The 248,360-nt window shown below is 42.8% G+C and overlaps 5 protein-coding genes across 13 annotated transcripts; 1 reads left to right on the forward strand and 4 right to left on the reverse strand.

Moving 5' to 3' along the window:
• Nucleotides 1-3,334: 3,334 nt before the first annotated feature.
• Nucleotides 3,335-8,512, reverse strand: anxa3a (annexin A3a). 3 transcript variants are annotated; one of them, XM_010865422.4, is made up of 13 exons: nt 8,484-8,512; nt 8,121-8,154; nt 7,492-7,579; nt 7,205-7,299; nt 6,776-6,889; nt 6,593-6,683; nt 6,377-6,456; nt 6,226-6,282; nt 5,581-5,674; nt 5,413-5,508; nt 5,204-5,262; nt 3,815-3,937; nt 3,335-3,532 (listed from the first exon to the last, which is right to left on the reverse strand). In XM_010865422.4, the coding sequence occupies exons 2-13, from the start codon at nt 8,133-8,135 to the stop codon at nt 3,470-3,472; spliced, it is 975 nt and encodes a 324-aa protein (XP_010863724.2). In that variant the 5' UTR covers nt 8,136-8,154; nt 8,484-8,512; the 3' UTR covers nt 3,335-3,469.
• Nucleotides 8,513-9,294: 782 nt separating this feature from the next.
• On the reverse strand, nt 9,295-199,129 carry fras1 (Fraser extracellular matrix complex subunit 1). 4 transcript variants are annotated; one of them, XM_034296447.1, is made up of 75 exons: nt 198,593-199,124; nt 197,238-197,269; nt 134,564-134,671; nt 133,176-133,268; nt 131,135-131,294; nt 126,586-126,719; nt 126,416-126,499; nt 118,353-118,454; nt 117,790-117,981; nt 115,617-115,730; nt 114,574-114,721; nt 109,187-109,330; nt 107,726-107,860; nt 97,083-97,226; nt 95,836-95,976; nt 95,457-95,597; nt 94,307-94,486; nt 82,861-83,001; nt 81,067-81,210; nt 72,923-73,078; nt 72,250-72,396; nt 71,937-72,083; nt 69,321-69,461; nt 69,033-69,173; nt 68,683-68,817; nt 68,046-68,151; nt 67,677-67,841; nt 67,466-67,550; nt 63,769-63,870; nt 63,350-63,568; nt 59,634-59,793; nt 59,266-59,453; nt 58,174-58,290; nt 57,790-57,904; nt 56,463-56,600; nt 51,300-51,332; nt 48,664-48,795; nt 48,356-48,484; nt 47,832-48,079; nt 47,172-47,323; nt 45,382-45,544; nt 44,318-44,453; nt 41,664-41,860; nt 39,746-39,902; nt 38,516-38,598; nt 38,188-38,368; nt 36,207-36,395; nt 35,747-35,866; nt 35,484-35,663; nt 33,613-33,737; nt 31,364-31,504; nt 30,545-30,772; nt 29,773-29,886; nt 28,805-28,955; nt 28,487-28,646; nt 27,353-27,515; nt 26,938-27,184; nt 25,662-26,006; nt 25,358-25,518; nt 24,243-24,387; nt 23,872-24,077; nt 23,446-23,602; nt 20,612-20,812; nt 19,165-19,352; nt 18,734-19,009; nt 17,934-18,166; nt 17,120-17,280; nt 16,809-17,023; nt 16,099-16,249; nt 15,729-15,996; nt 14,956-15,072; nt 13,211-13,377; nt 12,916-13,121; nt 12,138-12,284; nt 9,295-11,765 (listed from the first exon to the last, which is right to left on the reverse strand). In XM_034296447.1, exons 1-75 carry the CDS (start codon nt 198,657-198,659, stop codon nt 11,106-11,108), a joined length of 12,099 nt encoding a protein of 4,032 aa, XP_034152338.1. In that variant the 5' UTR covers nt 198,660-199,124; the 3' UTR covers nt 9,295-11,105. The 4 variants fall into 4 exon arrangements, with proteins under 4 accessions (XP_034152338.1, XP_034152336.1, XP_034152337.1 ...); XM_034296445.1 differs by lacking the exons at nt 9,295-11,765; nt 12,138-12,284; nt 12,916-13,121; nt 13,211-13,377 and having other exon boundaries at nt 13,395-15,072; nt 198,593-199,129; XM_034296446.1 differs by lacking the exons at nt 9,295-11,765; nt 12,138-12,284; nt 12,916-13,121; nt 13,211-13,377; nt 51,300-51,332 and having other exon boundaries at nt 13,395-15,072; nt 198,593-199,129.
• Nucleotides 199,130-200,251: 1,122 nt separating this feature from the next.
• Nucleotides 200,252-210,392, reverse strand: mrpl1 (mitochondrial ribosomal protein L1). The gene is made up of 9 exons (XM_010903939.4): nt 210,304-210,392; nt 207,930-208,038; nt 207,457-207,733; nt 205,989-206,072; nt 204,238-204,309; nt 203,990-204,101; nt 203,779-203,876; nt 202,295-202,376; nt 200,252-200,418 (listed from the first exon to the last, which is right to left on the reverse strand). The coding sequence occupies exons 1-9, from the start codon at nt 210,329-210,331 to the stop codon at nt 200,315-200,317; spliced, it is 966 nt and encodes a 321-aa protein (XP_010902241.1). The 5' UTR covers nt 210,332-210,392; the 3' UTR covers nt 200,252-200,314.
• Nucleotides 210,315-233,032, forward strand: cnot6l (CCR4-NOT transcription complex, subunit 6-like). 4 transcript variants are annotated; one of them, XM_013136981.3, is made up of 13 exons: nt 210,315-210,569; nt 217,732-217,853; nt 218,949-219,135; nt 219,276-219,361; nt 220,344-220,433; nt 220,953-221,021; nt 221,775-221,932; nt 222,282-222,436; nt 222,616-222,767; nt 223,280-223,507; nt 223,822-224,024; nt 224,963-225,174; nt 229,297-233,032. In XM_013136981.3, exons 1-13 carry the CDS (start codon nt 210,364-210,366, stop codon nt 229,385-229,387), a joined length of 1,959 nt encoding a protein of 652 aa, XP_012992435.1. In that variant the 5' UTR covers nt 210,315-210,363; the 3' UTR covers nt 229,388-233,032. The 4 variants fall into 4 exon arrangements, with proteins under 4 accessions (XP_012992435.1, XP_012992436.1, XP_012992437.1 ...); XM_013136982.3 differs by having other exon boundaries at nt 210,316-210,569; nt 229,513-233,032; XM_013136983.3 differs by having other exon boundaries at nt 210,316-210,569; nt 229,516-233,032.
• On the reverse strand, nt 232,874-239,460 carry LOC105030223 (C-X-C motif chemokine 13). The gene is made up of 5 exons (XM_010903940.4): nt 239,430-239,460; nt 235,014-235,103; nt 234,700-234,832; nt 233,413-233,493; nt 232,874-233,118 (listed from the first exon to the last, which is right to left on the reverse strand). Exons 1-5 carry the CDS (start codon nt 239,443-239,445, stop codon nt 233,091-233,093), a joined length of 348 nt encoding a protein of 115 aa, XP_010902242.2. The 5' UTR covers nt 239,446-239,460; the 3' UTR covers nt 232,874-233,090.
• Nucleotides 239,461-248,360: the final 8,900 nt, after the last annotated feature.

A 248,360-nucleotide genomic window follows, 5' to 3' on the forward strand; every position in this document is an offset into this window, starting at 1 on the left:
AGAGACAGAATAACAACAACAAAATCCAGAAGAATACATGTCAAAAATGTTATAAATTGATTTACATTTTAATGAGTGAAATAAGTATTTGATACCCTCTCAATCAGAAAGATTTCTGGCTCCTATGTGTCTTTTATACATGTAACTAGCTGAGATTAGGAGCACACTCTTAAAGGGAGTGCTCTTAATCTCAGCTTGTTACCTGTATAAAAGACACCCGTCCACAGAAGCAATCAATCAATCAGATTCCAAACTCTCCACCATGGCCAAGACCAAAGAGCTGTCCAAGGATGTCAGGGACAAGATTGTAGACCTACACAAGGCTGGAATGGGCTACAAGACCATCGCCAAGCAGCTTGGTGAGAAGGTGACAACAGTTGTTGCGATTATTCACAAATGGAAGAAACACAAAATAATTGTCAATCTACCTCGGTCTGGGGCTCCATGCAAGATCTGACCTCGTGAAGTTACAATGATCATGAGAACGGTGAGGAATCAGCCCAGAACTACATGGGAGGATCTTGTCAATGATCTCAAGACAGCTGGGACCATAGTCACCAAGAAAACAATTGGTAACACGGCATCAACTTCACGGCATCAAAGGGACGATGGACGGGGCCATGTACCGTCAAATCTTGGGTGAGAACCTCCTTCCCTCAGCCTGGGCATTGAAAATGGGTCATGGATGGGTATTCCAGCATGACAAAGACCCAAAACACATGGCCAAGGCAATAAAGGAGTGGCTCATGAAGAAGCACATTAAGTTCCTGGAGTGGCCTGGCCAGTCTCCAGACCTTAATCCCATAGAAAATCTGTGGAGGGAGCTGAAGGTTCGAGTTGCCAAACGTCAGCCTCGAAAACCTTAATGACTTGGAGAAGATCTGCAAAGAGGAGTGGGACAAAATCCCTCCTGAGATGTGTGCAAACCTGGTGGCCAACTACAAGAAACGTCTGACCTCTGTGATTGCCAACAAGGGTTTTACCACCAAGTACCAAGTCATGTTTTGCAGAGGGGTCGAATACTTATTTCACTCATTAAAATGCAAATACATTGTTAACATTTTTAATATGCGTTTCTCTGGATTTTTTTGTTGTTATTCTGTCTCTCTGTGATCAAATAAACCTACCATTCAAATTATAGACTGATCATTTCTTTGTCAGTGGGCAAACGTACAAAATCATCTGGGGATCAAATAATTGTTTCCCTCACTGTACATATATTATGTTGTTGTTGTATTTGTTGTTATTGTTTTTCACTCGAGAACCCCCAAACTGAGATCCCCAAATCTGAGATTTCCATCCTCCCCACTAACTCAATCAGTGAAGCAGTGCTAATATATTCAAAGTGGTCTGCGTGTTTCATCATCTGCATCGTAGTTCAGCAGAGGACTGTAATTGCGCGCACACACACACTCACACACACACACACTATTCACAGCATGTACAATATGGAGGCTAAACAAGATTATTTATGTCACAATAGCCTGCATTACGAGACACATTCATTTGAGGCATTTAAGTTTGTTTAAAAGAAGAAAACACAGGGAATTGATGTTCCTCCGGGAAGGCTTTATCAGTAGTTAACCAGACGTACACAATTATACTGAGCAGGGCTCAGTGGAGGAGCTACCACATGCCAAGCTGACAAGCTGTTCGGAAATCTGAACAACAATGGAACCCAGTAACACTGCCCTGATTCCAGCAATGCAAAACCGGCAACTTGGACACATCTGTATATTATGGGATGGAACATGTCACAATGACCATGAATAGAGGAATTAGGATTATTTTTCTGGGAAGTTTGGAAAGTTCTTTTTATTTTTTTCGTATCTCAGGGTCAGCAGGTCTGTTGAAGTTTGAGCTGCATTTAGGAAGTTAGCAGTCAGGGTTTCCTGTAGTTTATTTGAACACATTCATATGTACATATTCTTGTGGGTAACCTTAAACCATCACCAAGAATCCTGGTGCCCCTCACTTATAGAGTAGATGGGTATTATTAGGATCAGTGAGGGCTGCCAATGCACAGGTGAATCACACCCACTTTTCAAGGCGTTAGCGACGGCGCTGAGAACCGGTAGACTCGGATATCACCAGCCGACTCTCTGATTGAAATCACCTAATTAGGCTTATATGAACCTCGGCTCTGATGTGAAGAAATCAAATAATCGAAAAGGTCCCGTTTGTTTCAAAATAATTATATGTGGCGTGACATGATGGACGTATTCTGACCTCTGTGAGGTAGGATGTGTGAACTGCTGAACAAGAACAACAGAAGTTACACATCCATAATGATTGGTCATTACACATCCATAATGAAAGCTTATTGTAAATAATGCAACGTCTTTATGTCAAGGTTACATCATGTGTGGGGGCTCAAGGCAGAGAAAGGTTTGGTTTGCGTGACTGGCTTGTTTTTAAAAGTTATTCTTGAAAAAGGTAGTCATGTATTCTCCCACATGATTTAAATCACTCTTATCCACTGTGACTCCTACAGCAGAGCGCATTGTATATTTTTACTATCTATTATATACTGGGCTGCAGCAAAAGACTAAGACAGAGATTCCTTTTCCATTTCTGAGGATATAGCAAACCTGTTTTCTATCCTTGTAAATTAAATAATTTCTCTTTCTGTGGCTGAATTGGTGGATTTTCATCAAAGGCTGTTCTCTCCTGCTGCAACAGTGTATACTGACCTCTAGTGGTGAGCCTGTATATTACATCCAGTAAAGTCCTTACTCTTCAGTGCTTCAGAGTAGGTCAATAATTTTTTTAGCAGACGTAAATTTCCGTAGCAGGTGTAGAGATTATATTCAGTTGGGCTCAGCAGGTTACGTGAATTAATGATTTTAAGAGAACATCTAACTAAAACCAAACCCTCGCTTTGCCTTGTCCTGTCTTGGCTTCCACTAATGCCACTGTGTCTTCCAAATAACTGGCCAGTGTTTCCTGATGAATAAATATTTGACATACCATTACTACAATACAGCCGATATTCTGTGAAGTAATGGAGGGACTTACGGGCTTATGTCTGTCATTATATTATGTGTGTCAGTAGACCTCTGACTGGCTAGCTGATCATTCCATAGACCACTAATTGGCCAGCTCATCTTTCTCTAGACCTCTGACTGGCTAGCTGATCATTCCATAGACCACTAATTGGCCAGCTCATCTTTCTCTAGACCTCTGATTGGCTAGCTGATCATTCCATAGACCACTAATTGGCCAGCTCATCTTTCTCTAGACCTCTGATTGGCAGCTCATCCTCCTCAGTAAACAACATTATTTGGTTTAAGTTAAAGGAATATAAACTCATTTTTGCAAATAAGCAATGATAAATAATAAACATAATAGCTGGTATTTATTGCATTTAATTCACCAAATATGATTCTGTAGATATAATGTCATAAAATACAACTGTAATAACACAGAAAAAAGCACTGAGATTAGGAAGAGCCGCGTTGTAGCTTCATCAGGCATCATCTCCTCCACAGAGGTTTATCAGAGCCTTTTCGTAGTCTCCCTGTGTATCAGACTGCAGAGTGAAAAAAGCAGAAAATGACAGTTATCCCACACAAACAAACACAGCACACATTTCCAATAATTCAACATTGGCTGCAGCCTTTTACTTGAAATGTGCATTAGATTAGCAACTTCAGTTGATGGAAAGTCGTTATCACCTGAAAATGACAATCAGCATGTTTTAAGTCCTGTTTATACCAGATATGTCTTTTGAGAAGCTCATTAGGAGTAGCTAGTTAGGTAGGAGTAAACCATTTGTTAGAACTGGTTAGATTGTGAGGTTGGATGATCTGACCTGGATGGCAGAGTGGAGGGAGTAGTTGTAAAGCTTTTTGAACTCTGATCTGATGTCCAGCATGTCTATTTCTGACCGGCTCACCATGATTCGGTTCAGGGTGCCTTCATCCGTTCCAACCCCCTGCAGAACACAGTGACAAAACCACAGTTGATGCAAAAAATTGTGGTGAGGAAACAGGGAAGCAAAGGAGAAAGACTGTAATATAATTATTATTGTATACATATCGTATTAGGTATGATAATTTTTTTATCATATTTAATATTTTAGATAGCATTATTGTATACTTATTGAATTTGGTACTATAATTATATTGAACAAAATTATAAAACGCAACACTTTTGCCCCCATTTATCATGAGCTGAACTCAAAGATCTAAGACTTTATGTACACAAAAGGCATATTTCTCTCAAACATTGTTCACAAATCTGTCTAAATCTGTGTTAGTGAGCACTTACTCCTTTGCCGGGATAATCCATCCACCTCACATGTGTGGCTTACGATGCTGATTAGACAGCATGATTATTGCCTTAGGCTGGTCACAATAAAAGGCCACTCTAAAATGTGCAGTTCCATCACACAGCACAATGCCACAGATGTTGTAAGTTTTGAGGGAGCGTGCAATTTGCATGCTGACTGCAGGAATGTCCACCAGAGCTGTTGCTGGTGAATTTAATGTTAGATCATAAGTGTGTGAGGTGGATGGATTATCTCGGCAAAGGAGAAGTGCTCATTAACACAGATTTAGACAGATTTGTGAAAAATATTTGAGAAAAATAGGCCTTTTGTGTACATAGAGAAAGTCTTACATCTTTGAGTTCAGCTCATGATAAATGGGGGCAAAAACTAAAGTGTTGCGTTTATTATTTTGTTCAGTGTATTATTATTATCATATAGTTATCATATTAGGTATTATAATTATTGTTATCATATACTAATTGTATTCGATACTATAATTATTATTATTATCATATAGTTATCATATTAGGTATTATAATTATTATTATGGAATACTTATTGCATTAGATATTATAATTATCGTATACGTATCATATTCAGTATTATATATATTATTGTATACATATCATATTAAGTATTATAATTATTACTGTATATTTATCGTTTTAGGTATTATTATAATAATTATTGTATATTTATTGTATTTGGTATTATAATTATGATTATTGTATACTTTTCATATTAAGCATTATAATAATTATTATCGTATACTTAATGTATTAAGTATTACATTTATTATTGTGTAATAATTATTAACATTATTCCACTGTATAAAGTTTTTGTCTGTTGTAAGACCATTTCTCCCCACATAAAGCAACTATCATCCGATTATGCTGCTTTCTATGACCAAAAAGATGTTACTCTTTCTACCTTCATGCTTTTGTGGAGACGTTCAGCTAGGTATGCCGGCACACTCTGCACACATTTTACTGGAGGACAAAAACAAGATAATCACTTGCAGTTATGTACAATAAAATAGACAATAACACTGATGATATAAGTTGTTGGCCAGTTTATGCTACTGGTCATTGTAGTTTTTAAAAAGGAAACAGCAGAACAGAGTTCTGAGTGATCTGTACCTATAGCCACTAGCAGGAGCTCTAGACTCCCAGACATCTCTCGCTCGATGCTCTCCTGCAGGCTTCTCCCACTGATGGTGTTGTACTCCACCAGAGCTGAGAATGACACAACAACACTGTTCACAAAGTTTCAAAAAAAGCAACAACGGCAAAAACTGTTGGGTTTACTTTGTCGGAGCTGAGGGATGCTTCTGTGACACAGGATGTCAATGAATTTGGATTCATCCGTTCCCAATTTCTTCTCCCCGGCATTGTAAAGTATCTAACAGAGGGAGTAAAGAAAGAGGTATTTAGATGCATTAACATAAGATAAGGAACATTCAGCTATAAAACATGGACAATAAAACATGATCTAAGTTCAAAGTGCAGGTGCCTCCAGATACTGACAGTCCTCTATAATCTGGGACTGAGTCGGGAAGGCAGTGAGGTCGACTGTATATTTAGCACTAAGTTAGAGTCATCACACCTCCTAAAAAGTCTAGAAAGACTGGCTTCTGCTGTTATGTTGTTATATGTATACTTATGTTGTTCTATTGTTAAACTTTGTTGATATAGCTATACACTACATGGTGTTATAGTGTTGCCAAATACTACATGTAATTACAATGTTACTATAATGATATAATTTTGTTATAGACTACATGTTGTTAGTGTTGTTTTACACTACAAGTTGTTATACGGAAAATGTTGTTAGTGTTGTTTTACAGAAAATGATTTTATAATGTTGTTAAACACTACATGTTGAAATCAATGTTGTTATAAATGCGTCTTAATAGCTGTGTAATGACATCTGAGAAACAGAATTCCCGGCACCTTGGCATCCTCTTTAGCCTTGGCAGCATCCACGTTTGTGCTCTCATCTCGCTTTCCCTTAATTTAAAGACAAACACACTATGAGATACAACAGGCCCATTCTGAAGATGACGACAAAAACTACAGATTATATGTTTCATTTGCTCAATACCTCGGCAAGAATCAAAATCGCGCTGGCAAAATCGCCCGAAATCTCTTTCTTCAGGTCTTCAGTCAGCGTTCTTTGAGTTTCTTAAAAGGAAAAAGTGTCTCCAACTATTAAATCCTCTCAATAAGATTTGATGACAACACAAAAAGGTGCATTTTTTATTTAACCTATATTCAAATATTTAAACAGGTAAGCCAATCAGATAGGACAAATTGCTACCTTTTGAATATGCGTCTGACAACTCCTTAATTTTTTTATTTGAAGTGGAGGCGAAGATTTCAATTAGGACACTGTTTTCAGTACCAACTCCCTGAAACACAAATAATGCTGCTGTCAATGTTGAGCACTTAAGTAATTTCATTAAGATTATCCAGGAACATGTCAAATGTAAAGCTAACTCACCTTCAGGGCCTTCCTGACCTGTTGGCAGTGGTAGACCGCAGGGGGTGTGACAAGTGCGACTAGAAGATCCGTAAAGTTCCCACTGGTTTCCCCTTTCAGGTCCTTTACCAGCATCTACAGCCAACACAGGAGGACAAATGGAACACGCACAGGTTTGTTTTTCTATCCTTGGAAACACCAGAAACCCAGAAAAGTTCCCTGTCCCACAGCCCCAACCTAACCCTAACTTCAACCTCAATAACAAATCCGTTGTGCCTAAACCTAGTCCTGACGCCAAACCCTAGACATAACCCACAATGTCTAAACGTCAAACATAAACCAAACCAATTGCCAGTTTTATCACACATACACAGACAGGTTTGGCCTGGGTTTATCCCTAACACTGTCACTCAAGTCTTCAGTCTCTTAGAGAATGAGTTAAGGTCCTACTTTGCCAGTGGCTTCCTGGTAAGCTTTACAGATAAGTTGCCGTTGATCACTGCTCCTGTGAGTCAGAACTTGGATCAGGGTTTTCTCATCTGTGCCTACAGAGGGACAGAACGACAGGTTGGCTATACGACATACCACACACACATACCAAACAGGCCATGGGTTCATACATTTGCTGTTAGGGTTTTATTGGGCCGGCCAGTTGTAAGGGATCCAAGTCAAGCAGGTTGATCAGATCTTTTGAACCGGCTAGTATTTCGGGTCTGTAGGGGGTCAGTATTCCTTACCCAGTCCCTTTATAGCCTTGCTCAGAGCCATGGCGTCCTCCTTGACGTTGAAGTCCGCCTTTGGCTTGACACTGCCTCTCATTGCACTCTGCACAGAAACACATCCTGCTCACATACATTTCATAAAGGGACATGTGACTTCTATCAGTGTGCTGATTTGTTGACGCTTTACGCGTTTTGTCGGCTGAACTTTGGGTCCACGAAACTATTCAGGACATCATATAGATGCCGTGTTTTAATCTGAGCCGGATTCACACAGCAGAAAACTATCCTGCAGCAACAGGAAGTATGTCATGCAGATTATATTTCATGGAGCGTCCTGTACATGGAACAGCATTGACACAGGGAAGCAAATAGAATCTGACATTTTAAACTTCGAACATGACACAGGTTAGCATTTTGGGCTGTGCGTAAAGTTACTGCAACACCAGGATAATAAAAGCTAAATTTGGCATCTGCCAGTTATTTAATAGCCTGGGCCAAGATTAAAACCGAGGGGACCTGGTGCTACTATTTGTAAGTAAATATAGAAGACATTATATTTATACATACTTTGTTATAAGTTACTGGAATGCAGTAAAATCTATTTCATAATCAATGGATGCATTATAGAGCAGTGGATAGCTTACCGATAAAGCTGCCATTCCAACACTCTTGTGGACACTTGTCTTGTGTAAAAACAAAAACAATAATACATTAAATAAACGTCTCTTACCCTACTACTAGAAAAAATCAATAGATACACTAGCCTAAGGCCCCAAAAGTAGCTGAAATACAAGAATTAAATAGAATACAATTTCTCAGAGCCATGTAGAAAGAATTGGATCAGACAGTATTAAGCAGTACATTTTTGGGTGCAACAGACAATATCAATAATAACATCCCTCCCAGTGTTGATCAGCAGACACCATTCTTCTAAAGTACATCCTACTCCTAACACAAAACAATCTTATAAAGCAAATCGTATGTAAACGTGCGAACAGGAATCTTACCTGAAGTTGAACAACCAATTCCCATATGGCCTCACAGCAATGACCTGGAATCTGGGTGCGGCTGAAGTGAGCCTGGTGAGGATATGATGTCATCCTTGGCCAGTTGGCAGGCCTTAACTATATTCATGATTGAACAGGTATAAACTATGCCAAAGCTCCTGAATGAAATGGACTATCAGTAGTAAAGATTAATAATTATCGAGATCTGTGTTTGGACTAGTACTTGTAAATATGAATAATTAGCTAGATCTGTGTGTCTCTGACCTGGGAAGCGAAAGGTAGATTTACAGAACACTGTCAATAACTAACTACTGGTTTAACTAGAAAATCTGGTTTCTTCCTCCTAGAAAACTAAAGAGCACAACATAATATAAAACGATCCTTGACATTGTATCAAAAAATATTAGATATACATACATTTGTTTGTGTTCAACACTATTTTATTACTAAAAAGGCACATAATACAGGCATAATATTGATAGCATTGTAACTATTTCCACAAAATGGTAGCACCAAAAATATAATGTAATCTCCCCAACCTCCCACAGTTTTATTGATAGGCACAGTTCTATGAAACGGCAGAGATAGATATAGGGAAATAGAGAGACAGAGAGAGACAGAGACAGAGAGAGACAGACAGAGAGACAGAGAGAGACAGAGACAGAGAGAGACACAGACAGAGAGAGACAGAGACACAGACAGAGAGAGACAGAGACACAGACAGAGACACAGACAGAGAGACAAAGACAGAGAGAGACAGAGACACATAGAGAGACAGAGAGAGACAGAAGCAGAGAGACAGAGAGATACAGAAAGAGACAGAGAGAGGCGGAGACAGAGAGATACAGAGAGAGACAGACAGAGAGCTAAAGCGTGTGAGGGAGAGAGAAATGGTGATAAATCAATGTCCCTATTTTCTGCAGAACATTCATTGCTGTGGGATGTCGTTCTGACATAGAAGGCATCCAGTTATCAATTAATCAATTGATCAATGATGGGTGGAGTCACAACACCTTCATTCACAACAGAAATATTACACATTATTCTTTCAGACTATGGAAACAGTGGAGCCATGATACAGAGCGTTACAAGATATGAGCGTAATTATATGCTAATAGTACATTCTGCAGTATAAATATAAGGAGGACATGATTGACTGACTGATTAGCAAAAGCTGCGTCCATAATCACACCCTATTCCCTGTCTCGTGCGCTACATTTTACCAGGGCTCTGGGTTGTAGGTCACTTTGTATGAAACAGGGTGGCATTTGGGACCCACTCACTTAATAGTGGAGTTTGAACTGGTAAGTACATTAAAGAATATAACTGAGGCATTAGGGGTATTTTGGCAAAATGAAGACATGACATAATACAGTAGATACACACTGTGTATAAAACAAGTCATCAGTTAAAAATAAATTTTGTAAAATTAACAAAGAATCCCATACATTGCTCAGTAGTATTGATAAGGCTGCAGTAGAGGTACAGAATGAGGGACAACAGATGTCATCGTCAGTAGTAGTATTCAAAGTGCACCAAGTCAATCCAAACACTTTTATTCTCGTCACATACCAACTGGTGGATATAAAAACCAGTAAAGGCAGTTGGAGTTTTCACCCTTTTCACCCTTGTTTGTTTGGATTTGGAGTCAAAACTGCATGCAACAACAATAATTTGATAGGAAGGCTGTTGAGCTGTGGTCTAGACATGGACACTGTCCCTAGTGCCATGCTATAGAATGGCCCTCAGCAGTGCTCTGTATGGGTAAGGGATTGGATGCCAATTCAATCAATTACTATGTTAGACAGACAGACGGATCTGCTTTTGAGTAGAGATAGAGTGTTCATGGATTAATTGCACTTGAATAAACATAATTTGCAAACTACTCATTCAGATCACACCACAGGCCTGCCTCACAACCCTGTTCTGGGACAGATGTTTCACCGAAATGCATGATAAACATGTCCATGGAGTCAGGGTTTGGGCCACATCGTGCTTAATACTTTCATAGTGGTCATTTTGTGGCACAGTAATTAACTATTATTAATGAGAAGTCAACTATACAGCCTATTAACGAGAAGCAGGAGCAAAGTGTCAAGCTACAGTGCCTTGATCAATAGGGAGAGGTGGTTGTTATGTTAAAATCAAGCAAAAACGAGGCAGCAGATCTCACCTAAGTTTGGATCGTTCAATGACGAGGACAAGTTGAAAACAAAGCCACCCAAATAAAAAAATCATGACACGTTATATAGTTAGATAGTTCTCGTGTTTCGTGATTCCTGAGGTAGCCCAGTTGTGAAATGATTACAATAAACGCTGCATAGCTTGCCTGAAACACGCTTCCCTTTTAACTTTTTGTTTCATATCTCATCAAGGTTGTACAAAAATACATTAACAAACAGTATATTTTCCATAAGTACAAACGCCTTTTAGAAAATATGATTTCTATAGATTTCTCTTAAAATACTTAAGATTTACACAAAGGCAATGTTTCCCCCTGTGTAGGTAGAGTCTAGATGTTTTGCCTCTACATGATTTTTTGCAACTGGATGTTGCTTTTACAGGTTTTTGGCACACTGCCTGGAAAATCATTGAGCTAGGGGAAACCCTGGCGACAGATCATTAGACCTCAGTACCATCACTATGGAGGTTATTGTGGAGCTTGACCTCAAGGTTGACCTGCTTGACCTTTGCCCCTCCATTGAGCTTGGAGTTGATGTTGTCATGGTTACGGTGGAGGTTGATATTAACATTCCTGACGGTGCAGTGTTTGGAGCTGAAGTTCTTCTCTAGGGTCTTCTCGAGACACACCTCCACCTTGGTGTTCAGGGGGTACTCCTCCGCCATTTTGGAAGGACTCTGTTTCCCATTCTTCTTTGAGCTCCGGCATTTCCTAAAGACTAAACATGAAGCCAGCAAAACGAGGACCAAGAGGCTCAGGGCGGCCACACCCCCTCCCACCGAGCCCCCCATCTGGGGGTTATAAGTGGAGGCCGCGGGCACCTCCAGGCGGAGCGTCTTCATGTTGGTGCCATTCTTCATCTGGTCGCCTTCGTTATCGTAGATCAGAGACTCGTCTAGCGTGAGGCGGCCGGAGCGGTCGACCAAATCCCGACGGGCACGCATGACTGTTTGGCTTGGTCGACTGGCCGGGTCCTGGTCACCAGAGTCGCTGCTGTGAGCCAGCTGATAGGTCAGAGAGCGCTGGATCCTGGGGCCGGAGATGGACTCCGGGCCAATCACATAGATCACCTGCAGATACCACTGATGCCCTGCCTCCACCTATCAGATACATTTACCATGGAGATGAATTAAATCAGTGTATGAGTCGCCCTCAAGGAGGATGACCATCTTGAAGGGGACATACAGTACATAAGATCTTTGAAACACATTCATATCCCGTACTTCATCACCATTTAAAACATCTCTCCTGGGGACCCCACAGCTGTCTCACAGTTTAGTTCTTGCCCTGAACTAGCTCACCTGATTCAACGGGGAATTCAAAGGGCTTGTTAATTAGTTAATAAGTTGATTCAGGTGTGCTAGCTCTGGGATTCATCAAATAGATGGAATGGCTGGGGGGTCCCCAGGGGAGGGTTGAAGACCTATGATTTAAAAACAATAAGACAGTTGAGTGGCCACATCTTCACCCACCTTGTACAGCGCGTCCACCTTCATGGTGAACCCATCAACCCCGGGCATAGCCGCCATGGGCTGGAGATCGGCGATATCCGAAGCAAAGCTGGCTTCAAAGGGAACGTCATGGAAGTACCTGTCACAGACGTCAGGCTGCTTCCGATCCTGCCGGAGAAATGTCACAAACCCAATAAAAAACACGGACGCTGACAGAATGGCTGTGATCGAGCAAACACCAGCAGACACTACAGGCCAAGCTGGCTGCATCTAGGCTATGGATGTGCAACATAAGCACATAAGCACAAGCAGTTTGTTGTTTAAATATTAAAACATTAAACCTGTAGCTTCCAGCCCTTGTGGCAGAAAATAACGTCAGTAATTGGAAATGTTTAAAAAAATCGACCAGCGTTACCCCAGAGCCCTGATTGGCAGAGCTACATAATGACAATATTTAATGTCTATACAGTTTGCAGTGTCTGTTTGAGGCAATCTTCTTTTTAATCACACAGCCATGAGACCAGACCAGTCTGTCAGAGGGACTCAGGTCGGCCACCTGGATCAGCCGGTTTACTACGGCATTCTCTGAACGCTGCAGATTGACTAAACAGTCACGTTAGGCGACATACCACTGCAAAAACCGAATCAAGACCCAGTCTGATCAAACTGAACTTTCCAGACAGGTTGTCTTCATTGCAGCTGGTCAATAAAGCATAAAGGAAAATGTACCATTGATAGATTGTATTAAACCATTAAATGGCATGTACCTCGATGATAATAATAAAGCATGTAAACCTACCAGCAAAAGGAACCTGTGTTGGAGGTTTTTATTGGGCTGTATGCATCCGTACTGCGGCCCCTCGTTGTACAGGGTCCCCGTGGGGTCAAAGAAGGGCACGTATCCGTCCCGTCCCGTACACAAGTACACCTTCTCCAGCTGCAGTCTGTAGGCAGCGTTCAGGTTCTGCTCCGGGTTCCACAGCACCCGGCCGTACAGCGTCTGGCCTGAGAGGGACCAGGCCATGCAGGGTTAAAACAGGAACCACAGGGCTGCTATGGAGGGAAACGAGCTTGGCAGTGAACTGCAGTCTTACCCATTGAGAAGGCCCCCTTGTAGTCCATCTCAGCCATAGACATGTCTGCCACAGCCGGGTCCATCATGAACACCTTCTCGTTGTTGCATAACTGGAACTCAGTGTTCAGGGAGTAGACCACTGGTACCGGGCGGTTGGTCTGCTGGAAGGCTATCGGCAGCTGGAACCTGGACATGGGAAGCCAGAGACAGTGGTGGAAACACTCAAAAGACACATCAGAGGGACGGACTGTAGCCCCTTGGGGAGCAAGACGGATGGGTTGGCCCGAACTCTGAGGTCAGTTCGTCCTACGGTTGGTCAGCGGTAGAATACATACTTTGTCCACCAGCTCAGTGGTCCCACAACATGACTGTGGGATAATTAATGAAACTGGACATACTTCTCTGGGGCCCTGACTGATGGTGTTTGTATGGTGCCTGAGGAGGGACATACTTCTCTGGGGCCCTGACTGATGGTGTTTGTATGGTGCTTGAGGAGGGACATACTTCTCTGGGGCCCTGACTGATGGTGTTTGTATGGTGGTTGAGGAGGGACATACTTCTCTGGGGCCCTGACTGATGGTGTTTGTATGGTGCCTGGGGAGGGACATACTTCTCTGGGGCCCTGACTGATAGTTTGTATGGTGCCTGGGGAGGGACATACTTCTCTGGGGCCCTGACTGATGGTGTTTGTATGGTGCCTGAGGAGGGACATACTTCTCTGGAGCCCTGACTGATGGTGTTTGTATGGTGCTTGAGGAGGGACATACTTCTCTGGGGCCCTGACTGATGGTGTTTGTATGGTGCCTGGGGAGGGACATACTTCTCTGGGGCCCTGACTGATAGTTTGTATGGTGCCTGGGGAGGGACATACTTCTCTGGGGCCCTGACTGATGGTGTTTGTATGGTGGTTGAGGAGGGACATACTTCTCTGGGGCCCTGACTGATGGTGTTTGTATGGTGCCTGGGGAGGGACATACTTCTCTGGGGCCCTGACTGATAGTTTGTATGGTGCCTGGGGAGGGACATACTTCTCTGTGGCCCTGACTGATGGTGTTTGTATGGTGCTTGAGGAGGGACATACTTCTCTGGGGCCCTGACTGATGGTGTTTGTATGGTGCCTGGGGAGGGACATACTTCTCTGGGGCCCTGACTGATAGTTTGTATGGTGCCTGGGGAGGGACATACTTCTCTGGGGCCCTGACTGATGGTGTTTGTATGGTGCCTGAGGAGGGACATACTTCTCTGGAGCCCTGACTGATGGTGTTTGTATGGTGCTTGAGGAGGGACATACTTCTCTGGGGCCCTGACTGATGGTGTTTGTATGGTGCCTGGGGAGGGACATACTTCTCTGGGGCCCTGACTGATAGTTTGTATGGTGCCTGGGGAGGGACATACTTCTCTGGGGCCCTGACTGATGGTGTTTGTATGGTGGTTGAGGAGGGACATACTTCTCTGGGGCCCTGACTGATGGTGTTTGTATGGTGCCTGGGGAGGGACATACTTCTCTGGGGCCCTGACTGATAGTTTGTATGGTGCCTGGGGAGGGACATACTTCTCTGTGGCCCTGACTGATGGTGTTTGTATGGTGCCTGAGGAGGGACATACTTCTCTGGAGCCCTGACTGATGGTGTTTGTATGGTGCTTGAGGAGGGACATACTTCTCTGGGGCCCTGACTGATGGTGTTTGTATGGTGCCTGAGGAGGGACATACTTCTCTGGGGCCCTGACTGATGGTGTTTGTATGGTGCCTGAGGAGGGACATACTTCTCTGGGGCGTGGGCCGTGCAGGACAGGGGCTTGTCACCGGGGTCAATCCAGGGCTGGGTGGGCTGAACAGTGCAGGGGATCAGAAACACGGTGTACTCCCCAGAGTAGTCCTTCCTAAAACAGAAACAACATACAGCCAGCCCTTAAAAGTATTTTATAACCCCTAACAAGCCCTTCACAAACCCTTACAACCACTTTACAATCACTTTAAAAGTCCTTTCAAGCCCTTTAAGGCCCTTTACAAGTCCTTTCAAGCCCTTACATTTAAGTCATCAAGCGGATGTACTGACAGAACCAATAGGTTTCAGTGCCTGACTCAAGGCTACAGCACAAGCGTATTGTAACAGGGTTGACAGAGCCTGGCTCAAGGGTACAACACAAGCCTATTGTAACAGGGTTGACATAATCTGGCTAAAGGCTACAAAACAAGCCTATTGTAACAGGGTTGACAGAGCCTGGCTCAAGGGTACAACACAAGCCTATTGTAACAGGGTTGACAAAGCCTGGTAACGCAGCTGACTCAACTAATTATCCAGAACAACAAGGCATGTTGACGCACGGAACAAAAGCCTGCACCCAAGAAACCCTTAACACCCTCAGTTAGCTCCAGAGCTGTCAAGAAGCTTTAAAGGACTTTATATTCAGTATAATATTATAAAACAAAAATAATTATAAAATATAGGCAATAAACATGTACAGTCAATAATATTAATAGGCAACACTATACACTCTATAGCTAAATGGTTTATTGCTGATTCTCCATGACTGACCTGCTGTAAGAGGAAGTGGCTCTCCAGAGCTGATATGGGGAGTCAAAGGACTGGGCACTCCAGATGAGCTGCATGTCAAACTCCACCCCCCCCAGGTGGTCAGGGGCCAACAGGTGTGACCTGTGACCTGGCAACGTGTGATGCTCCGGCACAAACTGACCCCTGAACTTGGCATGTGTTTTGAACTCGATGACCAGGCGGCCATCTTCTCGGATGTAGATCCTGATGATCTGGAGTCTGGCTGACAGGACGCTGTCTGTCTGGATCCCTGGTGGACACAACCAGAAACAGCAGAGTTCAAACTAAACATCACAAGAAAATGGAGCTACATAGGTGTAAAATACGCACACACACACACACACACACACACCTGTCCTCCACAGCACTGTGTCGTAGAAGAAGGAGAAGTGCATCTCTGTGTGGTGTTCCAGAGATGCCCAGCCCCTGGGAGCAGTGACGTAGATATATGACACATAGAGAGGAACCTGCACGGTCAGGAACGACTGGGCCGAGTCACGCACCTGGGGGTATTCATAACACATGACATGCCAGGACATAAAGAGACCTGATGCACAGACTGGCACACAACCGCCACGGTCATAATCAATCCAGGACAGTCCAGCATGCTGTCACTGGAGAGGAATATCATAGGTCCTATCCGTGTTGAATCACATGACTGGGAAACCAAATACAGATCAAACAGACTGAATCAGAAAGGACAAACAGGCTGCTGTGGTAGAATGATAGTCTCTACACACAGAGGCCCAACTAGAATGAAATCCCACCAATTCCTCCCAATGGCTATAGGATTTTTATCTAAATTGAATGGGCAGGTTTGTCCAAACCTTTGACTGGTACTGTACGTCAAACAGGTAGATCCCTAAGACCTCCTCCAAGACTCCAAAATAATGAATGAATGGATGGATGGGTGGAGGAACGGGTGGGTGGAGGAACGGGTGGGTGGAGGAACGGGTGGGTGGAGGAACGGGTGGGTGGAGGAACGGGTGGGTGGAGGAACGGGTGGGTGGAGGAACGGGTGGGTGGAGGAACGGTGTTTTGATCCTCGGCTGCTCCTCCTACCTGGAAGTCGGCGGTGACGGAGCCTCCACAGACATCTATAAGCTCTGTCATGTCGTAGTAAGCATCAAACGTCCAGATGCAGCTCTTCAGGTTCAGGTGCTTGTACAGCAGGATGCTCTTAGCCTCTCGGACGTTGGGGTTGAACTGATAGGGTCTGTCATAGCCTGGCCCCAGGGAGATACTGTCATAGGTCACGTCATCCAGGAAACCAGCCTCTGAAACAAACCACGGGAGCACACAAACATTATTAGAATACATGGTCCGTGTGTGCATGTGCAAGTGTGTGTGTGTGTGTGTGTGTGTGTACTCACCTGAGACCCCCTGCAGTTGTTTAAGAGTGACCAGGTTGGAGCAGATGTGTTGTTGTCTGTAGACGGACTCTGACAACAGGAAGTGCAGGTTGTGGAGCGGCATGGTGGACACCAGAGGCAACATACCATCCTGATGGGGGATCTGCACCGAGATGTGAATACTGCAGAAGAAGAAAGCACAGTTAGAGATGTGAATACTGCAGAAGAAGAAAGCACAGTTAGAGATGTGAATACTGCAGAAGAAGAAAGCACAGTTAGCGATGTGAATACTGCAGAAGAAGAAAGCACAGTTAGAGATGTGAATACTGCAGAAGAAGAAAGCACAGTTAGCGATGTGAATACTGCAGAAGAAGAAAGCACAGTTAGAGATGTGAATACTGCAGAAGAAGAAAGCACAGTTAGAGATGTGAATACTGCAGAAGAAGAAAGCACAGTTAGCGATGTGAATACTGCAGAAGAAGAAAGCACAGTTAGAGATGTGAATACTGCAGAAGAAGAAAGCACAGTTAGCGATGTGAATACTGCAGAAGAAGAAAGCACAGTTAGAGATGTGAATACTGCAGAAGAAGAAAGCACAGTTAGAGATGTGAATACTGCAGAAGAAGACAGCACAGTTAGAGATGTTGATACTGTAGAAGAAGATGACAAATCAGTTAGTTAGAAATTTAGATTTGTGTGTGTGTGTGTGAGGTCCCATGTAGCTCAGAAGGTAGAGCATGGCATTTTAATGCCAGAAGTTGTGGGTTCGACTGTAAGTTGCTCTGGAAAAGGGCGTCAGCTAAATGACAAAAATGTGAACAAGTCCTGAGCTCACCGGTTGGGGTGCTCTTTATGTTTGACGTCCAGGTACTTCAGTGTGGCAATGAATGACTGAGCCTGGAATCCTCGGGCAGTTCCCGTGGTGACAGGGGTGTGGCAGATGGAACCCTCTGTGCCGATGGTTGCTATGTTACTCCTCAGAGGAGTTCCAAGATGGCCAGCCTTTTCCCGGGCCTGGGCTACGCAGCGCACATGGAACCGCCGAGAAAAGTAGATACTGTCCAAGACCTGAGGTGAAAACAGCCTGGGGGTTAGTTACACAGAGAGACAGTCAGGTAAAAACAGCCTGGGGGTTAGTCACACAGAGACAGTCAGGTGAAGACAGCCTGGGGGTTAGTCACACAGAGACAATCAGGTGGAAACAGCCTGGGGGTTAGTCACACAGAGACAATCAGGTGGAAACAGCCTGGGGGTTAGTCACACAGAGACAATCAGGTGAAGACATCCTGGGGGTTCGTCACACAGAGACAGTCAGGTGAAGACATCCTGGGGGTTAGTCACACAGAGACAGTCAGGTGAAGACAGCCTGGGGGTTAGTCACAAAGAGACAGTCAGGTGGAAACAGCGTGGGGGTTAGTCACACAGAGACAGTCAGGTGAAGACAGCCTGGGGGTTAGTCACACAGAGACAGTCAGGTGAAGACAGCCTGGGGGTTAGTCACACAGAGACAGTCAGGTGAAGACAGCCTGGGGGTTAGTCACACAGAGACAGTCAGGTGAAGACAGCCTGGGGGTTAGTCACACAGAGACAGAGCAGACCTTTAAATCTGCCAGTCAGTCAGTCTTCTCCACTCACCATATGGTTGACACCAGTGTAAGGTGTGGTGTCAGTGACCGTTTCGAAGGGGGACCGGGCCCCATGGGTGTCGGTGGGAGACGCCACCTCCCAGGAGAAGTGAACACTGCTCTGGTTGATTCCTGCCTCCTCACAGAGCTCTCTCATCACAGAGTATTTAGGGTAGTGGGGGTCACATGGGGTCACACACACCAGGGGGTAGCCAGGTGACGGCTGCTTCTTACTGCCTTCTTTGGAAACCTCAGCCACGTTGTCATAGTCTGACAGAGAAACCACCTGGGAGAGATGGCAGGGCGGGAGGGAGTTAAACCAATGGAGGCTATTTGAGAACCAGGAAAACCTGGGTGCAAGTAATCAGCCACCTACCACAACACTGCCATATACTGAGATAAGTAACAAGCATTAACATTTTATTGAGCAATATCCCTTACGATGGGCGTGGCTGGTAAGATGAGACTCCCTGCAGCTTCTTGGTCTAGGATGGTGACAGTTGCTGTGCTGATCTCTCCAAGCACTGCCTCTACTGGGTCGTCAGGGCCAAGGACCAATGAGAAGGACTCATGCCACTCCCGATCCTCATTGGACAGAATCTCCACTTTGAAGACGATATGGTCCATGCCTTTATGGAAATAAGAGTGTTGTCATGTATCTTACAATGTATGTTGGACAAAAGTGATATCACAAAATATCATATTTGATTTCCGGTCAAATCCCTTTAAACTCGTTTGCAGACAAATTTGCGGAAGGTCAGATTGTCCACTCTGTCTAGGCCTCGATTAGCCAACAAAAAAATTACAAGAGGCCTGCAACATTGTATGAGGTTAAACAATACATAACTCATGAATGTTCACAATACATTGATATTTCAAGGTCAAGCATAACATATTTTAAACAGAGGTGTTTTTTTGTATAACAAGCTAAATGAAGCAGGCAGCTAAGTCCAAACTTGGGAGCTGGAGGGTTTGTGCAAAAACAGACAACAAAACAGCTAGCTAGTTAGCACAATTTATAACCTTGTAAACCGATCTCAACCAGTCACTTCAGGGCAGGGATGTGGAACCATCCGTTGGTGTTGGTTAAAGAAATATAGCGCTGAATTGATAACAAAGCAGGTTGTCTTTGCTTGGTAAAGTAATGGGTTGAAAAACTAAAGATACTAAAAAGATGTTTTAAATTAATGGTTGTTTGTCCAATCAATCAACTATTATTTTCTACATGTTCTAGCGGCAGGGAACCACCAGTCCCATAGATGGCGCTGCTGGATTGGGGTCATTTTGGAAACAAGTTCAACAATAAAGCAAATATCTATGGACAACTTTTATATATACATTAACAATACTGCATCAATAAAAAGCAGAATTCATATGAAAGGTGTGATTTTGATGTGATCCTAGGAAAATAAGTCACGATGCTTGATGTCAATTACATGTCATACGATTTAAAAAATGGGACAAAAATAGACAGGGAATTAATTGTCTTTGAGCTTATAGATTATTTCTGGAAAGACATAAATAGAGAGTTCATTTATTATATCCTTAGCACCATTGTGAAGAGAAACTGATGAGCAGAGAGTAGTTTTAAAGATTAAAAAAAATATATATATTGTATAATTTGTTACTCAGAAAAGAAAATCTCTTGCATAGACAGAAATATGGTTTTGATTTAGCTAATCTAGCTAGTATGGAATGATCTAAACCTTTATTTGTTCCCATCTAGTCAGTCTGGCAGTGGTTTTTATTTTGTTCACTGTGTCCCTCGAGACCAGAGAATACCCTAACATCTTTATTCATAGACATCACATCTATCTGGTTCTTTTAGAATACTGCACTACACTACCCATAATTCTCCTCATCAATAAGTCTTAAAGGTCTTACTGACCAGGAGTAAACTTGAGGACTCTACTCTTGGGGTTGTAGTCCACTCCGGACTGGGCAGATCCGTCCCGGGTGCTGCAGCGGACCTTGGAGGTACGGTCCTGGTCCCCTGTTCTGATCACCTTGATGTTGAGAACCTCGATACCATCCGGACCTGGGGGCTCCCGCACCTGGTATGACGTCTGTTCAAACTCTATGGTGGGGGCTGGTGTAATAACACAACACATTATTACTATAAATAACATTATTACTCTATGGTGGGGGCTGGTGTAATAACACAACACATTATTACTATAAATAACATTATTACTCTATGGTGGGGGCTGGCGTAATAACACAACACATTATTACTATAAATAACATTATTACTCTATGGTGGGGGCTGGCGTAATAACACAACACATTATTACTATAAATAACATTATTACTCTATGGTGGGGGCTGGTGTAATAACACAACACATTATTACTATAAATAACATTATTACTCTATGGTGGGGGCTGGCGTAATAACACAACACATTATTACTATAAATAACATTATTACTCTATGGTGGGGGCTGGTGTAATAAAACAACACATTATTACTATAAATAACATTATTACTCTATGGTGGGGGCTGGTGTAATAACACAACACATTATTACTATAAATAACATTATTACTCTATGGTGGGGGCTGGCGTAATAAAACAACACATTATTACTATAAATAACATTATTACTCTATGGTGTGACCTGGCGTAATAAAACAACACATTATTACTATAAATAACATTATTACTCTATGGTGGGGGCTGGTGTAATAACACAACACATTATTACTATAAATAACATTATTACTCTATGGTGGGGGCTGACGTAATAACACAACACATTATTACTATAAATAACATTATTACTCTATGGTGGGGGCTGGTGTAATAAAACAACACATTATTACTATAAATAACATTATTACTCTATGGTGGGGGCTGGTGTAATAACACAACACATTATTACTATAAATAACATTATTACTCTATGGTGGGGGCTGGCGTAATAAAACAACACATTATTACTATAAATAACATTATTACTCTATGGTGTGACCTGGCGTAATAAAACAACACATTATTACTATAAATAACATTATTACTCTATGGTGGGGGCTGGTGTAATAACACAACACATTATTACTATAAATAACATTATTACTCTATGGTGGGGGCTGACGTAATAACACAACACATTATTACTATAAATAACATTATTACTCTATGGTGTGAGCTGGCGTAATAACACAACACATTATTACTATAAATAACATTATTACTCTATGGTGGGGGCTGGTGTAATAACACAACACATTATTACTATAAATAACATTATTACTCTATGGTGGGGGCTGGCGTAATAACACAACACATTATTACTATAAATAACATTATTACTCTATGGTGTGAGCTGGCGTAATAACACAACACATTATTACTTCAAATAACACAGCAGTGCCTCCCCTCTCAACCTTTTCTGAAATTGGTCCTGAGACCCTATGTGCAAGCAAATCCATCTGTTAACCTTGCTTTTAGCACAGTAAGTTATGCTTATTTTATGCTGTTGCTTACCTAAGCTAAGCATTAATGTAATCGCCAGACGCATTTCCACTAAAATATATAATAATAGCGGAATCAACAACTTCCCTGCTATGCATAAATAAATGACAGATCTCTCGTGTTTAATGATTTCCAGGAGGGGGGCTGATGTGTGTTTCACGCAGAATCCTAAAATAGGCTTTATTGTACTTGGTGTCTTGATCAGAGCACAATGGTAGGAGATGGTAGAAATATTGGATCAGAGACAAGCAACTTTCTAATTTCATTTACATGTGCTACAAATAGATTCCGCCAGTCATTGTGGTAATTTGAGGGGAGACATTTAAGGGCCATGCTATACCCTGTTCTAATGGACCACCTTGGAAAAAGACAGCTCCTGCACTTCAAATCAAGCACTGTCCATATCTTACAATAAAACAGAAAGTCCTAATGCACTGCATTTTAAATATAAAACATTCCAAAACTGCAATTAATCGCAATTAACTATAGATGTTTTTCTATTTTATTTTTATCATTTGACAGCACTACTATAAACACAAATAATTTTGTAATAATCTTGTAGTTGAACAAGAATTTTTACACTGAGTGCCCATCTTTGTTGTGTCTTTTTTGTTTCTAATTTATTTTACCTTTACACAATGACACAAACAATATCTCCCTTATGAAAATAATAATTTACAGTACAACAGTTCCAACAAAAAATAGAGCTTCAAAACAGTAGATACCATATCCTCATTTGAGCCAGTTTGTAAAATATCTTACAGAATGTGTGGGAGAGAGAACTTTCCTAAGAAAGGAACATTTCTATGAAAGATGTAGATATGTAGTGAAAGGACTTAATGAATCACTTGCTTGTTATAACAGACAGGTGTGACAGACCTCATCACATAGTAGAAGATGACAAAGAGACAATTTCTAACCACATTCTTTCATTCTTTGTTTGGCAACATATCAGCCTTGGAGTTGAGTATACTCATCATGTCAACTGCAACATCACCTCTCTCATTAGTAGCAGAACTACACCGAACTCTATAAACAATAACCTGATACATTCTATCTTAAGGAAAATCAAAGTATTATGAAATAATACTTTGATTTTTTGAAGTTTTATGAAATTCAGAAGCCTTTTTTAAACTTGCAACAACAGCATGATCAAAGAAGATACGGCATCAGTAAGATCAACAACGATGCACATTCAAAGGGAGAAGTGAAGAAACAGAAGAGTTAGGGGTACTATCTGCTTACCATCCTCGTCGTTAGTGATGGTTACCGTGACGATGTCATTAACCCCCACCATGGCCCCTCTCCAGTGGTCTCCCAGCGGCGTCCCAAGATGCACCTGGAACTCCTCTTCTGGCTCGAATACAGAGTCGTCATTGATGTTCACCGTGCAGTTCTTCACCTGGAACATTGCATGTAATTCCCATTGACATGGAGATCACCGATTGGTCCAAACCTCAGATAAGAAGCTGTTACATCACGTTATACATCCTTCATTTGACAGTGTTCATCCTGGGAAGCATCTACAACATGTAACTTTATAAATGTCAGTGTGTGTGAGTGTGTGTGTCTGTGTCTTTGTCTGTGCGTGTGTCTGCGTGTGTGTGTATCTGTGTGTGTGTGTGTGTGACTGTCTGTGCGTGTGTCTGCGCGTGTACGTGCGCGTCCAACCTTGTCTCCTTTGAGGAAGGTGATGCTGGATTCGTCTGCGTTCCTCCTCTCCTCAAAGTCGTCCATGACCAGGGCGGACATTGTCCTGGTGAAGCAGCGCACCGACGACTGGACCGCCAGGTCCCCCGTGCGAACGATGGGGATGCTGAGCGCGCCCTCCATCTCCTTCACCCTGTACGCTGTCTTCTCAAACTGCATGCTGGGAACTGGGAGGACACATTTTGAGGGAATTAGCTCTTCTTATCTAATTATATATCTAAATTAATTCAGGGTGTTACAATACTGTCAACAGCAAGCATATCAAAGTGAGATTATCTAAAATAGGGAACTGATCTGAGATCAGCACGGCCAGGTTGAGACAGGTCACGTACGGTCCATGTTGTCAGTGATGACCACAGAGGCTTCGAAGGGTTCCAGAAGCACTGCTCCTTGAGGAGAGGAGAGGAACACCACAAAAGACTCTGTCCCCTCGAGAGCCGGAGTCTGAATGTCATCCATGATGGTTACACTGCATGTCTGGAGAGGAGGAGAGAGAGAGAGAGAGAGAGAGAGAGAAAGAAAGAGAGAGAGGAGAGGTGGAGAGAGAGAGAGGAGAGGTGGAGAGAGAGAGGAGAGGTGGAGAGAGAGAGAGGAGGTGGAGAGAGGTGGAGAGAGAGAGAGAGGAGAGGTGGAGAGAGAGAGGAGAGGTGGAGAGAGAGAGAGGAGGTGGAGAGAGAGAGAGAGAGAGAGAGAGAGGAGAAGAGAGGTGGAGAGGAGAGAGGTGGAGAGAGAGAGAGGAGAGAGAGACAGAGGTGGAGAGGTGGAGAGAGAGAGAGAGAGAGAGAGAGAGAGAAAGAAAGAGAGAGAGGAGAGAGAGAGAGGAGGTGGAGAAGAGAGGTGGAGAGAGGTGGAGAGAGAGAAAGAGAGAGAGAGGAGAAGAGAGGTGGAGAGAGAGAGAGAGAGAGAGAGAGAGAGAGAGGTGGAGAGAGAGAGAGGAGAGGTGGAGAGAGAGAGAGAGGAGAGGTGGAGAGAGAGAGAGAGAGGAGAGAGAGAGAAAGAGAGAGAGAGAGGAGAGGTGGAGAGAGAGAGGAGAGGTGGAGAGAGAGAGAGAGAGAGGAGAGAGAGAGAAAGAGAGAGAGAGAGGAGAGGTGGAGAGAGAGAGGAGAGGTGGAGAGAGAGAGAGAGAGAGAGAGAAAGAGAGAGAGAGAGAGGAGAGGTGGAGAGAGAGAGGTGGAGAGAGAGAGGTGGAGAGAGGTGGAGAGAGAAAGAGAGAGAGAGAGGAGAGGTGGAGAGAGAGAGGAGAGGTGGAGAGAGAGAGAGGAGAGGTGGAGAGAGAGAGAGAGAGAGAGAGAGAGAGAGAGAGACGACAATTAATTGTTCACCGCCGATTTTTCTAATGAAATGATTTGAAGCTGCATATCGAACACTAATCTAAACTCCCATAATGCATCAGAGAGCTGTAAGTTCTAACAGGACTGCTGACGGAGCCCATGGGGCTCTTCTTCACCTCCATCGTCCTGCCGGCTTTGAACTCCACCTTCTTGGAGGATGGGATGTAGTCCAACCCAGGGGTGGCAGAAGGTGGGTCAGCGGGCCGCGTGGCGCACCACACAGAGGTCACAGAAGACAGGTCACTGCCCTGCCTCAGTACCGGGATCTCTATGGTGCCTGGAGGTCAAGGGACAGGGGTTAATATTCCACATGAGGTTTATCCACACAGGGGCAATTAAGAAAACCACAGGCCAAATATCACCCGCACAATATCAATCCCACATCTGAATGGGTTCCACAGCCACTGAACAAAAACCCACCGATGTCTTCACTGAACGTAAACGTGGCGTTGCCCAGGGATACCGTGGAGGCGTCGTTGGGCCCGTCGATGACCACCTTCGCTACTTTCAGGTCGCCCACCCGGGCGTTGTCCGAGGCATCTGATAGGTGGAGCTCAAACTCCTCGGAGAGTTCGTATTCGCTGTCATCGATGAGCTTGACATCGCAGGTGGACATTGAGACGCCAGGACCAAAGATGACCCGGTTGTCTCTGGTCATCCCGCGGGTCTTATAGTCAGAACCCGACTCCAGGGCATGTAGACTGCTGCCCAGAGCAGATTTTGGAACAGTATAGCAGAGAGCAGAAACCAAACTGCTAGTGTCGCCTGGAGGAAGAGAGAGGGAGGAGATGAAGAAAGAAAAAAAAGAAGGGTAAGGATAAGTTGGAGCATAGATATAGAATGAATAGAACTTTTTCTAAATTCAAAACAATTATAGGCTATTGAGTGGACTGATGACTCTTTAGAAAGTACCAGTTAGGAGAAAAGCAGAGAAAATAATAAAGTGAAAACAAGAAGTGCACCCACACTTTATTGAATAAATCAACTGACATACAATAAATTAGTCACACTGATCTACATCAATTACAGTTGTTGGAAAAAAACTACATTGCCATTGCAATACGTTGTAGCCATGTGTTCCTGGAAGTTTACCAGTCAGGTTGTCCCAGGTTACAGGTTACAGGTTCCAAACCCATTCTATAAATTCTTATTTCTAGAGTTTACAGGTTCCAAGCCCATTCTATTCATTCTTATTTCTTGGGGTCACAGGTTGCAAACCCATTCTATTCATTCTTATTTCTAGGGGTCACAGGTTGCAAGACAATTCTATTCATTCTTATTTCGAGGGGTCACAGGTTCCAAACCCATTCTATTCATTCTTATTTCTTGGGGTCACAGGTTCCAAGCCCATTCCTTTCATTCTAATTTCTAGGGGTCACAGGTTCCAAGCCCTTTCTATTAATTCTTATTTCTAGGGATCACAGGTTCCAAGCCCATTTTATTTAATTCTTATTTCTAGGGGTTACAGGTTCAAAGCCCACTCTATTCATTCTTATTTCTAGGGGTCACAGGTTCCAAGCACATTTTATTTAATTCTTATTTCTAGGGGTCACAGGTTCCAAGCCCATTCTATTCATTCTTATTTCTAGGGGTTACAGGTTCCAAGCCCACTTCATTCATTCTTATTTCTAAGGGTTACAGGTACTGTACGTGCTCCTACATACGTCTCCCTGGATTCATGAGCTGTCCTGCTTACCCTTTCGCTCTACGGGAAGGTGAATCAAGCCAGTACTCTCGTTGACGTGGTAGGTCTTCTTGTCAAACTGCAGCGTAGGCTCATCCTCGGTGTCGTTGATGTTGACGCTGGCACGTGTCACCGGACCCAGGAGGGCATACACGGGCATGCTCAGCTCCACCTGGAAACTCTCTACACCCTCAAACACCTTGTCATCCTGGATCACAATGCTACACACCTTGGTGTCCTCGCGCTCATCAAACTGGACCTAATGGAGTTTGTATCAAGAATATGGTTTAAATGACAATTATTTCCCAGTAACAAAAGAGAATCAGAAAATCATTAAACTTTTCTAGCTTAATCAAAACATGAATCAATAAATCTACCAAATTTAGTAAAAAACAATAATAGTCACAATAAAGAAAATAAACGTCACCTGTCCAGCGTACTCTACGTAATCCTGCCGCCCTGGCCGGGAGTCCACGCTGGACGTGGCGCTGCCCTGCTCCGTACGACACAACACGATGGCATATTGGTTGAGGTTACCCGTCCGCTTCACAGTGACCGACACGGTGCCAGCCTTCTCACTCACGTTGTAGCTGTTTGGGCACAGAGGCAATAATACATGTACAGCTTTGAGAGGTTATAAATGCCTGATACAGGCCTCGTGAGACGAGAGTTAGAGGAACAGAGGTTATAAATGCCTGATACAGGCCTCGTGAGACGAGAGTTACAGCATCAGAGGTTATAAATGCCTGATACAGGCCTCGTGAGACGAGAGATACAGCAACAGAGGTTATAAATGCTTGATACAGGCCTCGTGAGACGAGAGTTACAGCATCAGGGGTTATAAATGCCTGATACAGGCCTCGTGAGACGAGAGTTACAGCATCAGAGGTTATAAATGCCTGAAACATGCCTCGTGAGACGAGAATTACAGCATCAGAGGTTACAGGCCATGTGAGACGAGAGATACAGCAACATATGTTATAAATGCCTGATACAGGCCTCGTGAGACGAGAGTTACAGCATCAGAGGTTATAAATTCCTGATACAGGCCTCGTGAGACGAGAGTTACAGCATCAGAGGTTATAAATGCCTGATACAGGCCTTGTGAGACAAGAGTTACAGCATCAGAGGTTATAAATGCCTGATACAGGCCTCGTGAGACGAGAGATAGAGGAACAGAGGTTATAAATGCCTGATACAGGCCTCGTGAGACGAGAGATAGAGAAACAGCATACTGTACATAGAAATACCATGTAAACAACCACTCCACATTGGAAGCAGAAATGGAAATGCCATTTGTTTACTTTAAATAATAACATATTTCAGTGTTACCTAATGCCACCATGAACAGAACCATAACAATGTTTCTGATAACAGATATGAAGGCACTAATTAAATTGCTAGAATGTTCAGAAACAAATGGCTTGTTATGGCTTGAAAGTGGGTCTCTTGCACTATTGTGGATCTCCAAGCCCCCATTCTGTTGAGTTTTCCTGGGACCTAAAGTTTCCTCTAACTTGTAACACTTTCAAATTGTGAAGAAATCCCTTCTGTATCTCACCTCTTGTGTTGGAAGCTGATGAGGGACCACTGAATGTGGAACAGGTTATCAGAGACCATGTTGGGCTTGCTGTCCTTCACCAGGAACTTAAAGTTGTCCATGGTCTCTGCCACGCTCTCCTCGCGCAGCACGTAGCGAATCAATCCAAGGTTAACGTCAGCTGCAGGACAGGAGGGCGTTGGCAAAACGTTAGCACAAAGTGGGAGCAAAACGCTAGCTAGCGAGGCAACACAGCTGCCTTATTAAATATCACAGAAGAAGACCAAAACAGGCTGCCTCCCCTGAAACACACACATAGAAAACCTCAGAGACCCGTACCCTGTGTGAAGGAGACGATGGGCTGGCCAGGCGTCAGTTTGGTCTCCAGGAAGCCGTGTTGGGGCTCGGAGGTTACCTCATAGATGAGCTGCCCGTCGTCTGTGTCAGGGTCCACAGTCAACAGCTCCTTCTTACTGATCAGGTTGGTGGCCTGAAACATCAATCATCCATAAACCCGCCTCTCAGCCTGAGGTCAGAGGTCAATATGTTTACATTCCTGATGGTTGTTTCTTTACAGGTCTATTCCATTTAGCAGGGTTCTGTTCTGTAAGGTGCTGTACAGTATGTGTGTATTCTGGTCTGCCCCCTCTTATTCCTGTTTCAGGACCCTGACCAGTGTGTGTGTGTGTGTGTGTGTGTGTGTGTGTATTTGCATATGTGTGGGCACGCAAGCATTTTTTTGTGCAAATAGGGTTTCTTTGTGGGTTAAGTGTTGGGCTGTGTTTTCCTCCTCTAACCAGGAGTCTGAGTCAGACCAGCAAACATGAAGAGCAGGCTGGTTATTGTCTTTCAGTCAGGGTCAGACGGCAATTAGCCAGTCAGCCAATCAAATCAGCCAGTCAGCCAGCCAGCCAGCCTGCCAGCCAGTCATGTTTGGTGGGCAGGAAATGAGAAAATGAACATGAGAAACAGAAATTTGTGACTCCCTAAATATCCAGTAGAGGGAGCTAACGTGACAGAAACTGAATGACAATCTATGACAGCCTCTTTCTACCCGGCCATAGACCAACACTCACACCCGCTGACCCCGGCCGTAGACCGACACTGACCCCCGGTGACCAGGCCGTAGACCGACACTGACCCCCGGTGACCCCGGCCGTAGACAGACACTGACCCCCAGTGACCCCGGCCGTAGACCGACACTGACCCCCGCCGTAGACCGACACTGACCCCCGGTGACCCCGGCCGTAGACCGACACTGACCCCCGATGACCCGGCTGTTGGAGGCTGCATCTGAACATGGTTACCTTGTTGTCCAGATACTCCAGCCACTGTAAACCCAAGTTGGTTACGATGCGAGGTGTCCCATCATCAACGGGCAGAATGTCTATCTTAAACCTCTGGGGAGCCGCCGTCACCACCTGGACAGAGACAATTAAAATGACAGACAGAAAGTAAAACAGACATGCTGACAGACAGAAAGAAAGACAGTAAAAAAAGTTTAAAAGGAAAGTTTTGGGTGAGGAACAGAGGTGTTCAATTGGCAGTGGTCTCTTAATTTGAACCCTTCTGTTCCTCACTCAAAACTTTCCTTTTCAACTTTTTTGGAAAGGAAAGAAAAAGATGCAGTGGTCTCTTCATTTTTTCTGGCGCTGTATAGACAGACAGACATCCTGACAGACAGACAGACATCCTGGGAGACAGACAGACATCCTTAGACAGACAGACATCCTTAGACAGACAGACATCCTGACAGACAGACATCCTGAGACAGACAGACATCCTGACAGACAGACAGAAAGACAGACATACATCCTGACAGACAGACATACATCCTGACAGACATACATCCTGAGAGACAGACAGACATACATCCTGAGAGACAGACAGACATACATCCAGAGAGACAGACAGACATCCTGACAGACAGACATCCTGAGACAGACATCCTGAGACAGACATACATCCTGACAGACAGACATCCTGAGAGACAGACAGACATCCTGACAGACAGACAGACATCCTGACAGACATCCTGACAGACTGATTCTGACAAACTGATTCTGCACACACACTCACTTCCTTGTCCCCCTCCTCCACCATGAAGAAGACATTGGTGCCGTCAGCCACGGTGAAGGTGAACCTGTCCTTCAGGGAGTTGCTGCCGTCATGGTTGTAGCTGACTCTGTTCTGGTAGATGTCATCCATGGTGAAGGTGCTGGTCTGGCGGTAGTGCTTCCCGTTGTGGGTCCGCTCGATGGTGCCATGACGAGGAACCTGGACCACGGTGAAGGTGAGGGAGTCCTCCTGAGGGACGGGGGAGAGAGGGAGGTAGGAGACAGAGGAAGGCAGGGGGGCAGGGGGAGGCAGGGGAACAGAGGGAGGCAGGGGAACAGAGGGAGGCAAGGGGAGGCAGGGGGCCAGGGGGAGGCAGGGGGCCAGAGGGAGGCAGCGGAACAGAGGGAGGCAGGGGAACAGAGGGAGGCAGGGGAACAGAGGGAGGCAGGGGAACAGAGGGAGGCAGGGGAACAGAGGGAGGCAGGGGGCCAGAGGGAGGCAGGGGAACAGAGGGAGGCAGGGCAAAAGAGGGAGGCAGAAGGAGGGGGAAACTCAGTCATGTTTGGGCTTCTGTAGGCACAGTGTTTGCGGAAGCGTAAGACATTTCAGTTCCCGTTCAGTCTCATCATGACGACTTCACTGCACTGCCACCACACCCACATGACAACAGTGGAGCCTGGGTTGTCTTCCATTGACCACCTCAGGGAGTCTGACACGACTGCAGGGCTTTTCATATTAACTTACTGATCATTGTCATTTAAAACAGTAACCAATTGGTATCCAGAAACTATTTCATATTTATTGAAGGCTGCAGTGTAGTGGACAATGTTAATGATTTACCTCTGTGTCGGCATCAGTGGCCTTTAGCTCAAATTCGGTGATGGTTTTCCTGACACCCTCCTGAACCCTCATCCCAGGAACCACCAAGACAGGCAGGGAGTCATCTACAGGCCGAATAGTGACGTAGAACGTCTGGGCCACCTGTAGATAAAACACACAACCCAGGGAACAATCTCAATACAATATTATTATTATTATTATTATTTTAAAGAAAGCCAAATACAGACACAACCTAAATAAAACCGTAGCAAACTTAAATACCACACACAGTAACCTAAATACAACATAAACTGAACTCTGTCAATGTCTGCGAAACATATACAAAATATACCATTAACCATATAAAGACTTGAGAGCACTGCAGAAGAGCACTGCAGAAGAGCACTGCAGATGAGTCCTGGTAAACATGAAGCTAGCAATTGGTTAGAACAACTCACTGTAAGTAACACTTACAAATGAAGATGGCCTGTGGTTTTCTTACAGTAAGTTGGAAGGAAAAGCAAAGGAATTCCCTCAACAGACTGTACCAGGGCCCTCGTCCCAGTTAGTGAAGATATCTATCCGGATTCTGGCTATCAGATAAAGTTACATGCTTGGAAATAGAATGAATAGAAGATGGGTCTCCATTCAAGTCATGTATTTGTCCATTCTATTCATCCAATTCCTACGTGTTTAATCCAATATGCGAAATCCTCTGGAAACTGGGCCAAGGTTAGGGACTGCAAGTAAATGTGCCTGTATCTGTAATTCTGAATGTAAAACAGATCTCACTCTGCTGTGCATTAATAATAGTAAAGATAATAGAGTGACAATGATATCTGTCACCTCATACTGCAGTATCTAATCAAAAGGGGAACATTGTATCGAGTCTTACACTGACATACAACGTGTTAATTTACAGAAGGGACGTTAAGCCTCTAAGACATTAAGGCACACACACACACACAGACACACAGACACACACAGAATTTGATGCAGACAGAAAGACAGACAGAGAGCGTGAAAGAGACATGGACAGAAAGAGACTGAAAGAGACATGGACAGAAAGAGACATGGACAGAAAGAGACATGGACAGAAAGAGACTGAAAGAGACATGGACAGAAAGAGACATAGACAGAAAGAGAATGAAAGAGACATGGAGAGAAAGAGAATGAAAGAGACATGGACAGAAAGAGACTGAAAGAGACATGGACAGAAAGAGACTGAAAGAGACATGGACAGAAAGAGACTGAAAGAGACATGGACAGAAAGAGATATGGACAGAAAAAGACTGAAAGAGACATGGACTGAAAGAGAATGAAAGAGACATGGACAGAGAGAGATCATGGAAGGACAGAAACCCTCTCATCAGTCATCAGATCTTGTGGTACATATGTTGATAGGTGTAAAAATTGAAAGGATTACAGGATTGGCTACTTTACATGAGGCAAAGATGCAATCAGATATTGGTGGTATAAGGAAGACAACCAATCCCTCTTTAGAATGAGCAAACACAGAATCCTCATTGGGGTATATTATATATACAGTATCAGTCAAAGGTTTGGACAAACTTATCCATTCACTTGAATGGGTATATATTTATACATACATAAATAGAACATGGCGCATGAAATCTATCAAAGGAGGCACAGCAAAATATATTTACATTTCTAAATTAAACTATTCTCCAGTTAAATAGATGTGTTGTCCTTCCTGCTTTAGACATGGACAACATGTATTGGCCCTAACATTGGTAGCTCTAAAAACTATATTTCAGCCTTTGCCCTTCTACAACATGTTTAAAAAAGGCATTCAGGTGAAAAGTTGGTGGCAGAGGGAATTATATTTAATTCAGCCAATTGTGACATGGCTCAACAACCATTTACACTGAGAGGTCAATCAATCATAACACGGTACAACAACCTTTTAAGCACAGGGCTCAACCAATCACGACACGGCTCAACAACCTTTCACACAAAGCAGTCAACCAACCTGGAAGGCCAGACGGCCTTTAGCATCTCTACTCCAGCCCCTTTGCTGCTCATTAGGCTGCAGTAGAGGCACGTTATAAACAGAGTGCGTCTGTTATCTCATCAACCCCGTCAGAACAGGGTGTGCTATTTTGTTAACCCATTCAGAACAGAGAGTATGTGTGTGTTATCGCTTTAACCCCCTCAGAACACTGTGTTGTGTTACCTCATTAGCCCTGTCAGAACAGAGTGTGTGTTTTATCTCGTTAGCACAGTCACAACAGAGAGCGTGTTGTTACCTCATTAGCCCCGTCAGACACCACGAAGGAGAACTCATCAGCGTGTTTCTCTTCTTCGCTGGTGTGAACGTACTGAATGCTACGAGAGGCAAGGTCAGCCTGGGAAAAGGATGTGATGCGAGTTCCTGTAATGGGAGGAAGTTAGCATTATCTCGTTAGCCTTATCTAGTTAGAATGATCTAGTAGGCATTATCTAGTCAGCATTATCTTTGTAAGCTTACTTCATAAAATAACACAGTAAGCTATTTAGCAGTAGGTTCCATTGCCCCAGACTCATAAAAAGCTGTTTAAATTACGACAAAAGGTTCACTACTCCAAACATGGAGCTTGTGGTGTAAAGTTATATTTGGACTTTGAGGATGAGAGCTTAGGATGAGTGTGCCACCAAGTATTATTTAAACATGCTGTGCGTATGGAACATCATCCCTTCGTGTCCTCTCTGTCCCAGTGGGTCTTATATTCAGACAGAAAACCTAGTACACACACACAGATCTTCATCATCTGATACAATAACCTTTGGGAAGTCAATCACCTCATCATAAAAAAAAACGAATTTCAGTTAAATAGGTCTTTACATTTCAGATTGGCCCTATTGTTCACAGAGACTTTCAGCTGTCTATGAAGACAGTGTGTTGTGGTAGTTGAGTGGTCCAGGGGGGTAATGGACAGCTGGGCTCTGGTGGTGACGTAGAGAAAATATGAGGAACTGGGGTGAGCTCATTAGAGCAGTCTTTATATTCACGTGTGTAGACCAGATTACGGACTAATTTCAATCGGATTAATCACCTTAGCCCCTTCTCTGTTTACACTTCGGATTGACATTGACGCTACTACAATTTGCAAACAACAACACTGAATTGTCATTAATCGAGACTTAATAAAGTATTAATTCTGAAAACTCATTCTTGGGAAAGATTTTTATCCTGAGTTATCTAATTGGTATTCTCCTGGTATTCCATGTTGCCATGTATACTAACCAGGTTCCCGGGGCTTAAGAAGTATAACAGGCCCACAACATCACAGATCCACCACCTTAATTCACAGTGGGGATAAGGTTCTTTCTGCATGACCATGGTTGTTTTTACACCGAACACACATCTGGTGTTTGTTGCCAAAAAGCTCAATTTAACACGATTGTTATTCGTTGACATCTTAGGCTTACTTCTAGAAACATTTCCAAATAACTTATTGACTTGGAGGTGGTCTCTAATCGCAGGATTGGAGTCTTGGTGACTCCAAAATGTAGCCAACTTCTGCAATTCTCTAAGTGTGATGTATTCACACACTGCCCGTTCTTCTCACTGTGTGTGGGGGCAAAATACACAGGCATCCTCTTCAGTTAGGTTCATCACTGCTCCAGTTGTTTTACATTTTAATTATTGACCTAACGGAATATGTGGGTATTTTCAGGCATGCAGATATCTTTTTAATAGCTACTGCCTGGTTTGTAAAGGTCAACAAACTTTTGTCTCATTTCATTTGTGTGTTCTCTGGCCTTTCCCATGTTGATGGATGACTAAGGGAGTTTAGCCTATGTGTCACCTCATATTTATACCCCAATGAAACAGGATGTCAGGGATGATGACGACGACTTAAGAATTCACAAAGACACAGAAGAATTTTAAAGTGTCTTTAAAATCTGAATATAAATCAATAACATTTTGTTCCTAACATTTTCTAGGGCTGTAATAAATGTATATGTTTTCTTGATGAAGATTACATTTTTCTTTGAACACTTAATGTAAAGGTAAGTTCATATGATATTTTCAATGTAAGATCAGGCTGATAAAAACAAGCTTTTTTTCTTGTGCACATTTACCAATGACAATACTTCTTAAGGGCCCTGCAGGTGTGTGCATGTGAGGGTGTACCTGGCTGGTTAGAGTGCTCCAGATGACCCAGGACAGTTTGTTTGGTGATGCGGTACACCAGATCTCCTGGCTCAATGTCCAGGTCTGTGGCAGACAACTGCAACGTGGTCAGCTTTTTCACCGAGTTCTCATCCAACACCAGGCCCTTGTTCACCGACACAGAGGGAGGAAGGCGGTCCTCTGGGGAGGGAGGCGGGGCATAGGGTATGAATCGACACCACGGCAGTATAAAGAACAGGCCGGAGCTGGTGACGGTCACATACCTAGCACGCTAATGAAGAAGGACTGGTCGATCACTTTGTTGCCCTCTGGGTCCACCAGGTTGAACTTGAAAGAGACGCTCCCTCCTCTCTCTCCCTTTGAGTGACTGTACTCCAACAGACCTGCAACACACACACAGGCAAATGCACATACACGCGCGCACACACAGAAACACATGCGGGCAATCGGGAAACATAACCGTCAATTCATTCCTCTTACTCAAAAACACATCCATTGACTTTCAAAGGTGTCTAGAGCATCTGTAGCGGTATAAAGGCACGGAGAGGACCAATCCAACATTGTGAATTATTCATCATTAATTTGAAGAACTGGGAACTAATCTATGAGAAAGTCCACAGGCCATTTTCCCCAGAAAAAGATTTCTGGTATAAATTATTGAATATTATTGAAATTGAGGAGGAGCAGGTTTTCAGAGAGAGGGAGAGAAAGACAGAGTCATACCTTTATTAACCTCCTCCTGTGTGAAGCTCTTGATGGTCCCTTTGACTGACAGCTGGTCCTGCCCTTCCCTTTTACGGAGCAGCAGTCTTCCTACTGGAGGGTCTTTGGTCAGAACGTAGCGCAGCTGCAGGTTGTTCGAGTCTGCATCCAAACCCTTCAGGTTCTGATCTGTGATCTTAGATGAGGAGCCTGACAGGAGGACATAGAACAGAGAAAAAGTCACTCACTACTGGATGTCGAGCTGCTCAGCTGAAACAATAGACAGCCTGCCCCAACTGGAGAGCACAGAGGAGGGGAGAGGAGGGGAGTCAGTGCTTCCTAAGTCATTCTATGGGTCCATCCCAAGTGGAATCTATATTTCTCTTCCAGCTTATAACTGGAATACCTGGTCTAAGCTGCTGTCACCGGAGCACAAACCCAGCCACAGCATGGGTTAGAATCCATTGCACTGTTTCAGCACATACAACATAGCATAACATGCATAAAAAAAGGGTGACGGTATGTTGTTCTGTACTAGGACTAGAACTGCAGGGGGAAGGTGTGTGGTTCTGTACTAGGACTAGTACTGCAGGGGGAAGGTGTTGTTCTGTACTAGAACTAGTACTGCAGGGGGAAGGTGTGTTGTTCTGTACTAGGACTAGTACTGCAGGGGGAAGGTGTTGTTCTGTACTAGAACTAGTACTGCAGGGGGAAGGTGTGTTGTTCTTTACTAGGACTAGTACTGCAGGGGGAAGGTGTTGTTCTGTACTAGAACTAGTACTGCAGGGGGAAGGTGTGTTGTTCTGTACTAGGACTAGTACTGCAGGGGGAAGGTGTGTTGTTCTGTACTAGAACTAGTACTGCAGGGGGAAGGTGTGTTGTTCTGTACTAGGACTATAACTGCAGGGGGAAGGAGTGTGGTTCTGTACTAGGACTAGTACTGCAGGGGGAAGGTGTGTTGTTCTGTACTAGAACTAGTACTGCAGGGGGAAGGTGTGTTGTTCTGTACTAGGACTAGTACTGCAGGGGGAAGGTGTTGTTCTGTACTAGGACTAGTACTGCAGGGGGAAGGTGTGTTGTTCTGTACTAGGACTAGTACTGCAGGGGGAAGGTGTGTTGTTCTGTACTAGGACATGTACTGCAGGGGGAAAGTGTTGTTCTGTACTATGACTAGTACTGCAGGGGGAATGTGTGTTGTTCTGTACTAGGACTAGAACTGCAGGGGGAAGGTGTGTGGTTCTGTACTAGGACATGTACTGCAGGGGGAAAGTGTTGTTCTGTACTAGGACTAGTACTGCAGGGTGACGGTATGTTGTTCTGTACTAGGACTAGTACTGCAGGGGGAAGGTGTGTTGTTCTGTACTAGGACTAGTACTGCAGGGGGAAAGTGTTGTTCTGTACTAGGACTAGTACTGCAGGGGGAAAGTGTTGTTCTGTACTAGGACTAGTACTGCAGGGGGAAAGTGTTGTTCTGTACTAGGACTAGTACTGCAGGGGGAAGGTGTGTTGTTCTGTACTAGGACTAGTACTGCAGGGGGAAGGTGTGTTGTTCTGTACTAGGACTAGTACTGCAGGGGGAAAGTGTTGTTCTGTACTAGGACTAGTACTGCAGGGGGAAGGTGTGTTGTTCTGTACTAGGACTAGTACTGCAGGGGGAAGGTGTGTTGTTCTGTACTAGGACATGTACTGCAGGGGGAAAGTGTTGTTCTGTACTAGGACTAGTACTGCAGGGGGAAGGTGTGTTGTTCTGTACTAGGACTTGTACTGCAGGGGGAAGGTGTGTTGTTCTGTACTAGGACTAGTACTGCAGGGGGAAGGTGTGTTGTCTCTTTAAGCATCTCATAAGATCTCCATATGTAATAGTTAAAGAAAATATCGAGCCTGTCCTTACGCCATTTTTAAGCCTTTGTACGTCTGGGTTCTACACAGGAGCACGCAGGCAGTCAAACACACACACACACACACACACACACACACGCGTCTCCTCACCGCCTCTCCATACCTGCGGCCAGCTGCAGTCCTCGGTTCACTGCAATCCTCGGGCCTTGGCTCCGTCTCACATCCATGGTGAAGATGAGCCGGCCTGTGTGTGTGTGAAGGCCGTCGGTCAGGGAGAAGCCCAGCTCGTCTCTGCCCCCGCTGGCCGTGTCAGGTATGTACACCATCAGCAGATCCACCACGTCCTGGTAGTGAAATATGTACATGAATAGAGTGACCAATCAATCATGTAATTCATTACAAACTAAGATATTTTGACTTGACTGATGTGTTTCAGCAGGAATGGATAAACAGGTTTGTGACAGTTAAAACTGTGCTGAACTTCTCCCCACCTGGTAGGTGAAGGTTGAACCCTGAGAAAGGACCCGGCCGTTTTCTAAAGGCTCAGAGTAGAACTGGCGTCGTCTGAGCTTGCCTGAAAACAACACCATGGTGAAACGTTGGGTTACCATGGTGAAACAGTTCATGTATCTTAAGTTGCCATTGCGAAACAGTAGCATGTTGGGTTGCCATGGTGAAACAGTTTACGTATCTTGTGTTGCCATGGAGAAAGCGTAGCATGTTGGGTTGCCATGGTGAAACAGTTTACGTATCTCGTGTTGCCATGGAGAAACAGTAGCATGTTGGGTTGCCATGGTGAAACAGTAGCATGTTGGGATGCCAGTAGAGCAGACTAGGACACATGCCTCCATGGTTTACTTTAGTGGAGGCTGTCAGACAGAAGGCTAGGCAACATGCCACTATCTCAATCAATCAATCAAATGTATTTATAAAGCCCTTTTTACAACAGCAGTTGTAAAACAACACCTGGCTTTAAACCCCAAGGAGCAAACAACAGTAGTGTTGAATTTCAGTGGCTAGGAAAAACTCCCTAAGAAGGCTGAATTTTAGGAAGAAACCTAGAGAGGACCCAGGCTCAGAAGGGTGACCAGTCCTCTTCTGGCTGTGCCGGGTGAGATATTAAGAGTCCAATTGGAATAATTAATAAATGCATGTGGGCTAAATCCAGAGTCTATTCAAATTTAGACTAGGTCAAAAGTATGACCAGATGGACAAGGACAGGGACAGCAATGGGCCCCCCAAACCAGGTACTCCGCAGGTGTGGACCAGGACCTCATGTCCTCCTAAAGTTTAAAACAGGAGGAGACTGGGAAAATTCAGAAAATACATTCCTCATATCAACAACGATTTATAGTGGAGAAGGAGAACTTAATGGGGAAGGAGAACTGACCCACTCCCCCAGCACAATAGTATAGCAGCCTAAGACCTTGGGACTGAGATGGGGGGGTCTGGCGACACTGTGTGTGACCTCCATAGTTTCTGACAGCATGACAGGGGCTCCTGCTGCTTTTAGTGCCTGTTGGTAGTGAAGTAGGGAGTGGAGGGTGAGGAGGGGGAGGGGTAGAGGATGGGAGGGAGGGAAGAACTCGGACAGAACTGGCTGTCAGGAAGTCAAATGCATTTGTGTGTGTGTGTGTGCACGCGCGTGTGTGTGAATGCGCCTAGGCGTGCGTGGGGGCGTGCATAGATGCCCGTGTGTTTTGTCTTGTGCGTGTTTGTACCGTAGGCAGGTATTTTGATGACTGTGAAGACGATCTCGTTGTCTGGTGTGTCTTGGTCCAGGACGTTCAGGGAGGAGTTAGTGATCACCACGCCGGAGTTCTCCTCCACCTGGATATTATTCACTGATACCACAGGCTCCAGATACTCGTCACTCTGCTGCAGGGGCAAGCACACACACACACACAGAAATTACCACACGCACACACAGATTACCACACGCACACACAGACAGATATTACCACACGCACACAGAGATTAGAACAAACACACACACACACATACATACATCAGGACTAGCACACATGTCGCACACGAAGACACTAAACACACAGTGCTATGTCAGGATGTTCTCAAGAACCTAGCAGAAAAATCTATTGATTTTAATGGTTAATGGGATTGCTTTTGTGGAAAGTTATGTGTAGCCTGCAAAGGCTAGCCTGAAAATATATAAGCTTGGTGTAGCCTGTAAGAAAAATCCATCTTGTCTGAAAGTTTTCTACGTTAAATCTACATTGGATTAAGGGTTTATTATCATTAATAACATAGTATTAGTAAAAATATGAGTAAAGAGATCATGCAGTTCTCTTGACTCTTGGTGGTCCCTGAAAACAGTGATCCATCTCAGAACGTAGAGCTGATAAATGTATTATGTCCAGTAGCTTCACTATAGCTAGTAGTTTTACCTGTATGTCTCAATAGCAAAAAAAATGTTAAATAATTATAATTAATTCATCTTGAGCTTTCTAACGGATGCCTGAAGGTTTTGTGCCAAAATTGCCTGGTATTTGGAACTGTTCATAATTCCCTCCACCCTGACTAAGGTCCCGGTTCCAGCTGAAGAAAAACAGCCCCAAAGCATGATGCTGCCACCACCATCCATCACTGTGAGTATGGTGCTCTTTGAGTGATGTACAGTGTTGTTTTTGCGCCAAACATACCTTTTGGAATTATGGCCAAAAAGTTCAACCTTGGTTTCATCAGACCATAACACATTTTTCCACATGCTTTTGTGGGACTTGATGTATGATTTTGCAAACTTTTTTTTTTGTAAGAAAAGGCTTCAGTCTTGCCACCCTACCCCATAGCCCATTCATATGAAGAATACCGGAGATTGCTGACAAATTTGCGCACAGCCAGTACTTGCCAGAAATTCCTGCAGTTCCTTTAATGTAGCTGTAGGCCTCTTGGAAGCCTCCCTGACCAGTTTTCTTCTCGTCTTTTTATCAATTTTGGACGGACGTCCAGTTCTTGGTAATGTCTCTGTTGTGCCATATTTTCTCCACTTGATGATGACTGTCTTCACTGTGTTCCATGGTATATCTAATGCTTTAGAAATTATTTTGTACCCTTCTCCTGACTTATATCTTTCAACAATGAGATCCCTCTGATGCTTTGTAAGCTCTCTGCGGACCATGGCTTTTGCTCTGAGATGCAACTAAGAAAATGTCTTGAAAATCCAACTAGAACAGCTGAACGTTATTTGTGATTAATCAGAGTCACTTTAAATGATGGCAGGTGTGTAATGACATCTATTTCACATGAGTTTGAATGTGATTGGTTAATTCTGAACATAGCCACATCCCCAGTTATAAGAGGGTGTGCACACTTATGCAACCAGGTTACTGTAGGGTTTTTATTTGAAATGTTTCCCCCTCGAAGATGTCAGTTTGTTTTTCAATTGAATTGTTCACATTTTCAGTCACATTAAAAGTGGATGAAGTTCTGACATGATTTTTCTTTGTCTCATTCTTTTACATCACAAAAGCCTGGCATTTGCACTGTAGCTGTATTTCTTGTATGTCTATATAGCAGTAACAGTATTTCCTGTATGTCTATTATGGAGTAAAAGTATTTCCTGTATGTCTATATCACAGCAGTAGTATTACCTGTATGTCTATATAGCAGCAGTAGTATTACCTGTATGTCTATATTGACATTGAAGGCCTCTGTCTGGCTGGAACCATCACTGATGTAGAAGGAGATGGTGTCCTGATAGTAATCTGTCTTCTGTCGGACGTTCTGAATGTAGAAAATGTGGTCTGTCATCAGGTCATCCATAGTGAAAGGAACCTCTGGACTGATGACATGGGCTTTTGAGCCACCTATTGAACCCACCGGGAGACAGAGGATGAGAGCATGGGAGAGGTCAGGAAGTGAGAGACTCATCTAAGAGGTTGTTAAGAGGCATTACAACTAGTGTCAGGATGTTGAAATGTAAGGCCATGTAGACATCGATTCATATTTCAACAGGGGAATTCTCAGAAAAGAAACAAATTAACTGAAGACCAGCCTGATCTTACATTGTGGAAGAAAAAAAGTTTTTACTTTATTGTCTTAACTACTTCTCCACAGGCTTAAGCCTCTATAGTGACCTCCAAAATGATTGTCATCCTTGATAAAGATTAACAGAAAATACAGTATAAAAATACAGCAATACAATGCAAATTAATTACTTAAAAATCATAGATTGTGATTTTCTGGATTTTTGTTTTAGATCACAGTTGAAGATTACAGACTTCTACATGCTTTGTAAGAGGGAAAACCTGCAAAATTCGCAGTGTATCAAATACTTGTTCTCCCCACTGTATATATTGAACTGCCACACTGTAACCTCAAACTTTTTTAACAATTGTATTATTCTGAGAGCAAGGGATTTCTTTAACAGGTACATTCACACAATCTAAGACTTATTCAAAGTGAGTGCAGTCAAAAACGACATTTTTATTTGATTGTTATGAGGTTTTTGTGTGATGTTTTGGCCTGCCCGGTAAACATCATCAGGTTAATAGATCAATAAGAGAGTGCCAAACCTTCAAGCTAATAACGGCTAGATTTCTGTTTCTCTAAAAGATTTACCAAAGAAATGACTCTTTTATTTTTTTTATTGAAAACAATCACAGCAATGCAGTGTTTTCCCTGGGGTATTTTGTTGGCATGAGGGGACTATCTATTGGGGGTTTTTACAGGCACTAACTCAACTATCACTATAAATGTGCTGTCTAACATAATACCTGGGTGAGATTGTCTTCTGAACCCAGTTTAATTCTCAGAAATGTGGAAAACAATGTAGCTATCCTTAAATAAATATAATTGCTGGTCTTTGAATAAGGAGTAATTAAAATTTGTGGTGAATCTTAATATCGTTAAGAGCTGTGACATTGTTTGCAGCCTTAAAAGCACTATTCTAGGCAGGGCATCAAGTAAGCTTTTTGGTTCACCCGCCAAAGTGCCATGTAGAAACAAAACCTACCAGCCACTAATTTTGCCAGTCAACTCTCATCCCTTCACACCAAAAAACACAAAACAGCTGGTACACGGTGTAATTCCAAAAGAATATAAGTATTTCTAGTAACAAATAGCCTGCTATATTGCTGCTCAATTTACAAAAAACCTCGTGACCTCACCAGAGACTACTGTAAGACAGATCAGAGAGGTTACTGTGGTAACGGAGACAACAGCTCTTGCATGTCTCTCTGTCGCCACTCACTAGCTGACCAGAATCTGACCCCCCATTCACACATAAGCGGTGAAATCGCTTGCCGTTTCGCTAGTGACAACGGGAGGCAGCTGAAAAGCGATTTCACTGCTTACGTGTGAATGAAGGGTTGGCCAGAACTTCCACCCCGCTGCAAGGAGCAGTGCGGGAAGGCTTTGTTGAATGGCCAGCAATCAGGCGCTTATGCTTTTAACAACAGCATGCCATTTATGTGTGCACAGGGGTGACTGTCCTGAGGTAATCTGACGTTGTTGATATCAGTTGCAGTTTAAACTCAAACCAACGCCAAGATGATGTCAAGAAAAACGCTTACTTGGGTAGATTTTCAGCAAAAAAGTATCTTGCACTGGAAATTTATCTTTCAACGATCCATTCTGGTAGGCTACATTACTCCGCACATTGCTGCTGCGCGCTCTCTATGGAAAGCTGTGCACACTGTACAGTGATTTTTTTGGTGTCGCTGCTCACGTGGCTGGTCTGCGAGTTTGCTGGATTCTACCGCTACTAGGACGTTGCGCTCCGGGTGACTCAAGTCGATCACGCATTGCATACGATATTATTGCCGTGACGGCTGTGGTTTTGTAGTGCCGACGCGCTCCTCGGTAAAATTAACGCAGCAGGGTTCTGCTGTAATGTACGTTTCTGTTACCTAGAATAAAAATTTAAATATATATATATATATATATATTGAAATCAATCAATAAAAAAGGCTGCTTTAGACCTTTTACTGAATCAATCTCTCTTTCTCTGTGTCTCCTGTCTTTGTTTTCTGTCTACTTCCTCCCCCATTAATATACATTAATGTCTCTTTTCTCAATCATTCCCCTGATCTAGATGGAACAGGATCTAAAGCAGACTATTTGGAGATGAGTGTTTTCTTTGAAGAGGTCAGGAAACGTGGTATACTAAACCAGGGAGGAGTCAAAAATATCCATTTAGTTGTATAGTAACCAGAAAATACTGTGACTGGTCAATAATAAACACACACATACACACACGAGCGCACACACACAGCAGGCATGTGCACACATGGACACTTACACACACAACCACGCACACGCCCACGCACACACACCTGATCCTCTTGTGTTTTCGACGTAGCCATATTTGGGTGCGCTGATCATCCACACCAGCAGGTCCTTCTTGGGTGTGTCCAGATCTGATACTATGATGTGATTGGTGGACAGCTGAACTCGGCCTCCTTCCTGGACCTAGAAATACACAGCAAAGTTCTGGTGATAAACTGGGTAGTCAAGGTCCCAGATGCTGATTGGCTGAAAGCTGTCTCTATCAAATAGGACACAAACCTACTTCTTACCGTGATAATTAAGTTGTACAATACCTAATTCAGGACCCTTGTGTTTGTGAACAACTCTGTGATTAATTGGCCATACAAGACATACGATGCCTGACCATCAACTCCACTCCACAGAAAAGAGTAGAACTGAAATCCTTGTTCCATTACCAGGCTAATAGCTGCCAGGATACATTCATTTGCCAATCACAAGTGCTGCTAACCACCAACTATTATGAGTCATGTTATACATCCCTGCCGTTGGGAGTAATACATACAGGCAAGTACACAAACACCACACAGCCACACAAACACGCTACACACAAACACACATACTTGCAGCACACAAGACACTGGCTCACTGGACGTTGCATCATCTGTTGCAGACCTCTCTGTTCGGTTTCTATAGCAACTGTCTGAACAAGCTAGATAGTTGGCGGATTCTGTCTTACTGTTTGTCTGTCTGTCTATCTGTCTGTGTGTCTTCACACTCTAGACAGTGGGATGATTCAGTCTGACTGCCTGTCTGCCTATCTGTCTGTGTATCTGTTAAATGTAGACAGTGGGATGATTCTGTCTGACTGCCTGTCTGCCTATCTGTCTGTGTATCTATTTAATGTAGACAATGGGATGATTCTGTCTGACTGTATAATCTAGACAGTGGGATGTTTCTGTGTGTCTGTATAATCTAGACAGTGGGTTGTTTCTGTCTGTCTGTATAATCTAGACAGTGGGTTGTTTCTGTCTGTCTGTATAATCTAGACAGTGGGGTGTTTCTGTCTGTCTGTATAGTGTAGTAAGTGGGCTGATTCTGTGGTTCTGATCGGGCCTGTGCATCCATGTACCTTAATTCCACTGCGAACTGTGACCACTGGAGGTTGTGTCTGTGTCGTGGTGATTGTGATGGTACACATTTGGTTGTCAAGACGATTGTTTTCAGCATCGTAAACAATGAAATGGAAGATGTCCGTAACCGGCTGGTTACCAGTCTCAAAGGAGGTGGTGTACCTATATAGAAGTAAGTTAACACAACATTAAAGTATATACATATGATTTACAAATGATGGAGATATCATGTAAGTAGTGTATTAATGCATTATACAATTACGCAACTTTGAAGAGCTTGAAAATACTTAAGGACTGACGGACTATAAAATCTACATTACAGTTCAAAGTTTGAGGTTAACTGGGTTATAAATTATTTGTTTACACTTTATAAACATTGGAGTAAAACAAGCTTATATTTGGTGCTCTGATGGTACAAACATTGAACCAATAAGCACCCGACGCATTAATAAATTAAATTCATTAAATATAAATGGGTACATGTCATTAATTCCTAAGTCAGGAAATGTATGCATCATCGGCAGATTGCCCATTTCAATAAAGTGTTTACCTAATAGTTTCTTTATATGCTGTAACAGACATCACTTCAGGCCAATTGGGAAAAGGTTAGCGTTGAAAGATTCCCTTTCACAAGTACATCACTTCCACTACCATCTGGAGGAAGGCAAATCTACATTTAATTTAGCAGAAGCTCTTATCCGGATGCACGTGAAGTTGTGAGTGAAAAGATTTATTACTGGCCCCTGTTGGGAATTGAACCCCACAAACTTGGGGTTATAAGCACAATGGTCTTAACCAACTGAACTGAATAGGATCTCCTTGATGTCTAATATCCTTTAATTGTCATGGAGCAACATCAGTATAAAACCGAATATAAGCCCTTTAAAACCCAGTGAAAGCACCTGATTAAAATATAATCTTCTCTAATTCTTCTCTAATTCTCTACAGCAAATCAATTCATCTGCATGTTCCACAGCACAAAAAGAGCCTGCCAAGCTGAACTAATACAGGTGATTTAAAACTCGGCCCCAGAGATCTCCCTCATAGTGTTAGCCTAGCGTGCTAATTGCACTAAAGCTAATCATCGACTCATTATGTAAATTAGGACAACGATAGTGATAATGCCATTATTTGGTTTTCATTTTTACAATACTCAGAAGACTGCAGTGTGTGTGTGTGTCTTGCAGGTGTTTTCATATTTAACATTAGACAATTAGGCATGCTAATTGTTTCCCATATTGTATCCAAAACACAAAATCCTTTTCTACTGTTTTGTGATTTGTAGCAAGGATTTTCCAGGCACTCACTGGGACATTATGAATGTGTTTTGAGTAGTTACATTATACGGTGTGATGCAAGTAATGGGCCCATTACTTCTACTGAAACTTCTCCACTGGGTCGTTAATGTAAATGAGAAATAACTCTGGACCAATGAAATAAAAATGAAAAAGATTTAAATATCTACAGGACGGAGCAAATGGACTAAATTATTACTCATTATTATAGCAATAATACCAGCTAGGCTGAAGGGAATGGCTGCAAAACAAAACTTGATTCTTACAGTGAGATCATTGTTTTCTTAGTTTGTTGCTTTGTCAGTCTAAAGTTACATCAACAACTGAAGTTATAAACAACAGAATAACCTTTGAACCTGACCAGTTCTCAGAGATCATTGGGAAAGCAACGTGGACACAAAGCTAATTATTCACCCTTCATTTTGGATGGCTTGATCTGATCTCTCTCTCTCTTCTCTTCTTCAAATCCCTCCCTCAACCTGAGTGCTTCCTACCTGATTCTGTGTTTGTTGATGTCATCCATGGTGAAGGAGGAGTATTCCGTCATCTCCTGGTGATTCTGGTCTGACCCAGTGCTAGTCAAAGTGCCATACATTGGAACTGACACCAACTGAATACGGATCTTCTCGTCTGGAGTTGTGTCGCTCTGCATGATGTGACATTTCCGTATTGAGTTATAGCAGCAGACCTGTTCTGTTTGTTCATTATCATGAACTATATGGCATGAACACGTGGTTCGAAATATCCACTTTAACAGAAAATAGTTTTTTACTCTCTGTTTTGCTCTCTCTTGCTATCTATGTCTCTTTGACTTGCTTGCTGTCTCTCTGTCTGTCTACTTTCTCTCATTGTGTCTGTTTCTCCCTCTGTCTGTCTCTCACACTCTGTATCGTCTGTTTCTGTCTCTCTGAATCTTTTTGTCTGCCTGTCTCTCTGTCAATGTCTCTCTCTTTGTTTTTCCTTCAAAATTGCTCATGCTGAATCTTCATCCTTTTCAAGTGTTTTGGAGACAGTCAGGAGTTATGCATAAGCACATACAGAACTACTCTTTATGTAGGCCAGGTGTATCTACTCACTATGTAGGCCAGGTGTATCTACTCACTATGTAGGCCAGGTGTATCTACTCACTATGTAGGCCAGGTGTATCTACTCACTATGTAGGCCAGGTGTTGGCGCCTGATAACAGAGCTGCTTTTCTCAGGCACCACCATGGACAACCGAGTGTCAGGGTCTCTCCTGGGTCCGACGTCCCCGACACCCAACACAAGCACCTGCACCACCGCTGTCGTCATGGAAATGCCATCAGTAACGGAGAAGGTGATGGCGTCCCCATTGTCCGACTGGCCGTCGTGTTCGTACTGCAGAATGTTACGGGTCACATCACTGAAGGAAAAGGTGTCCCCTGAAGAAGACATACGACAAGTTCAGTAGTCAAATACACACAGCTTTCTGTATGACATGGACAGCCTGTTAATACTGCAGCCTTTGATTCATAATCTTGTTGTTATGGATCAACTGTTAACACTGAAGTCTTGGCATCATAATCTTGTTGTTATGGATCAACTGTTAACACTGTACACAGGCTATTAACTCTATGGTCTTAGACAGCCGGTTAACACAGTAGTCTTAGACAGCCTTCCACTGTGCTCTAACACTTCTTCATAATTGGTTTACTCACCGTTCCTCATCACTGTCTGGGAGTCCAGTTCCATCCTGACCAGAGTTCCATGGGCTGGTCCTTCCACCAGCTCAAACTCCCACTCATCAGGAAGTGTGTCTTCGTCTGTCACTGCCAGCTGCTGCCCACCTACCCACACACACACACACACACAAACGGGGCAGGTTATCCTGAATCTATTGGGAACCTCTGCTTTATCAATGTTAGCTGCATTGTCGGAGAGCTGATGATATAGTGCGGACTGATACATAATTATGTTAACTTATGTTATAAATGTGAGTGTGTGAAGGGGATTTGAGGCCACTTACCGATAGGGGCTCGCCCCCCCAGGCTGACCTCCAGAACAGGGTCGAGGACCTGGAAGACAGGGGGCTGATGGTGGTTGGTCAGGAGGTGGATGGCAAAGTCCATTTCAGGAGTCGTATGATCCCCATCTGATACTGGAACACACACACGATGGCAGACACAGATTTACACACACACACACAATGACAGACACAGATTTCCATACACACACGACGACAGACACAGATTCTACATACACATTATACACACACAAACACACTCACAGAACGTATTCATACACTCTCTCACACTCAAACGCACACACAGAACGTATTCATACACTCTCTCACACTCAAACACACACACAGAACGTATTCATACACTCTCTCTCACACTCAAACACACACAGAACGTATTCATACACGCTCTCTCACACTCAAACGCACACACAGAACGTATTCATACACTCTCTCACACTCAAACACACACACAGAACGTATTCATACACGCTCTCACACTCAAACACACACACTTCAGCTAATTGGCTTCTTAGTCCCGTGGAGAGTAACATCTTAATAGGGTTTAATGTGTTGACTCAGTAAATGTATGAATATTAAAATACATAATTAATTTCTCAAAAGAGTGTAATTAAAGAACATTAATGCATTATACATCTCAATAACCCTCTAAAGATTATAAACCTAAGCCAAAGCAGTGGGGGACTTTTTGTCACAGAATGGCATCTCTAAACACACCCTGACACTTCAAGGCAGTAAAAGATGTCTTTAGGTTACGTGCCTAATGATAACCACGTAGAGATAAAGGCATTCAGGTGAATGAAGTGGGTGACTGCGGTTGCAGGGAGGATAAGAGAGAGAAAGTGAAGACGTGAACCACCATGAAACAGATGAAAGCTCTGTCCTAATTGAACACATCTACTCATGGCACAGGCTGGTCCAGGGCATCTCTGTGGACCCAGAACCAGTAAGTCTGGCACAATTGGTCAGATCAATGTTGGTTAGGTTCTGGGTCCATGTGTGTTGAAATGCGATCGGAACCAGAACAATAAATAATCAGTAGATTTTTGGACAAATTCCCCACACCACTTCTTGAAATCGAGATGCTAACAACTGTGAATTTGGGTCCAAGAGTGGAACTGATGTAAACAGAGATCTGAGGTCCCATTTATGTACATGTATTCTGTCCATCAGAGATGGGTTCGATTCTGATTCAGTTTGTTGATTTATTTCATTTCAGCAGACTCTTTCCTCAATAAATCCAGCTTTTTTCACTCTCTCCTCTCAATAAAAGCATAACCTGACCCCATGAGATTAAAGGGGAGACATCAAAGAACACCAGCTCCTGAGGCTCTCACAACGCATCAGTGTTTTCTCTGAAGCTCAACATCTTATCAGCACTTTACTCGTCCAAGTACCCTCATGTGGGTGGGTGTGACTGCATTTGCTGACGATTACATGATCTGGAGAACAGATACAACATAGGGTTGCCTGTTTCTATCTAGGCCACTATGCTGCCATTTTGACCACATAGTAAATGTCCTGTAGCTTCTGTATTTCCTGTCCCGTCTGCACTTCCTGTCCCAGCTGCATTTAGAATGTTGAAAATGTAGAAGAGGTGTATTCAGTCATCACAGAGACAGCTACATGCAGGAGAGAGTCTTTGAGGACACAAGGAAACCAGTGGCAGCATTAAGAGGGGGATGTAAGAACACATAGGGTTAGAGGAATTAGTAATGAAAGATCCTGGGCAGAAAGAGAGAGAGAAGGGAGAGAGAAACACTGGGAGTTACAGAGAGGAGAGAGAAACACTGGGAGTTACAGAGAGGAGAGAGAGAGAAACACTGGGAGTTACAGAGAGGAGAGAGAGAGAAACACTGGGAGTTACAGAGAGGAGAGAGAGAGAAACACTGGGAGTTACAGAGAGGAGAGAGAGAGAAACACTGGGAGTTACAGAGAGGAGAGAGAGAGAAACACTGGGAGTTACAGAGAGGAGAGAAAGAGAGGGGAATGATGCAGAATGAGGAGAAAAATATAAAAATATAATATTTCCTGGTAGACCCATAAACAACCTTAACGGGGGAATAAAACTGAAAGGAGAGAAAACAGTCAGGATAGAGGGATGGATAGAAGGATGGGGGGATGGATAGAGGGATGGATGGGGGATGGATAGAGGGATGGAGGTATGTATGGGGGATGGATAGAGGGATGGAGGGATGTATGGGGGATGGATAGAGGGATGGGAAAGTGATAAATAGAGGGATGGATAGAGGGATGAGGTAGGGGCGATTATTCACTCTCTGAGCCACAACCATAGATTTGAATATAATATAATGGGTTGAGTGATATATATTTGAATATAATATAATGGGTTGAGTGATATATATTTGAATATAATATAATGGGTTGAGTGATATAGATTTGAATATAATATAATGGGTTGAGTGATATAGATTTGAATATAATATAATGGGTTGAGTGATATAGATTTGAATATAATATAATGGGTTGAGTGATATAGATTTGAATATAATATAATGGGTTGAGTGATAGGAGAGGATGAAGAGGGAGGAGGGAAGACGATTTGGAAGAGGAGGAGTCCCCAGTCCAAGACACAATAATAGATGTAATGTAATATATACCTGTGAAATAGAGATTCAGTGACTCTGGAAGACCTAGAAGGAATAAAGCATGTATTTAATAGAACACATAAAACACTGTTATTTAACAGAAGCAATAAAACACGTATTCAACAGCTCTGCCACCCACCGTCCAGATTGCTACTATAACGTAAACATGGCCAATCTACATCAGCCCCAGAGCAGAAAGCTCACCTTTTAGCACAGGTCTTTATAAATATTTTAATAATAGAAGACTAAATATTATATATTATTAATACAAATTCCTTTTCTGTAAATGAAAATGCTACAATGCATGGATATAAACAAAGGTAGGTAAAGGTATTTAACTCTCAAAACTGCTTTTCACGCTAGGTATCGCATAAAAGTACCATACAGTATCTTAATGCAAACATCGCAATCAATCAACCCAAACATGGCAATCAATCTACCCAAACATCACAATCAATCTACCCAAACATCACAATCAATGAACCCAAACATCGCAATCAATCAACCCAAACATGGCAATCAATCTACCCAAACATCACAATCAATCTACCCAAACATCGCAATCAATCTACCCAAACATCGCAATCAATCTACCCAAACATCGCAATCAATGTACCCAAACATCGCAATCAATCAACCCAAACATCGCAATCAATGTACCCAAACATCACAATCAATCTACCCAAACATCACAATCAATGTACCCAAACATCACAATCAATCTACCCAAACATCGCAATCAATCTACCCAAACATCGCAATCAATCAACCCAAACATCGCAATCAATGTACCCAAACATCACAATCAATGTACCCAAACATCACAATCAATCTACCCAAACATCACAATCAATCTACCCAAACATCACAATCAATCTACCCAAACATCACAATCAATCTACCCAAACATCGCAATCAATCTACCCAAACATCGCAATCAATCTACCCAAACATCGCAATCAATCTACCCAAACATCGCAATCAATCTACCCAAACATCACAATCAATCAACCCAAACATGGTAATCAATCAACCCAAACATGGCAATCAATCTACCCAAACATCACAATCAATGTACCCAAACATCACAATCAATCTACCCAAACATCACAATCAATGTACCCAAACATCACAATCAATGTACCCAAACATCCCAATCAATGTACCCAAACATCCCAATCAATGTACCCAAACATCGCAATCAATCTACCCAAACATCACAATCAATGTACCCAAACATCGCAATCAATCTACCCAAACATCACAATCAATCTACCCAAACATCACAATCAATCTACCCAAACATCACAATCAATGTACCCAAACATCACAATCAATGTACCCAAACATCACAATCAATGTACCCAAACATCATAATCAATGTACCCAAACATCGCAATCAATCAACCCAAACATCGCAATCAATCTACCCAAACATCGCAATCAATGTACCCAAACATCGCAATCATTGTACCCAAACATCGCAATCAATGTACCCAAACATCGCAATCAATCAACCCAAACATCGCAATCAATGTACCCAAACATCGCAATCAATCTACCCAAACATCACAATCAATGTACCCAAACACCACAATCAATCAACCCAAACATGGCAATCAATCAACCCAAACATCACAATCAATCTACCCAAACATCACAATCAATGTACCCAAACATCACAATCAATGTACCCAAACATCGCAATCAATCAACCCAAACATTGCAATCAATCTACCCAAACATTGCAATCATTCTACCCAAACATCACAATCAATCAACCCAAACATCACAATCAATCAACCCAAACATCACAATCAATGTACCCAAACATCACAATCAATCAACCCAAACATCTTCATAACCAGTGTCGCAACGATGGAGGAGACCCTTGTTTGCTTCTCTCAATTTAGGTTTCATTGTAGTAGATGATATGAACTTTGAAATATATATAATTAATTTTATATATCAAATATTTAACCAATCAGGCCAAATATTTAGCATAAGTCTCAACCTTTGATGTTGTAGTCTACTACAAATATGGAGCTGTCAAAGCTTTTATTCTGATCCCATAAACACATAGTTGAAGGCTACATATTGCCTTTTCTTCGTTGGTAAATCAAATTCCGTTTCTGATACCGTATGGAAAAGCACCGCAGTTGGAAAATTTCAACTCATGCGACACACTCAAATCTGTCCAAGCGCGGTCGATTAGACTGAGAGGTGTGTACTGCTTTCTATTGAAATGAATGGACTTCCACCAGAATGAATACGACACTTTAGTTTGCTTGTGCATCTTGAGCATCTGCCGCCGCACGCTAGCTGACTAGAATCTGACTAGAATCTGACTAGAATCTGACTAGAATCTGACTAGAATCTGACTAGAATCTGACTAGAAGCTGACTGTCCTGAGGTAATCTGACTGTCCTGAGGTAATCTGACAGTTGCAGTTTCAACTCAAACTAATATTAAAAAAAAAAAATGCTGCCTTGGGACATTTTCAGGATAAAAGTATCAGGCGGTGAAAACGATTGACTACAGTAGGGTACGGTACAGTAGGGTGGGGTACAGTAGGGTAGGGTACAGCAGGGTAGGGTACAGCAGGGTAGGGTACAGCAGGGTAGGGTACAGTAGGGTGGGGTACAGCAGGGTAGGGTACAGTAGGGTGGGGTACAGCAGGGTAGGGTACAGTAGGGTAGGGTACAGTAGGGTAGGGTACAGTAGGGTAGGGTACAGCAGGGTAGGGTACAGTAGGATAGGGTACAGTAGGGTAGGGTACAGTAGGGTAGGGTACAGTAGGGTAGGGTACAGTAGGGTGGGGTACAGTAGGGTGGGGTACAGCAGGGTAGGGTACAGTAGGGTAGGGTACAGTAGGGTAGGGTACAGCAGGGTGGGGTACAGTAGGGTGGGGTACAGTAGGGTGGGGTACAGTAGGATGGGGTACAGTAGGGTACGGTACAGCAGGGTAGGGTACAGTTGGGTAGGGTACAGTAGGGTAGGGTACAGTAGGGTACGGTACAGCAGGGTAGGGTACAGTAGGGTACAGCAGGGTAGGGTACAGTAGGGTACGGTACAGCAGGCTAGGGTACAGTAAGGTAGGGTACAGTAGGGTAGGATACAGTAGGGTAGGGTACAGTAGGGTAGGGTACAGTAGGGTCGGGTACAGCAGGGTAGGGTACAGCAGGGTACGGTACAGTAGGGTAGGGTACAGTAGGGTAGGGTACAGTAGGGTAGGATGATTTTCTCTCTCCCTCTGCCCTACTGAAGACCGTAAACACTGAGTTCCTCCCGTGGCTGGATTCATTGGCTGGCTCCAACTACGAGGACTGAGCGCTCTGTTTCTCAAGTCACACAAGAATACAGTAACACCAGGAGCTCAATAACCCTAAGAACAGTGTTGAAACATGACAGATTGTCTACATCCCAAATGCAATTAATGTGTCAAACAAAATGTAATGTCAGGAATTGTCTGGAAACCAATTGGCCTGAAATATCGGGCAAATTAAAGCCATTGCTGTCACATCGGAGGGTCCCTACATTTCCCCTCTCCTTTTTGGCTCAATTTTAAAGTTTGTGAATTCATTAGTCAGGCAACATTTGCTAAACTCAAAAACCACCCTCAATCAACCGTGTGTTGGGGACATGGATTAAACCACTATGGATTAAACCCCCATGGATTAAACCCCTATGGATTAAACCCCTATGGATTAAACCCCTATGGATTAAACTCCTATGGATTAAACCACTATGGATTAAACCCCTATGGATTAAACTCCTATGGATTAAACCCCTATGGATTAAACCACTATGGATTAAACCACTATGGATTAAACCCCCATGGATTAAACCACTATGGATTAAACCCCTATGGATTAAACCACTATGGATTAAACAACTGTGGTTACTTCATACGAGCAAAAATGACTTATCTAACCTTTTATCTAACCCTATCTAAAAAAGGTTTTATCTAACCTGTTAATCATTTATTTTTCCCGAGATTTTTTTTCTTCGAGACATTCCTGAGGCAGATGGCCTGACCCATTCCCCTGACCCCACTGCCCTATGAACCAACCAGTCCACTGAAAAGCCCCACATTCCAGTTAGCTGTTAACAGACCTTGTGAAATGGGAAGTGAACTTAACCAGGACCCTCCATGGTGACCCGGTCACCCTTGCCATTCCCTTAACAAGTGTGTGATTGTGTTTGGGAGAGATTAAACATTTCATGAGAGAGAGTGTGGTTGGAGTCCTACTGGAAGGCAAGGTGGAGGGACGTGTGTGTTTGTGTGTGAAAAGACATTGTATCTCTGTGTGTGTGTGTGTTATGAGCATGCATTTGTGTCACTGTGCAAAAGTATTTCTGTGTGTTTTTGTGTGTGTGCGTGTGTGTGTGTGTGTGTGTGTGTGTCTGTCTGTGTGTGTAGCCGTCTGTGTGTGTGTGCCGGGATATGTGTGTGTGTTTGTGTGTGTCTGTGTGTGCAGGAATGTGTATGTGTGTGTATGTGTGAGTGTTTGTGTGTGAGTGTGTGTGTGTCTGTGATGTCTGTGTGTGTTTTCTAGGGCACCATGAGTTAAACGTCCGGTTTAGGTTTAGGGTCAAACTTACAATTCATTTTAGAGTTAGAATTGGGGTTTCTTTAAGGTCCAGGCCTTGTTGGTTAAGTTTATGGTTAAGGTTAGGCATTACACCTAGTTAAAGTTTAGGCATAAATGTTACTTTACTGAGGTTAGGGTTAGATTAAGGTGAGGTTAAGGGTTAAGATTATGGCAAGGGAGCATGCAATTTCGTTTTTCAGAGCCCCATGGGGATATAAAAACTAACGTGTGTGTGTGTGTGTGCTGGGATGTGTGTGTGTGTGTGTGTGTGCTGGGATGTGTGTGTGTGTGTCTGTGTGCTAGGATGTGTGTGTGTGTGTCTGTGTGCTAGGATGTGTGTGTGTGTGTCTGTATGCTAGGATGTGTGTGTGTGTGTCTGTGTGCTAGGATGTGTGTGTGTGTGTGTGTGTGCTGGTATGTGTGTGTCTGTGTGTGCTGGGATGTGTGTGTGTGTGTGTGTGTGTGCTGGTACGTGTGTGTGTGTGCTGGTATGTGTGTGTCTGTGTGTGCTGGGATGTGTGTCTGTGTGCTGGGACGTGTGTATGTCTGTGTGTGTGAGTGTGTGTGTGTTGGTACTGACCAGTGAAAGAGTACTGATAGATCTCCTGTAGGTGAGAGGCGGCCAGGGGAGGCCGGTACTGGATCCGGCCCTGGTTGATGTCAGCTTGGCTGAAGGAGGACACAGGAGTGTAGGGTCTGTCGCGATGCTCTATAGAGCCTGTTGAGTCACACCGAGTCATCAACATGCAGAACGGGATGAAAATATGAAATAAAATCAAAGTTCACTCAAACACAGAAAATATATTACAGCAAAATGCTTGGGTTACTAGGTGTGACACTACATTGGGTTACTAGCTGTGACACGACATTGGGTTACTAGGTGTGACACTACATTGGGTTACTAGGTGTGACACGACATTGGGTTACTAGGTGTGGCACTACATTGGGTTACTAGGTGTGACACTACATTGGGTTACTAGGTGTGACACTACATTGGGTTACTAGGTGTGACACTACATTGGGTTACTAGGTGTGACACTACATTGGGTTACTAGGTGTGACACGACATTGGGTTACTAGGTGTGACACTACATTGGGTTACTAGGTGTGACACTACATTGGGTTACTAGGTGTGACACTACATTGGGTTACTAGGTGTGACACGACATTGGGTTACTAGGTGTGACACTACATTGGGTTACTAGGTGTGACACTACATTGGGTTACTAGGTGTGACACTACATTGGGTTACTAGCTGTGACACGACATTGGGTTACTAGGTGTGACACGACATTGGGTTACTAGGTGTGACACTACATTGGGTTACTAGGTGTGACACTACATTGGGTTACTAGGTGTGACACTACATTGGGTTACTAGCTGTGACACTACATTGGGTTACTAGCTGTGACACGACATTGGGTTACTAGGTGTGACACTACATTGGGTTACTAGGTGTGACACTACATTGGTTTTCTAGGTAGGAAGTGAGTGTGTGGGAAATATAATGTTTGTTGGAATGTTTGTTCAGTCCAGATGATTGTTTTTCTACACCAGGCCTTCCTTTTTAGTAGACTTGCATCAAATGCAATAAATTGATACTATTTAAAAGAGTGGTAGTTGAACCCAGGTCCGGTCTGATGAAGACACCCTTGACTTTCAGGAAATTACAATCACACTACTATCTCCCTCCCCCAAACAATGACTGTGCTGTTATCTATTTTATTGAGTAAAGAGCATTGACCACTAGTGGGCTGTTGTATGGTTGTCCCACCTTGCTATGTTAAGATGGATGATATTCTCTGTCTGTGTAGTGTCCCTAAAGGGTTTGTAGATTACCTTCTCCATGAGTTAGAGGCTTGGTGTGTGTGTGTGTGTGTGTGTGTGTGGACGGGAGTGAAGGTTACCATGTCCCTGGGGCAGGGGTTTGGTGATGTTGTAGACAAGCTTTTCACTTGGCGTCTCAGAGTCCACAAAGGACAAAGCTGAGGATGTTAACACGGTCACACGATCTTCCAGTGCCTGCATGAGCAAGAGATGGGGGCAGACACACAGAGATCCAAGGTGAAGACAAAGACATGACAGCACCAGCTAACACTGATAAAAAGCATCTGATACACATCAGCGTGCTCCAAGAAGAACACGAGGAAATCCTGGATGACTCACACAAGCACACACACACCCACATTCACCTGCCTCACATGTTTGGAAACATTCCCTTCATTTGGGACTACTCGATAGCCAGAAATATGATTAGTGTTTGTTTGCCCTCTGCTCTGTTTGTCCCTTACTGTTATCTGTAGGTCACAGGCAGGAGCCAACTGTGGAAACCCAGGGAGTTCAGGCATCACTCCGATGGTGAAGGTCTGAGCATCACTGAGTGTGTCCGGGGAACCTTCACTGGACACCTGGGGGAGGAGACGGACATTTCTCAAACAGCGTTTAGAACTTTATTATTCAGCACAGAAATGGAACCGGCAAGCCCAGGTTGGATCCAGTCTAACACACAGCTGAAGGGGAATCCTGTTGTTGGTCAAGTACAATATGAGAATGTTTTGCTTGTTGTTACAAAAAACCTAACTAGCCAAGAAGTCCCTGATACGGAAACGAAAAAAGGTGGGCCCTAATCATGACTTATAAAACACAACCTCAAATGAGACGCAAAGCTAGCCAGTAACATTTGTGAACATGTTGTGTGCTGCCTAAAGGTAATGAAACACCGCAATACCTGAAACAAATCAGCTTAAGAGGAATTTGCCACGTTAACAGATTCTAAACTGTAAGGTCAGATGCCAAGTTTTCCCCCCTACAGACGAACATTCACACTGTGAATGTAGCAGTACATCTCATCTAGGAGAGTTCACACACCAACACTTCTCCTTTGGAAGATAACCAGAGTAGTTTGAATGTTAAGGCTGTAAAAGGACACTTGAACCTGGAGTCTTTCTTTTTAACACTAGGGGGAGTTTTCCCGGACACAGACTATCTTGGCCTAGAAATAAAAATGAATGTGCAAGGAGATTTTCCAATGATCTAGATTTTTTTAATCCAACACTAGTCTTAATCTTGGACTGGGAAATCATGGCAGGATGGTAAAGGGTACAACAGTGCTTAATGTTCATGTAAATAGTACACACTGCCCCAGACACCTCTGCACACCTCCACTGGGTCAGTGGCGTTTCCTGTCCGCCATGAGCCCTAAAAATGGAGATTCTCCATTAATCCAGATCATCCACAAAGCTAGATAAAGGACAGGCATTTGCATCTGTACTCTGTCAGTGGCGCTGTCCATTCGTTGTGAGCCCAATGAGCCTGGCGTTGCCGACGGGTCAGCGTACCCGTGAGATGGACAGGTGCCAACAGCCCTTCACCAAAGCACTCACCTGGAACTGAAAGGTGTCCGCCAGCGGCCCGCTAACCCCGGCAGCGCCAAGGTGTCGGTACCAAACAGTGCCCTCGTTCACGTCCTGCTGAGAGAACGAAGAGAGGGCCGTGGAGCTCTTGTCATCAGGCGAGGGCTGCCAACTGTCCACAGGGCCGTCTGCTGGCATGGGTACCAACACCACCTCACCTGGAGGAGAGAGGGGGTGGGCATTTTGTGAAGGGAGAGAGAGAAGGTTGGAGTTGGAAACCAAATAGGAGCGGACAGAGAGGAAAGTGAGAGTCTGAAGGATATGCCCGTTTTATTACCAAACTGAGGTGAGAAAGCAGAGAACGTGAACGTTGGAGAAGGTCAGTTTAAGTGCTGTACCGTATTTGGGGCTTCCGTTGGAGGGCACTATGCTGTAGATGATCTCGTCATCACTGGCACCCTTGAACTCTGCCCTCAGATACCTTTTCCCCAGCTGAACCATGCCACCTCTTCTCACCCACGTGTTAGGCAGGGACACAAGGCGAGGGGAGTGGGTGCTCTGAAAAACACAAGACACACTGAGTAACAAGCATTCTTTTCTTTTCAACGGCAGAAGCTGTTTCAAAGGACTGTAATTCAATACGGGGTTTTTTTCAGCGAGATGCCCAGACTGTCGGGACTTGAAATAAATAATTTGTATCAGAGCGAGAACTTGTCTTGAGTCCAGCCAACCCCTGTGCTCAGCAACACAGTGCCAATTGGGGCAGAAGCCAAATATCTGTTTTCTAATAAAGAAATAAAAACAAGAGAAACAGCAATTTACATTAAGAAGAATCTCTCCAGGATGTTATCAATTAACAAGAACCTTCTAGATCCAATGACAGTCAAGGACAGATCAGAAATGGACATGATTGGCTTTGGGATACTTAGAAAGACCCTCTGTTCCACAGCAGTTCACTGGGCAGAGATAGATTGGCTCACAGACATTCTGTTCACAACCTCTCATCTACAGACAATCTTAGCAGATCTGGAGCCAGGCGAGAGAGAAGGGATTAAAAAAGGAGAAAATGATAGAAGAGTGTGAGGAAGGAAGAGAAGAAGGATGAAGAAGAAAAGTCACAAGAAGAGGAATAAATAGAAAGAGACTCAAAAGGGCGGGGGGGGTTGGAACCTGCACAACTTGGAAAGATTTCCCCAGAATGGAAAAAATGAAATAAAAACCTGTTACAAAATGTTATAATCTACCTATCATTCCTGTCCATCAAAGCCACTGGTTGTTTGAGCCAGACTGCCAATCAAAACCCAAATTCTCCAATTTGCCAGGGAACCAATGAAAACACAGGGACCACCAGGCCCAAAACTGGCCCCCTATTCTCTTCATAGTGCACTTGGTTTGGCAGTCCTTTAAGCTGGTGTAATCTGTGGTAGGGGTTTCATTTGGGACACAGGCATGACCTCCCTCTCCTTCTCTCTTTTGTCCTCCTCTGTTCAAATTGTACTTTATTATTCCCCGCTGATTATTATCTACCCAATGTCTGTAAATGTGTTGAGAATAGCAATGCCAATATTTATACTTAACAACGGATGCCCATATGTACTGTATAATAACTTACTTCACCCTATATTCACTGTTTATAACTATGTTATGTACTGTATAATAACCGACTTCACCTTATATTCACTGTTTATAACTATGTTATGTACTGTATAATAACCTACTTCACCCTATATTCACTGTTTATAACTATGTTATGTACTGTATAATCACCTACTTCACCCTGTATTCACTGTTTATAACTATGTTATGTACTGTATAATAACCTACTTCACCCTGTATTCACTGTTAATAACTATGTTATGTACTGTATAATAACCACTTTCACCCTGGTATTCACTGTTAATAACTATGATATGTACTGTATAATAACCTACTTCACCCTGATATTCACTGTTTATAACTATGTTATGTACTGTATAATAACCAATTTCACCCTGGTATTTACTGTTTATAACTATTTTATGTACTGTATAATTTTTCACCATTGTATTCACTGTTGATCACTATGATCGTATCTGACTATATTCAGTGTACTACGTTTTAGGGCCCATACAGCTGTGGTTAAAACCAGTGCCTTTACAGGGAGTAGAGTGCAGTTTGGGACCCACAGAGTGCTCAGCCATCCATCACTGGCTCATTAAAGACTGGCTTCTCTATATGCTCCATCCCTTTCAGGCTCCTTTGTGTTCACATTGAGGCTAGCCTCGGCCAGACTTGGCACTGCTTGGCAGAGATGCACATGGAAGGGAGAGCAACGGAGACAGCAGAATTACGGGTGACGGAAAATCTGAGATCTCAACAATCTAATGTGGTGCTCGTAGTGACCTCACCTCCATCAGCTGTATTCAGTGGACTAGAAAATCATTAGTGGGAATCAGCCGCAGAGAAACGGTCTAAATGAAGGTTTGAATGGGACATTACTCAGGTCCACCAACAGCGGAATGTGAAGGAGGGTAAAACAACTAATTGAAGTTCTATCAGCAGGTTTAAGACAGCGCAGAGGCAAGGAGGAGGATATGGTTAGTAAGAGAAGAACGGACGTGGAAGAATTATGATGTGTAGGAGTAGGAGTATGAGTATGAAGAGGAGTATGAGGAGGTGGAGGGAATGTGATGCATATGACGGAGAAAAAGGATGAAGAGGAGGACGAAGAGGAGTTGGAGGAGGAAAACAAACACTTTTGACAAAACAACTATCTTCATTCATTTAAAAGGCTTTAAGGGGCATTATTGATATATATTGATATTTAATGTATCACTAGTATGAATACAAGCATTAATGACCAAAAGATTGCCGGAGCTAATGTTTTATTGTAATGCTTAAAATAATTTATTCTACAAAATTGTTCTGAGTGAGATATTCCCCATTTGAACTTTCTCACTGGTCCGGCTATCAGTTTGCATAGACTTGTTATCTCCTTATACTCGCTTCAGATACCCACAGTACTATCCTCCCACCCTAACCCACCCTGGACTAACTGGTACTATACCGGTCAGTACTGTCCTCCCACCCTAAACCCCCTGGACTAACTGGTACTATACCGGTCAGTACTGTCCTCCCACCCTAAACCCCCTGGACTAACTGGTACTATACCGGTCAGTACAGTCCTCCCACCCTAAACCCCATGGACTAACTGGTACTATACCGGTCAGTACTGTCCTCCCACCCTAAACCCCCTGGACTAACTGGTACTATACCGGTCAGTACTGTCCTCCCACCCTAAACCCCCTGGACTAACTGGTACTATACAGGTCAGTACTGTCCTCCCACCCTAAACCCCCTGGACTAACTGGTACTATACAGGTCAGTACTGTCCTCCCACCCTAAACCCCCTGGACTAACTGGTACTATACCGGTCAGTACTGTCCTCCCACCCTAAACCCCCTGGACTAACTGGTACTATACAGGTCAGTACAGTCCTCCCACCCTAAACCCCATGGACTAACTGGTACTATACCGGTCAGTACTGTCCTCCCACCCTAAACCCCCTGGACTAACTGGTACTATACAGGTCAGTACAGTCCTCCCACCCTAAACCCCCTGGACTAACTGGTACTATACAGGTCAGTACAGTCCTCCCACCCTAAACCCCCTGGACTAACTGGTACTATACAGGTCAGTACAGTCCTCCCACCCTAAACCCCCTGGACTAACTGGTACTATACAGGTCAGTACAGTCCTCTCACCCTGTCCTCCCACTCAGCTTTCTGCCTTGCTGGCACCATAACAATAACAATAGCGACCAGAAACAAAGATATTTTCAATATTGTTAGTAACAAAGAAAGTGCAACTGTGCATGTGTTCAGACATTGCTCGAGGAAGTAGGCCTGCTTTAACACTGGCAGCATGAAAATCTTTAAATTACAGTACAATGTGATGCCAAACGTAATACGAGTGCCAAGAGAGAAGCTCCTCTTTCATCGGAGGTCTGATCATTTCCACGCTATTATATCAGCCAACAGATTACGATAAAAGGTAATAATGTTTACATTTGCTCACACAGAAAACATAAAAAATGGCACAGCCAAGCTCCCTGCCTCCCTGCCTCCCTGCCTACCTTCTGGATGATGTGGACCTGTAAGAGGATGTTCTGGTAGCTGTGTCCATCGTTGACCTGTAGCAGCATCCGATCACCTTTCCCCGGGGACCCGTCGTGCACATACAGCACCTGCTCCTGGGACAACTCCTCCAGTTTAAACTGGCCCAGTGCCCGGTCACCATGGAGACGGGTCAGGAGGCCATGTTGTGGTGGGTCCAGAACCATGACCAAGACGTCCTGAGTACAACATAGAGGGGGATGTTCAGATGCAAACATAGTTGCACACAACACGCAAAACACACACCAACACGCAAAACACACCAACACGCAAAACACACACCAACACGCAAAACACACACCAACACGCAAAACACACACCAACACGCAAAACACACACCAACACGCAAAACACACACCAACACACAAAACACACTTACCTGAGAGTTGTCTGGGTCATCGATCTGAATCACAGCCTTGGAGATGATGGCGGTCTCCCCTCCCTCCACCAACAAAGAATTGTGGGTAAGAATCTGCGGAGGCTGTGTGTTGAAAAGTACAGGTCGTGTTCAGTTCACTGAATTAAAATTCACTGATAGTGACAGCATGGCTGAAATGCAATATTATAATTTAGTTATTGAATAATTTGCTAGAGAAGAGAAATTGGAATCACTTTAGAACGGCAGCAACATTTCAAAGCTTCAATAGTGAAACCAGGGGGGTTGCTGAATTATCTGAAAGTCTCGGCTATTAAGAGAACAGATACTTCAACAATGGTCGAAACATGGTCTATCCTATCCAGCCTTCAGCCAGCCGAGCTGTATGTGTCTACAGTGTGTGTGTGTGTGTGTCTGTCTGCATGTATCTACAGTGTGTGCGTGTGTGTGTCTGTATGTATCTACAGTGTGTGCGTGTGTGTGTGTCTGTCTGTCTGTATGTATCTACAGTGTGTGTGTGTGTCTGTCTGTCTGTATGTATCTACAGTGTGTGTGAGGGTGTGTCTGTCTGTCTGTATGTATCTACAGTGTGTGTGTGTGTGTCTGTCTGTATGTATCTACACTGTGTGTGTGTGTGTGTCTGTCTGTATGTACCTGGAGTGTGTGTGTGTGTCTGTCTGTGTGTGTCTGTCTGTATGTATCTACAGTTTGTGTGTGTGTGTGTGTGTGTCTGTATGTATCTACAGTGTGTGTGTCTGTCTGTATGTATCTACAGTTTGTGTGTGTGTGTGTCTGTATGTATCTACAGTGAGTGTGTGAGTGTGTGTCTGTCTGTATGTATCTACAGTGAGTGTGTGAGTGTGTGTCTGTCTGTATGTATCTACAGTTTGTGTGTGTGTGTGTGTGTGTGTGTGTGTGTGTGTATGTCTGTATGTATCTACAGTGTGTGTGTGTGAGTGTGGGGCTGTCGCCTGTATGTTGATATAACAGTCCTTATAACAAGTTTGTATATAACAGAATTATTATACAAACTTAAACCAGACATAAACCAGAAACCGTCCACAGTTCCCTGCATTCAGAGGTCATGACTGGTTTAGTGTTTCAGATAGAGACACATTAATTTAGCATTTACCAGGTTGACTGAAGACATCCCACTATGTACAACAACGATTGGGGAACAGTTACATACACAATGATTCCAAGATTCCTAGTTAGTCAAAGTTAAATCATGTCCCTCTACCTGCCTGTGATGTTCACCCAGCAGAGGAGCCCTGAGTTAAATCATGTCCCTCTACCTGCCTGTGATGTTCACTCAGCAGAGGAGCCCTGTGTTAAATCATGTCCCTCTACCTGCCTGTGATGTTCACTCAGCAGAGGAGCCCTGTGTTAAATCATGTCCCTCTACCTGCCTGTGATGTTCACCCAGCAGAGGAGCCCTGTGTTAAATCATGTCCCTCTACCTGCCTGTGATGTTCACTCAGCAGAGGAGCCCTGTGTTAAATCATGTCCCTCTACCTGCCTGTGATGTTCACCCAGCAGAGGAGCCCTGTGTTAAATCATGTCCCTCTACCTGCCTGTGATGTTCACCCAGCAGAGGAGCCCTGTGTTAAATCATGTCCCTCTACCTGCCTGTGATGTTCACCCAGCAGAGGAGCCCTGTGTTAAATCATGTCCCTCTACCTGCCTGTGATGTTCACCCAGCAGAGGAGCCCTGTGTTAAATCATGTCCCTCTACCTGCCTGTGATGTTCACTCAGCAGAGGAGCCCTGTGTTAAATCATGTCCCTCTACCTGCCTGTGATGTTCACTCAGCAGAGGAGCCCTGTGTTAAATCATGTCCCTCTACCTGCCTGTGATGTTCACCCAGCAGAGGAGCCCTGTGTTAAATCATGTCCCTCTACCTGCCTGTGATGTTCACCCAGCAGAGGAGCTCTTCTCTCCTTCTTGCTACGATGCTACTGTGCCGGGCGTAACCCAGGGATACAGGACTGTCCCTGTGCACCCAGGTACCAAGCTCTTTGCTGCAATAAATTACTGCGGCCCCTGCAGAACCAAATTTGCAACATGAGACCAAGTCTGTGTCCAACTCTTCACCCTACTCTGTTAATGTGTGTGTATGTGTGTGTAGCTCTGCTTCATGCTAAGTAGTGATACTCTGCACCGTTCTAAACAGATATCCATTGTTCCCAGTGCACAGCGCTGTTCTGCTCCTCACTAAATCACATAATATTGTTAGCCTTGCAGAGAAGAGAGAGGTGTCCAGCTCAGCAGCCTGTTAAATCAACCCCCTGGTCATCGGTCAGTCAGCCTGGAGCAGGGCTGTCTGCACTCACATTTCAAGGCTTCAATGTGGCTAATTTAGGACCCCCGTCGGACGGGCTCCAACTCCAAGCAACCGCAGCATGCTCCTAACCCAAGTCTGGGGGGTAGGGTGTCATTTGGGACACGACCCAGGTCCCCTCTGGTTCTCCACCTGAGTGCCGCCTGCTAACTAGCAAGGTCCCGCCCATCATCTCCCTGGATTTATAAATATGTAAGCAGCCAATGGTTTTTAATGTATATGTTTAATCCCTGCATGGACATAGGAAGACCAGCCGCTGGGGGCTCTTAATGATAGAGAATACCTGAATCTGACTATGGAGGACAGTGGTCTAATATCACACAGCAGGAGGATTTGGAGTAGTTATCAGCGCCCCACACTCCTAGGTTTAGGGGTCCAAGCTAGTTTCTTACCAGGATCCAGAAGCACTTCATCTCTTCAGGCAGGCAAGCAAGTCTCTCTGTTTCTCTCTAACTCTTTCTCTTTACTTCTCTGTCTACCTCTCCCTCTTTCCCTCTCTCTCTCTACCTCTCATTCGTTCCCTCTCTCACCTCCTCTCTCACCTCCTCTCTCACCTCCTCTCATTCTTTCCCTCTCCTTCTCTTTCATTCACTCAGTCTTAATCTTCCTCTCCCTCTTTCCTTCACTTCAGTCATCCCACCTCTAATGCCCTCTCTCTGTTTCTCTTAGCCTCTCTCTCTCTGTCTCTCTCTCTCTCTCTCGCTCTCCCTCTCTCTCTCTCTCTCTCTCTCTCAGTTTCTCTTAGCCTCTCTCTCTCTCTCTCTCTCTCTCTCGCTCTCTCTCTCTGTTTCTCTTAGCCTCTCTCTCTCTCTCTCTCTCTCTCTCTCTCTCTCTCTCTCTCGCTCTCTCTCTGTCAGTCTCTCCATCTTGCAAACTCTGTTGTGGCGGTGAAGTCATGCCTTACAGAAAAGCATTGCTTGGCATGAAACAAACCTATTTGACATGAGTGTTAGCTACTAACAGACTGTAGGCATTCTGCCTCATGCCCAAACATGGCTATGCCACAAACCTACAATCACTTACAAATCCCCTCTGAAACATGGACAGAGGGCTGTGCTAACCTTTCTCTGAGTTTAAAGTCTTAACTCACTATTTGGCACATTTCCCATGTATCCAAAAATGTATTTGTACTGTTTTTTTCATGCATCGTTCTCATGCTGTATCTGGGCAGGCAGGTGTGGCCGGGTTTATATTTGTCCAGGAGCTGTCTGTGCAGCGCCAGACTTCAGCTACCTCCCAGGGAACAAAACAAAGAATGTTGCTTCCTGGTTAAGGGGGGAGTGTATTGAAAACAATGCTGATATCCCAGCGCATACTGTCCTGGAGAAAAACCCATGGATGTCTGTGTGTGGTGGTGTACCTGCATAGATACTGCCTGGACATGAACCACCTCTGGCTGAGAGAAGAGCTGAGGGTCTGCCACTCGTAGGGTGAATTGGTCACCCCTGGGACAACACAACACAACACACACTCATTACTGAAAGGCAGAGATAAATGGAGAGAGGGAGTTGGAGAGAGATGACTAATGACATTAAAAGACATTCCTTTCTCTGGCTGTTCAGACAACTCACTTTGCCTGGTTCTTGTCATGAGTGAAGCAGACCTGACCGTCCCGTAGCTGAGCCCAGGAGAAGGTGTCGTCCCTGGCCAAGTCTGTCTCCCGACCCTCCTGTAGGACAACCAAACGCCCGCTGCTGGGGGTCTGCAGCAGCTGGAACAGCAGGCTCTCTAGGGGGCTGTCAGGTGAACATCCAATAAAACATACGTTTAAGATACTTCACATTAACATGCCACACTTTTCTCTGGTGAACAAGAGGATGTACTTCTAAACCTCAAAAGACTCTACTAACTAATTAAATGGTGAACACCAAAAACATTGTAAAATAAACATTTAAAGCACAGTGAAATTGTGAACCAAAAGGGAGAATAAATATTTCAACCTGTCTTGGTCCTGGGCAGAGAGAAGGGTGGTATCCAGGGGTTTGATCCCTCCAATGGGCACCAGCAGAGAGCCATTGAGACGCAGGGTTGGAGCCTGGATGTTTACTGGATGTAGTAGAAACCACCAGATGGAAAGAGGGAACAGCTAATTACTGGTGTACCCCAGGGCTCTGTACTAAGTCCTCTTTAATGTCTGACTACTGGTGTCCCTATGGGCACAATACCAGGTCCTCTTTAATGTCTGACTACTGGTGTCCCTCAGGGCTCAGTACTAGGTCATCTTTAATGTCTGACTACTGGTATCCCCCAGGGCTCAGTACTAGGTCCTCTTTAATGTCTGACTACTGGTATCCCCCAGGGCTCAGTACTAGGTCCTCTTTAATGTCTGACTACTGGTATCCCCCAGGGCTCAGTACTAGGTCATCTTTAATGTCTGACTACTGGTGTCCCCCAGGGCTCTGTACTAGGTCATCTTTAATGTCTGACTACTGGTGTCCCCCAGGGCTCTGTACTAGGTCATCTTTAATGTCTGACTACTGGTATCCCCCAGGGCTCAGTACTAGGTCCTTGGGTGTTCTCTTTGTCTATGAGTCACTTGGTTCTAACTACGGTACTGCAATAGCAACAAAGATTTACCACGACAAGTCTTCTTGTAAGCAGAGAAACCTTGGCCACAGTCCAGAGTGCAGTATCCGTCTTTAAGGTAGGTGCTTTGTTTACATACAGTGCAGCGACCCATCCCCTCACATTCCACACAGTCACTAGAGCACGCTGGGTAACATGAGGAGGGGAAATGACAAAATGACCAAAAAAATTGCGCAATCAAAGTTAAGTTCTTGAGGATGCTAACATGATTTGTCTATGTCTCAATAGTGGTTGTTGTTGAGTGCAGATACATCCCTTGATATGATCAGATTTTATTGTGATATCTATATTGAACAGGTGTTTTCAGATCAATCAAATGGCAGAACGTGTACATGTCTTACGTGTACAGAGCAGCAGACTGGTGTCCAGGAAGTAGCTCCTTCCACACTCTGATACACAGTGGCCCTGCAGGCTGACATAGGGAGACTGGCATCTGCCACACTGACCCGGCCCCTGACAAACCTCACAGTGCTCATCACAACCTGACACAGCAACACACAGACAGGTGAAAACCAGAGGGAGGGAGAGAGAAAAGGCAAGGGAGAGCGTGAAGGACACAAATTGGAAGGGCTGAAAAAAACAGTGATTTCATTAAAATTGTGAAATAATAATTATATTCAGGCACATACTAAGGCATCTCTCCCCGTCCTGGTAGGACCCCGGGGAGCAGCGCTGAGTGCAGAGTCCGTCCTGGAGAACGTGCCCTTCCATACACTGCAGACAGTCAGTGCGCAGGGGTCCAGTACATGCATTACAACTCCAGTCACACTCTGGTTGAGAGAGGCAGGGTGGAATTAGGAAACAGAAAAGAGACACAGGCAGCCAGACAGGCAGCCAGACAGGCAGCCAGACAGCGTCAGAGACGGAAAGAGAAGAATGGAGAGAGTTAAAGGTTGAGTGTGAAAAAGAGAGATATACAGAATGAAAGTGTTTTTTTTGCACCCCAGAGTGTGAGATGGAACAGGAGAGTTTGTGAGAGTGCCTGAGTCCTGCTGAAGCAGAACAAGCATCTCCGTGTCCTCCTGACTAATGAGAAAGATGATTAACAAACTCTTATTCCTGAATGACTCTATGTCCTGTTGTAAGCAGAGCACGAGGCTGCTCTCCCTGGACCATGACATCCAGACAGCTGACACCTTCAATCTGGACCTCTGGCAGCAAACCATTAAGAAAGCTGCTTGACCGGTGAACACCACTTCCCTTCAGAGGACTTTCCCATTGTCTGTGTGAAAACTGCACAGCTCCCTCTCTTCCTTACTTCTCCCTCTCTCACCCACCCCACTCCCTCCACCTGCCTCCCTCTCTCCCCCACCCCACTCCCTCCACCTGCCTCCCTCTCTCCCCCCACCCCAATCCCTCCATCTGCCTCCCTCTCTCCCCCACCCCACTCCCTCCCTCCCACCTGCCTCCCTCTCTCCCCCCACCCCACTCCCTCCCACCTGCCTCCCTCTCTCCCCCCACCCCAATCCCTCCATCTGCCTCCCTCTCTCCCCCACCCCACTCCCTCCACCTGCCTCCCTCATTTCTAATTCAGTTTGTCCCTCCACAACATAACATCTCCATTGCCTGTTCAGACAGAGCAACAGCAGATGGAATTTGGCACAGACACAAACCCACACACCGACACGGAAGTGTCTTCGACCCTCCTGTGGTTCACTCAGGGTTCAGGGAACCTTCCAGGTAGAAAATGTCGTGGTGTTTTAGGTGTGTTTGTGTGTGTGTTTTTGTTTATTTGTGCGAGCGTGTGTGTCTAGCTGGCTGGGGGGGATAAACAGAGTTGGTTTTATTTATTGACTGTCCAAGTGTTAAAACACCTGCTGAGATGCTTGTCATCCTATCACACACACAGACACACACGCACACACACACACACACACACACACAGACACACAGACGCACATACATGCACACACACACGCACTCACCCATGAACACACGCACCCACACAGACACATACACACGCACTCACCCACGCATGCACGCACAGACGCACGCACAGACATGCACGCGCACACCCACACAGACACATGCACGCACGCACATACACACACACAGACACGCACACACACACTTACACTCTCTCTCACACAAACACACAAACACACAAACAGGGGCACTGTGTAGAATATATTTTCCACATTGAAACTAAAGGAATGGCAGTGGCACGATTTGGTTAAAAATCAAATAGTACCATGTACTACGTTTAAAAAAAACTCATTCTCCTTTTTGCTAAATTCTTAACATATCCTACATCTACTTCATAAGACTGGTTTATACACCAGCGCTAGTGAGTTTCACTTCCTCTTTTAGTGATCATATTACAAAAAGCTTTTGGTGCCATGTGAACACCTTGTTAATGGGCTCGCTCCGTTATGTGCGAGAACACCAGGGTTAATACCCCAACATATACGTGCATGCACGCACGTACGCACACCCAAGCACGCACCGACACACTCCTTCCAGGGAGTGTACCACGTTGCAGCCTCCATCAGGGAAGTGGAATCCCAGAAGCCACTGTGTTGTTTTCAGGGAAGTGGAATCCCAGAAGGCACTGTGTGTTGTTTTCAGGGAAGTGGAATCCCAGAAGGCACTGTGTGTTTTCTAGCTTGCGTACTTTCACACAAAATAATGTACAGGCCTGATTTTAAGACAGGTGCATTATGGTATGTCCGATTTAGACACTTGACACCGATACAAAACAAAATACCTCCTAAATTAAATGTCCAATTCAAAATGTATTTCCTCTTCCTGTTAATTGCATCATCTGCCCCAAAGTTGTATTTATTTAACCCTTAGCCACACTGCAGAAGTCACCCTCGGATTTTCGCCAGCAACACGGGACCACAAAGTGCCACTCTGAGGAAGTGTGTAGTGCACAGGGCTCAGTTTGAGATTCATGGATACACACACACCTTTCTTCACGGCCTCCTGTACTGTAGGACCTGGTGCCCTGATTGGCCCTAATCCTGTCAGATGGATGAAGTGGTTTCATACCTCAGGGGCTGTGCTGCTTCACCCTCACAATCTAATTAGGTTGTGTTTCACCTCAGATAATAAAGCAAACAGCAGTCATATCTGCATAGAATTCTGTTGTTGTTGACTCTTGAATTTGACTGAGGAGTTTAGACTTCTGCCACAAAAACAGGCCTAACGGAGGATCTCATACTTGACGAGAGGATTTGTGTGTGTGTGCGTGTGTGTGTGTGTCTGTGTGTGTGTGTAAATGCGTGTGTGGAAGTGTATACCTCTGCAGACACGGGTGGTAACGTTGAGGTAGTACTGGTGGGCACAGCTGTCATACTGGCATTCGCCAAATAGCAGCACCTTGGCTGGGTCACGACAAGACGTACACACTCCGACTGTCTCACAGGTCAGACACTGCCAGTCACAAGCTGCAAAACAACACACACAGGACATCCATTTTCCTACTGCCCACCCTTAGTACCCACTACACTGGTGTTGTAAGCACCACGCACGATCTACTGAGCTACGCAGGACAATGGCATCCTGGGAAATGTAGTCTATAGTAAAACAGGGTGGAGCCCGGACACGACAAACCTCTGCATTGTCTGTTGTTGTCAGCATAGTAACCCAGGGGGCAGGTGGGGCCACAGAGTCCTGAGGATAGCAGGACATTTGGGGAGGGACAGGAAGTACAGGACAGAGGCCCCTCCCCACTGCAGTCCGCACAAGAAGCATGGCATTCTGGGACAAAAACAGGAATAAAACTTCAGTAACAACCAATATAAAATTTATTACAATTACAACTGCCATGGAATAATAGAATTCATTGAACGTCATAAAACATGTAATAAACAATGAAGAACTGTTTCTTTACAGTTCTCAAACACAATTACATACATTCATAATTGACACCTCGGCTCCAAAGTGAAGTGAAAATCAATACATTAAACACAATCAAGGACTGAGCTAAGTAGATGAACAATATGAACGCTGACTCCGAGACCACAATCAACTAACAATGGATTTCTTAATATGGGGAGAAAGGCATCCCTCTCCTGCCTCAGTCTATGGCAACACTAAGCAATAGGTATTCTTGAGTGTGCTTGGGTTTTACTACGTAAAGAGGGTCAAACGTTTCTCCAAACTGTTGATATAGGTTTGAGTAACTTTAAGTTAGGGTAAAGATATTCAATATTTTTCTGTCCCCATTTTCATTACTCAGTGGTATGTGATATATGTTTGTGTGTGTGTGTGTAACAGAACTTACTCTTGCAGGCTCCGTGCCAGGGGAAGTAGCCTTGGGGACAGCGGGTGACACAGTGGTCACCTAGCAACAGGGTCTTAGCAACCTTACACCACAGACACACACTGCCCACCCCAGACTGCAGGTCTGCCACACAGCGCAGGCAATTGCTGCTGCATTCTGGGAACAGAGAAAGAGGGCAAAGGTCACACAGTGCCCAATAGGCACATGACATTACCCAATAGGCACAGAGCTAGGATCCGCTTACCCCCTAACCTATCACATAAGGGTTACAGATGCAATATAGAGATCTATCATAGAGGGTCCAGACCAGAGGTATTAATCTCTTACGATATAAAGTCTGGATTCTGACGGTTTTCTGTGCCCCACTGGGTGACCAATGAGTAAATCAGTCCCGATTGGAGGGCTGTAATGAAAAGACGGAGTGGAACTGGTCTGGAGCTCCAGTGGAGTTCAAGGGGTCTAAATCCACAGAGATGAAAAGAGAGCAACCCGATTTTGGTCTAGCATTTGCACAATAACCTGGTTGCATAAGCGTGCACACCCTTAAACTAATACTTTGTTGAAGCACCTTTTGATTTTATTACAACACTCAGTCTTTTTGGGTAGGATTCTATTTGCATGGCACATCTTGACGTGGCAATATTTGCCCACTCTTCTTTGCAAAAGCGCTCCAAATCTGTCAGATTGCGAGGAAATCTGTGCACAGCCCTCTTCAGATCACCCCACAGATGTTCAACTGGATTCAGGTCTGGGCTCTGGCTGGGCCATTCCAAAACGTTAATCTTCTGGATTTGGATGAGTGCTTTGGGTCGTTGTCATGCTGAAAGGTGAACTTCCTCTTCATCTTCAGCTTTCTAAAGGACGCCTGAAGGTTTTGTGCTGAAATTGGCTGGTATTTGGAACTGTTCATAATTCCCTCCACCCTGGCTAAGGCCCCAGTTTCAGCTGAAGAAAAACAACCCCAAAGCAAGATGCTGCCACCACCATGCTTCACTGTGGGTATGGTGGCCAAAAAGTTCAAACTTGGTTTCATCAGACCATAACACATTTTCCCACATGCTTTTCAGAGACTTGATGTTTGTTTTTGCAAACTTCAGCTGGGCTTGGAAATTTTTCTTTTTAAGAAAAGGATTCCGTCTTGCCACCCTACCCCATAGCCCATTCATATGAAGACTACGGGAGATTGTTGCCACATGTAGCACACAGCCAGTACTTGCCAGAAATTCCTGCAGTTCCTTTAATGTTGCTGTAGCCCTCTTGACCAGTAGCCTCCCTTACCAGTTTAATTCTCATCTTTTCATTTTGGAGGGACGTCCAGTTTTTGGTAATGTCTCTGTTGTGCCATATTTTCTCCACTTCTGGGTTCCATGGAATATCTGATGCTTTAGAAATTATTTTATACCCTTCTCCTGACTGATATCTTTCAACAATGAGATCCCTCTGATGTTTTGGAAGCTCTCTGCGGACCATGGCTTTTGCTCTGAGATGCAACTAAGAAAATGTCTGTAAAATCCTACTAGAACAGCTGAACTTTATTTGTGATTAATCAGAGTCACTTTAAATGATGGGAGGTGTGTAAAGTTCTGACATGATTTATCTTTGTCTCATTCTATTACATCACAAAAACCTGGCCTTTTCACAGGGGTGTGTAGACTTCTTTTATCCTCTGTACCTCCATCTGGATGTCAGCTATCATGGTCACCCAAAAAGCTGAGAGATACAGAACCACGATCTGGTGTTAATCTGATGAAGTAGACGTGGTGGGCAGGTTGATAGACACCAGAGACCGGTCTAAGATGGAAGGATTTATTATCGGGGGGGGGGGGGGGGGGGGGGGACATAGAGGCAGAGAGAGGCAGACATAGAAAGACCAAAAGAGAGGGGGACAGAAGGAGAGAGAGAGAGGAGGGAGAGAGGACGAAGAGACAGACAGAGAAAGAAACCAAAAGACAAAAAGAGGAGGCGGAGAAGGAGAGAGAAAGGGAGAGATGAAGGAGAGAGAGAAGGGGGAGATGGAGACAAATAGAGAGAGAGACAGAGTGTGTTTAGAGCCAGTCTAATGTTGAGATCCTATCTACAGAAACAGAAACAGGGCTTGTGGGTAAAGGAGTAAAAACAGATTGTGTCAGCCAGGTGAGAGAAAGATAAAGGAGGAAGGGATAAAGAGAGGGATGAGAAAGACAGATAAAAGGGGCTGAGGTGTTAGAGGATTGAACTGTAGATAAACATAATGGAAGATCTCTGTCTTTATTTTGGATTAGCGTAGAGATGGGAGAGAAAAGTAAGGATTTAAAGCTGGCTGGCCCACATTCATGTCTACTTTAACCCTTTGTCCATGCTATCTTAGAGACAAAGAAATCACACAGTAAAAACTGCAGTTTAATTTTCAAAACCTATATGTTTATATTAATGTACTTTTTCTCTGCTTACAACAAAATAATAGATCCAGTCTTGCGAAGTGTTATTTGTTGTTATGGTTTGTTGTACTGAAAGAGGGCTGAAATTATGTTCATAGTTTGTTGTACTGAAAGAGGGCTGATATTATGTTCATGGTTTGTTGTACTGAAAGAGGGCTGAAATTATGTTCATAGTTTGTTGTACTGAAAGAGGGCTGATATTATGTTCATGGTTTGTTGTACTGAAAGAGGGTTGATATTATGTTCATGGTTTGTTGTACTGAAAGAGGAATGATATTATGTTCATTCAATCAATAATGTTTCAAACTTGTCAAGACTGGGTCTGTCATGTAGGCACAGAACAAGAAAAATAACATTAACGTTTACATTCCTTGAACACTACTCATTTCGAACCCCGCTGAGCAGAGTTCATTCAACTTATAACTGAGTGGGACCAAATGTGACACTAAAGTTAACCTTGCCATTCTTTATATTGTGTGTGGATATTTGTGTGTGGGAATATGAAACACACCATCTACGGATCTTCACATATACAGTATCTCAAAGAAGTGAGTACGCCTCTAACATTTTTGCAAACATTTGATTATATCTTTTCAACACTGAAGAAATGAAACTACAATGTAAAGTAGTGAGTGTACAGCTTGTATAACACAACACACAGCCATTAATGTCTAAACCACTGGCAACAAAAGTGAGTACACCCCTAAGTGAAAATGTCCAAATTGGGCCCAATTAGCCATTTTCCCTCCCTGGTGTCATGTGACTCGTTAGTGTTACAAGGTCTCAGGTGTGAATGGGGAGCAGGTGTGTTAAATTTGGTGTCATCGCTCTCACACTCTCTCATACTGGTCACTGGAAGTTCAACATGGCACCTCATGGCAAAGAACTCTCTGAAGATCTGAAAAAAAGAATTGCTGCTCTACATAAAGATGGCCTAGGCTATAAGAATATTGCTAAGACCCTGAAACTGATGGTGGCCAAGACCATACAGGTGGTTTAACAGTTCCACTCAGAACAGGCCTCGCCATGGTCGACTAAAGAAGTTGAGTGCACATGCTCAGCGTCATATCCAGAGGTTGTCTTTGGGAAATAGATGTATGAGTGCTGCCAGCATTGCTGCAGAGGTTGAAGGGGTGGGGGGTCAGCCTGTCAGTGCTCAGACCATACGCCGCACACTGCATTGAATTGGTCTGCATGGCTGTCGTCCCAGAAGGAAGCCTCTTCTAAAGATGATGCACAAAAAAGCCTGCAAACAGTTTGCTGAACATAAGCAGACTAAGGACATGGATTACTGGAACCATGTCCTGTGGTCTGATGAGACCAAAATAAACTTATTTGGTTCAGATGGTGTCAAGCGTGTGTGGCGCCAACCAGGTGAGAAGTACAAAGACAAGTGTGTCTTGTCTACAGTCAAGCATGGTGGTGGGAGTGTCATGGTCTGGGGCTGCATGAGTGCTGCCGGCACTGGGGAGCTACAGTTCATTGAGGGAACCATGAATGCCAACATGATCCCCTCCATTCGGAGACAGGGCTGCAGGGCAGTATTCCAACATGATAACAACCCCAAACACACCTCCAAGACAACCACTGCCTTTCTAAAGAAGCTGAGGGTAAAGGTGATGGACTGGCCAAGCATGCCTCCAGACCTAAACCCTATTGAGCATCTGTGGGGCATCCTCAAAGAGAAGGTGGAGGAGCGCTAGATCTCTAACATCCACCCGCTCTGTGATGTCATCATGGAGGAGTGCAAGAGAACATTTACAGATATACAGATATCCACAGAGCACGGTTCTTCACAGATATATAGATATCCACAGAGTACGGTTCTTCACAGATATATAGATATCCACAGAGCACAGTTCTTCACAGATATATAGATATCCACTAGGACGATCTCTAAGCATTCGTATAAGCAAGGCTATGGCCTGACAGAACACTCTGGCACAGACCACAACAAGCTATGAAAACATGCTCTTAATTGTAAATGTTCATTCAGCTGCTTTCATTGATACTGCTTAGGGATGTTATGGCATGGATTCGAAAACCCCCTTAAATTATGAAGGTAAAGCATACAGCCCTTCCACAACCATCCCTCTCATGAGGGCCCTTTGAAAAAGTAGCCTTGGTGGTAAATTAGTGTGGAGGGATACACCCGTCAGACAGGCAGTTGATGGATAGAAAGAGGTAGAGAGGAGACAGGGGATGGAGAGTTGGAGCAGGACGGTGTAGGGCGGGCGGAGGTTTCACACTTCAGTGTAATTAGCCTGAGTCTCTGCTGTCCTAATGAAAGATTTAACAGCTGATACACAGGAAGGCGCCAGCCTGGCAAGACACATCCACAGTCAGACCAGAGATTCATCCTGCTTGATCATTTAAATATTAAACAAATCAGGCAATTTAGGAGCTGTTTACCATAATCTGACATTCAGGGTCACCTTGGTACCAGAGAGAATGGCAGCATATACTTCTGAACACAGACAGCGGTATTGTCAGACCCAGGAGGAACATCTATTTTTGAGAAACAGTTCTTAAGATGGAATTAAGTGTTAGAAGTTTGTGTTTTTCAGCTATTCTTCAATTTCTTCCAAAATCTAAGTCAAATTCAAAGTGCCCTTGAAATAAGAAAACACAGGGGAATGAGCAGCGGATGACTTCATGAAAGTAGAATGCGGTGGGAACAGAGCCCTGTGGAACTTTGGAGATGTCGTTAGAATCTCTACTAATTTCATAGTGTGTAGGTTGGACTTCTCAGCTCTGATGATTGTTCAGGTCTTGTTCAGGTTGAACTTGAATATAAAGTTACTTCCTGGATGTTGCAGTGGGCGCTAAATCATTCAATTCTTCCTGTTAATTAGACCGTCCATGCTTTACTGCTTAAGTATTCTCAATACAATGTCCTACCATGTTATCATGCATGTCATTAAAAGCAGCGTGAAACTGTCCGCAGATCTCAGAACAGCACCGTGAGCAGTGCAGAGAGTAGTACAAACCCCTGCCAATGAAAACACTGAATGGATTCCGGTCGCTGGCCAATAGGAAAATACACCATGAGAGAAGCAGAGGGAATGGAGAAATATCATGTGAAGAAACTGGGTTGAATTATGTTAGTGTTATATAGTGTTTCTTCAAACACTATTAGTAGAGGGGAGATTCTGGGGGTGGTTGAATGCAGGTTGTGGACAGATTGGGGGGAATTGTGTATTCGTTAGATGTGAGATTGTGGAAGGTTGTAAACCAGTTTTGGGAAGTTTGTGCAGGGGTGTTGAGGAAGTTTTGTATTAGTTAAGGGGAGTCTGAGTGCAAATTTGACAATAGTTGTAGTAAGGTTGTGTATGGGTTAGAGGGAGGGTAATACCAGAGAGGTGGAAGTAGGGAGGACGTGTATTCGTGGAGAAGTAGTTACAGAGAGGTTGTGTAAAAGTCAAAGCAGCATGAGAGCTAATATACTGTATTAGAGTCTGGCCATGCGGGAAAGATGAGTCTTCTCTACTGGTGACCCAGAAATGCCAGCAGGCACCTTTTATTGAACGCTGTTAGGCAGAGTGGAGGGGGGCACGTGGAGAGGGGGGGTCATAAATCCACTGTTTAAATTTCACATCGCTGGGAAAACAGCGGGACCATAATCATAAAATGTAATTAAAATCTGAAGGATTTTACTCACTTTGTTTACAGAGCAAAAGTCAGCCTCAAAACACACGGAGATGCTGGAGCATGCACGCAAGTGCACATGCATGCGCACGCACGCTTGTTTTACGATCAAAATTGATTTCCATTAAAACGTTGTTCTAATCTCTAACCTTAACTTTAACCGCTAAAAAGACCTCAAGCCATGATTTGCTACAAGTAGCGAGGACATCTGGACCTGACCAGGATAATATGAAATTCAACACTACTGTTGTTTTCTCCTTGGGGTTTAAGGCCAGGTGTCTCTGTAAAGCACTTTGTGACAACTGCTGTTGTAAAAAGGACTTTATAAATACATTTGATTGAAATTTGATAATACAATCCTGTTTCCAAAAGGTTGGGACGCTGCATAAAATGCTAATAAATACAGAATGCAAAGATGTGCTAATCATTTATCCCTAGATTTAATTGAAAATAGTACAAAGACAAAATATAAAATGTTGAAACTGAGAAATGTTATTGTTTTTGGAAAAATACATGCCCACTTACAATTTGATGCCAACAACACATTTCAAAAATGTTTGGACAGGGGCATTATTACCACTGTGTTACATCACTTCTTCTTTTAACAATAATCTGTGTTTGGGAACTGAGGAGACCAATTGTTGTAGTTTTGAAAGTGAAATGTTTTCCCATTCCTGCTTGATATTGAATTTCAGCTGCTCAACAGTTCAGGGTCTCCATTGTTTTATGTTTCATTTCATAATGCACCAAATGCAGGCAGGCCAGTTTAGCACCCAGACTCTTTTATTACGGAGCCATGCTGTTGGTTTGGTACTGTCTTGTTGAAATGAGCAAGGCCTTCCCTGAAAAAAGATGTTGTCTGGATGGCAGCATGTTGCTCCAAAACCTGTATATATTGTTCAGCATTAATGGTGCCTTCACAGATGTGCAAGTCAACCATGCAGTGTGCACTAATGCGCCCCCATACCATCATAGATGCTGGCTTTTGAACTGTGCCCTGATAACAAGCTGGATGGTCCCTCTCATCTTTATTCGGGAGGATACGTCATCCATGATTCCCAAAGATTATTTCAAATTTTGATTAGTCAGACCACAGGACAGTTTTCCACTTCGCCTCAGTCCATCTTAAATGAGCTGGGCCCAGTGAACGCAGAAATGTTTCTGGATCTTTTATAATATTGGATGACCAAAGATCATGGCCATCCAATATTGGTTTTCGCTCTTGTGGTTTTCGGCATTGCGAACAAGGCCAACATTTCTCTATGTTCTCTGAAACTTTTGATGATATTATGTACCGTAGATGATGAGATCCCCAAACTCTTAGCAATTTTACGTTGAGAAATGTTATTCTTAAATTGTTGCACTATTTGCCTGCGCATTCTTTCACAGAGTGGTGAACCCCTCCCCATCACTTCTCACTTCTGACAGACCCATCCTCTCTGGAATGATCCTTTAATACCCAATCATGTTACTGCCCTGTTGCCAATTGACCTAATTAGTTATGTAATGTTCCACAAGGTTAACTTTTCCAGTCTGTTGTTGCCGTCCCAGCTATTTTGAAACTTGTTGCTGCCGTCAAATTCAAAGTGGGCATATCAAGAAACAATAACATTTCTCAGTTTCAACATTTGAGATGTTGTCTTTGTACTATTGTCTACTGAACATAGGGTTGAAATGATTTGCACACCCTTGTATTCTGTTTTTACATTTTACACAGTGTCCCAACCTTTTTGGAAACGGGTTGTAGTAAACGTGCACACTATACCTCACACACACACACACACACACACACCCACACAAACACACAGACCCCCACACAGACCCCCACAGAGGGAGTGCGGTTGGTTTTAACAACACAGCATTCAGAAAAAAAATAACCAGGAGAGACGCTGATGACAAAATTCTATCAAACAAACTGATAGTGTTCATGTGAATGGATGAACGAACAGATGAATATGATGATGAAAACTCATGACGGCTACAGGTTCGCCTTCAGAGTTTCCAAAACCGAGAGCTTTCTCCAGGGGATTGCCTTATAGGGTTAGGGTGAATTGCACTGAAACACACAAACTGACTCACCCTGACAGAATCCTTGTGGGTGTAGGAACTGCCCCTCCAGACAGCTGGTCCGACAGTAGCCGTGATGGAAGTTGGCCAGAGGAGGGCAGGAGTCACAGTCAGCCTGAGACAAGCCTGAACACTCCTGACAGGACGGGTGACACCCTGGGGGGAGGAGTAAGTTAACATCGGGTGACACTATTGGCCGTCCACTGGCGACAACAAACATGAGGACCCATAAAAGGATCATATTAGGGACATATTAGGAGAGACCCTAAAATGTGCAGAGCTATCAGACGAAGAACAACTAAAGTCCCCTACAGTAGATCGGCAAGGACAGACAGTTAGTAGATAATGCTGAATGGTCAACTCCCGGCCAATGAGGTGGGAGATAGTAAACTGGGCTTTGCTAATGGTTTGCAGATTAAAGTGACTCCATGTCACAGTCTGACGCTAATTTAATTAACGTGAGAAGTCTGAGGAGAAGCCCATGGAGCTGTTAAAGCCCTAGCCTCTTCCCCACATAGAACGCTAATCCCTATGAAGTGTACTACTTTAGAACCGAACCCACTGAACTCCGGTCAAATATAGCACAACATAGCAAAATAAATTCCATAAGGGAAAACTAAGTACTCTGATTTTTCAAAAGCATCAAAATTAAATGACTTTCCACACTAACTGAACATGTGTTCTCTGTCATAGTGCTTCAATTGGGTGTGGATGTCAATGATTTTCTGGAAAATTCCAAAGAGCCTCTGGGAAATGGATGCCGCCTTGCTGCCCTTTGATATACTTTAATGAAGTGAGGAATCTTATCAAGAACTTTTCAGCGACTCTATGCCAAGTGTTGTAAAATAGCTACCCACTTGGCTGTTTCTTCAACAGCTAGCGTGCATTTCTAAAAACCATTGTTAGTGTAGTAGAATCTTCAAAGAGGCCCAAGAAGACATTACAGACTTGTAAGAAAAAATGTAAGACTAGTTTGTTTTCCTCAGTCGGAAAAGGGTGGCTTGCCCACTTCAGGTTGGTGGAGAGTGCCTGCCTCAAGTGGAGGAGTTTAAGTATCTAGGGGTCTTGTTCACGAGTGAGGGAAGGATGGAACGGGAGATTGACAGACGGATCGGTGCAGCTTCTGCAGTAATGCAGTCGATGTATCGGTCTGTCGTGGTGAAGAAAGAGCTGAGCCGCAAGGCGAAGCTCTCGATTTACCGGTCAATCTACGTTCCTACTCTCACCTATGGTCATGAGCTTTGGGTCATGACCGAAAGGACAAGATCCCGGATACAGGCGGCCGAAATGAGTTTTCTCCGCAGGGTGGCTGGGCGATCACTTAGAGATAGGGTGAGAAGCTCGGTCACCCGGGAGGAGCTCAGAGTAGAGCCGTTGCTCCTCCACATCGAGAGGGGTCAGCTGAGGTGGCTTGGGCATCTTTTTCGGATGCCTCCGGAACGCCTTCCTGGGAAGGTGTTCCGGTCCCATCCCACCGGGAGGAGACCCCGGGGAAGACCTAGGACACGCTGGAGGGACTATGTCTCCCGGCTGGCCTGGGAACGCCTCGGTGTCCCCCCGGAAGAGCTAGAGGAAGTGTCTGGGGAGAGGGAAGTCTGGGCATCCCTGCTTAGACTGCTGCCCCCGCGACCCGGCCCCGGATAAGCGGTAGAAGATGGATGGATGGATGGATGGATAGTTTGTTTTCCATCATTTGCTTTCCTAAAAGACTGTGTTTAAACTTGTCTTGCTTGTAGGGAAATGTGTGGAGCGAACAGCTCCACTAGTGATGTACTTTCTACAGAAACTGTGTTTGAGTGTGTATACCTGTACAGGTGTTGTCCTGAACGGTGTGTCCTTGGGGACAACTGGTGACACACTGTCCCTCATGCAGGATATAGGGTGGGGCACAGGAAGTGCAGTTCTGTCCACTTCCTCCAATGCATTCTAAGCAGGAAGGGAAGCATTCTGAAATGGTCAAAGAGAAAGAGAAGAGTTGAAGCTTAAAAAATATTCATCATATGTCTTCAACTGACTGAAACATGAGCCCACTGATACAGCATTTCAAATCTGTTTGAAAAACAACTCCCAGTAACATTGCACTCTTCAACTGAATAACTTCTGTATTTTTGGAAATTGTAGTCAATTAGCAGACGTGTCATCCTGGGTAGCATCATGGTTATGGTTCTCCAACCTCTCTCAGGGACCCCCACTGTTCCATTTATTAGAGGTTCTCCAAATATAGCACATTTTAATAAACTCGTCAACTAATTATCACCCCCTGAATACTTTATTCAGATTAACTAGTTCAGGGTTACTTAAGGGGGTGCGATCTCGTCAGGCTCCGTAAAAATATCTGTTTGATCCCACTTGATACTCATAATCGTATTTAATCATGATTGGAAAACCTGGAAGTTAGATTTATATGCTGGTAAAGCCTATAGCTCAAGTGCACATAATTGCACCCTGTCTCTGAGTGAGTCAAACTCTATAAGTCAGAGTCCGGCTCTGAGTTGTTACAGGCAAAGATAAACAGGTCTGCCCACCCCTAAATTTAAACATCAACATTCGTCATATTATTTTTACAGAATCCTCTATTCAGGGGGATAGGCAAGATTATCTAATTACAGTGGAAAACAAACATGGGCTCGGCTCACAATATAACATCAAGATGTTAGCAATGGAAATACAATGGAAAAAGTAGGACAATTACATTAACACTGCAAAAACAGGGGGAAAATGTACCTAGATCGATATCAACAATAACTAGCCAACTAGGAAGTCTGATTCAGACAAACTGTTTTGAAAGAAATGGGGGATATATTTTGACTGACTTTGGGTGTGCGTGTGTGAACTGATCGTAGGTAAGCAGTAAACAAGTCAGTGTAGAGTGAAAGTAGAGGGACTGTTTTCTCAAGGACAGAAATCTCATTCAGTATACAGTGGGGCAAAAAAGTATTTAGCCAGCCACCAATTGTGCAAGTTCTCCCACTTAAAAAGATGAGAGAGGCCTGTAATTTTAATCATAGGTACACTTCAACTATGAGAGACAAAATGAGAAAAAAAATCCAGAAAATCACATTGTAGGATTTTTTTAATTTATTGGTAAATTATGGTGGAAAATAAGTATTTGGTCAATAAAGTTCATCTCAATACTTTGTTGTATACCCTTTGTTGGCAATGACAGAGGTCAAACGTTTTGTGTAAATTTTCACAAGGTTTTCACACACTGTTGCTGTTATTTTGGCCTATTCCTCCATGCAGATCTCCTCTAGAGCAGTGATGTTTTGGGGCTGTCGCTGGGCAACACAGACTTTCAACTCCCTCCAAAGATTTTCTATGGGGTTGAGATCTGGTGACTGGCTAGGCCACTCCAGGACCTTGAAATGCTTCTTACAAAGCCACTTCTTCGTTGCCCAGGCGGTGTGTTTGGGATCATTGTCATGCTGAAAGACCCAGCCATGTTTCATCTTCAATGCCCTTGCTGATGGAAGGAGGTTTTCACTCAAAATCTCAGGATACATGGCCCCATTCATTCTTTCCTTTACACAGATCAGTCATCCCGGTCCCTTTGCAGAAAAACAGCCCCAAAGCATGATGTTTACACCCCCATGCTTCACAGTAGGTATGGTGTTCTTTGGATGCAACTCAGCATTCTTTCTCCTCCAAACACGACGAGTTGAGTTTTTACCAAAAAGTTATATTTTGGTTTAATCTGACCATATGACATTCGCCCAATCCTCTTCTGGACCATCCAAAAGCTCTCTAGAAAACCTCAGATGGGCCTGGACACGTCTGGCACTGCAGGATTTGAGTCCCTGGTGGCGTAGTGTGTTACTAATGGTAGCCTTTGTTACTTTGGTCCCAGCTCTCTGCAGGTCATTCACTAGGTCCCCCTGTGTGGTTCTGGGATTCTTTTGATAATTTTGACCCCACGGGTTGAGATCTTGCGTGTAGCCCCGGATCGAGGGAGATTTTCAGTGGTCTTGTATGTTTTCCATTTTCTTATAATTGCTCCCACAGTTGATTTCTTCACACCAAGCTGCTTACCTATTGCAGATTCAGTCTTCCCAGCCTGGTGCAGGTCAACAATTTTATTTCTGGTGTTCTTTGACAGCTCTTCGGTCTTGGCCATAGTGGAGTTTGGAGTGTGACTGTGTGAGGTTGTGGACACGTCTTTTATACTGATAACAAGTTCAAACAGAGCCTCTTAAAAAAGAGGTTACAGGTCTGTGAGAGCCAGAAACCTTGCTTGTTTGTAGGTGACCAAATACTTATTTTACCGAGGAATTTACCAATAAATTCATAAAAAATCTTACGATGTGATTTTCTGGATTTTTTTCTCTCATTTTGTACCTGTGATCAAAATTACAGGCCTCTCTCATCTTTTAAGTGGGAGAACTGGCACAATTGGTGACTGACTAAATATTTTTTTGCCCCACTGTAGATGTGTTCCATGTGGAGTTGAGAATGTTATAGTGTGTTTTCATTCAGTATAGATGTGTTCCCTGTGGAGTGCAGAATGTTATAGTGTGTTTTCATTCAGTATAGATGTGTTCCCTGTGGAGTGCAGAATGTTATAGAGTGTTTTCATTCAGTATAGATGTGTTCCCTGTGGAGTGTAGAATGTTATAGTGTGTTTTCATTCAGTATAGATGTGTTCCCTGTGGAGTGTAGAATGTTATAGTGTGTTTTCATTCAGTATAGATGCGTTCCTTGTGGGGTGCAGAATGTTATAGTGTGTTTTCATTCAGTATAGATGTGTTCCCTGTGGAGTGCAGAATGTTATAGTGTGTTTTCATTCAGTATAGATGTGTTCCCTGTGGAGTGCAGAATGTTATAGTGTGTTTTCATTCAGTATAGATGTGTTCCCTGTGGAGTGCAGAATGTTATAGTGTGTTTTCATTCAGTATAGATGTGTTCCTTGTGGGGTGTAGAATGTTATAGTGTGTTTTCATTCAGTATAGATGTGTTCCTTGTGGGGTGTAGAATGTTATAGTGTTTTCATTCAGTATAGATGTGTTCCTTGTGGGGTGTAGAATGTTATAGTGTGTTTTCATTCAATATAGATGCGTTCCTTGTGGGGTGTAGAATGTTATAGTGTGTTTTCATTCAGTATAGATGTGTTCCCTGTGGGGTGTAGAATGTTATAGTGTGTTTTCATTCAGTATAGATGTGTTCCCTGTGGATTGTAGAATGTTATAGTGTGTTTTCATTCAGTATAGATGTGTTCCCTGTGGAGTGTAGAATGTTATAGTGTGTTTTCATTCAGTATAGATGCGTTCCTTGTGGGGTGTAGAATGTTTCTGTGTGTTTTCATTCAGTATAGATGTGTTCCTTGTGGGGTGTAGAATGTTATAGTGTGTTTTCATTCAGTATAGATGTGTTCCTTGTGGGGTGTAGAATGTTATAGTGTGTTTTCATTCAGTATAGATGTGTTCCCTGTGGAGTGTAGAATGTTATAGTGTGTTTTCATTCAGTATAGATGCGTTCCTTGTGGAGTGTAGAATGTTTCTGTGTGTTTTCATTCAGTATAGATGCGTTCCTTGTGGGGTGTAGAATGTTTCTGTGTGTTTTCATTCAGTATAGATGCGTTCCTTGTGGGGTGCAGAATGTTATAGTGTGTTTATAAATCAGTATAGATGTGTTCCCTGTGGAGTGTAGAATGTTATAGTGTGTTTTCATTCAGTATAGATGTGTTCCCTGTGGAGTGCAGAATGTTATAGTGTGTTTTCATTCAGTATAGATGTGTTCCCTGTGGAGTGTAGAATGTTATAGTGTGTTTTCATTCAGTATAGATGCGTTCCTTGTGGGGTGTAGAATGTTTCTGTGTGTTTTCATTCAGTATAGATGTGTTCCTTGTGGGGTGTAGAATGTTATAGTGTGTTTTCATTCAGTATAGATGTGTTCCTTGTGGGGTGTAGAATGTTATAGTGTGTTTTCATTCAGTATAGATGTGTTCCCTGTGGAGTGTAGAATGTTATAGTGTGTTTTCATTCAGTATAGATGCGTTCCTTGTGGAGTGTAGAATGTTTCTGTGTGTTTTCATTCAGTATAGATGCGTTCCTTGTGGGGTGTAGAATGTTTCTGTGTGTTTTCATTCAGTATAGATGCGTTCCTTGTGGGGTGCAGAATGTTATAGTGTGTTTATAAATCAGTATAGATGTGTTCCCTGTGGAGTGTAGAATGTTATAGTGTGTTTTCATTCAGTATAGATGTGTTCCCTGTGGAGTGCAGAATGTTATAGTGTGTTTTCATTCAGTATAGATGTGTTCCCTGTGGAGTGTAGAATGTTATAGTGTGTTTTCATTCAGTATAGATGTGTTCCCTGTGGAGTGCAGAATGTTATAGTGTGTTTTCATTCAGTATAGATGTGTTCCCTGTGGAGTGTAGAATGTTATAGTGTGTTTTCATTCAGTATAGATGTGTTCCTTGTGGGGTGTAGAATGTTATAGTGTGTTTTCATTCAGTATAGATGTGTTCCCTGTGGAGTGTAGATTGTTATAGTGTGTTTTCATTCAGTATAGATGTGTTCCCTGTGGAGTGTAGATTGTTATAGTGTGTTTTCATTCAGTATAGATGTGTTCCCTGTGGAGTGTAGATTGTTATAGTGTGTTTTCATTCAGTATAGATGTGTTCCCTGTGGAGTGTAGATTGTTATAGTGTGTTTTCATTCAGTATAGATGTGTTCCCTGTGGAGTGTAGATTGTTATAGTGTGTTTTCATTCAGTATAGATGTGTTCCCTGTGGAGTGTATAATGTTATAGTGTGTTTTCATTCAGTATAGATGTGTTCCTTGTGGGGTGTAGAATGTTATAGTGTGTTTTCATTCAGTATAGATGTGTTCCCTGTGGAGTGTAGATTGTTATAGTGTGTTTTCATTCAGTATAGATGTGTTCCCTGTGGAGTGTAGATTGTTATAGTGTGTTTTCATTCAGTATAGATGTGTTCCCTGTGGGGTGTAGAATGTTATAGTGTGTTTTCATTCAGTATAGATGTGTTCCCTGTGGGGTGTAGAATGTTATAGTGTGTTTTCATTCAGTATAGATGTGTTCCCTGTGGGGTGTAGAATGTTATAGTGTGTTTTCATTCAGTATAGATGTGTTCCTTGTGGGGTGTAGAATGTTATAGTGTGTTTTCATTCAGTATAGATGTGTTCCTTGTGGGGTGTAGAATGTTATAGTGTGTTTTCATTCAGTATAGATGTGTTCCTTGTGGGGTGTAGAATGTTATAGTGTGTTTTCATTCAGTATAGATGTGTTCCTTGTGGGGTGTAGAATGTTATAGTGTGTTTTCATTCAGTATAGATGTGTTCCCTGTGGGGTGTAGAATGTTATAGTGTGTTTTCATTCAGTATAGATGTGTTCCCTGTGGAGTGTAGATTGTTATAGTGTGTTTTCATTCAGTATAGATGTGTTCCCTGTGGAGTCTATAATGTTATAGTGTGTTTTCATTCAGTATAGATGTGTTCCTTGTGGGGTGTAGAATGTTATAGTGTGTTTTCATTCAGTATAGATGTGTTCCCTGTGGAGTGTAGATTGTTATAGTGTGTTTTCATTCAGTATAGATGTGTTCCCTGTGGAGTGTAGATTGTTATAGTGTGTTTTCATTCAGTATAGATGTGTTCCCTGTGGGGTGTAGAATGTTATAGTGTGTTTTCATTCAGTATAGATGTGTTCCCTGTGGGGTGTAGAATGTTATAGTGTGTTTTCATTCAGTATAGATGTGTTCCCTGTGGGGTGTAGAATGTTATAGTGTGTTTTCATTCAGTATAGATGTGTTCCTTGTGGGGTGTAGAATGTTATAGTGTGTTTTCATTCAGTATAGATGTGTTCCTTGTGGGGTGTAGAATGTTATAGTGTGTTTTCATTCAGTATAGATGTGTTCCTTGTGGGGTGTAGAATGTTATAGTGTGTTTTCATTCAGTATAGATGTGTTCCTTGTGGGGTGTAGAATGTTATAGTGTGTTTTCATTCAGTATAGATGTGTTCCCTGTGGGGTGTAGAATGTTATAGTGTGTTTTCATTCAGTATAGATGTGTTCCCTGTGGAGTGCAGAATGTTATAGTGTGTTTTCATTCAGTATAGATGTGTTCCTTGTGGGGTGTAGAATGTTATAGTGTGTTTTCATTCAGTATAGATGTGTTCCTTGTGGGGTGTAGAATGTTATAGTGTGTTTTCATTCAGTATAGATGTGTTCCTTGTGGGGTGTAGAATGTTATAGTGTGTTTTCATTCAGTATAGATGTGTTCCCTGTGGAGTGTAGAATGTTATAGTGTGTTTTCATTCAGTATAGATGTGTTCCCTGTGGGGTGTAGAATGTTATAGTGTGTTTTCATTCAGTATAGATGTGTTCCCTGTGGGGTGTAGAATGTTATAGTGTTTTTTCATTCAGTATAGATGTGTTCCCTGTGGAGTGTAGAATGTTATAGTGTGTTTTCATTCAGTATAGATGTGTTCCCTGTGGAGTGTAGAATGTTATAGTGTGTTTTCATTCAGTATAGATGTGTTCCCTGTGGAGTGTAGAATGTTATAGTGTGTTTTCATTCAGTATAGATGTGTTCCCTGTGGGGTGTAGAATGTTATAGTGTTTTCATTCAGTATAGATGTGTTCCCTGTGGAGTGTAGAATGTTTCTGTGTGTGTCCCTCCCCCTCCCCCCCCTCCCCCCTCCCCCCTCCCCCTCCCCCCTCCCACCATCTCTCGCTGTGCTTTCACATGTATCCAGGCCGTGACTACACACCCTTGAGGGAGTCTGTCAGACAGCTCGTCTCTACCTCTCCTGACTCCACACGAGACAGCCAGACGCGAGTCTCTTTACTGTGTATGCGTACTAGTTGAACCATACTTGTCAGAACCAGACATCGTCATGTATGTTAAGGACGATTCGTAGAGACATTTCACTGGTCTTCACAAGGAGAAGGGATACATTTAGGGATCAGGAGTTTAGGTCTGTGTTAGGTTTGAATAGGAATACATTTTATGTCCCTAAAAAGTCCTAACAAGTAAACATTCAAATGGTGACCTGTAGTCTTATGTATGTCGTGTTACCTTCCACCGTAGTGCGAGGTCTTCAGGTAGGCTCCACATTACACTGTGGGTCTGCTTGGCACTCGACTTTGATCCAAAATGTCCCTTGTCAAATGACCTTTCATGTCCAAGTAGGAACCCCCCTCACACAGCGTAGCAAGTAGAAAGCCTCTACAAACCCCAGCCTCTCTCTTTCTAGTTTGTTTTGTCAGCTTAAGCTGTCAATCGACCGAGAAAGGCTATCTATTTCAGTAATTGAGTTTACCACTCCTTTCCCAGTGCTGCAGGCATAGTGAATATAACTGCTGTCAAACTCCCTTCAGCTAAAAGAGGAGGAGATGAAGACAGACACCATTCATTTACTGCATCTCAGAAATCTAATTTGTCTGAACGTTGGGAGTGCATATTAATAGTTGCTTTTCGAAGTACTTCTTGCTCTCTGGACTTAGTGACATTATTTTAATGAGACCCAAAAAGCTACATCACTTTGTGCTTCTGGTGGGTCAACTCCTGACAGGACCGTTGGGGATTGCAGAAGTGGTTCAGGAAGTTTTTTTGGTACCTGTTGTAAAAGTTTTAAAAATCTCAGGGTTGATACGAAGATTTAGAATACTTTAACATTGAAATCTGTACATTATTAAAGTTCTAACTGGTTTTAAATCGAAGGGGTAATGTATAGTATTAATGTTGTAACATGTTTTAACTCTAAGGGGTAATATATAGTATAAAAGTTAAAACCGTTTATAAATCTAAGGGATAATATACAGTTGTAACTGCTTGCGGGCATAGCGGAAGTAGGCACATACACCATGACAATTCAACAGAGAGGTCTAATGGAAACCAACTGGAACAACATAACAAAAGGAAACCACACACCACCACTGTTGCCTGACAAACAATAACCAACAACACAAGCATGGACACAGCAACTTAAATAGGATCTCAAATTAAAGGCAACGAGGCCAACTGAAACAAGAGCGTAGAGATGGCTAGGGGCATTTTTTCTGCCCAGTCCTGACTATGGCCCCAAGACCAACACAGAGATGGCTAGGGACATATTTTCTGCCAGGACCTGACAACAGCATTAATGTGGTAAAATATTTAAGATCTAAGGGGTAATGAAAAGTATTAAAGTTGTAACAGGTTCTAGGTCTAAGGAGTAATATATAATATTAAAGCTGAAACAGGTTTTAAATCTAAGGTGTAATGTATAGTAATGTTTTAAAACTAAGAGATCATATATATATATATATATATATATATATAAAAGTAGTAAAATGCTTTGAATCTAAGGTTTGATGTAAAGAAATAGAGTGAACATCTATTGACCTGTGCAGCCAGTTCATCCTGGCACTTCAGTTAATTGCTTGATTTATGTCACTGATTGGTCACATAGTGCCCAGAGCAGCAGTCTCAGGTCCGTCCTTGATTGAATGTTTCAGGAATGGAGCAGAATACAACAGGCCCTTTTAGCACATTTATACCAAGAAAACTAGGCCCTGGTTGTGTGCGTTGAGTATGGGTGTGTGTGTGTTTGTGTGTGTATGTGCGTGTGGGTCTTGTATGTGTATGTGCGTGTGTGTGTGTGTGTCTGGGTGTGTGTGTGTGTGTAACGTCACCCTACAGACAGTAGCCTGGAGGAAGATTTTCTCTGTCTGTACTGATTCTCTTAACACAATAGACCTCACTGACGTCTTCAAGACAAAGTAACACACACTCTTGCAGACAGACTGAACCATGACCCCTGTATGACATCACATCGTCTTGGCATCATGACAGATGAGACACCCTGCATCAGATTAGGTGGTTGGGTGAAGAGGATGTCTATTTAAAATATGGTGAACAGAATGCCCACATTTTGAATTTGGCGCCTATATTTTTAACAGGGTGCCTATATTCAGCATTGGGCTATTTTGGGAACAACCTGTGAAGTCCTACAGGATACATTTTCATCGACTTATGTGGAGGACTGAAATGGTCTTCTATTCAGAGACACTAACTACCCAGGACAAAAAGATTACCACCTAGAGAGACTAACTACCCAGGACAAAACGATTACCACCTAGAGAGACTAACTACCCAGGACAAAACGATTACCACCTAGAGAGACTAACTACCCAGGACAAAACGATTACCACCTAGAGAGACTAACTACCCAGGACAAAACGATTACCACCTAGAGAGACTAACTACCCAGGACAAAACGATTACCACCTAGAGAGACTAACTACCCAGGACAAAACGATTACCACCTAGAGAGACTAACTACCCAGGACAAAACGATTACCACCTAGAGAGACTAACTACCCAGGACAAAACGATTACCACCTAGAGAGACTAACTACCCAGGACAAAACGATTACCACCTAGAGAGACTAACTACCCAGGACAAAACGATTACCACCTAGAGAGACTAACTACCCAGGATAAACCATATTTGACATGATGCAGAAGACACTTTAATAAGCACACAAACAAACTTTTGAACCATTCATTTTCCATCTTTGTGGCACATATTAAACAGAGGCCTCCGGCACGGATGGGGATTCAGAACCAGAAGAAATGAGGACAGTGTCTGAACCACACAGCACATTCACCTCCACCACAGACCCACTAAAGTTCTGCAAACTGGGGCATGAAACTAGCATCGTTCCTCAGTTCAATGCTCCATTAAAAGCTAGCTGGGTCTGAAGCTAGGGGAAGTCTTATAGTGTGCAATCCAAACGACAACCTGTCACCCAGATAGTGACCTACCCACAGGGGCCAAAATAGTGGACTACACAGGGGATAGGGAGGCATTTGGAACCCAGGGAATCAACCGTGAGAAACCATGACCAGGATGGGTGGTAGATATCCCACACACATGACAGCCCATAACTAACACACACAAACACACATGCACAAACACACACTTAACTCACACACACACACAAACACACACTTAACTAACACACACACAAACACACACTTAACTAACACACACACACTTAACTAACACACACACACAAACACACACTTAACTAACACACACACACTTAACTAACACACACAAACACACACTTAACTCACACACACACACACACACACACCCTCTTAACTCATTCGATCTCTGTATCCATGGGAAATGGAGGCACTGGGAGAAGAACATCCTGCTGGTGTGTATGATGTCATACAGGTGACATGTGATATTTGTTATATCTGGCTGGGAAGCCGTGGATGATGTAGGCAGGGCTGGTGTTATAGTGAATGTTGACGGGTGGAACTGTATGTGGATGATGTAGGCAGGGCTGGTGTTATAGTGAATGTTGATGGGTGGAACTGTATGTGGATGATGTAGGCAGGGTTGGTGTTATAGTGAATGTTGACGGAACTCTATGTGGATGATGTAGGCAGGGTTGGTGTTATAGTGAATGTTGACAGAACTCTATGTGGATGATGTAGGCAGGGTTGGTGTTATACTGAATGTTGATGGATGGAACTGTATGTGGATGATGTAGGCAGGGTTGGTGTTATAGTGAATGTTGATGGAACAGTATGTTTAGGGATGGTATTGTCTGTACGTAAACACACACACATTGCACCTTCACCCCAAACTAGGTGGGCCCTCATCGCCACTGGGATGCCCTTCCTCCATTGCCATTCAGGACCAGAGTCACTGTCTTTTTGTGGTCTCTCCATTGCGCCCATTGTGCAATATAGTTTGAACTCTGCTGACAATAGTCAGCCCTCATTCAGGGTGGTTGCGGTTGGTGGGGGTCCCTTTGGTTGATGCTTGGCAATGTGGGTAGATTGACTTCCTACCTGTTGGGCCCTGTCCAGGGCCTCCCCCAGATAGGGCCACAATGTCACTGGACCCCCTGTCTCAGCTCCAAGATTTTATGCTACTATATTATTGTGCTGGGGGAGCAGGGTCAGTTCTCCTTCTCCACTATAAATCCTTGTGGATCTAAGTTATATTCTCTGGACTCAGCCCACATGCATTTATTAATTAGTAAAATGTGTACTCTTAATATGTTCACCCGGCACAGACAGAAAAGGACTGGTCACCCCTCTGTGCCTGGGTCCACTCAAGGTTTCTTCCAACATTTCGGCCTTCTTAGGGAGTTTTTCCTAGCCACTGAAATTCAACACAGTTGTTGTTTGCTCTTTGGGGTTTCAGGCTGGGTGTTTTGTAAAAGCACTGTGTGACAACTGCTGTTGAATAACTGTGATTGACAGATTGAACCTCCTACAGTCTAACCATACCTCTGCAGGCGTGTTGGGCGTCCAGGTAGAAGTGAGGGGAACATGCAACCACACACGCTCCATGGGAGGTGTGGGCGTCTGTCTGGCGGGTCAGAGGCTGCAGAACCTCCTCGGGTTTCAGGCAGGTCAGGCAGTCAGAGGACAGAGGACCCACACAGGATCGGCATGAGGGGTGGCAGTCTGGGGAGAGAAGTCAGGCTTAGAAACACACATTCACGTAAACACAAACACACACATCCACATAAACACAAACACACACATTCACGTTATCACAAACACACACATCCACATAAACACAAACACACACATTCACGTAATCACAAACACACACATCCACATAAACACAAACACACACACATTCACAAAATCACAAACACACACACATTCACAAAATCACAAACACACACTTTCACTCAATCACACACACAGACACATCCACATAATCACAAACACACACATCCACATAAACACAAACACACACATTCACTCAATCACAAACACACACATCCACATAAACACAAACACACACATTCACTCAATAACACACACACAGACACATTCACATAATCACAAACACACACATCCACATAAACACAAACACACACATTCACTCAATCACACACACACAGACACATTCACATAATCACAAACACACACATCCACATAAACACAAACACACACATTCACATAATCACAAACACACACATCCACATAAACACAAACACACACATTCACATAATCACAAGCACACACATTCACTCAATGTTGGAGGAATTAACCTATTTTTCAAAGGCATCATGTTAAAAGGCTAAACCCTTCTGACAGTACAGTAATTTATTTAGAAGGCCCATACACACGTTCCCTAACCCTAACCCTAACCCTAACCCACATGTTCCCTAACCCCAATCCCTAACCCTAACCCCAATCCCTAACCCTAACCCCAATCCCTAACCCTAATCCCAATCCCTAACCCTAACCCCAATCCCTAACCCTAATCCCAATCCCTAACCCCAATCCCTAACCCTAACCCCAATCCCTAACCCTAATCCCAATCCCTAACCCCAATCCCTAACCCTAATCCCAATCCCTAACCCCAATCCCTAACCCCAATCCCTAACCCTAACCCCAATCCCTAACCCTAACCACTCACTTTGACAGGTCCCCTGGTGTTGATAGAGACCCTCCCCACAGACCTCCAGGCATTGGCCCTGCTGCAGGCACCGCCCCTGGAGACACGTGACACACTCGGACACAGAGGGGCCGGAGCAGGACCCGCAAGAGCTGTGACAGGCTGAGAGGGAAAGGTCAGATGTCATTCAAACTGAAGGAGCCAATCAGGGCTCCGCTGGCTGAGAACAGTATAAATCCATGTTAGGTATGTGTGGGGTGTAACAGATTTTTGTTCCAAACCAGCTTCAATATAAACCTGATTCATGTTGATTAGCCGATACTGATGTTGGTGCTAGGCTGGAACAAAACCCTATATATAGTGCAGGTTTTGGTTCAGCCCAGCACTAATGAACACTTACCTCTACAGTGACCATAGTTGTCAAGGTAATGCAGATCTGGACACTTGGAAATACATTTCCCAAGATGCAATGCAGAGCCAGGGGGGCAGCTCATGCACTTGGGATTGTCAGGGTAACAAGCAGCGCAGGATGAATCGCACGCTGTTGTGAAAACACACACACACGCATTTTACAGTTCTGAAACGTACTGACAATTTACTGTTTTAGTAATATACCCTGCTGATCTACAAGACATCTTCATGTTGTCAGACATTGGGGGAATGCAAAAAAAATTCCACATTAGGGGTAATTTATTCATATTACAAAATGTGAACAAGCACCCCTTAACTCCTGCCTTTCACAAAGACATGGCTCTAACCCACTAATGTCCTGAAAGAATGATTAGCTCGAGGGGACAGGAAATGCTAGCCTCACAGAACCTTCCCGTTTAGCGGAAGGAGAACCCGTCAAATCTGGCTGAACCAGACCCCCGACTCACAAAGGAACATCCTTAGGTGTCGCCCTGGCGTCGCTCTGGCAGTACAGCACATAAAAAGCAGATGAATAAACATGAAGGTCTGCATGTTAAATGTGCCACCATGCTGACTGGTTTCCAACATGGTTGACAGCAACGTGTCAGACTGTAGGCTGGGTTCTCTCTGCATTAAACCCTGCAAACTATCCCATATGTTGTGCCCATCTTCTGACCAGTCCAGAAGTTCTAAGGAGTGAAAAGAAAACATGGGTCCGTTTGGGGCGACGTGCCTCCATCAGCTGAAGGCCTTCGGGTGGTGAATGTCTGCTATGTGCTGCTAGTTAATTTAAAGCTAGAATTGATCCACATTAATCTGGTTCATTTAAGCAGCTGTGGATCCGAATCTAGACAGGGTAAAGTATTATTGGTTTATTTTGGTATGTTTTGGTTGTTGTGAGTTCGGGCAGCTGCTAGTCTGTTGGGGGGGTGTGGGGGGGTTGGCAGGACATTCAGGGCTTACAGGCTAACAGCAGAGCCATCGACATGGTTCACCAATGTGGTTCTCACTCATGCTCTGGTATAGTTTCAGTTGCTATATTAACAACATTTGAAGAACATTTTACTTAACTGTGGGTTCTACACAGAACCGAAAAAGTGTTATTCATAGAGCAATTTAAAACATTTTATCTGGTACCCAACATGACTCCAGAAGGATTCTGGACAGCGGAACACCGCTCTGGATCTCCTAACAATCGACAAAAACAACTGACGGAAACCTCCCATTTCTGCTCACCGTAACAGGTGTGTTTCTGGATGTAGTAACCAACTCCACAGTCTGGGACACACAGTCCATCTCTGAGCAGGTGGGTAGGGTCAGAACATGACAAACATGCCTGCAGGCTTGGCCCACTGCACATGGAACAGGAGGGATGGCAACCTGGGGGGACACAGAGAAAAAGACAGATATAAAAGAGAGACAGACACACACACAGACAGAGAGGAACGTATAAAGAGAGACAGACAGAGAGGAACGTATAAAGAGAGACAGACAGAGAGGAACGTATAAAGAGAGACAGACAGAGAGGAACATATAAAGAGAGACAGAGAGTAACGTATAAAGAGAGACAGACAGAGAGTAACGTATAAAGAGAGACAGACAGAGAGTAACGTATAAAGAGAGAGACAGACAGAGAGGAACGTATAAAGAGAGAGACAGACAGAGAGGAACGTATAAAGAGAGAGACAGACAGAGAGGAACGTATAAAGAGAGACAGACAGAGAGGAACGTATAAAGAGAGACAGACAGAGAGGAACGTATAAAGAGAGACAGACAGAGAGGAACGTATAAAGAGAGACAGACAGAGAGTAACGTATAAAGAGAGAGACAGACAGAGAGGAACGTATAAAGAGAGACAGACAGAGAGGAACGTATAAAGAGAGACAGACAGAGAGGAACGTATAAAGAGAGACAGACAGAGAGGAACGTATAAAGAGAGAGACAGACAGAGAGGAACGTATAAAGAGAGAGACAGACAGAGAGGAACGTATAAAGAGAGAGACAGACAGAGAGGAACGTATAAAGAGACAGACAGACAGAGAGGGATAAATATAAAGAGAGCGAGAGACAGACAGAAGATATATAAGGAGAGAGAGACACAGACAGAGAAGGAGATAAGGAGATAGAGACAGACAGAGAAGGAGATAAGGAGATAGAGACAGACAGAGAAGGAGAGAAGGGAGAACAGATAGATATTAATATGGAAAAAATGACACTAGCAGAGTCCTGTCAAGGTAACTTCAAACTCATTTTACTGATTTGGGGGAAAAGCTGAGTATCTCCTAGGTCACTAGGACCTAGGAGACAGGAGCGCTGTAGGAAGGAGTCACTAGGACCTAGGAGACAGGAGCGCTGTAGGAAGGAGTCACTAGGACCTAGGAGACAGGAGCGCTGTAGTAAGGAATCACTAGGACCTAGGAGACAGGAGCTCAGTAAGGAGGAGTCACTAGGACCTAGGAGACAGGAGCGCTGTAGGAAGGAGTCACTAGGACCTAGGAGACAGGAGCGCTGTAGGAAGGAATCACTAGGACCTAGGAGACAGGAGCTCAGTAAGGAGGAGTCACTAGGACCTAGGAGACAGGAGCTCAGTAAGGAGGAGTCACTAGGACCTAGGAGACAGGAGCTCAGTAAGGAGGAGTCACTAGGACCTAGGAGACAGGAGCGCTGTAGGAAGGAGTCACTAGGACCTAAGAGACAGGAGCCCAGTAGTAAGGAGTCACTAGGACCTAGGAGACAGGAGCTCAGTAAGGAGGAGTCACTAGGACCTAGGAGACAGGAGCGCTGTAGCTTTTATGAGGGCCAGTAAAGGCAGAGCTTACAAAGAGACTTCACTAATGGGCTGAGAGAGAAAAGGGCTCCAGGGAACAACTGCCGTCAGAGTAACACAAGGAGTCATCACACACACGTGCACACACACACACACACACATCACTTCACATGAAAGCCAGAGGCATTCCTATGCTATCTCAATTTCAAACACCCCAACATTCCCCGCTCCCATTCCTTCCTGATTGGTACAGCAAGGGGCACATGAACACACACTGAAGCAAACTGCCATGCACAGCAATACGCTACGGCGTCTGACCGGCTGGGAGCTTCAGCCACAGAGATGGTCACATCCAGCCAGTCTGCTGAGATCTGAAGCATTACTTACAAAGCCTCTTCAAAGGAAAGAATGGAAGCTGATGAAAAATTAATCTCCCTTCCCTGATAGTGTGTCTATGTGTGTGTGGAGTATGTGCGGGACAGTTTGTGTGTGTGTGTGTGTGTGTGTCTGCACGCGTGTGTGTAGCCATCAAACTGAATTTACAACTTTGATAAGCTTGTGTGACTTGATCCAGCTGTCTAGGTAAAAGACTTAGCCTGGGTGAGCTGTCTGTCTGGGACCAGCAGCAGAGGGGCAGGTGCAGGCGAGAATCCAGAAGGGTTCAGTGGTCGGTTTGTGTGTAGCCATTGTGATACTGGTGTCTGTGTGTGTGAGTGTTTATAAATCAGTGTGTCTCTACAGTATATCAATGTGTGTGTGTGTGTGTCTGTGTGTGTGCAAGTGTGTGTGTGTGCATGTCTCTGTGTGCAAGTGTGTGTGTGGTTCATAAATAGAGTGGTATAAATAGAGTATAGACAGAATGGAAAAAGAAAAGCTGTTATTAAAGGATATTGTGTGAGATACAGACAGGGAGAGAGACAGACATAAAGAGAGAGGGAGACAAAAAACAGACATCCAAGATAGAAACAGAGAGCCATCTAGATGGAAACATAGAGACATCTAGATTTAAACATAGAGACATCTAGATGGAAACATAGAGACATCTAGATTGAAACATAGAGACATCTAGATGGAAACATAGAGACATCTAGATGGAAACATAGAGACATCTAGATGGAAACATAGAGACATCTAGATTGAAACATAGAGACATCTAGATGGAAACATAGAGACATCTAGATGGAAACATAGAGACATCTAGATTTAAACATAGAGACATCTAGATGGAAACAGAGAGACATCTAGATGGAAACATAGAGACATCTAGATTTAAACATAGAGACATCTAGATGGAAACATAGAGACATCTAGATGGAAACATAGAGACATCTAGATGGAAACATAGAGACATCTAGATTTAAACATAGAGACATCTAGATGGAAACATAGAGACATCTAGATTGAAACATAGAGACATCTAGATGGAAACATAGAGACATCTAGATGGAAACATAGAGACATCTAGATGGAAACATAGAGACATCTAGATTGAAACATAGAGACATCTAGATGGAAACATAGAGACATCTAGATGGAAACATAGAGACATCTAGATTTAAACATAGAGACATCTAGATGGAAACAGAGAGACATCTAGATGGAAACATAGAGACATCTAGATTTAAACATAGAGACATCTAGATGGAAACATAGAGACATCTAGATTGAAACATAGAGACATCTAGATGGAAACATAGAGACATCTAGATTGAAACATAGAGACATCTAGATGGAAACATAGAGACATCTAGATGGAAACATAGAGACATCTAGATGGAAACATAGAGACATCTAGATTGAAACATAGAGACATCTAGATGGAAACATAGAGACATCTAGATGGAAACATAGAGACATCTAGATTTAAACATAGAGACATCTAGATGGAAACAGAGAGACATCTAGATGGAAACATAGAGACATCTAGATTTAAACATAGAGACATCTAGATGGAAACATAGAGACATCTAGATGGAAACATAGAGACATCTAGATGGAAACATAGAGACATCTAGATTTAAACATAGAGACATCTAGATGGAAACATAGAGACATCTAGATGGAAACATAGAGACATCTAGATTTAAACATAGAGACATCTAGATTTAAACATAGAGACATCTAGATGGAAACATAGAGACATCTAGATGGAAACATAGAGACATCTAGATGGAAACATAGAGACATCTAGATGGAAACATAGAGACATCTAGGTTTAAACAGAGAGACATCTAGATTTAAACAGAGAGACATCAAGACTGAAACCGAGACATCTAGATAGAAACAGTTTTATGGAACTATCTGCTGAGGATAAAATGTCCATTCTCTTGGATGAAAATATAGAAACAATAGCAGCTGAATATGTCCTGACCTGTCACTACAAAAGAGAAACAACAGCACCCAGAATGTAGATGTTTGATTATTGTTATTTATTTATGTTTATTCTCTGTAAGATTGTCAATATTATAAGGTATACTGTATTTATTTATTTTGATTGTGCTATAATAGTTTAATTCTATTTATTTATGTACTGTATCACTATTGCTACCTAAACATGTTCACATTGGCAACAGGGGCCACCATCCATTCAGGCCAATAAAGCACCATTTTGAATTGAATTGAGCCATCTAGACAGAAATATAGAGAGAGGGGCACAGAAACCTTCCTTTTCAGAAAAACTAAACACCAGCTTTGCAAATCTGAAAATAACATAGTATCTGTTGACAGCCCCCACTGCTAAAGTGAACAGTGGGCTCAAGTTCTCCTTGGACAATGTCAGTGGAATTCTATTAGCATGTAAACCCTTGCGAGGCTGCCAGTCAGGGGGACATCTCTGGCAGCGTCCTCAGAGTGCCTGCACATCAACTACAGGGAGGACATATAGTTAGGTCCAGAAATAATTAGACACTGACACAAGTTTTGCTATTTAGGCTGTTTACCAAAATATATTAAAGTTACAGTTAAATAATGAACATGGGCTTAACGTGCAGTCTCTCAGCATTAATTAGAGGGTATTCACATCCAAATTGAAGGAAGGGAGTAGGAATTACAGCACTTTAATATGTAGCCCCCTCTTTTCCAAGGGACCAAAAGTAATTGGAGCGTTGACTCAAAAGCTGTTTCATGGACAGGTGTGGGCTATTCCTTTGTAATTTCTTCATCAATTAAACAGGTAAAAGAACTGGCGTTGATTCTAGGTGTGACATTCGCATTTGGAAGCTGTTGCTGTGAGCCCACAACATGCGGTGTAAGGAGTTCTCAATGCAAGTGAAACAGACCATCCTTAGGCTGGTCCATCATCCATCACAGAGATAGCAGGAACATTAGGAGTGGCCAAATCAACAGTTTGGTACATTCTGAGAAAAAAAGAAACCACTGGTGAGCTCTGCAACACAAAAAGGCCTGGACGTCCACGGAAGACAACAGTTCTGGATGATCGTAGGATCCTTTCCATGGTGAAGAAAAACACCTTCACAACATCCAGCCAAGTGAAGAACACTCTCCAGGAGGTAGGCATATCATTATCCAAGTCTACCAAAAAGAGAAGACATCACGAGAGCAAATACAGAGGGTTCACCACAAGGTGCAAACCATTCATAAGCCTCAAGAAGAGAAAGGCCAGATTAGACTTTGCCAAAAAACATCTAAAAAAGCCAGCCCAGTTCTGGAACAACATTCTTTGGACAGATGAAACTAAGGTCAACCTGTACCAGAATGATGGGAAGAAAAATGTATAGAGAAGGCTTTGAACGGCTCATGATCCAAAGCATACCACATCATCTGTAAAACACGGTGGAGGCAGTGTGATGGCATGGGCATGCATGGCTTCCAGTGGCACTGGGGCACTAGTGTTTATTCATGATGTGACAGAAGCAACCAGATTAATTCTGAAGTGTCCAATCGAGCATGCATTTCACTTCAGATAAAGCTTAAGGCAGAAAGACCCGCAAACAAACAACAATAGAAGACAGCTGCAGTAAAGGCCTGGCAAAGCATCACAAAGTAGAAAACCAGAGTTTGGTAAAATATATGCATTCCAGACTTAAAGCAGTCATTGCCTGCAAAGGATTCCTGACAAAGTAATAAAAAATTTCATTTTATTTATTATTGTGTTAATTTGTCCAATTACATTAAAGCCCCGGAAATAAGGGGACTGTGTATGAAAATGGTTGCAATTCCAAAACGTTTCATACGATATTTTTGTTCAACCCCTTGAGTTAAAGCTGAAAGTCTGCACTTCAATTGCATCTTAGTTGTTTCATTTCAAATCTATTGTGGTGGCATAAGGAGACAAAATAATGAACATTGTGTTATTGTCCAAATATTTCCGGACAGAACCGTACCTGCCAGCACCCTCAGAGCGTGTGCAGGTCAATTACAGTGAGAACTGAAGATATAACTTCATTCTTTCCCAGAGGCCACCGTTATTTTGAACCATCCAAAGTGACTGAGCTACATGACCATGGTAGCTCTCACATCAGTTGTCATGAAGTGCTTTGAGAAAGGACAATATCACCTCCATCATTCTGGAGCCATTGCAATTGGATAACACAGACAGAGAGAGAAAGACAGGAGAAAATAGAGACTGATTAAACTAGAAAATAAATATTTTCATGCTACCTTGCAGAATACCAGACCACTATGATTCACCAAAAAATAAAAAACCTTCCCCGTGTACAGAAGACAGGCTACGTGCACACTGTCCAAGGAATGAGGTCAAAGCTGATCTATACTTCCTGATCCCCTGACTGCTGAGTATTGGCAGCACACTGTGTTGCAGCCTGCCACAACATGATAGTGTCAGACAAACCACAGACCCGTCTGACGTACCAGAGACCCGTGTGACGTACCAGAGACCCGTGTGACGTACCAGAGACCCGTGTGACGTACCAGAGCCCGGTGTGACGTACCAGAGCCCCATGTGACGTACCAGAGACCCGTGTGACGTACCAGAGACCCGTGTGACGTACCAGAGACCCGTGTGACGTACCACAGCCCCGTGTGACGTACCAGAGACCCGTGTGATGTACCAGAGACACGTCTGAAGGAGCACAGACACGTCTGAAGGAGCACACACCTGTCTGAAGGAGCACACACCCGTCTGAAGGAGCGTTCAGTTACTGAAATTGTGTTTTTACTAATATTGTTATGATGTTTGTCTTCTTTCTCTTCTGCTGATTAGTGAATTGAAAATTGAGAGTGAGCGATAGATCATCACCGATAGAGACAGAGCAAGGAGGACACTCTAGTTATATTCATCATCTTTGGCAAAATAAATCCATAATGCTCACACTCTATTAGAGAGGTGTCAAAAGATATCCAACTATATTAACTCAAAATTCCTTGAGTTACTGCAGGCTGTGAAACTGCTAGACTTGCTCTTTCTGTCATTATCATCATTTTTGCCTCATCGTTCTCTGTCTCTTCTCATTCTCCCTGCCTGGAGCTGGGTGACGCGATAAATATTACAATAAATTGCCTGAATTGATGAGATAAATGCAATGAAATGTTTATAACACTGACTAGCAACAACTTTCAGCCACGGCAAACAGTTTGATGGCTGTAGCCAACAATTGTTCCATTAACAATCCCCCATATTAGCCCATTCTAACCTTCCTATTATAGGCTTCTTGTGATGACTTAACACAATGCCAGAGAGAATTAGTCCATGTGGTCCTTGTTGGTAATGTTTAGTTGATAGTCACAGCATTTTCTCTCTGTCGCTGTATTTCTCTCTCATCTGTCATACGTAAGATGTAAATGCCAAACACGGAACAAGATTAATTTTGTATTCTGTCTAACAAAAAAGAGATTATGGAAAAGGACAGCATAAAAAAATACAACATTTTCTTTTTTTGAATGAGGTTATAACCTCCGAAAGGATTATATATGCTACCCCTGTCGTTCACACACAAGCAGATTATTCTCTGTTGGTCTTGCAAAGTGTAATGCTTAGTAAAACCATACTAGGTAAACTCCAATGGGAGAATCAATTAAGTATCACAAGTAAAAACTATTTCACTTAGTCTGTACATCACTCTCTTGTATCTCCATCTTTCTGTCTACAACCACTCTGATCTCCATCTCTGTTTCACTCTGATCTCCATCTCTGTTTCACTCTGATCTCCATCTCTGTTTCAATCTGATCTCCATCTCTGTTTCACTCTGATCTCCATCCTATCTCGCTGCTTCTCCAACTTGACTATCGGCAGAGCCCCTTTCAGAATGATTAATTAAGGAGTTCATGATGCCTCCACGTAGCGAATGCTGCTGGTATCTCTCCCTTGGGCTGGGGACTCCCAACCTGCCAGCTGCTTCCTAATAGCAGTGAAGTGCATTATGGTGTAAATGGTTTAAAACAAACATAGCCAAGAAACAATAGAGGAACTTCAGAACAACACAACTCATTACGCAGAGGCCTTAAGACAAGCTTCCACAGTCTTTAAAGCCGCACATATAGACTGGGCTAATGCCAGTATGTTGGGTGTATACTGGACACATTGCTACTGTACCATTAAGACTAAGTAAACTACCCCGGTATTAATGTTTAAAACATCTAGAGGGGAAGCGTCTTCACAACTCAACACTGGCCTGGAATGTCAATATGACTCAAGGACGGACGAACAGGAGGGGAGAGGAGTGGAATGGAATGCTCCTAAAAAAAATTAAACAGCCTACCTTTCCTGGCTACTTCCACCCCTCCTCCACCCCTTTACTTTGATATGCCCTATATGGACATTTACTTTGATATGCCCTATATGGACATTTACTTTGATATGCCCTATATGGACATTTAGTTTGATATGCCCTATATGGACATTTACTTTGATATGCCCTATATGGACATTTACTTTGATATGCCCTATATGGACATTTACTTTGATATGCCCTATATGGACATTTACTTTGATATGCCCTATATGGACATTTACTTTGATATGCCTTATATGGACATTTAGTTTGATATGCCCTATATGGACATTTAGTTTGATATGCCCTATATGGACATTTAGTTTGATATGCCCTATATGGACATTTAGTTTGATATGCCTTATATGGACATTTAGTTTGATATGCCCTATATGGACATTTAGTTTGATATGCCCTATATGGACATTTAGTTTGATATGCCCTATATGGACATTTACTTTGATATGCCCTATATGGACATTTACTTTGATATGCCCTATATGGACATTTACTTTGATATGCCCTATATGGACATTTACTTTGATATGCCCTTTATGGACATTTACTTTGATATGCCCTATATGGACATTTACTTTGATATGCCCTATATGGACATTTAGATTGATATGCCCTATATGGACATTTAGATTGATATGCCTTATATGGACATTTAGATTGATATGCTGTAAATAGATATTTTCCCCTCTTTTCTAAACCCCACCACCAGTTGTACTGCAGAACGCTTGGTGATATATGGATGTTCCTGCTGTCACTGTGGGCCTCTTTTATAACTATTTTCTGAATAACTGTTCTCATGGAGGACTGAGGTACAAAGCAAATGGCTGCCCAAATATTCAATACAATCTAATAAGGGCACCTGGAGATGTCTTGTAAACTGTCAACTGTGTGCATGGATGGATGAAGGGAAGATGAAAGCAGCTGCTAAATGACAGATCAATATGATTCCATTACCTCAGGTGTTAGGGAACCCCCCCACCCCTCCACACAGTGAATATCACAGCCACTTCTCTGCTTTACACAAATATGAATATAGTGTCACGGTCCCATGTCACGTTTTCTATTCAACATCAGAGAGAAGAACTTCACAAGCAAGCAACTCCCTTTTTTTGTCTCTCTCTCACACACACACACACACACACACACACACTCACTCACACACACACTAACTCCTCCCTAGATGAGGCATGGAGACAGCAGCAGCCTAATCCAGCCTAATGGGCTCCACAAAAGCTGTGGATTTCTATCCCATTTGGGAACATGGTGTGGCCGTCCGGGCCATGTTCATTAAGGTGTGAAATTGAACTCCGGAGTTGAACTGGTAATTACTAAGAGGTCCAGTGGGCCTACAATAGTCTCTCTCCCTGTATGAATAATTCTGTCTCTATCCTCTCTCTTTTTACAGCCCTCTCTCTCTCTCTCCCTCTCTCTCTCTCTCCCCCTCTCTCTCTCTCTCTCTCTCTCTCTGTCTGACTCAGTCTTTTTTCAGCCTGGTTCTCCCAATCTCCTCTGTCGCCCTTGCCAAAGTTGTGTGTACTATATATACACAGAGACGGAGGGTGAAAGCGTGTAGGGGTTTAGACAGAGGTGTTTGGGCCAGAATGGTTGAGGCCAGCTTGCAGAGGGCATTTTTATGAATGGCACAAAGCTACTGCAGAGAGTCATATCTGTCTGTCTGTCTGTCTGCTTGCCTGTCTGTCTGTCTGTGTGAGTCAGTTTGTTTGCTTGTCTGTCTCCTTGCCTGTCTGTCTAGCTCTTGATGTTAACTGACGGCTTGATTCATATTCTGTACCAGGTCACAATATCTTCTAAGTATCCATTTACTAGTTTTTGCCAGACTGTGTAAGTGGAGCCAACCAAGAAGAGCGAATGTCTTCTACTCACTGCATGACTAACCGACAATCCATTGTTGGAACGAACCAGGCAGGAGTGATTGGAGTCATTGTTTTCATTTATAGGTAGTGTATAGCTATTAGCTAGCCATCTACAGTAATCTCTTTCTAATTAAACGTGTTGAATGTAATGTAGCGACCTTGTTATACCTGTTGTTGGTTTGGATGCTAATGTAGAGAACTAGTTTCGAGAACCGTGGAGTTTTTAATAATTGGTTTGACAATGCAGAAGTAAACAAACACCACATCTCTACACACGTTGTTTAAATAGCCTAGTGCTTAAAGACCCAGATGCCAGATAGGAAACCGCGGATAGAATCCACTTTGGGACAACAACATTCATTACTTTTAATCGCGGGCCGGCTGAAAAACAAACTCAAGGACAGAACTTCAACATGTGACCACAAGGTTGCATCAGGCTGTAGTGAGGCTGAGAGATAAATGGACAAAAAAAAATGAACAGACAAATAGATAATATAGATGAACAGACAGACATATAAAGGGGTACTCACGAAGACACTGTGTGTGGTCCTGGTAGGACCCTGGCCCACAGCTGGGGACACACTGTCTGTTTTCAAACAGCAGAGACCCCGAACAGGAAGAGCACTGGAAGCCGTTCTCACAGGTAGAACAGGTCGAGTGGCAGGCTGCAGGGAGATACAGAGGAAAGATGGACATGTGTTAATAAGAGAGCAGGAGGACAGACAGCGTCACATTTCCATGAATCTAATGAAGGCTCCACGGTTTGCTGACCCGTGGAGCCACAGTAGTGAATACACACAGATAGTTCTTTGGTACCAGAATCAAACCCTCCACCTTAGAGCTGCAAGCCGAATTCACTGTCCAGTCAGCTACACTCATGTCCTGTTCACACGCATACATATTCACCCCCCTACCACACTCAGTGATAAACTCCACCGGATTAAAATGATAATCAGGTATTTAAACAGAAAAACTTTTTCCCAGTGTCTTTTCATAGAAAAGGAAGTCCTTGAAGCTTTGCTGGCCACACTATGAACACTATGAAAGACACAGGGGCTGATAAACGTGACCCAGGTCAGGGCCTCACCATTTATCTCTGGTGAATTTCGAATATTTTTTATGTTACATGCATTTCTGGGGTTGATCCTAGGATGTGGAAAGCTGCCAATGTGCAACATAAATGTGTGGATATTATATAGCACATATCTATGATCTGTAAACGGTCTTGCCTTGCTAAATTCTGGAGTCATTAGTGAATATACAGTTGTATTATTTTTTATCTGACAGCTGCATATTGAAAAAAATATCAATCTGGTTTTAGACACAGTACTATTACAGCATCCGCACTGGTTGTGAATAATATTGCCAAAGCTTTGGATAAGAAATTAAACTGTGTTGCTAATAATAATGTACTCAAAGCATACACCATGTCTCTAAACTATGTTTCTCACTCCATCTACAACCTGCAGTTAACAATGATGCAGATATGGTTGGAGTGTTCTCTGTTAGCTGGGTTTCCATTATCCTAAAGGTGTTGGAGTGTTCTCTGTTAGCTGGGTTTCCATTATCCTAAAGGTGTTGGAGTGTTCTCTGTTAGCTGGGTTTCCATTATCCTAAAGGTGTTGGAGTGTTTTCTGTTAGCTGGGATTCCATTATCCTTCCAGAATATTCAAATTCTCAAACTAAATTAACACGCTCTCTATAGATCTTTGTTTTTGTCTCACTCCCAGTATGTCTTTCTGTGTCTCACTCTCTTCCACAACAATTACTGTGTGCACATGGTGCGTGTGTATGCATGGTGCGTGTGTATGCATGGTGCGTGTGTATGCATGGTGCGTGTGTATGCATGGTGCGTGTGTATGCATGGTGCGTGTGTATGCATGGTGTGTGTGTATGCATGGTGCGTGTGTATGCATGGTGCGTGTGTATGCATGATGCGTTTGTATGTCTGTAATTGTCTGTCCTAATAAATGCGCATTACAATACCGTACCTTTGCAAGCTTTTCCGTTGGCATAGTAACCACGAGGACAGCTAGACACACAGCGTCCGTCCAGCAGCAAGGAGATTGGGTCCTTACAACTCTCACAATGGTCAGGGGTCCCTGAGCATGACAGACAGTCTCTCTGACAGGGCACTGTAGGGGACACACTCATGTCAAACATAGCTGTACATACAGGGACATCAACATGTATTTCCAATTTGTACTCATTGTAATCATAACCCTAAATGTAACCCCTATCTAATTCTAACCCTAAAAGTAACCCCTATCTAATTCTAACCTAAATGTAACCCCTATCTAATTCTAACCCTAAATATAACCCCTATCTAATTCTAACCTAAATGTAACCCCTATCTAATTCTAACCTAAATGTAACCCCTATCTAATTCTAACCTAAATGTAACCCCTATCTAATTCTAACCTAAACCCTGATTGGACAAGAAAACCTAACCATGGATGCACACCAACTTCTCATGGATACAAACACAAAACGGGGTTCAGTCAACTGAGCTGAGGTGAATATTATAATCTGTTATTGCCCTCTCAGACATTGTATTAAATAAATAAAACATTTAAATAGTATCCATCTGCCAGCTGTCTCCCTGAGGATGTGATCCTGAATGACAGGACAGAAAATAAAACGTGACCATGTGCAGATAGTGAACAAGGGCTTGCTGCCGAGACAGAGGACATGCCATGTGCACACTAGAGGTCTTCATCAGATCTGAAATACAAAGCAGAGACAGAGGACCGGCCATCGAGACAGAGGACAGGCCATCGAGACAGAGGACAGGCCATCGAGACAGAGGACAGGCCATCGAGACAGAGGACAGGCCATCGAGACAGAGGACAGGCCATCGAGACAGAGGACCGGCCATCGAGACAGAGGACAGGCCGTCGAGACAGAGGACCAGACATCGAGACAGAGGACAGGCCGTCGAGACAGAGGACAGGCCGTCCAGACAGAGGACCGGCCATCGAGACAGACCGGCCATCGAGACAGGCCATCGAGACAGAGGACAGGCCATCGAGACAGAGGACAGGCCATCGAGACAGAGGACAGGCCGTCCAGACAGAGGACCGGCCGTCCAGACAGAGGACCGGCCGTCCAGACAGAGGACCGGCCGTCCAGACAGAGGACAGGCCGTCCAGACAGAGGACCGGCCATCGAGACAGACCGGCCATCGAGACAGTCCGTCGAGACAGAGGACAGGCCATCAAGACAGAGGACAGGCCGTCGAGACAGAGGACAGGCCGTCGAGACAGAGGACAGGCCGTCGAGACAGAGGACAGGCCATCGAGACAGAGGACAGGCCGTCCAGACAGAGGACCGGCCGTCCAGACAGAGGACCGGCCGTCCAGACAGAGGACCGGCCATCGAGACAGAGGACCGGCCATCGAGACAGAGGACAGGCCATCGAGACAGAGGACAGGCCATCGAGACAGAGGACAGGCCATCGAGACAGAGGACCGGCCATCGAGACAGAGGACAGGCCGTCGAGTCATATCCAATCCTATTTGGATGTGAGGTTGGCTTTATACAATTGGACAATATGCCAGACATGAGGGTTATTCAGATGTAAATGGTGGTGGATGTACAGCACATTTCCCGTCAGACCCACAAATAATTAGATTTAAAAAATCACACATTGACAAACTCCCATCAGTCAGGCATTCACCCTCACAGCAGTCAGGCATTCACCCTCACAGCAGTCAGGCATTCACCCTCACAGCAGTCAGGCATTCACCCTCACAGCAGTCAGGCATTCACCCTCACAGCAGTCAGGCATTCACCCTCACAGCAGTCAGATAACCCGTTGCCATGAGACCAGGGCAACCAGGGAGGCACAAAATGTTTTCAAATAACCAACATTTACTGTTCCGTTTCCCTTTCAATATTACAACATTGGACTTATACACTGATCAGCCATAACATTATGACCACCTGCCTAATATTGCATAGGTCCCTGATGCCACCAAAACAGCCCTGACCCGTCGAGGCACGGACTCCACTAGACCTCTGAAGGTGTGCTGTTTTATCTGGCACCAAGACGTTAACAGCAGAAGTCCTGTAAGTTGCGAGGTGGGGCCTCCATGGATCGGACCTGTTTGTCCAGAACATCCCACAGATGCTCGATTGGACTGAGATCTGGGGAATTTGGAGGCCAAGTCAACACCTTGAACTTGTTGTTGTGTTCCTCAAACCCATGCACTGTGTGCTCTGACACCTTTCTATTAGGACCAGCATTCACGTTTTCAACAATTTGAACTACAGTAGCTCATCTGTTGGATTGGACAACACAGGTCAGCTTTTGCTCCCCACATGCATCAGTGAGCCTTGGCTGCCCATGAACCTGTCACCGGTTCACTGCTTTTCCTTCCTTGGACCACGTTTGATAGGTACTGACCACTGCAGATCGGAAACACCCCACAAGGGCTGCAGTTTTGGAGATGCTCTGACCCAGTCGTCTAGCCATCACAATTTGGCACTTGTCAAAATCGCTCAGATCCTTATGCTAGGCCCTTTTTCTAACACATCAACTTTGATGACAGAATATTCACTTACTGCCTAATATATCCCACCCACTGACAGGTGCCATGATAACGAGATTATCAGTGTTATTCACTTCACCTGTCAGTGGTCATAATGTTATGGCTGATGGGTGTATCAGTGTTATTCACTTCACCTGTCAGTGGTCATAATGTTATGGCTGATGGGTGTATCAGTGTTATTCACTTCACCTGTCAGTGGTCATAATGTTATGGCTGATGGGTGTATCAGTGTTATTCACTTCACCTGTCAGTGGTCATAATGTTATGGCTGATGGGTGTATCAGCGTTATTCACTTCACCTGTCAGTGGTCATAATGTTATGGCTGATGGGTGTATCAGTGTTATTCACTTCACCTGTCAGTGGTCATAATGTTATGGCTGATGGGTGTATCAGTGTTATTCACTTCACCTGTCAGTGGTCATAATGTTATGGCTGATGGGTGTATCAGTGTTATTCACTTCTCCTGTCAGTGATCATACTGTTATGGCTGATGGGTGTATCAGTGTTATTCACTTCACCTGTCAGTGGTCATAATGTTATGGCTGATGGGTGTATCAGTGTTATTCACTTCACCTGTCAGACAAACATGTTCCAATGCCAATAAAGCTGTTTGAATTGAAACACTTACTGCCCCTGTATTGGCTCTGTATGGGAGCCAGTGTTTGTTAAATGACTGACATGTAAAATAAGGAGAGAGTACCCTGAGGGTAGGTGAAAAAGGTGATATTGGGATGCTGAGTGTGTTCATCATCTGCCAGTAGCTGTCTTATGACCTTTTACAAATCCATTACCTTGTTGAGAACCAAATGGGTTGCGCTTTTCAAGTGGACCCAAACTCTAACACACACAGATACTGAACAATATGTAACAATCTATTTAAATCTGTCTCTCAAAGATCAAACCATCCATTCACGAAATCATCTAACAAATTGAATATTTTAATTCTAACTACATTGATGGAGATGTGAATCTCTGCTACTAGGATGTCTACTGTTTAAACCTCATTCATTGGACTACAGCATAGTTCACTAGCCAATTGCAAGCAAGCTAATGCCAGAACTGAAATGCAACTTTAAAACAGGCTACTTTAGGAGATCAAGTGAGGAGACAGTCATTGATCTGCATTGTTGGTCCGGTTGATTCATAGATAAGAGACACCACCACAGCCCCACGTACACAGGCAATCCAGACCTGGGATTTATTCCTTGTTTGTGACTGCGTGTGTGTGTGTGTGTGTGTAGTCAAAATGTGTGTTTTTACTTGTAAACCCACTAGGGAATGTCATCCCATTGACTAGGAAACAGACTCTATTTGTTTAAGTTAACACACACACACACACACACACACGACTCAGTCACAAACAAAGAGTAAAACAGAGAAAAACAGAAAAAGAAAGAGACAAAGAGAGAGGGAGGGATATGAGATACAGAAAAATCCTTCTTATTCAATAAGACACACACACACACAATTATTTAGAGACCTACAGCATGTGGGTAAATGTCAGACTGAGTATCTTTATGCTGCAGGCACATTTTCTCATTGTATCATGGCCCTGGGTGACATCCAACACCACAACCCTCATACTAAGAAACAAATAGTGACACACACATACACACCACAAACATACACACCACACACATACATGCCACACACACATGCCACACACACGGTCAATTCTTTGCCGACCATCTTACTAGAAGAACAGAAAAGAGAATTAAGTAGCCATGGTATTAAGCTGCTCTCTCACTCAATGTTGGTTTCCCTCTATCTCTGCATCTCTTTCTCAGCCTCTTCTTCACTCTCTCATATCAAATATACATTTACATTGCTCAGAGTGAGGATTGTTGAAATAAAAAAGGGATATAAAATACATTCTGGCAATGTTGTCTGAACTAGTTGCCCTTTTCTCATGGCAATCGGTTACAAATCTTCCTGTGGTGATTTCAAATAGAAATATTTTTTTTACATACATATGAAAGTTTATTGATGTTTGATTAATTTTCAAATTCCTTTTGGGTCTGTATGATCTGTGGGAAAATGCGTCTCTTGTGGCCATACATTTGACGGAAGTAGTGCAGCTCAGCTTCCACCTGTGGAATTCCTCTGTGTGCGCTCACTGCAACTTTCAATCACCTTTATTTTTTTCTTCATACAAATGTCTCTCTCTCCCATCTATCGCTCTCTACCTCCATCCCCATTTATCTCCCTCAGTCTTGAGAATATCCATAGCCCATACCCGTCTGTACCTAGAATGATTAATTATAGATTTAAAAAAAACGATTAACCGTGAGATCAATGTTCCAGGAAGGAAAACCTTAACCTCAAAACATAAATGAAAAGGAGAGAGATTCTACAGGGAGCTGTTTGTGTGTGTGTGTGTGTGTGTGTGTGAGTGCTTAAGTATGTATGTTTGTGTGTGTGTGTGTGCTTAAGTATGTATGTGTGTGTGTGTGTGTGTGTGTGAGTGCTTAAGTATGTATGTGTGTGTGTGTGAGAGCGCGCGCACCTTTATCAGACCAGATTTATTTTCATGCACAAGTCGCTAGCAGCACTGCGTTTAGACAAATCGCCTGCTGAAATCAATGGTACATCTTCATTGGGCTGGACTGGGCTGTCTGAGTGGCTCCATGTGTTAACCTTCCACAGCATCACCCGCTCTTACCCCAGACCATGGAGGTCACAGCTGTGACCCCGCCACAAACACCACCCAAACCTGAGGGTGCTGCAACAGCCGCTGGGATGAACTTCAATCCATATCACTTATAGCTGAACAGATGTGGTAGTTACACACAGTAGTGTGTGTGTGCACGTGTGTCACTCCTACCCGGTTTACACTGGGGACAGCAGGTTCCTACGTGGGGCACAGCCAGGGTCCCCAGAGGGCAGGTGGGGCAGGAGGTTTGGTAACAGGTAACCCTGCCGTTCACACATTCACATTCTCTACATGGGCCCTCACTCCATCTCTTCAGGCTCTGTGGGAGTGTGTGGTAGAGTGTTACTGGTGTGTAGTGGAAAGTTATTGATGTGTGGTATGGTGTCATTGGTGTGTGTGGTAAGGTTTTAGTAGTGTGTGGTATCTTATTATTGATGTGAGGTGTTATTGGGGTGTGGTGTGTTATTATTGGGTTGAGGTGTTATTGGTGTGTGGTGTGTTATTATTGGGTTGAGGTGTTATTGGGGTGTGTTATTATTGGGTTGAGGTGTTATTGGTGTGTGGTGTGTTATTATTGGGTTGAGGTATTATTGGTGTGTGGTGTGTTATTATTGGTGAGAGGTGTTATTGGTGTGTGGTGTGTTATTATTGGGTTGAGGTGTTATTGGTGTGTGGTGTGTTATTATTGGTGAGAGGTGTTATTGGTGTGTGGTGTGTTATTATTGGGTTGAGGTGTTATTGGTGTGTGGTGTGTTATTATTGGGTTGAGGTGTTATTGGTGTGTGGTGTGTTATTATTGGGTTGAGGTGTTATTGGGGTATGTTATTATTGGGTTGAGGTGTTATTGGTGTGTGGTGTGTTATTATTGGGTTGAGGTGTTATTGGTGTGTGGTGTGTTATTATTGGGTTGAGGTGTTATTGGTGTGTGGTGTGTTATTATTGGGTTGAGGTGTTATTGGAGTGTGTTATTATTGGGTTGAGGTGTTATTGGTTTGGGGTGTGTTATTATTGGGTTGAGGTGTTATTGGTGTGTGGTGTGTTATTATTGGGTTGAGGTGTTATTGGGGTGTGGTGTGTTATTATTGGGTTGAGGTGTTATTGGGGTGTGTTATTATTGGGTTGAGGTGTTATTGGTGTGTGGTGTGTTATTATTGGGTTGAGGTGTTATTGGTGTGTGGTAGGTTTGTGTTCCATCTAGCCAGTCTTCAACTCACCGCCAAGTCTTTCTGTGGTGCCCCAGAGGACCCCAGTGGGTCTGGATAAACACATGAGTTCCTGGGCTGACATTCAGAACAGCACTTCCCTGGCAGCTGGACCAGCTCCTCACCCTGTCAGGAAAGGGAAGGCAACAGCTCAGCGCCCCATCTTTTTTTCTTTCTCTCCCCTCACTCTGAACAGTTCAGTTTTGTTCTCTTCACATCTCTTTCTGCCATATTGTCATCTCCCCCTCTCCCTCTCCCTCCCCCTTTTCTCTTCTCTTCGGTCCAGTGGATAGAGGAATTTGCTTTGTGTAAACTCCCACACAACTTTAATTACCACCCAGAACACACACTCACACGTGCACACACACACACGTACACACACTCACATACACATGTGCCCGCTCACAAGTGTGCACACACACACACACAAACTTTAATTACCACCCAGAGCACACACACTCACTCTCACACAGACACAACTTTAATTACCACCCAGAACATAGAAGTCAATCTATTCTCAGCCATAGTACTCACATCCAGAGCACAATGACATTTAGATTCAAGGGAGAATCCCTGTTTCCGGTCAAACCGGCGCCTTATTTCCTATTTAGCGTACTACTTTTGACCTGGGTTAACAGGAAATAGTGTCATTTGTGCTTATTTCTTATCTGGCCCACTGCTATATGAACAAATAAATTCTCTCCTCTGTCGTTCCTCATGGGCTCCACCCAATGATGCAGAAACTCTTGACAAAACATGTATTTAAAAGAAACTGACCCTCTCTGAAGTAGAACAAACAGTCGGCTGTGTGTGTGCGTGTTTGTATGTGGGTGTGTACATGCACTGTGTGACCTCCAAGCCCTCCCGGTGGCCTGCTAACTGTCCCGCTGCGTAACCTTGGCTTCCTGACGTCGACTGAAGCCAACTGTGAGGCTGACTCTTAATGAATCCTTAACAGGCTACATTGCACAGTGATTTATGATGACGGATTAATGCCCACATGAGAAGAAGAAGAGTAATTGGATTTCTTTTACTTTTGTTAAAGAGTCCCAGCCGCGATAAAATGATTTCAGATTATAATTTCTGTTAAACTTGTCTGAATAGGTAGAATAGAGACGTGTTTTTCTCTACATTTACCTTGCGTACCTTCATTTCAGTAATATAACATTTTAGACATTTAGGTAATGGAGCAGAAGCTATTGTTCAGAGCGACATACTGTGTGGTGTGGATACATTATCTTCCTGGCCCCCTGTGGTAATCAAACCCATAATGATGGTGTTGAAAATGCCATAAGCTACACAGCACATTAATATTATGGGTTTTATGGAGCTTTTAAATCAAAACCTTTACGCGATCAACCAGCATAATGGTTGATCAAATGTGGTCAGGAAACAATTTCTGTGACCGTGAATAATGAGCTACCTCAGAAGGTCTGCGGTTGACACATCTGGCAGTTTCTCTGGGTGCTCCTCAAGGTTTGAGTCATTGGTTAGCACTTGGCGTTTCATTAACACATAAGTACCAACTTATTTTCAAGTCAATCTCAGCACATTTCTCATTAACCTGTGTCAGGCAGATATCAGACAGGTATCTGACAAGATGATAGTACACTTCTACTACATATTTCTACATTATGTATTTGGTTAGTGTATTCAGGATGTAATGGCGCTTGGTTCTCAGATGACTTCTGGTTAAATAATGGTGAAATAAAATATAAACATTTCCAATAACACTAAAAGTGGAAATCACTGAAAGTGAAAGTTTGAATATTTGTTGCCCTCAAATAACTGATGGCAGAGATGTGAATGGTTTTCTATGTAGGCCAAGCCAGCATTCCAACTGAGCTAGTAAATCATGGATTATAATGAAGAGACTCATCCATGCTGCATTCTCTCTGTCAATGCAGTTTGATTTGGATGATTATTTCATCAAAACAGACTAAAAATAAGTTTTAACTTCAGGGAACCAATAAAACATATTTACACAAATATAGACAAATGCAGTAAGAGCTAATGTTTATATTCTTTGAAATGATTTATTTTTAGTTTGACTTTATTTTCAGAGGTTTGTCAGCAGTTTGGAAGAGGTGTTTTGTAGCTTAGTAGCGATTTGGCAGATGTCTGGCACAGGTAAGGCAGAAGTTTTTCATAGGTTTCTCCGTGATTTTGCAAAGGTTTGGCTCACCTTGGGGCATTCTACTCGGGCACATTGGGCTCTCTGGCAGATGACCTGCCCCCGCTCACAGGTGCAGAACTCACAGCCGGTGCTGTTCCACATATCACCGTGGTAACGGACAGTGAGCTCGTACATGCAGCTGCCCTTGGCAACGACACACTCATCACAACACTGCCCTGTCCTCTGGACTCGGACCTGGTTCTGAAGCAGCACAGAGGAGAATGTTAGGACAGAATAAGCATCAACACATTTAATTAAGAAATTCATCATCCAAAATAATTATACGAAAAAGCTGAATTTGTTTTATAATTCCATCTCTCTTTTTGACTGTAAAAAGCGTTGCACAGACACGTGCAGAGTGAGAAGCAAACCGGCAGACAGACAAACAGGCAGACAGACATACATACAGACAGGCAGATAGAGAGACAAGCAGACAGACAGACAGACAGGCAGGCAGGCAGGCAAACAGGCAGACATACATTCAGACAGGCAGACAGGCAGGCAGATAGACAGGCAGGCAGATAGACAGACACAACGTAACATCACAGAGCCTCAGGTCTTGGGATCCTCACCTTCTCACAGGCCTTGGGGGGGCAGGTGTGTGTGTGACAGCGAGATTGGCCCTGATCACACACACAGGTGGTGCAGTCACTCTTCTGCCACTGCTCGCCATGCTGCACACACACACACACACACATTTGAAATACTTTATTTGAGCCCTGAAATCAAATGTATATATCAAACAGGACATTTAATATTTAAAGGTTTGTCTGTATGCAAAGACACCTAAGAGACAACACCTCGTTCCCCACCGAGAGCCCGTCCAGGACCGCTGAAACAGACCAGTACCTCACTGACCTCTGAAACAGACCAGTACCTCACTGACCGCTGAAACAGACCAGTACCTCACTGACCGCTGAAACAGACCAGTACCTCACTGACCTCTGAAACAGACCAGTACCTCACTCGCCGCTGAAACAGACCAGTACCTCACTGACCGCTGAAACAGACCAGTACCTCACTCGCCGCTGAAACAGACCAGTACCTCACTGACTGCTGAAACAGACCAGTACCTCACTGACTGCTGAAACAGACCAGTACCTCACTGACCGCTGAAACAGACCAGTACCTCACTGACCAACATCCCCTCACATCAACATCCACATTAAACCAACATCCCCTCACATCAACACCCACATTAAACCAACATCCCCTCACATCAACACCCACATTAAACCAACATCCCCTCACATCAACACCCACATTAAACCAACATCCCCTCACATCAACACCCACATTAAACCAACATCCCCTCACATCAACACCCACATTAAACCAACATCCCCTCACATCAACATCCACATTAAACCAACATCCCCTCACATCAACACCCACATTAAACCAACATCCCCTCACATCAACACCCACATTAAACCAACATCCCCTCACATCAACACCCACATTAAACCAACATCCCCTCACATCAACATTAAACCAACATCCCCTCACATCAACACCCACATTAAACCAACATCCCCTCACATCAACATCCACAGTAAACCAACATCCCCTCACATCAACACCCACATTAAACCAACATCCCCTCACATCAACATCCACAGTAAACCAACATCCCCTCACATCAACATCCACATTAAACCAACATCCCCTCACATCAACATTAAATCAACATCCCCTCACATCAACACCCACATTAAACCAACATCCCCTCACATCAACACCCACATTAACCAACATCCCCTCACATCAACACCCACATTAAACCAACATCCCCTCACATCAACACCCACATTAAACCAACATCCCCTCACATCAACATTAAACCAACATCCCCTCACATCAACACCCACATTAAACCAACATCCCCTCACATCAACATCCACAGTAAACCAACATCCCCTCACATCAACATCCACATTAAACCAACATCCCCTCACATCAACATTAAACCAACATCCCCTCACATCAACATTAAACCAACATCCCCTCACATCAACACCCACATTAAACCAACATCCCCTCACATCAACATCCACAGTGAACCAACATCCCCTCACATCAACACCCACATTAAACATTCCCCTCACCCTGTCTGGGGGTGTGTGTGGATGGTAAGTCCTCAGTTTGTCAGTGAAATAAGATGACAAGTCTTTTATCCATGCTAGGATGAATACCTCAGAGACAGTGTCCATACTAGACCAGCCAAGCTGTTCATGACTTAATGCACACACATAACACAGTAAGTGCTGAACAACTGTGTCATATTTTCTCCATTTATTTCAACTAACCACTAACTTGAAAAGACAAGAACATCATGGTGGAGCTTTCATCTCTCAGCTATCTCCTGTGTTGTGTTACCTACTGTGTTGTGCTACCTCCTGTGTTGTCCTACCTCCTGTGTTGTCCTACCTCCTGTGTTGTGCTACCTACTGTGTTGTGCTACCTACTGTGTTGTGTTACCTACTGTGTTGTGCTACCTCCTGTGTTGTCCTACCTCCTGTGTTGTGCTACCTACTGTGTTGTGCTACCTACTGTGTTGTGTTACCTACTGTGTTGTGCTACCTCCTGTGTTGTGCTACCTACTGTGTTGTCCTACCTCCTGTGTTGTCCTACCTCCTGTGTTGTGCTACCTACTGTGTTGTCCTACCTCCTGTGTTGTGCTACCTACTGTGTTGTGCTACCTACTGTGTTGTGTTACCTACTGTGTTGTGCTACCTCCTGTGTTGTCCTACCTCCTGTGTTGTGCTACCTACTGTGTTGTGCTACCTACTGTGTTGTGCTACCTACTGTGTTGTGCTACCTACTGAGTTGTGTTACATTCTGTGTTGGGTTACCTCCTGTGTTGGGTTACAGATTTTAGAGTTCAGTGTAACACTCCGTATTACACACCTTATGAACAAGGAGACTTCAGATAGATGTGAATGTCTCACACACAGACGCACACACACACACAGACGCACACACACACACACACACACACACAGACGCACACTCACACACAGACGCACACTCACACACAGACGCACACACACACACAGACGCACACACACACACAGACGCACACACAGACACACAGACACACACAGACACACAGACACACACACACAGACACACACACACACACAGACACACACAAACAGACACAAAGAGAGACACACACACAGACACAAACAGAGACACACACAGACACACATACAAACAGTTCTAACAAGATGTGTGTAAATTACTAGAATTTTATTCATAATCTTTAATAAATAACCAACTGAGATGTCCTCTGCTCTTCCGTCCTCCCACACCTTGCTAATGAAACATACATTAGACGAAATGGTTTGGCAGGGTGTGTGTGTGTGTGTGTGTGTGTGTGTACGTGTGTTTATGTGTATGTGTGTGACATACATCCGAGGCAGCTTGCTGCTGATTTGATTTAAAGTGGAGAGGACCACAGAGCAGTGATTTACTAAAGTCAGTGAGCTCAGTGAGACCCTAAAAATAAAGTTATAGTCAGAGTTAGAATGGTTAGTTAATTACTTAGTTTTCTATCAGGCAGTACGGTCAGTTAATTACTATCAACCAGTATGGTCAGTTAACTACTATCTATCATTACGGTCAGTTAACTACTATCTACCAGTATGGTCAGTTAATTACTATCTACCAGTACAGTCAGTTAATTACTATCTACCAGTACAGTCAGTTAATTACTATCTATCATTACGGTCAGTTAACTACTATCTACCATTATGGTCAGTTAACTACTATCTATCATTACGGTCAGTTAATTACTATCTACCAGTATGGTCAGTTAACTACTATCTACCATTATGGTCAGTTAACTACTATCTATCATTACGGTCAGTTAATTACTATCTACCAGTATGGTCAGTTAATTACTATCTATCATTACGGTCAGTTAAATACTATCTACCAGTATGGTCAGTTAAGTACTATCTATCATTACGGTCAGTTAACTACTATCTACCAGTATGGTCAGTTAATTACTATCTATCAGTATGGTCAGTTAATTACTATCTATCAATATGGTCAGTTAACTACTATCTATCAGTATGGTCAGTTAACTACTATCTATCAGTATGGTCAGTTAATTACTATCTATCATTATGGTCAGTTAATTACTATCTATCATTATGGTCAGTTAACTACTATCTACCAGTATGGTCAGTTAATTACTATCTACCAGTACAGTCAGTTAATTACTATCTACCAGTACAGTCAGTTAATTACTATCTATCATTACGGTCAGTTAACTACTATCAACCATTATGGTCAGTTAACTACTATCTATCATTACGGTCAGTTAATTACTATCTACCAGTATGGTCAGTTAATTACTATCTATCATTACGGTCAGTTAAATACTATCTACCAGTATGGTCAGTTAATTACTATCTATCATTACGGTCAGTTAACTACTATCTACCAGTATGGTCAGTTAATTACTATCTATCAGTATGGTCAGTTAATTACTATCTATCAATATGGTCAGTTAACTACTATCTACCAGTATGGTCAGTTAACTACTATCTATCAGTATGGTCAGTTAACTACTATCTATCAGTATGGTCAGTTAATTACTATCTATCATTATGGTCAGTTAATTACTATCTATCATTATGGTCAGTTAACTACTATCTATCATTATGGTCAGTTAACTACTATCTATCAGTATGGTCAGTTGATTATTGTCTATCATTGTGGTCAGTTGTTTATTATATACCAGTATGGTCAGTTGATTATTGTCTATCAGTATGGTCAGTTGATTACTGTCTATCAGTATGGTCAGTTGATTATTATATACCAGTATGGTCAGTTGATTACTGTCTATCAGTATGGTCAGTTGATTACTGTCTATCAGTATGGTCAGTTGATTATTATATACCAGTATGGTTGGAAACAGAGCAGCATGTCTCGGCCTTCACTGCATGTACAGAACTAGCCTCAACAACATGGATGCTGGTGTATCCTGGTTGATGGATGAGGAGACGTGAATGGCGTGAGTTGTTTTCATGAGAAATATTGTTCTGGGTCAGAATCCTAATTGCCTTTGTGCTCAGAGAGCATACAGCTCAGACACCCATACATATCCCAGCATTCCTCCAGGGGCCTCTCGCCAGTCCCCATGTCCAAAACCAATTCCCGGCATTATACAGTCATGCATCCATCTTCAATCACTCAAACAAACAGCAAAACCACCTTAAAAAAAAATACATCTCACGGCACCAGAGACAGGGGGAAAGACACGAAGGCACACTCTGACACACAATGTATACATACCAAGACACACTCCAATCTCCACAAACATCTTCTGCTGTTTGGTTCCTATGTGAAATGCATTTATTTGTATTGTTTGTATACATTTTGCTGTCTACGCATGTTCTGTTACTGTCATGTTTCGTGTTTCTTGCGGATTCAGGAAGAACAGCTATGGCTCTGGCAAGAGCTAATGGGGATCTGAGAAAATGTCAAACACGGCCTGCCGACACAGAGGAACAGGAGGGAAAAAAGCTAGAGTAGACAAACATATACACTTCTCTCACACAACTGGATTTACTGACAGGAAAACCTCAGGCTGTAAGAACTGGCAATAACATTTTGATGGGGTTGCAATAGGGAGTCAGCAGTTATGAGTTCCTTTGTGGCCAAATAACCAATGAATTATCATGGTCCACCAATGCCATCAGCGTTATCATAGGGTCCACACAACAATGATTTTACACCATTAAGCACATCTTGTCTGACTACATCCTAACTGGAATGAGATCTGCTCTGGATCCTGACTGACTACATCCTGACTGGAAAGGGACCTGTTCTGGATTCTGACTGTTTCAGCAGTCACTAGACTCCATTGAGGATTGTATCAAACTGACTAACGTTATCCAGGATGTACTCCTGGATAACTTTAATGCCAAAATATTGAATGTCATGGATGGAGTTGCATCGGTAAGGAAACACAATGGAGAACCACCATGATGGTAACCGTCCTGAAGAGAGAATGTAGGAATTGGAGGAAAACTGAACTTCAAATCCACTATGACATCTATAAACAAAGCCTTGGTAGCTTCAACAATGAGTTACGCAGGGCCAGACAGCAACTTTTATCAGGAATGATCAACAAGAATATCAACAATACCCGCACTCTATTTGTCATGGTCGACAAGCTTACAAACCCAATAAAGCAGATAGCATCAGGACATATGTCCACTGTAAAATGTAATGAATTTGTGTGTTTCTTTAGTGAACAAATTATAAGTATTAGACAGATCATCAGAACTACACAGTCTAACAAGGACTCTGTACCGTCACCACGACCACCAAGACATAACTTGGTTATTATGTCGCATTTTAATACAATTGATCACAAATCCCTAGAAGGAAAAGTTCGACATCTTTAAACTTCCACTTGCTGTCTCGACACACTGCCATCAGACTTTTTTAAAACCATTTTTAATTCTATAATAATGGACCTACAACAAATGGTTAATAGCTCTCTGCAATCAGGCATTTTCCCAACATCTCTAAAAACAGCTGCCATTAAGCCCTTATTAAAAAAGAGAACACTGGATGCATCTATAATGAACAACTATAGACCTGTATCAAATCTCCCTCCCTGATAAAATAACAGTTCTGGTTCTATTAGATCTCAGTGCAGCATTTGACACTGTAAATCATAGAACACTTATAGATGGAAAATTGGGTAGGACACTCCGGGACAGTCCTTGATTGGTTCAGATCTTATCTAGATGGCCGGAGTTACTTTGTCCCCATTGGTAATCATGATTCTGATAGGGTGGCTATAACAATGCAGAGTTCCACAGGGATCAGTTCTCGGACCACTTCTGTTCAATCTCTATATGCTGCCTCTGGGCCAAATTCTAGAGAACAACAACATTAACTACCACAGCTATGCCCATGATACTCAAATATATATGGCTCTCAAACCGTATGACAACAGCTCAATAGACTCTCTGTGTCACTGTATAGAGCATATAAATACCTGGATGAACCAAAACTGTGATTATTGAGATTATTGTGTTTGGCAACAAAAATAAAAGAACAAGTATGAGTAAAGAGCTGGATTCTCGGGCCCTTAAAACCAGGGATCAAGTGCGTAATCTTGGTGTTCTGATAGACTCAGACCTCACATTTAACAGTCATATCAAAGCGGTCACCAAAACAGCATTCTATTATCTTAATAACATAGCTGGAATCAAAGGCTTGGTGTCCCAAAAAGACCAAGAGAAGCTCATCCATGCTTTTATCCCAATAGGGTTGACTACTGTAATGGCCTCTTAACTGGACTCCTGAAAAAGACAGTAAAACAACTACAGCTCATTCAGAATGCTGCTGCTAGAATGTTAACCAGGACCAAGAGAACAGAGCACATCACTCCGGTTCTTAAATCTTTGCATTGGCTTCCAGTCAGTTACAGAATAGATTTCAAAGTGGTGCTTTTAGTTTATAAATCTCTGAATGGTTTAGGACCAGAATACATTTCCGATATGTTTGAAGAATATAAACCGAGCAGGGCTCTTAGATCCATGAACACAGATCAGCTAGTAGAGTCCAAACTAAACATGGAGAATCTGCGTTTAGCACCTATGCTGTACACAAGTGGAAAAAACTACCAGAAAATCTTAGACGTGCCCCAAACGTATACATTTTAAAATCCAGGTTAAAACACTTATCTTTTCAGGTGCTTCGATGTATGAATTGTGCTATATAAACAAACTTGGTTGCTTATTAAGTTTACCTCCACCACAAAAAGCGTTTTGCCACTGGCCGTTTGAACAGCTTATTAGCCAGTAATAGGGTTACTAGTATCTACTAACTAGGAATAATCATAAGAATTGAGCAATTTCTAGCAAGATTGAAGATGAACTATTCCATGCCAAAAACTGTCGCAATATAACAGTATACAATTTCCGGTTTCAGTTTTAGCCAGCAAAGTTTTTGTCTATACGGAATAATTCAGAATGCGTACATCGCGTCGCCTGAGAGGAGATATGAACTCAGGACCTATAGTTCACAAGTCCGCATCTCTAACCACTCCGCTATTTAACAAGGGTCAGTCAGTCAGTCACTCAGCAAGAGACATTTGCTCTTCTTAGCCGGCTCTGCTTACGCGGTCCGGCAATAACCAAGACAAAGAGCTGTCATTGGAGGTCAATGGTCAACTTTAAAAGCTGCGTTAGACGTTCATTATATAAAATTTACATGGCATGTACCAGAATCGTTAAGGGTTTGCCAGTGCTGTGTTTTAGCTGAGGCAGAACATTTGTTTTTAGCTAATTGCATTATGGGGGGAGAGCAATATAACCAGATGACGCTCCATTCGCGCTGGCATTGCCCTGCTCTCCCTGAGTGGGAAAGTTGCATGTATAGAGAGACAGTCCAACAATAACTTCAAGCAATTTATGAACTTAAACAAATTCAAAATATTTGTAGTCATTCCCCTATACCCCAAAACTAAGCCATAAGCCTTTTAAAAAGTCAGCAATTGCAAAATCTTTTCATATTTCAGGAGAATTCCCGTCCTGAAAATGAAAGAAAATGAGCACAAACAGAGACACACACAGACACACCGATGAAAGTGCTGTACCTTGTACTCCTCTCCAGCAGAGATGCAGGGGTTGGGAACACACTGGGGACAGCAGTGGCCTGGCTGGATCACCAGGTTCTCACGCTGTTGAAGAGAGGTACACAAATGGACGCTTCAGAGCGTGTGTGTGTGTGTGTGTGTGTGTGTGTAGCTGTGACAGTCCTACTAACCAGTTTACATGCGACAGGCGGACATTCTGCGGTGGAGCACTGAGGTTGACCATCGGCACACACACACTTGGAACACACAGTGGGCTTCCACTCCTCCCCATCCCTGTAGACAAGACCCTCCCAGGAACAGGAAGCTGTGGACACACACACACACACACACACACACAGTAATGACACACACACACACACAGTAATGACACACACACACACACACACACACAGTAATGACACACACACACACACACAGTAATGACACACACACACACACACACACAGTAATGACACACACACACACACACACACAGTAATGACACACACACACACACACACACACACAGTAATGACACACACACACACACACACACAGTAATGACACACACACACACACACACACACACACACAGTAATGACACACACACACACACACACACACACAGTAATGACACACACATACAGGGTAGGAGTAATTATACAGTATATAGTAATAATACAGTATGTAGTAATAATACAGTATATAGTAATAATACAGTATGTAGTAATAATACAGTATATAGTAATAATGCAGTATATAGTAATATTACCGTACATAGTAATAATACAGTATATAGTAATAATACAGTACATAGTAATAATACAGTACATAGTAATAATACAGTACATAGTAATAATACAGTACATAGAAATACAACCCCGTTTCCAAAACAGTTGGGATGCTGTGTAAAATGTAAAGAAAAACAGAAAGCAATGATGCGCATATCATTTTAATCCTAAATTCAGTAGAAAATAGTACAAAGACAACATTTCATATGCAGAAACTGAGAAATGTTGGTGATGGTATGGGGGCGCATTAGTGCACATGGCATGGGTGACATGCACATCTGTGAAGGCACCATAAATGCTGAACAATATATACATGTTGCAACATACACTGCCATCAAGATGTCTTTTTCAAGCTTATTTCAGCAAGAGAGGGTTTTCTGCTCGTATTACAATAACATGGCTCCGTAGTAAAAGAGTCTGGGTGCTAAACTGGTCTGCATGCAGTCCAGACCTGTCATCCATCAAAAACATTTAGTCATTATGAAATGAAATAATGACAGGGAAGACCACGAACTGTTGAGCAGCTGAAATCCTAGATCAAGCAAGAATGGGAATACATTTCACTTTGAGAACTACAGATGTTGCTGGCATCAAATTAAAAAAGGGCAAGTATATTTCCAAAAACAATAACATTTCTCAGGTTTAACATCTGACATGTTGTCTTTGTACTATTTTCAATTAAATATAGGGAGAAATTATTTGCACATGATTGAATTATGTTATTATTTGCATTTCATGCAGCGTCCCAACATTTTTGGAAACAGTTTATATTACAGTATATAGTAATATTACCGTATATAGTAATTCAGTGTACAGTAATATTACAATATATAGTAATAATGCAGTATATAGTAATATTACAGTATATTGTAATATTACTGTATTTAGCAATATTACGGTATGAAGTAATAATACAATATATATAAATATTACAATGTAAAATAATAAAACAGTATATAGTAATATTATTGTATATAGAAATAATAAAGTATACAGTAATAAAACACACAGCCTAAATATCTGCCTGGGTATTATAGTAATTTAGAAACTAGGTACACACCCAAGAAAGTTATCTTTTAGTTTTACATATTTGGACATACGGATGTGTAAATCTCACTTAAACACCCCTGATATGACTTAATCATCATGAATTCAACATAAATCAACAGATATGCATTTTGATAATGCAGAAAAAGTAAATTCATGATGCTTCAAAGCTGATGTAGTCCCCTTTGTCTGAAATTACTTAATGGAGCCGAATCTTACAACTGTCTATCAGTCTCTTACATTGAATCAGAGCAAATGTACTGCCCACTCTTCTTTACAGTACTCCTTCAACTGTGTCATGCCCACAGAATGTCTGGCATGCACAGCCCGCTACAAGACCCCCACAGCATTTCAATAGGATTGAGAGCTGATCATTGACATGGCCATTTCATCACCGTTCATTTATTCTATTTCAACCATTCGGTTGTAGATTTGTTAGGGTGTTTTGGATCATTGTCCTGTTGCAAGGTTCAGCTTTTTGACAGATGGCTTCACATTCGCCTCAGAGTTCTCTGGAACAATATGGAATTTATGCTTGATTCAGCTACGTCAAGTTGGCCAGGCCCTGAGGCAGAAAAGCAGCCCCAAACCACAATACCACCACCTCTATGCTCTACAGTTAGTATGAGGTTCTTCTGTTCGAAGACAGAGTTTCATTTTCACCAAACATGGCATCTGTTCCAGTAGTTGTACCAAGGTCGTCTTGCAGATGTCAGTCATTTTTTTATATTCTTTTTCATAACCAGAGGCTTCTTCCACCTAGAGCTCCCATGTAGACCAAGTTTGTGGAGTCTTATTCTGACAGTTGGCTCATGCACTTTAACATTGATTGTGGGAAAATGTTGGAGAGACATTGACGTTACCCTCTGGCTCTTTAGACATCTATAAGGCAACTTCAGGCCTGAATTTGGTGGGACATGTCCTATGTAGATTGCCAGTGATCTGGAACTTTGTCCATATGTAGATGACCCGTCGGACAGTGGACATGTCTCTGTAGCTCTCATCACACTCAGGGGCATCAATCATGTTTCTTATGAGGATATGGACAGACGGAGTTCATCAACAGTGCAAATGGAATCAGAAATACTTAAGCCAATATTTGTAATAGCATTTCTTAGGTTAATACAGTGGGGAGGACAAGTATTTGATACACTGCCGATTTTGCAGGTTTTCCCACTTACAAAGCATAGGTACACTTCAACTGTAAGTGACGGAATAAAAAAAATAAATCCAGAAAATCACATTGTATGGTTTTTAAGTAATTAATTTGCATTTTATTGCATGAAATAAGTATTTGATACATCAGAAAAGCAGAACTTAATATTTGGTACTGAAACATTTGTTTGCAATAACACAGATCATACGTTTCCTGTAGTTCTTGAACATGTTTGCACATGCTGCAGCAGAGATTTTGGCCCACTCCTCAATACAGACCTTCTCCAGATCCTTCAGGTTTCGGGGCTGTCGCTGGGCAATAAGGACTTTCAGCTCCCTCCAAAGATTTTCTATTGAGTTCAGGTCTGGAGACTGGCTAGGCCACTCCAGGACCATGAGATGCTTCTTACGGAACCACTCCTTAGTTGCCCTGGCTGTGTGGGAGATTGACCATCATGTTGAACTTCTTCCATTTTCTAATAATTGCGCCAATAGTTGTTGCCTTCTCACCAAGCTGCTTGCCTATTGTCCTGTAGCCCATCCCAGCCTTGTGCAGGTCTACAATTTTATCCCTGATGTCCTTACACAGCTCTCTGGTCTTGGCCATTGTAGAGAGGTTGGAGTCTGTTTGATTGAGTGTGTAGACAGTTGTCTTTTATACAGGTAACAAGTTCAAACAGGTGCAGTTAATACAGGTAATGAGTGGAGAACAGGAGGGCTTCTTAAAGAAAAACTAACAGGTCTGTGAGAGCCGGAATTCTTACAGGTTGGTAGGTGATCAAAAACTTATGTCATGCAATAAAATGCAAATTAATTATGAAAAAATCATACAATGCGGTCACAGTTGAAGTGTACCTATGATAAAAATTACAGACCTCTACATGCTTTGTAAGTAGGAAAAACCTGCAAAATCGGCAGTGTATTAAATACTTGCCCCACTGTATGTGGCATGTAGCATATACTTATCTTATGCTACATTAGCAGATAGTCCTGTGAAGACGCTAGCACCAGCTCACTCAAGAACCACAGTGCCGACAAAATTAAACCCAGCTCTTTGAATGTAGGCCACGTCTTGTCAAGTTACAGATACAAAGTCAGCCAGGCAATGATGGTGGAAAGAACTTCAACTTGAAGTTGTGCTGAAAGCTCTAAAGGAGGCAGCATTAGGATTTGCTGCAAAGAGAATTCCTAGTTCAGATGCTAGCAATACAGCTAGCTACATAGCAGCCTAGCATAGTGCTGGAGGGCACACCACAGGCAGCATATGTATAATAGAACTGACAGAGATCCGCTAACCTGAAGGAACCTCCACCCCCAGGCAACTTCTCCAACAGACTGAGCAGAGCAAGTTTTCCCAAGAAGGCTAACATCGAATTTAGTTCTATACTAGATGGGTGAAGAATAAACTGTTGAGTCACAAGCTGTTGATTTAATTTTTCTTTTTCTTTTCTTTCATTTAAAGAAAGTATGGGAAGGCCTTGTCGGGATGATTATGGGAAGGCCTAGTCAGGATGAGTATGGGGAGGCCTAGTCGGGATGAGTATGGGAAGGCCTAGTCGGGATGAGTTTGGGAAGGCCTATTCGGGATGAGTTTGGGAAGGCCTAGTCGGGATGAGTTTGGGAAGGCCTCGTCGGGAGGAGTATGGAATGCCCTTGTCGGGATGAGTATGAAAAGGCCTAGTCGGGATGGTTATGGGAAGGACAAGTCGGAATGAGTATGGGAAGGCCACATTGGCATGAAACCTACCTCCATTGTGGGCACACTTGGGGCAGCAGTCTCCAGCAGGGATAAAGGGGGTCCGGTCTGAGGGGCAGCTGAGAGGGGGGCACGGTCTTGGTCCACAGGACACACTCCCCTCAGAACACAAACACAGCTGACACTGTGAAGCAGCCCACTGACTGTCATGCTATGGAGTGAATATGGAAATAAACAGAGGGATAAAAGAGAGAGAGGATGGTGTGAAAGAATACAGAGAGAGAGAAATACAAATCAATGATATCCGTATTCTAGAACTCCTCTTCTTTAGTGAGTCTGTTCCCAATGGTCCAACCCTAAATAAATGACTGACACAACCTTCAATAAATAACAACATTGATCACTATTTTATCCATGCAGCACATATCTACCCTGTTACCAACCAACTACATTTTCACACATTCCTCTACCCCAAACCGGAAATATAGCTAAGACTTGAAAGAAGCCCCAGGCAAACCTCCTGAAAACACAAGTCTGCCTCGTCAATGGGCCTTGTTAAAGTGGGGAAGACATAGGAGCCCTCAGAGCCACTAACAGAACCCAAACACAGGGTCAGAGGGGCTGGTTCTACCTAAAAAGACGCTTTCCTACCAACCAGCTCGGTGGGAGACCGACAGAAGAGGTGAATGAGAAAGCCTTCCATCTTCATTCTGGGCTAACACTGTATTCCACCTTCCATCTTCATTCTGGACTAACACTGTATTCCACCTTCCATCTTCATTCTGGACTAACACTGTATTCCACCTCCTGTCTTCATTCTTATGGACACACACACAGACCCTTCACACTCACCTCACACACAGACCCTTCACACTCACCCCATACACAGATCCTTCACACTCTCCCCATACACAGACCCTTCACACTCACCCCATACACAGACACTTCACACTCACCTCACACACAGACCCTTCACACTCACCTCACACACAGACCCTTCACACTCACCCCATACACAGATCCTTCACACTCTCCCCATACACAGACCCTTCACACTCACCCCATACACAGATCCTTCACACTCACCTCACACAAAGACCCTTCACACTCACCCCATACACAGACCCTTCACACTCACCCCATACACAGATCCTTCACACTCACCCCATACACAGACCCTTCACACTCACCCCACACAAAGACCCTTCACACTCACCCCATACACAGACCCTTCACACTCACCCCATACACAGACCCTTCACACTCACCCCATACACAGATCCTTCACACTCACCCCACACAAAGACCCTTCACACTCACCCCATACACAGACCCTTCACACTCACCCCATACACAGATCCTTCACACTCACCCCATACACAGATCCTTCACACTCACCCCACACAAAGACCCTTCACACTCACCCCACACACAGACCCTTCACACTCACCCCATACACAGACCCTTCACACTCACCCCATACACAGATCCTTCACACTCACCCCATACACAGATCCTTCACACTCACCCCATACACAGATCCTTCACACTCACCCCATACACAGATCCTTCACACTCACCTCACACACAGACCCTTCACACTCACCTCACACACAGACCCTTCACACTCACCCCACACACAGACCCTTCACACTCACCCCACACACACCCTTCACACTCACCCCACACACACCCTTCACACTCACCCCACACACACCCTTCACACTCACCCCATACACAGATCCTTCACACTCACCCCATACACAGATCCTTCACACTCACCCCACACAAAGACCCTTCACACTCACCCCACACACAGACCCTTCACACTCACCCCATACACAGACCCTTCACACTCACCCCATATACAGACCCTTCACACTCACCCCATACACAGACCCTTCACACTCACCCCATGCACAGATCCTTCACACTCACCCCATACACAGATCCTTCACACTCACCCCACACAAAGACCCTTCACACTCACCCCACACACAGACCCTTCACACTCACCCCATACACAGACCCTTCACACTCACCCCACACACACCCTTCACACTCACCCCATACACAGACCCTTCACACTCACCCCATACACAGACCCTTCATGCTGGCAGGAGCCGTGGGATGACAGCAGGCACTCTGGACAGCACTGGTTAGGAGGGATCCTTAGTCGCTCTCCCTGAAGAAACAAACCACAGGGGGAATAAGGTGTTAGTCCAGATGAATGAAGACAGAAGGGGGAATATGGTGTTACTCCAGAAGAATGAAGACAGAAGATGGAACACAGTGTTAGTCCATAAGAATGAAGACAGAAGGGGGAATACAGGAAGAACCCCAGGATGGACAACACATTAATAGTCAGCATGTGGAAATGAATGACTACAGGGCAAGACGCTCCACAGAGATTGATAGGGCTGTGTAAAAAGATCAATTTGGATTTTTTCTGATTAATTGGGATTCTTGTTTGGAAAATCTGAAATCGATTCTTAAAGTGCAGAAATCAATTTTATGAATCAATGAATTTTCTCTTAGGAGGTATTAAATGCGTGGGAGTTTAGAGCGAAGGAAACAGCTATTGTGGCAGACAATGCTGATAACATGATACATGCTTTGGCATTGATGGACCTGCTTCAGGTTGGCTGTCGCAAACACACTGAACTTACACTTGCAGCCTTTTCTCAAACTCCCAGGGGAGTTTTCCCAGGGGAGATCACACGTTGCTTGGCTGGGTGAAGCATATTGTAACCTTTTTTCACCCTAGCACTACGGCCAACCATACTACAACCTTTTATCACCGTAGCACTACGGCCAACCATATTGCAACCTTTTTTTTATTTGTAAAAAGCTATTTATTTTGGTTATATTTTTTTGTATATTAAAATATTGTAATGCTTTTGGCATGTTCATTCAAGTTTAACATTAATCTTAAGTAATTTACCATGCTATACAAGCTAGAAGGTTCTCTGTGAAGGTCATGGTCTTCAGTCTCTGAGAATCTCTCTCATAAACAATATTGGTATTGTAATTATCACTATATCCAAATTATATGAAAGTAAAATCTTAATCGAATTGGGACCTTGTAAATTATATTTGAATCTAATCTGGAAATTGGACAATGCCCAGCCCTTCTGTTTAATGTTCAGATACTCAAAACATCACGGAGAACAGGATGCATCATAAACTCTCTGTACCGTGTTGGGGGGAGTAGAGCTGTTATAAGACAGGGTTTGATGGAGGAGAAGGGGAAAGGGCAGAGGAGGACCTGGGGTGTGGTGGACAGGAGGACTGACTTCCAGTGAAGTGTACTTAATTAGGCATTGATTGTTGCCTGAGGGGAGCGAGGACAGGGGATGACAGTGACGTCTACATTAAACAAACAGGCGGCAGAACAGGGTGCCAAAGTGTAAGACATGCTCCTATTGGAGGGTTAATTCACTCATCCATCTAGGGATGTCTTAACTGAGGGCTCCTTACCTTCTGGTAGTTACACAGGGGGTTGGGGCAGATGACAGGTCTACAGATGGTGATGTCACTGTAGCAGCTACACTCTCTGCACGACTCCGGCCTCCACGACGTGTTGTTCTGGAAACAAGAAAACACAAGCACGACTTCAACATTTAACAACTCACAGGTAAGTAACACTTCAGGTATAACATACCTCAGTCAGTTGAATACAGAGTAGGCTGACTAAAATACACATCGTCTGTCATTACAGAAAAATGACAATCTTCCTATTGGTCCTCCTGTGATTCCTCATTTGCATGAAACAATTGCTGAAGCCAGGCTTCTAATGCCCGGTAAACACAACTTCTGTCGGCTCCTTTTGTCATCTCACCAGGACACTCCCCCAGTGGTACATGTATTGACAACCCACGAAGTTGTCCAATAACAGAGCTAAAAGAAGACATTTCAAACTAGGAGCCTGGGGCTTCCTTAATACGGCTAAAAGATGTATCCCACTAAGATCCCGGGGCTTCCTTTGATGCTGAGAAAAACAGTGGTGGATGTTGTCGTCTTCAAACACTGTCAGACATAGGAAGAAAAAATTATTTATTTTAAGAAAAGGACTAAGTGAGCATCTGAAAACTCTGTTCCGATAGATCTCTACAGTCCCTGACAGTTTGGAAATGCCCTTAGGTGTGTGAGCTTTAGTGTGTGAGTGTGTGTGTGTGATGCTGTTTCAACAAATTATTAATAAGTGACTAGTTCTGCAGCCATTCGTCTTAACATTGTTCCCTGCCCCACAAAGACTAACTGTTAACGAAACAGCTACAATATACTGCATCAAAACTCTGCTAATCTCCCTTTTGCGAAGTGAAAGTGAAGGGTCTTCCGAGAACAATCACCCTAAATCGACTGCCCTCCACTGGTCCTTGCTACAACTCCTCCAGATTCCACCCTCCTCTGCTCCTGACCTTGCTACAGGCCATGGGGAAAGACACAGTCCTGACTCCTCCAGACACCCCTCTTCTGATCCTCCTGTCCTTGCCTTAGACCATTCTCTCAGACACCGTCCCAACTCCTGATACCCCCTCCCCCACGGTCATACCTCAGCCAACTAGACAGGCAGTAAATACAGGACCAAGGACCGCTGTCGCCAAGACAACACACACACGCAAACACACACGGAAAAGGACCTGTCCTCAACGACAGGAGCTAAAAAGCTGGCAAACGTGTCAGAGAAAAGAACAGTCCTCAGTCAACATACAGTACAAGTAAAACATGTCAGAGAAAAGAACAGTCCACAGATCAGTCAACATACAGCACAAGTAAAAAGCTTGGACACACTTACCCACACACTCGAATGGGTAAGCATGTCCAAACGTTTGACTGCCACCATGTGTGTGTGTTTGGTGAGGGGAGGTAGGGCAGGCTAGTGATGACAGTGGCATGTTGCAGCATCTCCCCTTCAGAAGATACACAGACAACACGTGAGACCTCTGGTTTCAGTTTCTGGCAAATGATTTAGGAAGAGACCCCCCACCCCCCCACGCACACATCCGGGTGACAAGTCACTGTAACCAAATAAATCAAACAGCCCCTGGCATCACCAGCTGCTTAAAGCATGAAAATGAATTAAGGACCAAAAAAAATATGAACGTCACCAATGTGTCGACATATTGGGACACAAACCCGACCTAGATTCTGCTGGTATTTGAAATCATCAACGTTTCTAGATTGGACTTCTTTGGTGCAGAGATAACCCACCAAGGAAGATAATTATCTTCAATGTCATTCAGGGAACAATGGAACACTCACTAAAATCCAAACCTGAGTCATTGCATGAACTCCAGACAAGTTAAAGGTACCTGCTGTGGCATTGATGGACCTGCTTCAGGTTGGCTGTTTCGCAAACACACTGAACTACACTGAAGTATTTCAAAGATACAAACATTCTAAAATACTTTTAGAACCCAATATTCTCCACATAACAGCCAGAGCAGGGTGAGGGACTAGAACCCAATGTTCTCCACATAACAGCCAGAACAGGGTGAGAGACTAGAATCCAATGTTCTCCACATAACAGCCAGAGCAGGGTGAGGGACTAGAACCCAATGTTCTCCACATAACACCCAGAGCAGGGTGAGGGACTAGAACCCAATGTTCTCCACATAACAGCCAGAGCAGGGTGAGGGACTAGAATCCAATGTTCTCCACATAACAGCCAGAGCAGAATGAGGGACTGTCTCACACACTTCCATGTCCTGTCATCAACTTGTCGCTTTAGAAGTGAGTGGAATGTACATCTCGCCTTTCTGGGTCGAAGGAAGTAGCTATATGGGAGGATATGAAATGTGACATCCAATCCAAAGGACAGAAATTCAGCAGCGGTGTTCAGTGAGCGACATCCAGGGACATGTCTTTGTGAAGAGCTAATTCTTTCAGTCCATGAGTCTACAGTATCAAACAACAAGTCTGTCACAGCTGTGGGGAAAACTACGGCACATCAAAGCGTCATGAAATGGGCTTGTACTGTTTCACTGAGGACACTGACTGACAGATCCTATGTTTAGATTCCATCATGAATTCCTAAAGGAACACCTGCTGAATAGGATTGTAAAGTAATGTAGTTCTCCATTCAGAGAAGGAGACTGAACCAAACCTCACAAAACTCCACACAAAAAAAAGTGCCACCCCAGAAATGACTAGGTAAAAGGGTCCAGTGTTGCCCTGTTACCTTAACATCTATAACCTTCATACCCAAACTAATTTCAGCACTAACGGCTAATCCTAAAAATAACCGCTGATGCCAAACAATTGCCCCAATTAACACTGAATTAACGCTGTGCCCATGCATAAGTCTTTCCATAACTCTAACCTGATATAATGGTGATCTGCCAAAAGACCTTGGAGGGGCCTATTTCGCAGGTTTAACTATGTTAGTGGAGAATTGTGTGTATGTACACATAGGAATACCCACACACATAACCACCAGCACCAAGTCATTTCTGTTTGTTAATAGATCAAACTCTTGTCCTGAACATATGTGTTCCTATCTATTGTTTAAATATCCACTGTAACACAAGTCTTAAAAGTCAAGTTGAACATTAGATGTTGTCGTCATAATAACAGCACGTTGTAACAGCAGCAAATATGACATACTAGCGCAGAACTAGTCATTTGAAAAAATACAGGGAAACAAACAAACATGATCATAAAACAACTTGCTGGAAGTGGAATAATCAGATTGCCGGTGAGTGTTGGAAAGACAAACCTATTAAGCATTTCACTCATGTTCAGCAAGTTGGCCTTTAACAGAAAAAACTATACATAATATAGGAAACAGTAGCCTTTAATAAAACCATCAATACATGATATAGGAATCAGTAGCCTTTAATAAAACCATCGATACATGATATAGGAATCAGTAGCCTTTAATAAAACCATCAATACATGATATAGGAATCAGTAGCCTTTAATAAAACCATCAATACATGATATAGGAAACAAACGCCCCATAGCAGAATGTATGTTGCATGTAAAAACTGAAAGTTCTACGTTATTTTACTGTTGGGGATCCCAACGTGGAGACTGGAGACACTGCTCACTGCAACTCTTTGTCAACATGCATTAACCAGCACAGTAGAGCCGACCAGTCACCAACCAACCAGAGTAGAATTCACTCCAAGAGCCCAAAACGCACCCAATTCCATATTTGGACTCAACTTTAGACCAGGGCACTATTCCATATATAGTACTTCACTTTAGCCCAGGGCACTATTCCTTATATAGTACTCCACTTTAGACCAGGGCTGTATTCCCTATATAGTACACTACTTTATAGGACACACACTTTCCCTATCGCTCTTTTCCCTGTTCTTTATTTATCTGACAGTCTCTCTCCTTCAGTCTCATTTTCACTCTTTCACTCCCTCTCTAACTGCCAGTGTCTTAGTCTCTCTCCCTCCATCTCGGCCTCGCTCTACCAGACAGCGGTGATTGCAGTGGTACCCCTCCGATCATAAGGTCCCCCAGGGACCAGTCCCTGACTCCGTTGATTAGATATGGCTCATTGAATGCCCTAGAGAAGGTCCTCCGCTAGAGTGGGTTTGATTGGCCATAACCCACATCAGCAAAAACCAGGTCGTCCCAATTCCTCCTTTTATCCCTCATGAAATTCATAAAGCCACTATGTTCATATAGCAAACATACAAAGGGACTTTCAAATGACTGTATTTGATGGGTACTTGAAGCGGTAAGCGACCGGTAATATTCCAAGTGGCATTTTCAATTAATGTCTGGTTCAATAACAGTTCAGTTCAAACTGAAGACTGGGCTAACCACTGGCACCTCCATTCTGGGGAGAAGGGGAAACATAATGTCTGTCAGTTTCGCTACCCACAATCACCAATTCCCTGTAAGGTGGGAAACTGCTGAGCTGAGGGGCAGTCTGCCAAGTTAGCAAGGCGTGAATGAGCTAAAATTTTGTCTGCCTCATATGGAGGGTGTAAGGGTATGAGAGAGTCGGGAACTGAAGCTATAACTGAGGTAAATTCAACCTATTATAAATCATCCCAACCACCTACATTGTGTCAAAGCATAGCTGACTGCTACAGATCAAACGAAACGACTCTATCTTAAGGATCTTTACTTGATTCCTTTGTTGCCAGAAAAAAACTGCAAAAAAAAAACATGAACAGTATTTCATGTTTATAAGGCTTCTGAATTTCGTGATTTCCACAATGACTTGTGTATTTCACACTTATTTGAAAGCGGGAAATAGACATATTTTAGAACACTGGGCCCTCAGGTGTCCCAGTGATCTAAACCCCTGACTCAGATGTCCCAGGGATCTAAGCCCCTGACTCAGGTGTCCCAGTGGTCTATACCCCTGCCTCAGTTGTCCCAGTGGTCTATACCCCTGCCTCAGTTGTGCCAGTGGTCTATACCCCTGCCTCAGTTGTCATAGTGGTCTATACCCCTGCCTCAGATGTCCCAGTGATCTAAGCCCCTGCCTCAGGTGTCCCAGTGATCTAAGCCCCTGCCTCAGGTGTCCCAGTGATCTAAGCCCCTGCCTCAGGTGTCCCAGTGATCTACGCCCCTGTCTCAGATGTCCCAGGGATCTAAGCCCCTGCCTCAGGTGTCCCAGTGATCTACGACCCTGCCTCAGATGTCCCAGGGATCTAAGCCCCTGCCTCAGGTGTCCCAGAGGTCTAAGCTCCTGCCTCAGTTGTCCCAGTGGTCTATGCCCCTGCCTCAGTTGTCCCAGTGGTCTATACCCCTGCCTCAGTTGTCATAGTGGTCTATACCCCTGCCTCAGATGTCCCAGTGATCTATGCCCCTGCTTCAGATGTCCCAGTGGTCTAAGCCCCTCCCTCAGGTGTCCCAGTGAGCTAAGCCCCTGCCTCAGGTGTCCCAGTGGTCTAAGCCCCTGCCTCAGGTGTCCCAGTGGTCTAAGCCCCTGCCTCAGGTGTCCCAGTGATCTACGCCCCTGCCTCAGGTGTCCCAGTGATCTAAGCCCCTGCCTCAGGTGTCCCAGTGGTCTAAGCCCCTGACTCAGGTGTCCCAGAGGTCTAAGCCCCTGCCTCAGATGTCCCAGAGGTCTATGCCACTGCCTCAGGTGTACTCAAATTCAACTCTGGGTTATTGAGGAAAGTCAGGGATGACAAACTCTGATTGACTAAATTGGTGTTAAACGGTATTACTCACCCGATTAAGATGTTTGTTAGTTGACTCTGTATTAACTAATTCTCTGCAAAGGGTTTTTGCGTAATGGCTGGTGCTTCGTATTTTTCATTGGAAGAATGCACATTTATAATGTCAGGATACCAGAAGTTTAAAGAAAAGTTTGTTGAGAGGCTTGTTGGCTGGGCATTGCTGACAGAGCAAATTGTGTTGTGTTCAATTGAGTTGTGTTCTTGCCATATGTTCTCTATTTTGTCTTACGAACTATTTTTATTTGTAATATGATTAAGATGTAAGGACATGTAAAATATGTGAAAACAATTAGGATAAATCAATTATAGCCCACACATGGGCTACATCTCTGAAATTGACCCGTACTCACTATTAATGAATTTAGATCTACTCCCTAGGCTGTAGGACTACCTGTATGGATTTCATGCTGTTGTGTAGAGAATAACTTCATTCTAACAATCATTTCAGCTGCAACCCCAGTGGAAAGCACACCTGGCAACAATTCAAGATGAAATACAAATATTCTATCAAGTGGTGTTTATTAATAGTTCTCATCATTAATACACAGGTCAGATGTGGTAAGAAAATCAACACCTAATGTCTTCAATAAACGTTTTAAAGCAAAATAATGTAGGCTAGCCTACATGTCAGGTCAAATACCATATGATCAAATACCTGAACATGAATGCTGTGTAATGACTTCCTATAACCCATGTTCTCCCAGAGGCACTCTAATGAGGAAATGCCTACAGTCAATCGCACCAATCACACTCGGGATTCCTATGGAAAAAGTGTCCTGTATATAGGCCCAGCCTACACATAAAAAATAGAACAGGCCTAAATGGCCAGGGAACACAACAAACGCATCAAGCAGTTCAGTAAAAGAAAGCAGCACCTTGCGAAATGCACGGCATACAGTATTCTTGCTCACCGATGGAATACAAGAATCCATGACCCATGTCGATTGGGTCCAACAAGTGTGTCTGCATTTTTGTGGGCGGAAGTGCGTTGTTTATGTTGGGTAACATCGAGTTAAACATGAAGATAGCCTGCTGCGAGCAGTTTAGAGATGCAGAGTAAATTGCCATTAAAGCATATCTCGGGTAAAACGTATTCACCTTTGGTAGTATAGGTTAATCAGGAAGTTACATATGGGTATAGAACTATGCATACACTTTAAGGATGCATCGCGTTTGGGGTGTTGCATGCTCCTACTCGTAGGACAAAACGTGTGCGTTAATCAAACCGGAAACTGTCAATAAATAATCTAATCTCATCCAAAAAGCATTGTCACCAAATAATTGAGTGAATATATTTGAAAATAAATTACATTATTTTTGTAAAAAGTATGGCCTACATAATTATAATTGTAATGTATAAAATGAACAAAAAGTTGCCAGTTACACTGCTCTACACACAATCAAACTATCTATAAAGCTTCAGTAGCTAGGCAGACATACAAGCTGACAAATTCGAAGTTGCTAGCTTAACAAAACATTCAGAACTTTTGTATAGCCAACAGGTTATTGTTACTGACCTGGTAGCTTAAGGATTAAATCTTCCTCCATGCATTTTTTTTGCATTTATGTCTCAATTAATATCGTCAGAAAAATCGAAAAGAGCAGGATACCCGGCAACTGCACACATCAGCCTCACTATTTTTAGATGCGCGTTGCGATATGGATAGGAATTACAACAGAACGTCACGTTTTCGGGACATTCACCTACTGATTGAAGAGCTTCGGCTTTTAGGAGAGGAATTTCGTAGGTACTTTTGTCAGGACGAAGGCCAATACAACTATTTAAGATGGTATAGGACCATGGACCCAAATGGACACCAAGTTGCGCGAATTAATTTGATTAGGTGAACGCTTGATCATTTGGCTTCAGTAAGAAAAATGTAATTGATCTGTAGTGTTTTTATACTGTAACTGAAATTAGGAACTTAAGCAAAGGGCTTGTTATAAAGCCCATGTTATGTAACCTGCTTTCACAATCTTTATTGCATTGAGTTTTCATGAGAAATGGGACTGAGGGATGAAAAGCCTATTAAGTCTTAAAAACATAAGTGTATGTTAGCAAGCCCGCTAGGTAGCCAATAATTGGTAGCCTACGTAGGTAGCTACTTGACACAATATACTCAGAGAAAATTATTCTCTCCATCTCATAAAAACCAGCATGCAACAGCTGTGTAGAATCAATGCGCTCTGAATAATTGCATAGCTGCACAAAATGTTCTGCCATCTTTCTGCTTTGACGCTGTAGGTGTGAACGAGGGATTAGATATATCCAATCAAGAAGACTTCAACAATGTCATCTTTCAAGAGACAAACCGTCAAACCGAAAATATAGCCTGCGAAGTTGGTGAAAATCTTTGGCACAGGTCAGATACAGGACGCTGAGTCTGAATTTGTATTACATTTGTGTGACAAATTCATACTTTACAAACTTTTGATTGTTCAAAGTTTGCTGTATCAATGTACCGGACACAAATGACATTGAAAGCGTTAATGCTAGCCCCGGTAACTTGTAAAATTCAAATCTAGTTATTATTCTTATTTTTATGATTAATATTATTTTTATGTCCCTGACCGCAACCCTAATAAGAAAGTAATGAAGCAAACATTTAAAATATTTAAAGTCTCTCCTTCCATGGCTTTTTGAGGAATACAGAATAACATATGCGCGTGTGTTTGTGTTTGTGCGTGTGTTTGTGTTTGCGCGTGCTTGTTTGTGTGCGTGTGTTTGTGTGCATGCATGCGTGTTCTCTCCAACCCTGATCATAGAGTCTTGACTACGTGAATGTTTTATATATGAGCTTGGTCTTAAAGGCCTGACTGTGCTTTTCCATTAGAACTAGCAAGCAGTGAAACAGAAGTATATTATTAGTTAATCTGCTTCTGTTTGTGGGTGTGTGATCCACATCTATGACCTGATATCTCCAGAAAGAATGTAAAACCTGAAAGATAAGTATTTACAAGGGTTTGTGGCAGGTCCCAGTTAGGGAAAAGGGGTTAGGGAATACTCTCTTTTACTCTCTCTCTTTGCATGATTTTCACAGACTTTAGGTTTGCATTAAATACAGAAAGGTCACTAGTTTTAATGAACATGATGTGAGGTGAAGTGATTTACAATGAGGTTATATTCCAGGCTGTGTTCATTAAAGATGAGGTGTTTTACAGTGCAGTTCTATTCTAGACTGTTCATAAAAATGAGGTGTTTTACAGTGCAGTTCTATTCTATGTTCATTAAAGATGAGGTATTTTACAGTGCAGTTCTATTCTAGACTGTGTTCATTAAAGATGAGGTGTTTTACAGTGCAGTTCTATTCTATGTTCATTAAAGATGAGGTGTTTTACAGTGCAGTTCTATTCTAGACTGTGTTAATTAAAGATGAGGTGTTTTACAGTGCAGTTCTATTCTATGTTCATTAAAGATGAGGTGTTTTACAGTGCAGTTCTATTCTAGACTGTGTTAATTAAAGATGAGGTGTTTTACAGTGCAGTTCTATTCTATGTTCAATAAAGATGAGGTGTTTTACAGTACAGTTCTATTCTAGACTGTTAATTAAAGATGAGGTGTTTTACAGTGCAGTTCTATTCTAGACTGTGTTAATTAAAGATGAGGTGTTTTACAGAGCAGTTATATTCTATGTTCATTAAAGATGAGGTGTTTTACAGTGCAGTTCTATTCTAGACTGTTCATAAAAATGAGGTGTTTTACAGTGCAGTTCTATTCTATGTTCATTAAAGATGAGGTGTTTTACAGTGCAGTTCTATTCAAGACTGTGTTAATTAAAGATGAGGTGTTTTACAGTGCAGTTATATTCTATGTTCATTAAAGATGAGGTATTTTACAGTGCAGTTCTATTCTAGACTGTGTTCTTTAAAGATGAGGTGTTTTACAGTGCAGTTCTATTCTATGTTCATTAAAGATTAGGTGTTTTACAGTGCAGTTCTATTCTAGACTGTTCATTAAAATGAGGTGTTTTACAGTGCAGTTCTATTCTTGACTGTGTTAGTTAAATGTGAAGGGGTTTTACAGTGCAGTTCTATTCCAGACTGTGTTAATTAAACGAGAATGGCTTTTACTGTGCTTTTCTAGTCTACACTGTGTTAAGTAAATGTAAGGGCATTTTACAGTGCTGTTCCATTCTACACTGTTAATTAAATGTGGCGTTTTACAGTGCTGTGTTATTATAGGGCTTTTACTATGCCTTGATTGTGTTAAAGTCAGTTGCTTTACAGTTAACATTCCGGACTGTGTTATTTGGAGGTGAGGTGTTCTACAGTGATGTTCTAGACTTGGTTTATTAAAGGGGATGTGTTTTACAGTGGTGTTCTGGACTGTACTAATTAAAGGGGATGTGTTTTTCTGTGATGTTTCAGAAGGTGTTAATTAAAGGGGAGATGTTTTACAGGGACTTTCTGGTCTGGACAGTGTTAAAAGGGAGGTGTTTTATGGTTCCTTTCCAGGACTGTTAAAAGGGAATCCAGGTCAATGACAAGCTGTTCTGTTTTAATCCAGACAGAATGCAGAACCAAGTGCCTTCAAGCCTCTCCTGCTACTGTGTGGGCGGCTTCTCAAAAGGCATCCTATTCCCTTTGTTGTTGACTACTTCAGAACTGGGCCCTTAGATGTCTGGAAAAATAAGTGCACTTTGTCAAGAGTAGGGTTTCATTTGGACTGCGCTCACAGTGTAATGGTTAATAGCTCAATGCTTCTGGACCGATTTGTGGGAAACAGATTTGCAGTTAATCTTTTGCTAATGGACAGATTTGTCATTAACCTAAGAAATTACAGTTTTAAATGGTACACAGATTCTATGAAAAAGTCAAGTATGTTGTAAATGATCGTGATGTCCCTTCAAAATGCACCAGTATATAACCTGGCCATGTAGCTGGTCTTCTGTGAGAAAACAAAAGGTAAAATCACCAGGAATTCAGTCCAAAAACGTATTTAATTCAGGAAATCTGTTCCTAAGAATTTCCACAAATAAGAGATTTGCATGTTCAAATGACTCAGCCACGCGCACGGCGACTCAGCCACGCGCACGGCGACTCAGCCACGCGCACGGCGACTCAGCCACGCGCACGGCGACTCAGCCACGCGCACGGCGACTCAGCCACGCGCACGGCGACTCAGCCACGCGCACGGCGACTCAGCCACGCGCACGGCGACTCAGCCATGCGCACGGCGACTCAGCCACGCGCACGGCGACTCAGCCACACTGTATTGATATATCAATGTAATTGAGAGTAAAATGGGCTGGTAGTCTAAATTTGACCAGTTCCCTATATAGTACACTGCTTTCTTCCAGAGCCCTAGGGGCCATATACTCCCTGGTCAAAAGTAGTGATCAATGTAGTGAATAGGCCACTATTTAGAACACAGATGTGTGTTTGTTCTCCATCAGTTTGGCTGGTGTCAGGGCCTTTAGATTAGGGGACTTGTTGATATTTATCTTGACTGGGAGAGAGGAGAGGCTGTCTGTGAAGTAGTGGGACAATGATTTATCGTCTGATGTCACCTGTTGTTGGATGATGGGAGAGAGGTCTGATGAATTAATAATGACTGTACGCTGCTCAGAAAGAGGTTTGTCTAAACTGCTTCGGTCTAACATAACACCTTCAATCTTCTGTGCTAGAGTCACATTTTGACAAATGTGAGTTTTACAATATTTGGAAAACCTGTTAAAGTTGGTACATTTATGAGATAGAAGTTACGACTAACGGACTAGAATGCTCAATGTCAGACACAGATTCCACTGAATAACACAGTCTTTGGTCTGTATGTCTGGATACATATGATATATATAACATCACACATGTACTTAGCTTTGAGGGACATTCACACATGTAAGCATCTTCTTTGCTGAGCTGTGTTGTTATGACAACAGATCCTGTGGTATGTAGATACCTGTGTTGTTATGACAACAGATCCTGTGGTATGTAGATACCTGTGTTGTTATGACAACAGATCCTGTGGTATGTAGATACCTGTGTGGTTATGACAACAGATCCTGCGGTATGTAGATACCTGTGTGGTTATGACAACAGATCCTGCGGTATGTAGATACCTGTGTGGTTATGACAACAGATCCTGCGGTATGTAGATACCTGTGTGGTTATGACAACAGATCCTGCGGTATGTAGATACCTGTGTGGTTATGACAACAGATCCTGCGGTATGTAGATACCTGTGTGGTTATGACAACAGATCCTGTGGTATGTAGATACCTGTGTGGTTATGACAACAGATCCTGCGGTATGTAGATTCTCTTATGATGGATCACACTCTCAGAAGCTGGCGGTAGAATCGTTGATGAGGGGAAACGACCAATAAGTGAGGTCATCTGTTTTTTTATGGCTTCACTGATGGTCCATGTTGTAATTAAACAGAACAGTTTGTGTGTTGTGTGTGTGTGTGTGTGTGTGTGTGTGTGTGTGTGTGTGTGTGTGTGAGATACAGTGACACTTTTCAGTTGGCTCAGACTGAGGCACAGCTTGCCTTGTACACACATATACAAACAAACAGACACAAAGCTTGCCATGCAAGAAATTAGCATAGAATTTAGTTTGAGTGGCACTGGTGGAAATTGTGTAGATGGCATAAGACGACAAAGTGAATCCATTTGAATGTGTTTCAAGGTGTGTGTTTGTTTATACCTAAGCCTGGGCTGAGGAAGTCAACAGTCTGTTGAAGATGGACACTGACTACTGCCAATGCTGTCCTGAGGGCTGTACCACAAAGGAAGTTAAACCCACTCAGATTTAACTCTGGGTTATCAAGGACAAACTCTGATTGCCTAAATGGTACTACGATGGTGATTAAGATGTTTGTTAGTTGACTCTATGTTAACTCATTCGCTTAAAAGGGTTTTTGCGTAATGGCTCGTGCTTCGTAATTTACATTGGAAGAATGCACGTTTATAATGTCAGGATACGAGGAGTTTAAAGAAAGGTTAACGGCTAAATTGAACACTGCTGCAGCCAACAAAACCTGTGAGGCTTGTTGGCAGGGCATTGCCGACAGACCGAATTCGTAAGAGCTGTGTTCTTGTCATAAGTTCTCTATTTTGTCTTACGGAATCTTTTTTTATTTGTAATATGATTAAGATGTACGGACATGTAAACTAATCTAAATATGTGAAAACAATTAGGATAAATCAATTATAGCCCACACATGGGCTACATCTCTGAAATTGACCCGTACTCACTATTAATGAATTTAGATCTACTCCCTAGGCTGTAGGACTACCTGCATGGATTTCATGCTGTTGTGTAGAGAATAACTTCATTCTAACAATCATTTCAGCTGCAACCCCAGTGGAAAGCACACCTGGCAACAATTCAAGATGAAATACAAATATTCTATCAAGTGGTATTTATTAATAGTTCTCATCATTAATACACAGGTCAGATGTGGTATGTAGCCTACACTTATAACAGTCTAATTATGTGTTCACAGCCTTTATGTACAGGGTAATATATCAACTGTTTTGATTGGCCAGTTTAAAAAATGTGTATGTAGTTCACATGCCTGTCTTACATAGCCTACAGTTGACAGGATACTATTAAAAAAAAGTGCACAGACCCATGTCAACTAACAAAGGATATCATTTTAACATACTACCACTGTAAGAAAATCAACACCTAATGTGTCTTCAATATACGTTTTAAGGCAAGATAATGTAGGCTAGCCTACATGTCAGGTCAAACCATATCAAATACCTGAACATGAATGCTGTGTAATGACTTCCTATAACCCATGTTCTCCCAGAGGCACTCTAATGAGGAAATGCCTACAGTCAATCGCACCAATCACACTCGGGATTCCTGTGGGAAAAGTGTCCTGTATATAGGCCCAGCCTACACATAAAAAATAGAACACGTATTCTTATTTTGCGAATTACCTGCGATCGCATAAACAAATCTTTAGAACGCCTAAATGGCCAGGGAACATGACAAATGCATCAAGCAGTTCAGTGAGAGCAAGTACCACCTTGTGAAATGCACGGCATACAGTATTCTTGCTCAGTTCAGCATCACCGATGGAATACAAGAAATGTTCGCTGGCAAAATATCGCAAAGCACGGCACACTTGTTGGTTCAACAGTGAGGGCATTACTCCGGCACGTGGCATTGGAGACGTCTGGCCCTAGAAGCCGAGAAAGATACCGAATTCCCTCAGATGAGAATCGATATGTTTATTAGAGAACATCATGGGGGTAAACTAGAGGAGTTACACGGTCTCTAAACTCCCTCGCCCGGCAGAGTAAGCCTATCACAATCCGTGCGCCAATGTCGATTGAGTCCAACAAATGTGCCGGCATTTTTGTGGGCGAAAGTGCAGTGCTTATGTTGGGTAAACCTCGGGTTAACATTGGGTTAACCATGAAGATAACCTGCTCCGAGCAGTTTAGAGAATCAGCGTAAGTTGCCATGACAGCATAACACGTAGTATAGGTTAATTAGGAAGTTATACCCAACATCACAAAGTAACTGCTGAAGTTGCCTGAAAAAGACAGTTACATAGCTTCGTAGCGTACCCCTCAGGACATGCTTTTAGGTAACTGCTCTGAGAACAGTGTTTGGCTGATGCAGGATGGGAAATTGGTAAAAGACACCTCAATACTGTTACGGTACTCAGACTTTACACTGACGTTGAGTTCTGTGAATCACAATTTGTTCCTCTAAGTGCTGAATGGAGGATTGGCAATCCACTTGTCTGCCTCTCTCTCTCTGCAAGCAGCACCCAATAACATCAGTCCAATCAGCCAAATCTGTCTAATCAGAGAAATCAGCCAAACCATGATAATCAACCACATCTTTTAAGACAGTTTATTCAGTGTAACTGCTCAGGAAGTGGACGGATCTGTCTGCATGGACAGGCTTGTTTTGCCCATCTGACTTGGGCAAATGTTTCACATTAGGACCAACTGAATGGTTTAAAATGTGGGAACTCCTCCCCAACCGTCAGCTCCACTTTAAAACACACGATACATGCCACAGCTGACAGTGATAAATACAGCTTCAAAGGGTCATTGCTTTCCTTTGTGGAGGTAGATTACATTTCTGTAGCTGCCCCTCACCACGTCACAAACTCTCTCTGATAACCCATTGAGGTACAACCAGCAGGAGTCCACAAATGGATTGAGTTGAAAATGGACATGAACCTGAGGGTCAAAGGTTGAACCCAGTGGAAGGGTTTACGTTAACTGGCAAATGCCGGCTTTTCGTCGGTATCAGGTGTCGTTGTCCGGTATATTAAAATGGGAAACAGCCAGTTCTGGTGGGGAATCTAAGGATTAGTACAAATCTGTAGATATTTTTTGTTATTATAATTAACAATTTTGTTTTCATTGATTTAAATCATATTTTGTCTTGATTGTAATTATCATCCTATTGAATTTCTTCAGTTTGTGTTATGGGGTAGTATGGGGTTAATATTCAAGTGAAAAAAATATCCAATCAGAATTTTTCTTTGGTAGTATCCTGGTAGAAATAATCTAGCTGTTCTCAACACTCATTGGCCCTCAGGCTTTGAATAGAAGGCACCAGCCACCGTCACTGACATTCACTTCAATTAGAGCAGCATTTTGGAATGACAGTAGAACCAACCAATCACAAATTGTCTTGTAATAGGTGGGACAACTGTATGACGCCTCAAGGCCCTATTGAGGGCCTAAGTACACGTCACTAATTCAGAGCCAATAGCGAGCCTTATCTTGTTTTCTCATGCTTGAGCCCAGCTAGTTGCTCCAGCGTTTTGGAGTGTACTGTACGTAAGGATGGTGGTGGCCCGGCTATCAGCCGTGGCTTTGATCTCCATCAAAAAAAGAACTTATTTAAAATTGAAAATCAAAAGACAAGCTACACGAACCTGCCATTATCCATTTCATAAAGAAGTTTTTAAATGATTATCATAATGGTTTGGACTTTCTGGTTTGACCTACAGCTTGTTTTTGGTTGCTATCTCGTTCATATCATTTTGAATACAATGTCTAATATTATTTCAACTTCAGATCCCTGGTTGTGTGGTAAAACCAAGACAAAGACATTGCAGTTGGAAGTACTGAGCACATGACATTACTTGTGGTGCATGTTTTTTTTTTTGTTGCTTGCTGGACAATACAGTACAGAGCAACGTTTTTCTCTCTGACAGAATATTTCGGTCTGTGGTCTTGAAACAATATTAGTAGTTGTGTGGTTGAATTTATTCTGCCACAATTTGAGTGACTGTTTTGGCAAATGCTTCTTTGAAACGACACAACCGTATTAGCTACTAACATGGTTCCCGTTACTGATTTTAGCCACCGTGGTGTAGCCTATGTCTGCTGCTTCTGTGCCATAGCCGAGTGGCTTACCACAGTTTGACTCTGTCATCAAAGACTTGCTTCTACATAGGTCTTTAAAAGAAAGGTCTCCAGTCATGCTCTGTATACACAGGCATCCGAGTCCTCTATGTGTGTAGTCAGATCTTTTTCCACTACTGAGGGCCTAGCTCCAATATTCATGGCAGTGTTGACATCCCTTCGGGAACTTTTTGTAAATTGACATGAAACTGACCAAAGTTATTTTTCTCACTCATGGGTGAAATAAAAACACATGTTATAATGAACACTATTGCAAGCAGACAACTTATTTTTGTGGTTCTGCCATATAAAACAAACAACTCAATGCTAAAAAACACAGCACATTTAACAAAACAGAGCCATCTTATAAAACTGACCTGTGTCACCAACAATATCCACCATCCTCCATTGTGCTTGTTCCCGCTATAATTTGCTTTTCCTCCAGTTGGTAGCATATTGTTTCACATGGAGCAAAAATATTTCACACGTGCCGTTGCTGTACAACGACGGACCAACAAGGAAGACGGTCTTTTGTTCATCTTTCATTGGATAAACACCTGGCGTTGGCCGGAATTCATTTGCATAATATTGAACGTGGCCCAACTTCTTGATGTGCCAAAACATCTCAAACGGCCGCGTTGCCTTCCCGAGACGCCTTACGCAACTGTCATCAACGCCTTGACGCTGTTCATAGAAACTGAATTGTATCCGTCCGGGGCAGTGGACATCCGCAGTGAGGGTTTGGTCATATGACTAAGCATGGCGTGAGATTCAAAAGCCGTACACTCCTGCAGCAACTCCAGCATACGACTCCGAAATGGCGTAGGTAAAGCAGACATCCCCCGGCCAGTTTATAGAAAAACAAACAAGCGATGGTGTACATTTTCACTTAGGGGTGTACTCACTTTTGTTGCCAGCGGTTTAGACATTAATGGCTGTGTGTTGAGTTATTTTGAGGAGACAGCAAATTTACACTTATACAAGCTGTAGACTTACTACTTTACATTGTAGCAAAGTGTCATTTCTTCAGTGTTGTCACAGGATAATCAAATATTTACAAAAATGTGAGGGGTGTACTCAATTTTGTGAGATACTGTACATGAGGATGCTGTTCGTGGACTACGGCTCAGCATTCAATACTATTGTGCACCCTAAAGCTCGTTCAACAAAGATGAGACCGATTACTGAGACGAGGTAAGTTACTTGGCTACATGGTGCCATGACAACAACCTCTCTCTCAATGTCTGTAAGGCTAAGGAGATGATCGTGGACTTCAGGAAGCGGTAGAGGGGGGGTCACGCCCCCCATACACATCGATGGATCTGAAGTGGAGAGTCTCTGACTTCAAGTTCCTTTCTGTGTTCATCAAAGACGACCTCACCTGGTCCAGACAGGCAGACTCGGTGGGGAAAAAAATCCCAAAAGCGACTATACTTTCTTAGTAAACTCTCACCAACTTTTACAGGTACACCACTGAAAGCATCCTCTCGGGCTGCATTACTACCTGGTACAGCAGCTGCTCCGCTGCTAACCGCAAGACCCTCCAGATGGTGAAGTCTGCGGAGCACGTCTTCAGCTGCAATCCCCCTCCGTGCAAGGCATCCACCATACACAATGCCTTAGGAAAGCACAGAACCTCATAAAAGACTACAGCCACTCAGGCTATGGTCTGTTCACACTGCTGCCGTCTGGTAGGCGTTACCAGAGCATCGGGACACACACCTCCAGACTCAAACTGTTGTGAACAGACTTCCAGACCGTAAGGCTCCTCAACCATCAACATTGATCTATTGATCACATGTACTCTTCATGTGCTCTGGTTACTTTCTGTGTACATTCATGAACATTCCTGTATAGGCACTACAACACATTTATAATATTTAAGATTTCTATCAATACTCTCCACATTCCCAATTGCTTCTTGTCACTATTGTTATGTATAATTTGTATTTTCCATTATTATTAGTGCTTTATGTCATTGTTCAGAATGACCCATGTTGTTCAATGCACTTGACAAATCAAAGCCTGTAGGTCGTCAAGGATTACATGAAAGCCCAGTACACAACATGAAACATTCACACAACGTTTATGTCACACTGACACAACATCTATATATGCCAGTCAACATAGTCACAAAATGATACTTCACTGGCATTGACCATATAATGTCTAGTCTATTTAATGGCAGTCTCAGTGGAGATAGATTACATTGAGAACGTTCTCTGACAGGTTTAAAGGCCTGGAGGAATGCGATAAAGGTAATGACTGGAGTGGCAGTGACAAGGCCAGCAGGTGAACTCAGACAGACCAAATGTCACCCACATAAAAAAGTACCAGCTTTCTCAGGAGCTGGGTTGGGTGGTATGAGGCACAGAGCGGTTTAGGGTCTTAGGAGAAGAGCTGGGGGGAGGAAGGGGAGTTCAGGCAGAGGCGGAGCTTTAATGGGTGCAATGGGTGCACAGCACCACAACAAGTCTTATAGTTGATATAATTATCTCAAGTAGAATAAAATAATACTATGATTTTTTGCTAGATACTATTTAGTTGACACTGAAGTGATGAAACATCTTTGTTTTATTATTCCACAATGCATTTGTATGATGACCAATATGTAACCATGGGGCTGAAACCAGTGTTGCCAGTTGTGGTTTCCTACACAATTGGGCTGTTTTTAATTGAAGGGGGCAGACAAAGGGGCTTGGGTGGGTCAGTTTACAGATAGGGTTGTATAGATGAAATAGCATTTGTGCCATTTTTATGTGGAGTCTGCGGGTGACTGGTCAGTAAATTATCAGTGAAATATGGCAACCCTGGGTGTAACGTCAGAACATTATAGCTCAAGAAGTTGAACTGTGGAAGATACTGTTAGGTCCAGAAATAATTGGACACTGACAAGTTGTTATTTTGTCTGTTTATCAAAATATAATAAAGTTACAGTTAAATAATTAATATGGGCTTAAAAGTGCAGCCTCTCAGGTTTAATGTAAAGTTATTCACATCCAAATTGGAGGAAGGGTTGAGGAATTACAGCTCTTTAATATGTAGCCCCCTCTTTTACAAGGGACCAAAAGTAATTGGACAGTTGACTCAAAAGCTGTTTCATGGACAGGTGTGGGCAATTCCTTTATTTCTTCATCATTTAAGCAAGTAAAAGGTCCAGGTATGAGATTCGCATTTGGAATCTCTAGCTGTGAGCCCACAACATGCTGCAAAAGGAGCTCTCAATGCAAGTGAAACAGGCCATCCTTACACTGTCCTTAACGATGGGGCAGCCTAAGGATGGAATATCAGGAGTGGCCAAATCAACAGTTTTCTGAGATAAAAAGAATGCACTGGAGAGCTCTGCAATACATAAAGGCCTGGAGGTCCAGGGAAGACCACAGCAGTGTATGATCGTAGGAAAGTTTCAACGTTTAATTGTCAAATGCACCGAGCAACACAGCGTCATCCTGCACAATGAAATTCTTGTGACATAGCACCCGACAACTATGTAGTGAGAATTAAGAAGAACACACAAGCAAAAATACAGCCAGCCAGAAAACATTTACATAACACTAAACTAGCAGCAATCTGGGTAGTATTATTGAACATTTAGATATGAGAGTAATAAGTATGAAGATGTAAATTAGCATCCATTTTTGAAAGTGTAGGATCCTTCCATGGTAAAGAAAAACCCCTTCACAGCATCCAGCCAAGTGACAAACACTCTCCAGGAGGTAGACATATCATTATCCAAGTCATCCATAAAGAGAAGACCTCACAAAAGGAAATACAGAGGGTTCACCACAAGGTGCAAACCATTCATGAGCCTCAAGAATAGAAAGGCCAGATTAGACTTTGCCAAAAAACTACTAAAAAGGCCTGCCCAGTTCTGGAACAGCATTCTTTGGACAGATGAAACTAAGATTAACCGGTGGAGGCAGTGTGATGGAATGGGCATGCATGGCTTCAATGGTACCAGGTCAATAGTGCATCTCAAAAAATTTGAATATTGTGGAAAAGTTAAGTAATAAAGTAACACCTTGATATATTCTAGATTCATTACATATAAAGTGAAACATTTCAAGCCTTTTTTGTTTCAATGTTGATGATTACATCTTACAACTCATGGAAATCAAAAATCCAGTACCTCAGAATATTACAATAAAACATTTACAACCCCCCTTGGTGCCGGGCCTGCCACTGGAACACTCTGGCACACAGTAAGAAGACAGTTTCACATCATTCAGACTTGATTTGCCATAGCAAAAAAATTAAATAATGTGCAATACTTTTTGAATAATCAAGGATTACTTTCCTGCTGTCTGTTTTAAATTAAGATACATAATCTGTATCATTCACCAAATACCAAGAATGAACCTACTCCAACTAGCCTATGTCAAGGACCCGAAAACTACACCAACTGGCCTATGTCAAGGACCCGAACACTACACCAACTGGCCTATGTCAAGGCCCCGAAAACTGCACCAACTGGCCTATGTCAAGGACCCGAAAACTACACCAACTGGCCTATGTCAAGGACCCGAAAACTGCACCAACTGGCCTATGTCAAGGACCCGAAAACTACACCAACTGGCCTATGTCAAGGACCCGAAAACTACACCAACTGGCCTATGTCAAGGACCCGAAAACTGCACCAACTGGCCTATGTCAAGGACCCGAAAACGACACCAACTGGCCTATGTCAAGGACCCGAAAACTACACCAGCTGGCCTATGTCAAGGACCCGAAAACTACACCAACTAGCCTATGTCAAGGACACCAAGATAGATAGTGCTGTGATAACTAGGCCTAGATAGTGCTGTGATAACTAGGCCTAGATAGTGCTGTGATAACTAGGCCTAGATAGTGCTGTGATAACTAGGCCTAGATAGTGCTGTGATAATTAGGCCTAGATAGTGCTGTGATAATTAGGCCCAGATAGTGCTGTGATAATTAGGCCCAGATAGTGCTGTGATAACTAGGCCTAGATAGTGCTGTGATAACTAGGCCTAGATTAACTACACTGTGTCATGTTACAAGAGGCCTGTGTGTCAGGAGAACATTAGCCATGGCAGGGCAGTTCAGCCATACGGTTATCCACAGATGTTTGGGCAACACCAGGGGACATTGAGGTCAAACCGGTCTGTAACTTTCTGTTCCACAGAAGAGCCCTTCCATACTGTACATGGAGGGTAGCAGCTAAGGCGCTCACGGGTCATGTCCCGCCATTATTGTTCTTCCCCGGGAAACTGATCCTCTGTTTCTATGGGTCCTATTAGCTGCTAATGAGTCCTGCTTCTGGACAATAAACTAAACAGACTGTGTGCGTGCGCGAGTGCGCGTCTGTGCGTGTGTGTGTTTTAATCAAATCTTCCACAGTTGTAATTGCTTGTTGTCTCTCTGTTTCCCATCTGGGTCTCTGTGGTTGTTCAGCAGTCACAGCACGTCTTCCATCCCTGCAGAGGAGCCAAATAACACAATATGTACAGGACCCGTGCTAACGCTACAAGCATCCCGCCTTGTAATAGAGTTAATGGGAAAACTGCCACAGCTCTGCCTTTGTGTGTTAGCGTGACTGTGCATTTCTGTGTGTGTGTGTGTGTGTGGCTCTACAGCTGTGCCCCGAGGTGTTAGGCATCCAGGTATGCAATTAGGATTTAAAATTTGAGTGTTGGCTTAAAGGTAAACTCATAAATCTGTTCCGGTAATCAGAACGGCCTTTTGATGATCAGCAGATGGAATCAGGGTGAAATGTTAGTGTAGGACACGAAACACACACACACAGCTACAAACATACGGACACACACACACACATATTGACACAAGTATACAGCTACACACACACACACACACACACACAGCTACGCAAACTGTCGTCCTTCTGGATTCATATCCTTGGTGTTTTAGATGTAATTCAGTTAGCTCAATATTATTTGTTTAAAATTAATCAAAACACAGTCATATACCATACAGTTAAAACAAAATAATATTAATATTTGCATATTGACTTACTGATACCCAACGATTTAAATCAAGCTAGTATACACATACATGTACTGTACAGATATAGCATATAAATACAACACTGTTTCCAAAAAAGTTGGGACACTGTGTAAATAGAAATTAAAAACAGAATGCAAATAATTTAAACCCTATACTCAATAGGAAATAGTACAAAGACAACAAATAAAATGTTGATACTGAAAAATGTTACGGTTCCTTGAAAAATATATGCCCACTTTGAATTTGATGCTGGCCACACATTTCGAAAAAGAAAAAAAAAGACTGGAAAAGTTGTGTAATACAAAAAAAGAACCTGGTGTGCGGAACCTCTCACAACTAATTAGGTTAATTGGCAACAGGTCAGTAATATGATTGGGTATAAAAAGAGCATCCCAGAAACAATGCGTCTTTCTGATTTAAAGATGGGGAAAGGTTCACGACTCTGCGAAAGACAGCATGGGCAAATAATTTAAGAATAACGTTTGTCAACATAAACTTGCATGAGTTTGGGGATCTCATAATTACGGTACATGATATTAAAAGATTCAGAGAATCTAGAGAAATCTCTGTATCCAAGGGACAAGGCCAAAAACCAATATTGGATGGCTGTGATCTTCTGGCCCTTAGACAGCACTGCATGGGCTCAGGAACACTTCCAAAAACCATTGTCTGTGAACACAGTATGTCGCTGCATCCACAAATGCAAGTTAAAACTCTATTATGCAAAGAAGAAACAAGATATAAACAAGATCCAGAAACGCTGCCACCTTCTCTGGGCGCATGCTCATTTAAGATGGATTGAGGTGAAGTGGAAAACTGTCCTGTGGTCTGATTAATCAAAATTAGAAATTATTTTTGGGAATCATGGATGCCCCGTTCTCCGGGCTAAAAAGGAAAGTGACCATCCGGCTTGTTATCAGGGCACCATTCAAAAGCCAGCATCCGTGATGGTATGGGGGTGCATTAGTGCACATGGCATGGGTGACTTGCACATCTGTGAAGGCACCATTAATGCTGAACAATATATGCAGGTTTTGGAGCAACATATGCAGCCATCCAGACAATGTATTTTGCAGGGAAGGCCTTGCTTATTTCAGCAAGACAATGCCAAACCACATTCTGCACGTATTACAACAGTATGGCACTGTAGTAAGAGAGTCCTGGGGCTTAACTGGCCTGCCTGCACTCCAGACCTGTCACCCCTTGAAAACATTTGGCGCATTATGAAACGAAAATACAACAAAGGAAGCCTTAAACTGTTGAGCAGCTGAAATCATATATCAAAGAAGAACATTTCAATTTCAAAACTACAGGTGTCCTCAGTTCAGGGTTGTATATATAAAATAAAAAAATTATGTATTTCTTTAATACTACTTCTTTAAAAACAGAGAGAATATATATATATAGAGAGAGAAACATACTGTATTTTGAATATATTTGTAAAACATTTTTTTAAATGAATAGTGTTAGAAATCTGACATTTCGTATAGGTTGTAATAATTATCACATACCCGTTTGTCAAGGGAGAGAGTAATTCAATTATTTATTGCAGCATTAGAATGTCTTGTTCATGACGTTACGGACCTGGTCTTCCTTACACAACCTCAATCTCATCTCACTCAATCACTTCTCACTGTAATGTTGGTTACAAGCTGATATATACATTGAAGGGTGTGTCTACCTAGCAAAGATCAGGTTTCCAAGACAGTAAACCCCATGCCAAATGGTCAATGTAATTCCTGGGGTTATCAGAGCACAACCTACAGAGATAATCTAAACAGAGGTGTTTCTGTTGTTCTCATTATTTTAGGCACATTCACTTCCAATTAAACTTACATTCACATTGTAATTATTAATGCTCAGATTTAACACTACACATGAACAGAATTCAGCGACCGAGTCAAATATACAAAGCCATTATTATAATTCGGCTCCGCTCCCTTCCCCTAGTTGGATACCTCCACAAAAAATATCTAACTGTTCTGATGATGAGAAATTCCCTTCTTTGCCACTATAAGGACTAGGTCACATTACTTCCTATAATAGAAGTCACCAGCATGTAAACCTCATAGGACAAGACTAAAGGATTCAACACCTGAACATATGACCAGATTACACAATCACAATACTTGGAAAAGCCCGGAGCTTATTCCACAGTCTAATTATGTTTCATCCACCTCCAGCACAAGTACAACTTCTCTGGTTGCATATTTGTTTTTGTAATCCTTCTGAGGTGAAGTACACTACAGGGGACGATAAATTCCAGAGATACTCAGGGTTGTGAGAGCAAGAGCGAGAAGTATCCCATTTATTCATTACCCATTCTTCATTAGTAATACCTCCCTGTAAATCTCCTTCCAATTTAGCAAAACATTGAAATGATTAGTGTTATCTGGGAGTGAATCATAAAGACATGACAAAAGTTTTATAATCCATTACATTTCCCTATTCCTATTAATCAAAATCAGTTATTCGGAATAATGTCATCGTGTTGGCTTGACAATTTTGACAAATTTGTTATATTTCGATTGTAGCTTCGTGACTAACATAATTAATAATTCATTAAATAGATTGACATTTGTTGAAGTCATTCATACTGATACTTAACTAAGTGTACATCTACTGTATATGCATCAATTTTTACATGTCTTCTAGAGCCACATTTTAATTAATTTGACAATAAGAATGTGAAGCCAATTTAAAGCTACTTAACAAGGTAGCAGGGGCAGTGCATTCATAGGATAGATCAAGAAGAGCAGAAAGGATGAGGTCGTCCATCAGCTACAGTAGAGCCGTAAGGATGAGGTCATCCATCAGCTACAGTAGAGCAGAAAGGATGAGATCGTCCATCATTGCTACAGTAGAGCAGAAAGGATGAGATCGTCCATCATTGCTACAGTAGAGCAGAAAGGATGAGTTCGTCCATCATTGCTACAGTAGAGCATAAAGGATGAGATCGTCCATCATTGCTACAGTAGAGCAGAAAAGATGAGATCGTCCATCATTGCTAAAGTAGAGCAGAAAAGATGAGATTGTCCATCATTGCTACAGTAGAGCAGAAAGGATGAGATCGTCCATCATTGCTACAGTAGAGCAGAAAGGATGAGATCGTCCATCATTGCTACAGTAGAGCAGAAAGGATGAGATCGTCCATCATTGCTACAGTAGAGCAGAAAGGATGAGTTCGTCCATCATTGCTACAGTAGAGCATAAAGGATGAGATTGTCCATCATTGCTACAGTAAAGCAGAAAGGATGAGATCGTCCATCATTGCTACAGTAAAGCAGAAAGGATGAGATCGTCCATCATTGCTACAGTAAAGCAGAAAGGATGAGATCGTCCATCATTGCTACAGTAGAGCAGAAACTAAAGATGTGCAGCATTCTTTCTCCACCCCTCGACTCTATTCCATTCCTCCTCTCCCCTCCACGCCTTTTCACTCCCCTCCTACCTCTCTCTCCTCCTCTACTCCTGTCCCCTCACCTCCTGCCCTGGTGGAAAAAGGCCAAAACCAAGGCTTCCTCCTTCATATGTATTCTGTATTCTCCTCATTGAGCAGCTCAATAGCGGGTAATTACATGATGACAGAGAAACCAAACATCTCTGACAGCTGCAATTACAGACAAGACCTGACCTGACCGGCCTGTCATTTCCCTCCCATTACTGAATAAAACCTCACCAGCCTGTATTGCATTTTTGGGAAAGGTAGTTGTTTGGTTCTGATTAAATTGTCCAGAAAAAAAATGGAGGGTAGGACAATATTCTGTATCCTGTAATAAAAGCAGCTATTTTACAGGCCAGTTGTTCCAGGCCGGTTATTGCGGGGGCTATTCCAAGCCAGTAATTCCAGGCCGGTTATTCCAGGCCAGTTATTGCGGGGGTTGTTACAGGCCAGTTATTCCAGGCCGGTTTTTGCAGTGGTTATTCCAAGCCGATTATTGCAGGGGGTTATTCCAAGCCAGTTATTCCAGGCCGGTTATTGTGCCGATTTTTCCAGGCCGGTTATTACGAAGGCTATTCCAGGCCGGTTATAGCAGGCTACCCCTCTCAGGGCAGGTCTGTGTGAGTGTGTGTGTCTACTGTACATGCATACTGTATGTACAATGTGTTTTGGTGTCTGTGTGTACACAAAAATATATCCTTCTACAGATTCATCTTTTGTAGTATAGATAGATGTGTTGATCTCTACTCAAGTAACCATTCAACCAGAGAACAGGTTGCCCAGCCTGCTTAGACCATTACAGTGTTGTAAAAAGGTCATGACTTCCAATCAATTCCAATAAAAAAGCAATTTAAACGATGCAGCATTTAGAGGAGCATGAAATCCACGCTTCCTGTCCAGTCATCCAATACAAAGAAACCCTTCTGTTGGGGTGGATGGGACCAGAGCCAGTGGTCATCAGACAGCATTTCTGTGAAGGTAGATATGACCTGAGGCCTGTACTACGAAGCAGGATGTGGGGTTAGGGAGCTGACTTCAGGTTGAACCCTGGCTTGTCAGTGTCACGACTGTGGTTCACTTGTTACCGGGTTACATCACCATGGTAACTTATGCTGCCCCCCTAACCTGTTCCGGAGCAGGTTGTATTCGAGATACAGATCAACACGTATGAAAGCGTCACCTGCTGATCAATCAATTCTCAACAGAAAACGGCTTCACCACTCTTAGAAGATCCCATGGACCTCAGTGCCCAGACAGTGAGAGGGTCTCTTGGAAAAGTATGAATATTTAGAGACCGTCCAAACCCATTGGCTTTCTCTGATTAGTATCCTTATGGAAGATATAGATTCTCAGCAGAGGGAATTACGTATCTTTGTCAGTTTCTTGAGCCGTATGTTGCCAGTGCGACACATTGAAGTTGTGTGCTTACAGTTCCACAGACTGTATGCATGGCGCTATGTTTTTTTGCTACAGGTAGTTTTGTGTGCTGTGGGTGATGTGGAGAACACAAGCGAATACACGGTCTGCCGCGCAATTCACAAGGTGGTTCTTACTCTAACAGATCTACTGGATAATGTGTTGTGTTCCCAGGCCAGTTGCCCACGCAGCCTATTAAAGAGGGTTTTTATGAAACAGCAGGTAGACAATAACATACATTGACTACTTCATCAATAGATAATGTAGATCCTGTTATGTTGATTGTTAAATGCAGCATGCTCCTTTCATAGGGTTCCCAGAGTGATCAGTGCCATAGATTGACCCCATATTCAGATAAAAGCTTCACTGGATGAGACTGAAGGTGATTTCTTTAATCGCAATTCATTCCACAGCATCAGCGTTCAGATAACGGAAAAATAAGGATAGTAATTGTTTGGTCATAATGGTACATTGCCTACATGGACACCAAGGGGTTTCAGAAAAAGCACTAGGCAGGACAATTAAAGGTAATGCATTTTTAGCACGTATAGAAATATCCACACAGCATAGGTGTCACAGCTGGACTATTTTTCTTCCAACCCTCGAGTCCTTTCAAATGCACATTGAGGTTTCACTTTTTCACATTATATGCCTATTTATTTTGTATTTGCTCCCAAGATGCTGAACTGAAAGAACACAGCAAAGATTGTTGTACAGGCCATAAGAATTCATCTAAGCAACATTTGGAAAAGAACATTTGAATAAGACTAATTATGGAAACTTGTCTTAAATGGGGCGCAAGCTTCACTCTGATGATGGAACTTCTGAGATCCACAAGTTTTCAGGACTGATCTATTGTCTTCATTGTTGGGAGTTGACGGAACCAGACCCAGTGGATGAAAGTCAGATGGACTGTTGAACCACACTAATCGTTGTTTTGCAGTTATGCTTTCAACAGATCAGGACATCACAACCCCTTTTCTGATGATACATCACGTCACTGACTGGACACAGACAACTGAGTGTGTGAGTACCAGCAACATGTTCAAGAAGGACTTCTACAACCACATTGGTTGAATCTGTTTCAAATTTTCCTGACCACTCACATGGCAGAACGATGCCAGGGTCAGATCACTTGGCTTCACACAAAATGTAGATGAATCATCAACAGCGAGATGAGAGGAGAATCCGCCTGAGTCCTGAAGGACTCCACATACTACAGGTCAGAGTACCACGGGCCAGTTGACTGGAAAGGTCGCATGGTCCCAACACAGTGGAAGACACTGTTGTGGTGTTAATCTGAATTAGTGAAGTATTGGAAACTCACTGTTTCATTACACACCTACACTGACTTGTTAGGACAACCAGGCAATTTGCTGGGTCCACATCACACTGACTGCAATAACTGATATTGGAAAATTACATCACTGATAGAAGACAGAGAAGACTGAAGACAAGAACTACAGGACACTTGACTGGACACTAGCTTCATTCCTTATGTTGAACGATTTTCCTAAATGAACTGATATGGTGATTTCATATGTATTAAGGTTTGTTTCTTGCAAGACAGGTGGGAAACTGTACGATGACAATATTGGACTTTGATGTTTCTTGTGATGTTGCCTAATGATCGACATTATGATGGCTATCCTGGTATTTTTGAACAGTGAACACTTCCCTATTAAAGGTAGAATTCTTCCCTATTTAAAGGTAGAATATTTCACAGGTACAACAGAATATGCATGAGTCTTTTGGATGACACTGGATCATGGATCATGATACGGACAAGTTTTTCTTTTATTGTTCAATGGACATTTGGGGAATGTTTAATCAAATCATGATATTATGTTGGGTCTGATTTTCTCAACCCTTATAATCTGAGGTCGTGGAGGGATTGATGACTGTCATACATTGTGTTGTGTGTCAGAGTGGGGTGTGACAATTCTCTTTTGCGTTTGAGGAAATAGGACCTGATTGGTCAGATACTCCTTTTGTTGTTTCGTCTTAGTCATTTGTAACTTAAGTGTATGTGCCTTTTCTTTTCATTAGGAATTGAATTGTACTTTTAATGTTTTATCAAACATGTAATGTTTTTTCTTACATAGGGGGGAGTGTAGAATTGTATGAATGAATGTTTGTTATGTTTAGATTACAACAGAACATACATTTATCCGTACACAGGAAGTCACGTTCAGTCAAAGCACGACAGTAATCAGCCAATGGGCTTACAGTACTGTGTTGTGTATTCGGCATTGCGATGTCGATCAAGTTGAGGACGACCAAAGTTTCTTTGCGATCAAGCTTGTAAGACCGAGGTTGTAACATCAAGTCTGTAACATCATAAACAATACACAATCAAATTTTTCAATAAATAAATAATCTCTCCCTTGACGACTGGGTATGCAATCATTATTTCAACACAATACGAATTGCTGAATTCTTACACTGGCCATCCCAAACAAATTAGGCATTATTCTGTTCAGGAGAGACGAGAACTTTGCATTATATTGCGATGGACGAACTGCACAGTCAACGAACATATTGCCCTCGTTTTCGATTCACATAGCGTAGTTCAAATGGCGTAGTGGTTAGCTTTAACTGTCTATTTGTTTTCAAAAGAAGCAAACCAATGGAGTGAATCAAGTCATTGTTTTCATTATAGGTGCTGTATAGCTATTAGCTAGCCATCCCCAACATAGTGTAGTGGTTAGAGATGTGGGCTGTCCTCGCCACAGACCAAACAAATTAGGCATTAGGATTTGTTCATATTGTTTGCATTTTCAATTTGCATTGCGTAGTTCAGTCGGCGTAGTGGTTAGCTATTAAAACTGTCTATTTGTTTTCTAAAGAAACAAATCAGCCATGGAGTGATTGGAGTCATTGTTTTCATTACAGGTGCTGTAGAGCTATTAGCTAGCCATCTACAGTTCTCTTTTTAATTTAACGGGTTGAATGTAATGTAGCGACCCTGTTATACCTGTTGTTGGTTTGGATGTTAGCTAATGTAGGGAACCATGGAGTTGTCAGACTTTAGCCAGTGGGCGTGTCAGAGTTTAGCTAGTGTATGTAGCGCCCAATAATTTCCATGTGGTGAAGAACACGGACATAATCAAGTAATCCAGACAAACATGGAATTGAAAGAATTATATATTGTTTATGTTTTATTGTCATATTTGTTTTAATATAAAATTATACAATTATTGCAGTAAGAGTACTAATAATTATCACAGCATTTTGCCTACTCTAAAAGTGAAATTGAAGAACATCAGGCAAACACCCTTTAACGACATTTTACATGTTAAATTCTTATTTTACGCCTCCATTTATTTTTTATTTGTTTCCAAATCATTTTCTACATACAAACTTTTGTCACTAATCTGGCATCTGCTAAGATATTAATGAAATGTAGCTCTTCTAAACTGTAAAGCTAACAACAATAAGTTGGACTATTATCACAGTGCTCAACCATAGCGTTGTAAAGCTACCAACAATAAGTTGGACCGCTATCCCAGGGCTCTACCATAACATTGCAATTCCAGATTTCATGTTCAAAATAAAGGTCCATAGCTGGTTTTTAAGACCGCATAACAACGTTACACCAGTAGGCTATCATGTGTTTAGGCATTAAGTAAAATACCTGTGAAAATGACAAGGACACGGAATTGCCTTTCATAGAATATCAGTCTGAGCTGCAAAATATAATTAAGTGATTTAGGTCAAGATTTCCCTTTAAATATTACAGTCTGGCATGTGCGTCCATCATATTAATGAAGGCTTTATCTGGCCTGGAACTTCTGTAGTGATTGCATAACATTCTGAAGTTCTCATTTTACAGTAACAACCCAGGGGGGAAAGAATGAAGAACCAAAAAGCAACGCTGTTTGAGTATTTGGGACCACAACAAGTGTGTAGGCCTACACAATAATACCATTTCTAAAAGTTTAAGTGATTATTATTACACGTGAAACTTATGCACAAATAAAGAACAGTTACACACATGGATTACGCCCATGAAAGAGTTTTCACTGTGCAAATATGAAGAAGAGACTCAAACTGAAATCTTGCAGGAGGCCTATTTTCGGTTTCCCTGATTTCCTGTTGTTCACACTGCCTATGTTTGTAATATTAGCACTCCTCCCGGAAAGTTTTGGTTAAATTTTTTGGGAGGATGAGATGAAACAGCCAAAACTCCAGATCGTCATGTTTTACTTCTGAATTATAAAACTAGACTCATACAAGCAAAAATAATTGTCCATCATCATAACAGATCTAATTTCACACTTAAATTTCATGTTTTACATATTACTATTTTTACGATCATACCAATTTTCAAATGGACTTTCGTAACAATGCTGGTAAGATGCTAACTGCATTTAGTTGTACTGTACTTGTACTGTTCAATGACAATAGAGTTGAACCTAATCTAAATCTAATACGTAACCTTAACCCCATAGTGTCTGTGCATGCACACGTTTGTGTTTAACTGTCAGTGAGTGGCTGTAACATTGATATAAAGAAGGTACCGATCATCTGAGCGACAACCAAAGTTAGCTAGCTAACTGTCAACTCGATAGCTACAATCAGCTACAATAGATTAGTGTCATGCAGGCAACATTAGAGATTCGGCAGCAACAAAAATAACTCTGGTTTCCATATTTTTCCTTCAAAATAAAAGTCTGTGGTGAAATGTTTTATGGATTTGGCAACAACAATAAGACTTCCAATAATTTTATTGTGGTCTCAAAATAAAAGTATTGGTGTATATATATAGTGTGTAATAAGTACATTTTCAAAGAAAAAACTATGTGGGGAAAAAAACGAATGTAATATAATTCAAGTTTACTAGTTGTGTTGTATTATATTAGTACCTTTTCTGAAAGACTTCAGAATGTCTAAAACTGAATCACAGAAAGAAAAAGAAAAAGGGACAAATTTAGCCAAGAATAAAATGGAATTGGCCAGAACATAAAACAGATTTTATAATGGATGTGAATAGCAAGCATTGTGTGAGTGTACAGTTAATGCAGTCCATAATTAGGATAGCCACATATATCACCTGTCACTATGCATGCACAGGGTGTGGTATATTTGAAGGGTCCAAGCTACCAATTTTGGATGATGATTAGGAATAATTTAAGTCACATTTAACACCAGTTCTGCCTCTTCACACTACAAAAAGGCTTGTGTTTAATCAAAAAGTTTTGTATGAAAAGGGTTTAATCAAAAACTTTAGTATGAAAGAACACATTTTCTCCTCTCTCACTGATTGGTGAAAACCCAAACCCTGGCCAGGTCTATCCAGTTTGCTTCTCAGGGATTCCCAATTGCCTGACACCCTTCTGCCCCTGGGTTTGAAATCTCTGTGGTTTAATACTGTCTGTGTGTGTATATTTAACGCTGGCCTGTCCATATTTAGTGAAGTCAGTCATAGCTTCCTTCTGACTCCTGCAGCAGATTATTTTGGTTCCCAGTCTTTCCAGGCAAAACAGGTGTTGCTGTAGCGGCGCCATGCGCAAAATGTGTTAGCTATTTTAGCTACTGCTTTGAAACTGAATATTAAGATAAAACATGAAGCGAAAGTAATATGTCTCCAGTCATTTGATAGTGTTAATAGGTGGAAAGCTGTAAACATACTTGACAGAACTTTACTCAATCAATCTCACACTCAGACAAAAACATGTGTTAATATAACAACTGTAAGAGGAAGGCATTGTAGTGTAGAGAGTCACTATAGCAACGGTCAGAGGTAACCATAGTAGTGTAGAGAGTCACTATAGCAACGGTCAGAGGTAACCATAGTAGTGTAGAGAGTCACTATTGCAACGGTCAGAGGTAACCATAGTAGTGTAGAAAGTCACTGTAATGGCAAGGGTTGCCTATTTCTGACTGACTGGAGGACTGACTAGATGTATGGCTGGTTAACATGATACAGCAAGCTACCAGCTATAGTATCCATTTTCCATCTATTTGTGAGCCCATAAAGGAAACAGATGACATTTATTCAGGCTTTCAGCGGCTCAACCTCCTCTGACGTTTTCCCATCCCAAAAAAGAAGAGACACTGTGGCCACTGGTAGGGTGTAAACAATAAACGCTGTGGCCACTGGCAGGGTGTAAAGAAGAGACGCAGTGGCCACTGGCAGGGTGTAAACAATAAACGCTGTGGCCACTGGCAGGGTGTAAAGAAGAGACACTGTGGCCACTGGTAGGGTGTAAACAATAAACGCTGTGGCCACTGGCAGGGTGTAAAGAAAAGACGCTGTGGCCACTGGCAGGGTGTAAACAATAAACGCTGTGGCCACTGGCAGGGTGTAAAGAAGAGACGCAGTGGCCACTGGCAGGGTGTAAAGAAGAGACGCAGTGGCCACTGGCAGGGTGTAAAGAAGAGACGCAGTGGCCACTGGCAGGGTGTAAAGAAAAGACACTGTGGCCACTGGCAGGGTGTAAAGAAAAGACACTGTGGCCACTGGCAGGGTGTAAAGAAAAGACACTGTGGCCACTGGCAGGGTGTAAAGAAAAGACGCAGTGGCCACCAGTAGGTTGTAAAGAAAAGACGTTGTGGCCACTGGCAGGGTGTAAAGAAAAGACGCTGTGGCCACTGGCAGGGTGTAAAGAAGAGACGCAGTGGCCACAGGCAGGGTGTAAGGAAGAGACGCAGTGGTCACTGGTAGGGTGTAAACAATAAACGCTGTGGCCACTGGCAGGGTGTAAACAATAAACGCTGTGGCCACCAGCAGGGTGTAAAGAAAAGACGCTGTGGCCACTGGCAGGGTGTAAAGAAAAGACGCTGTGGGCACTGGCAGGGTGTAAAGAAAAGATGCTGTGGCCACTAGCAGGGTGTAAAGCTACGTGGCTGGAAGAACAACACATCCAAACGTCACATCTGGAGAGATTATTAGTTTTTAAAGAAATCCAATTAAACTACAGTGGGTAGAAAAAGTATTTGATGAAAACCTGCAAAATCGGCAGTGTATCAAATACTTGTTTTCCCCACTGTAGATGATTTAATAAGTTCTTCACTGACAGCTATGCTATGCAGACAACCTGAATGAAGGTACACTTTTCGTTGTGGTGTTTGAGGGTACCAAGGAAGGAGGATCTCAAACATCGTCTCCATACATGTGGGTGTAAAAAGAGAAATCACACCACACAACTTCCCTTGTTCTGTCTACAGCTTGTCAAACGCAGAGGAAGATGGCTAAGCATGACTGATTGTCTTTTCCAGCTTTCTGAAGGGGAGGAGGAAGAGGAGGATTTAAGTGACTTGGTATGACAGAGTTACAGGGTCTGAGCTCCAAATGGCTGCCTTATAATCAGCCCAGTAGGCTCTGGTCTGAGGTACTGAACTCTGTCATGGTAGAGCCAAATCATTGGCTGGGGATTCAGCAACAGACAGATGATACAGAACAGACACAGGTACAGACAGGTGGTGCAGATCAGGCACAGCCACAGACAGGTGGTGTAGATCAGGCACAGCCACAGACAGGTGCTGTAGATCAGGCACGGACAGGTGTTGTAGAAGAGACATGAACCAATGGAGAATGGACCAAATAAGAACATTGACTGGTTGAAAAATGTAAACATTAGTCAAGATGAGTTACTACAGGCGTGCTTCATCGGTTTCAAAGAATGACAATGAATATTTAACATATTCATGTAACATCACAAAAATATTCATAGATTCTTGTAAAAAAGAACAGAACTACTGAAAAACATGTGAAATACCACAAAAACTGTAAAGCGAACAACATAGTTTAAACTTCCATTCTGCTTCGAACTTCCTGAATAAAACCAGTCTCTCCAATCAATCTTAAATTCATCTTAACCTGAAGACAGATCACCGAATTTAGGTCATGGGTCCCCACAGTTTGTTCTGCTCCAGCCCTTGTCAGAGATCACTCTTTATAACTCAAGCTCTCAGGGTCAGTGAAATCATTGCTTACCAGAATGTGCTGGTGTGTTTGATTACCATTTATATTTCTGGTGCCTGCAGGACATTTTAGCCACCAGAGACAGAAAGGTGAGAAGGTAGAAGAGTACAGAGACGGGGACAAGAGTATTTTCTTTCTTTCCCTCAGCAATGATAAAAATGCAGCGTTCATTATCGTGTTCATAAACACTTGTTAATTAGTCGTGGAAACAGCCTTCACATACGGTTCCTGTTTACACCTTAACTGACTCCTTACAAATCAGCCCTGAGTGATTTTCACGCTGTTACTCAATGTGTTTGGGTAAAGGTTAAAGTGAGAAAAGGTAGTAATGAATAACTGATGTGTCTAGGTTTCAGTCATATCCAACTCCAAATCCGTTCTACTGGGGAGGGACTGAACACTGGCCTTTGAAGTCTCGGCTCAGATTAAATGATGATTTCAAACAAGCAGAACGGCCCTGAATACTCCACAATCAAAGAGCCAATTGGGATAGTTTCCAAAGGCTTACCCTTTGGTACAAAGATCTAGGGAGGAAGAGTGTAAGAGATGGGGGATGAGAGAGACAAGAAGCCTAGAAGGAAAGGTAACTCTGGAGCGCAGGGAGGTTTAAGCCACTGGAATGTGGCTCCAGCCTCCCTTTCATTCCCCCTCAGCCCTCCTCCCCCAAGCTGAGCAAAGACTGCTGCCCTGAGAAATACACAGCTCTAAACAGACAGACACAGAGAAATACACAGCTCTAAACAGACAGACACAGAGAAATACACAGCTCTAAACAGACAGACACAGAGAAATACACAGCTCTAAACAGACAGACACAGAGAAATACACAGCTCTAAACAGACAGACACAGAGAAATACACAGCTCTAAACGGACAGACAGAGAAATACACAGCTCTAAACAGTGAGACAGGGCAGGGAGGGAGGGAGAGCAGAAAGCGAAAGAAGGTGGCAGAAGAGGGGGTACTAGGAGGAAGAAGGAAGACCGAATCCAGCTGGCACTTCTCAACACCACCGCTCCCTTTCAAACACATTTACTCTGTCACAGAGAGGAGGGGAGGGAGAAACAGAGAGTACGATGAGGGAGACAGCAGGGAGGAGGAGATGGGAAGAGAGGGAGCAGGGAGGAAGAGATGGGAAGAGAGGGAGCAGGGAGGAAGAGATGGGAAGAGAGGGAGCAGGGAGGAGGAGGGAGAGAGGGAGCAGGGAGGAGGAGATGGGAAGAGAGGGAGCAGGGAGGGGGAGGGAGAGAGGGAGCAGGGAGGAGGGAGAGAGGGAGCAGGGAGGAAGAGAGGGAGCAGGGAGGAGGAGGGAGAGAGAGCAGAAAGATGTGCTCTCCTGAAATGTGACAAACGCACCTCCATAAGAGAGAAATATTTAGAAAAATGATTTAGAAAAACTTAATACCAAATTTGAAAGAACTAAAATTATAAATATTTATTGGAGAGGGACCTACAGCAAACACTTGTGCACAGATTTGTGCACATTTGTCATATCCTGAGGAACAGTGAGTAATCCCGCACACACAAAACACACATACAAATATTCATACTCATGAAAATACAACACACAAACACATTCTTTATTTTATTTATTTTAAACATGATTTTAATAATAACTGTAAGAATATTTTTCTTATTACATTGTAAAATGTTATCTTTCATGCCACTGAAGTCCTCTTCCACTCCTCCATGACGACATCACAGAGCTGGTGGATGTAAGAGACCTTGCGCTCCTCCACCTTCCGTTTGAAGATGCCCCACAGATGCTCAATAAGGTTTAGGTCTGGAGACACGCTTGGCCAGTCCATCACCTTTACCCTCCGCTTCTTTAGCAAGGCAGTGGTCATCTTGGAGGTGTATTTGGGGTCGTTATCATGTTGGAATACTGCCCTGGGGCCCAGGTCCGAAGGGAGGGGATCATGCTCTGCTTCAGTATGTCACAGTACATGTTGGCGTCCATGGTTCCCTCAATGAACTGTAGCTCCCCAGTGCCGGCAGCACACATGCAGCCCCAGACCATGACACTCCCACCACCATGCTTAACTGTAGGCAAGACACACATGTCTTTGTAGTCCTCACCTGGTTGCCGCCACACACACTTGACACCATCTGAACCAAATACGTTTATCTTGGTTTCATCAGACCACAGGACATGGTTCCAGTAATCCATGTCCTTAGTCTGCTTATGTTCAGCAAACTGTTTGCAGGCTTTCTTGTGCATCATCTTTAGAAGAGGTTTCCTTCTGGGACGACAGCCATGCAGACAAATTTGATGCAGTGTGTGGTGTATGGTTTCTTTTTTCAGATGCTCAGAGAGTTATTTGCCATGAGGTGCCATGTTGAACTTCCAGTGACCAGTATGAGGGAGTGTGAGAGCAATAACACCAAATTTAACACACCTGCTCCCCAGTCACACCTGAGACCTTGTAACACTAACAAGTCACATGACACCAGGGAGGGAAAATGACTAATTGGGCCCAATTTGGACATTTTCACTTAGGGGTGTTCTCACTTTTGTTGCCAGCGGTTTAGACATTAATGGCTGTGTGTTGAGTTATTTTGAGGAGAAAGCAAATTGACGCTGTTATACAAGCTGTACACTCACTACTTTACATTGAAGCAAAGTGTCATTTCTTCAGTGTTGTCACATGAAAAGATATTATCAAATATTTGCAAAGATGTGAGGAGTGAACTCACTTTTGTGAGATACTGTACATGCCCTGGCAATGTAAACATATACTGTTAGTTTCCAATACCTTTTTATTGTAAGTGAACTGAGAGAGAAAAAGACACAGAGACACACACAAAGAGAAAGACAGAGAAAGACGCACAAAGAGAAAGACAGAGACAAACACAAAGAGAAAGACAGAGACAAACACAAAGAGAAAGACTGAGAGAAACGCACAAAGAGAAAGACACAGAGAAACACACAAAGAGAAAGACAGAGAGAGACGCACAAAGAGAAAGACAGAGAGAGACGCACAAAGAGAAAGACAGAGAGACGCACAAAGAGAAAGACACAGAGAAACACAAAGAGAAAGACAGAGAGAGACGCACAAAGAGAAAGACAGAGAGACGCACAAAGAGAAAGACACAGAGAAACACAAAGAGAAAGACAGAGACACACACAAAGAGAAAGACAGAGAGAGACGCACAAAGAGAAAGACAGAGAGAGACGCACAAAGAGAAAGACACAGAGAAACAAAGAGAAAGACAGACAGAGACGCACAATGAAAAAGACACAGAGAAACACAAAGAGAGGATAGTTGCCTCATAGCCTCTAGTTTATCATTGTAGGTATATTGGTCTGAAACAGAAGATTTGTAACTGGAGAGTAAAAAATATAAACAGACAACAGATCAATAAATGACATCTATGAATGACGAGTCCTGTGGCCGTCCATTTAGACTTCTAATACAGTAGACTGATGATAACTGTCTTGTTTTTTTATTCCCTTGTATAATATTAATTGACACAGATGGTCTATGACGTGGACAGAACAGAGCAACCAGCAAAGTGGGTCGATTTCTACAACAGCTACAAGCATTGATGTGCAATGATATACACGCCTGTGTGTGTGTGTGTGTGTGTGTGTGTGTGTGTGTGTGTGTGACTGTGTGCCAGCAAAGTGTTGCATTTTGCCCCTCATAATGCTCCTGTTGGCAATGTCATTTTGTTGAGCCAACCGTTAACCACCCAGAAATTACGGGTTATAAAAAGAATATTAAGTTAACACAGAGACTAACTCCAAGACTAACACAGAGACTAACACAGAGACTAACTCCAAGACTAACACAGAGACTAACACAGAGACTAACTCCAAGACTAACACAGAGACTAACACAGAGACTAACTCCAAGACTAACACAGAGACTAACTCAGAGACTAACACAGAGACTAACACAGAGACTAACTCAGAGACTAACACAGAGACTAACTCCAAGACTAACACAGAGACTAACTCCAAGACTAACACAGAGACTAACACAGAGACTAACTCAGAGACTAACACAGAGACTAACTCCAAGACTAACACAGAGACTAACTCCAAGACTAACACAGAGACTAACTCAGAGACTAACACAGAGACTAACATTGAGAGTAACTCAGAGACTAACAGAGACCAACTAACACAGAGACTAACTCAGAGACTAACACAGAGACTAACTCAGAGACTAACTCAGAGACTAACTCAGACACTAACACAGAGACTAACTCAGAGACTAACACAGAGACTAACACAGAGACTAACACAGAGACTAACTCCAAGACTAACACAGAGACTAACTCCAAGACTAACACAGAGACTAACTCAGAGACTAACACAGAGACTAACTCAGAGACTAACACAGAGACTAACACAGAGACTAACACAGAGACTAACTCCAAGACTAACACAGAGACTAACTCAGAGACTAACACAGAGACTAACTCAGAGACTAACACAGAGACTAACACAGAGACTAACTCCAAGACTAACACAGAGACTAACTCCAAGACTAACACAGAGACTAACACAGAGACTAACTCAGAGACTAACACAGAGACTAACTCCAAGACTAACACAGAGACTAACTCCAAGACTAACACAGAGACTAACTCAGAGACTAACACAGAGACTAACATTGAGAGTAACTCAGAGACTAACAGAGACCAACTAACACAGAGACTAACTCAGAGACTAACACAGAGACTAACACAGAGACTAACTCCAAGACTAACACAGAGACTAACTCCAAGACTAACACAGAGACTAACTCAGAGACTAACACAGAGACTAACTCAGAGACTAACACAGAGACTAACTCCAAGACTAACACAGAGACTAACTCCAAGACTAACACAGAGACTAACTCAGAGACTAACACAGAGACTAACACAGAGACTAACTCAGAGACTAACACAGAGACTAACACAGAGACTAACACAGACACTAACACAGAGACTAACATTGAGAGTAACTCAGAGACTAACAGAGACCAACTAACACAGAGACTAACTCAGAGACTAACACAGAGACTAACTCAGAGACTAACTCAGAGACTAACTCAGACACTAACTCAGACACTAACACAGAGACTAACTCAGAGACTAACTCAGAGACTAACACAGAGACTAACACAGAGACTAACACAGACACTAACACAGACACTAACACAGAGACTAACATTGAGAGTAACTCAGAGACTAACAGAGACCAACTAACACAGAGACTAACATTGAGAGTAACTCAGAGACTAACAGAGACCCACTAACAGAGACTAAACAAGAGACTAAAATAGAGACTAACAATAAAACTAACATACTAAAACAGAGCCAACCGTTAACTACTCAAAAATGATGGGTTATAAGAAGAGAATTAAGTTAACTCAGAGACAAACACAGAGACCGATAAACAGAGAATACAGACTACAGCTACAGTACAAAACCCAATCTCATCTCCCTACTTCTAGGTAAACTTCACCACAGCTCACAAAGGGTGAGGGATAAGAGGAGGGTGTGTGATCTCTCTGTAGACTACAGATTGTGATGTCTGGTCAGTCTGTAGACTAGATGTGCACCTCTAACATGTCGTCTGTGTGTGAATGGGAAGCTACATGACTAAGTACTTACCGGATGCTTTTACTGATGCTGGAGCAAAGTTTGCAGTCTGCACTCCACAACGCGCTAAGATACACAAACAAATGACATGGACCCAGATGGCACTTTGGAGCACAGCCAAGCTGCACGATGGCGGCTTTAGGAGTGACAGAGTAGAAGATAATTCTTTGAGGGCGGTTAATGCCACATTAAGCTCAGGAAGAGAGATAGTGTGTGTGTGTGTGTGTGTGTGTGTCTGAGTGCCTTCCTGGGTTTAGATAAAGACCCTGACTGACAGGCCCAATTAAAACCAGGGCTTTTACATGAAAATACTCTAAAGGTGACAGGCAAAGGTTTTCCTGTTACTTGGATGTTTTGTTCTTTCTTTATAGGACATCTAAACACATCATAAAACGATCTGCTGCAATAATCAGTATGTCTCTCCACACTGAGAGGCCTGAGAAACCTGTCAAAGATTTCCTTTGGAAAGACAGAATGTCATTTCAGATCGTAGGGAAAACTGATTTAACGGCAAAATTTGCTCAATGCTGTGCAATTCAGAACACAATCAAAACTCTATTTCTCATTTTATATTTGATCCAGATATTCTAGGCAAGAAATAATCCCTTTTAAAAGAAAAAAAGTAATTCCTTACTGCACAGTTCAGCTAATCCAGCTGCAGCAAATTATCTTAAACCTAATTGATTACGTAAATATTTTTAAAGATCTTTTCATTTTAAATGTGTCATTTGGAAACAGATAGAGGAGAGACAGTGGTTGAAACACTCCACGTGGGTCCTCACCCATTAGAAGGCAAGTCAGGAATTCCTGAAATCCAGTTCCAGGGTTCAGACCAGGCGTAGCATTGAGTTAAAAGGGCATATTTGTGTTGAATAATGAGCGGTAGTCATTGAACGACAATCTCAAACAGGTATTTCCCTCCTCCTCGTGGGCAGGGGCGGTGGAGGACCATGGGGATTATATCTAAAGGAGCCAGTTGCCCATCGGAGGGGTCCCAGAGCATCCAGGATCACAGCATCAATGATGCCCATCGGAGGGGTCCCAGAGCATCCAGGATCACAGCATCGATGATGCCCATCGGAGGGGTCCCAGAGCATCCAGGATCACAGCATCGATGATGCCCATCGGAGGGGTCCCAGAGCATCCAGGATCACAGCATCGATGATGCCCATCGGAGGGGTCCCAGAGCATCCAGGATCACAGCATCGATGATGCCAATCGGAGTGGTCCCAGAGCGTCCGGGATCAGTGTCGATGATGCCCATCGGAGTGGTCCCAGAGCATCAGGGATCAGTGTTGATGATGCCCACTGGAGTGGTCCCAGAGCATCAGGGATCAGTGTTGATGATGCCCATCGGAGGGGTCCCAGAGCATCAGGGATCAGTGTTGATGATGCCCATCGGAGTGGTCCCAGAGCATCAGGGATCAGTGTTGATGATGCCCATCGGAGTGGTCCCAGAGCATCAGGGATCAGTGTTGATGATGCCCATCGGAGTGGTCCCAGAGCGTCCGGGATCATAGTGTCGATGAGAGCCAATCTTTCCACGTCACAGATACAGAGGCGACTGCTACTGGACAAGAGTAGCAGTCGCTCTTAGAGACCACTCTTTGAAAGACCATTCTTTGAAAGTGTCATCTCTAGCTTTTAGTTGCGTCTGGATGTAATCCAAGGCTTCTGGTATGATGTTGTGCTAAATGCTGGATGAATCCCAGAACATAATCCAGTCTGTTTTTCATTAAACAGGGCAGTAGCTTAGCATTCATTCATCACAGCAGTTCTGTGTTAAGCATATAACATGTACGTCCTGATTTAGTTTTTGCTTGAAGGAAGGATGTAGGGAAATTGAGGTGTAGCGTTATGTCCAGTGTGGTCAGGAGAGGTGTGTTTGATGAAGGCCTTCCTGTGTGTGTGTTGAGTGAAAGGAATCAAATGTTGTCACCTCTAGTTGCACTGTTGACACGTTAATACAAAATTAAGGGTGAAATGGATGTCTGATTCCATGTTTAAACCACCTGAACCACCCCACCCAGGTGTAGAATACTCTCCATACAGCCCAATAGAAACCTTCTCAGTGCCAGCACAGGTCTGGGATACAAGCAGAAGCCATCTTGGCAGACAGTCAGGTCTGCAACTTATTAAGCATTCTAACTCCTAACAGTCAGAGGTCGTACATCAGTTGTTGTTAACAAAAAGGCCCACACCTCTCTGTTCACTCACAGGCTGTACTTAGTAGCTTCTGGACCCAGAAGGCTGTTGGGTGTAAACTACAAAGTAAATTCCCGCCACAGATCAATGCCAGTTCAAAGCTTTCCCACACAGCCAATATTTTCATCTCCCTCCCAGTGCCACATTAACTAGTAGAGTAAGGAAATAGGGGTTAGTCAGATACACTGGTAGAGTAAGGAGGTGGGGATTGGTCAGATAGCCTGGTAGATTGGTCAGATACACCCCAGTGTGAGAAACAAACACCCCAGTGTGAGAAACAAACACCCCAGTGTGAAAAACAAACACCCCAGTGTGAGAAACAAACACCCCAGTGTGAGAAACAAACACCCCTGTGTGAGAAACAAACACCCCTGTGTGAGAAACAAACACCCCTGTGTGAGAAACAAACACCCCAGTGTGAGAAACAAACACCCCAGTGTGAGAAACAAACACCCCAGTGTGAGAAACAAACACCCCAGTGTGAGAAACAAACAGCCCTGTGTTCAGGGGGCAGTGACTGGCAAGACTCATTAACATACTGCAAAATGTTTGCCACAAATGAAAGTTTTCTTCTCGTTTCTGTATTGACAACCATCATAACCGCAGCAACAAGTATCCTTGGAAATAACTTCTGTTCACAGATGACTACAACAGCAGATTAAGACTTTATGAACAAGCAACAGATTAAGAGCCTCAATAGAAAACTTAATCTGTGTGAGCGAAACCGTCCCTAAAACGTCAGATTTTATAGAGTCCTGGGTTTGCATTCACAAAGTCTCTCAGGTTAGAACATCTGAAATAGAATCTTTTAGATCATAAAGATTATTTTGGATCCTTCTTACTCTTAGATTTACTTTGGGAACATGTACAGAGACACAGGAAGCCAATCATTTTTTTGCTGTATCTTCTGAATTAACAATCTTGGCTTTACAGCCCATCCATCTTGTCCACAGGGGCTCTTAGCAAGAGTCGTTCCTCTTCAGAAGGCTTACAACTTGCTTAAAACTGAATTTAGCTCTAACTTCATTGGTCCAATGCTGCAAACGAAATCTTAATTTACTACATACTTGGAACACCAGCAAGCTTTGCCATGGTCCCTGGGACCTCTTTAGGACCACCTCTGTTTGCTGGGGACTTAGCACAATAATTTCCTCATTAAATGCCTGTTTCTCTGACTCCTTTGTATAAATTCATTCACAGACTATCTAGAAGAGTCTAAATTGGTCATGGCCGGACAAGTTATTCAAAAATAAGTAGTCTCACTAGAATTCCTTATTAAGAAAATTTGACTTGTAAGGCTGGTCTGTAATATTGAGTTGATGACAGCTGTACAGTTTGACATGGCAAAATCAAGTTTTAATCAAAAACACTTTTTTCTACAACAAATTTGCAACAAAAACAACTCTCCTGGGAAAAACCCACAAAGCCCATTCCCCCACATCTCCTTCACTGTCCATCCAGAATGCCGGTCCTCTTGTCAGAGGCACATGGAGAGACATCACAGAAGACATGGAGAGACATCACAAAACACATGGAGAGACATCACAGAAGACCTGGAGAGACATCACAGAAAGAGACATCACAGAACACATGGAGAGACATCACAGAAAGAGACATCACAGAACACATGGAGAGACATCACAGAGCACATGGAGAGACATCACAGAAAGAGACATCACAGAACACAAGGAGAGACATCACAGAAAGAGACATCACAGAACACAAGGAGAGACATCACAGAAAGAGACATCACAGAACATATGGAGAGACATCACAGAACACAAGGAGAGACATCACAGAAAGAGACATCACAGAGCACATGGAGAGACATCACAGAAAGAGACATCACAGAACACAAGGAGAGACATCACAGAAAGAGACATCACAGAACACAAGGAGAGACAACACAGAACATATGGAGAGACAACACAGAACACATGGAGAGACAACACAGAACACATGGAGAGACAACACAGAACACATGGAGAGACAACACAGAACACATGGAGAGACATCACAGGTCTGTAGACAGTCTTAGAAAGAAGAGCCCAGGGGTTAGGGAAAAGGGCCTTGCAGAAGAAATAAAGCCTGTTGGCCAGCGACTTTTGGCAAAGCCTTCCTCAACCCTCTATCGACATTGTATAGGAGACAGCTAGAGAACAACACAGCAGGCAGACTGTCCCATTACTTCCCATTCTCTGTGCCCTGGACCAAGAGACACCGTCCAGCTCTTTATCGTCTCCTCCCTACGATGGATGACATTGGGGACAAGAAAAGAGGGGGCTGGTGAAGAGGGACAGGGAACAGAGGAGTTTCAGAAAGAAGAGGAGATTCCTCTTGTAGATCAACATCTCATTTTCACAGTAGATAGAGAACAAACTATGTCTGCCAGAAAGCTTGCTAACAGCCCAAACCCATCCTGTAGTCACACAGGCCTGGAGTAGCACTGGCCTGGAGAAGCACCGGCCTGGAGTAGCACCGGCCTGGAGTAGCATCGGCCTGGAGTAGCATCGGCCTGGAGTAGCAGACTGTGCAGTTGTCACACAGCAGGAAATCCTTAACCTTTCTTTCTCAACTCTATTCAAAAGGGTTTTTATTGGTATTGGGAAAAAATTATTTATTGCTAAAGCAAGTTTTACAATATATGTTTGATTTTGTTGTTATTTTGTTTCACAGAAATAACAAAAGTGAAATAAATAGAGAAATTCAAAGTAAACATAACACACCAAAACGTGTGCGACTTGAGTATAGACCGACAGAGCTGCATAGTGAATAATACTGAACACAGGGCCCCTCTGTAGACATGCCTGCAGGGCTCAAGCCTGGCCAAGGACCCAAGTGAGCCTCTGAGATCTCACGTCAGCCAGGCTAGAGATGCTCTGATCTGCCATGGCCACAAATACTGTGAGCTAGACCCACTGAGGATTCCATCCTTCACTCTGTCTGAGTAGCCCTCCTGTTGGACTCCCAGCAGGCCACTGCCTCGGTTCACCAAGCTAATCCTTCCCACGCCGCATGGGGCTTCTGGGGGACGGGGGAGGGCAGAAGGCGGGAGAGGCCTGAAAAGCAGCGAAGCAGGACACAGCAGCCTGGGCTCCTCGTCCTGGCTGATGACAGACAGCCATTAAACAGGGGTTCACCTGCTGGGATTATGGCACACTCATTAACAAGGACACTTCATTAGATACCAGCCGTGTGCCGTGCTTGAGAGCACGTGTCTGAGACTGCGAGTGTGAGAGCACGTGTGTAGTAGGCGTGTGTGTGCAGCAGGCGTGTGTCTGCAGCAGGCGTGTGTCTGCAGCAGGCGTGTGTCTGCAGCAGGCGTGTGTCTGCAGCAGGCGTGTGTCTGCAGCAGGCATGTGTGTGCAGCAGGCGTGTGCGTGTAGCAGGTGTGTGTCCAGCAGGCGTGTGTCCAGCAGGCGTGTGTGGGTAGCAGGCATGTGTGTGCAGCAGGCGTGTGTGTGCAGCAGGGGTGTGTGTAGCAGGCATTGTCATTAGGCCAGGCTGAAGGGCGGCGAGGCGACCACAGGACAAAGCCGGGACCAGCCTCTCCAGGCTAATTTGCAAGACAAGCAGAAGCCAAAAAGGGGGCAAGTTGGATTCATCCTGTCCAGGCTCCGACTTCCTGCCCCCAGGCTCGGTGACTCACCACAGAGACAGAGACGGAAGTTGAAAGTGCTGCACTATATAATTACTAGAGGTTGGGAAAACACCCCCAGAGGCACAGAGCTGTAATGTAAAGTATTGAATACCATCATGACTATCTATCTAACGTGATGAAACCAATTGAAGTGGTATAACGTTCATCTTCTTATGGCCTCCGTCTGGCTGAAGGAACGCTGCCAGCTCACGTTACACAATATCAGCAAACTGATCATGTAAAAAATGAAAGGAAATCGATGTTAATTTATTCCACATTTCACAGCATAAATTAGCTTAGTTTTGGTTAAGAGTGTGACTATTGCTGATCGCGGTCTCTGAGAGACACGGAGGAACATTTCTATTTAACAACGGATCCTTCCACATGACATTTACACAAGTGATGCATGACCGAACACACCACCCACCTCAGACGCACAGGGCCGTGTGTGTGCTGTGTTCAACTGTCACCTGTTCCATTTAACCTCATTTTCTGTGAACAACTACAAAGCCTATAAAGCCTTATCCAAAGGTCACCAACTCCAGGAGGGAAGCCGTTACGGTGTGCCGGCTGACATTCTGAAAATCAGCCAATGCTGCTGAAGAGAAACTTGCCGAACTGATTGCAATGCAGATCCAACTCCTCTGGGATTCCATGGAACTAATTCCATAGAAATGTGTTGAGACAAGCATTTATGTATATTCTGGTTTCTCGTGTTGTGAGCCTTCTGAAATGTGTTTTTAAATCACACAATCACCATACAGCATAAACTGCCTACGATGTCTCTTATACAAGGGTGGCAATTGTATGACAAAATGAAATAATGTTAACCATGTACTGTGTATTGTACTGTACATTCCAAGCATTCAGAATGAACAGACATTTTACTTCTCCTACAATTTGCCTTTGTCAAGGTTCAAGTCACATTCAGACGGCAATTCTAAAATGTATTCCCAAACAGAACAGGTGATGATGGGGTTTTCCTGTCCAACACTCCAGACACTAAGCACAGAATAGGGAATGTCCAGGACCTTGCTCCTATATTTGGAACAGGGGCAACGTGGGACTTTTCAGATGAGCCTCTCAGAATTCCTTAAGCTGTTGCGTTGATGAGGCATATGTGGTCTCAGAATAGGGCCTGAAAGAGGAGAGGAGCGTCAGTGCCCCTAGTTAGGTGCCTTCAGACCACACCCCTCCATCGGTCCAGACAGACAAATGAGCTACATGCCACACTCCTATTTCTGCTATTCTTAGACGGCAACCAATCAGACAAGTGAATCTGGTTACAGAGACCAATCAAGCAACCAGAACTGTGTTCCAATGTTCAGTTCATTTAGATATACTTCAGCTGTGATGGACGAACCGATGGAATACAAACCCCGCCCATGTCTCACTCCAAGCAGGTTCTAACAAAAGCTGAATGTTTTTGAGAAGAAAAAGACTTCAGTTTGAACCCAGGGGTGAGCAATACAGCCTTTTAGACAGAAGTCAGTAATTGGAGAAAGAGAAACACCATTATCGGAAAGATCGATATCTCCTTCACTGGAGTCTATTCCCAACTCTCTGAACACCCAGACCAAAAAAATTGAAGGCACAGTTTGGGACTTTGAATAAGAAACATTTAACATTAAACTCAGGAACTGCGACGACGCACCATAAGCACCACGTTTCCATTTGCATTGTGTCAACTTGACCTTCTGCACCCAGAATCTACTTTTCTTCCTCCTTTTAATTCACAAGACAGGACAAACATGCAAGTCAACCATCAAGAATTGAACTTTAAAGCTCAAGGGCTTCAATGTAGCTTGTAGGTAAAGGTCCTCCCTGATGGGATCCATGTGATTAGTCCTTGAACACGATGGGCTCGTTCTGGTTGGTCAGAGAAACCAATGGGTTTGGACAGAAATCAAAAGCTTAAAGTAACATTCCTTGATACCCTGATTGTTTAGAGATGATCCAATTGCTGATGTCATTGTTTTGCATAACATCTCTCCTATTAACAAAAACTGAACGACAGCAATAGGAGTTTCAGACTGAAATATGAAGCGAACAACAGTGCAGTGGATGGTTTCAGTTTCAGAGTTGTCAGGCAACCTTACAGTTCGCGGAATAAAAAAATAGGATTTTTGCTACAGGTACAGCTGACTAGCACAAAAGAATATCCCCAAACCTTATAGATGTCTGAGACGCATCTTAGATACATTACAATTCCCATCTTGGGTGCCACAATGTTCCCCGTTCAGACAAGGGAGTTACATTAGTTCCCGTTCCCATGAAACACCATTCATCCAGGAATCCGTTCTGATGACACTTCAAAAACATGCCAGGGAGATGAATGAGTCAGCCCAAGCTAATGACACAGGAAGAGAGGTGAGAGAACGAGCAACCTCTTGTCCTCTGCTAGGCCTCTCTCGTCTTCCATGTAACTGCTGTTTCACAGTTAAATTACAGTGCGCTAGCCCTGGTTTAACATAGCTGAGATTCAGGTGCTGGGAACCAGCCAGCAAAAACAGATGACATCACATCTTTAGCAACACCACCGGAACTTTTACAGTCCTAATTGTAGCGTTCCTGCGAAATGAAAGGAAGTTTCTGCAGGGAGAACAGAAGACAAATAACAGCCTAGACTGGGGGGGGGGGGGGGGGGCACTGAACTGTCATTCTGGTCCCCTGGGGGGGGGGTGTGTATATTGTCTTCATGGCCCAGAAAGCAAGACTATGCCATCCGCCAAAAATCCTTGACAGCCCTGTCAGGAGACAAAGACCCAGGACATTCCTCTAGTCTCCTGGTCAAAAACCCAGGACATTTCTTACGATACTATCCTCAGAGACCCAGGACCTTTCTTACTGTACAATCCTCAGAGACCCAGGACATTTCTTACAGTACAATCCTCAGAGACTCAGGACATTTCTTACAGTACAATCCTCAGAGACCCAGGACATTTCTTACGGTACAATCCTCAGAGACCCAGGACATGTCATACAATCCTCAAAGACTGACCTCCAGAGCCAACATCAGGTTGGAAAATACACACGCACACCAAATGTAGACAAAAAAAACAATACCTAACTGCACTCCTGCCCAAATCAACACGCGCACACGCACACTAAAAGCTGTAAGATGTGAACGCTGATGTTCAAAGCTTCTCCAGCCGCCCAGTCTATTTCTGTATTACAGCCTTGTTCAATCTCTAAGTGTTAATTCTCGGAGGGTCGTTCCATTCTGTCTGACAGGGACTGTATTGCACACAGTGACATCATCATGCTGCTCTAAACCTCCAGAGAGCAGACGAGGAAGCATATTCACAGAGTGTTTTTCCAGGTCAACAACAGCCAGCAGAACGGCTTCAAGTCTTTCAGAGATCAGTACTAGAAGGTTCTATATGCAATTTTGTCAGAATGTAGTTATAATACTATTCTATGTTCTGCTTCTCCATGACACTTACAAATATCAGCAATTACTATTGTTGAATTCAGAAGTATACAAGACAGAGCCTTTTAGTTCCTTCCATTCAAACTTGCTTTCTATTTCCTATTGCTGTACACTCTGACCAGAGTAAAACAGCCCTTGACAAGACTCAGTGCACAAAGCAAAGCCTGGTCTTCTGAACTCAGAACAGATATAAAATGGTAAAGTATATAACACATTTATGCAGTCACCCCATGACAGGCTACATAAACATCACATGGTTTCAGGTCTGTCATAAAACGCCATGCATGAGATAACGTAAAGCATTAGTTCTAGTCCTCGGGTAAAATCCTGATATGAAAGGTGTTTAGCATCCCCCCAGAACTTAATCGAGCATCTGAGCCAGTAAACAATATTTCAGTTGAGGATTAACTGAGAGATTCTCATTTTGTGTCACCCCAGTGGTATCTGCAGTCATTTGTTTTTACTTCTCAGAGTAAAGTATTTGAAAGTCTCATTTGCTGTTCTCAGCTCCAGACTGTTTACTCTCTATGAAAATACAAAGACCTCATTATTTCCACTGTGTTGAGAATATGCTGTTCAAGGCACTTTCACCCTGTGGATCTTTTCAGTCTGTTATGGGTGGTGGAAGGTGGAAGAGATGAAGAAGAGGAGGGCAGGGGAGGAATTGTTGCAGCAACTGCAGGTCTGACTCTTGACTCAGTGTGGTAGATTGATGATGGCTCAGGGCTGTGGGAAGGGAACATGGAGGTATCAGGAACCCAGGGCTGTGGTCCCTCCCACACACCCCCATACCAGTGCGCACACTCATGCACACACACACCCACACATACAAACCTACACTCACACACACACCCGCACACAGCCAGGATTGTGCTTCTTGCACTGGACAAGATAAAGGATGTGTCGGTTGGTCCTCATCTCAGGTGTAGGAGGTGGATGGAACTGTTGTTATTATTATTATTTCACCCTGAGGTTTATTGATGCCATCCGATCTCTCTCTGGGTTTCACTCCTCCTGTGTCTCTATCTCAATCCACTGTCTCTCTCTTTCTGTCCACCCTTTTCCATTTAGAGTACACAGAGCTCCGTTGGGTCCCTGGTCAGAGGGAGTGTGCTATGTATGGAATAGTGTGCAATTTGGGACACAAATCTAGCCCTAGGACAGATGTCTATCACCATGGTAACTCCAATTTAAGAGTTTAACCCAAATGAGGGCAGAAGTTACTAATGTTTGTGATTTGTCAGTGTATCATCAACACGGAAGACGACAGATACAGAAGGTACACAGTGAAACCACACCGTTGGCTTCTGCTGGGTTCAATATTTCAGGGAAGTTTCTAAATAAGTACTAAACAACCAGGTAAAAGAACTAACCAGTGACCTCCCTTCAGCTGGTCATTTAGCTCTTAATTAGGAACTTCCCTAAACTGGTGAACACATTCAAGTAGTTTTAGTTGACGGTCTGTCTACCTGCATGTCTGTCTGCCTCCCCGTCTGTCTCCCAACCTGATTGTCTGTCTGCCTGTCTGTTTCCTCCCACACATTTTGATCTTATCAGTAATACGCAATGTGAAGTGGTCGTTACGGGCGGAGTCGATACACAGAATGATTATAGTCAAAGTGGGAGGAGATTCAGCCTGAGTTCCAAAGGGCATTCTATTTTCTAGTACACTGCATTTCATGAGGGCACAAACCCTGGTGGAGACAGTTTCACACTGATTTAGAGTGAATGGCTAAATGTTGACACTGCCACCCCCAATGGTGCTTGAAACAACATCACAGTTTGCTGTTATTTTCCTCATTAACCCACCCAGAGGAATGTGGGATATTTCACTCCTGTCTGGAGTCATTCCCTACAAATACCTCAGCACCCTGTCCATCCCCCCCGCAGTGACTGATCCCCAGACACAGAGTACAGAGCCTCTCGCGGAGGGAAGGAACAAAGAAATCAACAAAATAACAGGAAGTGAAAACATCGTAGAGGTCGTCGGCCTTCTCGTTTCCAACCGACTGACAAAAACAATTTCACCCGTCCAGCTCTAGAGGTCAACCGTAATTGCCTGGTTTCACCCAGCTCTTCAGTAAGTGAATTAAATGTTTTGCCCATTAATTTCCTAGCACAAGATAGTGGCATTGTTCATATCCCTTTGCAATTCCACCATTGATTGGAATTTAAATGGAATTCCCCCCAACTTAGCAACAAACACACATTATATCAGACTGAGTTCCGATGAACTTTGACATTTCATTTTGCTTTTCTAAAAGACTTAACATCAACTCAGCCAGCGTTTCCAAATGTTTCCTCCCTTCTCTACACTGCACAGCTGAAACAGGGTGTCACAGACTACACTCCATAATGAGTGACAAAGAAGGGCATAATTGGAGGACTTTACTCTCCCAATGCACATTATATGTTAAGTGCCTCACAGCTGAGTGGAGGATCGGGGGGGGGGGGGGGGGGCTGTGGAAACAAACAGGACTTTTGATTTGAACTACAGACAAGCCTCTCATGAGTCCAGTCAGAGAGCCAAGGCTAAAGAGACCAGACAGTCTCGGTGGGTAAGGATCTCTTTGAAGGTTGGGAAAACATTTACATGGTGACTGCAGATTAATTCCATAGGACGTATCCGATTCGTCAGGGGGTTGTGTCATGGTTCTCCGAATGCCCTCAGGTTGTCTCCTATAGGCAGGGAACACTGTCAATTAACACTTACAAATTCAGTGTCCAGGAAGTGAACACCGATTACAAGGGAAGGACAAAAGTGGAGCTAGAAGTGAATTAAACTTGGAAATCCAACTACTAATAGTCTCCATTACCTGGTCTCGTGTTTGTGACCCGGAGACTTCATCTTTTGAAAAGGCCCTGAGACGACATCTGTCACCTGAAGCTTCATAAAGGCACGTAGGTAATGAGAGAAGGTGAAGAGGGATGAGATCCCCTCAGGTAAAATGTCCCTCACTGGGGTTGGCCTTTGTTATTTCTGTCTAAGGACCCGGCTGTTTCATTGTTTGGTTGGAGTAAGTTGTTTGATGTGGCTGGGATCTCTGTTTTTACTGGCAAAACATGTCACAACGTAATTCTAGCATCTTGTGGGGTCGACAAGTGGGCTACAGTGGGGAGATAGGTGGGGGGAGGGAGGTGGGGGGAGATAGAGGGAGGTGGGGGGAGGTGGGGGGAGATGGAGGGAGGTGGGGGGAGGTGGAGGGATAAAGGTTTGGAAGCTGAGAGAGAGCAAGGGAGGGGGAGGATGGGGGGGGATTTGTACACATTACTATAATATAAACATTTTGGGTTAGAATAAAAGTTAGGAGTTGAGGTCAGGTTAAGATTGTTACATTATTACATCATTACCTGATGGCCAATATTTCAGCCAGATCAGTTATTCTTCTGACAACAGAACTTTGTGCACAAAATTTACATTCCAAAATGTTGTTTCCAATCTGAATAAGGGATTTTTATGCAAAAGTTTGAAAAGTCTCAACAAATACCACGCAAATTAAGTCTGTTTCCTTCAGGATGTCTAGAGCAAGAGAGCAGAAGGGCGTTTGAAGTTATAGGCACAAATCATTTACTGAATCTTATTTGCTTCTTAAATTCAGTATGTTTAAATTCAGTATGTTTAAATTCAGTATGTTTAAATTCAGTATGTTTAAACAGAGTTTAGAATTGATTTGCACCAAGGCACCGTTATGTAATTTTACAACATTATTTTTAGACAAACGCGTTTCAGTCACTCATTTCCCGCATCAAATCTGATCGACAAAAGAAAAAGAAAAAACACTCAAGCGTGTGTAATTGTAATGAGAGTTCACATTCCCTCCACATTTCCTAATTAGAAAATATGTATTAAAATGCATAAATAGAAATATCTGTTGCCGGATTTGCACCATAAATGTGACGCTCCAAAAAGCGCAAACATCCCAAATCTGAAGAACCATCTCCTGATCCATCACGTGTGTTTTTGGGCCTACAATATTATTTGGCTCACATTATAAAAGTGGCATACAATTTACAATATAAACAATTTAATAGTTAATTGCAATTATTTGTGCAAAAATGAATCATCAACTAAAGTGTCACAGTCATGATAGCCCTAGATATAGCATTAGCCTTAGGGTCTCCATGGTAAAGCCAAATAGTCAACGATAGTAACACTGTTACTATAGTAGTTACTATAATAGTTAACCCTAACCCTAAAGTAGTTACTATAGTAACCCTAACACTATATTGAACAGCTTAGCCATGGAATTCGTTGAAAGATCCGATCAAGACTTCCTCATTGTTTCAGATGCCTTAATGTCACTCAGGTGGCTAACCATTTGAAGGTGGACCTCTTGAATGACGGACAATGATCCCAGTGCAGGTCAGTCACTGCCACCAGTTGTAAAGACTTTTATAGGCTTCTGCGCTGTTTCTATGCACAGTCGACAGAAAAGGTGTTCAGCTGCCAGCGGTCCTTTATATAGGTCCTAGATGACTCCAGGACAAGCAAGCCTGAAGGAAAGATCGCCAACGACCCTTTGACCCAGGTAACCCAGAAGGAAGGCAGGTTGTACAGGTCGACCATGACCAACAGATCCCGCCCCCTCCACATGTAACCCTCGGCAACCAGCCGTGTGTTCCACAGAGACTAACTAGACTGCCCCCCCCCCCCCCCCCCCCCCCCATCAGGACACCTCCAGACTGTCAGTTGTTATCCAAACAGCTTCACTATACTGCACCCAAATCATCTACCTGCAAATGTATTTACTGACACACGAGAAATGGACATTAGACCTGAGGAAATCAGTCCTTTGGCCTGATGAGTCCAAATTGGAGATTTTTGGTTCCAACCGCCATGTCTTTGTTGGTTCAGAGAGGGTGAACGGAAGACCTCTGCATGCAAAACCACAGGGAAGAGATGAAACCACGGGACAACAACCGGCCGATCTGGTGAGTATTGTGGGGGAGGGGAGGCAGGACGGTGGGGAAAGCCAGCTGGTTTGTTTGCCTATTAGCCTAGTCGTTAGGACTGAGGGAGTAGAGGTGGACATATTAAAGGGAAAGTTAACAATACCATTTTGGTTTGCATGGTAGTCTAGTCAGGTTGGTCTGTCTGTAGGCCAATAGTCAGGATGGCCAGTCTGTCCGTCAGTCTATAGGCCAATAGTCAAAGGGGTCTCTGTCTAAGAGGCCTGTGATGGGAAAAGGTTTAGTTCCAGTTCAGCAGCGACAACAAGCAGCCACCTATTTAACGGTCCAGATCAAGTGGGGTGAGAAACCGAAGTTCTCCAAGACAAACTATTCTACTGGAGCCCTATCTTCTGAAAGTATGTAAACAACTAGTTAAGTACTGTTAAGCAGTGGCATAGACCAGTGGTTCACAAACCCTTTATGTTTCTAAATATCTTTGAGAATAGGTGCAATGAAAGCATGTTTATTTTTACATTAGTAATTCCACCCGTTTAATATTCATCCTACAATCTCCTATCAACATTAGTTTATTATGAATATGATCAACATTTATTTATGAGCTTATAAATCTCTAACCCAGTGCTTTCACTACTTATTTCTTGCTAACATAGTTAGTTAGCTGAAAGGATGGTGATAAATTTCTGGGAAGAAAAAGGGGGTAAAAAAAATAAATACATTACTTTGAAAAGGGTGCAGAAACTCCATTGCTCAGAAGTCTATGATCTCTCTACAGTTGTACTGCAAGGCAGTGAAGTAGACCACTGTACAGTTATACTGTCAGGAAGAGACTTAGACCACTGTACAGTTATACTGTCAGGAAGAGACTTAGACCACTGTACAGTTATACTGTCAGGAAGAGACTTAGACCACTGTACAGTTATACTGTCAGGAAGAGACTTAGTTATCCTGATAGACAGTGACTTTTCCGGACATAGATTACAGCTTGTGCTGGTTCAGAACTGAAAAGCTTGATGGAGAATCTTCACTGGAAATGCTTTACTGTCATGTGGTCCTTGATTCAGTAAACTTCTTCAGAAAGATGCCTCAAGCAAGCAATTTAAATACCCACCCCACCATTTTTGGATTTAGGCCTTTTCAAAAGACAAGGATGTACCTTCAAGTTCCTATGTAGGTAACTTCAATGTTTCATTGGATTGAAAATACCCACGAGGCCATTTCAACAGTGCTCTAGACACTGAAATCAACAAAGAGACGCTTTGTTCATATAAAGGCTGTAGGACTTTCCTTGAGGACCGTCCAAACCGTTAAAGAGCAGAAGCACAAACGAGGCGTAAAGACTTGTGAAAGCCCGGGAATGTGGGAATGTTGTTTAGCTTTTGAAGTGTCTTGTGGGAAAAGAGTCACTGCAGGAACTTGACAGTCTAAGATACTCTTAATAATTCACGGAAAAGCCACCAATGGCACGCCCTCAAATGATCTATTTCTGTTCTTTGTGTCCTCTAGTTTCGCTGTGTTTCTGAAGAGCATATTCTCTAGGCATTTACATGGATCCGCTGTAGTTCAGTACATTTTATGGGGACCTCCCCATTGGACTGGACAAGGGCGTGCAGAGACCTCTCTCTCATTCTCCCCTTCAATTCAAAGGGTCTCTATTGTTGACAAGAACATGGTGATGATAATGTAAACCCTTCTTTTATTTGCCAAGTATGACTGAGAAAACATTCTCATTTACAACAAAATCCTGTTAGTAAATATGATGAACTGTCCGGCTCAAGGAGAGAACAACATATTTCTAACCTTGCGAACTCAGGGATTTGATACAGTTATCTTCTAGTTGCTGGTCAAATACTCTAACCTAGTTCCCTAACCTGCCACTACAAACCGAGTACGCTACCCTGCCACTCAAACCTAGTACGCTACCCTGCCACTCCAAACCTAGTACGCTACCCTGCCACTCCAAACCTAGTACACTACCCTGCCACTCAAACCTAGTACGCTACCCTGCCACTCCAAACCTAGTACGCTACCCTGCCACTCCAAACCTAGTACGCTACCCTGCCACTCCAAACCTAGTACGCTACCCTGCCACTCCAAACTAGGTTTCCAATTGTCTTGTATTTGCAGAAATCCAAGTCGGCGGATCCTCAATAATGTGCTCTATATTCACCCCGGATGTTTAGGAATTATAGTTGATGCTGATGTCAGGTGGCCCAACTACCTGCAAACCACCCACAGACACACACACACAGAGAGAGAGAGAGAGACAGAGACTTGCAGACTGGTCTCATACCGCCTGCTCAGCCAGACCAGAGCTCAAATGTAGTTTATCTTGACGAAAGTTATTCTGATTCTCCTCCACACATTCTTCTCGTCTCTGACCGACCCCGACACACAGTGAACCGACTGCGGCCACAAAGACAGTTCATCTCCAGCAGGGCTCCGGTGGTAATAAACCCACCAGTTTTCACTCGTATGCAGAGTGGATTCCAGCTCAGCTCAGCTCTGACATGGCAGTCAGATCCTATTAAGACTTAACGTCATTCTCAGCGGCTGACTTCAACCCACTGGGAACGTCGTTGAAGGATAAATATGTTTCTCCTGGTGTGGCTAAATATTCACTTGAACCAGTTTAATGCATCATCCTGCTGGGTAACAATGAATGGACATGTGTTCCAACTCCTGCAATGTTTCTCAGGGCAGACAACGTAACCTTGGTTTCAACCAGCTTAATGTCATACTCCCCATCACTAAGCCCTGCTGGAGTAATGTCCCTTGATATGTATTCCCAGGCTTAAGATGCTGCTCCTTACGTAATGGCACGACTTAGCAAGTCGCCATGTTTAAAGTCATGTATTAAAATGTAATAATAGCTGCGTTATATTCTGTGGTGGACTCTTGGCATCTTTGGAATGCGTATGGTTGAGTGACCACACCAACAATTGGAAATAGAGGACTTGTGCTCAGGCCTAGGAAACAAAGGCTATCAGTACAATATCTCCAACATGTAATGTTTTACAGATTTGTGTATCTTTAACAAATACAATGCAAACCTCCTGAATGATGCAACAGCTACATATAAATTAAAGTAACCGCAAAATACCACATGAAATCCCATTAATGGACCTTGAAGGTGATACACACATACCTTGATTTATGTCATTGGCTTTTAGATATCGGCACAGAAGGTGTCTAGCGGATCTGAATGTGTCTAGCGGCACTGAAAGTGGCTAGCGGCTCTGAATGTGGCTAGCGGCTCTGAATGTGGCTCGTGGCACTGAAGGAGGCTAGCGTAAAGTGACCAGATTTCTGAGGTGAAAGCGCATACGGCGGTCAAAATATCATTAAAATATCCAATGTTATTTTCTATGACATAAAAAAGGTGACAGTTCCGGTTTAATTTATTAGTTTAACAGGCAGTCTGGGTAGAATAACAGCAGAAGAGCAGATGAGCAAAAGTGAAGAGACAATAGTATATGTGAAATACTTAACATAATAAAGAAATATGATGATGAGATTGGTAACTACATAATATACTTATACCAACTTAATCTCTATATTTCTCAGAAGAATATATATACAGCTAACGTTAGCTAGCATAACGGATTTAAAACCTTATGGATCAGATCATCTATCTCTAATAAATTCACTAGCTAGTATCTCAAATGACTGAAACCTGGCTTGAAAAGACATTTGTGGCAGCTAGCAGCTACAAAGGCAGCTAGCGGCGCTGAGGTTTTTAACAGCACGTAAAACATTTTTTACCAGGGGCTGCGTATTTTTACATGGTGCCATAAACTACTTTCAGGATGAGGAACTATCTAACATTGAGTTAAAAAAGGGAATAATTCCTTTTAAAAGTGTCTCAGTTCACTATTGAGGTGGGTCACTCAAGGAACCTTGTAGGGAGTAAGACTTGTCTTTCGGACAGACATTTTTGACATTGCCTGCCTGAAGACACTAGTGATTTATCTGATGTACTGAATGGTGCTGGCTGTCTCTGTTCTGTTGTTAAGTAGTGCTTCTGTGTGAGTGGGTGTGGGGGGTTGTGTGGGTGTTTGTACATCCATCCATGCTGCCGTCAGTCCACACTGTTAATGTGGAGTGTTTGGTGGCACCAAATCTACTGGCATAGGAGATGGCAGATTTGGGCACTGATAAGCCCCAATCTTGGAAGGCAGAGACTGTACAGCGAGGAGCTATACATGAGCTGACAGCGTGCCACACACAAACAAGCTGGCCCTATCCCTAGTGGTGACTGGGTAACAACTGGCCAAAACAATATACAACACTGTAAATAAACAAAAAGAAACTTTAAGGATGTGATGTCACACAAGCAAGCCAAACAATGACATGGCACGTCCAGAACGTTCCAGATCATTGGTGCACACACTAATTATAATGGATGGAGGCCACGGGACAGTCGAGCCTGAGTGTGCAGCGATGAAGGAATCTTTCATGGGCTCCATGTGAGGCCTTTGGCAGGGGAAGGCCCAGTAAACAGGAGAGCCCGGGCACCTATGTACACATCAAGCTTTTCATGAGCGAGCCTTTGATGGGAGATGAGAAAGTCTTTGATATGGGATATTCACTACACGCTTAGGGTTTCTGACGGTTATTTGGCTGTCCCCCATTGAAAACACTTTGAAGAAGCCTTTTGGGTTCCATGTAGCTCTCTTTCAGTTTCAGGGTAAAATCCTACTTGGAAATGATTATATACCTGGAATCCAAAAGGTGTTTTACGCAATTCAGAAAGTGATTTAATGGAGGATTGTGACTCTGTTGAAAGTGGGTTGTACTAACATGTCTCCACTATGGTTCTGTGGTTGGAGCACAGAGCAGCCCCCTTATCTCATTTGATTTATCATATTTACAATTATGGAGTCTTTAATTCACAGCCTGCAGCAAGAAAGAAGAGAGAAACCAGAACATATGAGAAAGATGGATACAGAGATAGCGAGAGGGAGAGAAAAGAGCAGAAATTGAGAGACAGGAAGATAGACACAGCTAGAGAGGGAGGAGAGATGGGAAAGAGAAAGAAATGTAGAGTTACTGTGCAATCACAATGATTCACTGGATTTGTACACCAACACCCAAATAATACTCTGAAGCAGCCATGTCAAACATGTTGCCCAGGGTCTCATCTGGCCAGAGGGAGGTTCGAGAAATCACACACACACACATTAATGACACGGGGGGCACATTTATACAGCTTTTTCACTTTGTCCATCCAGCTAATAATACCAGATATACACAGAGGATTCAAGATATCCCAGAACTCCACAGTGACGACTATTTAAGCTGATCTCTTTGCTGATATGGCAGCCCCCTGGTGCTCATTGGAGACCAAAAGCTGCCATGGGGAGGTCCCTCACATGAGGCCACATGGGACACATCCCAACCACCCTCCACTACAATGTTCCAGTCATTCAGGCGATTCCAGGATAGTCCTAACTCTACAGCCCAATCATGGATATACCCGTCCAGCTGTGGCGTGAGCTGATGGCTCGTTCTTCACTTCGTTCCACTGTGGTCTCCTTTGTTAGCACCCGGGCCTGTGCCAGGTGTGGCTCCCTTTGAACTCCAGATGGGCTCCTTCCTGGCTGTGTTAGAACACGCTCAGACCTCCCATCCCCCTCCTCCAGTTCCCGCTCTCCTTTTTCTTGTCATCTTTCGCAGCTTCTTATCTCGTCCTTTCCCATCTTTCTTTCATCCTGTCATCCTCTACCAAGTATTTCACTCCACTTCTTGCTCCTGTCCTCCTTCCCACCCCCTCCACCCCCTTCAATCACTACCTTCACCTTCATTCCCTCCTCCTCCTCTTCTCCCTCACTGGGGCCGCCTCTCCAGATAAGTGGAATTATGAAAGAGTTAACACAATTTGCAGCACACCTAACTTTGTTCCCAAGAAATGTCTTCTTAAAGCTCATGAAAAAGGGAGACAGCCAGAAAGACCAATAAAGAAATAGGGAAAAGAGCTGCTGTCCTGTAGCTCTACGCTAACCTTTACTGTAAACAGATAAAGAACGAGGGAAAAGAGCTGCTGTCCTGTAGCTCTGCGCTAACCTTTACTGTAAACAGATAAAGAGGGAAAAGAGCTGCTGTCCTGTAGCTCTGCGCTAACCTTAACTGTAAACAGATAAAGAGGGAAAAGAGCTGCTGTCCTGTAGCTCTGCGCTAACCTTTACTGTAAACAGATAAAGAGGGAAAAGAGCTGCTGTCCTGTAGCTCTGCGCTAAACCTTTACTGTAAACAGATAAAGAGGGAAAAGAGCTGCTGTCCTGTAGCTCTGCGCTAACCTTTACTGTAAACAAATAAAGAGGGAAAAGAGCTGCTGTCCTGTAGCTCTGCACTAACCTTAACTGTAATTATGTTAATCACACGACAGCTGAAAGCAGGATTTTGTTACGACCTGCCAGTCACCATTAAACTGGGGTGTAAAACTACCTTGGGAAGAGAAACCATGTTTAAAAAGAGATTACTGTTTTCTTGGGGAGAAAAGTAGAGGTCCAACGAGCCAACTGTCTAATAACATTGCAGCTCATTTTCCCAGAAGATAGTCAGCATAGAGAACAATGAAGCAATAAAACAATAACATAAAAGCTATATTCTGTGTATTTGGTATTTCCAATGTGTTCCTTCATAAACCTTGTGTTTTCGGGATAGGAAGTAAGCATTTCATGTAAGGTCTTTTTGGTGAATATGACTCAAACTAAATTATTTCATTTAAAAAGAGAACATTCTTAATCATGTTTTCCCCACCTGTTCCGACCGAGGCAGAATTATTCACTCTCTCTGCAAAACAAGTCATTTCACTTCAGTGGGTTTAAAAAAACGGAAAGACCAAGGACAGTTCACACACCAGCAGACAGACCAGTTAGGTCGACATATGAACCCTACATCTTCAAATAAAAGTAAGGTAGCAGTGATGAAAAGGCATATAAAAGGAATGGCTAGAATGAAATGGGACCTATAGAATACATCTATATATCATAACTCCACACTCAAGACATTAGATGTGATGCTCAACAAAAGCAGAAATAATGAGTCGTGGTGTGTGGGTCTATATTGCAGAGTTCCAGCTTCAAAATCAATATCAGACTCTTTGAACTTTAAGACAGCGTGACCTTCTCTTGCTGTACTCACAGCCGCCCGTGAAGAGTTCTCCACAAGTAGGAGTTAGAGACAAGCAGCCATTCCAACACAACAAGACCATGAAGTTCGGATCCTAAATGACACCCTAGGCACCATTTAGCTAAAGTAGTGCACTACATTGAGAACACAGAGTAATTTGGGACGGATAGCGGTCAACCTCCTCACAGTCAACAGCAGCTATGCATTATTAAAACACATCTACTCAGCCAGTATCCCAGAACAGTGCATCTCCACTGATAGCACCAACACACTCAGCTCATCCCCAATGGACCGCATACACTACCCCACGGTTGACCCCAGCTCCTGCGGTTCCGGTCAAAAAGCAGGGCACTATTCCCAGGGTGAGGGGTGTCATTTGGGACACGTCACATGTCGCCTCCCATGGACCACCGCGCTCACAGAAACAACGCCTTGATGCTGGGTTGGATCGAGTCAGCTGACAAAACCAGGGAATCCACCAATCACAGGAGTGCCTTTAGCAAATGGGCCAAGACCTTCATCCAGAAGGGGGAGGAAAGATGACGAAGGAAGGAAGGGACGTGTGTGTAAACAAGGAGGGAGGGAGACAGGGTGGGAGGGAGACAGGGTGGGAGGGAAGGAGAGTGGGAGACAGGGTGGGAGGGTGGGAGGGTGGGAGGGAGAGAGAGTGGGAGCGAGGAGGCAGTGTGGGAAAGAGGAGGCAGGGTGGTAGGGAGGGAGGGTGGGAAGGAGGAGGCATGGTGGGAGGGAGGAGGCAGTGTGGGAAAGAGGAGGCAGGGTGGTAGGGAGGGAAGGAGGAGACAGGGTGGGAGGGAAGGAGAGTGGGAGACAGGGTGGGAGGGAAGGAGAGTGGGAGACAGGGTGGGAGGGAGGGAGAGAGAGTGGGAGCGAGGAGGCAGTGTGGGAAAGAGGAGGCAGGGTGGTAGGGAGGGAGGGTGGGAGGGAGGAGGCACTTACCGCGAACAGAGATCCTTGATAGACACATGCTCCTGTGCAGAAGGGGGGAGACAACCGTGTCAGTTCATTGGTCATTCTAGTACAATATTTATCAAGTGTGCACTTAAGCCATTACACCTCACAGTGTGACACCAAGCCCAAAGGAATGCTGGCTCACAGGACAAGGGGGAAGGTTTCTGTAGGTGGGACATTTGGCCATTCCTGATATTTAGGCTTGGGGTTAAAGGGTGAGTGTTCAGGTTAGTGGTTGGAGAAAATAGTCTTTTTATGGAAATGCATTTTGGTCTAGTAAAACAAGCATTTGTGTGTGTGTGTGTGTGTGTGTGTGTGTGTGTGTGTGTGTGTGTGTGTGTGTGCGTGCATACACCTATATCCGTTGGCTGCTTTACTCTGAATTTAGTAGCCAGTAGCCATGAAAAAAAAAGTTAGTTTTTTTGAAACAACAGTGGCCATGATTGTCATTGAAAATTAAATTGGAAGGATGACTGTGAAGAAAACAAAGCAACCCAGGTGTGGCTCTTTGAACACGCTTTATGATATCTGGGACTCCGGGTTTCAGAGGCACTAGAGAAATCTGACAGTGGGGAAGTGTCGTTCTTACGGTTTGACTTCACACAGTAGCCACGACGGAAGAGGACAACCGCGGTGTGTCACAGACCAGCTGTCGCCTAACCACCTCAGCTGAGAATGACTGACCTGCTGCCTAGGCTATTAGGCGATCATTGCATTCAGTTTTATCAGCATAGAGGTTAAGATTTCTTTATGCGTTTCACTGATCCGTGATAAAGTAGAGATGTTTCACCGATAACGTAAAAGGTAGCCATGGGTTGTTATATTAACAAGTTTGTTTAGGCGTGTGTGTGAGGCATTTGATCAATTCAATCCGAGTTGGGCACAGATTAGAGATTTGTCTGGGATTATAATCTGTCAGAACATGAATATTAATCAGTCTGATGCGGATTGTGAAATGGGGCATTTCTTCCCACCGGGAAAAGATGGCAAGGGAGCCAGCTGGTTTAGTTATGGTGTGATGTTTAGATTGAATGGCTCACACACACCATGTGGATCTAAATATGCGGAAAGCCTATTCTTAATGCAGTCTTGAGGATTACTTCTTTTTAATTCAGATTTAAGTTTCCCAAACAGATATAACAATGAATGCAGAACCTAAACTCCAGGGTCTGAACACATGCAGTCAATAAATACACTATAGGCTATGAATCTGCAACCTTTCCCTAGGCAAAATCGTAAATTATAACAAATAGACTACAATTGTGCAGGCCTATTGGAGATATTTCCGTAATCAATGAAAAACGTGCTAACTTAGTTGACTGAGTAAGAGCCAAAACACCCACCATGTATTGTTGAAGCGGCAGCGAGAATTCCAGCCAAAGCGGCTACGAGGCTCCATCGTAAACCCATGTTCACCACACACAATGCATTAAATCCAACAAAGCGGAATGCAGTATCTTTCTAGCTGGAATCACACCGATTCTCAGATTGCATTATTGGTTTCCCGACGTTTTAGATAAATATTAACCACTGGAACACCGGCAGTGGATGTTTGATCGGACTGGAGAAAAGTTGAGCTACGCGTAAAGACGGCAGGTAGGAACCCGGACCCGCTCTCTTCCCTCTGAAAACGTTGCAGGTCCGCACTTCGGAGCGACGGAATGAAGTCCCAACTGTTTGCGGGCGGCGTAAGTTCAAGACAAAAATGCAGGTGTCACGGAGTGTAGATTTAACAGCTGACCACGAAAGAAAATCCCTTGGGAAACCATGTAATTATCCAGTAAACTCCGGTCGCTCACTTGCCACAGTCGCTCTGCGCACCATTAAGCTAAGGAACTACGCAGCCTTTCCTCTTACGAAGACCACTCCAAACCGTAGGACGTCCCCCCAACTCCAAAGGGAGGTTTGAAATCAGTAAACATAGAAACTGAAGATGTGCAGCATGTTCACAACGAATAAATATAAATTAATAAAATATATAGGCCTATATATATTATAATTTACGAAAACAGCTATTTTACATTTTTCTCATTCCGATGAAGTCATGCTTGAGCAGGCCCAAAATGCCATGTTATTATGCATCCTAGAAGTTAGGGATGTTGATGAGAAGTAACTCCTGAAGACATGCTGGCATACGAGGGAATAAGAACATTAAATATTGGTCGAAATCATTAAGGTCGGCCAATCAGCCATTTCAATGTCTAAAATGAGATTCTTTAGGGTCACGTGGGAGCAACCTGATCTTTTGTCTACGGCAATGCTTTTGTCCCTGGCGTAGAAGAGATGGGAAAAACTAGGCTGTTTCTTTGAGAAAGCAAGTTGTCGCCGCTGCTTCGTGCAATGCCTGAATTCCTCAGCGTGGTCAAGTTAAACTGGCTATACTGTGCAATGGAAAGAATAATGCTGATAAGCAATTTAGATTGGCATAGACCAACCTTACTATCCCACCATAATACCGGCCTAATCGACGATTTATCGATCTGTCATTCGCTGATTATAGCGATTATTCACAATTGTATAGCGGATAAAATAGGACCAGTCGTGTTGAAGGCCTGCTGTGCCCGTGTTAGCGCGCGTGTACCTACAATTATATAGCATTATTCATCAGTCATCGGCCCAGCTGTACAGAATAATAACATATGGGTGATTACATCAAAACGGCGGAAACACTGTATAATTGAGGTTCAGACTCCTGGGAATATGATGAAAGACGTTCTGGTAGTGCATGTCGATACTGCCATCTGGCGGTCGCGCAGTGTATTACTGCCTATTCAGCGTATCCCTCACCTATACCGACCAACTTAATATTCTGTACTCTTATCAATAGAAATTACATTTACATGTTAATCGTTTATTACACTTATCTAGCAGCTTGTATTTCATTCCTTGTCCCCTTCAACATGTTGTTAAACACACGATCCGTCTGTTTTACCAAGCACTTATTTTCCATAGCAACATGCACAGTAAATGTTCACTATGAAAGGTCCACAGGAAACCTGGAGTACATGATCATAGTTTATTCAGTACATTATGATACACAGTAATGCATAAAATCTCAAGCACTTTCAAGAAGTATTTTCCTCCTCTGTCTGCTGTACAAATTCTTCGCTCTTAATAAGCATGGCTTCACTTGTCTGACTGGTGATAATCGCTCGCTCGATGAAAGGTCCTGGAATAGGAAAGGAAGACAGAAGGGATGTCACATAAAAACTATGATCTGAAGCACCATGTGAACCAGTACGTAAACTATGATCTGAAGCATCAGGTGAACCAGTACGTAAACTATGATCTGAAGCACCATGTGAACCAGTACGTAAACTATGATCTGAAGCATCAGGTGAACCAGTACGTAAACTATGATCTGAAGCACCATGTGAACCAGTATGTAAACTATGATCTGAAGCATCAGGTGAACCAGTACGTAAACTATGATCTGAAGCATCATGTGAACCAGTACGTAAACTATCATTTGTAGTATCATGTGAACCAGAATATTGATCAAATATTTCAGTGACAGGGGTTCAGTCCCCAAATTCACCATATTTTCCCCCTTATGGCTGTAGCCTGTCCCCACAGACAGCACGGTTCTATGTGCTACAGGGTAAATACAGTGGTAACAATGTGTACCAAAGCACTACGGCACAGCGGGGTTTGATGTATGAGGCTGTTTTTCCATCTTTTGAAACATACTTTTTACTTGTACTAATCTAACTGGGTTAGTAACCAGTTTATGAAAGCAAATACCTCACCACAGGGGTTTGTGATGTAGCCTATAAATATATCCAGGTAATGTTGCACTGCACACAAGAACATCCCAAAGCAGTGGTGTATTGGTTCAAACCCCATCCTGCCCCATCGTGCCTAATTGCTTACATTCACTCTGCCTGAACAGGTTCTGGCCTTATGCTGGCCCCCCTACCACGTAAAGCTGTCCCTTGGCTCAGAATCCAAAACAAATTCACACAGGTGTGTAGAATCCCAGGTGGGCTGGAGCTATCGTGTGTGTGTGTGTGTGTGTGTGTGTGTCTTTTTTGTTTGTACGCCATAAGACATCATAACACCAAGAGAACGAGGTGGGTAAAGAATGTCAGTCACAGCACCAAACAATAATTGCATTCCTCTCACGTCACATTAAATCCCCATAGCTACATCCTTATCTGTGTTCTCATAGCAACATACCTGTGGGTCCCAAATGGCACCATATTCCCTTCTGAGTACACAACCTTAAATTAGGGCCTTTAAAAATAGTGGAGTGCATATGGTGCAGTTTGGGACAGCTGTTTTGTTGTACAGTAATGACAGACCGCTTTCCTTTCTCAGGCCGACAACCCTGTTAATAAAACAGCTCACAGATCCCCGTGGGTTTGGATTGGTCTGCAGGCAAAACCACACACCCATCTAGCACACAACTTTGCATAGGGAGGCTTTGTATGGAAGTCCTGCGAGCCACACTGGGATGTTGCGGGAAGTACAGTTCAGTGACTATAACAAGATATCAGAGCCTACATGAGTGTGTAACCTCTGTTCTGAAGTTCAGTTAATTCCCCGGACAAATTAGTCCACGAGAGCTTTGCAGGCGTCGTTCTGCCACAAAGGACGGTGTGCGTCTGCAGGTATCATATTTTGAAATCAAACAGAGTTATATAATGTACAAATCTGATCTTTGTGGAGGCAGCTTTTTATTTATGTAATTAAGTATGAATAGTTGTGATCATTGTCCTTTTTGTATTCATGTTTCACATGAAAGAAATGATTTATTTTCTTCTTTCTCAATGTCGTAATGTCTGTATTCCACAGTATATACATGCTGTGTGGGTGTGCTGTTGTACTTGCATGGCTGACGCAACTTCATGTGTATTTTACCTGTCTGAAGCCCCAAGTGTGGCACATAACCACATAAAGGTTTTACTATCAAAATGAGGACTGGCCATTAAGTACCATTAAAAGTAACTTTTCCCCAACTCCAACCCCACCCAAACCAACACCCCCAACCCAGCCCCCCCCCCCAAACATTTTAGGGTCAAATAGAAATGTTGGAACCATACCAAAGCTAGCTGGCCGGTGGGTGCAGACATCCTTCACAATAGTCTCTATGTTAGCTAGGAGCTGCTGCTTGGGCATGTCCAGCTGTTAAGAGATAAAACTATTAGAACTGTGTTAGCAGTATGGGTAATGTGTTCACATTCATTTCAGACATAATACTTTTGTATTACAGTTATTTAGAAGACAATTATCCAGATCCACCAACAGTCCAACACTGTCACTGGCCAATGCCTAAGTGTGTAGAAATGCAAAAATGTAGAATTAAAATTAAAAGAATGTCTCCTCCACTAACAACTTAGTGTGAACAATGGGAAGCGAGGTGGGGATGTGTAACTATGGCAACAGATTACTGAATATATCCAGACCTTTGACCCTGAGGGAATAAGTGACAGGAAGACAAACATTTAAGTAACCCAGTCTAGGTATCGGTTTGTCAATTTGTCCACTATGGATTTTTTTTATCTATGTTCATCACCACTTAATCCCTTTAATCTGTGGGTCGGTATCAAAAGTCAGTATTTTGTTTGTCTGAGAGCTAGCACATGGTTTCGGGGATAGATGAGATTTTAGAAAATTGCAGCAAGTTAATTTAAATATAAAACAGTTATCAACATCCTGGTCAACAGTCCCATATCTGTATTTTCAGAAAGCACCACCATTTTTGTTCTGCATTTAATTTAGTAAAGAACACAGAATCCTGCGTTAAAGCAACCATGTTGTATACTTTTCTCCTTTTCTCCAGTGCAGTTTTTTTCCTGCTATGTCCAGAACTAAGTTACCATCTGATATTTACTGACAGTGCCAGTGTTGGTGATGGCAGTGCCAGTGTTGGTGATGGCAGTGCCAGTGTTGGTGATGGCAGTGCCAGTGTTGGTGATGGCAGTGCCAGTGTTGGTGATGACAATGTTATTCTCAATTATGTACTCATGAATTTACCGTGCCAATGTTGGTGATGATAATGTTATTCCCCACTATGAACACATGGATTTACCGTGCCAATGTTGGTTATGACAGCGTCGTTCTCCACTATGTACTCATGGATTTACCGTGCCAATGTTGGTTATGACAGCGTCGTTCTCCACTATGTACTCATGGATTTACTGTGCCAATGTTGGTGATGACAGTGTCGTTCTCAACTATGTACTCATGGATTTACCGTGCCAATGTTGGTGATGACAGTGTCGGTCTCTACTATGTACTCATGGATTTACTGTGCCAATGTTGGTGATGATAATGTTATTCCCCACTATGTACTCATGGATTAACCGTGCCTATGTTGGTGATGACAGTGTCATTCTCCACTAAGTTTTCATGGATTTACCGTGCCAATATTGGTTATGACATGGTCGTTCTCCACTATGTACTCATGGATTTACCGTGCCAATGTTGGTGATGACAGCGTCATTCTCCACTATGTACACATGGATTTACCATGCCAATGTTGGTGATGACAGTGTCGTTCTCCACTATGTACTCATGGATTTACCGTGCCAATGTTGGTGATGATAGTGTCATTCTCCACTATGTACTCATGGCCAGACTTAAACAACTCCAGCATCTTGGCAATGTCTACACCAACTGACCCTGAGTGAAAGCAAAACAAGACAGAAGTAATAAGGAAAGTCTCATTGGTTTTTCACTCCAATACAATTTGTTTCATTGATTGACGGGTTGTTTGACAAGGGGGTGTGACCGACCTCTCTTGCTTTTGGGGAACTTCTTCCGGAGTTTGTTCTTCAGAGGGAGTAGCTTGGTCATAATGTCTGGTACTGCTACATAGAAATCAGCATTCACTTCATCCTCTAAGACCTACAGAGAAAAGACATCAGATTGACACATTAAGAGAAGGATTTTGTTTGAGTTTGGGGGGTACAGAGAGAAAGAGTGGGAAAACAACTGAAGAAAGATGGGGACTCCAACAGAGAAAGAGCCATGTGAAACTTACTCTCTGAACCAGGTCGGCTCCGCCCACAAACGCTGCTCCGTTCTCCTGGGCAACTTTGGCCTGATCAAGATTCTGCACAGAAACACAGACAGAAACAGGGTCAGTGTCATTCCTTAAAGAAAAGCAGAATGAGAACAAAAATACCATGGCGTGGGATCTGTCAACATAGTACCCAATTTCTACCATTTCAAATTAAATCAAAGCATTTTAGTTACGTGAGCAGAGTAGAGCTGGCTTAAATTCTCACACACCACCAAACCATTTCAAGTGCTACGCCAGCCGCCCCCTACTGAGGCACACTTGCTGTAGTGAAAACTGAGAATTAATGAGACACCCAAATCAGGTATTACAGCTATTTCAAACAGGGATTTCAATGAATCAGGTGAACAACCCTTCTGCAAGGATTCTGCAAGTTCGGTTGATGAAGTCATAACACACACCAAATGAATATAGAATGTTTTATCAAAGGTCCGTTAAGGAAGTCACAACATACATCAGATAAATATACAGTGGGGAGAACAAGGATTTGATAACCGACAAAATCGGCAGTGTTTCCTACTTACAAAAGCATGTAGAAGTCTGTAATTTTTATCATAGGTACACTTCAACTGTGAGAGACGGAATCTAAAACAAAAAATCCAGAAAATCACATTGTCTCATCTCATCTTCATCTGCTCTCATTACCTGTATAAAAGACACCTGTCCACACACTCAATCAAACAGACTCCAACCTCTCCACAATGGCCAAGACCAGAGAGCTGTGTAAGGACATCAGGGATACAATTGTAGACTTGCACAAGGCTGGGATGGGCTACAGGACAATAGGCAAGCTGCTTGGTGAGAAGGCAACAACTGTTGGCACAATTATTAGAGAATGGAAGAAGTTCAAGATGACGGTCAATCTCCCTCGTTCTGGGGCTCCATGCAAGATCTCACCTCGTGGGGCATCAATGATCATGAGGAAGGTGAGGGATCAGCCCAGAACTACACGGCAGGACCTGGTCGATGACCTGAAGAGAGCAGGGACCACAGCCTCAAAGAAAACCATTAGTAACACACTATGCCGTCATGGATTAAAATCCTGCAGCGCACGCAAGGTCCGGTCCCCCTGCTCAAGCCAGCGCATGTACAGGCCCGCCTGAAGCCAATGACCATCTGGATGATCCAGAGGAGGAATGGGAGACGGCCCAAAACACACAGCCAGGGCAACTAAGGAGTGGCTCTGTAAGAAGCATCTCAAGGTCCTGGAGTGGCCTAGCCAGTCTCCAGACCTGAACCCAATAGAACATCTTTGGAGGGAGCTGAAAGTCCGTATTGCCCAGCGACAGCCCTGAAACCTGAAGGATCTGGAGAAGGTCTGTATGGAGGAGTGGGCCAAAAATCCCTGCTGAAGTGTGTGCAAACCTGGTCAAGAACTACAGGAAACATATGGTCTCTGTAATTGCAAACAAAGGTTTCTGTAACAAATATTAAGTTCTGCTTTTCTGATGTATCAAATACTTATGTCATGCAATGAAATGCAAATTAAATACTTAAAAATCATTCAATTGTTTTAGATTTCATCACTCACAGTTGAAGTGTACCTATGATAAAGATTACAGACCTCTACATGCTTTGTAAGTGGGAAAACCTGCAAAATCGGCAGTGTATCAAATGCTTGTTCTCCCCACTCTAGAATGATTTAACTAAAGTAGAAAAAGGGAACACAGTTAACAATAATTTGCCTAATAAATTCAGATTAGCTACCGTACCTCTGTGAAAACTGCTACTTTGTTTTGTTCGTTCTTGAATGGGTGTGGCAAATGAACTGTGCTGACAAAGGCATCCACTTTTTTCTGGAAGAGAAGAGTCAAAACATGCATAAATACATTTCTATGAGCCTGAGACCTCAAACCCTACATATAAATCAAAGCAGATAAAAATCTGTAATTCCTTAAATAATATTTGCCATTGTGGGCATTGAAGGTACCGCACCGCCCCGGGAACCTACCGCACGTTAGGGGCCATATTCACAAAGCATTTTATCTTACCACTAGGACTCCTAAACAGCAGCAAAAGTTCCTAGATAAGAGTTTCCTCTTAAAAGCTATTCACACAGCTGCTAAGACCAACTTTTACTAAGGAATGGGGAGAAGCCTTAATCAAAGAGAAAGGGCGGGGCTGACCCCCTTGCTATGGATGATGTTGTGTTCCACAAACAACCCTACTTACTATGCCCACAGTGATTGGCTGATAGGAGAGGGGTCTGTCAGTGATTGGCTGATAGGAGAGGGGTCTGTCAGTGGTTGGCTGATAGGAGAGGGGTCTGTCAGTGATTGGCTGATAGGAGAGGGGTCTGTCAGTGATTGGCTGATAGGAGAGGGGTCTGTCAGTGGTTGGCTGATAGGAGAGGGGTCTGTCAGTGGTTGGCTGATAGGAGAGGGGTCTGTCAGTGATTGGCTGATAGGAGAGGGGTCTGTCAGTGAATTCCTCATAGCAACACTGTAGAAGGATGTGTCATGATGCCATATTGGAATACAGATATTAAAATTAAAATGTGTCACTGATTAAACATGAAACCAAGAATGATATACTGACTAGTCAAGATATGTTCAGATGCCAAGTAGCGTAGAGTTGTCACAACCTGGATCTCCGATGTTATTGGGTTGTTTCTGTTTATTGGTGAAGTGACTGCATCCCTGACTAGCTCTACTATGATCATAATACCCTCGTGATTAAAGCGATACCTTGTTAAATCAATATCAATAAATGTTTCTGAAACGTCGACCTGATTACGAGGCAGATTGCCGGCAGCAGCCTTTAGAATAGTTTGTGACCTGGTCTTAGTGACTTAGGGGTCCTCTTGACTACTCCTAACTATTCAGATTTAGGAGCCGGTTTTAGTATTAAAACACTTTGGGAAATACTCAAAGGCCAAAGATTTAGGTGTCCTAAAGTTAGGACTGACACGCCCAAACGTTACTCCTAAATCAGCAAGTTAGGAGCTACTTTCTGCCTTAAGATGTTTTGTGAATACCGCCCCAGAACTGTATCCATGGTTTCTCAAGGAGTGACACATGCTCTCTGAAATGTCTTGAAAGAAAAACACTGAAAATACCAAAATGCAAATGCAGGAGAGTTCTTCAGTGTTCATGAGTTCTTGGTGAGGCTACTTGCAACACAGCTGGACCAGAATCTAAGAACATGCTCCTGAAAACACCCTTGGTTTTGTCTTTGTACCTTTTTCTCCAGCTTCATGTCCAGCTTGAGGTTGATGTAGACAGGCTGGTCCGGTGGGGTGTAGTCCAGCTTCTGGAAACTCTTCAGCAGGTCGACAGCAACAGCCGTCGGGTACACCGGCTTAGGGTAAAACCTGGTCAGATAAACGTCATCCACTGGAGCCCACGCTGTCAGGCCGTACGGCTTGTGACGATCTGTGTTGTCTATGACCACCTTCTCTTTCTTCTCCTCCTTCGGTTTTTCCTCTTTTTTGTTTTTCCAGTCTTTTTTCAAGGTCCTGTAGAGAGGGTGTGTTTGTGTGGTGTGTTTTTGGATGCTGATGAAGCAGAACACTGCCAAAGTAATTGCAAACTAATAAATAGCCTAGGTCATATAAATACCCAACTTATTCAACAAACAACACATTTATTATTCTGTCTATGTGAAGAGAGCTTGCAAAGCATTTTGTGACACTGTCACATTTAATGACTTACTTAGCAGCGGCGTAGGTCCTATATGGAATTTGCCATGGTAGAATTTGAGGGGTACTTGAAGATGTTGGTCGACAAGTCACCAGGACATTTCTTTGGCATCCTGCTACAACTAATGAAAATGCAACACAGCTAATGTCAGCAAGACAGCTTGAGAATAACTTTTACTAGTTGTGAATTTTGAAGTTCTCATATAAAAGAGAGAACACGGAGATTCTCAACTACAGTAGTACTTGCACATAGGCCAAGAATTAGACCTTTTCCTAAATTAATGAAAAATAATTACATTGTATATGACAAAATGGCAAGTGTTTGCGTCACCACAGTGTTTCAAAAACAGCAACAAAAATCTAACAGTTTGATGCCATCACCCCCCTCCAAATCAAACATGAATGTCAATATTTGTGTACACGCTCCAGAATGCTGCCGTGGCTGATTGGCTCGACAGATGTCCCTACATGATAAACAGGAAACGGAGTCCAGAGGAGCAGTCAGTCTAATGAGTTGTTGTACTGAATGACATAAACATTCTACAACTGACTCAAGTGTGTCTCCTCCCATTAGGTGGACACAGTGTTCCCCAACCCACAACCAAGCCCCTCCCCACTGAACTGGTTGGAGGCAGGTCCACATAAACATCAAATGAACACAGCTTTTGGTTCGGTGGCAGTGGTTGTAGCGTCAAACATTTGGATGTCGTACTTTCTTGGGAATGAAAGTACGACACAAACAATGCCCATACTATCACAACCGTAAAAAGATGACAGATCTTATCGAAAGTGGGACACTGGAATGTCAATCTCACATATCTCATATTCAATAGGCATTACAGAACCTTGACATGAGAGATTTGGTGTTGATGTATGGTGTCGGGCACATGCCATGGGTCTGATTTTAACTCCAATAGGTAAATGATAAAAGCGTATTTAGGTTTTGGGCCATGGCTTTACATTGTTTCTACACGGCTTCAAAATAGCTGTCTACTGAAACATCCCTCCTTATACCGGACTGTCTACTGAAACATCCCTCCTTATACCGGACCTTCTACTGAAACATCCCTCCTTATACCGGACTGTCTACTGAAACATCCCTCTTTATACCGGACTGTCTACTGAAACATCCCTCCTTATACCGGACTGTCTACTGAAACATCCCTCCTTATACCGGACTGTCTACTGAAACATCCCTCCTTATACCGGACTGTCTACTGAAACATCCCTCTTTATACCGGACTGTCTACTGAAACATCCCTCCTTATACCGGACTGTCTACTGAAACATCCCTCCTTATACCGGACTGTCTACTGAAACATCCCTCCTTATACCGGACTGTCTACTGAAACATCCCTCTTTATACCGGACTGTCTACTGAAACATCCCTCTTTATACCGGACTGTCTACTGAAACATCCCTCTTTATACCGGACTGTCTACTGAAACATCCCTCTTTATACCGGACTGTCTACTGAAACATCCCTCTTTAAACCGGACTGTCTACTGAAACATCCCTCATCATACCGGACTGTCTACTGAAACATCACTCATCATACCGGACTGTCTACTGAAACATCACTCATCATACCGGACTGTCTACTGAAACATCCCTCCTTATACCGGACTGTCTACTGAAACATCCCTCCTTATACCGGACTGTCTAATAAATGAGGCAAATTGACCAGATGGACAAGCTTATTTTTTGTAGATACAGTTAATCAGCTGGCTGGCCAAGCTAGACTGGAGCCTTAAGGTTGGGCAGTACCACTCCAGAATGGGTGGGTTGGGCAGTACCACTCCAGAATGTGGAAAGTCCAACTTGTGTGGGAGGGAATAAAAGGTTGAGGTAAATGATTTGCCCTTGAAAGCCACATTCATAAACTGTGGAGTTTCACAAGGGAGGATGCCAGGGCCTCTTACTACTGATCCACATTAATGACATTAAATTCAAATATAAAAACCTACAAAAAGCTTAAATTACAAATAAAAACATAAAAGATTCATACATTATACTCTCAATGCAAGATAAGAGCATTGACAGTGGGCAGGTAAGCTACGTACTGTATATTGTTTGGGTTCCTTACCTGCCCAATATCAATAGCTAGAGCACAGTGGTCAAACACACATTGAACATGGGCTGGTTATATTTGGATTAAGTAAGTAAGATGTTATACAGTTACACCCCACCAGGTAGGAAATTGAATGATACAGCTAACAGTAGTTTGAATAGCTAGTTGGCTTTGGCTGTGTTAGATACGTACTATAAACTAAGACGTGCAAGATAAAGGCACTGCCTTTGTTTCATTGCCAAGCTATGTTATGTGGACAGTTCATTCTAAAAAATTGAACTGCATGAAAATGTAAATAACAGTTTGTGGAACTGACCTTTTACAATCCTCGTGCAGGTTGCCATGTTTGTCTGGGTCTGCCTTACAACGGTGCGCTATGAGGAATTCGTCTCGGTTAGAAAAACGACTGGAAGCCACTTTGGTTCCGTTTGGCACAGGCAGATCGAGCGGAAGCCATGTTTGTTGTTCTTCCTTCTATCTCCTCGGAGTTCGGAACGTTCAGTGTCTGAACGTTCAAGAGCTCAGTCTGCATGTCTTTAACAATATCACCACTAAATCTTCTCTACCACCCCCCGAATGCAGGTAATACCATTTACATTGATTACTATTATAGATATTTTAAATCGCGGAATGCCTCTGCATTTCTCCCGTCCGTTCTGGCTCACCTCTAGTCCAAGTACCAGCTACTGGAGCTTGCTAGCTCAGTACTCAGGAGATGGTGCTCTCGAGCCGCCTGTCAAATTACTCAAGACCCATGCTTCAGCCTTTATGATTTTTACTTTCTAAAGAGATGGGAAAACACTTCCAGTTGAGTTCTTAAGTTACCAGAACTGCTGTCATGCATTTGTTGTTGCTGTTACACATGTCAAATTATGTCATGCATTCCATTGACTAGGTTTGACAGCTGACAAGTAAAACTTATCTTTCAAGGCAGGGCCCGGTATTGTTGAAAAGCTTTTGATACTGTTGGCATTTTCAACACATAATTGTCACTATTTACAATCAATGATAGATATTATCCCAAAAGGGAAGCTAATGTTATTGTAATAAAACTAGCTTGGTTGTTTGTTAAATTATTGTCAACTGTTGAGCTACCATGTTATTATGAAATGCATGTATTAACGGTTAATTATTAACCGGGTCTGCAGATGTCATTTGACATACTAAATAAAAAGCTTTTTCGATAACAGCGCCAATCTTTATTTCTTAACATTGGGGTTGATTTTATGGAAATAGCTCTGTTTAAAGCCCATTTTTAACTATTTAGCCGGTGCAGGACGTATGGCCGACTTTTGTTTAACAGATAAACATCTTATGCAACTTCCATCTAGCTAAGCGCGCTCCCAATTTCTTCCCCGCTGGCCACGCGTCTACTTTGTTTGTCTGTTAGCATGACATTTAAAATATTTATTCTGACGGAATTGTATCAGGTTTAGGCAAGAGACTCCGAATGTCTTGTCCAAGGGCGTAGGAGTGAATTTCATATTGGGGCCGGGGGGCGGGGGCACATTTAAAATGTTTGGAAACTGTTCTTATTATTGTTGTGGGGATAATTTTATTTGCTTCTAACATTTGGTGGGACACGACCACTCTTGTCCCTCTCTGCTCCCATGTCCCTCACTGCTCCCATGTCCTTGGTCTTTTCAACACTTGCCATAACATTTGCTTTTAATCTAAGGTCTATTGTGGTAACAGCAGGTATAACATAATGTATGCGAATAGCTACTAGTCTCCAAAGGGTTCAGTTATTATGCCTATATCAGATCTAATCCTTTAAACCATATGAGCAGATCACACACCTTCATTGACTTGTCTTTCCATAATCTCAAATCCCTGATGTGTGGTGCCTTTTGCATTGCAGTCAATCAGCTGTCACTGGTAAATTGCCTGCAGTGCCACTCAGTGGAACATTCCGGCAGCTACAAGCTTTCCATTATTTTCCTGTCAATGACAACAGCATCTGCACACTAGAACTGAAAGATCAAATTCAACCCCCCTGGAATTCTGAAGTTAGACTGTGGTGGGACCCATGCGCGTGTTGACTAATTATAGTTGGCTGAGTCATATGAGTCTAGAGACAATTTGAACATTGGTTTACTGTTTTATTTCTCATAAAACAAAGAACTGATGCATCCATTTTCTCCTCTTCTTTTAGCAAAAGAGAGACTGGCAGACCTAATGTATTAACCTTTGACCTCTTATTGTCAACAGTAGCCAAGGTCTCTGTGTTAAGAGCTCTTCTTCTAACCAGCTTTCTGTCTTTCCTGAACCTGACCACACGGCGGGATACTAGTCAAGATGGGCCTGAATAATTAGTACTGTTGATCTTTGTGTCAGAAATGACCATTGTTTGATATAGACTTAATTCTCCCCTCCTCCACAATAACATTGTCTATGTGACTTGACCATCATTACTGATGTTAATCCAAAGAGGTTTAGCCTAATCAGCTACCTTTTCTTACAATGCCAGTGGAGGTTTAGTTATTTAAGATTTCTTTTTAATCAAATTCAGTTCTGTTAGTTCTGGATTTATTTAGGACCAGTTTTTGATCACACATTCTTGATCAGGGGTGTCCAAACCATTCCACGGAGGGCCATGTGTCTGCAGGTTTTCATTTTTTCCTATAAATTGGTTCCCAGTTCACACCTAAGAAACCAGGTGAGGGTAGAAACTAACCAATTAGTAACCTAATTAGTCAATCAAATACAAGGAGAGAGCGAAAACCTGCAGACACTCGGCCCTCCGTGGAATAGTTTGGACACCCCTGTTCCTGATACTGACTGTAACGCTGTTAGCTGACCTGACGTTTGTAGAATCACCAGCATACATCGTCATACATCGTCATACATCGTCACTGTAAGGGGCAAATCGTCTTTAAACAGGAAGAAAAGTAACGAGCCTAAAGCAGCTGCCTTGAGGAACTCCTCTCTGACATTCTAGAAACATCCATTGAAGAACACTGATTTTTATTGGATGAGTAACTTTTTTTCTGAAAAATAGCATTGTATTTATCGTTAAGCACAGTTGTCTTCATCAGTTTACCAAGAACAAGCGGTAAATAGACGGTGGCTGTTTGAGTCATCAAAAGAGGCTTTTACCATTTTTAGTTCGTGAAACTATTTAATATACTTTCCACACCTGTGGACAATTTCCTCTTAGTGTTGTCATTTGGTGGGTTTATGACTACTCATAACTTCCAAGGTATTTACATTATAGTAATTTAGCTGACACACTTATCCGCTTAGCCACTTGCATGAATTATTTATTTGGAGTACAATTAATTGAGAGTATTGGCTTGATTGTCCAAGCAAAATATGCAGATAGAGTCTAAGAAATTATCATAGTGTGTGTCTGTGTGTCCCGGCATGCCTGGGATTACTAAACCTAAAGTCTGTTTCTGTTACTCCCCCCAGGCCTTTGGGACTCAGAGTAGACAATGAGCCTGTCAGAGGGATGTAAGATGTGCGTCTAATGGTGGAGATGTATTCTAATTAGAGGGATGTAAGATGTGCGTCCATGCACTCTGGCATCTAATGGTGGAGATGTATTCTAATTAGAGGGATGTAAGATGTGCATCTAATGGTGGAGATGTATTCTAATTAGAGGGATGTAAGATGTGCGTCCATGCACTCTGGCATCTAATGGTGGAGATGTATTCTAATTAGAGGGATGTAAGATGTGCGTCTAATGGTGGAGATGTATTCTAATTAGAGGGATGTAAGATGTGCGTCCATGCACTCTGGCATCTAATGGTGGAGATGTATTCTAATTAGAGGGATGTAAGATGTGCGTCCATGCACTCTGGCGTCTAATGGTGGAGATGTATTCTAATAAGAGGGATGTAAGATGTGCGTCCATGCACTCTGGCATCTAATGGTGGCGATGTATTCTAATTAGAGGGATGTAAGATGTGCGTCCATGCACTCTGGCGTCTAATGGTGGCGATGTATTCTAATTAGAGGGATGTAAGATGTGCGTCCATGCACTCTGGCGTCTAATGGTGGAGATGTATTCTAATTAGAGGGATGTAAGATGTGCGTCCATGCACTCTGGCGTCTAATGGTGGTGATGTATTCTAATTAGAGGGATGTAAGATGTGCGTCCATGCACTCTGGCGTCTAATGGTGGAGCTGTATTCTAATTAGAGGGATGTAAGATGTGCGTCCATGCACTCTGGCGTCTAATGGTGGCGATGTATTCTAATTAGAGGGATGTAAGATGTGCGTCCATGCACTCTGGCGTCTAATGGTGGCGATGTATTCTAATTAGAGGGATGTAAGATGTGCGTCCATGCACTCTGCCGTCTAATGGTGGAGATGTATTCTAATTAGAGGGATGTAAGATGTGCGTCCATGCACTCTGGCATCTAATGGTGGCGATGTATTCTAATTAGAGGGATGTAAGATGTGCGTCCATGCACTCTGGCATCTTATGGTGGCGATGTATTCTAATTAGAGGGATGTAAGATGTGCGTCCATGCAGTCTGGCGTCTAATGGTGGCGATGTATTCTAATTAGCGGGATGTAAGATGTGCGTCCATGCACTCTGGCGTCTAATGGTGGCAATGTATTCTAATTAGAGGGATGTAAGATGTGCGTCTAATGGTGGTGATGTATTCTAATTAGAGGGATGTAAGATGTGCGTCTAATGGTGGCGATGTATTCTAATTAGAGGGATGTAAGATGTGCGTCTAATGGTGGCGATGTATTCTAATTAGAGGGATGTAAGATGTGCGTCCATGCACTCTGGCGTCTAATGGTGGCGATGTATTCTAATTAGAGGGATGTAAGATGTGCGTCCATGCACTCTGGCTTCTAATGGTGGCGATGTATTCTAATTAGAGGGATGTAAGATGTGCGTCCATGCACTCTGGCGTCTAATGGTGGCGATGTATTCTAATTAGAGGGATGTAAGATGTGCGTCCATGCACTCTGGCGTCTAATGGTGGAGATGTATTCTAATTAGAGGGATGTAAGATGTGCGTCCATGCACTCTGGCATCTAATGGTGGCGATGTATTCTAATTAGAGGGATGTAAGATGTGCGTCCATGCACTCTGGTGTCTAATGGTGGAGATGTATTCTAATTAGAGGGATGTAAGATGTGCGTCCATGCACTCTGGCATCTAATGGTGGCGATGTATTCTAATTAGAGGGATGTAAGATGTGCGTCTAATGGTGGCGATGTATTCTAATTAGAGGGATGTAAGATGTGCGTCTAATGGTGGCGATGTATTCTAATTAGAGGGATGTAAGATGTGCGTCTAATGGTGGCGATGTATTCTAATTAGAGGGATGTAAGATGTGCGTCCATGCACTCTGGCGTCTAATGGTGGAGATTTATTTTTTCTGCTTCTGGCACACAGTTTCTAATTAGGCCTGGTTAAGGAAAATGCAGGTTCCTCTCAAAAAATGCACCTCCAGAACGGCTATCTTGCCTTTTAGAAACCATTATAGGTTTGGTTTTGTCACCTGGGCTTGGTTCTACTGAACACACTCCATCTCAGTCTTATTCTGGTCCATCTGCAGCTTTTCAATGAAAAAGTTCCTTTTGTTCTTTTCAGACTCAGTCCAGTTTTCATGTGGAGACTGGTGTGCCGTCCACAGCAATGTTATTCTGGTCCACAGCAATGTTATGCCTCAATATATGATTAATGCCCTCAGAATGTCAAGATGAATTGACTGACAGTCTATGTTTAATGGAATGCCTGACATCTGGATCTTATACATTTGTTGACGCTTTCCATGATTTGTGTTCACTGGTGGTAATAGTGGCGCTATTGAAGCAAAACAAGTTTTGTCTTAAAGATGAACATACCAGTTTTACTTAAACATGTCCTGAGGGCAGAAAGAAATTGATTGGTTCAGGTGAAAACCCAATCGAATTGGAGAGGAAGCAGTGGTCATGAAAAAAAGCAAGTGAATGTTATCTCTAACATAAATTCTCCATTTAACGTTAGCATATTCAAATTATTTAGCACATACTTCATTATAAAACTCGTTTACAGACATTAGCAGAATTGCATGCTTCTTGATGTAATTTGTAAATGTAAAGTGTTCCTGAGCACCGCCTCTCAATCAATCAATAAAATCTATTTTAAAAAAACTTTATACATCATCAGCAGTTGTCACAAAGTGCTTTTACAGAACACCAAGCCTGAAACCCCAAGGAAAAAGCAAAAACAATGTGGAAGCACAGTGGCTAGGAAAAACTCCTTAAGAGGGGCTGAAATTTGGTTAGAAACCAAGAGAGGAACCAGGCTCAGTGGGGTAACCAGTTCTCTTCTGGCTGTGCCGAGTGAACAATTTAAGAGTTGTCGTGGAAATCACTAAATGGGAAAGGCACAGAAACTGTAGATTATTTTCACAAGTAAAGCTTTATTCAAGATTTGCAAACCTGGAGCAGTTAACAACACTCTCAGCAGCGTCAGTTCAAAAACTCTCCGTTGAAGGTTGAGCTCAGGCCTATATACATTCAGTAGAGCCCATTGTCCCCCTCCTTTGCATGGTTAGTCTATATGTCTCACCAGCTTCTCTGCGAAACTTCAGCTTAGAAAGATAAGATGTTTACAGCCCTTGAGAAGTTTAACTAAAACTATAGCTATCTGTTGTAGGCACATCCTGTACAAGTGAGCAGAGTCTAAACAATGGCCTTACTAAATGACTGCATTATACTTAGAATAAACAATATGATATTAATGTACTACAGAATAAGAACATTTCTACCACAGATTACAAATTGTAATAATTAGTAAATGCATTTGGGTTGTGTCTAGAGTCTATAGATCCTAAGCCAAGTCAGAAGCATGACCAGATGGACAAGGACAGGGACAACTGGATGGGGGGGGGTATCAGACTGGCAGCTGGAATCGTCATGCATCGTCTTGATCTGCAACACCCCAGGAGGACTTTGGACAGGGACAGCAACAAGTCTTTAGAGCCTGGTACTCTGGACGTGTGGGCCAAGACCTCATGTCCTCCAAAGCTTGAATGGAGCAGGAGACATTTAGAGAGTGCATTCCTTAGGTTTACAAGGATTTACAGTGGAGCAGGAGAACTGCCCCTACTCCCCCTGACACATTAATATAGCAGCGTAAGACCTTGGGGCTGAGACAGGGGGATCCAGTGACACAGGGCCCAAAGGGCAGGAGGTCAATCCACCCACACTGCCAGGCATCAAACAAAGGGACACCAACCCACCGCAGCCTCCCTGAAATGAGGGCCGAGTATTGCCAGCAGAGTTCACTCCAATTGCACAATGGGCGCAATGGAGAGACAACAACAAGCCAGTGACTCCGCCCCCAAATGACATTGGAGAGAGGGCATCCCAGGGGCGATGAGATCCCACCTGGCAAGACAGCAAGGGTGGACAGTATCAAGCCTTTCATCACACCCCTGGGCCAGGCTGCACTTAATCATAGACCATGCTGTCGAGATGAGTCTTTAGTAGACACTTGATCGTTATCAGTAACGTAAAATTGGTATGTGCCTTAAGGCCGCCTCTTTTACAACCAATGGCTTTTGGGGGTCATTGGAAGCTTTATTTGCCTGCTTTTATGAGTGACTGGTTAATACCAACCTGATACTTCCACCAATAATCTAATCATATGCAATCTTCCACTACAAACTGCAGCCAGAAACATACAAATAATATCCCTAAGTTTGTCTGACTCTGGGGAAGGATTTTTTTTTAAATTGTATTTGTGGATTATCCCTTTAACATGGCCGATGGGTGTGTTGTTCAGATTAACAGGTATGCCAAAGGAAAAATATGATTCCCCAGATCCTCGCCGATTATATACCATCATGTCAGCCGAGGAGGCAGCCAATGGCAAAAAGTCAAACTGGGCCGAGCTGGAGATATCAGGTCAGTTATTTAATCAATTTATCAGACAGTCAGTAAGCTGAAGATATGATGTCAGTTAATCAGTGAGCAGGATTTATGTATTAAGCGAGATATGTCTGTGAGTTAGCTAAAGAAGTGAAGACAGTCAGTTATCTGAAGATATGAGGTCATATTGCTGGATATATGAGGTCTATCAGTCAGTCAGATAAAGATGTGAGGTCATATTGCTGGAGATATGAGGTTTATCAGTCAGATAAAGATATGAGGTCATATTGCTGGAGATATGAAGTCTATCAGTCTGTCAGATAAAGATGTGAGGTCATATTGCTGGAGATATGAGGTTTATCAGTCAGATAAAGATATGAGGTCATATTGCTGGAGATATGAGGTCTATCAGTCAGTCAGATAAAGATGTGAGGTCATGTTGCTGGAGATATGAGGTCTATCAGTCAGTCAGATAAAGATATGAGGTCATATTGCTGGAGATATGAGGTCTATCAGTCAGTCAGATAAAGATGTGAGGTCATGTTGCTGGAGATATGAGGTCTATCAATCAGTCAGATAAAGATGTGAGGTCATGTTGCTGGAGATATGAGGTCTATCAGTCAGTCAGATAAAGATATGAGGTCATATTGCTGGAGATATGAGGTCTATCAGTCAGTCAGATAAAGATGTGTGGTCATATTGCTGGAGATATGAGGTCTATCAGTCAGTCAAATAAAGATGTGAGGTCATATTGCTGGAGATATGAGGTCTATCAGTCAGTCAAATAAAGATGTGAGGTCATATTGCTGGAGATATGAGGTATATCAGTCAGAGAAAGATATGAGGTCTATCAGTCAGATAAAGATGTGAGGTCATATTGCTGGAGATATGAGGTCTATCAGTCAGATAAAGATGTGAGGTCATATTGCTGGAGATATGAGGTCTATCAGTCAGTCAGATAAAGATGTGAGGTCATATTGCTGGAGATATGAGGTCTATCAGTCAGTCAGATAAAGATGTGAGGTCATATTGCTGGAGATATGAGGTATATCAGTCAGATAAAGATGTGAGGTCATGTTGCTGGAGATATGAGGTCTATCAGTCAGTTGCCCTTCTCCACCTCCTCTCCAGGTCGGGTCAGGTGCCTCAGCAGCTCTCTGTGGACCCTCACCCACCTGACGGCTCTGCACATCAACGACAACAACCTGACGCGCATTCCGCCTGACATCGCCAAGCTGCCCAACCTGGTCTACCTGAACCTGTCATCCAACAAGCTCCGCAGCCTGCCTGCTGAACTCGGAAACATGGTGTCTCTCAGGTAAGAGCCGCAGTGCGGGGCTACGGCCCTCACCAGGGCTGGCTTTTCTGGAAGGTTGCAGGATAAACTGAGTGATTGAGTCAGTCGGTTATATATTCAGATTGTGTTTTCATGCTGTTTCCCATCACTTTGTTCTTCAGGGAATTGCTTTTAAACAACAATCTTTTACGAGTTCTACCATATGAACTTGGGCGGCTGTTCCAGCTACAAACCCTGGGATTAAAAGGTATGTATTCATTTGAAAGCCCTTCACCAGAAATCCACTTTTAAGACCTGAATGATGATAGCCAGAGCTTACCCGTAATGGTTTACATTGTTTTACATCAGTAGGTAATCATTTTACTCAAAACAGGACATCCCAAAGTTTTACCTCAGATTTTCAGCTACGGTTTTGTTTCAGAGCTAGGTTTTATTAAAATGTTACCAGCATGGTAATGCCAGCCCAACAGCCTTTCACCATATCCTACTTGTCAGCACTGGAGATGGGGTCAGCATCTGATAACAACAAATGATAACCATATCTCCCCGGGTAACCATATCTCCCCGGGTAACCAAATCTCCCCGGGTAACCAAATCTCCCCGGGTAACCAAATCTCCCCGGGTAATCAAATCTCCCCGGGTAACCAAATCTCCCCGGGTAACCAAATCTCCCCGGGTAACCAAATCTCCCCGGGTAACCAAATCTCCCCGGGTAACCAAATCTCCTCGGGTAACCATATCTCCCCGGGTAACCATATCTCCCCGGGTAACCATATCTCTCTCCTGGTAACCGTATCTGGTTGTTATTTCCGAGCCTGAATTATTTCTTAGCCTGGTCTTCGGTGGGCTCCGAGTTGGAACCATGACAATAATTTATGGTGTAGGGCAGGAAAACCACTGGTGTTTAACTTTAAAGATGAATCACAAGTCATATTAATTATCAGCATGATTGGTTTTGTAAAGGCTGTGACTAAAAGTGATTTAAATGGATGAGTGCCTCTGCAGGAGATCCTAGTGTATTGTATCTGTACAGATTAACAGTGTTAGATACGTATTATGTTTATACTGTATCTTTACAGGTAAACACAGTGTTAGATACATAACTTGTGTTTATATTGTATCTTTACAGGTAAACACAGTGTTAGACACATAACTTGTGTTTATATTGTATCTTTACAGGTAAACAGTGTTAGATACACAACTTGTGTTTATATTGTGTCTCTATGCAGGTAACCCTTTATCCCAAGACATCCTTAACCTGTACCAAGAAACAGATGGAACCAGAAAGCTCTTGAACTACATGCTTGACAATCTAGCTGGTAATTGGTTTAAAATAATCTGTACCATAATGTGTTATTGGTTTCCTAACACTGATGAAGGCTGCCGACGAAATGCATGTTTGTCTTGACCTCTTGTGCTAAAGTATTAACAAATAAAAACGATCTAGAAAGTACAGGTTGTACCTTTAAATCTGGAACAGAAGTATTTTTTCCAAGTGGATGCATTTAAACCTGGTAGAATTCTCATATGTTTACTGAAACAAAAGTATATTTTTTCACTACTAACATTTGATTTTAACACGTTTTCATAAGCTATATAATAAATGCTTAACAGCAGGTAAATGGTTGTTAAACAACATGCTCCTCAATCTAGCAAGTACAATGTTTCTGCCAATTTGATTTAAAACAAAACATCCACACGGCTCATGTCTTCAAGCAGCCATTAAAACCAAAGCTGTATTTCCTTGTTTTTCTCCTCAAACAGAGGTCCTTCCAGGCTGGTGTCCCTTTCTAATTAATCAGGTAGTTCATCTGTTTGTTTGTCATGTATTTTTTCAGTGCACCCAGAACAGCTTCCACAGAGACCCTGGATCACTTTAAAGGAGCGAGACCCAATGATCTCAACAGGTACTTCAGGACAGCTGCCATTACTACTGATTATTACTTATTATTATTATTATCACTGAAAAGCAATGACTGAAATAACATTGTTTATTGTTTGAGTTGTAGTAGAGCACTGGGAAAAGTGCTGATATCAACAGTAATGTAATAATGCTAGTGTGAGTAGTAATGGTACCAGTAGTAGTAGAGCACTGGGAATAGTACTGATATCAACAGTAATGTAATAATGGTAGTGTGAGTAGTAATGGTACCAGTAGTAGTAGTAACTGTATTAGAAGTAACAGTAGTAGTGGTGGAGGTGATTGATAGTAGTACTGGTAATAACAGTAATAGTAATGGATGTGTATGGTAGCAGTAATATTGGTGGTAGAAGTAGTAATGGTATTAGTAGTAAAAGTAGTATTATTGGTGGTAGTAGTTGTAAAAGTAGAATTATTGGTGGTAGTTGGTAGTGGTATTAGTAGTAATGGTATTAATAGTAGAAGTAGTATTATTGGTGGTAGTAGTAGTAGTAATGGTATTAGTAGTAAAAGTAGTATTGTTGGTGGTAGTAGTAGTAGTAATAGTATTAGTAGTAAAAGTAGTATTATTGGTGGTAGTTGGTGGTAGTAGTAGTAGTAATGGTATTAGTAGTAAAAGTAGTATTATTGGTGGTAGTAGTAGTAGTAATGGTATTAGTAGTAAAATTAGTATTATTGGTGGTAGTTGGTGGTAGTAGTAGTAGTAGTAATGGTGCATTAATCCCTTGATCCCTCCTAGCCGTCTTCACAGTGATGTGCTATAACGTGCTGTGTGATAAGTACGCCACACGCCAGCTCTACGGTTACTGTCCGTCCTGGGCACTGAACTGGGAGTATCGGAAGAAAGGCATCATGGAGGAAATCACCCACTGTGACGCGGATATCATCAGTCTACAGGTACTATACAGGTACTTAGGTTAGCCCACTGTGACCCTAACATAATCTGTTTATAGCCCCTATATAGGTACTTAGGTTAGCCCACTGTGACCCTAACATAATCTGTCTACAGGTACTATACAGGTACTTAGGTTAGCCCACTGTGACCCTAACATAATCTGTCTACAGGTACTATACAGGTACTTAGGTTAGCCTGGTGTTGAGATTATTATTGCGGAAAATGGGAGCACCTGTTTAACTGCTAAAATGTGAGGAACATTATCTTCTCGATTTGTTTGCAGGAAAATCTTACATGAATGCATAATTTTACCATAAATTAAATGAACTGGTCTTGGTGTTGTGTACTCAGGAGGTGGAAACGGAACAGTACTATGCCCTCTTCCTGGACACCCTGAGGGAGCGTGGCTATGACGGGTACTTCTGCCCAAAGTCTCGTGCCAAACTGGTTTCTGAACAAGAGAGGAAACACGTGGATGGGTGTGCCGTGTTCTTCAAAACTGAAAAGTGGGTGACCCAATCTATCACTCCAGTCTATCACTCCAGTCTATCACTCCAGTCTATCACTCCAGTCTATCACTCCAATGTCTTTTCTAAATCAACAGTTCTTTATCTGTGCTTGATGGGGCTTGCCCATTCCAATAGGAACCAATTTGGAAAGTGTAACCTTGCTTTGACTGTTCCAGGTTTACTTTGGTGCAGAAACACACTGTGGAGTTCAACCAGGTTGCCATGGCAAATTCTGAGGGTTCAGAGGTCATGTTGAACAGGGTCATGACTAAGGACAACATTGGGGTCGCTGTCTTGCTGGAGGTCAACAAGGACATGTTCTCTGGTGGTGAGGAACCTGTCAATCAATTAGTTTATTCAGCAGTCAATCAATTGGTTTCTGAAACAATGTGTCAGTCAATTGATCTAAACAGTCAGTCATCAATAGCTCCTTGTGAAATGTTTGTCTGTGTCACTGTACAAAACCCTCAGAGTCATTTTGACAGTACCTAATTAGATGACAGTCCCCTTTCTTCAAAAGTACCAAAGGTTTACAAGTTCTACAACAATACTGGATAATAGAAATGATGCAAACACATGGAACATTGTCTCAGGCCTAATATAGGCAAGTAGACTTCATTGCAACCCTCAGTCCCCATCAGTGACTTACTTTGGCCTGAGACACCAAGTGACCGCAATTAACGATGAGATAGAACAGAAAACCTGTAGGCTTCGGACATCATGAGGTAAGAGTTGAGTACCCCTGATGTGTAGTGTCAAGAGATGATCACCCAATGCACTTTGACAGTGTTTTTTATGCCCCGAGCTGGCCTTTAACTCTCACCATTTTCAATTCCTCAGGCTTGAAGCCGCCACAGGAGAAACAGCTCCTCCTGGTGGCCAATGCCCACATGCACTGGGACCCTGAATTCTGTGATGTTAAGCTCATCCAGACCATGATGTTCCTGTCAGAGTTGAAAAGCATTGCAGAGAGAGCTCTCAGCTCTGTGGCAACAGGCTCTCCAACCTCCGACCCATCCTCCATCCCTATAGTGCTCTGTGCTGACCTCAACTCCCTACCCGACTCTGGTAAGACCCAGTTGACCAAAGAAACCGACTGACATGTCTCAGAACCACTGGGCGCTTTGCTTTCATGCCATCATGTGATTGGTTTATTGATGATAATGACCACACAATCAACCTTTCTTTTTATTTTTCCTTTAACCGTTATTTAACCAGGTAAGTCAAATAAGGACCAATACTAATTTGCAATGATGAACCGAATAAAACGTATTCAATTGCAAAATGACAAGCCAACGCACACACACACAGAACACAGCACCACATAATAATAGTAATAAGTCAAAACTAACTGTTGAGTATTTCAATGCCACCCTCTCCAGGTGTGGTGGAGTATCTGAGTAACGGAGGTGTAGCAGAGAATCATAAGGACTTCAGAGAGCTGCGCTACAACGAGGCTCTCACCAACTTCAGCTGCCAGGGCAAGAACGGCCCCTCTGACGGCAGCATCACACACAGCTTTCAGCTAAAGAGCGCCTACGAGGACAGCGTCATGCCTTACACCAACTACACCTACGACTTTAAGGTATAACTGGACAGGGTCATGTCTTACACCAACTACACCTACGACTTTAAGGTATAACTGGACAGGGTCATGTCTTATACCAACTACACCTACGACTTTAAGGTATAACTGGACAGGGTCATGCCTTACACCAACTACACCTACGACTTTAAGGTATAACTGGACAGGGTCATGTCTTACACCAACTACACCTACGACTTTAAGGTATAACTGGACAGCGTCATGCCTTACACCAACTACACCTACGACTTTAAGGTATAACTGGACAGGGTCATGCCTTACACCAACTACACCTACGACTTTAAGGTATAACTGGACAGGGTCATGCCTTACACCAACTACACCTACGACTTTAAGGTATAACTGGACAGGGTCATGCCTTACACCAACTACACCTACGACTTTAAGGTATAACTGGACAGGGTCATGTCTTACACCAACTACACCTACGACTTTAAGGTATAACTGGACAGCGTCATGTCTTACACCAACTACACCTACGACTTTAAGGTATAACTGGACAGGGTCATGTCTTACACCAACTACACCTACGACTTTAAGGTATAACTGGACAGGGTCATGTCTTACACCAACTACACCTACGACTTTAAGGTATAACTGGACAGGGTCATGTCTTACACCAACTACACCTACGGCTTTAAGGTATAACTGGACAGCGTCATGCCTTACACCAACTACACCTACGACTTTAAGGTATAACTGGACAGGGTCATGTCTTACACCAACTACACCTACGACTTTAAGGTATAACTGGACAGGGTCATGTCTTACACCAACTACACCTACGACTTTAAGTTATAACTGGGTAGCTATGGCCCAGTTAGAAAACCTTAGGTACGTCTTGACCAACTGTGAGGATTACATATCTTACATAATACTACAAACGAACATGTTTTCTTTTGTCTTGTCTTCCCCAGGGCGTAATTGACTACATCTTCTACTCCAAGACTCACATGTCTGTATCTGGCCTACTGGGCCCTCTGGAGACCCAGTGGCTGACGGACAACAACATCACTGGCTGTCCCCACCCCCATATCCCCTCTGACCACTTCTCTCTGCTCGCCCAATTGGAGCTCCACCCACCCCTGCCATCCTCTTCCCTCAACGGCCTGCACCTGCCCGTCCACAGGTAGTGGGGTCCCGACCTCTAACCCCTGACTCCTAAACCATTGAACCCCTAATGCCCCACCCCCTCTGCCAAACAGGATGCTGTACATTCTTATCATGACCGCTATTACGAACAATCAAATAAACTCAGACGCAGACAGACCACAATTTTCCCCCGTAGGAGTGAAGTATTTGCCGGTTCTGCTCCTTTTTTAATCTCCATTTTGCACACAGATTGTATAGTTCTTTGTTTTGGTTGTTGTTTTTTGCCTACTTGGACAGCTTGATACCAAATTAGGGTTGGGATTCTGCTTGTTTTTATTGCTCACATTCATCTGTTTTTCCTTCAGCAAAGGAATCTCCAAGGACATACAAAATAGAACCCAATTTCCGATATTTTGCTCTACTTTGGACAAGAGCTTAATTTTGAGAAATGTTGGCCCTGGTCAGAAGTCGTGCACAATAAACGGAACAGGGTTCCATTTCAGTCCAAGTCCAAATATCAGCCTGATCTGATGTCATTGTGTTTGCCATAGAATGAAAAGATTTTTGTCTTGTATTCCTCAGAAGTACATCACAATTGTCTATTTTGATTTCAGGTACAGTTCCTAAAGTTAGTACAAATATAACCTCCAGATTTCCACAAAATTGCATTTTCATGTTAGTGTTAAGCTCCCATCATCATACTTTTGGTAAAGTTAACGCAACATGTTTTTTTCTTCCTTACAAAAATGACAAAGGATGGGGTTGGAACTTAACAGTATAGCAAGATTTTTAGCGCTACATTGGCATATACTATGAAAGTGTATATTTCAGTACACAAATCGAAATGTCATCGCCTCCAGCATGTGCCTATAAAGGTCAATCAGTGAACAGGACCCCAGCCCTACTAACTTAAGCACAGCATCAGTAGTCATTTAACTTGCCGTCCCATGCTGCTATCGATGTATGTTGACACTATGCATTGATTTCACATGTCTGACTTGCTTGCGAAAGGTTGTGTGTGTGTGTGTGTGTGTGCACCCCCAGACACAGAAAACATTATCAGATTTCCTTAGGTTGCGTCTGTGAAGAATCATCTGTGTAAAGGCGACTAAAATGCCCCCAATAATCCCAAATAGTGCACTGTTTTAGTTGAGGGCCTATACAGCACTGGTAAAAATGGATAGAGGGTGTTGATTATGAATCAGGCCAACCTAATGTGGTAGCACCTTACTGAGGTAGGATCAAATCCCGCTGAATGGATGCACCTCCTCCATGACTACAGTGTCCTTTCTTTTTTTTTTAGTTAAACCAAATACGAAGGTGTTTTGTGAAGGTGTTTAAAGATCCCTGACAAGGACTTGGATGACGTTTGTCACACAGGCAGTAATGTTCAGTACAGGGCTCCAAACAGAGGGTCAGCGTTATGTAGTTATCTGGGGTAACAAGCCCTCCCTCATATTGATGGAGTAATTTTGTCCTTCAAATAAGTAATTGTGTTTATTTAGTAATTATTATGTCTTAGGCAAAACTTTGTCATTTCTGTAATAACCTTGAAGTCGTTTGGAGTTGGATGTTTGCTGCCTGAGGGGTTTTAATGTAAGAAGCCATATATATGGGTATAATGTATGTGGATTAGTGTCGCAGAAATTCTGGAAAGTTCTTCTAAAATACTTAGTTTTTCAGATATCCTGGTTTCAGACATAAACTTTTTTTTAGGCATCCTGCCCAGGACTTCATTCCCAAAGTACACTGCCCCTTAACCGTACACCCCATGGGTCACCGAATTGCGTTTTTAATTAACATCCATGTGTACTTGCAAGTGTATTTGCCTCAACTAGTCATAGTGATGATCAGTCTGCTAACAAGCTACAGATTTCACCCACTACGCACCTCACGAGGAGTCTGACCATTGAGGTTAGTCTGACACAAAAATGTAGTCGTGTTGATATTAAATTTGACAGTTTGAGACCACCGGCGTCAGAGACGTGGCTACGAATATGCGTTGAATTTAAAGTAGTATGAACGTTTTTCACTCGTCCCCTCATAAATCAAAGGTCGACGGATCAGCTATTACAACTTGAACCGGTACTTAAGATTACAATCAGAACTGCCACCATTTTTTGCGGATAGAGATTCCGCAACGGAATGGCTAGTGCTTATAGGTGCTGTGTACTTTGATATTGGAGTCCAGAGCTGTATTTTTCCCAGCATTTCTTTTTTAGACGTGGTGCGAACATTTTTAGTATAAAGAGCTGTATGTCCGTTATGCTACGGAAATTCACGCTGCGTCGATTTAAATGAAACCTGGACATTTTGGGAATGTAACCAGAATCTTCAATCGCTAATGTGGGGGGGGGGGGTAAATCTGTGCAGTTGTAGGCTGTAATCAACATACCAACATACCCATTCTCCAAATGAAACGCGATCTTCTGATAACTTTCTCCAAAAATGCATCTTCTGATAACTTTGGTGAACCCAGCCTGACGGAGTGAGTGCAGAGCATTTCAGGGCCCATACTTCACTCCCCAAATATTCAGTTTCGGTGGCTGTGCTTAGCAGCGGTACCTACGAAATTTTAGCTAGCCACAATTTGCAGCGCTGTTTTTAACTGACTTAAAACCTTGTTTTGGACTAAATATTACAGCACTTCATCCACGTTGTCGGATTTCCAGTCTCCTATATTGTAATATAGACTAAACGCTCATTAACCACTGTTTAAATTCATTAGCCCCCTTTCGGTTTCTAGTAATCGATAGAACTGCTGGGCCTGTAAAATGTTAGTGACCATGGCAACAACAAGACGATGGAGGTGTAATCCGTGAATAACTGACCATGGCAACAACACGACGATGGAGGTGTTATCCGTGAATAACTGACCATGGCAACAACACGACGATGGAGGTGTTATCCGTGAATAACTGACCATGGCAACAACACGACGATGGAGGTGTAATCCGTGAATAACTGCTGTATATAAACATGTTGTCTTTGGTGACAATTGCGTTACTAGTGCTGAGGCGGATGTACAGTTTCCCTAGGCAGGTTCTGAACGTTTGTGCCGTCTGGCCAGTTCCTACGGTTATATTTTTAGCATAAAAGAAAAAATAATCTGTGACCAGGCTGCCATTTTCCTATGAGGTGATTTTGAATTTTGTCAAGTTTGGCAATCTGATCTGTTTGGCCAGTCAGTATGCCACTGTTGTATGTGAACAGCTGCACCTACACAACACAATGGTGTGACAACCAACCATCTTTACAAACCTGTTTTTAAAATACAGCCGTTTGTGTCTCTGATCCAAAAACGAAACAGTATTACAAGCTTTTGAAAAGATATACACTGTAAATGTTTTAGATTTACTAAAAAGAAAAATATATAATCTAAATGTTTTTTTCATTTGTGACTGAAGAATTTGAGTGATGGTAATGGTAAAATTATATGAGATGGTTAACACATTCTGAATCTTTCCCCCTCCCTTTTACAGGTGATCTCTTATCCTTCCCTAGGACTTTTTTGTTTTAAGGGGACTTTCACTTCCTTACACCAGTGATTCCCAACTCCGGTCCTCGAGTACCCCCAACAGCACACATTTTTGTTGTAGCCCTGGACAAGCACACCCTATTCAACTCAATGAGAGCCAGATAATTAGTTGACAAGTTGAATCAGCTGTGCTTGGCTGGGACTACAATGAAAATGTGTACTGTTGGGGGTACTTGAGGACCGTAGTTGGGAACCACTGCCTTACACCATAATTATTGTCTAAACCCCTCTGCATGCCTTTCCATATACAGTATATCAATGTAGCATTTATCCCATTTTTACATTAAAGGACAATTTCACTATTACATTTTTTTTTACAACTTCATTGTACCCTGACCTGAAATATATGGGCCAAGGTAAACAGTAATCCATGTTTTAGTTGTCTTTAAACAGCCATAGCAAACCTCAGCTAACTTTAGCTTCCTCTTGCTAATAATCTATGGAAGTAATTGAGGTATATGAGCATGTTGGTTTTAGAAATGGTCAAATAACTTTTAAGTAATGTTAAAAATATATTGTATGTTACGAGTGTTTTTGCAAGTTTTGGTAAAACGTCTACATGCCCGCATTACTTCAATCAATGTGCAGTCAGTGGTGCTTAAAATTAGCTGATGTTTGTAGTGGCTGTTTAAAGAAAAATGGACGACAGGTTCCAGTTCATCTTGGCCTAAAGACTCTTCAGCGTGAGGAACCGTGTAACATTAAGTTGTAAAAAGTGGAGTTGTCCTATAAAACACTCACCAGAATTTTCTATCAAAGTAAGTTTTCTAGAGCACACCACCATTTTCTTACAACAATAACGTTCCTGGTTTGTAAAGGATACTATCTCTCCAACAGCAGCACTGCCTCTGAGACCTAAGACGCTCAGACTGACCGTTTCCCCATCCATCCATTCATCCCTCCATCCTTTCTCTCATCTCCTACTCCAACCCCTGAGGACTGTGAAGTTGAAAGTGCAGGACGTTCAGGGATAGCCACTGGCACACTGTCACTATAAACAGACTTTTTCCAAGGGTGGGTGTGTATGTGGGTGTTTCATACCACAGCTGTTGTCCTTTGTGAAAACCAGCATTCATTTTTGTGAGGAACAAGTCCTCTGTTTGGTTCACGGTTCCACCTGTCAAGTGCTGTCATCCTCCCAGCGTAGACAGCCTATGGAATCCCACGCACTGGCGTCTGTGAGTGATACGGGGCCCGAATGATTAGGATTTGGCCATAATGTCCTGGTTCCTTCATGCAGGACTGCTTCTTTAATTGTCAGCCCCACTGACTGGTCATAGAAATGGAGTTGCCAGTGCAGAGTAGCGGTTAGCGTGGCCTTTGAACACCTGCGGGTCTGCCCTTCTTCCAGGGTCATGCTCAACGTATTGCTCCCCTGCTGCATGTTTTCTGGCTTTTTCTGAATGTAGAAATCAGAAGTGGTGGTTGTTTTGATTTCAGAAAATAATGTTTTGATTTCTTAATTCAGGTCAACGTTTGGCAAACTTGGCATAGACTGATTTTAATTGCTTTGCTTTCTGATTGAGGCAATTCTTTTTCTTCGTAATGGCCTCAAGGCTTTTGTGAATATCGCTGGGGGTTTTCTAAAACCCAAGCCACCTTAGATCATGAATGTTATTGTATTGTTTCGTCTAAAGCCGGGGATGGAGCCTCCGAATTCTGAGCACTAGCCCACTTATTCTGTTTGCCCTGGTCCAGAAATATACCATTTCAATAGCCAGCGGGCTAGTTGGGGTCATTCGACTAGCTCTATTTGAAAAGTACTCTCCTGGAGCTTGCCTAATTTCATTCCTGTCGAAAGCCATGTGAATGCTATATCTAGGCCATTGCTCAGTTTGGTGAAAAGAAAGCACTTATCGTGTGTACTTTAATTGAATATGTGTTTGTCTTTGTTTATCTGGCCCCTATAAAGCCAACACATCCATCCTGCTCGGTATCTATGCTTTTGGATATCAAAGCTTTACCCATAATCATAGTACATGCATAATGAAAATGGTCTGGACAGAAGGATTGTAGTGAATATGTTTGTATTGACCATATGATCAATGAGCCTGTACTGTTTGGGCCAGGCCATAGAGTTAGGTAGAGGACTCACCTTGTTAACGATGCCATTATGGCTTGAATGAGAAGCAGCTCCATAGGAAACATTTGGGCATCATATGAGCAATTTATGGAACAGTGTGATTGCTACATTTTAAACGTAGACATAGAATATATTCCATAGAAGAGTTAGCCTCTAGAAGGGTGATGGAACCAATGTGACTGTTAAACTCCTGGATACATTATCAATGCTGCCTGAACTGTGGGAGAACTGCCAGTGTCTCTATGGTTGGTTGAGGCTTGCTTTTCCAAATGTCAAAATACAACCCGCTGGAGAACCGTAGGCCACAGTTTGGAAACTACATGTCTACAACAGAAAAGAGAAGACCAATCTATCTATAGCAACTCAAAATGAGTGAAAAGCAGCAGAAATGTTTTTCTAAGGAGCTCATCTGGGTGTGAAGGAGCATATCAGCCAGTAGTCTAGGCTTTGTCTTCAACATACTCTGAAAGGTCTAACTAGCTGCCAACATAGCAAATTAAACGTATCTACTGTATGTAGTCCAATCTGTGTGCCTTCTCATTGGCCTGGGTTGTGTTTTGCATTTGAGACCAGGTTGTTTGTACTGAGTTTGTCTTCGTTAGAATGTTTTTGTGGTGTAATAAAATATTGTGTTTATGTGACTTTGACATGCATGGAGGGGGCCTGTTTTTTTGTATTTTATTTATGCTCCCATACTGAATAGATTTTAACGCACAAGAGACAGTCAGTGTTTTGATCCAAGTGGGATCTTAGTCAGGTTTAAAATAATCAGGACATATTGTCATTTTCTGTGAGTGGTAGAGATCTGGCCTGTTAAGGGACCCTGCAGCCGTGTCAGCTGACATATATGAGCGTCTGAGCTGTACGTTATAACATTCACATGGGCTTTGGCACACAGGTTGAAACACTGTGGAGACTCAGCCTAGAACATCCATGTAGGTCGCACATTGGAGCTGCATTTGTAAATCCCAGGGGAATCCCTCTCGTCCACTCCCCCCTCCAACCTACGTTTGTGCGTCCATGCATACCTCCATCGTTTGCATGAGTATCCCAAAGCTGAGGGAGCAAAAATGAGCAATGCACCTTGTCATCAATGTGGGCTCCAATAGCAAGTAGCTAGGGAAGTGGAATCTCATAATACACTGCGTTATTATTTCACACAATATAATGGATTGGTGTCTGATGACCTGACAGATATTTGGAGACCAATAACTGCATTATTCATGTCAGGTTGTGTCCCAAAGTTGTATGTATTCAACCCTAGTTTTGTCAGCAACACGTGTCCACGGAGGGCACTCAAAGCGTGTAAGGGGATAGGCATCGGTTTGAGAGTCACGGTTTATCTCTTCACTGCCTCTGTAACTAAAGCCACACTCAGACACCACTGGGCTGATTTTCACTAAATGTGGAGAGATGCTGCATGAAAAATTACACTGATTGGCAAAGGGGGCACACTATGGTTATCAACTGAAATTGATTATCTCCGTTTTGTCATTATCCCCATGTGATATCTCATTTAGCACCATGTGATATCTCATTAGCCCCATGTGACATCTCATTAGCCCCATGTGATATCTCAGCCCCATGTGATATCTCATTAGCCCCGTGTGACATCTCATTAGCCCCATGTGATATTTCATTAGCCCCATGTGACATCCCAACTGAGCAAAAGAAGACACTGCATCACTGCATATTTAATGCTACATAGACCTTTGTGGCCACTAGGTGGGAGTGAAATTGAGCCATAAACAACCCAATTTAAAGAAGACAATGCTCTGAATTGACTGATCACTCCCAGCCCATAGCAATCACCACCTAGTTTACTAAAGTAGTTTAACTGCAAGATATAACATGTTATATCAGTATATTGAGTCCTCTATCTAGCTCTGCAGGCAAGACAAATGGCATGTACTAGAAGTGAAATCTGTGACCCAATCAGAGGTGGAGGTGCAGCTGACTTTGTTTTGAATTGAGAAAACTGTTTAGTTTCATATAATGTTGTGGAAATGACATTCACATCTAATGAATACCATACCATGTACATTAGCAATTAGTCTTTTTTTTGCCCACCACTCCTCTTTAGGCAATAAAACTGTCCTTTTTAAAAAGTACATATTGGATATGTTGTCTTTATTTTTCTGGCTTCTTCAAGTACAGTAAATGATGATGACATTCAGTATACACCAACATGAATGATAGGAAATTGATGGATTAATGTTGTTGTTTTTTACAAAGATTATGCTTATTTTGTGCACATTAAAATGTATTTCAGGATGTTTATGTTGATTATTAAAATAATTTAAAACATTATTCCTCTTCATTTGTTGCCGGTTTAGACCGCTGATCTTCTTGGTTTATTACTGTGGAAAGAAATACATGTTATAAAATCGACATGTGCAACACAACGGTAGTAAAGCCTGACAATTGTGTAACTAATTAGCTGGTCCCCAGTATCAAAAAGGCTATTTCCAGCTTGGCAGTTGGGTTTAGGACAAAACCTATGAGTGAGTTTTTAGTTGTAGGGTAAATATTAGAGTAGGGGTTAGGGTTAGAATTACAGTCTGAATTAGTAAGTCTTATGATTAAATGGAGTTAATTGGATGTTCCTACTAACAGCTGTTATATTTGTGTATATGTGAGTTCGTTGTATTTACGTCTGTAACTTGGCAATGACTTCGTTGATCCATTTAGCTTCTGGTGTCACACAGATGATGGAATTGTCTTTCTTGGTAATGCTGATCAATGAGAAGGAGGTGGCATGTTAATGCATTGAGGTGTCGATAGCAGAATCATACAGCGTTTTACATAGACAGCTCAATTCAGATTATAATCTATTTCTACAAAGTGGTTTCAAAGGTCTTGAGAAAGGAACCAGGCAAGCCTAGTTCAGCCAGCCCACAATAGAAAGTGTTGCTATCTTGAGATTTGATCTCAGGTCACCCACATGAAAATCTGTGTCGATAACCACTACACCATAGCTGTACATTTGCAGGGTGTCAGTATAGCCTCTTGTTTCTATCCTGAATGAATCCTCTTTTGCCACTGGCCGTTTTAATAGTTAATTGATACAGTTAAACTGACTAACGTTTCTTACAAATTTTACCTCCATCACAAATAGCGTCTATGTATTGCGTTTGTCACTGGTTGTTTTAATAGTTAATTGGCCATTCGTGAATGACATTGATACAGTTAAACTGACTAACGTTTCTTACTAAGTTTACCTCCACCACAAATAGCATCTATGTATGGCGTTTGCCACTGGCCGTTTTAACAGCGTATTAGTCAGTAATAAGTTTTACCGGTATCTACTAACTTACTGGAATAGTCATAAGACTGCTTTAAAGAGCGTTATTAAATGTCAATATGCATATTTGCCCTTGATGGAACATACTGCCCACACGTTTTCCAAAAGGCCTGGAACCATGGCTATAGGCATACAGACCTGAAACTAATAATCAGTGACTAATGATTGCTTTGCCTGGAAGGAAGTAAATACTGAATCATTACTTTCCCTCAACCACACTTCTTACCCAATGCCCTTGAAAACCACAGTGTGGTGCTTTAATCCAACACCATCTGGCTGAATCACATCTCTGCGTGAAAACAGGAACCAACCCACTGATGCCACCAGGGTTTCATGTCAACATTATGTGACATTTGACCGTTTTAGGGACGTTTCCAGGACACAGACTGGACCTACGGTCACGGTTCAATTCAATGAAACATCCATTTTAAATAGCCATTTTACTATGAACTACTACCTGATGGAGCATTCACCCAGATGTGTGCACACTTATAGGTAGCTGGGTGAGCACTGAATGACCACAGGAAAAAATATGCATTACGAATATTGCTGTGGTTGTTCTGAATAAACCCCAGCGTGAGATTGCACTGGGCTCAGTCTGTGCGGGGAAACCGGACCGTAGGTCCAGTGGACTCACATGATCTCAGTGTAACGACATTGGGCTCCTGCAGGTAGAATCTCCATCCTCTTAAACAGCCTAGGAGGGATGAAGTCAGAGGACGAGCGGATACAGCGACAGCTGACTGGAGCAAAGCCTTCCATGGGAATCGCTGCCGGAGCGTGAAAAAACAAATACGTGAGGATGGTAAGACACAACTCACAGGACAGGGATTAAACAGCATTTTAAAATACACCTGCATGTACGTGATATGTTGAAAGGCCTACTGTAAGAGAAAACATCCAAATGCACGCGTGTTCAGAAAACAAACACTTTCTAAACGTATGCCTCACCGCGAAGAACCGTGAAGCTGCAGAGAGTCAGGGCCAGCAGCAGATGGTGAGACATGAAGAGCATCTTTGGGAAGCTGTGGTCGCCTGGTGCTGGATGAGGGAGAATAGAAAGTGGTTTTCTGAGACTGAATGATGCAATGGTATGCTATCAGTGTTTATATGGACTCATGTGAGGAAGTATGTGGGGGAATCCCTCATTTTCACATCACAATATAATTCCGACATCATTCAAGATATACTACAGTTATGAAGGGTTAATGTACTGCAGTAATCAGCACATTTCTGCAGAAGTGGAAGGTTTGTGAGTAGGAATATATTCCTTTATCAGATGGTTTTTCAAAGGCATAGCATACAGTCAGATCCGACATTATTTCCAGCTTTTGTAAAGAGAACAATGAATGGATTAAATAAATCATACAAATACTACGCTTGCACATTTGCCCTGATAACGTTAGAAAAAAAATCTGATTTTTGGTGAGGGCCCACATTTTTGATAACCTGGTTGTCAATCATTTTGAACAATTCACTTTGGAGGATAAAAGCACAAAGCTTTTGTGTTTTGTGAAATTATTACTGTGAGATTATAAGAGCATTATCAGGCTCTTTTACATAGACAGCACTTTTCACATAGACAGCACAATTCAGATTATAATTTATTTTTACAAAGTGGTTTCAAAGGTCTTGAAAAAGGAACCAGGCAAGCCTAGTTCAGCCAGCCCACGATAGAAAGTGTTGCTATCTTGAGATTTGAATAGCGTCTATGTATTGCGTTTGTCACTGTCCATTTTAACAGCGTATTAGTAATAAGCTTTACCGGTAACATTTAACTTACTGGAATAGTCATAAGAATTGAGTCTGCCAAAGCTATTTCATTTCATGGCATAAGAACATATTTTTTTCTTTCATGGGTGAACTTTTTCATCAAGTGAAACGACGAGAGAATCATGGAAATAAAATAAATAAATGTCGTTTGAACATAGGTCTTCCACGTGAGAGGCACTGTCTTTAACCGCTATGCCATAGCATGATTCAAAGACTGACTTGAGTGAAAATATTGAATTTTGTAAGCATACATTTCTCCGCAGATTTTGGTGTGTGCTTGGGGTTACTGTCTTCCTGGAAGATGCACTTGTGCTCCTCCATGCAAATCTGCTGACAAAGCAACCGCTTTTTCAGCAAAGATTTCCTGGTACTGGGCAAAGGTTTTTGGGATATTGTCTTACTACTTTTGTGTAGTCCCTCCTATTTATTATATTTCTGTGCATTTAATTTCATCCAACAGACCCAATCCAGGTAGATATATTGACAAGACTGGCACCAGGATACCATTAGACTGCATTGGTAGGTTTGGTATCTGTGCTGTGGTCAGAGAACATACAGAGCTCTTTTTGTGCTGTGATGGTAATTCCATCGATCGACACACTTAAAGGAGTAAGAAACAGAAACAAAATTCTCTAGGCACCATTTTAATATCATTTGCAAATAAGAGAGATGCGTCAACCGCTTATGAACATAATCGTCCGAGGAGTCTCTAACTCAATATAGCTCATTCAACAGTATATATCACATACAAAAAGGGGTGTGGTAAGTTGTTGCCCATCTGTCTTGTGTAACATTTACCCAAAGGGCGGGCTGTCCCCCCACCTTATCCTTCTCAACTCCTGAGGAGACACAATGTCTGGATAATCAACAGAGACACTAAAGGGTTATACAGATTTACTGATTTACGAGTAACCATCTAATCCACTGGTGCCGGTCAAGGATGCTGGTCAAGGATGCCTCCCCAGGCAAACACCAGACCCCTCTCGGCATCTTTAACTAGTAACTCATTCATACATGTATAGGACGACCAAGAATACATCAGTTCAAGAATTTCCACAACAGTGCCGATATTATAGGGCCAATAAACAAGACGTAATCCAAAGTTTGACTCATCGTAATCACTCTGCCTCTCGTTGATGGTTTCATAACAGTTGTGATGGACTTAGATATGTTTCGCTTCATTGGCCAAACCCTAACTCAGAATAAGGAACAGAAAATGCCAACATGCCATGTTTTCTACTGATGAGCTGATCGAAATAGCTGATCTGTTTTTCTTTTTTTTTTACTGTCGTGTGGAAATCACATATTCTTTTATATTTTTCTTTGTTCCAGTAACAAAACACTCTGAATTAATTATTTTACATGAAATTCCCCACTACTGAAAAAAGTATGCTGCAAATCCTTTTTAACTATGTGTGGTAATCTTATAATCTCTTATCAACCAACCAATAAACCTTCTGCAAACTTTAATGCAGCACCATTTCTTCCACTTCCCAATGCTTCCCCAGGAAAGCCTCTGGCTGGCGACGTGGATTTGTATGTCAGAAACTGGGTCATTATAAAACATATTTACACAATTACACAATGCCAATATCAGCATATAAAGCATATCGTTGTTAAATTGATTTGAGGGTTAGGGTTAGGGTTAGGGTTAGGGTTGTAAATAAAATATATATTTTTTGTGATGATATTGAGGTCATTCCTGCTATGTGGTGCCATTTCTGTTCCCAGGAAAATACAAATTCTTATTTAGTGTAAAATAGTTTTCAGCAGTGGACAGGAGTCAGCTTGGGCACCCTGATTGGTCTGTGGCTACGCAGCCCCATATGTAACAAACTGTGATGCACTGTGTGTTCTGACACCTTTCTATCAGTGCCAGCATTAACCTTTTCAGCAATTTTAGATTCCGTCACTCACAGTTCAATAATACCTATGATAAAAATGACAGGCCTCTACATGCTTTGTAAGTGGGGAAAACTGCACGATCGGCAGTGTATCTAATACTTGTTCTCCCCACTGTATACACACATTCTTAACTCCGTCAGATAGTTATGAGTATAACAGGGTGGAAATATATCATGGTTTCATGTGTACAATCTGTCTACATTTATATTTGACAGAATTAGATTTGACATTTATGTATATATTATTTTTTTATGCTGATCCTAAATGTCACCCAAATGAGAATATAGGTATTTTGGGGAAATCTGTCGCTCCACCCAAAACATTATCTAGATCTAGTATTGAGGGGACAAAACTCCTGGGTGTCACCAAAGATTGAAACCAAAACAAGGAACAGAAAAATGCTAACATGCCAGATAAATGTTGGTCGAAGTCTGGACTGACATCCTATCGACCTTTACTAACATTGTTGGTCATCGTATATGATAGAATTGGTGTGCACACAAAGCAACAAGTTGGCAGGACTAATGCAATATACATGATTGAAGTTACATACAAGCTGTTACAGTATAAAGGCCTGAAGTTACATACTGTAACATTGAAATCATGGCAGGACACATTTGCTGGGAGAACGGAGGACACTCAATAAATGAATTAGAACAGACAGGAACAAAACAAAGCAAGCCACAGTATAGGACGGAACAACTTTACATGGTTAAACCAACACAAAGACCGACAGGGAACATTGGGGCAGCTGGAACATAAATAGGTTCCGTGATGTGGGAGAACATGAGCGGGCAATATTCAAAAACAGGTGTCGGTGATGATGTGAGGGAGAGAGGGTGTTGGATTCACATGACACGGCAGGTCGCAGAGACAGAACATGACACATACAACCTGACACGGTATAAAGGACTGAAGTTAGACACAACCTGTAAAAATGTAAAGGACTGAAGTTACATACAACCTGTTTCAATGTAAAGGACTGAAGTTGCATACAACCTGTAAAAATGTAAAGGACTGAAGTTAGACACAACCTGTAAAAATGTAAAGGACTGAAGTTACATACAACCTGTTTCAATGTAAAGGACTGAAGTTGCATACAACCTGTTTCAATGTAAAGGACTGAAGTTGCATACAACCTGTTTCAATGTAAAGTAGAGCACGACCGATATATTGGTTGACCAACTGTATCGGCCGATATTAGCAGTTTACTGATATATTTTTTATCCACAATTTATCCATCGTTATGAGACCAATATATTTGTTTGCAAATCATTATTTGTTCTGAAGAGGGCGCTCTACAAAAGGATATCACCCACAACCTTAAAACGGCGGGAGGGAAGAGAACAAACGGCTTGAGTGTCCTCCGTTCTCCCACATTAATTTCCAGTGTAACAAAAACATTTGTTAACGGTTTAGCTACCTAGTTCATTGGACAAAGAATGTATTCTATACATTGTACCACCGATGCTACGGCCAAACTCAGTGGTAACTAGTGTACTGTAGGTACTGTTGCTACATTTTTCCTGAAATCGCAACAAACTTCCTTTTAGTAAAGAGCCTGCAAAGTTTTTGTACTACTCAAGCTCTATGATTAAAATATGTTTAGAGACATATAACCACGGGGCGTTGCAACGGACCCCCTTTGTATTAACGTTGTGATGTACAATATTGGTTGTCAGCACTTACGTTTCCTTATTTCCATGACTGCTAGCTATCTAGCTAACGTTACCTCTGTGGGACTGGGGAAGTGTGTTTCACAGCATTCACTGACCGGGCAAGTTTAGCTTTGACTAAATAGCCTACTGTAGTTTTGTCACAGAGCTAACGTTAGTTAGCTAGCCAGTGGTCTAGAGTTTAACTTGGACGAAAACAGCACTATTACCAGCAGACCAGTTTATTTTGTGATTTCCCTTTTAAATTGTGACAATAAGACTTATTTGGAAGCATACAATTAACTTAATTCAAATGTTAATGCAATCCCACATTGCATTTTCATTTTCCACTTTTGCCTGGATTATTTCAGTCAATATGAAAATTAAAATGCAATCATGGCAGCCAATCAGAGAGCCCCACAACAAGTTTATCTTACGGTTGAAACAAATGACACAAGCAGAATAAAATGATATTATGTTTTTTTGTTGGATACTATTTTGTCAATATTGAAGTAATAAACATCTTTACTTGTTTAGTTATTCCATAATGCATTTGTATGATCGACCAATATGTGACCGTGGGGCTGTAACCAGTGTTGCCAGATACGGAGGTTTCCAGATGGGGTTGTGTACAAGAAAAAGCATTTGTAATGTTTTTATGCGGAGTTCGCGGGTGATTGGGCAGTGTAATGTAGTGGTTTATGGCAACCCTGGGTGTAACGTCGGAGTTGGTCGGCTCATTTGCTAAGGAATTAAACTGTTGAACAGAGGTTTCTCTAGGATCAGAATATATTCGGGGCTTAACCCACCGCCCCGCCCGGGACTGAAAGGACAGGGTTTTGAATGTACATGCGGAAAATTTCGATTGTCATAATGCGCGATTGGAATTATAGATGAATAGTTTTTTGGGTCCATTTGAGATACGGGGCTATAGCTCCAGACGTCCAGGCCTAACGACACCACTGCTGTTGAAGGTAGTTAGCTTAAGTAACAAACATACAAATGGAACATAGATGTCTGCCACTCAGAGAAAAGAAAAGCAATACATTATAAAAAATTAAATATAATGATATGTGCCCTTGAGAAACGTCTTTAGTAAAGTTGTTGAGCAACAGAAGCATGAGAAGATGGATAGATCGGACGTTACAATGACGGGAACGGCGTTGCAGCTTCAAGCGCATCACACAGTTATGATCCAGGTCCAACAGTAGCTAGCAGCAAAGTTTTTTTGAAAGGCTGGGTCGTTAACCACTACTATGGACCTGTACACTTGCCAGGTGTCAGTATAGCCTCTTGTCTCTATCCTGAACAAATCCGTAATAGTTAACTGGCCATTGGTGAATGACAGTTAAACTGACTAACGTTTCTTTCTAAGTTTACCTCCACCACAAATAGCGTACTGTATGGCGTTTGCCATTATTAATAAATGTCGTTGCTCTCAAAATATTTGAATTTAGGTCTTCCACGTGAGAGGCATTGCCTTTAACCACTACGCCACGGCATTACATTTTTCAGCAGTCGCTAGACTCCATTGAGGATTGTGTTAAACTGATTAACATTTCTTATTAAGTTTACCTCCACCATAGTGTATATGAAATGTATTGGTTTTGCCACTGGCCGTTTTAACAGCTTATTAGCCAGTAATAGACTTATTACTATCTACTTTTCCATGCTAGAAACAGTCGCCGTAAACAGTTTCAGTTAAGGCTTACTATAACATTACTGTATGTTAAGCCAGCGAATGTGTTTTTCTATCCTGACCCAAAACGCATGCACGGATGCGTACTTCGAAAATAACTGTAAACTGTTTTATTTCAGGCTTACTATAATGTAGATACTAACGGTTTTAGCCAGCAAAGTTTTCATCTATATGGAATAATTCATAAAGCGTACTTTGCTTTTCCTGCGAGGAGATATGAACTCGGGACCAATAATTCACCAGTCAGTTAGTCACTCAGTTAGAGACATTCGCTCTTCTTGGCCAGTTCCGCTTACGCGGTCCGGCAAAAACTTAAACAAAGAACACTCAACTAGATTCACCCATTGCAATATACAGTACACATAAATACACATAATACACCAAAACAACAACAGAGTAAGACTGATGAGACAGTATACAGTACACATAAATACACATAATAAACCAAAACAACAACATAGTAAGACTGATGAGACAACAGTGCAATGAGCAGGGTATAAAAGGTGCTGGAAATAAATATGTTTATGCAGGTATTATTATTTACATAATGACGCTGGATGTAATCTGTATGTATCTAGTGTAATAGAGCAGAGTGCAAACAATGCTGGAATTAATAAATGAGTAATTGTGGTGCAGGTGTTATGTACATGAGGTAGGTGGATATGATATATACAGTATATATGCAGTATGAACAGCACTGAATTACAGAATGACAAAAAAAATAAGTAGTAGACAGGTGGATGTTAGGGTCAGAGTTACTGGGTTGTTATACAGGGATTGTGCCTGACACTAAGTGTCTGAAGTTGACTGTTCATCAGAGTGATGGCCTGTGGGTAGAAACTGTTCTTGTGTCTGTTTTGGCTTACAGTGCTCTGTAGTGAATACTGGAGGGGAGGGGCTGGAACAGGTTGTATCCAGGGTGTGATGGATCTGCAGTGATGTTTCCTGCCCTTTTACTGACTGGTTTTGTACAATTGCCGGATGGAGGGCAGGTTGGCACCAATGATTTTTTCAAGCATCTTTCATCATGGTACCTGAAACTTGTGTATTTTTTGGTGGAGTCTTACATTTTAATATTATCTGCCTCTATCTGTTAGTTGGGGAATCAGGTGGCAGTAGGTAGATTTTAGTGGTGGGGAGGTGGGTGTGGGGGCCTCTGGGACTAACCCTTCATTCACACATAAGCAGTGAAATCGCTTGCCGTTCCGCTAGTGTAGCAGTTAGCTAGTATTTCGTTTTGATTGACTGCAATAGCTAGCACTACTAAATACATATGACGTATGTACTGATCGAGGGTAACTGTAGATCCGAGACTCTGAGCGATCCTTGACCATGCTATATAGTTTTTTAAATACTACATTTAATTTTCCTGATTTCACTTTCCCAATTGTCTGTACCAGAATAGAAAGTCAGGCAATAAAATGAAACTGACAGAATAGTTGGAACAGCCTGGGTACAACAAAACGCAAGCAGTCTGCCTGATCAGTCTTCACCACCGTTCAAAGGTTTGGGGTCACAGGTTTGGGGTAACAAAATGTCCTTGTTATTGAAAGAAATGCAGATTATTTTCCATTAAAATAACATCAAATTGATCAGAAATAAAGTGTGAACATTGTAGCTGGAAATGGCTGATTTCCAATGGAATTTCTACATAGGTGTACAAAGGCCCATTATCAGCAACCTGTGTTCCAGTGGCACATTGTGTTTGCTAATCCAAGTTTATAATTTTAAAAGGCTAATTGATCATTAGAAAATCATTTAGCAATTATGTTAGCTGAAAACTGTTGTGACCCCAAACTTCTGAAAGGTAGTCTATGTCAGGTCATTAATATTGGTCGCGCTTAATAGTACATATCTGGTCAGTATTCCACATTATGTCGGGTCAGTAGTCTGGCAGGTCAATAGTCTATGTCAAGGGCAGTAGTCTATGTCTGGTCAGTAGTCTATGTCTGGTCAGTAGTCTATGTCTGGTCAATAATCTCGAGGTAGTAGTCAAAGCTATATGTCAGATCCATTAGACAGAGGTCTTTACCTGTCTTTAGCTGAGTCTTGGAAAAGGCCAGAGACTGCAGTCTTGACATCGATTGTGAAGTACATGTGTTAAGGCAAAAACTGAAAAACATGGTTCTGAGCACAGGTGCTTAGAACTGCTTCACTGGACTTAACCCTCTTAGCTTTTGGCCAGTATTTCAAAGTACATTTACATCATTTATCCAGAATGACTTACAGTAGTGAGAGTAAATGATCATATATTTACATTCTGGCCTCCTGAAAAAATTAAACCCACAACCATGCATTGCAGGTGCCATGTTTTACTAAATGAGCTACACACAATATTACATTGTAGAAAATCAAAAATCACCAGAAGTTGTCTCCCTTTTGAGGGACGGTCTTAATAGCGGCCCCTCTTGGATCCATGTATATGTGCAATCTCGCGGTCCCCAGGTTACATCATGGTAGTAACTATTCTTTGTATGTGCATTCAGCACATATGGTGGTGTCATCTGTGCACTTGAGAAGCAATATAAGTTTGAATCTTAGCAATGTAACATCAGAACAACTGTCATGACACTGCTCTGTGTTGGTCTCTGTACTTGTAAGTCGTTCTTCATGATACTTGTTCTTGTATATACGAAAAAACCTGATACAATCAACTGTTATAATCAACCATAATCAACGACTGAAGAGTTTTTACATGATAAATTGCGAAAACTATTCCACAGCAGAAACTATTAGAGATGTTAATCTACTGTCTGTAATATGGTGATTAGTTTCCATTGGAGATGATGAGCATCTGTAGCGTAGCCTTCTCTTCTCCATGTAGTCACCTGCTTCCTGCTCCCACAACATAGGAGAGATAGACAGACAGGAAACCACAAACTGCACTTCAAAGGTCATGGAACTTTGCCTTCTATACTGTGGTAGGTTTCTACATCACAACCCAGGTTTAAAGACAAGGGGAATTTCACAGTTTCAGCCAAAATGTGCGAATTACACAGACTAGAGACGGTAAGTGTTACGCCTCATATCTAAGGCGTCTGCATGATTTTGATCAAATAGAGGTACTTTCATTTCCAAATCAACACTTGCAGAATAATGCAAATCGAGGTTAGATCCAACGAAGTGGTTCCAACCACACGATTGAAACCATGCATTTTTTGCCCTAGAACGCACTCTTCACAATCTGTCAGTGCTGCAGTCTTTAGCCTTGGTGAAGACAGACCGCTAAGAATGAGGTTTAATTAACATGCATCAACCTGTATGCATGAATATTGTGATGAAAATGGAAACAACAGAGAAATGTTGAACATGTTCGTTGAGATGACGATTTTTTTGTTTGTTTTGTTAACATCTGAATGACTTACTGTTTATAAACTATACCAATTGTTTCTTTGTTAAATTTGAGCTTTGGGAAGGCAAGTAATGCTTTAGATATGAATACATAAATGACCATATGCCTTTCTATAGCATTATCAGGAGAATAGGTAAATTATACTGAACAATGCGTAGGTATCTTTTCAAATAGATACATGATGCTTTTATAAATCTTGTCGGACCGCTTGTGAATGCCAGTCAGTGTGTGGAGGGGGAGTGAGTGACTGACCAGGGACAAAGTCAATTACAAAGAGTCAAGGTCAGGGCGGAGCTTAGCTTTCTCTCCCATTCATGCAAACCTTAGACACGGAGGCCCCCACACACCTAAAATCTAACTATGGCTACCTGATTTCCCAATTAACAGATAGAGGCAGATAATTTTAATATTTAATACAATTCTTCTAAAGAAATACAGTGGCGAGAACAAGTATTTGATAACCTGTAAATTGGCAGTGTTTCCTACTTACAAAGCATGTAGAGGTCTGTAATTTTGATCATAGTTACACTTCAACTGTGAGAGATGTAATCTAAAAATCCAGAAAATCACATTGTATTAATTAGCATTTTATTGCATGACACAAGTATTTGATCACCTACCAACCAGTAAGAATTTCCGGCACTCACAGACCTGTTAGTTTTTCTTTAAGAAGCCCTCCTGTTCTCCACTCATTACCTGTATTTACTGCACCTGTTTGAACTCGTTACCTGTATAAAAGACACCTGTCCACACAATCAAACAGACTCCAACCTCTCCACAATGGCCAAGACCAGAGAGCTGTGTAAGGACATCAGGGATAAAACTGTCGACTTGCACAAGGCTGGTATGGGCTACAGGACATTAAGCAAGCAGCTTGGTGAGAAGGCAACAACTGTTGCCGCAATTATTAGAATCGGTCTGGGGCTCCATGCAAGATCTCACCTCGTGGGGCATCAATGATCATGAGGAAGGTGAGGGATCAGCCCAGAACTACATGGCAGGACCTGGTCAATGACCTGAAGAGAGCTGGGACCACAGTCTCAAAGAAAACCATTAGTAAGAAAACCATTCAACACTACTGTTGTTTGCTCCTTGGGGTTTAAGGCCGGGTGTCTCTGTAAAGCACTTTGTGACAACTGCTGTTGTAAAAAGCGCTTTATAAATAAATTTTTATTGATTGATTGATTTTTTTGATTGATTGATAGTAACACACTATGCCGTCATGGATTAAAATCTGAAGTTTGCCAATGACCATCTGGATGATCCAGAGGAGGAATGGGAGAAGGTCATGTGGTCTGATGAGACAAAAATAAAGCTTTTTGGTCAAAACTCCACTCACCGTGTTTGGAGGAAGAAGAAGGATGAGTACAACCCCAAGAACACCGTCCCAACAGTGAAGCATGGAGGTGGAAACATTCTTTGGGGATGCTTTGCTGTAAAGGGGATAGGACAACTGCACCGTATTGAGGGGAGGATGGATGGGGCCATGTATCGCAAGATCTTGGCCAACAACCTCCTTCCCTCAGTAAGAGCATTTAAGATGGGTCGTGGCTGGGACTTCCAGCATGACAACGACCAGAAACACACAGCCAGGGAAACTAAGGTCCTAGAGTGGCCTAGCCAGTCTCCAGACCTGAACCCAATAGAAAATCTTTGGAGGGAGCTGAAAGCTCAGCGACAGCCCCGAAACCTGAAGGATCTGGAAAAGGTCTGTATGGAGGAGTGGGTCAAAATCCCTGCTGCAGTGTGTGCAAACCTGGTCAAGAACTACAGGAAACATATGATCTCTATAACTGCAAACAAAGGTTTCTGTACCAAATATGAAGTTCTGCTTTTCTGATGTATCAAATACTTATGTCATGCCATAAAATGCAAATGAATTACTTAAAAATGTGATTTTCAGTTTTTTTGTTTTAGATTCCATCACTCACAGTGTACCTACATGCTTTGCAAGTGGGAAAACCTGCAAAATCGGCAGTGTATCAAATACTTGTTCTCCCCACTGTACGTACGTTTCATGTATCATGATGTACAGAAGCTTGTTAGACTAGAACAAAACGTACCTGCAGTTAAAAAACTTCACTGCTAGCTGCTCTTGGACCTGGGTCCTCATTTATCAATGCTGCATATTAACAGAAATGTTCAGAAATATTGGTCGATCATACAAATGCATTATGGAATAACAAGACAAATATAGATGTTTATCACTTTACCGTCAAATAAATATTATCTAGCAAAAAATCATAATATAATTTTACTCTGCTTGCGTTCATTTTTCAACTGTAAGATAAAATTATTCGGGGCCCCTCCGATTGGCTGCCATGGGTGCCGCACAACCCTTTAAGATCCGCCTCTGAGTCAAGAATAAACTGCAACGGACATCATAAAATCATAAATCTAAAATCATAAATCTAAAATCATAAATCGCTTGAAGTGTTGTAAGGCAGTTTGAATAGGCTCTGTGCACCAGCGTAGTGAGGAACTTCCGCTTTTGTCTAGAAGTCGGCATTGCCGTTTCCGGTTTACTTACTAATACTCATCCGCATTAGTAAACACCTAAACTCACAACAAGATGAGTGATGCTGTTGTATGAAAAGAAAAAAGAAGAAATAATGTACGTGACTCATTTAAGTTTCAAGGTACAAGCAAATCATATTCAATATCCCGTAATTCAAACATTTCTGAGCAAGCAAAAGAGAGTTAGGGGCTGAATGTCAAATCTCATTCTGCGTACTATGTACTACAAGTAGGCAATGTACAGAGAGGGAAAAAAGTTTTGATCCCCTGCTGATTTTGTACGTTTGCCCACTGATAAAGAAATTATCAGTCTATAATTTTAATTGTAAGTTTATTTGAACAGTGAGAGACAGAATAACAACAAAAACATCCAGAAAAATGCATGTTATAATGCATGTTATATGCAATGTTATAAATTTATTTGCATTTTAATGAGTGAAATAAGTATTCAACCCCTCTGCAAAACATGACTTAGTACTTGGTGGCAAAACCCTTGTTGGCAATCACAGAGGTCAGACGTTTCTTGTAGTTGGCCACCAGGTTTGTACACATCTCGGGGGATTTTGTCCTACTCAGCTTTGCTGATCTTCTTTAATCATAATGGTTTTGAGGCTGTCAATGATCTCAATGCAGCTGGGACCATAGTCACCAAGAAAACAATTGGTAACACACTACGCCGTGAAGGACTGAAATGTGCAACCCTTTGGGTCCTGAGGACCAGGATTGGAAAACACTGGTTTTGAGTGAGGGCAACGAAACATATTTCTCTCTCCCAATCAGTGGGAAACCGTCAGGGTCCTTTACACCCTTAGAGATGGCCTATGGTTAGATAGAAATCTAAATATATTTTCATATTTTATCATTTGAAATTTTGTTTTAATTGATTTAATCTTTTTTGTCTTAATTGTAATGATCATCCTATTGAATTTCTTCATTTTGTGTTGGAAAAAAGGGTTCACATCCAAGAGAAAAATATCCATGCTCATTGGCTAGGCCCTCAGACAGCCAAAGTCATTGACACTGACTTCAATTTAGAGCGCCATTTTGGAATGACAGTAGGATCAACCAATCACAAATGTTCGTGTAATACGAGGGACAATTGTATAACCCTTAATAACCTATAACCTTTCTTTTCAAAGAAATTACTTAGCATTTGTTTTCCCTCAGTTTGCTATTCGCACTTTCCTTTCTTGGTACCCTGATTTCCCTTTCTTGACTCTATCATAGTAGCAGTCACTCAGCTCCATTGTGAAACAAATCCTGGGGCTGACTAAATCAATTTGTGCCTTTTTCTAAGTAAGGGTTGAGAGTGGCATCAGAGAGCCTCCACATCTTTGGGGGAATACAAATTTTGGTCAATTAACCGATTTATCCAGACAATTTAAACTTACTTATGA

Source organism: Esox lucius, chromosome 13, assembly GCF_011004845.1.
Source record: "Esox lucius isolate fEsoLuc1 chromosome 13, fEsoLuc1.pri, whole genome shotgun sequence".
Lineage (NCBI taxonomy): Eukaryota > Metazoa > Chordata > Actinopteri > Esociformes > Esocidae > Esox > Esox lucius.

What these genes read in the sequence shown, in the direction of transcription:
- anxa3a (XM_010865421.4), bottom strand. Translation starts at nt 8,373, where the DNA reads ATGTTATTATTGATATTGTCTGTTGCACCCAAAAAT. An exon ending in AGGTCAGGAAGGCCCTGAAG is followed by an intron (nt 6,684 to 6,775) that starts GTGAGTTAGCTT and finishes TTTGTGTTTCAG; the next exon opens with GGAGTTGGTACTGAAAACAG. An exon ending in AGGCTAAAGAGGATGCCAAG is followed by an intron (nt 5,675 to 6,225) that starts GTGCCGGGAATT and finishes TCCCTCTGTTAG; the next exon opens with ATACTTTACAATGCCGGGGA.
- cnot6l (XM_013136981.3), top strand. Translation starts at nt 210,364, where the DNA reads ATGAGGAATTCGTCTCGGTTAGAAAAACGACTGGAAGCCACTTTGGTT. An exon ending in CATGCTTGACAATCTAGCTG is followed by an intron (nt 220,434 to 220,952) that starts GTAATTGGTTTA and finishes GTATTTTTTCAG; the next exon opens with TGCACCCAGAACAGCTTCCA. An exon ending in CAACTCCCTACCCGACTCTG is followed by an intron (nt 223,508 to 223,821) that starts GTAAGACCCAGT and finishes CACCCTCTCCAG; the next exon opens with GTGTGGTGGAGTATCTGAGT.
- LOC105030223 (XM_010903940.4), bottom strand. An exon ending in TGTCGTTACACTGAGATCAT is followed by an intron (nt 233,494 to 234,699) that starts GTGAGTCCACTG and finishes CTCATTGATCAG; the next exon opens with CATTACCAAGAAAGACAATT. An exon ending in GTCATTGCCAAGTTACAGAC is followed by an intron (nt 233,119 to 233,412) that starts GTAAATACAACG and finishes TTCTTTCCACAG; the next exon opens with TAATAAACCAAGAAGATCAG.
- mrpl1 (XM_010903939.4), bottom strand. Translation starts at nt 210,331, where the DNA reads ATGGCAACCTGCACGAGGATTGTAAAAG. An exon ending in ACATGAAGCTGGAGAAAAAG is followed by an intron (nt 206,073 to 207,456) that starts GTACAAAGACAA and finishes CTTCTCTTCCAG; the next exon opens with AAAAAAGTGGATGCCTTTGT. An exon ending in GAGCCGACCTGGTTCAGAGA is followed by an intron (nt 204,102 to 204,237) that starts GTAAGTTTCACA and finishes TTTTCTCTGTAG; the next exon opens with GTCTTAGAGGATGAAGTGAA.
- fras1 (XM_034296445.1), bottom strand. Translation starts at nt 198,659, where the DNA reads ATGGGTTTACGATGGAGCCTCGTAGCCGCTTTGGCTGGAATTCTCGCT. An exon ending in CTGCTGGAGAGGAGTACAAG is followed by an intron (nt 118,455 to 126,415) that starts GTACAGCACTTT and finishes GTGTGTGTGCAG; the next exon opens with CATGGCGAGCAGTGGCAGAA. An exon ending in TCAGGACAACACCTGTACAG is followed by an intron (nt 81,211 to 82,860) that starts GTATACACACTC and finishes TCCTCCCCCCAG; the next exon opens with GGTGTCACCCGTCCTGTCAG.